Genomic DNA, 235,976 nt, shown 5'->3' with positions numbered 1-235,976 from the left:
TTCTTGGCACTGAGATGTGACAGTTAATAGAAACTGAGGCCCAGAGAAATTGAGGTCACACAGGTAATAAACAAACGAAAAGCAAACAACAGTACGTCCAGATAGCAATGAAGGCCATGAGAAAGCTTGAAACCAGGTCGTACAAGAGTCGCTGGAGAAGGGATCAGAGCAGTCTCAGGGACTCCGAGGCCTCGTCTTTTGAACTGAATATTGATGTGAAGAAGGAGCCAGCCCTGGGATTATCTGAGAGAACATTCCAGATAGTAGCAGCATCTCATATAATCTTCACTACAACCTTGATCCATTTTACAAATAAGGAAACTGAGGCACAGAATGATTAAGAGACTTTCCCAAGGCCACACACTATTAAGAAGCAGTGTTAGCACAATGTGCATGATACTATACACAACATGTATGATACTATACACAATGTCTATGATAACATACACAATGTGCATGATATTATACTCATTCAGCAGGTGAGTAGAAATTCAGTCATTGTCTTAGTCTGTTAAGGCTGCTCTAACAAAGTACCATAGATGGGGGACTTATAAACAACAGACATTTATTTCTCATGGTTCTGGAGGCTAGAAATTCGAGATCAGGGTGCCAGTATGGTCAGGTTTTGGTGATGCACTCTTTCAGGTTGCAAACTGATATCTTCTGACTGTTTCCTCATGTGGGGGAAAGGCATCGAGAGAGCTCTCTGGGGTCCCTTTTATAGGGCACTAATCCCATGCATGAGGGCCCTACTTTCATGATTTACTCACATAGGGGCTAGATTCAAACACATCAAGGGCACATATTCAGTCCATTGCAATCATGGTAGTTGAAGAAAAATCTCGTTTAAAAAGCTCCTGGCCCCTTGGGACACCTGGGTGGCTCAGTCAGTTAAGCATTTGACTCTTGATTTTGGCTCAGGTCACGATCAAGTCCCTGGTCTGGCTCCACGCTCAGCACAGAGTCTGCTTGTCCTTCTTTCCTCTGCTCCCTCCTTCTCTCTCTCTCTCTCTCCCAAATAAATAATCTTTTAAAAGAAAAGCACTCCTGCCCCTTCCTGAGGAAAACCAGAATGTAATCTCTGAAAACATTCATTCAACAAACATTTCTTGAGCTTGCCCTATGTTATAGGCTTTGTATTAGATGCTGAGCATGCAGTGGTGAACAAAACCAACAGTCTAAGCAGGAGGAGGCAAGTAAAGAAGCCTAGGGAACTGAGGCTATTCCACACCAGAAAAAGCCTGTGTAGAGAATATGTGCTGTGGCTATCAGGAGGACCGCGAGTGGTCTAAGTCCAATACGATGGGGGGTGGATGGCAGTCATTGGCAGCAAGGGATGAGACTAGAGAAACAGCAGTGCACAAGACCATGTGCAAGAGAACCAGCACTTAGCCTCCCTCATCCTCTCTTATGAGGCTTACAGATTATGAAACACATAGAATTTACCAAGCCATCGATGCTAAACACATTAGACTCAGGCTACCATGTGTGGGTTGTATGCTTAACAAATGCAAGAATTACTTTTCATCAATACCTCCCCGCCCCAGGGTTGTGTAATGTATCAGCCCTGGAGGAGACTCAAGACCTACTTGAGAATGCTACTCGTTACCATGTGCCACACACCTTATATGCGTAATCTTATTTTAATCCTCGCAACAGTTCTGCAAGAGGAAAATTATTTCCTCTGTTTTATAGATGAGGAAACGGGCTCAGACAAATCAAGGCCATGCAGTGAGCGAGTGACGCCATTCAGATTCAATCCCAGGTTTGTCTGGCTCCAAGGTCCACTCCCCGCCTCCCTTCTATTCAACACCTCCCTCCCAGAGAAGCTTCTGGTTGGGTTGGGAGATCCAAGAAGACTGCCTGGTAGAGGTGGGCAATGATCCCACTCTTAGAAAATGAGGATTTAGCCAAGCAGACAAGAGGAAGAAGAGCCTTCTTTGTGAGCATAAGCAGTGACACAGGGGGAAGAAGCATACTGTGCTGGATGGCAGACACTGGGGGGCTGTTGCTCTAACTGCTCAAGGTGAGAAGAAAGAAGTGGAGTAGATGGGGAAAGGAGTTGAGGAGTAGGAAGAGATGAAAGTGAGAACCATTTCAAGCAAAGAACAGCAAGAATTCGTTCCTTTTAGCCTATAAAACAGTTACATGTCTATAGAAGCCCCATTCAAGATTAAGAGGTAAAATAAATAGTGCCGGCAAATTTGGAGGCTGGAAGACTCCAGAGCAGAGAGAGCAAGCTTCATGGAGGGCATAAGACTTGAGCTAAATCCTGCTCTGACTGTGAAAAATGAAGAAAGTGTCGCCAGTTAGAGCCTAAGAAACTCAGAAGACATGTTAAGCTCTGGATTTAAGTAGGGAAATTGGAATGAGGGTAGAGGACAGAAGTGAAGATGAGTCCAGGTTGGACACGTTGAGTTTGGTAGATGATAATAACATCCCAGTGGATAAGACCAGGAATGAGCTCAAGAAATCAGAAAGGCTCAATACTGGGCGATCCAGGCTTGGAGAGGTCACATACATCCAGGCAGGTAGGACCACTGTCAGAATTCCCTAACACTCACTATTCAAGGCAGTTAGGAAAAGCAACAGATACATCAAGGGAGACAGAAGGGGTCAAGAGGTGGAAGAAGTGTGACTCAGAATTCCAGGGAAGGGAGCTGAGTGGGCTCTATTTTCCAATGCAACGGACAAGTGAAGGTGAAGGTAAGCCTAGTCATCATGGAGCTGGGAGCCTTTGAACTAGGCTTTAAATCAGAGGATTTCAGTAGGTGAAGTTGGAGAGGAAGAGCATCTTAGGCAAAGGAAACCACGAGAACACCCATGCAAAGCAACATCGTGGTTGAGAATCATATTTTGCCTGAGTAAACGTCTCGGAATAATTAGGCCTAACTCTTCAAATCCAGGCGTAACCTGCACGTGTTGACTTGGACTTGTCATTCCTTAGAAGACATGCGCCTCAAATATTTCGGCTGCGGGTTTGGTCTTCTCCGCTTGACCATATGCTTGCTTGAGCGTGGAGGACCCTCTCCTATTTGCTTGTTCCTTCCTTTTGCTTTTTTGCTTACTAGCACTTGGCAGGCACTCAATCCAGTTGACTATGTGACTGGTACTGAAGAAGGAGCTGGGGGTCCATAAGCATAGGAGCCATTCCAAAGATGGGAAGATAAAACTGCTATAAACACCACCACCACCAAAAAAAAAAAAAAATGCATTTTGAATTGGGCTAATTTACTTACCTTTTGAAATCCCAATGCTAAAAGAATATTTCCCTCCTTTACGGTGATAATGTTCACTCTGTTTTTAAGATGACAGGACTTCTAAAAAAACCATATAATGTTAATCATATCTGTAATAATAAGAAGAAATGTTTTATTGCCATCAAGAGGAATGCGCATTTTCATCTTTCTTTCGATCTCTGGGAAAGCCAAAAATGTCTGAAACCATTTGTTATGGTAATCGCTTGTCAAATATTTAAAAATTAGAGCCATGGGGCGCCGGGCTGGCTCAGAAGAGCATCTGACTCTTGATCTCGGGTCACAGGTTCAAGCCCCACGTTGGGTACAGAGATTACTTAAAAATAAATTAGAGCCATAATCTGTACACTTAAAAGAGGGTTGAAATGGCAAAAACTATATTTATTTTAATACAGTTTTTTTTTAATCACCAACAAAATTAGAGCCATAATGAGATTTTTCATCCATAAAAGGAGCCTCAAAGTAACATTAAAATTTTTACTCCTAAAACCTGAAAACGGCAAACCAGATTTTTTAAGCATGTAAATTACATGTAAATATCAAGGGCAAAAAGTCTTTTATCCCTAATTTTAAAACAATAGTGCATTTTGGAGATGCATGTAAGTACACCCATCCCTCCACCTCTCCACAATAATGAGAGCCTGGTTGGTCTAGCATGAAACTAAGCACAGCGCTATTCACGCACACACACAGGCACACATGCCATGTTTATAAGAAATACATTATCAAGGGGCAAGTGTTTATTATAAAGGGAAAGCTTTCACAAAAACCTACTTTAATTCTAATTATTATTAATCTCTATGACTGATCCCTATGATATCCCATTTAAATTGTCACGATAGGGGTGCCTAGCTGCCTCAGTCGGAAGAATGTCTGACTCTTGATCTCAGGGCCATAAGTTCGAGCCCCACTTTGGGTGTAGAGATTACTAAAAAATAAATAAATAAAACTTACACAAAAATAAACTGTAATGATAATCTTTTGTTTCCAAAAGAGAGAGAAAGAGAGGAGAGGGGGGAAAGAAAGGAGTTGGGCTTGAGAAAGAGAGAGACAACATTTTTGTGATTTTCTCCAACTTTTTCAGAAGAAAACAAATTATTGGGTCAGATTTTGTCTTATAAACTTAATGTTGTTTATACAATGACAAGACCTTCTGTATTAGTTATCTATCGCTGAACAACAAATCACCCCAACCCCCAGCCATTTGTGATCTCACAGCATCTGTGGGTCAGGAATCTGGCACTACAGAGCTGGGGCTTCTGGCTCAGGGCCTCAGGATGCTCGCGGTCAAGCTCTCAGTGCAGCTGCATTCGTGTCAGGGCTCAACCAGGGCTGGAGAATCCACTTCCAAGCTCAGCTCCCCTCTGTTGGCCTCTCCGTAGGCTGTCTGTCTGAACGTCCCCATGATATGGAAGATGCTCGTGATGGTGGTGATGATCATGATGATAGAACTAGATGGACAGGGAGGGAAGGGATAGGAAAGGAAGGAAAGGAAGCAGAGGAGAAGAGAAAGGAAGGGGAAGGACGTGGAGGGCAGGGAAGTGGAGAGAGAGAGAGAGCCCAAACCAGAAGCCACAGGCTTTTTGTAATCCAATCTCAGGGTGACACCTCATCACTTCTGCCATGTTCTATTTGCTAGAAGCACGTCTCCAGGTCCAACCCGGAGGAGACTACACACCGGTGGGACTACCAGGAGGTGGGAGTCACTGGGGACCATCCCACTGGCAAACCACAAACACAACATTCTTCAACTTATTTCTGTAAATGCCATGAATGGCAGGACACAGACTTGGTGGAAAAATACACGATATGTCACTGCTGTACCCTTGCCTCGGTCAGTTCTATTTTCCTTCTCCAGGGAAAACAAGTCCTACAAGCTGCAAGTGACAGGACTGGCTGATTGACTGGTGGAAAGCATTCCAGGGGAAGCTCCCATTTGTTGTTATAAGAGGACACTGGCGAAGACAGTTAAAGCCAAAGGAATAAAAAGTATTAAAGGTAAATCAAGTAATACAAACACTGACATTGGGTAGAAATGTTTCCAGTGTCACCCATGTTAGTGATAACAACCCTGTAGTGTAGCATAATTCGGATGAGGCCAAAAATCTTCTAATGTCATTCGGAGTGGGAGTTGGGGAGGTGGGGGAATGGGAGTAGTGTGTGTGTGTGTGTGTGTGTGTGATTATTCCAGCTTCAAATTATTGTCCAGCTTCAAAATCAAGAGGCAGAGGGCTTTGCTCATTGATGTACATACTACCAATAACACGATAACCAATAATTTCCCATCACTTACTATTTCCATTTTTTCCTTGCCTTTTATCCAATTCGCAACCACCTGACTTGGCCATTGGTGACATTCCTGTAACCTACCTGAAGGGTGATGCATGAAATCCAAGTAGGTCTAACGCTATTAAGCAGCACTAGCTGAGGGGCTCCCTGGGTAAGAGCAGGTGGGAGGTTTGGGGGCAGGTATTCATTAACGGGTCTCCAGAAGTGAAGTGACAGACTGGCCTTTCCCTAAGTGGCTTTGTCAGCATTCATTTGTAGACATTCTCCGACTGGTAAGGGGAACTTGCTCTGAGTCAGAGAAGCCAATACTAGGGCCAGTTTTCGAAAGCAAAGGAACATACACAAATCCCTGCCTAGAAACTGGTACCATTCGAAGGCACTTATAGTCTACAGTTACTAGGAGGAATATTTAAATTGCCCAAGCTATTTTCAGTGTTATTTTAACTTTGTCACACACACTCTATTATATAAACACCATGCTAATGTAAATTATTCACCTCTTAAAGTTACTTCAAAATTTTTGACCTTTAGCCAAATACCTATTTCTTTCTATCAAGAATTCTTTTTAAGTTGTAAGTCTACAACTTAAACACACACACATCTCTAAAAGAAAAGTTTATTTTCCAAGTAATGCCCATAGAATGTTTGGTCTGTTTTCTACACTGCGTTCACGTGACAAAATACTAAAAGAAAGCCAGTGTGGGGCGAGAAGGACCAAGTCCTATAGAGGGAGTGAGATCGGCTTCTCTGGGGCTCCAGGAGGCCCAGCCCTCCTCGCCACAAAGGGTGGGTCAGCTTAGGGACAAACGGACCCAAAGTTAGCCCTGATGACCTTCCCACACCAGCTCCCTGGAATAATTTACAGCCTACCATCGAAATCAAATAATCTCTGCAAAAGTCTGCCTTTTGAAATCACCCAAGCTACAAATTAATTCTTATTTTCATTTCATATTTCATCTGCTGAATTTTGCTCCATCAGCGTGGAAAAATCAAACCCTTCTGATTATATTCATATGCGCCGAAGTTCTCCGTATGTCGCGATACGTGGTTGACAGTAACTACGGGAACATTTAAGTTGCCCAAATTACTTTCCATGTTGTTTTAACTTCATGAGGCTATGCTATGACAATGTTTTAAAGGAGCCTGTGAAAAATAACATGCTCCAGTTAAAAGCTCTGCCACCACCTGAAAACGGCTGGCTCCAGGTGGAAAGGTGTGTGTATATTCAGCCCCCTGTTCCATCAAATCAGCAACACGTTAAATTTCAGGATTCTTTCAATGAACTATTTTTGCCTGATATTGACTGGTATTTTATTTATTTTTTTAAGATTTGTTTTATTCATTCATGAGAGAGAGAGAGAGAGGCAGAGACATAGGCAGAGGGAGAAGCAGGCTCCATGCAGGGAGCCTGATGTGGGACTCGATCCCAGGACTCCAGGATCACACCCCAGGCCAAAGACAGGCACTAAACCTCTGAGCCACCCAGGCATCCCTTGACTGGTATTTTAAAACATATTTTTATGAGTAATTTAACAAGAAATTAACTGTAAAGGCCAATCAAGTCCTAATTGGGGGGTGTTTGGGTGTGTGCATGTACAGTATGTGAGAGAAGGAGGAAGTGTGGAGGGGGAAGATGTGGGGGAGAGAAAGAGAAAGAGAGAGAGAGATTGAGAATAGCAGCTGAAAGAAAGCCTAGCCCAGGGGCACCTGGGTGGCGCAGTCGGTTTAACATCCGACTCTTGGTTTTCGGCTCAGGTCCTGATCTCAGGGTCCTGATCTCAGGTCATGATCTCAGGTCGTGAGATCCAGCTCCGCGTGGGGCTCTGCGCTCAGCTTGGAGTCTGCTTAAGTTTCTCTCTCCCTTGGGGGCACTTGAGTGATGCAGTCGCTTAAGCATAGGACTCTTGGTTTCAGCTCAGATCATGATCTCAGGTCATGACCTCAGGTCATGATTTCAGGTCATGATCTCAGGTCATGATCTCAGGGTCGTGGGATCAAACCCCGAATGGGGCTCAGCAGAGTATTTGCTTGTTCCTCTCCCTCTGCTCCTCCACCCCACCCCACCCCCAGCTCTATCTCTAAAATAAATAAATAAAATCTTTTTAAGAAAAAGTTTCTCCCTCTGCCCCTCATCAGGCTCTTTCTCTCTTTAATTAATTAATTAATTAATTTTTAAATAAAGCCTAGCCCATCTCCTTTTGCATAGTAAGCATACAAATGCAACAAGATGGTATTTTTCCATCCTTTCTCTCCCCTACTAAGAATCCCCGCTCCCGTGTGGTGTGGAAAATAGCACATTCCGATTATGCAGGTCACTGTAGGTTTGCCATAGTTCAGAGTTTAAGAGTTACCATGTAAACCAAGTCAATCTGTTGCAAACACTGTCTTCATTACATCACATCCCTCACTCAAGGTCCTTAAGCTTTCACATCATCTTGCAACTAAAGCCCAAACTCCTCTGCCTCCTTGCACGGCCCCCATAATCTATTTGTTCTAGATTGGATGCATACTATTTGTCCAGCTCAATCTCCAACTAATTCCCCAGAAGATATCCTCTGTCCAGCTCTTCTCTGACTTCTGGCCTCTGAACACACAGTGTCCCCTGTTCCAGCCAAACTCCACTTTCCTTCAAGGACCAGCTTGAAACTCAGCTTGCAAAGTATAAAACAATGATGACAGTATTTCCGGAGAGGGTTTGCAGAACTGAGTAGCTCATTTAAAAGTAAATTAATTCCATATTATTAAAGGGGATGTGTGTCGGATGTCAGTCCCAGGGCCACCGAAGGCCACCTAAGCCAGCTGTTGAGGATGTTGGCCTTAAGCTTTCCCACCAACAGAACACCTACTTGCTCCCTCCACTCACTCAGTTCCCTTCTCAGGGATGCATTTGTTTCACAGATACGTATCAGACACCAACTGATGGTGTGTAGTGATTGTGCAAATTGCTGAAAATATACCCATCGACAGACACGTCCCACCCTCCAGGAGCTGGCTGTCTGCTGGGAAGAGACTCAGAATAACTAACTTTATTAATGTGCCAGGACAGGACAGGGCAGGGGCAGTTAACTCCACTCCGAGGTCGGTGAGAAGGCTTCCAAGGGGAGGTGGCCTTTGAGCTGGGCCTTGAGCGGTGAAGAAATGGGGGGAGCAAACATCCCTGGCAGGGAAGCAGGAAGGTGTGGCCGGAGGAGGGTGAGGGCACAAAGCAGAGGGACAGATTCCAGCGAAACTCAGCTGGGAGATGAGTGGGAAGCCTGAAAAGGTGACCTTGGTGACCCAGTGGCGCAGATGGACGGTGTGAAATAAAAGACAGGAATGAAGGAGACGGATTTGGTTTTGTTTTCTTTTTGTCGTCTTCTTTCTGCCTCTCTTTTGCCCTCGCGCACTCTCTCCACCTCACTCCTGTCTCGACCCAAGCCTGCCCGTGGCCTAGAAATTCCCGGGGGACTCTGAGCTAAGAAAGCTGGGTGTATGGCAAATGCAAATAATGAAAACTAGAGCTACATCCTCAGCTCCATTCCCTGCCAGTGGATGGGGCTTGATCTGCTCAGTAGCTACTCCAGAATCCCACCTGATTATAAACCTGATACTCATTTTAGGAGATGGGAAGTAAAACAAATGACATTCTCCACCAGTCCTAGAAATTCTGCCTATTAAGTATTGTTTTTTCTTTTTAAATGCAGACGGGACAAGAAGGAGAGCTGCCAGTGAGTGCCGGGGAGTTAGTTCAGTGTTAACAGCTTTAATGTAAATGTTGCAGTTACACATATTGACTTTTCCTCCTTCGCTATTTCAACAAAGTATTTCATGGTTTGGAAAACACATCTCGGGTTTGAAACAAAGATAGCTCCCCTTAGCACCCTTCAATTCCCGTTCCCTCCTCTTCCCTCTCCCCAGCAAGATTATTATGTGCCCCCAGGAGCGGTTTCCCTGTAGCAAGATCCTACAAGTGAAGTCATTCAGACTTGGCACAGCTCTATGCGTTTTTACAGGACCTCCTTGGTGCTGGTCACTTTGGACTTTAAAAAACATTTTTTATATATATATAAATGGAGCAACCTACTGTCCAAATGCCCTTCAGCCTCCCTGAACACCATTACATTTGATATGTTGGCATTGATCTCAACTGAGTTCTTTTTTCTTCTCTCTTTTTCATAATCAGGGAAGGCACAAGGAAAGTGCCTGAGGCGTGAGGTTAAAAACTGATGATCATAACGCTTCTGGTGAAAGCAAGTGGCACGTGCACTCCTGGTCTTGCACACAGAAGGTGGGCTTTCGGCTCCTGACTCCTCTCACTTGGCTTGCCCTTCTCACTCCTTGCACTTGGCTCTGTCACTTCATACTCTGCACCAGGGAGAGGGGGTCGTGCTCACTTCCAGGACAGGGACACTGTAGGACCAGCACTGTAGGACCAGAACTGAGGCCGCCCTCTGCCCCTTCACCGTGGCCTTCCTGTGCGCCAAGGTCCCATCGGTTCTGGTATCTGAGACAGTCTTTGATTTAAATGGGCAAAACTCCAGGAATAATTAAGACAATAATAGTACACACCCAATAAGGAAAACATGCCGTGTTTAAAGAAGAAATCTCTGCAGCATTGAAGGCAGTGATTCTGCTGTCTTTGAGGATGGAAAAGAGACCTTGAAATAAAAAGTAACAGCCATCAAGGATTTACTAAACTCCTCTTTGGCAGAAAGGAAAAATGTACTAATTCATTCTACTTTTTCCTGGTGAGATCATGGGGGTGGGAGAAGCTAAGATCTGAACATTTTTCCTCAAGTTCTGAGTTTTACAAAGAAATATTTTTTATCATAACTAATTTCATAAAGTGCAATAAAAATATAAGGGGCATTATCTTTTTTGTTTAATCTGACAGTTAGGCAAGCATTATTCTACGATTGCTGCTAACTACTAGCCTTTGCTTGAACCCTGAAAAAAGCCTTTACAAATAACACAGTAGAAGCTTCATAACACGATTCCAGTTGTTTTCTTTCTGTTAAATCTGTAACTCTATCCTGATTTTATCTCTCTGAAGACTTCTGGATATTTACAACATAAGGAAAGTCTTGTTTCCCTAAGTCAAGGCCTCCATGAAAAACATAATCATAAAAGACAGTTCTATTTAAAATAAAAATGGTAAGATCTAGAAATGTTCTTTCCAATTTAGAAAAGACTCTTCCATTCAACGCCTTTCTCTAGTACCTATTTCCAAACACTCATTGGCAATTGCTTTTCAGAAAACACTTTCCAGAAATTATTCCAAATATCTTGCTGTGTGTAACTTCCTTGCTGAATATCTCCAGTCTAGAGCTAGTTTGGTTTTCTCAGCTGCACTTTCAGACCCTCGAAAACTATTGCTAAATTCCTCTCCCTCAGCTTACTGTAATTATTTCTTAGCAGGGTAATTTCTGAATGCTGCATGCAAGATTCGAGGAAGAAAAAAAATGTGCTATTTGCCTGAAAACGCTCGCTTGGAAATAGTATTTTCGAGATGACAAAAATCAGTGGCCGGAGTCCCTTTCATTTTGGGGTCCCCAGTTGCCCCAGAGAGAAGTTGTCTCACTACCAGTGGGGGGCCTCCCAGATGCCCCTCTGCTGAGCCAAGCAGGGTTCTAATCCCAGAATGAGTTTCTAAGCATTCTGTGGGGGAAATTTCTGTCCTGCCAGTTTTGTCAAGTTGAGAAAGGGCCTACTAAAATGAAAAGCCATTTGCAGAATTAGGGTTTGCTGCAGAGGTCCTAAGAAAACCTAAGAAAATCCTTGAGACATCATATTTGAAAAATATTTGAAGATTGTTCACTTGAGTAAATACTTAAGCCTGCCCTCCCTCACTTTCTGCGGCCTGGAGCCATGTTACTCACCCTCAAAGAATTCATCAATATTCAACTGGCTCTCTAATTTGCTGATGTAGCAAAAAGAGTTTAATGAAGAAAGCTGTTGCAATTTTTCTTTTAGAGGACGTCCACAAACTCGACTTTTGTCTGACGGCGCTGGAATCTTCTGCCCTTATACTAATCTAGGTGGGGAAATAAATGCTTACATGCAGTTAGATCAACCCAAGCAAATTTACCCACGAAGCCGAGCTTTAAAAGCCCAGAAAAGTCTTTCACCCCAAGGACACTGGAGCTTTATAAATGATCTGAGGATTTAGAAGCTTGTTCAGTCACGTCTGACAGCCCGGCAAACTTTCAGCCTGTCCACGAAGAGTTCGGAAGACTTGAATAGGGAAATTGTAGCTCAGTCATGAGTTTTTAGCGCCCACCGAAGTCGTACAAGTCACTGCAGTTTCAAAGCCCTTCCTAAAAATCCCATCTTCGTCGGAGAATCTTTCTGGTTAATTTTTAAAAACCGCTCTGCAGACCCTGTTAGAGTCTACCCCCCCACCCCCAACTTCTAAATTAAAAAAAAAAAAAAAAGGCGCAGGCGCCGGTGAAAGGCCGCTGCAGCACTTGCAACGCCTTGGGTCTGCGAAATCGCCCTGGCAAAGAAATTAAGATTTTTTACACCAGAGCCACAGAAGCATCACAGCAAAACGCAAGTTAAGTAGCTCCAGAAACTTGAACGCCGAGCCCGGGGGAACCCGTGGTTCTATTTGTGTGCACCGATTTCAGCCGTGCGCGTGTGTGCGTGCGTGCGCGTGTGTGCCACTGTTGCATTTTTCTTTCCGCACCTTATTTTTTTTCTCCCCCGGAGGCCGCGGCGCTCTCCTCCGCCACCCGGCGCGCGGGACGCCGCCGCGTGCAGGCCGAGACAGCCTGGGCCTCCCTCTGGGAGCGCCGGGTACACCGGCCGCGGCAGCGGCGTCAGCGCGCTGATCTGCTCCCCGCGGCTCTCCCCGCTTCCCTGCGGTGCGGGCGGCCAGGCCCGGCGGGGCCCACCCAGCCGATGGGGGTGGGACCCGGGGTCGCCCAGAGCTGCCGGGGTCGGCGATCGCACGGGGCAGCTGCCCCTCCGCCGCGCGCGGCGCCCAGTAGACCACCTGCCCCGAGGACCCCGGGGCCTCTCCGGGCCGGCGTGCGGTGTCGGGGCTGCGGCCACAGCCCGCCGCGCTACCCACTGCCCTTCCTGCCCGGGGCCGGCTCACTTGGAGTCCGGCCTGCTGACGGTTTGTCCCACCCGGGATGGGGAGACAGAAAGCAGCCGCGCTCGTTTTCTTAGACAGCGTTTCGGCGCTAATTCATAAGGAGTGTCTAGCAAAATTTGTATAATGACATTTTGCAAACAGGCAGGAAAGTTGAAAGAACGACAAGACGAACGTCTGTTTACCCACCATCCCCCCCCCCCGGGGGGCCCCAGCTTGGATATAACAACTGTTACCCTATTGCAACACTTGGTTCCTCTGTGTGCGCGCGCGTGTTAGCTGCATCATTTGAAAATTGCGGACATTGTGACATTTCACCTCTGCGCTTCCCAGGGCATCTTCTAAGTGTACGGACATCCTCCCACTTCTCTTCAACACCAGCCTCACACCTAAGGAAATGAACTCCCCGTCCTTCGCCGCCTCTAGCACCCACGATAAGGGCTCTGCCCCTCCTGTCGCCCCACTTCAGTCTTTAAATCAGTTCCCCTTCTTGGAATGGGGCTACAGTAGACAAGTGCGCCCTCCCTCCGTGCTCTGCCCCCCGCCCGGTGCGGAAGGCCAGCCAATTCGGGGCTCGCCTCGTGCCAGGGGTCTCTGTCCCTGAGAGCTCGGCCGGGGGGCGAAACCAGGGGAATCCCGACCAGTCCGGACGCACACGCATGGGAGAGCGCTGGCTCACGCGGTCCCCCCACCCCGTCTCCACCCCAAGTGTTTTACAGGCACCCCCAAGCGAGCACAGCGCGAAGGGCATAGCTCAGCCTCCTTGCTCCCTCGCGGCCGCTCAGAGGGTACCGCGACGGGACCCAGGGGCGCGGGGCGGCGACCGTCGTGTGGGTGTCTGGATGTGCGCTGCGCTACCGTGCGCCCCTGGCTCTGCCGTGTTCCATACTCTGTCTTTTCTCCCTGAAGCCCGCTACCCGGCTCGGCTTCGGCCACTAGGCGCGCCCGGTGCCCCCCAGGGCCCTCGGCGGCCGCGGGCCCAGTCGGTGGCATCGAGCGCCCGCACCCCCTCCCCCTTCCCTGCCTTTCCCTCTCACCCCCTCCCCCCTTCCGCCCCCGGGCCCCGGAGCAGCGCGCGGAACGCGGCGGCGAGGGAGGGGGCAGCGTGGGCTCCGCGTGGCCACGCCCCCGGAGCCGGCTTTTTCTAGGGCCGCTGCCGGAGGCTCTCCGCCGGCTCTCCGCTCGCCTCCCGGGCGCGCACAGCCCCGCCGCCGCGCCGCGCCGCTCCGCCTCCGCCACGCCGCTCTCCGAGCTTCGGCGCCGCCAGCGCGAGAGCGCGCCCTCCGCGCCGCCACCCCGGCGTCTGGCGCCCGGTCCCCGTCGCTCCGTGCCCGGCCCCCTGCGACCTCGCCGCCTCCCCTGTCCCGGCCCCGCTCTGTCGCTGTCTGTGTCCTCCCCCCCCGCCCCCCCACGCCTTCCCCCGCTCTCTTTTGCTTCGCTTGCTCGTTCGCTAGCTCTCAGACCAGGCGAGGCAGCTTCGCAGGAAAATCCCAGAAACCTTTGCAAAAAGCTGACAATGAAATTTAAGAAGTTCTTCGATTTCGGCGCCATTTTCGAGTGGAGCGAGAGGTGACATGCGATTTTTTTTTTTAAGGGACTTGTTTGCTGGCGTCTTCCCGGCTAGTAACGTTGGTTACGGCAGACTGAAAAAGATCTGGTGACAATGCTGAAAAAGTTCTGTGTGGCTTTGGGGTTGTAAAGCGCGTCGGGGGCCGGGGCGCGGCTGAAACAGACCTTGAAAGTGTTCAGCACACGAGTACGGGCCGGGAAAATTCTTAGGAAACGGGCTGGGGGTGGGGGTGCTAACATGAAGGGGCGGGGAGCGCAAACGGAGTAGAGGGGCTGGGACCGACTGTCAGCCTCGCCGGGGTCGGAGCCACCGGTTTGGACATACTGTCTAATGCACTTTTCGGAGCTCTTATTCGCAAGCAGGAAAATGTGTTGGGAAGAAATGTGATTAATTTTGCATTGTCTTTGCCCGATTAAAACTTTCAAGGATGTTTAGTTTTCCCTGGATGAACTTGACATTGGGAAAGTTTCGCACGACTGCGCCAAGGGAAGGGACATCGTATGTTTGGGGTGTGGGGATGAAGGCATCTGCAAAATTAAGACAAAACGTTGTAAAATATGAACGGAGGAAGAGGCGTATTCTTTGGCTCTTATATGGTTTGGCCAAATGCAGTTCAGTTCGGCGGGGGAGGGGGGGCAGGGGGTGGGGCTATGGGCCACTCGCTAGTATCGATTCTTTGTCTATTGTATCAACGACGGACCGGCTTCTGAAGTGACAAGACGCCTCTTTGTAATCTGTTTTCGTAAGTAAATTTCAGTCTAAGAGGTAACCCGTAAACTAGGGGAATGAGGTGGCTTTTTAGGAATGTAAGTCGTTGTACTGTCACCGGGAGAGAAGAAAGGGGTTAACGCGAAAGGTACAAAATGGATTCAGTTCCAGTGAGTTGGCAGAGCCATCTGGAGGGGACCTTCGCCTTTGACACCATGGCTATTTCGAATCACTGTTATGTTTCTCAGTAGTCAACTAAGGAAATGTTATAATTATGGATGCCTCTAACATCTGATGTGATGGCTCACATATTTGTGTGGAACGTAAATACTTAATTGGGAGAGGGTTGTGGAGTTTTAAAGTATAACTGTACATTTGCTAAACATGTTTTTTTTTTTCTTTTTAAGGGCAACCAAGGACGTTTTTCGCCATTAATCCCAAAAGTCACTGTAAAAGTTGTTTGTAAATAGCATAGCCAAAACAAGATGGAATTCAGAGACACTTAATTGTATGCCCCAATTAATGACTGTGTTTATTGTGACACAGTAGTGTATTTGGGAACACTGGCTGGAACTCCGTCTGATGTTAAGAATTTGTTCTTAGTCTGATTAAAGACTGTGCATTTCATTAACTAATAAATGGGACACAACATCCATTCTACTGGTTCTGAAAAACCAACGTGATTTTTAAATGAACCAGAACACTTAGCAGACTTGGATACTTTGTGTCCATTACCCTATTGAAATATATTTTAATTTTCAAAACCATTAGAGCTTTGTGCTGGTTTTGTTGTTTTAAGTTTGCCATTGAGGTTACAGAGTAGTTTCTTCTCTGCTTAATTGACTCACTTAGGGAGGGGGAGTGGGTGCCATGTAACTTATTGCTAATGTGTGTCCATTTTAAAAAGGAAAAAGTGGTATCTAATGAGTTAATCATTAAGGAGTATGCACTGTGCCGGCCATTTCAGGACATGAAAGAGTTTCTGTGGGACTGCTTGAGAGAGGAAGGAGTGAACTGACATCAAGTATTTAAACTTGTTTTGATTTATGGTTTGATAGGTAACATTGAAAAGTATAAAGTATTTATAAATAAGTTTGAGTAACCAGTTTCGTATGTAAACATCCAGGTATTTTATTTAAGGACAATTATCTCACATTCTTTGGTACCAGGGTGTGTGCTGCAAGAATGAGGCATTGGGGGTTAAAGAGGACATCGGATGCTTGTATGGACGGACCTATATTTCCCAGCTCCCTTATATATGATAGAATCAGCTGAAGCTGCCAGAGACATTTTGGTTCTCCTTTAAGTCAATAAATGAAGTTTTTTTTTTTAATGGGGACATTAAATGAGACTTGTGATTTGTAACATGTAGCAGAAAGAAGTTTCCCTAAGACTTTAAAGCTGCCAAGAGTGATCCAGATATTGCCAAAGTGTCACAATGTATTTTATCTTATTATTATTACCCTCAGAGGTAAGATTCTTTCTCACCCTCATTCCTGTCTCCCACCCCTCTGCTTTTCACCCTACACTTTTCCAAGATTCAGACGCTGGGGAGAAAAACTGAGAGTCACACCCTTCGCTCCACCTGCCAGTCTTGGAAGTCAAGCGGTGAAGTTCTAAAAAGTACGTGGATCTGGAATGACGCGTCTTAGTCCTATGTTTTGCTTTATTCCTTAGCTTTGGGTGGGACTTAACAGGGCTTCCTTCCAGTCATCATGTCTTTTTCCACCTGCAGGTACCCCAGAGCGATCCCCCCCTTCGTTGACTCCGAGGGGATGCAGCAGCAATTCATGTTTTGAAGTGCTTTAAATGGTTCAAAACGTGAGGCGCTGCTATACCCCTTCGCGGGGAAGTTGGAAGGTGGGGGTCTGCTGGACCCGCTGGCGCCCGCTCCCAAAGGCGGGTTCGGGACCAGGTAGGTGGGCGGGGGCTCTGGTCTCTCTTCCCTCTACGCCCTTCCCCGCCCACGAGGCCCAGCCTAGGAAGACTTGGGGCGGTGGGGGGCCATGCGCAGGCGGTGCACGCCGAGGAGGGACGCGGTGGCCCGCACTCAGCCGTGCCCTAGCAGCGGGAACAGTACTGCAGTGGGCGATCGGTGTTCTGGAGTATTGTTTCTGCTGCCCGGGCAAGGCTGGGACTCCCGCACGGGCCCACCCGCCAGGTAAGTCCTAGTGCAGCGCCTGCAGGTGTCCGCCCGGGAACGGCAGGCAGCGAGGCCCCAACTAGTGCGTTTCCTCTCCATCAAACGTTTGCCCAACTTTGAATATGTAAATGGCTGTCAAAGATGCTTCTTGTTAGCACCCTTTCCCCTGCCCAAGTGAAGTTTAAACGATTGCAGAAATCCCTTCCAGATCACTTAGGATACCACCCACACCACCCAGAGCAAGGAATGCCTTCAAGCCCCAACAACTAAAAGGGGGCCGGGTATTGGGAAAGGAAGCAAGAGCCAGCGGCAAGGAGTCCCCAGGCTGCTCTGTGGCTCCTGGTAACTGGGCTCACATCCTGCTCGTGGAGAGGACTTTGGGGTCCAGGAAAGATCCACGTTTCTGGGCCCTTCCTGACCCCCTCTTTCCCTTCCTCCCAGCTCTGTTGGGGGGAGCTCCCTCTGGCCCGGGGGGACGACGGATGACGGATCCGGCGAGGCTCCGGGGCCTGGCATGCAGGTGAATGCCAGCATGCGGAGGGAAGGCCCTGACCTGCCCCATCTGAGGCCTGCAGGAGAGCAAGGGCCCAAGGGGGTGGCTCGGGAATGAGACCCTGCGCTTTCTAGCTGCGTCTTGCTTTATCGCCCCAAATCTGGTCCCAGGATTCCACTCGGGAGGCGCTGCCCCGAGGCCACCCTTGTCGCTCCCCGGGCCTCACAAGAAAGAGATTACCCCAGTGGCAGGGTACTGGCCTGACACTCCCCCAGAAAATGGCAGCACCCGAGCTGGTGCTGGGGTCCTACCTGCCTGCAGAGCTCTGGCACTAGGGCCCATTCGAGGCGCACCCCCGTCGGCCTCTAGGGCCACCTCCACCCCTCACGGGGGTCCCAGGAGGCTGGGAGCGGGCTGGCCGGCCTAGGGAGGAGACGGCCGCTTCCCCGGGGAGGCCTCACTTGTCCCGTGAAGTCCCTTTAGGTGTACGCGGTTTTTGACCTGGCGCCTGGGCAGGCGGAGGACAAAGGGCGGTGTGGGATCTTCCCACGCCTCAGGCCGGCTCAGAGCACCGCACCCCTACAGCCCCTCCCGCCCTGCGGGGGCCGGGCCGCGGCGCACGCACGTCTGCGGACTCGCGGGGGGGGCGTGGGAGTCAGGCCCCAGCGCCCACGCGGCCGCGCTCCCAGACTCCCTTGCGGCCGCGGGGCGCCTTGAGGACACCCCCCCCCCCCGGCCGCCGCGGCCCCTCCTCGGGGGCGCCGTCCCCAGGCCCGAGCGGCGAACGGGTTCCCCCGCCCGCCTTCACCTACACGCTCCGGGGCGCGGGCCGGGGAGGCACCTCGCAGCCGCCCCCCCCCCCGCCCCTCACCGGCCTCCCTTCTCCCTCTCTCCTCGCTCGGCACGGGCGCCCCTCGAGCCAGAAGGAGGCCCAGTGGTGGCCGGCGCCCACCCCCGCCCCGGGGAGGACGGCGCCCGCGCCTTCCGGCTCCCTGCGGGGGGCGCCTGCAGGACCCAGGTGAGCCGGCGGCCGGCGGGGGGGCCGCGCGGGGCGGGGGCGGGGCCGTCGCCTTCCAGAAGCCCCGCGGCCCTTGGCCCGGGGGAGGGGGCTGGCCAGGGGGCCTCGAGATCCGGGGCACCCACAGCCGTCTGCGCGGTGCCCTTTTCTGACTTATAACATTCATCTTGCACCATTATTCACACGGTCCAAGTTGCAATGTGCCGAGATTTTCCCCCAAGGACAAAAATGTGAATAAAGCAATATTTTAGTCAAACATTTCTGTGTTAATTAAGAAGATGGCAATTCGTTCCAGACTATAAATTCTCTTTAACAACTCTCCAAGGTATTCTTTAAAATTGTTTTTTCAGCATTGCTAAATGTGCATCTTAAAGTGTGGGAGACTTGTGTAAAGTGAATCAATTTATAGTCGAAGGAACAATCGATCCAATGTTACACCTTCAAGGAGGCACCTTCCCATTGTTTTCTCATTTTCCCCCCAACACATGTTATTTGTTAGTGAGGAAGCTGCATGCACACAGCATTGTTTTAAGTTTATTAGGCAGACGTGGCTCTTAAACTAGGAAAAGCTTAGTCTAGCTCTGAATTTAAAATTTGACATTCCTTTAAGTTATGGGATAAGATACACAGGTAGCTCTTAGGATCCTCAATTAAATGTAATTAAAAAATTAATCACAGGAAAACAATTTTGAAGGCGTCCAGCATCTCCATTTAGCAGTACTGACACCGCCCCCCCCCCAACAAAGGCACACTACATCAACTCCCGGATCTGGACACAGAAGACTCCTGTTTCAAGAAAACACAATCATCTCTCAAAGTCTGTAATTTATATGCATTTTTAACTCACTAGGTATTGAAAACCACCCAAGTGTCCCACAACATGGGGTAAAATATAATAGATCCTGAGTGTAATATTATACATCCTTTAAAAATGTTTTTGGAAAATGTTTTATGATCTATAAGATGAAATACCCTCTCCCACCATTTCTTTCTCCCTGCCGCTCCCCTATACCCCCCCCACACACACACACATCTTTGTTCCAACTGGCACGTTCAGCTTGATTTTCCCGCCAAATGAGACAGTTACGATGGGAACGTCAATTGATTTGAACAGATGTGTGTCAGTGTTACTTGGGAAACTAGATGCCAATAACCAGGGCCACAAAAAAAGGCAGTGGTTGCAAGTCCATAAAAATGTATGCGGGCATTCAGACAGGGACTAAAGTGGAACCCCAAACAAGAAAACATTTCGATATACTCCAGTGCTGAGAGATTGAATGATTGCATGTGCTCTTGATTCCCATCACTACAGGCAACTGTCCAATTAAAAAAGACCCAAGAAGACCCTGCAGTGCAAAATATTTTGCTGTTTTCAAACACCATACCCATCAAGTCCTCAAGGCAGATGGGGCACTTAGAGCAAAAGTGCTCCCACACAGGTGGGAGTTCACTGCTAGGCAGCTTTGCTGAGAGACGGTGCAAGATGAAAGTAAAAATAGGTTCAGAAAGCATTTCTTTTTGGAAGATCAAGGAGTTTACTGATAGGACTGAAGGACTTAAATCAAGGGCTGTATATCCCAGTCAGCATAACTTTTTAGAGATCTATTTTCCCATCGACCTGCAGCATAACTTATCCTCATAACCCTAGAACTTTATATATGTATTTGTATTTCTAATGATCACATTACTCTTAAACAAAAAGCTACACACACAATTATAGCAAATGTGTATCTCCCTAGCCCCGTCCACCCCACCTGCAAGTTACTGCTCGGTAAAAGAACAAAGATCTGCTCGCTCTTCCATCCTATGTCACCAATCCACCACCTTTGCCTCCCTCCCCTCCTCCATAATTGATCTCTGGGGCAAGTTCAAAAAGGTTTAGACCCCAGTGTGGGATAGTAAATAGAGCCATTAGGGAGGAGCCCTGAAAGATCTCCATTTCCTGTGGTGGCCCAGGCTTTGGAGCCTTATCCTAGAGAGCTCTCTAATTTGAGCAGCCGGAGGGGGGCGGGTGGGGGGGCGGTGGGAGGTTAACGCTGTTAGTCTTCGAGCTGAGAATGGAGCTGATTGCTTTGAAGTGTGATTCTCTGCAGAGGCAGCTCCCTCACCTTGTCCCCCTTTCCCTACCCGCCACACGTTCTCCAGACCAGACCATTCTCCCAAGACCAGATCTTTTAATGGCCTGGCCACAGAAACGGCAATAAGCAGAATCCCAATAATCCCAGCATGTTACTGTTGTGGCATGCTTTTACGTGCTTCTCCAAATGTTTTCATATTTTCTACTGCAACAAGAGATAAATAGGATAAGGCAGTCAGAAAAAAAAATTTACAAACAAGAAAATGGGCTTCTGGAGGTTAAGGGTTTGTCTCAGGCTGGTCTGGGGCCTCTCCCTCCAGAGCTCTTGCTGTGCTGCTTATTACCATTACCTGTTCATCAGAACCGACAACGCGGTAGTGACTAGGGCAGGAAATGGAGTTGAATTCGTTTGGTTAGAAAAGTTCAAGGTGAAATTGATTAGTCTTCTGATGAGCCCACACCATGGACACTTCCTGGTGGAGGCCCAAGATTGGCCCCAGGATGATGAAATAGTGACTGTGCATTACCCAGCTGCATACAAGTAGACATGTGCAACCCCCACATCACTTAGGTTCATCTAAAACCTCTGGCCCATATTGAGACTTTCTGTAGATTCAACCAAATTAATGTTAAGGAAACAAATGGCACGTCCAACCATAAGGGTTAACCTCATTTAGTCACTCACTCAATGGATCCTCTTTCAGCCCTTCCAAATAATAATTATAAACACTATATAGAAACCTGGGAAATGCTTATGCTATCACATTTTACAAATCAGGGACATAAAATCACATGGACACCATGGTTGAAAAGTAAGTCTACACAGGGCAGAAACTGGAAAAAACATGGAAAACAAATATACTCGTGGCTGAAGGCAGTGGATTTGAGCTGCAGTTTTTTCTTTCTCTACTTTTTCCATGTGTTTTTGTTATGCCCTATTTTTTGTTATGTTGTCAAGCATAATTCTCTAAAAAGCCTTTAGGGTCATGGGCAACCCAGAAATTTGGGGTCACGGATGCGCAGACCTCAGACATCTCGGGGATCATCATGTCACGAGATACCACTGTGCACTTGTGACAGATTGATAACTGAAAGGTCTGGGAGCCACTCATCTTCATAGCAATACAGCTGGTAAGTATTACAAAACCCTTGGATGAAAAGATGGGTGGGGGAGCGGGCCCTAAGCAGGGAAGAAAGTGGTTGCCATGAAAGTAGCCAGAGGAGGGGCTGAGTTGTATTTTGATAGTTTAATGGGAGGTGGGGTCAGACTGTCTTTTTAACTACTTTAAGTTTCTTCTTAATGAATTGGAACTTAGATATTCATGCCAGAATGTTAAAACAAAGAATTTATGCTCAAACAACTGCAAATACATGAGCTATAAGCACTGCAGACTTAAGGTCACCTTTAATATACTGACTTCATAGAAGTGGTCAAGAAAACCCAAAAACTGCATGAACAAAGAGTTCCAGGAGGAGAACACATAAAAACACTGATTCCGGTATTTTTAAGGGCGGAAATTAGGAATGTCCTGACAAGCAACGACACAGGACTGGGTAAATAAAATACGGTGCATCTAATAAGTGACATGAGAATGTGCTCCTGGTGAAATAATTGGTGCAAAAAGAAACATGCCAAATAGTTGCAGTTTCCAACTGTGCAGTCTACGAATATAGGGACAGTCTACGAATATAGGGAGCGTTCTGTATGCAGTTTTGTTTCAATATGGAGACAAAAGGCTGTGAGAAAACATATCAATGCTTTAATAGTGGTTGTCTTGGAGTTGCTGTGGAAGTGACCAAAGAAAGATGCCTAACTATTTTTGCGATGTGTTCCTAATATGTACTATAAGTGTATTGGGAACATTTTGCATTCATAGTTTTGTGTCAATCATATGGAAAGAAGGCTGGGAGGAAGTATACCAAAAGCCCTGCAAAGAAAGATGCTGAACTGTTTTTGCGATGTGTTCCTAATATGCAGTATGAACATATTGGGAGCATTTTGCATGCATGGTTTTGTATCAATATACAGATGAAAGGCTGGAGGGAATACACCAAAAATCTTGTAACGGTTATCTGTGGCTTGCGATATGATAAAGTAATAAAGGTAAGGTACAAAATTATTTTTGCAATATGTTCCTGAATATGTAATATGAGTGTATTGGGAACATTTTGCATCCATAGTTTTGTATCAATATTTAGAGAAAAGGCTAGGAAGAAATATGTTAAAATTTAATAGTGGTTATTTCTGGGTTCTAGTATTATAGATGATATCTGTTTCTTCCCTTTATGCTTTTATGTATTTTCCAAGTAATACTTGTATAAACAACAAAATTCATTACTTTTATAGCGATAATAAAACTTATTTTTTTTAAAAAAAAAGAGTTTGTATTTATTTAAAAAAAAAAGACAAAAACCCAGCATAGTCCTCTGACCTGGGGATGGGAAAGGACTTCCTATTTGGGCAGTGAGGGGCCTAGAATATGTTTTCAGACCTGTCCAGGCAAACCCTCCACAGCTTCAGTTGGTTTTGCAGTACAAATGTGGGTTATCATTTGCTCTTGGCAAAGGGAAAAAAAGCATAATTTTAAAAATGTAACCATGACGGAGTTCTAATAGTAATATTGCTAGAGACTGCTATCTCCAGTCTAATCAAAGCAGTACTTTAAGAAGTATAGAAAGTTGAAACAGGAGCAATTCAGGATAGCGCAACTTGGAGGCTTGCCCAGGACCTCAAGACATACTGGCCAGTTTGGGACATGCCTGAGTCAGGAAAACACCCTACAGAAAGCCTAATTCCACGTAGCCAACTTTTTGCAGATGCAGAGAAATCCCCCTGCATTTCCCCCACCAGAACAACCCTGGTGTTGGGGAGCACAGGTGACACCCAAATTTAGGCTTTCCCTGTTCTGTTAAGAGAGACATAACCACTGAGAAACACACCAGGCTGGTGGCCTGAGAAGACACCGACCGAGGGCCTGAGCTGCACTTAACTTGCACAGAGACATCCCAGGAGAAGAGGATGTGCAGCTCCTCCCACCCTTTTAGAAGCTCTCTCAGGAAACGTTTCCCCCAAAGAATTATTCGCACCCTGGAGTGAAACCATATTACTGGGCATGACTTTCAAAACATGTCTATCATATTCCTTAAAGCAGAAGCTGCAGTTGTGAGGTGAAAATATACTTGAAGAACATTCTTCCCATTTCCTGGTGTCATGCCCTCGTTCTGCTTAAGAACAGAGTCATCAGACCATAGGTATCCTTTGGAGATGATGTGAGTGCTTCTCTGTACATGTGCCCTAAGCATTTAAGTCTGCCACATTCCGTCAATCTGAGTATATTATCTGGGGGGCCTGGCTCTGTGCTGCTGACTTGTGGGGAGAGGGGAGAAGCAGAGGGTAAGGGGATTCTGAGCCAGAGTGACCTGGAACACATAAATCCTTTCCTGCATCTGCCATTGGGTACACAACTGGGATCAGCTGGGGCTTTGACCTTCTTCCGAGCCAGGTCGGACCACACAGAGAATCTGCTTTGCTCAGCCAAATTATCCAGTGTCCTCCTTTCCCCTAGGCTCCATTCTAGTCCCTAATAGACAGAGATACAGGGGAAGAGGGTGGGAGGGCTCCCCTGCCAAGTGGAAGTTCTCATGCCCAGCTGAGAGGGAGAGCGAGAGAGCAAGAGAGAGTGATCCTTAATATAAGCACTGGCCTTAACTCTTTTCACTTACCAGTGAGAAAAGCTCTAGCCCCTGACTTTCTGAACCAATAAAATGTCCCAGTATTTGGCCAGTTCAGAGCACACTCCCAGCTGGGAGCATGCCAAGAAGGGCTGGGTCAGGGGCAGGGGCAGGCGCCGAAGTTTCTGGGAGCTGCCCTGTGCTAACAGGGTCAGTGCAATCCCTCATCTTACGGAAGAGGAAACCGAGTTGCTGAGACAGGAAATACCTTGTAGAGAGGTCGCATAACGTTTGGACTGGAACCTCGATCTTGGGGACCCAGGGAGCCACCCAGGAAGACACTCTGAGGGACAGGGGGCTCCCTGAGTACCCTAGACAGGCCGGCAGGGCCAGAAGAGGCAGAGAGGGCCGGGGAAGGCTGGGGAGGGCACACATAGGCAGAGGCAGGGATGGAGATGATGTGGCACCAGGGCAGTGAGGAAATAGATCTGCAGGACATTGTTAAGGTCAAGTCTGGCTGCTCCATGTGAGCTCTTCAGACCGTGCAGGGGAAAGACAGTGTTCCAAAGGGGTGCAGAGGGCCACAGAAGACATATGGCATAACTTCCTAGAGCCCACATTTGACTCAATAGTGAGTCATTGAAAGCCTCGTTTTCCTGTTAAAACCAGCACAGATCCAAAAAGATAAAACTGAGACCCCAAAGGCATTTCAAGTTCATTGCAGGCCCTCCTGGCTGTCCTACAACTTCCACCCCAGTACCATTCCAAGGGAGCATCTTTGCACTGGTCTCTAGACATTTCAGCTTTTTGTTTGTTTTCCCTGCCAGTACCAGGATCCTCCACTTCTCCTGACAACAGCTATCCTGCTCTTTCCTTGGGTGAACCGCTCCTCCCCAGCCCACTTGCAACAAACTGCTTAACCTCCTGCCAAGCACATGACCCAAGCCAGGCCAATTATAGTGTCTCCTATGCCTTTTCATGCTGACTATGGGAGAGAAAGGTCATGTGACCCTATCCTAACCAATGAGAATCCTGCCCTGGGATTTTTTTTTCCTTCTGAAATGGAGAGTCTCTTCTGCCATTTCTAAGCCTGGAGCTCTGTGTGGCTATGCCCCCACTCACCCCACTTGAGCATGTCCATCACTGGGAGGAAACCTGCCTACAGTAGAAGAGATGAGAAGGACATGCCTACAAAAACACAGGATGTAGAGAGGAGGAGAGGGAGAGAGAGAAGAAGAAAAAGAAAAAAGAAAGAAAGAAAGAAAGACACTGCTTGAGTCCCTGAACCCAGGTCCTCAGCACATATTGTCAACCCCCCACCCTTTTTTATTTTTTTTTTATTTTATTTATGATAGTCACACAGAGAGAGAGAGAGAGGCAGAGACATAGGCAGAGGGAGAAGCAGGCTCCCGATATGGGATTCGATCCTGGGTCTCCAGGATCGCGCCCTGGGCCAAAGGCAGGCGCTAAACCGCTGCGCCACCCAGGGATCCCCCACCCACCCTTTTTTAAAGCTGGTTTCATTTATTCATTCAACAGGTACTTACTGAGTGTCTTCTTGGTGCCAGGCACTATTTTAGGGTCTGGAAATAGAACAATAAACAAAAGAGACAAAGATCCTGCTCCCATGGAGTTTACATTCTAGGTTGAGTTGTGCTTCTGTCATTTGCAGCTGAAAACAATGCTGCCTGCCAGATCCCGGAAGAATTTACAAGCTAGGATAAGGATCAGAGAGAGAGAGAGAGAGTCTATACTATAAACAAGGGAAAGTCTGAAATTTCTTGAGCAGAGGAATCACATGATCTGACACAGCCCTCCAGCCTGGGGGGCAGACCAGGTTTTGCAAAGGCTCGAGTGGCCGGGGACGCTGATGTGCTGCATTTTTAAACTACCCTCATGAAAAGGATGTCTCACCTGAATCCAGGTTCCCGGACGAGACTCAACTGAGAAGGAAAATGAAGTGCTCCCGGGAAGCGCTCCAGGCCCCGCTCTTTCGGTGCTCCCACCCGCACCTTCAGCGGGTGGGGCGGGGTGGTTGGCTTCAGCCTTTTCCCGCCCTTTGCCCGCGCGCGGCGCCACGGCCAGTCCATGGGCAGGTGGAGTGCACACGCCCGCGGCCGGACCTGTTAGCTCAAGGGAAGGCCCGTGGGATCGCCCATCCAGGCTGTCCTGTCCCAGCCCTGACCCCACTGCGCCCAGAAGAGCCATTCCAGGTGCCTCCTTGTGCAGAGGACTTCCTTGATCGCCTCCCACTGCCCCCCACCCCGCGCCGCCCGCCGGGCACCGCCTTCGAGCCCCCGCCACACCCACGTCGGGCACTTGCTGGAGCGGAGGGGCACGTTTTCAGGTGCGAGGAAGCCGCCTGAGGACAAGGGCCGGGCTCCCCTTCACCGCCTCCCCGTGGAGCCTCCCCTGTGCCTGACTCAGGCTGGCGGAGGGGCTGATGGCGGAGACGGCTGAGGGATAAGGTGACCCGAAGTCCCTTGCCTGGGACAGTCCCAGTTTAGGCCTATCTTATCGTCCTAATTACTGGTAGCATCCTCTTTCACTCTCCGAAGCGTCTTAGGGTAAACCAGACTGTCACCCGCGTCTCTGGGGAGTGCCGGAGGGGCTGTCGTCCCAGCCCGGCGGAAGCGCTCCTGATAGAGGACGAGATACTGACAAAACCCCAACAGCACCCCATCCCCGCAGCGCCGGCGCTCGGAAGTGCGCATGCTCGCGGCGGGCTCCGGCCGGGCCCCGCTCCGCTGCGCCCGCGCGCCCGCGCACCGCCAGCACCCGCCCCGGGAAAGGCACCGTGCGGCCGCCGCGGGGTTGTGTCACGCCCCACAGAGACGGGAAGGGCACACGGGCCGTGTCCCGGAGCGGAAGGAATCCACCGGCGGCCCCCGGACGGGAGGACGGTGGACGGGGCCAGCCGCTGCCCGACGGGACTCCTCAGCCCTTCGCCGTGGGAGTCCCAGAGGAGGACGCCCTCCTCCCATCACCCTCCCGTCGTCCCCTCCGGTGTCCCCAGCCTGCCGCTGCCCTGGGAACCCCCGGGGGCCTTACCCACGGTCTCCAGAACAGAGCGCTCGTCTCCAGCCGGTCTCTCCTTGGCGGCGCTCAACCTTGGCCGCGGAGGCTTCGACGCTGCCCCCTCCGCTGCGACGCGGGGTCTCCATCCCCCCCAGTCTGGGCTGGGCCTCGGGGACCTGCTGCCTGCTGTGGCCGAGGTGCCCCCCCCCCCGCAACTTCCAGCTGGGTCTCTTGGGAGCCCTGAGCTCCCACATAGAAGTCCAGCCACCCTGAGCCCCTGTGCTGGGGCAGCCACGCGGAGAGATGGCGTGGGGAGGCCCTGAGACTCCACTCCGGAGGGACAGACAGGCCCAGGCAGCCCCTAGCTGTACCCCCCACCTCCCCGGTCCCTGCCCAGCCCTGGCACATCACAAGACAAACCGGCGGAATCCAGATTCCTGAGCAAAAGAAACGATTGCTGTGGTTTCCAGGCCCCAAGCCGTGGGGGTGTTATGCAGCGGCTGAGAAGCAGGACGCCCCCCTCTTGGAGCCCCCCTCTTGGAGCCGCATGGCTCCGCTGTGCTGGTTAAGCTCAATAACCCCGAGTGAGGCCGGGGCAGGACGGGAAGGCGGAGGGAAGACAGAACCGGCTTCTGCTGTGCCCTGAGTTCAGAGAGTAGGAGCACCTCTACTTACTGGTGGGGGGGGGGGGGGGTGGTAGGTAGTGAAGGCCGAAACTTTCAGACATCTTCAGTACTGCGAGTTTATTTTTACTTTCTATTCATGGCAAGTGAAAATGGTTTTTGTTTACCGTAGCGAAATGAAATTATACTTGAAAATAAATTTATGTCATGCTTATTAAGATGGCTACTATGAAAAAAAAAAAAACAGAAAAGAACAAGTGTTGGCCAGGAGATGGAGAAATTGGAACCCTTGTGCGTTTCTTAAATGGTACAGCTGCTTTGGAAAACAGCATGGCAGTTCCTCAAAAATTGAACACAGAGTTACCATATGACCTGGCAATCCCACTTCCAAGTACACACACAAAAGCTTTGAAAGCAGGGACTCAAATGGGTATTTGCACACCAGTGTTCCTAGCAGCATTATTCACAATAACCAAAAAGTAGGAACAAACCAAATATCCATTGACAAATGAATGTGTACAGAAAATGTGGCCTATCCATATAATGGAGTATTAGCCTTAAAAAGGAAGGGAATTCTGACACCTGCTAACAACATGGATGAACCTTGAAGACATTACACTCAGTGAACGGAGGCAGTCACAAAAACCCAAATATTGTATGATTTCCACTTCTGTGAGTTCTGTCGCCTGTACGGGCAGTCACTCCTACAGACATGCATTCTGGCAGCTAGCTGTCCTTCCACCACCCACAAGCAGAGCAGTCCATCGCTAAGTGTCCTCTGCGCTTTTTTGGCAGGTCCCAGCAGTGGGGAGCGCCCCCACCATCTAGCACAGCACATCCTCAAAGGTCACCTCTGGCCTGCCAATAAGAGACAAGAGACTAGATTCTGAGAACGGGAGATTTAAGGTTGGGGCCAATGGCACGGCCCCACAGTGGCGAGCTGGGACTCTCCACAGGCACCTGGGGGGTCCCTGCCTCCCCAGGGATGCAGAGCGCAGGTGCCCAGGGCCCGTGACCCTGGATGGCCCCCTCCCACGGACCGTCTGGCATATTACCCAGGCCTGGGGTGGGTGGAACCTGGAGGAGAAGGCCCAGGCCTCCCGACTGTCCTGGCTCATTCTGACCAGCCTCCACCCCACCCCACTGTCAACTCTGCCCATGACCACCTGCAAGACACAAAAGTCAATACCAGAGACCAGTGATGGTGTGTACATGTGGAGGGGCCGCCTGGCATGGCATGTCTTGGCCCAAGTGAATTCAGGAAGACATCCTATGGTGGGGGTGGGGGGGAATTATAGATCTGTTCTTGGTAGCCCTTAACACAGCTGAGGATGGGAATTATTCGCTAAACCAAAAGCAGAACAATTCATGGAAAGTCTAAATGATTTTCACACACACCACCCCCCCAGCCCTAGCCTCCTTTCCCCACAGCTCCCGGGATGCTGGCAATCTGGCATATGTCCACCAGCCTGGAGACTGGATTTTACTCTACATAGCAGACTCCTGTAGCTCATCTTGTCCCTTCCTGGGGGCCACCTCTGCTCTCAGCAACATACGTGCACTGTCCTGTACAAGATCAGACTGACCTCATGCTGGTAGTGTTCGATCTTCAAGGAGCATTAAGTTTCTTTCTGCTGGCAGTTTCCAGGCTTTCTCAGATGCCGTGTGCCATGGTCTGAATGAATATCTGTGCCCCCCTCCATGCATATTGAAACCTAACCCCGAAGGTGATGGTATCAGGAGGTAGCACTTTTGGGAGGTGATTAGGTGGTGAGGGTGGAGCCCTCATGAGTGGGAGCAGTGCTCTTATCAAAGAGGTTTCAGAAAGATTTCTTGCCTCTTTTACCATGTGACGATACATCAAAGAGATGGCTATGAACCAGGCAGCGAGTCCTCACCAGACACGGGATCCGCTGGTGCCCTGACCCTGGCTTTCCCGGCCTCTGGAACTGGGAGAAAGAAATGTCTGTTGTGGATAAGCCACTCTGCGTGTGTGATTTTGTTACAGCAGCCTGAAGCATGATCACTTATCACCCCAGTATTAACTCTCCACTGATGGGGAGCTGGGGGCTGGTATTTCCACGCTCCAGCTTCCTGTTCTCAGTGGTCAATTCTGGGAGGCCCTAGAGGGAATGAAACCCATGGTTCCCATGGGGGTGACCTCAGTCACACACATGTATTTTGGCTTTCTGTCTTTCTCGTGTCACTCTCAGCTCCTCCACTCCGAATTCCCAAGACCAACTCCCACTGCCTGGTCTCAAATCCTTTTCTCTGCCTCCACTTTTCAGAAAACCCATATTAAGATGCTCTCCATTTGGAGATGCCATAATGAAATGTCTGTATGTCGATCCAGGCATTCTAGGGTGAAGCCAGGGCACAGGCCTGACCCATGCCACAAAGCTTCCAGCAAGCATGTTCATATCTCATCCCTAAATATGGATCAGGCTCCAGAGCTGGGACTAAAGTAAGGCAAGGCACCCAGGGTGCACAATTTAAGGAGGCACTCACTCGCAAGAGCTGAGTCTGCATTTCCATGAGCCTGAGAAGGGAGTGCCTTCCTCCATTCTGCACCCTTGGTGTCCTGCTCATCTCACCTGGTCTTAGTTCTGGCCAAGACCCTACTAAAAAGCCTCTAAGATTAAAACAGACAAAGAGAAAAAAGGAAAATTCAAATAGTTTTTAAAATTTATTTTTTGGGGACACCTCTGTGGCTTAGTGGTTGAGCGTCTGACTTTGGCTCAGGTAATGATCCCCACGGGGAGCCTGCTTCTCCCTCTGCCCCTGTCTTTCTCTCTGTGTCTCTCAGAAATAACTAAATAAATAATCCTTTTTTAAAAATTAAAAAATAAAAATAATATTATTAAATTTTTTTAAAAAAAAATTCACAATACTGTCAGAGGTAGAATTCATCAAGAAGGAGCATTTCAAGAACAAGAAAGTTTAGGACAGCTCTCAGAGAGTAGAACAAAAAGGCAAAGACTGGGAAAATAGGACCGAAAAGAAAAAGGATATTTTTCAAGTTTGGAAGAATATGGTGTGCCCAGCATTGTAAATGAAAAAAGCCCAGATCAAAGCACCTCATGAAAATTTCAAACACAAGGATAAGGAGAAGACTTAAGAGCTCCCAGGAGAAAAAACAAAACAAAACAAAACATAAATTAGATGAAAAAGATCAGAAATCGGATTGGCTTTGGATTTTTCAAGAGAGATACTGGCAGCTAGAAGACAAGAAAACAATCCTTGCAATATTAAAATTAATATCAAACTAGAATTCCAAATCCCAAAACCAACAATGATGAGAATAGAATTTTCAAACATACAAGGGCTCAAAAAATTAATTCCGTTTTTTTTAAAAAGATTTTTTTACTCTAGAAAGAGGGAGGAGGGGGGAGGGGAGGAGCAGACTCCACACTGAGCATACAGCCTGACGCAGGGCTCCATCTCAAGACCCTGAGCTCACGACCTGAGCCGAAACCAAGAGTCAGACACTCAACCAACTGAGCCACCCAGGAGCCCTCAAGCTATACCCTATGAGTAAGGATGAACTGGATGCAAATCCTGTGTCACACGCATTGCAGCCTGCCTTCCATTCACCTGTGTAACCCAGCACATCTCACACCCTGAAATCAGGTTAAGTTTCTTTCAGGTAGCTAGGAACCCCAGGCCCCAAGGGAAGACAAATCCAAATCTTCTTTGGAGGGACAATAGTATCTTAGGCTTCAAATTATTTCTTTAGACTAAAATCTAATGTCCAACACACAGACAGGTAAAAATTTAAGGCACTAGAAGCAAGAACCAGTAGAGATAACAGCCAATAGAAATAAATGCAGAAGAACTTCAAATGCCAGTATTTGGGGGGGGGAGGGGAACAAATGCCAGTATTTGCAAGCGATGCTTATTTTGTTCAAGGAGAAAACACCAAGCTTTACAAAAGTGGCAGGAATCTGAAAATGATAAAATGAGGCATAGATTAAAAAAGAAAGAATCCAGGCAGCCCCGGGGGGTCTCAGCGGTTTAGCACCGCCTGCAGCCCAGGGCGTGATCCTGGAGTCCCGGGATGGAGTCCCGCGTCAGGTCTTGCTTCTCTGCCGGTGTCTCTGCCTCTCGCTCGCTCTCTGTGTCTCTCATGAATAAATAAATAAAATCTTTTTTAAAAAATGAAAGAAACGCAAACGTGCGAGTAAACCAATTAAGAGAGAGATCCATGGAACAAGGGACACCACACAGGAGAAGTACAAAGGGAATGAATGCCCTGAATGCCCAGGGTGATAGCAGAGGAGGAGGCCAGCATGAAATCCTGTGCACGAGATCCTGAGAGCTTAAAGTTCAGATTGGAGGGAGGGATGGAAGGCCTCCAGAAGGTTGTTTTCCAAAAGGATAAAAAAGTGAAACTGATAGGTTATCGACTGGGCTGGAAGCTCTTTTACAAAATTATTGGTCATTATGTGAATAATGGACTGGAAGAAACAAGAGAAAGAGAGGCAGAGGGGTGGGGGGTCATGGAAAATACTTAACATTGTAAGATCAGGAGAGAGCAGCAGAAGCACAGGATTTTATTTGCTTGCAAGTCTAATTTCTCCTGGAATTCCTTCTTTGGCCCATGGGTTATGTGGTAGTGTGTCAATTTGCTAACTGTGGGGGAATTTCCTGCCTTCTTTGGGGTTAATAAAATATTTCTTTGTGATACATGCTACTTCCTCTCATCTCCTTAGCTCTATCTCTTTTTGATACTGTCAGTGGTTGCTCTTGGGTTCACCCTTCACACCTGAGATATCAAACTTCCCACTTTCCCCTTCTTGCTTTACGTGTGACACTTCATAAATCTCCTAACCTTCCAACGCAATAGTTGCGTACACCTGCCCTCCTATTCTCGGTGCAACTTTGTCATATCTTTTACTGCCACAAGTGCTGTAAACCACAGTGTACAGTTTTTGTTCTTTCCTGTAGAGAGTTGTTTGGCTTTTAAGTCAGCTACAATAAGAAAGCAGATTTTTTTTTATGTTTACTCCTTACTTGCTATTTCTAGCCTTCATACCCCCTTGTACATCCGGGTTTCCTTCTGGCGCCATTTCCCTTTGGTCTGAAGGACACCGTTTAATGGTTTCTTGTAATGAAGGTCTGCTGGTGACACATTTTCTCACCTTTGGTTGATCTGAAACTCTGTTTCTCACTCATTTGTGAAGGATCATTTGGGATGGATGCAGAATTCCGAGTTGACGGGCTTTTTTTCTTTCAGCGGTTTAAAAAAAGGTATTTCATTGTCTTCTGACCTGTTGTTTCTGATGTCAGCAATAAATATTATCCTTGTTTCCCTGTATGTCATTTCAAGATGATTTCTTTATATTTAGTTTTTAGCATTCCCTTATGATGTGCCTAGGTGTGGTTCTCCTTATGTTTCTATTGCATGGGCTTCACTGAGCTTCTTGAAACTATAAATCAATGTGTATGTGTTTTTCTTTTTTTTTTTCTTTTAATCAATGTGCGACATTTTCAGCCATCACTTCTTCAAATGCTTTCTGTCTGAATCTTCTCCATTTTCCCTCTAGGACTCCAGTTATACCTATGTCATATCATTTGATTTTGTCTGACAGGTCCCAAGGACTATGTTCATTTTTTTCTTATTTTTTTTATATTTCAGATTGGATTTCTATTGGTTTGTCTTTAAGTTTACATACTATTTCTGGCCTGTGTTAAGGTCACCCAGTGAATCTTTCATGTGACTTGTACTCTTCAATTCTGGAATCTCCATTTGTCTTTTTTTTATGGGTTTCCTTTTTCTGCTTATCTGTTCACTCACTAAAGTCCTAGTTTCCTTAATGGTTTTTTTTTTTTACCATATTTGCAAGTGCTGTAGTGTCTTTCTGTTAATTACAGCATCCTGGCCCTCTCAGGTTCCATATTCAGTCACATTTTGATCTTGACTGTGGATTGTATTCTTTGTTGCTTTATGTACCTAGCATTTTTGACTGAATACAGGACATTGTTAATACTACATTGAAGATAATCTGAAGTCTATTATCTTCCTCGGCAGAGGAAATAGGCAGGTCACTCACCAGCACATGACCCTTATTCTTGTGTAGGCTTGGTTAGGGCTGGGGCTGAGCAAGAAGGTGAAGGAGCCAGTTTGTGTGCAGCTCTGCCCTACCCGTACCCTCTCTGATGAGAACATTGCCAAACAGACCTCACTGTCCTACCCCCTTCTTATAGAAGTAGAAATCCGAAACTAGAAAGGGACTTCTCCAAGGTCATAGGGAATGACTTGACAGGGAACAGACTAGGTGCTCTGACTCCTGGGCCAGTGTTCTTCCTCCTGCCTCATTGTGCTTATGGTGTCCTAACTTTTCTTTTAGAGTCTGCCCAGTTTCATGCCCTTAAAATAGATTAGACAGGGGCACTTCAATGGCTCAGTCAGTGAAGCATCTGCCTTTGGCTCAGGTCAGGATCCCAAGGTCCTGGGATAGAACCCTGCATGAAAAACGGATGCTTCCAGTATAGATAACACTTTTAAGAAATCTGACTAATGATTAAGAGGACAGAGCTAGGGGTGCCTGGATGGCTCAGTCAGTTGAGTGCCTGACTCTTGGTTTCAGCTCAGATCATGATCTCAGGGTGGTGAGATCAAGCCCTTTGTTGGGCTCTGTGCTCTGCAGGGAGTCTGCTTGAGAATTCCTCTCTCTCTCCCTCTGCCCCTCCTCCTCACTCCTCTCTCTCTACCTAAAACAAATAAATAAATCTTAAAAAAAAAAGAACTGCCATTTACTGACTACCTACCCAATGTTTTTGGAAGTGGACCCTCAGTGGAAAAGGAGTTTCAGAGAGGTTGAGATGAAGTGAGGGTGCACATAGGAATCCAAATCTGTCAGTAGACACATGTTGGTCTTTTCATGCAGTAGCTTGGAAATGTGTATGACACACAAAGCTAAGCTAAGCTAAACAAACAAACAAATAAAATAAATAAATAAATGTGGTCATATATAAAAAATGGTCATATATAAAATGTGATTACAGTTTGTATAAAGAACACTGTACTTCTGATTGCATTTGATAATTAACTTCCTAGTTTTCTGTATTTCCCATTAAAAACCATAAGCACAAATCGAGGCTTTCTTCTTGATATAATCAGAATGATGGAAAAATCAGAATGATTGAAAAGGGGGGAGAAATGAGAGAGCATAAGCTTCCTTTTTAAAATTATTCCCTTTTTCTGTTTCAGCTGCAATAAAAATAGTTTCTTTTTTCTGATGATATACATTTAGATATATACATAAAAGATCAAGAACCAAACAGCCTGATTTTAAAATGGGCAAAGGGCTTGAATAGACATGTCTCCAAAGAAGATACACATTTTAACAGCCTATAAGCACATGAAAAGATGCTCAACATCATTAATCATTAGAGAAATGCAAATCAAAACCACAATGAGAGACCACTTCATACTCATCAGGATGGTCATTAACAAGAAAACAGGGGGCAGATTGGTTGGCTCAGTGAGTAGAGCCCCGTGACTCTTGATCTCAGAGTTGTGAGTTTGGACCCCACACTGGGGATAGAGTTTATTTTTAAAAAATTTAAATATAAAAAACAAAACAGACAATTACAAGTGTTGCCGAGGATGTGGAGAGAATAGAACCCTTGTGCATGGCCGATGGGCATGTAAAATGGTGTAGTCACTGCGGAAAACAGCATGGCAGTTCTTAAAAAAATTAAACATAGAATTATCATATGATCCAGTACTTCCACTTCTGAATATATACCCAAGAGAACTGAAAGAAAACTCAAATAGATATTCATATACTCATGTTCACAGCAGCCTGATTCACACTAGCCAAAGTGTGGAAGTAACCCAAGTATATTAAATTGCTAGGGCTGCCATAAGAAGAGTATAGACTGGGTAGCTTAAACAAGAGAAATTTCTTTCCTTACAGTTCAGGAGGCTGCAAGTCCAAGACCAGGTGGCAGCAGGGTTGATTTCTCCGGAGACTTCTCTCGGTAGCTCACAGATGGCCACGTTTTTGCCGGTTCCTTACATGGCCTTCTCATACATCCTTGGTGTTGCTTCCTTTTCTTATAAGGACACCAGTCCTATTGGACTAGGGCCCCACCCTTATGACCTCACTTAACCTTAATTACCTCTCCAAAGGCCTATCTCAAATCCAGTCACATTGGGGGTTGAGCTTCAACAAGAATTTGGGGAGGGGGACACAATTCAGTCCATAACACCAAATGTTCACTGATGGATGAACAGATAAACAAAATGTCATAGACACGTGAAATTCTGACATGTGACAACATGGATGAGTCTTGTAGACATTATGTGAAGTGAAACATCAGTCATAAGAGGACCAATCAATATTGTATGATTCCACTTACATTTAAGTTCCTAGAGTAATCATAGTCACAGAGACCGAAAGTAGAATGGTGGCTACCAGGGGCTGGGGACGGGGAGGCGGACTGGGAAATTACTTTCTAATGGGTACGAAGTGTCAATTTTGGAAGACAGCAAAGTTCTGGAGATAGATAATGGTGGTGGTTGCACAGCAATGGAAATGTGCTTAAAGCCAGCAAACTGTACCCTTAAAAGTGTTTAAAATAGTAAATTTTATGTTATGTACATGGTAGCAGGATAGAAGCACAAGAACGCCCCTGAGATAATAATCATTAAAATTTGGGGAAATTCAACTTTTCATACCTCTTTTTCTTTTTTTTTTTTAACCTTTTTTTCTATACACATATCACACATTGGTTTTTCTTTTTTGTCCTTGTAGAAGTCCTACTAATTTCAGAATATTTTTATTATATTTCAAATGTCTAGAGAATCATATTTCAAATATAAAGCATAGAGAATATGCATAGATCATAATGCAGATGCCTGTGTACCTACCACTCAGCCTTCATACATTTTCCCATGCTTGCTTGTGATCTTTTATAAAAATCTTTTTTATTACGTGATATTTGGGACCTACCATGTTATACCGGAAATGTGCACGTAAAATAAAAATGCAATACTTGAGAACCTGTAACACCCAACCTCAGCATTAGGCCCTCAAGGGTACCTTTGAATCTAACCTGTGTTCTTCCCCATCTCATCCCTCACCTCTTCCTACCTGTGCTTCCCTCCCCCAAGAAACACTACCCTGACTTCTGGGTTTATTATTCGCCTGCTTAAGTAACTTGTCACTTAGATATATAGCTCTATTCTGGCCACCTTTTGCTGCCTAAGAAACTACCTCAAAACTTAATGACTTAAAGCATCAACCATTTAATTACATCTCATGATTTTATGGGTCAGGAATTCAGGTACGGTTCAGCTGGGTGATTCTTTCATTTCACGTGGTCTGGAAGGTTCTGTGTGGGCTCCACTCAGGTCTGGAGACTTGGTGGGGCTGGGTAGAAGATTGAGTTCAGCTGGGATTATTCCAGAATGACCAATCCTGGGTAGTCAAATTTCTCATATGTTAGCTCCAGAGCGTTCCAAGGGAATCGAACAGGCTAGAAGGCCTCTTATGTATGACTTATGTATGACTTAGCCTTGGAAGCCCTAAAATGTCACTTCTACTGCCCTCAATCGTCAAGCACCTCTCTAAGGCCAGCCTGGATTCCAGGGGAAGGGAGTTTGCTCCACTTTGTAATGGGAAGATTAGAAAAGAATTTTTGGCCATCTCTAATCTATCACAGTCCCTGAATAATATGTTTTTTAGTATTCTTAATGCCAGATGGTGGCAGGGGCCCTGTACATGCTGAGCATTCCACAGCAAATGTCACCTTCTCAATTAGGCTTATCCTGTTGTTTTTCTTCCCTTTTTGGGGGGAAAGATTTTATTTGTAAGTTAACTCTACACCCAACATGGGGCTCAAACTCACAACCCTAAGATTAAGAGTCACACGATCTACCAACTGAGCCAGCCAGGTGCCCCTTTTTCTTCCTTTCTTAAAAACAACTTATGGGAAATTTCAAACATACATAAAAAGGTAGAACAGTATCGTGAACTCTGCATACATCCATCACCCAGCTTCAGTGATTATCAGCTCCTGATCAATCTTGTAGCCATAACTTTACCTATTCCCCTGACTCCTGTATTATTTTGAAACAAATCCCAGACATCAAGCCATTTTCATCTGTAAATAATTTAGTCTATATTTCTAAAAGACAGGACTTTTTTTTAAAACATAACCACGCTATATTATTCCACATTTTAAAAACCACAATAATTCCTTGGTATCAATGTATATTCAAGTTAGCGGTCACATTTCCCATTGTCTCATGCCATAAATGTCTATTTTAAAGTTAACTTGAATTGGGATCTAAAAAAGGTCCATACATTGCTACTGGTTGATATTTCTTTAAGTCTCTCTCAATCTATAGGTTTCCTCCTTCATGTTTTTCCTTGCAATTTATTTGTTGAAGAAAGCAGGTTGTTTGTCCTATGGACAAACAGTTGATAGCATCTTAGATTTGATGAAAAACAGGAATATTTTTGGTTTATTAAACCTAAAATTTTTTCCCACATTCCCCATTTTTCACTGAGCCAGCACAATACTGCACTTTCTTGGCACTTGAATCCACAGAGGTTGCTGACTGCCCCCCTAGCACCAATTCCCTGCTACTTCCTCTGCACCAAGTCCTGATTTTATTCTATGTGTCCCAAGGGAAATGGAGTCTAATCTTAGCTCCGGAAGTGGGCCTGATGGGGCAAAGGGCAATCCCACCCCCAACTACCAGTGACTGGTTAAGAAATGGACATCTGAGCCCATTCTGGCTAGTGAGACACAAGGAGGGATTTTTTTCACTTCTACCAGCAAGTTGACACAGAAAGCCATTCTCGACGAAGCTTGCACTCAGGTGACTGCTGGCAGTCCTCGCCTGACCACAGGAGGGCCGGCCGTAGGATGGAGTTGGCAGGGCAGCCAGCAGAGTAGTGGGATGGAGACCACATGGGTGCCTGGCATCATAACGGAGCAGTGGATCAAAGTGATCAGGCTGGAGCTGCCCCTGGACTTCCCAGTTTGGTAGCCAGTACAACTTATTGTTTAAGCCAGTTTGAGCTGGGCAATCTGACTGGAAACCTAGATCATCCTAACAGATACAGAAGCCCTTAAAATGACCTCAATCTACTTTGCTAGGTTTCTCTCTTATCGCTTCCTTCTACATCCTCTCTGCCACAGCCAAAATAGACTCACCATTTCCCACACCACCCTGTGATTTTTTTTTTAACCCATGCCTCTGCCCAAGCAGATTCTTTGGCTGAAACCTTTTCCCCAGCCTTCTTTCTTCTCTAGCTGCCTATCCAAACCCTTCCCATTCTCCAAAGTTGCCTTTTAAATGCTGCTTCTCCCTGAAGCTTCTTTCAGAATGCCCCCTGCCTCTCCCTCCTCCTTATGAGTTTACTTTGAATTCCCATCACATTAGGTGTGCCTTCTTTCTCCCAGCTATGAATGGGGCCTTGCCTTGCATTAGAACACTTGTATACTTGACCCCTCTCCCCTCCTAGACCTTAAGCCCTGTGAGGACGGGGACCGTTTGCGTTCAGCTCTATCCCTACAATACCCAGCACACAGCCTGAGACACACACAGGACAGTCCCACAATCACCTACTGAATGGAACAGCAACAATGCCAAATGTGGTTGTCCCATGAACCTACATGCTCCTAGACAACGGTTTTCTATGGTGGCTCAGTGACCTTTGAAAGAAATTGCTATGTTTCCAAATGTACAAGTAAGACATGTAAACACGTTTTAAAAATGTTGGTGGTGGTGGGGTAATCGACTGAGGCCAACATCTTCCCCCAGGTTCCAAGCAAAGGCCAGGTGGCCCCTTGTGGACCTTGTCTAAGCACAGCTGAGTAGAACAAGGAAGGCCTCCAACAGTTAACAAAATGTTTTCAGAAAGGTGACTTCAGACGTGCGGAATTTCAGGGAGACCCAGGACGAGGAGGGACCAGACAATTTTAAGAAAAAGGTGGTACCAATGTTGGTCCTGGTGTCAGATCCCAGTTGGGGATGTTTCAGGATGTTACCTTGGACAAGGTCCTTATATCTGTGGGGCTCAATCCCCTCATCTAAGAAAATGGCGGTAAATTCTAGCACCTACCTCAAGGGGCTGTTGTGAACAGGAAAAAGGCAATGTGTGCAAAGTGCCCGTTGTATGCGCTCAGCACAGACACAAGTGCCACTAGAAATAAGTTGATGATGGTGGTGTGGGTGGGAGGAGTGGAAAGCAGGGGTAATGGGAACAGGACAGTGGGGATGGGAGGGAGCAAAACATCTGAGTAGACCTTTTGTATCGCTCTCTTACTGTGTTGCACCATCATAACCAATTACATCTAGGATAGGACAGCCTAAATAAAATACACTGACAAATGAATCAAACTGCATGACAGGTGAGTAACACTGCTGCACTAAAAGGGAGGGAGAAGAAAATAATTCTGGAAAACAGTATTTCAATTAGATCTTGTAAGGCTTATGACAAAAAGATCTGCCCCCACGCAGTGGGCTCCAGTTAGTTTGATCTGTTATGGATGCACGTAACTACCGTATGATACTAGAGTCGAACAAGGAAGTGAATTGAGCCAGACTCTCAAAGTCAAAGCAAAAAGTTCAAAAGTAAGGCAAGGAAGCTAAATTGAATCCTCTGATGTGGCTTAGAGCAGACACCAGTGTGAACTCTTCACTTCTGTACGTGTACAGATACAGAAATAGACATAGATGTGCGCGTGTGTGTGGCAGACGCGCGGCCTGTGCTTCTGTCCCCTGAGAGGACCTGTCCCCTGCAAGGACACCTGGATAGTAATGAGCACACCTAGCTGCCACATCGTGTTTTCTAATTCCGTTCTTCAAAACAAACCGGGGCTCATTGACCGGACGGCTGCTTCTGGAGCAGGGCAGGGATATGACAAGGTGGACCTGTAATGTCTTGTAGAGCCAGAAACTAGGGGAGAACTAGAGAAAGGGCGGGACCTGACAAGAGGACACGGGGGCCAATGGGAAGATGTGAGATGAGCCCTCCAGAGGAAGCCATGTGCAAGGAACAGAGCCTTTGGTTTATGTTCATAGCTTTCAAATATGCCATAATGAAGGAAAAAGAAAAAAAATCAGGAAAAGAAGTTCTACTGTAAAGCTACCAAGTTTGAAAGTCACTTCAGTCATGAATCATAATGAGGAGGCTCATTATGAAGTACACCCATATTGTGGAAAGAGAAAACTTGAAAGAATTTGGCAGTTTTTATCAGTAATGCTTGAAGTTACAAATAATAATGAAAAACCATTAAAAAATCATTACTCTTTCAAGTGGTTTGAAGTATCTATAAAATTCACATTTAAAAATGGCAAAGAGCACACACACAATCCTTCATGCCAGAAAGTTATTTTGTCTGAAGCTGCCCACGGGATCGTAAAATAAGCCAGCAGAAAAATTTGAAGATCACATTGGAGGAACTCTGTAATTGTCTTTGAAAATGGTTCCCAGTGCTGGAGGAAGTCAGTGTACATTCTTAAAGACCAGCTGTGACCTCAAAAAGCTGTTTAATGTACAAGTCACTTGGAATTATTACCTTCAATGAGCTTAATATTTTTTTCTATGCTGTCAGTGTATTAGTTTCCACACAAGAGCTGGGCACTGAAGGTTAAGTGGCAGTGGACTAAGAGGGCAGGTTCCAGAATAAGACTGCTTGCGTTCAAATTCCTCATCTGCCATGTCTAGCTGTGTGATCCTGGGCAAATCCTGCAACCTCTCTGGGCCTGCATTTTTTCATCTGTAAAATCAGGATGATTTTAAAAAACATCTACTTCATATATATATATATAAAGATTCAACAGTGCTTAGTATGGTTCCGTTGCATATGATAATAATTCAAGAAATGCTAGCTAGTATTAACAAGAAATAAAATTAGTTTTTTGTTTAGTTTTTGTTTGGGTTGGTTTTTTGTTTGTTTGTTTTATTGTTTGTTTTTTTTTTTTTTTTTTTACTCAACTTAAGAAAACCTTTTGCTTCTAATTCTAGGTAATTCGGATAGAACTTTTAAATATTTTATTTGCTTTTTGTCATTTATCCAATAGATACTTCTTGAGCACTGTCTTTTTCCAGGCCGTCTTGTAGGTGTTGGAGACATAGCAGGGAAGAGTGGCAAGAAACAGAGAAAGATCAATTTGGCAGGTGCTTAAAAGGGAACAGCTCTGCCACAGATGTCACCACATTGGCCATGCAAACAGAGTCAACTGCCGTTTGACCCAAGTCTCAAACACCCTGTGACCCTTCCCAGGAACAAGGTGAGGCAAGCAGCCTTGTGAGGAGCTGTCTCCAGGCTGTTTGTCATCCCCATCCTTATCTCGCAGGCTCTGGCATGAGGCAGGTTCTCACTTGCCTCCCTGGTTTGGGCTCAGGCATGGGACCTTCCACCTTGCCTCCTGAATTAGGCTAGAGCTGCAGGCCATAAAATCATTTAGCTGGAGTATGGAGGTGGCTCCTTCACAGCAGGGCAACTAGCGTTTGTGTCTTCTGTCCTCTCCACTTCGGCGCCATCCCCGTGGGACTGGGGATGCAGCGCAGCTGCACTGTATTGATCTTGCTCCTGCTAAGGAATAAACTATCCGCACCCACTGGGCAGTTACCTTCCCAGCCAAGTCTACAGCAAGCAGCAGCTGCAGCTGCCCTGTGGGGACCATGTGACCACCTGATGGTGCTGAGGATCACGAGGAAACAGATCATGTCACAGAGAGTGACTTTGAGGCTGTTAGAGCAGGAGATCAGGGATTTGAGGCTGTTAGAGCAGGAGATCGGGGAAGGGTATGAACGTGAACCAGCCCGGTTGATCTGAGGGAACTGAGTGACAGGCAGAAGGAACAGCAGTAACGGAGGCCCTGAGGCAAGGGGGAGGTAATGGCAGCTCTGAGGAACTACAGGAAGAGCAGTGGGGCTGAAGTGAAGTGAGCAAGGAGGGACAAATGATGTGAGTGGCTACGGGTCAGCCTGAGTTTTCAAGTGTTAACCAGGCAAGTGATATAACCTGTTTTTTAAAAAGTTTTTTAAAGATATTATTCATTTGTGAGAGAAAGATGGAGAGCACAAGCAGGGGGAGCAGCAGGCAGAGTGAGAGGGAGAAGCAGACTCTCCACTGAGCAGGGAACCCCACCCTGGACTCGATCTCAAGACCCCAAGATGACCACCAGAGCTGAAGGCAGATGCATAACCGACCGAGCCACCTAGGCATCTCTGATTTCTATTTCTAAAAGATTATCGTCCAAAAATCAAGTAGACCTCAAGTAAGAAAAGAGGGGCTGGCCTACAGCATAGGGGGGCAAGGTGGGGGTGGGGAGAGCAGCCATCCAAGTGCTAGAGTGAATGGAGTGGTGGCCACTCACATGAGCGATTCCAGGGTGAGCTGAGCATGCTTCCAGTGGTGGCATAGCCAGGGTGCCCGGGCAGCAAGGCGGGGAAGAGCACATCATCCACCCTTGGAAGGACCTTTCACTGGCCTTTCACTCCAAAACCGGGAGCCACAGGAAGCATCTGAGCCAGACCTAACCTCTTCCTTAGACTCCCTCTGACTGCTGCATTGAGACGATGTGGGGGTCTGTCCAGGGGCAAGGATGGGACCTGGAGACAGGACTGCAGTCATTCAGGGAAGAAACGGTGGCCAATTTGTCTCTGGCAGCCTCCCCCCAATTAACCTGATAACTGAACCTCTGATATGGTCTCTTCTGTGAAATGTGCTGTAAGTAAACGTAACGGATATGAAGCACTGAGCGCCACATGTAACACACCCATGAGAACAACCACGAGAGAGCTGTGACCCCTGATGGTGCTGGTTTTATTTCAGAAGCCCCGCACCTACTTTCAGAACTGCTCTGGGAGATTCTTATGCCTTTAAAACTGCAAATAAAATCTTAATCACCACCTTCTACTTAAAAACCCTTTGGTGCCAAGCACAGCAGAGTGCAGAAAATCCATGCTCCTTGCCACAGCCCAGCACACCACCCCAGGTCTGGCCCTGGCCCTCCTTCCTGGTGTCTGGTCCCACCACGCTACACACACACACACACCAGGAACCCTGCCTGTCCTCCCCAGTACCTAGCATCCAGAGGGCGCTCAGTGTGTTTCTAGAATCTTAAATGCAGGGAAGGACATTTACTAACTTCCCAAGCTAACGAATGAGCAGAAGGTCAGATGATCTACATATCTTCACACACTGAATTAAAATGGGGACCTACCCGTGTTTATAGGTATGACACATACGATCTTCACATATAAGCCCTTGTGTTCACAATATGGGAACACATGGAGGGTTTGGCACACCCGAATCTTCTAGGTCACCAAGGCTTAACTCTCCTTTAAGCACCTACATTACCTTATATATGGTAAGATTCCTAAAACAGACTCCATGTTTCCCTATCTCCTAATAGCAAGCAAATGAAGTTTCATTTTCCTTTCCTCATGAACATCCCTATGACACGAGACTAATGAAAGTGCAGCCCCGGGGATTACAGACATGTGACTTCTGTGACCTGTTGCGCCCAGGCTAAATGACTAAGTGGCCCCAGGAGGCTTTAGCTTTTCTGTTTAGTACTTTTCCTCTCTTGATCAACTGTCACTCCAGAAATTACTGCTGCTCCCGTCAGTGAGCTCCGTCAGTGAGCTCCTTCCGCCATCCTAGAAATGTACTATGTATAATCTGTTACAAGTTGGTTAAGGAAATTAGATTACTGGAAATGTGCACCCTAATGGCAGGTGAAGGAGGGTCTGAGGAAGTCTCCTTCCGAGATAAGTAGATGTGCTTCCCAGGCCTTTCCTTCCTGTTAGCTGGGATTCTTGAAGGGTGTGACAATCAGCTAAAACATGACCTAACCAGAAACTACAGTTCGAGTGGGTCCGGAGAAACAGCTGAGTCTCCTCATGCTAGAGTAGCAAGCATCAGACAGATCTGCTTAAGTCTCTGCCGCTCACTATCTATGCACCTTACTCCTCAAAACATTTTCTTTCAACATCAACTACAGTTTATGGAGCACGTGCTAGGTCCCCGGCCACCATCCTGTTGTACCTGCACTAGGACAGCTAATTGCCGCTCACAAAATGCCTGTGAAGAGACAGTGTTGTCCCCATTTATCAGCTGAGAAAACAGGTCCCAAAGCCAGCACCTCAATGTCACAGAGCTAAGAAGCAAAGGCCAGGGCAGTCTAACCCAGAGCTCTTAGCTACTCATTCATTCAACAATCATCATCTGAGCCCCCAGGATCATCAAGACTGAGTATACGTCAGTGGACAAGACAGAAAAAATTGTCTTCTTTATGGAGCTTACATTCTAGAAGATGTAGAGTGGGGAGACCAACAGTAAACCATACAAATGTAAATCACACGCATGTTTTTAGGCTACGCCACTTGAAACTGCCAACAGCCAACAGTTTTGTTGTTATTGTTGTTGTTTTTATCTACAAGAATGGTCATTTCACATGGTTCGACCTAACAGAAGGTGGAAAGCACACCTGGAAAGGGGAGGGAAGCGGGATGGGTGGTAGGAGGCAGTTAAAGGGGGTAGCCTACCAGGAGGGGAGAGGAGGGGAGGGGAGGGGAGGGGAGGGGAGGGGAGGGGAGGGGCTGAGGGGAGGAATCAGGAGTGAGGCCAAACGCCACCCCCTGGTGTGCCAACACCAACCGCAATGTCACAGGGTTATGAAGATGAAGTGAGATAACAAAAGTGAAAAGGTCTGATAAACCAGGGAGTTCCGAGCTGTAACAAATTATTACTATTACCTCAAGTTCCCTACTTTGCTACTGGGAATGACAGCAAACTTTCTAAGGCATCGATGGAGCTCCATGGCTCCCGAGGCTGCCGGTTCACGCCTCACCTGGAGCACAGAGGCCACCGGGAGGTTTGGTTTAAAACTGTTCATCCTCCAGCTCCCAGAAAACAAAAGGTTTTGTTAGTGCCGTTCTTTTATCAGTAAGGTATTACCTACACAAAGAAAGCAGCGGTACCTGTCTGCAAACTGTTGAGATGTGCGCGAGACCTCGACCTGAATGATTTAACAGAATTTCAAGAGAAAGCCATGTTATTTTAACACGGTGCCATGTAATGAAGTATACTGTGGGTCTGAAACTCAATGTCCCCGACGTCGGTAAGAATTTCACTAGCCAGGCAGCCCAGTGGCTCAGCGGTTTAGCGCCGCCTTCAGCCCAGGGTGTGATCCTGGGGTCTTGGGATTGAGTCCCACGTCAGGCTCCCTGCATGGAGCCTGCTTCTCTCTCTGCCTGTGTCTTTGCCTCCCTCCCTCCCTCTCTCTGTGTCTCTCATGGATAAATGAATAAATAATCTAAAAAAAAAAAAAAAGAACTTCACCAGCTCCACCAACCCATTCTACCAGATAATCACTATTTGCTGTGCTCATAAAGGTTACAATTAAAATAGCTGCTAAAACTTAACAGACAAGGAAAAGGTGACCGATGGAACACGACACTAGGTTAATTTGTAGAGAAATGATAGGTATGCATAGTTTCTTTTAAAGAGACAGCCTTTATTGTAAGGATTTTTACACTGAAGAATTCAAAATGTGGTAAAGTTTTTTGGAATTTATTGATTTGTATTTAAAAGGAACTGTTGACACAGATTCACCGGAAATCATCCAAACCAGTGAGAAAATACAGGTAATACTACTGAAACAGTAAAATAATTCCAGGTCATATGTTTTATTCAACAGAACAATACCTTAAATGCTGTCGTTGATATGAAAACTGACTGCTCCTTACTCTTCTAAACACACAGTGGTATAATTAACAATATTCAATCACTTCTGTTCTTTCCTGAATATATAAAAATTAAAATACCAATTAAAAAACTAATATATCTCCTCTTTAAATGTTTCTTACAGATACAATTTCAATATTTTCATTCGATAGTGGTGTGGTTTAAGAGATTTTTTCATTCACAAGTCAAACAACAATCCACCCAAAGGGAATGGATAGTCTATAAGCTCATATTGCAAATAAAGACTTCAGGAATGCAGCAACTGACATTTCTAAAATACAAAACGGATAAAATTCTTGAGAGAATACATGCAATAAAGCTCTAAGCAGCTGGCCACAGAACTAGAACATTCTACCGATGGTATGAATTCAATGGGACTCCAGATGCTTCCAAACTCAACTTGAACTCTCATCTTAGGCTTTGTATTTTGCTTTTCCAGTTTCACTAATGACACAAACATGCTATAAAATAAAAATCCAGAAATTTGCATTAGAAAAGCATATTCTGAAATGAAAGGCAAGAAGAGCAGTCTGCATGGCTTGTGTGAACTGTATGGTGCTGCAGGGTCTTTCCTGAACAGAGGTTGCTGTGGTCTTCCTAACCTTCCTTGCCTGGTGCCCAAAAGCACTCTCAGGCTTCGTGCCTACACAGCAGAGGCAGGTGTTTGAAGGAGAGTGAGTGAAAAGCCTCAAACCAGTTCATTTATTTCTTACTTATGACCACATCTATCATCGGAAATAATAATGGGACAGTTATTGTATATTAAAGCTGTTCAACTGTTGCAGCCAGCAAGAAGTGTCACTCCAGCCTGGCCAACTTCCAGCTCTAAGGACGTGTGTACTTGACTACAGCTTTATGTGTCTAATGGGAACCACCAGTCTGTTCAAATTATGAGGTGCTGGAAAGAGAAAACAATTCTTCTCTTTCGTAAATTTTTATATGGGTTCTGAAAAATGAGAGTGAGAAAAAGAAGCATTACTTACATTCAAATCCCTGAAGTATTCATTATAGTCAAGGGCATATCCTACAACAAACTTGTCTGGAATTTCAAATCCAACAACTAAAAAGAATAATAAGTCATCATTTAGATACAGAAAACATCATTTTCAAATCTAATGCTTACAAACGTGCCTTCTCTACAAATACTCTCTAAAGTAACTCTAAGCCATTTCATATGAAACTTGTTCGGGTTAAAGATGGTTAAATGATTGACAGAAAAGTAATTCACTTACAGTCGGGTTTATAGCCAACACTTCGAGGGGTCCTTTTCACCAGCAAGCTGTTAATTACAAAGTGTAACATGTGACATACGGAGCTATGACAGGGCATTATGAAAGAGAACATTAATGCTCTAGAACATGGTTTTACCTGCATGAATACTATGGTTGGTTTCCACACACCCAAAGAAAGACTATGACACGGGGAGCTAGACCACAGGGATCACTGGGCAGAGGCAGCAGTAGGTTCACACCACAGAGGAGGCCCTTGACTGATCCTCACCCAGAACACGATAGGCTGTTCTGAGAGCTACACCCTGACTACTCATGCACCCACTGAGGGGCAGTGAATTAAAGGATGAATGGATGGGGAGTACCAATGAGCAGTTTCAGAATCCCTGGAAATCCAATCCTAAAACTGCAAATGGGTGCAGGAGATGTGAGCATCACCTTTTCAGACTTTTAACATGTGGCTTATAGAGATCTTTAGGCTAAAAAATAAGTAGCATGCTGGAAGAGCTAGTATTTATTTTTGAGAGCAAAAAACTGCAGTAGGGATAAGCCACCTCTAACATAAGCTAGTTTTGTGACCCAAGTGTGTACTACCTGTTGAGATTTTTCAGCCATTAAGAAAAGCTATTGACACTGTTTTGATAGCCTTTACATATGTTAAGGGCAGTCCCACTAAAACTTAGGATTTAATACTTTCTTAGATAAATATATTTAAAGAGCTGGAAAGGACAGGGGTGTCTGGGTGGCTCAGTGGGTTAAGCGTCTGCCTTTGGCTCAGGTGTTGATCCCAGAGTCCTGGGATTGAGCCCCCTCGGAGCCCCCTCCTCTACCTTCATCTGGCTAACTGCTCAGTGGGGAGAACTTGCTTCTCCCTCTGCCTCTGCCCCTGGCCACCCCTTCCCCACTGCTCGTGCTCACTCTCTCGTTCTGCTCTCTCTAGTAAATAAAATCTTAAAAAAAAAAAGCTGGAAAGGACATAAAGTGATTTTCAACCTTAGCTACACATCAGAATCACCTGGCAACTTTAACAAAACAAAACTCAGATACCCAGGGCCACACTGCTGACCAATTACATGAGAATTGCTGGGAATGGGACACAGATATAGGTTTCCTTTTGTTGTTTTTTTTTTTTTTACAATTTGTTTAAGTAAATAAACTATACAGGAATACCTCAGAGATCTTGCCGGTTTGGTTTCAGACCACCACAATAAAGCAAGTATCACAATAAAGCAAGTCAAATGAATTTTTTGTTCTCCCAGTGCAAAAAAAGTTGTTTACACTATACTGCAGTCTACTAAGTGTGCAATAGCATTATGTCTAAAAAATGTACATATCTTAATTTAAAAACATTTTATTGCTAAAAAATGCTAATCATCACCTCTGAGCTTTCAGGAGTCATAATCACTGATTACAGATCACCACAGCAAATATAATAGTGAAAAAGTTTGAAATATTCCAAGAATTATCTAAATGTTATAGAGACATGAAGTGAGCAAATGCTGTTGGAAAAATGGCGCCTACAGACTCGCTCAATGCCGGGTTGCTACAATCTGTAAAAAACACAATATCTGCAAAGTGCAATTAAGCAAAGCACAATAAAACGAGCTGTGCCTTTATTAGAAGTTACTAAGCAGATATAAAGTCCAATGTTAATAGCTTGTTTGAATTTTTCACTTTGAAATGATTATAGATTCCCAGGACATCATGAAAAATGCATAGGGAGGTCCCATGTGCCCTTTGCCCAATTTCCTCCAATACTACCAGTTCACATACTGGTATATTTTTTTTAAAGATTTATTTATTTATTCATGATAGACACACACACACACACAGAGAGAGAGAGAGACAGAGAGAGAGAGAGAGAGAGAGAGAGAGGGAGGCAGAGACACAGACAGAGGGAGAAGCAGGCTCCATGCAGGGATCCCGACGCGGGACTCGATCCCGGGACTCCAGGACCAAGCCCTGGGCCGAAGGCAAGCGCCAAACCGCTGAGCCACCCAGGGATCCCCCATACTGGTAGATTACCACAACCAAGACAGGGACTTTGGGGAACTGACTTTATCAAGAGTCCACCAGTCTTACCCACATATATTTCTGTGTGTGTGTGTGTGTGTGTGTGTGTGCACGATAGTCAAACTGACAAACCGTTTGCCAAAGCAGCCATTCCATTTGACATTTCTATCAGTTAATAGTCTTTAAATTTTTAATTTAACTCTTTAATTTAAAATGCTTATCTAGGGGCACTTGGGTGGCTCAGTGGGTTAAGCATCTGCCTTCAGCTCAGGTCATAATCCTGTGGTCCTGTGGTTGAGCCCCACATTGGACTTCCTGCTCAGTAGGGAGTCTACTTCTCCTTTTCCCTCTGCCTGCTGCTCCCCCTGCTTGTGCACTTTCTAGCTGTCAAATAAATAAATAAAATATTAAAAAAATAAATAAAATTGGGATGCCTGGGTGGCTCAGCGGTTGAGTGTCTGCCTTCGGCTCAGGGCCTGATCCCAGATTCTTGGGATCGGGTCCCACATCAGGCTTCTTGCATGGAGCCTGCTTCTCCTCCCTCTCTCTGCCTGTGTGTCTCTGCCTCTCTTTCTGTGTCTCTCATGCATAAATAAATAAAATCTTTTAAAAAATAAATAAAATATTTTTAAAAATAAATAAAAATAAAAAATAAATAAAATGCTCATCTAGTCATTTTTTTATCTAGTCATTCTTAAACCTGCACTGAATAAAAAGACTAAGCTTACTCAGAATAAGCTGCCATGCTTACTCTCTTTATGTATCAAACACAGATACACACAAACCATAAACAGATATATATCTGTGATATTAAAATCTAATGGTGAGGGAGGGATTAAGGAAAAAAGGTTAAGAAACACCGACTTAGCCAACTCTATCACTAAGAAATGACTTAAGTACTCTCTGAGCACTCTACACCTTGCCACACAAAATCTTTCATGAGGCAGTCTATCTCAATTCCACACCATACCCTAGGAAAGAGGTTACAGACTACCCTTTGCCACAGTAGGGTGACACTGAAAATCCTAAAGGGCATGTACACTGATTGGTTCAGAGGAAGCTACTCAGTGGCCTAGAATGCATCACTGATAGATACTCTCCCGTCACACTTGTCCCAAACCCACTGAAAGGGACACACACAGGCATCAGCTATCAGGAAAGCCCCAAAGGACTAACTGCTGACATACGATTCATCAGAAGGCTCACTCTGATTCAGAGATGCTCAATATTTGATACTTTGACCCTTTAAAAGGGGTTTATCAAAACCAGATAACCATTTAGGAAAAAAATTCGATTACTATCTGACCCCATCCCAAAATTACAGAGTGGCCAAAGATTTAAAAAGAAAAGATAAAATTGCTGAAGTCTAAAAAACCACCCGAGGTGTTACCCTACCAAAATCTTAAGGTGTGAAAGCATGAACCGTAAGCCACGTTGCCCTGGTTCAAATCTCACCCCAACAGAGTGCTCGGCACTGTGTCTTTGGACAATTCCCTATGCCTTGCTATCCTAATGCGTAAAGTGGGAGTAACAGTTCTACCTCAGAGTTGTTAGGGATTAAAGCTACAATTATAATTATTATTATAATTATAATTAAATTAGAAACAAAGGTAGAACTAATAAAGCAAAAGCCAAACAGCACAGGTAGGGCCCGGAGGTGAGGATGACATATGTCGACACGACATCATTCAACTGCAGGAGCTCCGGATCCTCAGAACCCACCCCCTTCCTACTACCTACTAACCCCAATTTGGGATCCTAGGTCTTAATTCTTCAAGAAAAGTCCCAAATCTTCTGCTATGCTACTCAGGACAAGTTGACATCATTATTAGCATGCCGGAAACCAAATGTTAACAGTATTAAGCAAAGAGATGACTGCAATGAAGGGCTTCGTTAACACATGACAAGATCATTTACAAAGGACATTTACGGAGTCTTAAATTTGAGATCACGTTACTTTTTGAAGATGAAACAAGCTGAGAACATTTACACTTACAAAGAAACAATTACTTAATCCTGTTTCAAATGAAGAAAATATCCTGTTAAAATGTCATATACATACCTTGCAACCTTGACCATCTTTGGATTATGCTCCTTGACCAAGGAAAGCAAAGTCTGCATTGTTTTCCCAGTGTCAATTATATCCTTTTAAGAAAAAACAAGACATTTAAATAGCAAATAAAATGGAGTCATATAAACACAAAATACTAAAATCCCATGTGCAAATAGAATAATGCTATTTTTTTCAGTGTAGCCCCCTCCCGGATGCAGATGGTTAATAGACCACACTCTGAGAAACACTGCTTTATACCATCTTGAAAGCATCCAAATTAATAATGTGTTACTATATAAAATGACTGTATATGAAAATGAATCTTAGCTATTTAGTCAAAAGTAGGACATTATTCAAAACAAACCTAACTGGGAAAATACTTCTTAAACCATAACCCTAATGTTCTTCAATGAAAATATTCCACAGATGGTATAAAGCGGTGCTTCACAAAGAGGGGTCTGTGAGTCATCAAAAACATCAGGGCTGGAGACTTCTGAAAAAGGTAGATTCCTGGGCTGTGGTGGCTGGAATTCCAGTGGCCCTCAGACTCTCGTCCCCTAGTGTACACACCCATAATAACTCTCTACCCCCAGGGTGAGCACAACCTGAGAAAGTAATGGGACAGTCACTCCTGTGATTAGTTATATTATATGAGGTAACTCTAGCATACTGGACAGAGGATTTCCCACTGGTTTTGAAGTCAGCTACCACATGAGAAGGCCACGTGCAAGGACATGAGGTTGGCTTCAGGAGCTGGGAGTGACTCCTGGAGAGCAGCCAGCAAGAAAATGGGGCCCTTGGTCCTATAAGCACAATGACTAAGTTCTGCCAATGACCTAAATGAACTTGGAAGAGGATCATGAGCTCTGGGTAAGAAAGGAGCTCCAGCCTTACTTCAACCTGATGAGACTCTGAGCAGAAGACCCAGGTAACCTGTACTCAGGTTCCTGATATGTGAAAGCCTAGACACTAAACGTGTAGTATTTTCAGCTGCTAAGTTTGTGGTCATTTGTTTGGTGGCATTACCTTAAACAAAATTGATCTGAAGTGGAATTAATGAATCTACTTTTAAAAACAAGCAACCAGGGGTGCCTGGGTGGCTCAGTCCATTAAGCATCCAACTCTTTTTTTTAAGATTTTTTATTTATTTATTCAGAGAGAGAGACACAGGCAGAGACACAGGCAGAGGGAGAAGCAGGCTCCATGCAGGGAGCCTGACGTGGGACTTGATGCCGGGTCTCTAGGATCACACCCCGGGCTGCAGGCGGCGCTAAACCGCTGCGCCACCAGGGCTGCCGAGCATCCAACTCTTGATCTCAGCTCAGAGCTGAGAGTTCAAGCCCTGCAATGGGTTCACACTGGCTGTGGAGCCTACTTAAAACAACAACAACAACCAAGCAACCAGTTCTCAGGGATATTTATGTACATGAATCCTTGAAAACAGTATCACCTGTTTAGTTTTTGATCCATAAGCTTAAGTTTCTATTTATAACAACAAAAATGAATTAAGGGTTATTGGTGCTCTTAAGCCTTAAACATTTTACATAAAGAATGAGGACTCACTCCACTGGTAAGAGTATAAAGCATACAACCACTCTGCTGAGTAACTTGGCAAATAACAGCAAAATTGAAAATGTACCAACTCTACAATCCAGTCAAGCCTGTATATAGAAGGAACTCATACAAGTGCAGGCCGAGTACTGCAAAAGGATGCTCTCAGCAGACCTGTTATAGTACGAAAAATGGAAGACTTGCCCTATTCATAGGGCAATAAATTGGTGGACTTGTATACTGCAATGCTATTTTGCATTTTAAGCCAACTACATACGTCTCAACATGAATAACCTCAGAACTTCCTGTGAGTGAAAATAACAAGATGGAAGAGAGAATATGTATAGTGCAGCACTATGTAAATTATTAAGTCACAAAATATGTTTTGCATATGGATATATACATGCAATAGAAGTATTAAAAAACATGCATGGGAATGATATATATCAACTTTAAAGAAAGAAAAAACTTTCAAGCACAAAAGAGAGGAGTAAGAAATATACCAACAAATTACCAATAAATTATCCAATAAAGAGAAATTACCAAGTATTTCTTACAAAAAAAAATCTCACTCCCTTATAACACAAGCCCACCATTAAAATTGATGAAGAGGAATTTCTTTCCCTGGACTACCTTTAGGACTGTGCATACTAAGTTAGAAAATCATAAACAGCATATTAAAAGCATGTAGAACTTACCTCAACAATCAAGACATTCTAGAAGAAAAAGAAATGAAAATCAGTGCAATGAATCAGACAGTGCTTCCAATTATAACTCAAATCACATCCTAACAAACTCATTATGCAAATTCTTGTTTTTAAGATAGTTTCCTATATCAAACCCGGATTTAAACAACAGGCTATCTGCTAGAATTTGGAACTCTTTAATATGAAATCTTCACTGTAATATAATTTTTAAAAATAAAATTTGACCTATATGTTCATTTTTCAAATTCTCATTACTTTAAACAGAAGTCTAATCTTAGGCAAATCATGAAGTTTCTCTGGGCCTCAGTTTACCATGTGTAAAATAAGGGACTTGAACTAGTATGTATCTTTCAACTCTAACATTATAAGTATGATGATTTGTACTATAACTGAAAAATCATGCACTTAATTGACCATACGGACTCCAATTCAAAACCCATTTTCTCATTAGGCTGAAACTGATCTGTATTTTCTGGATGTGTTCATATTCTTGGACTCAACTAAAGAAAGGTACCAATGGTTCCTTCCACCATAAACCCTCATCCCAATTTCTACCTCTCAGAATTTTATAGCTGGAAGAGCCCTTACAGGAAAAACCATCTAACAATTACCTCCAAGGTAAATAAGAGTCCTTATCTGTTCTTATAGGAATGAGGTAACATTTCACATTTCTTATAGTCATAGGAACAAGGTAACATTTCACATTTCTTATAGGAACGAGGTAACATTTCACATACTGGTTATAATCACTGTAACCAGAAAGATTCATGCTATGTTGTGTATTTGTAGTTCTTATTTCTTGATCACATACGTATTGCATCAAAACTTTAACCATCTACATATTCTTCTAAGACAGTGGCTACCAAGGTAGGGTGCACAAGATCCACAGGTTTGCAAGAGAGAAATATTAGACTCTTAAACCTCACTCTGGCTGAGAAATGCTTTTGCTATTATTTTACAATATACATAATATTATTATAATGTGTATTATCACTTTTCCTCATATCACAACTACTTCGTGTCTTTTCAAGATACTGCAACCTCAATCTTTAGTAAAACTGAATGTAATCAATTAATGGACCAATAATTGTTTCACCACCTACTATGTGATTATTTCTCCTACATTTTCTCTACCCTAGCTAGCACATTTGAAGAATAACATTCTCTCATCCTAACTGTGGCTCACTGCTGCAGCAATGTGTACCATGGGATAGAGTTACAGTTTGAAAACAGCACTGAATTATGAAACAGAGAAACTGGATTCTAGTCTTAACTCTAATACTAAGTAGCTGCACGATCTTGATTATGTCATAATCATAGACTTCTAATAATATGAGAGAGTTTGCAAATCAAGCACAATACAGAGAGATTACATATTTGTCCGATACAAAATTGTAGCATCTGGAGTATGATCTCAATACTGTTTTAAAAATAACGAATGACATTTGGGGAATATAAAAAATAGTGAAAGGGAATAAAAGGGAAAGGAGAAAAAATGAGTGGGAAATATCAGGGAGGGAGACAGAACATGAGAGACTCCTAACTCTGGGAAACGAACTAGAGGTGGTGGAAGGGAAGGTGGGTGGGGGGTGGGGGTGACTGGGTGAGGGGCACTGAGGGGGGCACTTGATGGGATGAGCACTGGGTGTTATTCTATATGTTGGCAAATTGAACACCAATAAAAAATAAATTTATAAAAATAAAAAAATAACGAATGAGAATTCCTACCATTATTGAGAGCTTATTTTATGTCAAATAGCTACATCCTTACTTCATAAGTGAAAAGAATGAGGCTCAGAGGTCAAGTGATTTGCCTTAAGTCATAAAACTAGCCAAGTGGTAAAGAGGTGTTTTCAGGGTCCAAAGCCCGTATTCTCAACCACTAACTGGAAAAGGAGAAAATATTTATATACCTATGTATCTGCACACAGTGTCCCAAAAAGATAAACTGAAATAGAAAGTCTAAATAACCCCACAATCTCACCACCAAGAAATAACTTCACCTGAGATGTCTTGATTTTTTTCTACAATAAACGTGCTCTACTGTGATTATCATGAAAAGAAAATTATTTTAGAAAGAGACCTTTTAAGATCAAAAAGCCACGTAATAGGATAGAGCCACTGGGTGGGAAAGGCAAGGTCAAATGGAATCCCAGGAGGCTTTGAAGGCTAGGTCCCTTCCAACACTAAACACTGGTTATAAGAGTAAGGGCTTCAAATGACTTCTAAATATGGGCGAAGTGTGCTGAAAGGAAAGAATAGGTCTGGCAGTGGTCTATAGGATGGGCAGGAAGGGGAAAGAGTCGACAGATTATAATTTCTCTTTTGAAGTTTTCAAAAGATGTTGAGGAGGACAAGATTAGTTTGGCAAAACCCTGACATGGGATCAGAGGATTTGATACAAGTGTTGTAGGCTAAAGTTTCCTAACAGATACTCAGTCAAGTAAGCTGTAAATATTAAAATCTAAAAGCCAGAGGAAGAAAAGTGCCTTGAGGTCAGAAAGACCTGCATTTAAATTCAAGCTCACCACTTGCTGGCAGTGTGACTTTGGACAAACCCTTCAAATCTGCTGAGTCTCAGCTTCCTGATTTGTAAAATAGGGGTTAAAATAGGATTAACAGTATCTACCTCATGAGATTGTTATGAAACTTTTATGAGATTATGCCTTTATATTTGGCAGTGTTTATAAGTGAAAAACTAACTGGCAGCTGGAAAAAACATAGCACCCTATCATTTGTCATTGTACTTGAAAATCATTTCAATGCATCAGAAGAATCATACTCAAATATCTTAATACCTCTATTATTTCTGCCAATTGTCTATACTGGCAAAATCTTGATGTATTTAAAAAACTCTTTTTGAGATTTCTTAAAATAGTAGTATGTTTGAATTCACTAAGTATTCGGAACTACCAGAAGCTGCTGTTAGGACATCTATATGCATTATCTCACTGAATGCTCTTAACTGTGAGGTGGCTGCCATTATCGTCCCCATCTTACATATAAGAGACAAATAGGTTAAATAATAATCTGCCAAAGGTCACACAGAAAAGGTACTGAACCCGGCTTTGAATCAGAGCTACCCATCTTGGGGTACCTGGCTGGCTTAGTTGGTAGAGCATGCAACTCTTGATCTTGGGGTCGTGAGTTTGAGCCCCACATTGGGTGTAAAGTTTACTTAAGGAAAAAAAAGCTGCCTATCTCTAGAACCTACACTTTCACAGCTACTACATGATACTACATACACTGCATGTTTTGCTTTGTGAGTCTATTTTTAAAAAGAAGACAGTCTTTCCTCATATATATATATTTTTTTCATTTTTGCTTATTTATTTATTTATGATAGTCACACACACAGAGAGAGAGAGAGAGAGAGAGAGAGAGAAGCAGAGACATAGGCAGAGGGAGAAGCAGGCTCCATGCACCGGGAGCCCGACGTGGGATTCGATCCCGGGTCTCCAGGATCGCGCCCTGGGCCAAAGGCAGGCGCCAAACCGCTGCGCCACCCAGGGATCCCATATATATACTTTCAAAGAAGAATTCCCAGTTAGATCACCACAGAGGAAGACAGGAGTCCTTTGCAATCCAGACTTTAAGTTTAACACTGGATTCTACTGCCTCTTTGCTATATGACCTAGGGAAAGACAGCTAACTTAGATTGCTTCCAAGGGTTAAATAGCCTTGTTTAAGTGCATAACTAACTGTGTAAACTGCCTCTTAGTGATAAAGCACAGTGTTACTAATTGACTCCTGGCATGAAGTCAAGAGAACTCTTTTCTTCCCTCTCAAGACACATACCTTTCCAGTTAAAGTTGAGAGATCATCTCCACCAATTACTTTTATGTCCCCTGTTGACTGGTCATTCTAGTTAAAAAAAAAGATATAAATATATATGCATATCCTTTTGTGTATGTACACACATTTCAAATTATCAAAAGGGAACTAGAAGATTTAAGAAATTAGTTATCAAATGTCATAGCATTTAGGATATTCTAAGCGATACAAATTGTAAGAATTATGTTTCAAGAAATGAACGACTAAGGTAACTTTTAACTAGAGATTAGTAAAAATTTCAAAGTTCTAATTGGCCATTACTGATGCTCTTAAGAGTCCTCAAAATAGGGCACACACAATTTTGAATGGGCAGTATCACAGCAGCCACCCATCTTTGGTCATGGTGATTTCTGAACCATGAAGAAAGTTATTAGCACGACAGATGTCTGGTTCTGGCCCTAGACCAATCCCATGAATCAAGCAAGTTGTATGTTCTGGTCTGTATCTTACTCAACCCCAAAAATACTGTCCTTGAAAATCTAGCTCAGGCCCAAGTTGTCTTCAGAACAGTCTGGAAAACCAGGTCTGATTAGTCTTTTCAGGCATACCTCTTAGGTTCCCAGTTTTCTGTTATCATAGACTCCAGCAGAAACCCTTACAGGAGTTTCAAAGGGAAACCATCCACACCTACTGTAGTTGGTGGTGATAATGACCATAATTTGTACTGGAGCCAAAGAGCAGGTGAACAAAAGAGCTGAGACTTCCCCTACCAGAGAGCAAACCATACCAAAGTTACAGTAATTCTTTTTTTTTTTTAAGATTTTATTCATGAGAGATACAGAGAGAGAGAGAGGCAGAGACACAGGCAAAGGGAGAAGCAGGCTCCATGAAGGGAGCCCAATGTGGGACTCGATCCTGGGACTCCAGGATCATACCCCGGGCCGAAGGCGGCGCTAAACCACTGAGCCACCCAGGCTGCCCAAAGCTACAGTAATTCTAACAATGTTGTGCCAGCACAGGAATAGACAAAGAGACCAAGGAACAGAATACAGCCCAGAAACACTCGAAAATATGAGGATTTAGTATATGATAAAGATGGTATTTTAAGTCAGTAAGGAAAAGACAAATTATTCAATGAAGTAGTTAACCATTTTGGGGAAAAAAAATAAAGTATGATCCCTACACCTCACAGCATATACAAAAGTAAATTCCAGATGGATTAAAATCTAAATGTAAAAAATAAAGCCATAAGCAGGCTGGAAGAAAATGTAGAATAAGTATTTTCACATTCTTTGAAAGGGTAAAAACCTAGGCATATCATGAACCCAAACTGAAAGAAAAGATCTGTAACAAATATTCCTATTATGTTGGGTTCCAAGACTAAGAATCCAATAGGAAAATGAAGAACGAACACAAATAGGCAATTCACAGAAGAGAAGGCCTAACATATAAAATGCTATCAATCTGAGAAACACTAAAACAATGAGCTTCTACCATTTACCCATTCACACTGGCAAAAACTCAAGCCTGATGATAAATGTTGACAAAAGTGAGGGAAACAAGTACTCTTGGTAAAAGTATAAACTGGTATAACCATAACCTCTCCTGAAAATGATACGGCAATACCTATTAAAATTGTAAGCCCGTGTGCCATTTGCTCCAGCAATTCCACTTCCAGGAATTGGTGCTATAAAAACACTTACCAATATGCAAAGGTACATACAAGGAGGTTCAGCGTATCAACTATTTATAAAAAAGAAAAACTGGAGACAACCAAGTCTATTAACAGGGACCTATTTAAATTAAATTCATCTGCACAAGGTAATACCATGAGGTCATTAAAAAAAATCTGAAAATCTATACACACTGACATGAGCCATGGGAATTAAAAACACCAAGTAGTAGAACAATGTGTTGCCTATGAAACCATTTTTGTTCAGCATTCTAAACAAATGTATAACATCAAATACCTCTGAGTACTGAGAATGAGGATAACAAGGCTTTTTACTTTTATATACTTCCATTCTCATCATATGCTTCTATATACATGTCCATTTTTTATGGAGTATCATTTTTGAAAAACACAGTTGGGCCAAAACTACTTAGTGTTGCAAATTAAACAGATCTAAGTATGGCTTCTGATATGCAAAAATTCTAGCATATTACTTCTCATCTTAAGGAAATTACAGACACTCTTTAGTCTAACTTAAAACCCAGAGTTTCGGGCAGCCCTGGTAGCTCAGCGTTTAGCGCCATCTTCAGCCCAGGGTGTGATCCTGGAGACCTGGGATCGAATCCGTATCGGGCTCCCTGCATGGAGCCTGCTTCTCCCTCTGCCTGTGTCTCTGCCTCTGTCTCTCATGAATAAATAAATAAAATATTTAAAATAAATAAACAAAAATAAAACCCAGAGTTTCAAACACAGAGAAGTAATTAACATCAAGAAAACAAAACAAAACACCCAACCAAACAAAAAAAACCTGAAGCTTTCCAGGCTTGTGAATCACAGTAAAAGATTTGCACCATATACCAAAGTAGATAGTGACACCTGCTGTAGAAGTTTGGTATTACAGTCCAATTCCAAAAGACCCTCTTAAAAAAAAAAAAAAAAGGAAAGAAAGAAAGAAAAGAAAGAAAGAAAGAAAGAAAGAAAGAAAAGAGGAAAGGAATAAAAAGACCTGAGAACAGAAAAGTATGGAATCATGGGAAAAAAAAACCATGATCCAAAGACTATGGTGATAGAGAAAGAGAAAAGAAAACTCCAAACATGCAAGACACTGTTGCTCCACTGGTGTCCAAATCTTCATACTGTTTGCCCCCAAGGTTTTTAGCTTAAATCTCTTCTGAGGCTTTTTTCATGTAAACAGCCACCTTTCCAATGGAGGCTAATAAAGATTTATCTAGGAAAAATGCTACAGTCCACCGTGCTAGAATACAGGTGTAAGTGCGCAATTGCATAGAAATGGCATCCATGGATCAATTACCCCACCAGAGGACCTTCCCTCCCTCCTATCCTGGGTGGAAAAATTGTCCTTAACTCAGAGTGTCATTATCAACTACATAAAATTCCCAAAAAAGCTCTCTGGGTCTACAACTACCTACTCTTAGCATCTGTGTTGCCATTTTGTCTACCTTTTTTTTTTTTTTAAGTGTTAAGATGGCAATTATGATTTCTGGTGTTTTTTATTCAAGTATAATTAACATACAGCATTACATTAGTTTCATATGTACAATTACCTTTCTTTTTTGTTTTTTAAATATTTTATTTGTCTAGAAGAGAGAAGTAAACTCCCCGCCGAGTGGGGAGCCCAATGCAGGGCTCGATCCCAGGACCCCAAGATCATGATGCAAGCCAAAGTCAGATGCTCAACCGACTGAGCCACCCAGGGGCCCCCCAATTACCTTTTTTGAGTCTAGGTGTAAAGATGAGTAGAGAAATAGGAAGGAACTTTGTTTACTTATTTGTATATCCCTAGGGACTTTGTAACCCTCCAGGCAGCAGCAAGAACTGCAGCGTGGTATTGGGAAAAGAGAGAAAGCTGTGGGAAAACATATCACGAGCGGGCTGGGAAAGACCTGCCCGAGAGAGACAAACAGGAGGAAATCTTTTTTTTTTTTAGGGGATTTTGCAGGCTGACTTTATTGTTTTTATACGTATATTTTTTATTGGAGTTCGATTTGCCAACATATAGTATAACACCCAGTGTTCATCTCGTCAAGTGCCCCCCTCAGTGCCTGTCACCCAGCCACCCCATACCCCTGCCCACCTCCCCTTCCACTACCCCTTGATTTTAAGAGGATGCAGAGGCCAATCTCTAAAGCTGAGCTCCAAAGAGGGCAAGACTAGAAGTCGTACTGAGGTAAGAAGCTGAGTTTAGCACCTCACAGCTTGCTTGTTGCAGTGAACTTGGGACCGTTCTTTCAGAGCCCTAGAACAGAATTATTGGCAAAGTCCCTGCTTCTACCTCCAGTGAGGCTCCAGTCCGCCACACTCTAGCATGCTTTCTCTGCACATCCTGATCGTGATCATCCCGACCTTTTGCCATTTTCCTGTACCCTGATCAAATATCAACAGCAGTGAGATTACGATCATATGCTTTCAGAGGTAGACTGTATCTCATATGAAAAACAGCAGATATCCAATTTTCTAAAAACATGCAGAAAAAAATAAGTCTGGAAGGATACACACCCAGGGAGTATTTTACTGACCCGTATTTTAGGAATTTTTTGGAAAGAACATGTTGCTCCCCCCCCCAAAAAAAAAGCTATTATCATCCGTTAAAAAAAATCATGCTACTAGTGAGGGGCACCTGCCTGGCTCAGTGGGGGGGTGAGTATGTGACTCTTGATCTTGGGGTCATGAGTTCAAGCCCCACATTGGGCCTAGAGCTTACTTAAAAAATAAAAATAAAATTTAAAATGAGGCTAATAAAGGAGGGCCCTTAGATCATCTATTCCCACCCTATCCAATATAGTAGCGATTAAGCACATGTGGCAATTACAATTGATCCTTGAACATCACGGGTTTAAATGTGCAGGCCAACTTATACAAGGATTTTTCTGACACAGAACAGCACTGTAAATGTACTTTCTCTTCCTTGTAGTTTCCTTAATAATCTTTTCTTTTTTTCAAGCTTACTTTATTGTAAAAATATGATATACAATACATATAACATACAGAAAACATACAAAATACATGTTAATTGACTGTTTATGTTATTAGTAAGACTTCTGGTCAATAGTAGGCTATTAGTAGTTAAGTTTTGTGGAAGTCAAAAATTATACAAGAATTTCAACTGTGCAGGGGGTTGGCACCCCTAACACCTGTATTGTTCAAGGGTTGACTGTTCTTTAAACTAAATAAAATGAAAAATTCAGGCCCTCTGTTGCACAAGACATATTTCAAGTGCTTTGACAGCACAGACTTGAACTTTTTTTTAAGATTTATTTATTTATTCATGAGACACACTGAGAGGGAGGCAGAGACATAGGCAGCGGGAGAAGCAGGCTCCTTGTAGGGTGCTCGACGTGGGACTTGATCCTGGATCCCAGGATCACGTCCTGAGCCAAAGGCAGACGCTCAACCGCTGAGCCACCCAGGTGTCCCGACATAAAACATTTCTATCATCACAGAAAGTTCTATTGGTCAGTGCTGCTCTAATCAAATCAAAGACACAATTTAGCACAACATAATACTAGAAAAAATTGAAGTCAGTGCTGATATTTAATATCTAGTGTTTTTAAATACAGTTTTCAAAACCTTCAGAAGTTATTGCAACCACTCTTCATGCTTTTCATTCCAGGACTGGTTTGGGACTAGGATCGCATAAGATAAACGTATTCAACAGAACCACTTTGTATGGCCTTGTATACAACAGATGATCAATATGTATTTGCTGAGTGAATTAATCAATTTCCTTAAAATTTTTAATACTGAAATTTGTGGTTTCACAAGACCAAACTTGAACACTACCTCTATGTTCCAAGAAACAGAGTGTTTAATATCTCAGCCTATGTAAAGTGAAAATCCACAGGAAATGGATACAAAATATACTTCTGTTCATGTCTTTTGCCCATTTCATGATTGGATTGTTTGTTTCTTTGGTGTTGAGTTTAATAAGTTCTTTATAGATTTTGGAAACTAGCCCTTTATCTGATAGGTCATTTGAAAATATCTTCTCCCATTCTGTAGGTTGTCTTTTAGTTTTGTTGACTGTATCCTTTGCTGTGCAAAAGCTTCTTATCTTGATGAAGTCCCAATAGTTCATTTTTGCTTTTGTTTCTTTTGCCTTTGTGGATGTATCTTGCAAGAAGTTACTGTGGCCGAGTTCAAAGAGGGTGTTGCCTGTGTTCTCCTCTAGGATTTTGATGGACTCTTGTCTCACATTTGGATCTCTCATCCATTTTGAGTTTATCTTTGTGTATGGTGAAAGAGAGTGGTCTAGTTTCATTCTTCTGCATGTGGATGTCCAATTTTCCCAGCACCATTTATTGAAGAGACTGTCTTTCTTCCAATGGATAGTCTTTCCTCCTTTATCGAATATTAGATGACCATACATTTCAGGGTCCACTTCTGGGTTCTCTATTCTGTTCCATTGATCTATGTGTCTGTTTTTGTGCCAGTACCACACTGTCTTGATGACCACAGCTTTGTAGTACAACCTGAAATCTGGCATTGGGATGCCCCCAGCTATGGTTTTCTTTTTTAAAATTCCCCTGGCTATTCGGGGTCTTTTCTGATTCCACACAAATCTTAAAATAATTTGTTCTAACTCTCTGAAGAAAGTCCATGGTATTTTGATAGGGATTGCATTAAACGTGTAAATTGCCCTGGGTAACATTGACATTTTTACAATATTAATTCTGCCAATCCATGAGCATGGAATATTTTTCCATCTCTTTGTGTCTTCCTCAATTTCTTTCAGAAGTGTTCTATAGTTTTTAGGGTATAGATCTTTTACCTCTTTGGTTAGGTGTATTCCTAGGTATCTTATGCTTTTGGGTGCAATTGTAAATGGGATTGACTCCTTAATTTCTCTTTCTTCAGTCTCATTGTTAGTGTATAGAAATGCCATTGATTTCTGGGCATTGATTTTGTATCCTGCCACGCTACCAAATTGCTGTATGAGTTCTAGCAATCTTGGGGTGGAGGCTTTTGGGTTTTCTATGTAGAGTATCACGTCATCGGCAAAGAGGGAGAGTTTGACTTCTTCTTTGCCAATTTGAATGCCTTTAATGTCTTTTTGTTGTCTGATTGCTGAGGCGAGGACTTCCAGAACTATGTTGAACAGCAGTGGTGAGAGTGGACATCCCTGTCTTGTTCCTGATCTTAGGGGAAAGGCTCCCAGTGCTTCCCCATTGAGAATGATATTTGCTGTGGGCTTTTCGTAAATGGCTTTTAAGATGTCGAGGAAAGTTCCCTCTATCCCAACACTCTGAAGGGAAGAGAAATCTCACAGAGGAAGACATGGACATGGCCAACATGCACATGAGAAAATGCTCTGCATCACTTGCCATCAGGGAAATACAAATCAAAACCACAATGAGATACCACCTCACACCAGTGAGAATGGGGAAAATTAACAAGGCAGGAAACAACAAATGTTGGAGAGGATGCGGAGAAAAGGGAACCCTCTTACACTGTTGGTGGGAATGTGAACTGGTACAGCCACTCTGGAAAACTGTGTGGAGGTTCCTCAAAGAGTTAAAAATAGACCTGCCCTACGACCCAGCAATTGCACTGTTGGGGATTTACCCCAAAGATTCAGATGCAATGAAACGTCGGGACACCTGCACCCCGATGTTTCTATCAGCAATGGCCACAATAGCCAAACTGTGGAAGGAGCCTCGGTGTCCATCGAAAGATGAATGGATAAAGAAGATGTGGTTTATGTATACAATGGAATATTACTCAGCCATTAGAAATGACAAATACCCACCATTTGCTTCAACGTGGATGGAACTGGAGGGTATTATGCTGAGTGAAATAAGTCAATCGGAGAAGGACAAACAGTGTATGTTCTCATTCATTTGGGGAATATGAATAATAGTGAAAGGGAATATAAAGGAAGGGAAAAGAAATGTTGGGAAATATCAGGAAGGGAGACAGAACATAAAGACTCCTAACTCGGGGAACCAAACTAGGGGTGGTGGAAGGGGAGGAGGGCGGTGTTGGAGGGGAATGGGTGACGGGCACTGAGGTGGACACTTGACGGGATGAGCACTGGGTGTTTTTCTGTATGTTGGTAAATTGAACACCAATAAAAATTAATTAAAAAAAAAACAAAATATACTTCTGACACCAGTTCTGTTAAGGTTTTCTTATACCATAGATGGTACACAGCCCTGTTCCCACCAATTTAAACTGAACAAATTCTACCCCCCCCCCACTTGTCTATGGTCTTAATAACTCACTTTGCTTGCTTTAAACACACACACACACACACACACACACACACATAGATGTATATATAAAGAGAGAAATAGATATTAGCTTTACAGAAGATAAGCTTTAGACTATTCAGTGTCACCATCAAAGTGGCACATTTACATTTATTTAACAGTTCTGGAGGAAAAACATACCTCAAAACAATGACTAAATGAAGGAGAAGGTCATACTGAAAGCTACTGATCTCTTCTTGTAAGAGACACTTTAACTATTCGAATACTTTCTGCATTCTCTTTAACAAATTCACTCAAATAGCCACATTCTTACAAATTACTATAAGGTAAATTACATCTTTGATATATTAAATAGCTTAATCAAGCTACTAGTCAAGCAACTTCCAAGATTAATATTGAAAGTTACAGCTTTATGCACCCAGACTGCAACTGAGAAAAAAAAAGTCCCACAATTGGCAAGAAGAATCGTTTGCATACAGAACTTCTGACTAGGAGGGGCGCCTGGGAGGCTCAGTCGGTTGAGCGTCTGACTCTTGATTTCAACTCAGCTCATAATCTCTGGGTCTTGAGATACAGCCCCACATGGGGTTCTGTGCTGGGCATGGAGCCTGCTTGAGATTCTCCCTCCTCCTCTGCCCCTTCCACCCTCTTCCTCTTAACAAAACAAAACAATACAACAACAACAACAAAAAGCTTCTAATAGAAAATTAAGAAGTAAAAGGAAGGAAGGAATCCATATTGGAGAATTCAAGTCAGTTACAAGTTTTCCCAAATAAGACTTTGTGCTCTGAACAGTTAAAGGTATAGGTTCAAATCAAAGACCTGTATTAGCGTAAGCAAGTCACTTCACCCCTCTACACCTCCTGTTCTCAAATGTGTGTGGAGATAATTCAGAACTCAAAAAAAGGTTTTCGCAAGATTTCAAATCCTAAGAACAATTTCATTTTAACGTAAGCCACTTTGTCTGGACATCCAGTAAATCAGGCTCATTTTCCCTGTACTTAAGGCCTCCACAAAAATATTGCCATAAAACATTTACTTGTTTGACAACTTTCCTCCTGAGGCTTCATTTTTTTATGATGAAAAAGATTATTTTTTAAAAAATGTACTTCATGTGATGCCTGGGTGGCTCAGCAGTTGAGCGTCTGCCTTCAGCTCAGGGCGTGATCCTGGAGTCCTGGGAACGAGTCCCACATCAAGCTCCCTGAATGGAGCCTACTTCTCCCTCTGCCTGTGTCTCTGCCTCTCTCTCTCTGTCTCTCATGAATAAATAAATAAAGTATTTTTAAAAATGTACTTCAAAATTGAACTCACAAGAAAGAAAATACATTTGCATATTTATCATTTCATTTTTCTGAATATCGCAGAGCCTTAGAGACAGAAAGGGTCTTTGAATATAAAGTGCTACATTTCACTGTTCTAAAATGCACACTCACATTTTAATATCCCTGAAATCAACATACTACAATTGATGGCAACATACAATATAACATAAACTAAATGGTGTGTGTTGATATTGCTGTGGCTCTATATACATTCCAGAAACATTTAATAGTTCATGAAGTACTTATTTAGGATTAGTACAGATTAGTTAATGTTTAATTCACTATTTCAAACTAGGGAAAATCAGCATGTGAAACTATACTACCATCAATGTTACTGATGCTGTAACAATTTTAAATTTCTCTCTTATGATTTTATCAAATTAAGTTGCCTGGCTTTTTTATATGTACATGAGAATATTTTCCATGATGAGCTGATGAATGATTAAATGGGGCAGAAATGTTACTTCAAATCAACAGTAAGCATATGGATTTAGTTTCTACTGTTTAGTAGTAAATCCACACAGAATTCCACATAAAACAGAACAGATAGTATTTTTCTCTATGTAAAAACTAACCTAAAAACTTGCTTTGCCTATGTTTAAGATTTCATTCTTTTTATCAGTTGAGGAGTTCAGTGTAATAATCCTCTAAGATCCTGCCCTATGACCCAGCAATTGCACTGTTTCACATGCTGATATTTCCCACACATTTCTTCTCCCTTCCCTTATATTCCCTTTCATTATTATTTATATTCCCCAAATGAATGAGACCATATAATGTTTGTCCTTCTCCGACTGACTTCACTCAGCATAATACCCTCCAGTTCCATCCACGTTGATGCAAATGGTGGGTATTTGTTGTTTCTAATGGCTGAGTAATATTCCATTGTATACATAAACCACATCTTTATCCATTCATCTTTCACTGGACACCGAGGCTCCTTCCACAGTTTGGCTATTGTGGACATTGCTGCTATAAACATCGGGGTGCAGGTGTCCCGGCGTTTCATCGCATCTGAATCTTTGGGGTAAATCCCCAACAGTGCAATTGCTGGGTCATAGGGCAGGTCTATTTATAACTCTTTGAGGAACCTCCACACAAAACCACAATGAGATACCACCTCACACCAGTGAGAATGGGGAACATTAACAAGGCAGGAAACCACAAATGTTGGAGAGGTTGCAGAGAAAAGGGAACCCTCTTACACTGTTGGTGGGAATGTGAACTGGTGCAGCCACTCTGGAAAACTGTGTGGAGATTCCTAATAGGAAAAAACCTAAAAGTAGAAAATGGCATTAAAGGGTCCAAGTGTTTCTACGGCTTCAAGCTGTTCTTATAACCATAAAATACTTTTAAAAAGGACATATTAAACTCCCTTCATTTTCTTTACAAGTTTTCCTTTCAAAGAAAGAATATTCTATGCAAATCCCAAAGAAATGAAATAGAAGACCTAACGTAACAAGACTGATTTTTATGTGTTATGTGTATGCTGGGGGGCACTTAAGAAGATCAAAAAAAGAAATCATACCATGGACATTAAGTACCTGTTTTAACTCTAAGCCAACAATAAAGGCTGGTAGCTATACTGCTAGCAGCTAAACTGACCAGAATTAAATCTTTGTGTAAACCAGCTAACTAACTTCTGGCGAGTGAAAATCCAAACTGTGTATTTAAACAATTCTTTAAATTCATGCAGGACTTTGACAAGTTACAAGGAACTTATAAGTCTAAAGCAATGTTATGGTATCTGAGCACAAAAGGTTTTAAGGGGATAAGGAAAATATCTTAAATGGTTCTCGAGTTACCCATAGGACTGATGAAAATGTGGAAAAGGTCAAAAACTTGGGTCAAATGGATGATTAACTGAGAGAATAAGGTTGAAAGTTAAATGTAAGATATGTGGTCTTACTCTCAAGGAAAATATAAACATAAGGCTAGTTGCTACCGAGATGCCTGATATGGATTTATGAAACAGCAAAGAGCAGGCATTTTTTCTAACCCCCAAAGAAGCTAAGAGAAACCCCACTTTTGAGGGAAACAATCAACTCCCGGGAACTACAGTGGCAACATGCAACCAGAAACAAACCACAGCACGAACTCACAAAAATCAAACATTCACATGACCAAAGAAATGATGGAGGATGAAATCCATGTGTAAAGATCACACTGATTATGGCTCATCCCACAGTGTCAATATTGCTTACTGTGTCACTATTCTGAAGCATCTGAGATCAGGTGACACGCACAGAGTAACTGTATCAGAAGTAGTTTCTTCAGTGTGCCAGTGCTTTCACCCCACATGGGCTTTTTAGGAAACAATCCTGACCCACCTTCTTTATCAAACTCAGCTGCAAATGACTTACCACTCCCCCCCCCCCCAAATCAATCTAGCTCCAGAGGAGATATATATCTGGTAACAATAAGTATATTTCAAAAATAGCTCCCAAGTCCTAACAGTAACTCCTAAAAGGAGTTTTTAAAAATATCCAAGCAACAAAACCAAACTAAAAATCCTTTAAAACAAGTGTATAGCCTCCAAGGTGACTAGTTTGAAAAAGACAATATTCACTTGGCTATAAAGCAGTAGAAAATATATTAGAAAATCTCACTGTAACCAAGTGAAATTAACATGTAAGTATAGTTTGCAGAGCTTCAAAAACATACAGGAAAACCTACAGTTGCCATGGTTTTCTTAAATATATATACATATCTATAACATATATATGTGTGTATATATATATTTAAGTATATATGTATATATATAATGTATATATAATGTATATATAATATATAATTATAATTATAATATATATAATATATAATGTATATATATAAATATATATATATAATACATATAATCTTTATTTAAATTTTAGTTAACATATAGTGCGATATTGGTTTCAGGAGTAGATATACTTACACAGTAGCTCTTCAGTCTGATGAAATCTACAGTCATAGGAATGGATCCATCACTATTTCTGTTCAGTGCTTTGATATAATCCAGCAGGTCAGCAAAGAATTTATAGCCTCCCTTGAGCACACAGAGGGCTACAATGTGATGGCCTCCCATTTCCTTCATCACATCTCGAGCAAGCCGCTCAGTCCTACAGAAATAAAATCAGGAATTTAACAAAAATTAACTTATAATAGAAATATATTTAACTCTATAACAACCCCCTCAGGCATTACACTTCCACAAAACACATCCTTTGCCCCCCATGAATTATATCCTTGCTTCATAAAGTGAAAATAAAAACTTAAAAATCTTCAAAAACCAGGTACACTGTAACACCTATCATGAACTTTCAAAATGCAAATTAAAATACCATTTCCACATATCAAATTGACAAATTCTGACTAAATGAAATTTTCCTGATAATATACCTTATAAGTAATTGTAAAAAAAAAAAGAGCATTCTCATATATCACTAAGAGTATAAATTACAGTAACCTTTTGGGATAATCTGGCAGTATCAAAACATTCAATAAATATCTTCCCCTTAACCCAGAATTTCCCTGTGGATAAAGTTGAAGCAAGTGCCCAAACACGTGTAAGAAGACATTCTACTCTGTAAAAGCAAAATAATGAAGATATCCTGCATGTCCATCAATAAAGAACTGCTTAAATAAATTATGGTATGGTCAGAAAATGGAATGTTATGCAACCTTCGAAATACACAATACAGCTCTAAATATACTAATATGAAAAAATGTCCAATAAACTTCAGACCTCTATGATAAGTACATACCTGTGTGTTAAAATATGTACAAGCCCTCTTACATAGGGATTTTTTAAAATAAATACAGTACCATATGTAATGTATTTTCTCTTCCTTATGATTTTCTTAAAAACATACTCTTTTCTCTAGCTTACTTGGTTGTAAGAATACAGGATAGAATACATATAACATACAGAGTGTGTGCTAATCGACTATTTATGTTATTGGTGAGTCTTCTGGTCAACAGTAGGCTATCAGTAGTTAAGTTTTGGAGGGAGTCAAGAGTTATATACACACATTTTGACTGCATGGATGTCGGCGTGCCTAACCCCCATGTTGTTCAAGAGTTAACTATACGTATATCTGCACACAGTGTATGTGCATAACCATTGTGGAGGGAGGGATTGTATAAAGGAGGCTGAAGAGGAGAGAACCCTACTTTACTCATTTATAGCCTCAATCCTTAGAATATTTTACAACACACATGTACTGATACTATAATCTTAAAATCAAAAACTAAATAGCCAGACATACAAGGCAAGCATTCAAATACCAAGTTAGGGATTTCACTGCAATTCAGTTAAGGGGATATTTTCAAGCTAGATATGCATACTAATCAAAATATGACCTTCCCTTCATGTGATCTAGCCCCAGCCCATTACCCTGTTCAGGGTTGAGTAATCAAAGACTGTGACTAGAGTTCATTCCTCCAATCTCCCTTCAGTGTACTTTATTCTACTCCCTACAGATTCCCAGTATACCATGACTTACACTGGGTAATGAGTAAGCTCTCTCTATACCTTGTTTGTAAAGAGGGCTCTCAAATAGAAAACATCTATTATTTGACAAGTTGGCCTAGTTTATGTTCAAATATCAACTACTTGAAACACTTGCGGACACCTGAAATTAATAGAAGAGAAACCCAAAAACTTCAATTGAAGATCTTACTAACCTGTCCATAATTAGTCCATGAGGAATAAACACTTTTTCCAAATCCTCAGCGTAATGATGAGGTATACAAAATAAATCTAGGTCATAACCTGGTTCATCATCACTAATCTGAAAAAGAAATAGGACCATTTCAATGACAGCATCACAGGATTGACTTTATTTTATTTTATTTTATTTTTTTCCAGGATTGACTTTAGATGTTAAAAAACCTTAGCTTAGGGCAACCCGGGTGGCTCAGTGGTTTAGCGCCACCTTCAGCCCAGGGTGTGATCCTGGAGACCCTGGATGGAGTCCCACATCAGACTCCCTGCATGGGGCCTGCTTCTCCCTCTGCCTGTGTCTCTGCCTCCCTCTCTCTCTGTGTTTCTCATGAATGAATAAATAAAATCTTAAAAAAAAAAAACACCTTAGCTTATAAGAGCAATTTAGGTATGACACTTCGAGAACTTTCTGTAAACTTTGTAGATATGATCATGAATTACAGTTATATAAGAAATCAACATTATGTTTTAGAGACAGTTAAGACTATAGATGTAAAATGGCAGGATATGAAATTTCCTTTAGTTCAGCAAAGAGAAAACAAAAAACTTTAAAGAGTTAAGACAAATGCGGCAAAATCTCGATAACATTTTAAACATGAGTGATGAGGACATGGGGATTCATTTTACTATTCTCTTCACTTTTAAGTTTGAAATTTTAGTAAAAAAAAATTTATAGCCATCAGAAAAGATGAATACCTACCATTTACACTGACATGGGTGAAACTGGAGGGTATTATGTTGAGTGAAATAAGTCAATCGGAGAAAGACAATTATCATATGGTTTCACTCATATATGGAATATAAGAAATAATGAAAGAGATCATAAGGGAAGGGGGGAAACTGAGTGGTGAAAAATTAAAGAGGAAGATAAATCATGAGAGACTCCTAACTCTGGGAAACGAAGAGTTGTAGAAGGGGAGGGAGGGGAATGGGGTGACGGGCATTAAGGAGGTCACATGACGAGGTGAGCAATGGGTGTTATTATTATATTCTGGCAAACTGAATTTAAATAAAATCAAAACAAATTTTAATATGCTGTAGAAAACAATTTTAATACACTGTAGTCTAACAAGCTAAAATGTCACACTGAACAAAAGCTGCTGTTCCTCACTTCAAATCCAGCCTCTCTCACCTCATGGTGGGGGGTGGTCACCTAAAAAGCTAAGTGATTTCTTAAAAACCCAAGCTTGTTAGAAGTCTGAAATTTTTATAATCAATTCATGACGTGCCTTCATAGCAGATACTCCAAGATTGTTTAAGTAGAACCATATATTGGTTGTCTTTGTATGCCGAGTACCCAGCATACAAAGTATTTAATAATATCGATGTGGTACCTGTGGTGATAAAATGTACAATAATTATAATTTTATAAGTATTATATATGTACCTATGCATATAGAAAAAAATATAATAAAAACTATTATTTCAAGAAGAGTTACAGCAATTTTATTTCTTTAGAGTGTATATTCCACATTTTCTTCATTGAGTATATATATTGCTTTTTAAGAAATTAGTAGTCTTTCTTATAAACTATTTGTGGTATTATGTGTTTTTTTAAATACATATAAAAAGTATGGGGATATTTTTAAAGATGTATTACAACAAAATCTACAAACAAAAATTGTAATACAACAAAATAAAAGCAAGAAGTGAGGAGGGGAAGGGGGAAGGAAGGAAAGGAGGAAAAAAGGAAGGAGTAACAAGAAGGAAGGGTGGCTATGGAGGAGAATATACCAAACAGTGGCCAACTATAAGGGGATACTTGCTGCACCGCACACTTTAATACTGACATGGCCTTTGTTTTCATTGTCAATTTCACTTTTTAAAAATCATAGTTGAGGGCAGCCTCGGTGGCTTAGCGGTTTAGCGCCGCCTTCAGCCTAGGGCGTGGTCCTGGAGATCCAGGATCGAGTCCGTCAGGCTCCTTGCATGGAGCCAGCTTCTCCCTCTGCCTGTGTCTCTGCCTCTCTCTGTCTCTCATGAATAAATAAATAAAATCTAAAATAAATAAATAAAAATCATAGTTGATTTATAATTCTCACTTGCCATTATGTTTAAAATTCATTCAAAGAAATAAACCAGGGGGATCCCAAGGTGGCTCAGCATATTTAGTGCCTGCCTTCAGCCCAGGGTGTGATCCTGGAGACCCGGGATCGAATCCCACATCGGGCTCCCTACAGGGAGTCTGCTTCTCCCTCTGCCTGTGTCTCTGTCTCTCTCTGTGTGTCTCATGAATAAACAAATAAAATATTAAAAAAAGAAATAAACCAGATTTAAATACTCTACACCTCACATGATATTCAAGACTAAATATCTTCCAAATCACATTCAAGAAACTGATGCTAGGAGTTTGGGCAGTTTTCGAGAAATATTGGCCAAACCATAATCACATGTCAATGTATCGCTAATATCTACTGTGAGCACTTTTCAGTCAGCACTGTATTAGTTGCTTAAGGATAGGCATCTTGGCTTTCAGTAAAATTTTAAAATACATATTTAATATTTATATTATCTACAGAATTCATAATTATATTCTGAGAAGGCTGAGGTTTGTGTTGTCACTTTTTCAGTCCCAAAAGCTGTTTTGAATTCCTCAGAATTGAGTAGAATTTTAGGTACTATCTTGTCCACCTGTGCATATGGCCAGGAAGCTGGCAGTGATCCAAGTGGATGGACCCGGACACGCTCATGGGCATGGCCTGGTGGCAGGTGATGCAAAGGCACTCACTTGGCAGCTGGTCTGAGGGCGGCTGGAAGTCAACATTGATTTGCTTTTATTTTTTTTAAGATTTATTTATTTATTTATTTATTTATGATAGACAGAGAGAGAGAGAGAGAGAGAGGCAGAGACACAGGAGGAGGGAGAAGCAGGCTCCATGCCGGGAGTCTGACGTGGGACTCGATCCCGGGACTCCAGGATTGCGCCCTGGGCCAAAGGCAGGCACTAAACCACTGAGCCACCAGGGATCCCCTGATTTGCTTTTAAACAAACATGTATTACTTTCACACAAAGCAAGAAAAATTCTATTTGGGCGGGGGAAGATTATACCAGACCCTCTAAGATGAAGTGCTAACATAATCTGCTCAACATTCACATCATGCGTATTTCAGAACACATTTACTACAAAAAGAATGGAAATGGGACATTCGTGTCACCTAGAGGAGTTTTTTCCAAGAATATAACAATCAAGTATGACTTTTGTAAATTTTATAAACTGAAATTTAGTTCAAGCTTTGGGAAAAGACAGACCTTGCTAGATCCTGTAGGATAAGAGGATAAACATCCACATCTAGCTCATCAGGCTGTGTCTGCTATTACCTGACAAGAATGAAAAGGTACCATTTCCTAGTGCTTTAACACTAAAAAGATCCAGAGCATCAAAATGGCTTCCCTGGAGCTTACTCAGCACCTGCTCCTAGGTACTCACTGCTTCTGCACAAGCATAAATCAGGACCCACCCAGGACTCTTTGAAACATGCAACAATTGTAAAGACTTAAAGACTACAGCTTCTGTGGACGTAGCTCAGTGCACAGCTACAGGTTTTGCAGGCAGCCTAAGAACTTCGAGAGCCTGGTTTGTCTCAATCAAAGCCGATGTGACTTCTGCCCAGATTTCATCCCAGACACGCAGGCTGCTATAGACAGAAACATCTGGGATGCACACTAAAACAGGAATTCTATCTCTATCAAAACACCAAATTAACTTCTAATTCAGAAGTTCTTACTTTCAATCAATCCTATTAGATGTATAGATCACATTTAATGTCAACGGGCTGACTTATGTGGCACCTGGGTGGCTCAGAAAGTTAAGTGTCCGACTCTTAATCTCAGCTCAGGTCATGAGTTCAAGCCCTGCCCAGTGTGAAGCCTGCTTTAAAAACAAAAGGGAGGGGGTTGACTTGTGATTATGAGAGAATATTATGAAACACTATATGGCAACAAATAGGACAACAAATAGGCAACAAATAGAAGAAATGGATAAATTTCTAGATATAAGTAACCTCCCAAAACCAGATCAGGAAGTAATAGAAAATTTGAAGAGACCGATGACCAGCAATGAAATTGAATCACTAATCAAAAAACTCCCAATAAACAAAAAGTCCAGAACCAGATGCCTTCACAGATGAATTCTACCAAACATTTAAAGAAGAGTTAATACTTATTTTTCTCAAACTATTCCAAAATAAATAGAAGAGGAAGGAAAACCCAAATTCATTCTATGAGGCTGGTACCACCCTGATGCTAAAACCAGATAAAGATTCTATATAAAAAGAGAACTACAAGCCAATATCTGTAATGAAGATACATGCAAAATTCCTCAGCAAAATATTAGCAAACCAAATCCAACAATACATTAAAAAAATCATTCACCATGATCAAGTGAGATTTATTCCTGGGATGCCAAAGGTGGTCCAATATTTGCCAATCAATCAATATAAAAGATCACATCAGTAAGAGAAAGGATAAACACCATATGATCATTTCAATAGATTCAGAAAAAGCATCTGACAAAGTACAACAACCATTCATGATAAAATTCCTCAACAAAATATGCTTAGAGGAAACATACATAAACATAAGAAAGGCCATATATGAAAAACTCACAACAGTACACTCAATGGTGAAAAACTGAGAACTTCCCTCCTAAGATCATGAACAAGATGAGGATGTCCACTCTCACCAATGGAAGTCCTAGCCACAGCAATGCGAGAAGAAAAAGGAATTTAAAAAAAAGCTGGAGATATCACAATTCCAGATTTCAAGTTATACTAGGAAGCTGTAGTAATCAAATCAGTATCGTACTGGCACAAAAATAGACAAACAGATCAACAGAACAGGATAAAAGGCCCAGCAACAAACTCATGATTATATGGTCTTAATTTTCAACAAAGCAGGAAAGAATATTCAATGGGAAAAAGACAGTGTCTTCAACAAATGGCGCTGGGAAAACTGGACAACAACATGCAAAAGAATGAAACTGGACCATTTCCCTACACCATTCACAAAAATAAAGTCAAAATGGATTAAAGACCTAAATGTGCGACCCGAAACCATAAAAATCCTAGAAGAGAACATAGGCAGTAATTTCTCCAACATAGGCCATAGCAGTATTTTTCTAGATATGTCTCTTGAGGCAAGGGAAAGAAAAGCAAAAATAAACTATTGGAAGTACATCAAAATAAAAAGCTTCTACTCAGCAAAGGAAATAATCAACAAAACTAAAAGAAAACCTATTGAATGGGAGAAGATACTTGCAAATGACATATCCAATAAAGGGTAGTACTCAAATACATAAAAAAAAATTGACTCAACACCCAAAAAACAATCCAATTAAAAAATGGGCAGAAGACATAAACAGACACTTCTCCAAAGACATACAGATGACCAACAGACACATGAAAAGATGCTCAACATCACTCATCATCAGGTAAATGCAGTCAAAATTACAATGGGATATCACCTCATATCCGTCAGAATGGCTAAACTCAAAAACACAAGAAACAACAGGTGTTGGCGAGGATGTGGAGAAACCCTACCCTCTTGCACTGCGGGAGGGAATGGAAATTGGTGCAGTCACTGTGGAAGACAGTATGGAGGTTCCTCAAAAAGTTAAAAATAGAACTACCCTACGATTCAGCAATCACACCACTGGGTATTTACCCAAAGAATACAAAAACACTAATTCAAAGGGACATAGGTACCGCTATGCTTAGGGCAGCATTATTTATAATAGTCAAACTACGGAAGCAGCCCAAGTGTCCATCGGTTGATGAATAAAGAAAATGTAGTGTGTGTGTGTGTGTGTGTGTGTGTGTGTGTGTGTACACAAACAATGGAAAACTATTCAGCCATAAAAAGAATGAAATATTGCCATTTGCAACAACATGGACGGAGTTAGAGAGTATGCGCTAACTGAAAGTCAGAGAAAGATAAATATCATGTGATTTCACTCATGTGGAATTTAAGAAAACAGGAAAAAAAGAGAGACAAACCAAGAAAAAGACTATTTACTATAAAGAACAAACTGATGGTTACTAGAGGAGAGGTTGGTGGGAGGGAGGATGGGGGAAATAGGTGATGGGGATTAAGAGTACACTTAATGTGATGAGCACTGAGTAATGTACAGAATTCTTAAATCACAGGATGCCTGGGTGGCTCAGCGGTTGAGCGTCTGCTTTTGGCCCAGGGCATGATCCTGGAGACCTGGGATGGAGTCCCACACATCAGGCTCCCTATGTGGGGCCTGCTTCTCCCTCTGCCTGTGTCTCTGCCTCTCTCTGTCTCTGTGTTTCTCATGAATGAATGAATGAATAAATAAATAAATAAATACATACATACATAAATAAATAAATCTTTAAAAATTTTTTTAAAAAGAATTGTTAAATCACTATACTGTACACCTGAAACTAATGTAACACTTTATATTAACTATACTGGAATTTTAAAAAAAGCAATAAAACTTTTAAAAGAGTTGATTTGTTCTTTCAAGCATAGAAAAACATGTTAATATAACTATTCTCAAAAGGCAAAAAGAAAAATTCTTAAAACTTACATTGCTTGAGGTATTTTAGGCATGAATTCATAACTGTGCTAGAATTCACTATAAACAAATGAAGTATATTTATGGGGGTCCTAATTTAAGAAATATATGACTGGCCATAGGAAGTTGGTTGTCAGAACTGGGCAATGGGTATATGAGGGTTTGTTATATTATTATACCTACTTATAGATATTTCAAATATAAAGTCAAATACAGAGCAATTTATTTAAGTGATGACAAGGCGCCAACATTACTTTCCCCAATTTTACATTTAATGAAAAGTCCAAGTCTTTTAAATCCACATATAATGACTAAATATTAGAATACTAATTTTAAAATGGTGACAACCTCATCCAGAACCTGTATTCTTGTTACTAATACTCAAATATTTATTGAGAGTCTACTATGTTGTACATAATAGAGAGGATTAGACAAATCTGATATAGCTACCCTCAAAGAGTTTACAGTATAGAAGACATGACATGTACATGAATAACCATAAGACAGTGTTAAAGCGCTATGAAAAAGAAATCGGTGAAGCACTGTGGGAGTTTAAGAGAGCATCACTATTAAGAAATAAAATAAGATAAAATTCAATGAACAGGAACTTATTTTTATTCATCCCAAACACCAAAGCTTCATATTAAACAGGTCCAATAACCTCAATCTCCACAAGAGCTAGACAGAAATATATTTGGTGGCCTTTAATCTTATAAACTCCTACGTATCCCACCTGATATTGGTTACTATCTGCTATTAACCTCATTTGATATGATAGTTAACCATCCAGTGGCTGCTTTGCTAGGAAGGGATTGCAATATATTAAATTACATAAAAATGCATTCAGCATCCACTTTAAGGCACTGTGCAATAAATTTTGTAGGGGGATACAAAGATGATTTTCAATTTAGAGCCCTCAAAGAGCTTATAATCTAGTAGAAAAGACATACATACACACACACATCTACACAGCACAACAAAGCCTATCATTTGTACCTGAATCTAATTTGTTTTTGGTACCTGAATCTAATTTGACAAGCCCACAAATCTGTGATTATCAAGAGCAGTTATATACACACTAAATGCAAACCTGGAACCCAATACCAATGACTCCCCTTAAAGCAATATCAAGCTTAAAGTAGTCATTATATTCTGTTGCCCAGGTTGTAAACCGAGTAAAAGTGACTGGCAGGTCTCTGATACTGAATCAGTACAGCCTTCTAAATCAACTAGGCAATAGTTGATGATGAATGTATCACATTTCTGTATGAGTGTAAATCACGTTTTATTATTGGTGACTTGGTGTTGCATGTCTAAGCACATGGTTGTCACCAACACCTTCTCAAAAAAACTGTATTAGTGTGCTGGAGCTGCCCTAACAAAATACCACTGACTGGGTGGCTTAAACAGCAGTCATTTATTTTTTACAGTTCTGGAGGCTGGGAAGTCCAAGATCAAGATGCTGGCAAAGTAGTTTTCATTCTGAGGCCTCTCCTCTTGGCTTGTAGGCAGCTACTTTCTCCTAGCTATGTGCACAGTGGAGGGTGGGGGAGGGAATCTTTGGTGTCTTTTCTTAAATGACCAGGACCCCAACCTCATGACCTCATCTACTCCTAATTACCTCCCAAAGGCCCCACCAAATACCTACCACACACTGGCCATTAGGGTTTCAGCATATGAATTTGGGCAGGAATGGCTATTATTCAGTCCATAACAAGAACTTGACATAAAATGGCTAAAGTAGATCACAAAGAAGATTCTGGATGGCTTTGGAAAGAGCCCAACCCAAAAATATTTGGGGAGCCCTTTGGAGGTAAACAAATGAAAATGGTTTCTCTCCAGATCCAATGTTCCCACTATGGCCATTTCTGGCTGAACTGGAAATCAAAGAATAGGTTACTAATAGCTCTGAGTTACTTACCATTTTACTCAGGCAGTTCAGAAATCTGACCATATCTCCTCAAGCTTTAGAACACAGCTCTCAAATTCTAACCTATGTGTAATACACTTATTAAAGGTAAACTCTACAAGGTACTTTCATTAATAAGATTATTGAAAAATGTGGTATCAGCATCTACCATTTGTCTAGAATCATAGTCAATACTTCTGCTATAATAGATGACCAAAATAATTTTACTTCCCAGTAAAACTGGCATCACAGATTCTTAATAATTATGTGTGTCAATGTATAATAATGATTTTCACATTGAAAATTTTTGTGGTTTGCACATTAAAAATTTTTTTGCACATAAAATTTCTAATTAAAAAAATATATTATCTACAATTACAGCAGGCAAGGAAATTAACTCAACCTAAGATAACACTAGCAACATCAATTCATCATCTGTAACTAGGATTGCTTAAGTTTTTTGTGGTCAAAAAATACCAATGTTTGTGGTTCCAGACCAGATCAAATGGAAGTAAGTCTTAAAATGAGCTTAAAATGTGAATTAAAAGATGTATGATTAATAGATAAAATATATTTTATTTTATTCCTAGTAATCAACAATTCCAAGCTTCTAGAATGTACAGAAACTGCTGGGTAGTATATTTCTACCTTTTATATTCAGATACTTTAAAATTCTTAAAAAATTCAAAAATAAATTAAAATTCTTAAAGAACACCAAAGTAAAGTATATGCCATCCCCTTGGAATAATCTGTGATAACCCAGGGTATCATAAAACCAAAATTATGAATCATTGATATACATAATTCTTTTTTTAAAAGATTTATTTATTTATTTATTTATGATAGACATAGAGAGAGAGGCAGAGACACAGGCAGAGGGAGAAGCAGGCTCCATGCCGGGAGCCGATGCGGGACTTGATCTCGGGACTCTAGGATCGTGCCCTGGGCCAAAGGCAGGTGCTAAACCGCTGAGCCACCCAGGGATCCCCAATACACATAATTCTTAATGTGAAAATAATTTAAGCTAGCAGTATGTTCATCTTCCAATTTTATATCCGTCTTACAAATAAATTACATATATAAATTGCTTGCTCTCCCTTCTAGAGGTAAAGGAATTAAAAGATTTATAAGAATCTAAGGGTTATAAGAGTTAAAATCAGCATTTTTTAAAATTTTTATTTATTTATTTTAAATGGAGGTGCAGAGAGGGAGACAGAGAGAGAATCCCTAAGCAGACTCCCCACTGAGTGGGGAGCCTGATGCAGGACCCTGAGATCATGACTGGAGCCAAAATCAAGAGCTGGACATTCAACTGACGAGCCACCCAGACACCCCTAAAATCAACACTCTTAATTATTCAACCCAGGGGTAAATTATTAGCTGCTCCTAAGTAGGTCGGCCTATAACTACTATATGTGCAAATACATGAATTTATCCTACACTATGATCTTTCCTTTGATTAGTGTGCATAGTGGAATAATAACCATGTGCATTCTGAACAAAAAAATATATACCTATCAATTATCAGAAGCACACTGTTAAAGAGAGTAGTTCCATAGCAATTCCAAGTTTGTATGAATTCTTATTAGCAGCAACTTATTCTAAATGTTAGTAATTTGGTGGCAAAGTAACAATGGAGTCTCTCTATTAACAAAGGTGGTTGACACTTTTACAGCCTATGAGTCTTACTGAATCCACACAGGATAAAATTACAGAAAGAAGGCTAAGTGCATTTTTAGCATCTCTTCACATGAAATGGCCCAGTTACTACCTGATGAACTATAAGAAAGCTAAAAGAAAGTTCCCAAGACCCCTCTTCTCTGCTGATCTGGTTGGTCTTTTTGCCCTTTTCCCAATTCCTGTCTATGGACTTTCTGCAATATCCAGATACCAACAATGGACAGAAAACAATTAAGATGAATCTACAGTACACATGTCACATTACTCAATTTGCAGAATGAAGCCCCCAAACCAAACTGTTCCATTTCTTGGTGATCACAGAGAATAATTCTGGTCTACATTGACTGATGTCAGTCTAAACCCTGTTTGATAACAATTATAGGGCTGTGGACCCAAAAAATTGCACTAGTCTATCAATTCTGTGAAAATTGTTGACTGGGTAGTACATTACACATCTAGCACTACCATCCTGTAATTCAGAAGACAGAATATACACATAATGTTTATCTGATGTTTCACATTAATGTGCAAAAATCCAGAAGCTTGTTCTTAGTTCATGTGTGTGCAAGTTTCCCCTGGCAGTTTAATACAAGCAGCATAGGTTGTATCAGGCAGATCTGGGGGCCAATTTCACCTGTGATGTCAGGCAAGTCACTTCACCATCTGTGCTTCCAAGGTCATGCTAGTGTTTACCTACCTCATAGCAAACCTATTTTGTAACTCTGGGACGTTTACACTGGATAATATCTGCAAAATACTTACTTCAATGCCTAAGACATAGTAAATACTAAATAAATACCTACTATTGTTACTGCTAACTTAAAAATGGAGAGGTTAAGAGCAGACTCAGGCCAGATAACTTAGATTCAAATCCTAGCATTGGTGGGTGATCTTGGGTAAGTTACTTACTCTCTCTGAGCCACATAAATTTCTTTTTAAATTTAAAAATATCAAACCATGGGGTGCCTGCTCAGTTGGTTAAGCATCTGCCTTCAGCTCAGGTCATGAGCTGAAGCTCCCTGAACAGGTTGCCTGCTTCTTCCTCTCCCTCTACCTGCTGCTTCCCCTTCTTGTGCTCTCTCATTCTCTGTCAAATAAATAAAATATTAAAAAATAATAAAAATAAAAATATCAAACCGGGGCACCTAAGTGGCTCAGTGGGTTAAGCATTTGCCTTTGCCTCAGGTCATGATCCCAGGGTCTGGGGATAGAGCCCCATGTTGGGCTCCCTGCTCAGCAGGGAGCCTGCTCCTGCTTCTCCCTCTCCCTGCCACTCCCCCTGCTTGTGCTAGCTTGTTCTCGGTCAAATAAATGAAGTCTTTTTTTAAAAAAATTATTTAAAAATTATTTAAAAATAAAAAATAAATTAAAAATATCAAACCAGTTAATTATACGTAAAGGGCTTAGAAAAGAAACCAATACATAGTAAACACTATATGAGTGTTTGTTATTACTAACATGCAGACAATTTCTGGGAAGGAAATAAAAAAAGGAACAGGAATTTGCAAACCAAAAACACAATGAAGATCTTAATGTTGAAACAAAACTAGTAGTTCTAACAAAAATAATTCACTGTGTGCTGGGGCAGGCATCATACCCCAAAGTTAAAAATATCTAACTTCCTCAACAACTGAATAAAAACAACAGCGCCCACCATTTTTTGAGTACCCGCTATTAGTGTACCATTTTAATAAGCATGGGCTCTTGAGAGAGACCTAGGTTTGAGTCTGAGTTCCTCTTTATAATTGTGCCATGTGGGTATAGTGAGAGGTTAAATTACCCTCTCCGAGGCTTCAAAGATTCCTCGTCTGTAAAATGGTCATAATCATGCTAATTCATCTCAAGAGTCCTGGGATCCGGTGGCATTAGGCTCCCTGCTTATCAGGGAATCTGCTTGAGGCTCTCTCCCCCCCTCTCCCCTCTCTAATAAATAAATAAAACTGGAAAAAATAATCATGCTATTGTTACAGGGTTGTTTTGAGGACTAAATAGGACTATATCGGTAAACACAATGATAGCTACTATTACTATTCCCAGTCAAGGACCATGGAAAGGTTGTTCAGCCTGCAGACAGTCTTACAATCTTTTCAGTAACACCAAGTGGCAGCTAGCACCTCAGTAATACATTAAAGACACTTTAGCTCAGAAGGGTGACGTAAGTTACCCAAGGCCACACAGCTAGTAAATAGCCCAAACAAGCAGGATTCCAGGCCTGACTCCATTAAGAACATTGGTCTTTACCTTAAGTCACACTGCCTAATATCAACAGAATCCTTCCTTTTTAAGGGCTTAAAGGATTAATTATTTAATTTAATCATTTAACAAACCATTACTGAGAATTTCTTACATGCCAGGCACCATCCTATGTGCTGGGAATACAGTGGTGGTCCCTGACCTTATAAAGTTTATGATTAATGAGAGAGACGATCAACAGGTAATTGGTAACTGTGAAAATAATATGACGATGACGACGATGACGATGCAGACGAAGGCATCTAACTGTTTGGCAGGGGTGTTGGCCATTTTAGCAAGCATGATCGGAAAGGTGGGGGGGGGGCTCTGCAGCTTGGTTTGTTCGAGAAACAAAAAGAACCAATGAGGTTGGAGACAAGATACGAGAGGCTGATTGATGATGGTATGAATGTCCTTGAAGGTAAGGACCAGATTCGCATTTTTTGTCCCTATAGGATCAAAGAGCATAGGATCCAGATTGAGGCTTATCTGATTTCGAGGCCTGAATACCTCTGGGCCGTGGGAAAATTACCTAATATCGTCTCAGTATTTTCCTTGTGTGCAAAAAGGTAGGTATGGTTACCGCTACCAAGGTTGCTGTGGGGATTCGACCAGGCAATGCGCATTCGCACAGTCATTATGGTATTTGCGGAACTGGGTGCAAATGCCAGTCCCTGCGTGCCCTATGTGGTCATTCCATGCCTGGACCCTCTACACAGGACCTGGGCAGCATACCCCTAGTTTAGAGAAGGGCCTCTCCGAAAAAACGCATCCGCCCCCCTACCCCGACCCGCGGCGCGCCAGATCATCCCCAAACGGCCCGCGGGCCCCTCCCCGCAGCACGCTCCCCAGCGGCACAAGTCAACCAAAACGCCATTTCCACCCTCTCCTCCCACACGCAGCCCTCCAGGCCTGGGATGTCCCGGGGCACCCACCCCACACCTCGCCATCCGTCTCCCACGCCGCCCTGCGTGACGTAAAGCCCGAGCCGGGACGCAGCGGCCGCCTCCCGCCCCTCCGGGCTTCCCCGGGCCACCCCGGGCCCCGGCGGCCGCACTGCGGGCCGCGCGCCTCAGGGGCCGCCAGCCGCCGCCACGGCCCGGCGGGCCAAACTGCTCACCACGACGCTGGGGCTGCGGGTCGCCATTACGAAGCCGGCGGGCGCGGGGGCTGACGGCAGCCTGAACGGGAGGAAGCCGGCGTTGCAGCAGAGGAGGCGGAGGTTCTCCTGCAGAAGGCGGCGACCCGCGGGAAAGCGGAGAGATTTGCTTGCCGTTGCGCTCTAGGCCGCCGCCGCCGCCGCCGCCAAGCCGAGCCTAACAGGCCCCGCCCCGCCCCCGGCTCCGCCCCGCCCCCGGCTCCGCCCACAGGCCGCCCGGTTGTCTCCGCCGGCGCCTGCGGGTTTCCAAGCGCACGAGGTGGGAATTTTCCTCCGGAAGAAGCGGCGACTCCTAGCGCGCATCCTGTGTCCCGTTTCCCCAGGGTCTTCCAGCCGGACCTCCGGCTCCAGGATTCCCAGACCTGCCGCCGCCTTCTTCCCAGTGGCGCTAAACTGGGCTCCGGCTCTTCCGCTTGCAGTCACCACGTGCTCCTCTCGCCCGGCGTCTCCTTCCCAAGACCTTGGACCGCATTGCGGATTCCGTTTGCCCGACTGGTGGCCCAGTTCTACCAAAAAACTTTAACAGGGTGTGTGAGTTCAGACCTAGGAGCCCTAGGGTGAGCAGATCAGGGTACACATCCGGCGGGGGACACCCTACTGCTCTGTGACCTTGTGCGAATCAGACTTCCTGAGCCTCTTTTCTTCTCAGTAAAGTGAGGATATTAACAGGATTGTTGTGAGGATTAGACGCGGCATCTGTGTGCGCATACGCATGTAGACGGCACAGTACCTAGGACATTGCATAATCAGGAAGTGGGAACCGTTGCTATTACTGATCTTTATTTTTGCCTCCACAAATTCCTGTTTGGAACTGGGGCGGGTTGAGGGGGGATCCTCCCCTAGTCTCACGTAAGTCAGGTAAGCAAATAACAGTTGTTCCATTCCTGCCGTTCCTACAGCTCCGGCACCCATCAGAGTGCCCAGCGCATGCTAGGTGTCCTCTATTAGGGCCACTGAGGATATGTGATGGTAAAGAGATTTGTGAACCTGGGCGTCGTTGAACTCTGAGCCTTCATCAAAAAAATGAGAATAATTCTTCCCATGAAGGTTTATTGTGAGAATTGTAAAAAACACTTATGCAAAGCACCTAGCATACTACTTGCCTCGTAGTAGGTGCCCAAGAAAGAATAGCAGTTGTGATTTTATCGTGTATGAGTCTGGGAAAACCATAGTGTCTGAGTTTCTCTGCCTCCCCTATCTATCATGGAGTGATAACAGACTATAATGGAAAAGGTACATGTGGGGTTTGGACTGAGACAGATCGGAGTTTAAATCCCGAGTTGAGTTCACCACTAGCTAGTGTTATACCTTGAGCAGGATCCTTGGCCTCTGTGTGCCTCAGTTTCCTTATATGTCAAATGAAGATAATTTATATCTCAACCACAGGGCATGGTGAGGATTAAACAAAATTATGCAAGAATGCCTAGCATAGCTCTTGCTTCAAAAAATGTTAATACCAATGCTATGCGTTCCATATTATTACCTTAAACAATTCTTCACTCTATCCTTCTAGCATCTAAGACTTCTTATTTATTATCCTACTGATGGACATTTGGTCAGTTTCCAGGTTTGGTTTATTGCAAATAGTGCTGCTGTGAACATTTCATACCTATTTTGTACATAAACACATGAATGCATTTCTATTGGATATAGACTTTGAGGTTCATATCAGCACATTTTTATTACTTATCCTTTTAACAAACATTGTGTTCCACCAGGAGTTAGAGCACTTCCAGTTATATGTTGGGCCCCTGGCACATGTGGACTCAGCTACATTTGTTTCTCTCTTTTTTATGTTTTAAAGATTTAATTTATTTATTCACGAGAGACACAGTTAGAGAGAGGCAGAGACATAGGCAGAGAACCAGGCTCCATGCAGGGAGCCCGATAATGGGACTCAATCCTGGGCCTCCAGGATCATGCCCTGAGCCAAAGGCAGATGCCCAACCACCAAGCCACGCAGGTGTCCCTCTCTCTCTTTTTTTTAAAGTAAGTTCCATGCCCAGCCTGGAGCTGAAGGTGGGTCTTGAACTCAGGACCCTGAGATCAGGAGTTGGACACTTAAAACAAATGAGCCACTCAGGTACACATCCAGCCCCCACCCCCACCCCCACCCCCACCCCCACCCCCACCCCGCCTACCACATTTGTTTCTAAATTAGGTAATCCAACACTTCAGAGCCCTTCTGGCTTGTTTGTGGCTTGCAGTTTCTTCTTTCTCCAACCCCTGTGGTAGCACATACTCCTGAATTCTCAGGGGTTTGAAATAAACAGTGATAGCCTGCTAACTGTAAAGACAAATAGTACTATTATTTCCATTCTGTTACTCTATGACAGCTTGGAGCTTTTATTTGTGTTTAAGATTTAAAACGGCAAATAGTGCAACTTGCAAGATGTAATACTTCCGTTTGGTAAGTGAAAATCCGGTTCACAGATGAAATATATTGCTGAATTTGGACAATATATTTAAAATCAAAATGTTATTTTTTTAATTTAAAAAATTATTTATTCATGAGAGACACAGAGAGGCAGAGACATAGGCAGAGGGAGAAGCAGGTTCCTTGCATGGAGCCTGATACAGGACTCGATCCCAGGACCCTGGCATCATGACTTGAGCTGAAGGCAGATGCTCAACTGCTGAGCCGCCCAGGTGTCCCTGAAATATGTTATTTTAAAATTGTTGGGGCACCTGGCTGGCTCAGTCAGTAGAGCATGTGACTCTTGATCTCAGGGTTGAGAGTTAAGCCCCACATTGGGTATGGAGACTACTTTTTAAAAAATTGAAAAATTAAAATTATAATTGTCTTAAGTCCTAAAAAGAAATCAAGAAAATAGCTATTACTATTACAGGAAATAAAATTTTCATATAGACAAAATCATTTTGTCTTTTTTTTTGAGAGAGTGTGCAGGTGCACACCAGGAGAGGTGGGGGGAAGAGGGATAGGGAGAGAGAGCATCTCAAGAAGGCTCCACACCCAGCGCAGAGCCCAACTCCAGGCTTGAACTCACAACCCTGAAATCATGACATGAGCTGAAATCGAGATTCAGATGCTTAACTGCTTGAGCCACCCAAGTGCCCCAATTTTTTCATTTTTTTAATTAAAAATTATTCTGTGTGTCAAATATGCTAAGTATGCCACTGTTTTTACTAGAATATTTGCATGCAGGAAGAGATAAGGAAAGCATGGGTGTAACCCAGGATTCCCCTTTCTCACTCTTGCCTTTCCAGAAACAATTTTGTAGTCTACTTGTTTAGACTTAATGAGGAATTATTTACATACCACAACCAATTTTGAGTGTATTTCTGCTCCACATGTTTCTTTTTTTAAAAGATTTTATTTATTTATTCATGAGAGACAGAGAGAGAGAGAGGCAGAGACACAGGCAGAAGGAGGAGAAGCAGGCTCCATGCAGGGAGCCCAATGCAGGACTTGATCCCAGGAATCCGGGATCATGCCCTGAGCCAAAGGCAGATACTCAACTGCTGAGCTACCCAGGCGTTCCTAAATGTTGAATTTTTCAAAAAGACTTTTCTTTATTCATTTGTCAGAGAGAGAGCACAAACGGGGAATGGCAAACAGAGGGAGAAGCAGACTCCCTGCTGAGCAGAGAGCCGGATGCGGGACTCGATCTCAGGACTCTGGGATCATGATCAGAGCGGAAGGCAGATGCTTAACCAACTGAGCTACCCCAGGCATCCCTCTAAGTGTTAAATTTTTAAATTAAATTTAGAGTAGCCTTCCTAGTGATCTTGGATGTTCCACCTTCATCAGAATACATTTCTCTAAGCTTTGCTTTGACTTCATGAACTGCATGAAAACTGAACCAGTATTGGAATCAACGAAAGTGACAGTTAATTTTATGTGTCACCTTGGCTGGGCCACAATACCCAGATATCTGAACAAACATTATTCTGACTGTTTCTGTGAAGGTGTGTTTTTGGGTGAGATTAACATTTAAATCAGTGGACTTTGACTACAGCAGATTACCCTCCACAATGTGGATGGGCCTCCTCCAATCATTTGAAGGCCTGAATAGAGCAAAGGCTGACCTCCGCTTAGCAAGGAGGAATTTTGCCAGCAGACCGCCTTCAGACTGGAACTGCAACTCCTCCGGCAGTGTCCAGCCAGCCGGCCTCCCCCATCAGATTTTGGACTCATCAAGCCTCCACAAACGTGTAAGCCAATTCCTTAAAATAAATCTCTCTCGCTGTCTTTCGTTTTCTCCCCTCCTTCTCTATCTCCTCCCCTCCCCCTCCCCTCTGTCTCTGGCTCATACAGATATGGGGTTCTGTTTCTCCGGAGAGCGCTAATACAACTGATTTTCTATTTGAAACATCTAATGATATAGATGGCATCATATAACTGACATCATTTAACTGTGAAGCCCTGCAAATAGAGCTACTTATTTAAAGCTCTCACTTCACTTTTTGTCGTGTACAGGACACTTGATCGCTTCTCGGCCTTTTGGCTAAGATCAAGTGTGGTACAGGACACTTGAAATCAAAATGAGCAAATGAATGTTGAAGAAAAGTCAGTTGATCTAAACAAGCCATTCACAGAGCAATACGTATATACCCGCTCTGCAGCTGCACCCCATTAAATCATCATCTTTGGGCACAGCCTCCTTAAAATAACTACAAACCTGTGAGGTTGATGCTGAAACTGTCTCTGCAAATTTATGCCTCTGGTTTTCCTGTGGTCAGTGATAGCCATGTGCTCCGTGCGCATGGATGATAAAGCGTTGCCAACTGTTTTGTTCATGTTACACAGTCCTGATCAATGTTTTGAGTAACAAATATGGCATTTAATTTTGCATTAATCTTGCACTTTAGTTTTTGAACTCATGTGCCGAAAAGGGTGAATTGCAAATTTGTACGAAAAAAAGGTATTGTAGATTTGCACCATATAATGAATGACATACCACGGTACTGAGAGCATTCAGGTGACTTACTCTGTTCTATGGCAGGACACCTCAGTCTCTCTTTCCTTAATATACTTTATGTACATGTAAAGACGTAATTCGCTACGTCCACTGGCCTACCAACTCGTGGCCAGGCAGCTTCCTGTATCTCGTAGGCTTTGGCATGGGCACAAATGGCCGGCATACCCTTCTGGAACCCCCAAGTGTCCAGCAAAGGGGCACACAGTGGTGAATGTTCCCTCTCGTCCCTGCCTGGGACAAGCATGAGTCGGTTGTCTTTAACTTCTAAGGTCTGAGTGCACTCTGTTATCGATGAACACCCAGCATGCTGTCCTTGAGAGGGTTACATACTATTTGGAAAAGATTAGAGAAAGGGAGAAGGGTTATCACTGGTTGCCATTTAGGTCTAACTGTATTAAAGTGAGAATTTGCTTCTTTCCATATGTACTGCACAGGCTGGTAGGCAAAGAAGACCGAGGCAGAAGCTGGAATTAAAAGGTGGTGGTCCCACAGACCCATCCTGGCTTATGTCGATTCAGTTATGAATACTTACCCTGGGTGGGAAAACAAAACCTCTCAGACAAATGGTGAACTGGATAAGTTGCTGCAATAACAATCCCAGGCAAACTGGAATGTATAGCTCCCCCAGAGTGCTGTAGGGCTGGCGGCGGGGGGACTGTTGATGGCAGCTCTCCACTATGGTGTCCCAACTTCTCACCCTGATTTCCTTCCTCTCTGGGCATCCTGGACCACCTTGCCTATCATAACTGTGCTTCAGGCCCATGGGAGACTTCCCACTCCCTGATCAGCCGCTCTGCCTCCGGCTTCCCTCACTTCCCACTTCGCTCAGGATCCCACCTGAACCACTCTCACCAACTGCTGGAAGTCCTTTGTGCCCTTCCACCTCTGCTTTGCCCAGATGGCAGAGCCACGCCTGTTCTATCTCCCCCGCCTAGGCACTGGAGAAAGTCCCACAACCGTGGAGACTGGTCCCTCCATAGATTCATGGGCTCAGGTCTCGACTGGGCCCTAACACCCCCTTCACAATCCTTCACGAGTCCTTGTTCAGCATCCTGTCTTACTCCTCTCAGGAATGTTCTGAATGTCCCTGTTCAACTTCATCATCCTCACTCTAGAGGGGTTGACTCAACCCAATAGCTCATGAAGAGAGTGGAAGAAACAGGAAGCACATCAGTCCCTGCCATACACGTCTACACTGTGTCTCTTCTCTCCTCCAGGCCCAGAGCTGAGGATCCCCTCGTCTGACCAGCAGACCCGTCTGTGGCCTGCAATCCATCACCTGTGGTACTGGTCTCTGTCAAATATCTACTCTTATTCTCCCATAGCGTTTGTACCTCCTTCTTTCTAGTCTTTCCCTTCAGGCCCATAAAGACCCAAGTTTCTTTTATCCTAGAAATAAGTAAGCAAATGAATAATTGAGTGAATGAATGAACGCATTTAAAGTCCTCTCTTGATGTCATAGCTCATGTTCTCAGAAAAATTTCCAGGGGGTTCTGAGAAAAATTTGATTTTGTAAAATATTTTATGACAGGAATGTCAAAATGGCAAGTTAACTGCTGTTGTTAAGTCGTGCATGCTGGCTTTCGTTTGGAACAAAGAAATGAGTTTATAACAAGTAAGGCCAGGTGCTAGTATAGGACCATGTATTCTTTTCTTTTTTTAAAGATTCTATTTATTTATTCATTAGAGACACAGAGAGGCAGAGACATAGGCAGAGGGAGAAGAAGGCTCCCTGCAGGGAGCCTGATGCCGGACTTGATCCCAGGATCTGGGATCACAGCCCAAACCAAAGGCAGATGCTCAACCATTGAGCCACCCAGGTGCCCCTAGGACCATGTATTCTTATCGAATTCTTTTAAAATTCTGTATCTATTCATCTGAAAGTTGTCAGCCACCAATCGCCCAGAGTTTCCCTCATTCAATCTCTATGCTAACGTTCCATGTCTCTATCAGGGTCTTCTTAATGACCATTAAACTATGATTTGCAGAGCTTAATTTTCTAGCAACTACCTACTGTCCTTGTCTTACATCTTTTATAGCCTTCTGATATTATTGCAAATGGTCTTTTATATAGACCGATTTCTAAAACTCTCAAAATCTCACATGGCTAATGGAAGTTGCTTTCTGCTTCCTTAGGATTTAAAAAAATAAACTGTTTAATTAGAAAAATTCTTTCTTTGGGTGCCTGAGTGGCTCAGTCAGTTAAGCATCAGACTTTTAGTTTCTACTCAGGTCGTGGTTTCAGGGTCGTGGCATCAAGCCCCGCACTGGGCTCCATAGTCTGCTGAGATTCTCTCCCCCTCTGCTCCTCCCCTGCTCTCTCTCCCTCTTAAATAAATACAATCTTTAAAAAAAAATTTTCAGCCTACAGTGGTTTTATCAGGGCATAACACCATTTTAAGTGGAGCAAGATGTGTATACCCTTCCCCAGTGTTAACATTTAATATAACCACACCTAGTACAATGATCAAAATGAGGAAATTAACACTGATACAAAATTATTAACCAATCTATAATCTTTATCTAAATTTAATCAATTGTCCCATTACTGTTCTTTTTGTGGACCAAGATCTGATCTGGGAGTAAGTGTTGTATTTCCTTAAATCTCCTTTACCTCTTTATTCCTGGAACAATTCCTATCTTTGTTATGACCTTCACATTTTCAAAGGGCACTGGCTAGTTATTCTGTAGAATTTCCCTCCATTCGGGCTTGTCTAATGTTACCACACCATGGAGTTTCAAGTGTTCCATTTTGGGCCAGAAACACAGCAGTCATAATGGTGTGTTTTTATATTAGGAAGAGCATGTTTGTCAATTTGTCCCATTATTGATGCTACTTTGGATTGATTACTTAAGGCAGTATCTGCCACATTGCTTCACTACATACTCGTTTCCTCTTTGTAATTAATAAGGATTATTAGGCATGCTAGTTTGAGACCCTAAATATTCTGTTCCTCATCAGATTTTCACTGACTGATTCTAGCATCCATGCTGATTTCTGACTGTAACAATTATTACTGGGGTGTTTGTCGAATCTTGCTTTTTCCATTAACATCATTCCTTCTTCACTTGTTATTTGGAATGCTACTGTAATAAAGAGCTTTGCCTTCTCCTTACTCATTAGTTTTAAAATTATTTAAATCGCCATGGATTCAGGAACTTTATCCTGTAGGTAATGAACCATCAGTAACATTAATTACATTTTGCCCAAATTGCCCAAAATTTGGCTATTGGGAGTCCCTCCATGTTGGCTCCTGTGTCTTTGTAGCTATTTCCCATTTCCCTTTGTAGTTATTATCATTCTTTTTTTTTAAGATTTTTCATTTTTTATTCAGAGAGAGAGACGGAGGCAGAGACACAGGCAGAGGGAGAAGCAGGCTCCACGCAGGGAGCGCAATGTGGGACTTGATCCCGGGACTCCAGGATCACACCGTGGGCCAAAGGCAGGCACTAAACCGCTGAGCCACCCAGGGATCCCCAATTTCCCTATCATTCTTTTAGCACTTCCTTAATTTCTGGCACCACAAGATACTCCAGGCTTATCTTGTACTTTTCCGGTCCTAGCCTTACAATTGGCTGTTTTTTCCAAAAAGCACTGGTTCCTTTCATTGGAGAGTAGTATTAGAAGTAATAGAAATTATTAGTATTAGCAGTATTAGAAACCAAGCTCTGGGCATTACGTTATAACATTCAAATCATGATATGAAAATCCAACAGTGTCTTATAATAAGCTTAAGAGTAATTTTATTTTAAAAACTAAGGTTTAGGGCAGCCCGAGTGGCTCAGCGGTTTGGCGCCACCTTCAGCCCAGGGCGTGGTCCTGGAGACCAGGGATCAAGTCCCACATCGGGCTCCCTGCGTGGAGCCTGCTTCTCCCTCTGCCTGTGTCTCTGCCTCTCTCTCTCTCTCTCTCTCTCTGATGAATAAATAAATAAAATCTTAAAAAAAAACACTAAGGTTTAGGGGCACCTGGCTGGCTCAGTCGGCGGAGTATGCAACTCTTGATCTTTGTTTGGATTGTGAGTTTGAGCCCCACAAAGAGATTACTTGCAAAAAAGGGGAGGGATTTTTTAAAAAATTAAAAATAAGGCTTAAAGCTTAAATAATGTCACCTATCATATTTAGTACGTGTATGTATGTTTAAATTTATATATCTAAATATGTGTATATTGAGGTATATTTAATTTTTTCTTTTTTGTTTTTTTAAGATTATTTATTTATTCATTCATTCATTCATTCATTCATTCATCAGAGACACACACAGAGAGGCAGAGACAGAGGTAGAGAGAGAAGCAGGCTCCCTGCAGGGAGCCCAATTGAGATTCTATCCAGGGACCCCAGGATCATGCCCTGAGCCGAAGGCAGATGCTCAACCACTGAGCCACCCAGGAGTCCCTTGAATTCTTTTTTGGAAAGAGAACTTTATGCATAATAAAATTCAAGTTGACTTACTTTCTGCATAGAGAGTTGTTGCCTTACCCAGCTTAAATATAGACTCTTAAAAAGGTCGGCTAACTCTCATGTTCCTGTATTGCATTTGAGTGTTTCTGCTATAGACAAATGTAGAAAAATCAGCAAATAAAACAAGATTTTATAAGGGTTCTTTGCTTCTACAGAAAGTAGAAGTCCCTAAGGTTAGGTTATCACCTTTTGGGGTTTTTGGAAAGCACTGTTACTCTGGTTATAGAGACTGGCATACTGACCTCTTTTTCCCCGCCAAGTTTTTATTTAAAGTCCAGTTAGTTAACATACAGTGTAGTGTTAGTTTCAGGTATAGAATTTAGTGATTCATCACTTATGTACAACATCCGGTGTGCTCATCACAAGTGCCCTCCTTCATCCCCATCACCCATTTCACCCCCCTGGCCCCCACCCCCACCCGACATCTCTTTCTAATGTTGCTCTTTTCGGATCAGGTTGCAAATTCAGAATAATAAAACTGATGAGAGGAGCACGTGGGTGGCTCTGGTTGAGCACCCGCCTTCGGCTCAGGGTGTGATGCTGGGGTCCTGGGATTGAGTACCTCACTGGGCTCCCCACGGGGAGCCTGCTTCTCCCTCTGCCTATGTCTCTGCCTCTGTGTGTGTGTGTGTGTCTCCTGAGTAATAATAAAAACCCACGATGAGATATTTTACCCCCAAACCATCCTTAGCACTCTCCTGGATGGCCGTTCGCACCAAAGGTTTGCTCTCTCTTCCTGACTCACGTTGTGGGCTCACAAGCAAAGGTGGGGAGGGGTGTTAGAGAAATAATGAGGTATAATAGGTATGCTTCACATATTTTCAATGAGACTAAGAGCAAACTGTCTCATGGTTTAGGCTCACAATACAGGGAAAGTTGTCAAGTCAAAGACAAGCTCAAGTTACTTTATGTTACTTTTTATTACTATAGGAAATTCTCTTTGCAAGCATCATGGTGATAGAGATTCACATTTATGTGTGTAAGGGCTAATGACGTGACCATTATCAAACTGACTTCTAATGACTTTTCTTGCCCAGTTTAAAATAGTTCTGTTATTTGAGAGCGATTATAGCACACACTATACAGGACAGATTTTAACACCCTGAAGATTTACCCAAGGCCTTCTCTGTTCATAAAATGTGCTTGCCTCAGGATTATCATACACTGGTAATTACAAGCAGGTCGGTTCACTTGTATACTGTTCCCTAATAAGGTATTCCATTCCCCTCCATTCTGATACTTTTGCTCACTGTAAGAAAGAAATTGAACAATTTGGATAGTCTCTGCTCTCCATTCATGCTTGCCTAAAGGTCCCTGCTATGACTTAGATAGAGCTGTGCTATCCAGCAGTACCCGCTGTACCCACACGTGGCTATTTAAATCTAAGTTTAAATGAACTACAATTAAATAAAAAATTGGGCTCCTCAGTCCTACTAGCCACATTGTAAATGCTCAATAGCTACTTGTAGCTAGTGGCTACTGTATTAGACCAGATGGACATAGCACATTTCCACCACCGCAGAAAGTTCTGTAGAATAGCCCTGGGCTAGAGAGTGGGACTTGCGGAGAGAAGAACAAAACACAGTCCCAGAGCTTGGTAGGAAGGGCTCTACTGGAAGCTGGTTTCTCTGGAAGCTGATACTGCTACCAGGTGCATAAAACTGACAGACTGGGGGCGCCCGGGTGGCTCAGTCACTTAAGGGTCTGGCTTCGGCTCAGGTCATGATCTCAAGGTCCTGGGACGGAGCCCAGCTTCGGGCTCCATGCTCAGCGGGGAGGCAGCTTCTCCCTCTCCCTCTCCCTCTGCCTGCTGCTCCCTCTGCTCCTTCTGCTCCTGCACATGGTCTCTGTCAAATAAAATTGTAAAAAAAGAAAACCTGGCAAGGTCAGAATCAAAGCAGGATAGAGACAGGAGTGAGCTGAGCAAGGACGTAGCCTCAGGTAAAGTCTAGCCTTGGCCTGACTCAACAGGGGAAAAACTCGCAGTAGTCCTGTCTTGAGACAGAGGACAAGGACTTTGTATCTTAGAATCACTGGCTACCTGGGAAGAGGGACAATGGAGCCTCCCAGGCTCCCATAAGGCAATGGCAAGTAAAAAAAAAAAGAAAGAAAAGAAAAAGGCAATGGCAAGTAACTAGAGAAGGTCGCAGGTGGAAACTGCATACCAAACAAAGGTGCGATGAGGGCTCTAGCTGGTCATGGGAGCTGGATAGGATACCAGCAGCATCCACCACATCCAGGTCCGCAGCTACCAGTGAAAATGAGTTATCATAGGACTTTTAGAAACATTTTCCTAATATAGGAATCAAGTTGAAAGGAATATTATATTATTGTGAATATAAATAACTTTAATAATGATTTTGTGTGCTACATAATTAAAACTATGTCTAATTTCCACCATTTGTTAGAAATTTAAAAGGCAATTGCTCAGGCAACAAATTAATTGAATTTTTATTCATTTTCGCTGGTAGCTATCTAGTAATAATTTGACTCGAGGTAACATTCTGAAATTTACATGAATATATAGAAATGTTTCTACTCAGCCTTGGGTGTGGACTTTTAAAGGTATATTATCTGATGCATGGTTGTAAAAATTATTTAGCAATTGTATTTTATCTCTATTTTGCTATCTCTCAATATTCTTAAGTGTCTTTGGGGAGTTGAAATTAGCATAAAACTAGATTAATAAGCATCTAATTTTATATGATCTACTAGAATTGCCTGGAATATATGCCTGTAACACATATAATATAGAGATGGTAATTATATATAAAGTGAGTGTTGACCTCAAGATGATTTCAAAAACCTCAAGAACTTGTGTTTACATCTCCCTTCCCCCTGAGAAAATTGTGGAAATTTAGATAAGAATAGCAAACACTTAAGTTCCACTTCCACTGGAGAAATTTAAACATTGTATATTTGAAGATAATCAGGGATTATTGTTAAAAACTGAGTAGTTCAGGGGTGCCTGGGTGGCTCAGTCAAGTGAGCATCTGACTCTTGATTTTGGCTCAGGTCATGATCTCAGGGTCCTGAGATGGAGCCCCACATGGGCTCCACTCTCAGCAGGGAATCTGCTTGGGATTCTCTCCGTCTCCCTCTGTCCCTGCCCCCCCCCCATTCAATCTCTCTCTCTCAAGCCTTTAAAAAAAGAAATTTATCTTAAGGATATAATCAGACAAGGGCAGAAAGCTATATGTATAAGAATGTTCATCTCAGCATTATTTATTTTCAAACATTTGTTACCCATGCTTCCTATAGGAAAAAAAGGAAATGTTACTTCAGCAAAATGAAAAAAGAACCTAAGATGGATGGAGACCCTGAAATACAAACAAAACAGTGGCAGCTGAAGGGTGAAAACAGCCCAAAAGATCGATTTCCGATAATAGGGTGTGTTCAGGCAGAAAAGGTTGGGAGTCACCCTAGGTGTTGGGGAGGGAGACAGTTCTCTCTGGGCCACCTGATCAAAATATCGTTCACACTCTTTCCTCCAGATGTATTTGCTTAGTGGCCTTCCTCTCTAGGCTACTTGATCCAAATATAGCTCATGCTCCTTCCACCAGAGTGTGGTTCCTCTCCTGTCTCCATACCCTTGGGAAGGATTTCTCATGGCTTACTCCTGTTCCCTGAGTTTGGACTTTCTTCAGGCTCCCTTAATAATGGCTGCTACTTCTGCTGGTGTGCCTACCTTTAATTTTTTTTTTCAAAATTATAGAAAAGTTGCAAGAATAGTACAAAGAACTCCTGCATATCATCCACCAAGATTCATCAACATGTGATATCTTGCTCCATTTGCTTTATCTCTTTACACACACACACACACACACACACACACACACTTCTTTTTCTGAACCAGGTAAAAGGCAGACATAACACCTTTATTCCTAAACACTTCAGTATATATTTTCTAAGAATAAGAGTATTCTCTTATAACCACAATTACCAAATCAGGAAATTAACATTGACCTAATAATGTCTAATCTTCAGTCCCTATTTACATTTAGTCATTAGTCCCCAGAATGTCCTCCTGCACAGCAAGAATTCTGTTTTGCGGAACCAGTTCCCAATTCAGGGTTACACATTACTTTTAGTTGTCACGTATTTTTATCACCCTTAATGTGAAATAGTTCTTCGGCTTTTCTTGGATCTTCGAGACATTCAGGACAAGTACAGGCCAGTTGTTCTGTAGAATATCCTTTAATCTGAGGCTCTCTGCTGTTTCTTCATCATTATATCAGCACTGTTTCCAACAGCAAAATAATAGCAACAACAAAACCTGGAAACTTAAGTATCTAATGATAGGGAAATGGTCAAACTCTAGGATACATCCACAAAATGGACTAATGCAACCATTAAGAGTGACAGTTTATTTACTGAACTGTGAAGATATTTCTGATTTGTAGGTGAAAAAGGCAGAGTACAACTTACTAGGTATAATATGCACCCCTTTTATATAATTACATATATGCACAGAAATGTTTGAAGATTTTACAAAAAATATAATGGTGGCCTTATGGTTCATAAGATTATGGGAGATTTGAAATTTTTTTTACTTCTCTGTATTTTCTAACTTTGGTTCAATGAGCATCAATTCATATATGACTAGTGAAAATATAAAACGTTTTTCCAAGTTGACTTGATAGATTTACCTTTATAGCTGAAGGATCATGGAAGTCCTTCCATCAGCTAGTCCCCTTACCACACCTGATCCTTCAGGGATGTTACAGTCAAGAAGGCAAAGAAATAAGAAGTGAAGAGTACCCACAGGATTTGGCAAAGGCCACCCGTGGACTTTGCTGGAACAGTTTCCGTGTAGTTGAGAAAGTGGAGAGGTGTGAACAGAAGTGAGTGCAGTGAAGCTGAGGAATGGGTAATAAAAATACAGATGCAGAGACATCAAGTGGGGACTCAACTTTCAAGAAAATTATGTGAGAAGAGGAGAGAAACAGGGTACAACTAGAAGGAAACACAGGAGCAAGGGCCAGTGTGTCAGGGGATGGGAGAGTCTTGAGTCTGTTCTCTCCTTTGATCCTCACAAGTCTATGCAATGAGTACTATTTTTACAGGCATTTTCAAGATGAGATCATGGAGGTGGAGATTCAGTAACTTCAGGATTACATAGGATCCGAGCCAAGGCCACCAAAACCCAGAGTCCATATGCTTATGTTCGTAACAGTTTGTAAGGATAAAAGGAAAGACAAGTTAAAAGGATTGAAGACTGATATGGAGAACCTGGGAACAAACACCAATATTTGTGCGGCACCAGGCCACATGGGTTGCAATCTCCTCTGGCGGGTCACCTTCCCCAGATGGAACAGTAGAAGGAACTCTAGGCACAGGGGAAGGTAAAAGGGTGGATGAGAATTGAGAGAAGTGGCAAGTTGAGGCCAGTGATGTCTAGAGGTAGTGGAGGTGATTAACCATCTCATGCAGGTTGAATAGTAAAGGAAGTGAGGGCAAGAACTGCCCCATGAAGAAAACCAAGGAACGAAGAGTCTGAGGAACATGGGTCCAGAGTGGAAACAGAAGTCAGGATTCCGGGCAAAAGGTGAAAGAGAAAAACCAACAAACACCGAGGAAAATCACAAGTTTATCAGCAGTAAGAATGGAGAGGATGGACCCAAAAGACAGAATAACAGATTGTGAGGAACTTAGCAAGCTGACATGGAGATGTAAGCAGACCCATCGTTAGCCCCATCACCTGACAAAGAGAGAAAATCCAGGTCAGGACAGTTCAGTTTGGGATTCATGCTTGAGTAGCCAGCAGACTGGGTAAAAATGTCCAGGAGCGTAGCTGAAACTACCCAGTGGGTGGAGCCGAGTGTGGATAAGGATGGGGACTCATCAGCAGAACACACAGCTGACAGCTGTAGCAGCAGATTACGGCTGAGCGAGAACAATCCAAAATGGAAAGACCAGAAGGCTGCGGACCACTTACATCGGGGCTGGGGAGAAGAGTCAGGAAAGGAGTCGTCTTGAAGGGGTGGTAGAGACCATGGGAAGTCAGGTAAGTGAGTTCCCAGGAGGGCATCAAAGGAAGAAAAGAATAAAGCGCAAAGTGTTCCAAGTTTTGTGGCGATCTTTCTAGGATGTGCCCTAGAGTTGGCTGCACTTCCGAGTTTCATGGAATGAAGTGACCCCAGTTATGAAATGCCGTAAAGGCTGCCGAAAACTTCTCTCTCCTACCCTGCCTCTTCCCAAGTGAGAAAGGACATCTGCCAAGCCTTCCCCTTAAGCCACATATGTTTTCTTTAACCCCTCTCCCTGTGTCCCCACCCCCAGCCCCCGCGTACTGGATAGCTGCCCTAAGCGGTCTGGGCACACGGAATAGGTTGAAATGCTTAAGAACAACTCTTCTAAGGGAGGTCCGGAAAGAGTGCTGTATTTGAGGATAATGCCAAAATTCCAGCTCTCTGATCTGCAAACTTTCAGAAATTGCTTATCTTTTGTGCTTGCTCTCTAACCGAGAACATATGAAACCAGGGTCCCGATAATGATTGCTTCCTGGTAATACTAAATCAATACTAAATATAGAACATAAGCCTATTTGGGCTTAAGGATCAGGAACATTTGAAAATAAGCCTTTGTGTTAAATTGTCTGGCTAACCTCTGAAATGAACATAACAGCGGTCTCCATGACCACTGAAGTTCAAAGTTGCAAAAAAGAACTAATGGAGTCGTGGTGTTGTCTTACCCCTCTTTACAGACTTTGTTATTTCATAAACATATGAGAAATGAGTGTAGAGAAACATGATCAAAGGTTGGGTTATTGGTAAAACATTAAAGAATTCTTTTTGTAAGGTTATACATCTGACTTAAATCTTCTTAAATAAAATGGTTGTTTGGCTAATGTCATACATACCTAGTTAGCAAAAACTATGATTTTGAGAATTAGAAAAAACTAGTTTTCAGGTGGTATCAATCATCCTTGACTACATTCAATTTATTCTTTACGTAGAAACTGGCAGGTTGAATGACCAGCATAACTGAATATCTGTGTTATTTTTTATCAACAGTTTATTTTTAGATATGCAGGTAACTTGCTTGAAATTCTTAAAGAACAATAATTTTTTAGCAAATGAGCTAAAAGCATGATATATACATCAGTCAGTTTTTCTGGTTTGTCTTACATTTTATTCATACAAGGATAAAACAACTAGTTGAAAAGTGAAAAGTTCAAATGGTTTCATCTTGTTTTTACATAATGACGGGTGGTTAGACACATTCACGGTTTGGGGAGTAAGAACCATCACAATAGATAAAGGCCATAGGAATTCTTCAACAAAACAGTACACGACCCCTTCAAGTGCACTGAACTGAGCCACGTATGACCCTGGACACACAGAGAAGTAGATCCATCTGGCAACAAGGAGCAGCTATGAACAATCTGTCACTTTTCAGAAAGTAGGAGGAAGGGAAATGATTCACCAATTACTACTGTTGCTAACATGTATGAAACAAAAACTTTTGACTTCATTGTTTCACAAATGAGATATGGCGTCCAGTTTCCCCCAAATAATCCATATGCTTCCTTGAGATATAGTCTAGATGGGCTTTATGACAAAATGAAAACCCTATAATTTTCTATAGAGCATGTATCATGTTTTTTAAAGAAGATACCATAATTCTTTCCGTTAAAAGGCACTCCTTTGGAGCGGAAAAACAGGGAAGCTTAATCCCCATAGAGTGAACTTTTCAATTGGTGAATATTTTTTGGATGGCAATTTTTATTAAAACTTTAAATGTATATACCTTTTACTTAGTTCCACTTCTGGAAATTTAGCCTAAGAAATGACCTGCATAAGAACCTGTGAGACCAGACAGAACAATTCCAGTTCATCCATACACTGCCATGGAATGGAGCTGCTGAACAGAAGGCAGGGAATCTAGTTGTTCTGACACCTTACAGTGTTGTTCAAGTGAAAACGACAGGTACAGAACTGCATGCAGAACATGATCCTATTTATGCTAAAAAGTATGTAAGTTATATATGTACACAAGCAATTTAGAAGGATATATGTCAAATACAGGGGAGTAGGCTTGTGGAGAAAGGGGGAGTTTCACATTTTGCCCTATACATCTTTGTATGTTTTAATTTTGTACAATGACCATGAATTACTTTTTTAAAATTGAGGTGGAATTCATGTAATATAAAACTCACCCTTTCAACGTGTATAATTCATGGCTTTTAGTATATTTACAAAGTTGTGTAGCCATCACTGCTACCTAATTCCAGCCATTTGCATCACCCCAAAAAAGAAACCCTGTACCTGCTAACAGTCCCTCCCCTGGGCCCCCTGTCTGTAGCCCCTGGCAATCACTAACCTGCATTCTGGCTCTATTGATTTGCTACTTCTGGACATTTCATGTAAAGGGCATCAAACAGGGGCGCCTGGGTGGCTCCATCAGTTAGGTGTCTGCCTTTGGCTCAGGTCATGATCTCGGGGTCCTGGGATGGAGCCTCACACATGTTGGCGGGGGTAGTCCCTGCTCAGTGAGGAGTCTGCTTCTCCCTCTGCTCCTCCCCACTCTCGTACATGCTCTCTCTTTCTCTCTTTCATAAATAGATAAAATCTTAAAAGGGGGGGGCATCACACAAGATGTAATCCTTGGTGCCTGGTTTCTTAGCATTAAGTTTCCATGGTTCATCTAGGTTGTAGCAGGGATCAGTACTTCAGTTCTTTATATGGCTATGTATGACTTCAATAAATTCAAAAAATCTGTAAGTAGCTCTGATTTAAGAAAGACACTCAGAAAAAGAAAAACCTCATGCTTCTGTACCAATAACTTTGTAGAAACTCAGTAGCTCTAAATCCAATGTCCATATTAAAGCACGGTTTATTTCTATTGTTCTGCTCCTAACACTCCCTTGAATATGCACGCCCTCAGGTCCCATTCCAAAGATTTGCCCTTTCAAACAGTTTTTGTTTCCATGTAAGTCTGTTTATGAGATTAGCATTCACAGAGCAGAGCTAGTTACCTCTTTGCCCAGATGCATCTTCTTCCCTATCTCCCGGGCACTGCCCCCACCTCCAATACAAAAACGCATTTATAGCGACACAGAGATAGAGACAAAGGCATAATTTGGATGTTTATGGACCTCCTATCTTTTGACAAAGATCCAGGTCTCAATGAGTTCAGTACACTGACCATGGGCAGAACATGTCTGCTACAGTGTAACACTTTAAATGTTCTCAGTAACTTTCGTAACTGGCATTTTATAGTTTTCATCTTTTTTATTTATTAGAGAGAGTATGGGGGAGAAAAGCAGAAAGGGAAAGAGAGAGACAAGCAGACACCATGGTGAGATAGAGCCGGATGTGGGGCTGGATCTCATGACCTGAGCCGAAGCCAAGAGCTGGATGCTTAACCGACTGAGCCACCCGGGTACCCCTAGTTTTCACTTATAAAAATCAAGAATCCATTTTTGCCTTACGTCCTTAATTTCCAGATACCTCATTATCTAAACTAGGCAAAATTATGTAACATAAGTTGATGTATAAAGCAGCATTATCTCTATAGCCAAGGACTCTAATATATAAATAAAGAGGGTTTTCCCTTAAAAATATGGACTGGCCCTTGCTGGCCATAGAATTTTCCTAGGAAATTCTACCAGGTTTAAACTTTGGAATGACCTCAGCAACTGCTGATGACTAGAGCTGGAAAAAGAAAACAAAACTCTCCCCAAAGCCCCCAGCTGTCAGTAATTCCAATTAGGTAAAGTAAACAACATAACCCCCTTCTCCATATTTTTCTGGTAGTCATTAAAATGAAGCTAAATAATGGCTGGCTCAGTTGGTAGAGTGTGCGACTCCTGATCTTGGGGTTGTGAGTTCGAGCCCCACCTTTGGTGTAGAGATTACTTAAAAATAAAATCTTTTTTTTTAAATCAAAATGCAACTAAATAATGGACTTTAAACACACACACTCACACACAGGTGCATGTGTGCCCAGCACAACTAGGTAACATTTGCGGTGAGGCACACCATCCCATAGTTCCAACATTAATCAGAACCTATTACATAATTTTTTTCTTCTCGAGTAGAATGCAGGTGAGGACTTGTGTGTATGGAATGAGCACATTCCACTAATCAAATATTCTGATTTCTGCCCTGGATACGACTACCTCAATCTATAAGCAGTGTACTAGAAGTAAGCTGTCCATGACAAAGGGAGGACATTTAGATCTATAAGGTGGAATCCCTTCACAAGAATATTAATCCTCACCCTTATTACCAACCAGATAAACCATAGTAGGAGTTTTGGCTTATTTTCAAAATCACCTTCTGGCTAGGTTCCAGAGGACCCAACTTAAGCCAAAGGTAGCCGAATCATGTAATGATAAAAAAACCAAGGTGTAAAGCAGTTCTGCTGTACTTGAAAGATTGCTAGTTCTCTCCATGATGCAATCTTTATGTTGTGAGACCTTGAACTGGACTCAAACTCACTCTTTGTTCTCTCTCATACTTGTTTAATGACAAGTTACTAAACAAACTAGGCATTTCATTTGAAGTGAAGCAAGACTAAAGGGAACACAATCTTACTACCGCTACAGATAAGCTTCATTACACCCTTTCACAAAAAAGACATACATACAAACATGAAAGTCGTAACTCATTTATTGAATGAATAGTATATGCAAGAATACCAATAAAAGGAAACTAATACTACAAACTACAATTTTGAAAATAAAGCCAATATAACAGGAACAAAATATACATAACATGAGAGGAATGTTTGATTTTGACCCATAATGCATTCCTTATCTTTACAATTAACCTAAATGTCTGTTAGAACAAAACTGTATACCTTGGTCTAACCTTTAGTGCTTTTCAAAAAAGCAACAACATTCTAGAACACTTTTTGTTTTCTTTGAGATATTTAAGATTCACACATTTGTTCAAGTACATAGATTCTGATTCAACAGTAGATCTACATAGCTTGTTATTCTCTTAATATCTTGAGTAGCATGTACTCCTGAGCAAGTACTATCTGAAATTCTAAAATTGCTGATCTTTGAAATAAAATGTATTTCCATTGTGGGTTTTTAATAAATTGAGATGAAAGTAAAATTCACACCCCCACCGCCCTCCCCCAAGGAACAAATAGTTCTTATTAAAGTATAGAAACTCAAGTCTATCTTTCTACTCTAAAGAACATTTCTTACTAACAGTTCTGGTAAGGCAATAAATGCTCCAGAATAATCTTCAATATACGCTTGCAAAGATTACACTGTTGAATATCAGTAACGAAAACAAAACAAAAAAAAGGGGGGGGGAGGAAAGAAAGAAAAGACGCTTCAAAATTTCAAGCTAAAATATGCGTCAAAGACAGTCATGGCAGTATTTTTTGAAATGATGTACATGTTATATACTTAGCAAATAATGTCATGCTTATTAAAACTACAGTTAAGGACTTAAGAGATGAACAGTAAATACACTGCTGAGGTCCATTTTTCTAAATATTCATACCACAATGTCATTACTACCCAGAAGATGATGATGCTACTTGGGAACATAAGTACTGTACAATTTTTACATTGTAAGGCACTTTTTACTCAGCATGTGACGAAAACATGGATGGAGAATCAAAGTATGAGAGGTTTACAACCAAAGGTGATATTTTATGTGACTTCATTACATTTCAACTTTTGATGAAAGACTGTTTAGCCCATCACACCACAGTGAGAAAAAATAGGTAGCCAGCCACTTATTCTAGCCAACCAAAAGGTAAAGTGCTATTCTGGTTGCTAGTGGCAGAAAAAGGGTTGAAGACACCCATACAAAGTTATACACTTGATTACATGACAAATCCATCAACTGACAGGTATAGTATTTGAAGTCCATGATATGATCATTGGCTGGCCACTATTACCCTGGCACCTTCCATTTTTCCTAAAAACATCATTACAGTAGTTGTCCAAAAATGAAGGTGCTCTATTGTTCCATGGGTAAGTCTATGGCACACAATGTAAAAATGATCAAGACACAGTGATTCAAAGATTTTAAAATAACAGGTTTCAAGCTGTCGTAAGGAAATAAAGTACAGATCCTTTGGGAAAAGTCACATAGCTTGGTAAACAAACATCTAGATCTGTCGTTGCACTTCAAGTCATGGTGAATTTTGAAAATTCATCACATACACACACACACAAAAAAAACCAATGGCATATTTAGAGCAAAAAGAGAAAAACGTATAGGGCAACCCCACTAAAGCTAGTTTCCTTCTAAAAATAATAAAAGATGGTTAAAATAAAGCAATCATGAGTCCCTTGATTTAAATGAACGTGTGAATACACACTTGACAAATGTGACCTTAAGGGACTAGCAGTTAAAAAAAATCAGTCATTGAGCACAGTGTAATTTTCCACCTGTTACATTTTAAAAATGCTTCTCCATAAGCTGCAGAATATCTTGATGTACAGTCAAGTTAACATATTATTTCTTATTTGCTAATTTGCTTTAATGTGGTAGGTTAACGAAGAATTCAGAAATCAGAATCCCTACCCTTGGTATTGAGGTGCTATGGTAATATTAGGCAGACCACAACTAAAGTTTTTTGGTTTTGCCGTAAAGAAATATATAAATGTGCTTCAGCAGGTAAGTGGAAGAAAATATCCCTAGCAAAAATGCCAGTGTGAAAATCCTTTCTAAACAGCTGGGTTCTTAGGCTTCAAAAAACAACTCCAATGATCAAGAAAACACCACCAAGCCCTACAAGAAAAAAGTAGGGCACGAGAGCTTATTTAATAGATAAGCAAAGCAATGCATGAAAACATTAAAAATATTAAATAATTTTTTTAAAAAATAGTGGTCACAAAATGAAAAATAAATACTGTTTTCTGCAGACTGTTTTTTACTCCTACAGCGCATGAGACCTCCTTACATACTTTGGGCCAATATATGAAGTGTTCCACACAACACGGCACTTGAGAGGAACCAGTTTCAGACATGGTGGCTGAAGTCCTTAATGAGTAGTAACCCATTACATCTTAAAGAGGTTTAATTTGCTGTTGCCAAATGTTAGTTTAAACTTGCAAGGATCCAATCATTTTGCTGGAAGCTCTTTGTAGGGCATGATAAGAGAAGAGGTTTACTGTCAAGAGAATTTTGGCATAAGCACTGGAGCTTACAACTTAAAATCACCAGTCGCCCGAGTGCATGCTGGTCAGTGAGAGCAAGTTTAACAGGAACAAAATGAAAAGCTTTAGCACACTTCTTGGAAGAGATTTTTAGCATGTGCTGTCAAAGCCAAGAGAAAAAGAAGGTTCTCTTCATTTCTAGCCTCTGTTACTTGAGTGTGAAAAAAAAAAATCACAAATTCCCATGTGTTGCCACCAGAGGTGTGTTTGCACTGTAAAGTGAAATTCGCTTATGCCTTCCTTTGAGTATGAATCCACTAAACAAACTTAGACACTCTAAACAGTAGAACTTTGTTCAGTCCAGAAATATAGCTTACTTCATTTCAATGTCTGCTTTAACTGTTGACACTATACACAGGGTTAATAGTGTTTCAATTGCTTCCCAGAAACTGCAAACTACAGCTACGTAATATCAACATGTCAAATTCTGCCATCTAGTGAAGGCTCATAAAACAAACAAGACGTTTTTAGGCAGTTCAATGAAGGATCTAAGAGCTGGGCAGTAAAAAGTTACAAACCCTTTTTGATTTTAGAAAACAGTGAAAAAAGAATAGTAGTTATGGATGTCTTATTCATTCCCAGTTTTCTAACTCTGTCCCATGAACCTGTTTAAAAGATGATAAAAAATTGTAAAATATGATGCTTGAGGGGAACACAATAAATATAATGTTATTGAGGAGCGAGAACATCTTATTGGTTCGACATTACAACTACACTTATTGATAAAGTGGATAGCTTGTTTTTACTGTTACAAAATCAGCTAGTTAAAAAAACTATGCAAGCCTACACAATCCTTTAGCATTCTAGTAACATGCTTAACTAAACATAATAGCATTAAAAAATCATACTGCATATACCATTTCTCCAACATGTATTTATCAGCGAGTTTTGTATCCTGACAACAGATCCGATAGAAGTAACTTTCATACCTAGTTTCCATTAAGTTGCTGCTGAGTTAGTTGTTGCTGGTCAATTTCTACTTTTCCCCGGCTTTTACTCTCTCGTTCCTCGTCTTCTTCATCTCTCTCATCATTTCCACTATGATTTTTACAATATAGTCTACAATGACGAAAGATAAAAGTCTCAAAATGTTTTGTCACATGTTTGTCACAAGTTTCTAATATGTGAGTAGAATAAATACAGTATTTATGCCATTAGTAGATGAGCTTGGTGCCCATTTAAAATAAGAGTTTCCTCGTCTATGCTTTTTAAAAACACTACGTTTAGTTACAGGTCCATTTCCAAGTAAATGATAGGAAAGCACTCTATTAATGAGATCATAAAAGTTCATCTGAAAGAAAACCTATGGTTTAAGATAAAAGTTGTACATATGCCCAAAGATGAGGCAATGTCTCATTTTGCCCATTGAGATTAAAAATGAAGCTTCCAGCCACCTTGAAAATATGAACTTGCAGGTAGATAGACAAAATGATCAAATTCTAGGTTTCAGATACAGAATTCAAAAGCATTTTAGGAAATAATATAAATATATACTGCTGCTCTCTGCTCAAATTTCATGAGACATTTTTATTCAAACTCCTCAAAATGTCTTTTCCTCAATGGTGTCCTGGCCCTTCCTGGGCCCCCTCACAGTTTTCCCGGCCCTGCATTTGGCTAGGTCTCTCTTAAGCTAGCCTGGCTCCTCCGACTTCTTTTTCTCCCATGAGCTGACTTTTTGGGAAAAGTCAGACCAGCTATCTTTTCAACTATGCCATTCTGGATTTGACAAATTGTGGTACTATTTTATTTGGTTCTCTCTTATCCCATATTTCCTAGAAACTGGAAATAAGGTCTAAGGGCTTGATTAGCCCTAAGTTCAAATTTCCTAGTTAGTGCGGGATATTTGATAGGTGACCCTGCACATTCAGGAGGGATGTTGATTTCAGAATACCCCACTAATAGTGATGCTATCTGATCACTTGGTTAAGGTGGCAGTATTAGCCAGACTTCTCCATTGTAAAGGCAGGTTTTCCCTTTTAAAATTAGCAAATAGCCACTGGTCTCATACTTGGGCATCGGGCTGTTTTGAGAACCTTTTATGTGGGTATATATATCTTGACATCCATCCATTTTTAATAAAAATAGCAATATGAGTTATCTAAGACAAAGGTTTAGGTAGGCCAATGAACATATACATACCATTATGTGTTTTATAGTTAAGCACTCCACCCTAAAAAATGGGTGAGCTGATCTCAGCTCAGTTTTAGGTCAATTGTACACAAGATGACAAGATGGAATGCTTAAAAAATGTTCAATGGATGCCCTCTTGTGGTCATCAGTAAACACTCATATACGAATTCTGACACAAATGATCTACAACTAGGTTTAACAGGAAGGGTTTCTAACATGTGAGTAGAATAAAAGGCAGGGACAGGTGGGGTGGGGTGGGAGCCACAATAGCTACTGACTTCCAAACCTAACTTTGCTTATTTTTTTATTCTTAAAACACTTTCAATTATTTCCAAAGAACTATGGAGACATTGTTCTCTTCAAATGCAGCATATTGGGGATTACTTAAAAAAAAAAAAAAAAACCTGAGTTCAAATATTAAGAGTGAATTCCTACATAGTGCACCTGTAAAGTGTCTCCCTCCAAAATATAACCTGCATCTAATCAAGCCTTTGAGCCAACCTATAAATTATGGGGTAGAGAAGGTAAATGGCATCCTGGAAAAGCAAAAGGATAAATCTAGAACATGGGACTTTCACAGGACAACTTACCAGGTTCTGCAAGTAGAGGGGAAAGGTGGGGTGTAGTGGGGATTGCTTTAAATTGAGAGACTAGGAAACATATCCATTAAATGCAATGTAGGGACCTCGTATGTATTGAGATTTGAAACAAATCAGGTCTGAAAAAACATTTCCAACACAACTGAGGAATTGTGAACATGGACTTGGGAGATGACACTAAAAATTTACTGTTAATTTTACAAAGTGTGATAATGGCATAGTGATACTGAAGTATGTGGGGATACAATGGCAAGAGGTGTGGGGTTCTGCTTTAGCAGATATCTGAAAGAAAAACAGTAGATGAAACCAAGTGTGGCAATAACTTGGGAGCTGCTGAGATGGGGCACTGCTACGCCATCCTATTTTTGTATATTTTTGAGATTTTTCATAAGAGGTTTTTCTAAAAGGATGAGCCCTTTGTTGTTAAAATGGATGGGATTATTTCTCACTAGCATAGACCCATTATATGGGTTTTCACCAATCTAGACACCAAGACCACAAGTGTCAACCAAATAAGATCTCTATCACAGAATTTAATTTTTATGGTGGGTGATTGACTTTTTTTAGAAACATATTTTTAAAAGTTTAGTAATAGAGACAATAAAACAGGGTAAGCAGAATCACCATGAAATCTTCCCTTGCCTTTTTAATGAACAAATACATTTAATCTAATGAATAGATTAAAAAAATAATTTAATGAATATATCCAGGACCCAGAATTCTGGAGCCAGTAAAGAAGGAAAGCCACATGTAGGGGAGGGAAGCCACTTCATTCAGAAGTATTTCTCCTTGCATTTCCTCCTATTTGTGTATTCTTCTATCCCCAAACTACTTTCATATGGACTCTCATTTGAACTCAATAATCTCTAAGAAAAAATCTGGAATCTGCACCATAAGCAGATTTTATTTTTTTTAAGATTTTATTTATTCATTCATGAGAAACACACACACACAGAGGCATAGAGACACAGGCAGAGGGAGAAGCAGGCTCCACACAGAGACCTCCCAGACCTCTGGGTCCCCAGGATCAGGCCCTGGGCTGAAGATGGCACTAAACTGCCGAGCCACCCGGGCTGCCCGTAAGCAGATTTTAGAAACAAATTTTAATGTGAAAAAATAAAGAGTAATTCAAATCATTGTGGATCCCAGTGTAAATATTTTCTTTAGAGATGGTCACTGCAACATGGTTTTCTAAGAGCTCAAGAGTAAAAACCATCTGAATGTCTAAAAAAGGAAATGATTAGGGATGCCTGCGTGGCTCATTGGTTGAGCATCTATCTGCCTTCGGCTCAGAGTGTGATCCCAGGGTTCCGGGAGCCTGCTTCTCCTTCTGCCTGTCTCTGCCTCTCTCTGTCTGTATCTCTCATGAATAAATAAATCTTAAAAAAAATAAAATAAAAATTGGGACACCTGGGTGGCTTAGCAGTTGAGCATCTGCTTTTGGCTCAGGGCGTGATCCTGGAGTCCCAGGATGGAGTCCCACATCAGGCTCCCCACATGGAGCCTGCTTCTCTCTCTGCCTATGTCTCTGCCTCTGTGTGTCTCTTATGAATAAGTAAAATCTTTAAAAATAAATAAATAGGGATGCCTGGGTGGCTCAGCGGTTTAAGTGCCTGCCTTTGGTCCAAGGGCATGATCCTGGGGTTCCGGGATCGATTCTCACATCAGGCTCCCTACGTGGGGCCTGCTTCTCCCTCTGTTTGTGTCTCTGCCTCTCTCTCTCTCTCTGTGTCTCATGAATAAATAAAATCTTTTAAAAATAAAAATAAATAAAAATTAAAAAAGGAACTGTTGGGGATCCCTGGGTGGCTCAGCGGTTTAGCACCTGCCTTTGGCCCAGGGCGTGATCCTGGAGTCCCGGGATCGAGTCCCGCGTCGGGTTCCCGGCATGGAACCTGCTTCTCCCTCTGCCTGTGTTTTTGCCTCTCTCTCTCTATGTCGATCATGAATAAATCAATAAAAAAAATCTTAAAAAAAAGGAACTGTTTAAACTGATAGACCCATACAATGGAATACTATGCAACCATTCAAATGGTGATGTAAAACTGTTTAATGTCACAGAAAAATGTTTCAGATATAGCAAGTAGAAAACAGATTATAAAAGGTGTATATAAGAAAATCTTTTTATGAATATGTGCATACACAGAATCACTTAAATGTCTAGAAAATATTCTGAAAGATTTAAAATTCTGTTTGCTGGTAAAATTAAAGTTCACATCAAACCTTCCGCCCCTTATCTCTATTTTCCTTTTATCCCTAAGTGAAAATGGGTAACTATTACAATATCTAGACAGAGCTGAAATTTAGATATAGTAATTTTCCACAGATCTAATTTTAGATGTTTAACATGGGTCTGTTAAAGTATTAATGCTGCTTTAAATAATGTATTGCTTACACAAATATTCAACCACTGAGCTATGTAAATACAGAATCGCTTCTCTTTCATCCCCAGGCAATGACGTAACTGTTAAAAGTTGCTGAATATACCCCTCAAAAATTTATGTGTAGACACATATCTTGTACACGTATGTGCACGTGATATTTATAAGCCAAAATAGATCATACAACTTGTTTTCACCTTAATCATAGAAATACCTCTGTGACTCTCCACATATTATCTACTTCGATCTTTAATTGCTGCATAGTATTCCACTAAACACAGCTACTAAAATTTAAAAGTCTCTTGATAGACATTCTGTTTTGGGCTCAATTTATGCTATTGTGGGTAAAAGGCTAATAAAATTCTTTTCCCACTTCATCTTTAGTTAACTCTAGTTATTCTCCTGGCAACTGAGTAAAAAGTGGCACGGTGAATCTACCCCCTCAACCCCTGTTTGTAGACTGTAGCTAGATTGGGAGAATTCTATTCTGATGAGCCCTATCTCTGGTCCTGTGCAGTATAACCTGAAAATGACCTATGCCTATGTAACTATACTGTGATAGGTGCTGGCTCAGATGGGGTAGGAGGCATCTAAGGCAAGGATTCACCCACTGTGAATCCAAGCTTACTGGGCCTGAGCTGTACTGCTAATACTGACCACTGCAGGGACTCCCTTGGAGTATCAGATGTTGCCTTGCTGGCCAGCTGTGGTTCCTGTCTGTATTCCTGAGTAGACTGATGCCATCTGTGCTAATCTCATCAATCTGAAGTACAGGGGAGTAAAAAAAAAAAAATGCCCCAGAGGGTACCGCAGCTATCATTAACGGTACAGTGGAACTTCTTGCACATACATCTTTGTGCTGTTTTCTGTTCGCTTCCCTGGCAGAAATCCCTACAAAGCAGAGTACTAGCAAAATATACACATTATTTTGTTAAAGACTGTGGTCTCTTTTCTGCTTACTTCCCTGGCAGAAAGCCCTATAAAACAGACTAGTAGCAAAATATACACATTATTTTGTTAAAGATTGTGGTCTCCATTGCTAAATTGCTCTCCTAAATTGTACCAAGTTACAGTCTCAGTATCAAATGTGAATGCCCAGGTCTCCAGAACCTAGCTGATATGTGAATCCTACTAACCTTTGCCCATCAGATACGCATGATCTTGTTTTAATTTGCATTTCCTTCATTACTAATAAGGATGAATGGCTTTTCACATGCTTATAACACATGGCTAGTTCTCCTATAAATTGCTTTCATGTCTTTGGCCATTTTTTTTTCTAAACTGGGCTGTTTTTCTTAAAGATTTGGAGTTCTCTTTAGCCTAATTTTACTGTAGTCAAAAATTCTGAGTTTCCTATCATGCTTAGAAAGGTCATCTGTATTCAACAGATCCTAGAAAATTTCTCCTACATTTCGTTTTACTTAGGATTAGATTTTTTTAACCCATCGAGAATGTATTCTGGGGTCTGAGGTAAGGATTCAAATTGTTTTCTAAATGGATAGCCAACTGTATAAGGATCAGGTATTGAATAATCCCTCCTGTCTCCACAGATATAGTACCACCGAAATTACCCAACAAAGACATGAATATTTCCTGTGATCTGTTACTGTGCCAGTACCAGTTTGAATTACTAGGTGACTGGTTTCAATATCTATAGGGGATCTCTCCTCTTGATCTCATTAAAATTGTTCTTGGCTGCACCTGATAAAGACTAGTTGACTGCCCCAGTACCTATTTTTCCCTTCTTCCCTTCGGAGCACTGAACCAGATTTGGGTAGCAACGTGCCCACCAGGGGTGCATTTCCCAGCCCTGCTTGGATGGGTGACTAAATTCTTGCTAATGAGATGCTGAGAAGTATGTGTGGAACTTCCAGGAACGTGGGTTAAAAACCTATCAGCTGGAAGAATAGCTCCTTTGCCTTCCACTTCCCTTTGCTCCCACTTCCTCCTACTGCCTATGGAAGGATGCCCCAAGGATGAGAGAGCAGAGAGATGGTAATCGGGGTCCCTGATGACACAGAAAAGAGCCTAACACATCTGGGCTGCTGTCCTTGGAACATCTTTGACGGGAAAAACAAATTTCTATCTTGTTTAAGCTTGTAGTTATTCTCTGGTGCATAAGTTAACTTAACCATTACTGGTAGAAAATAATATCCCATTCACTCTTCTGGATAAAAACCATCAGAATTTTGTATTTCATTAAAACTATGTTCCATGTATAGATTAATTTGAGAAGAATAGGTATTTTTCAGTGTTGAGTCTTTTCATCAAGGAACATAATATATTTTACTATCCATTTGGGTCCTGTGTAAAACAGTTTTTTTTTTAAAAAAAAAGGTTCAACTAAAAATAAATAAAAAAATAAAAAAGTTCAACTTTGGTGTGTGTATGTGTGTAGGGAAGGGGTGGAGGGTGATGTTTTTCCTTTCCATTGTCTAACTAGTTATTACTGGAATTGTTTTTAAAACTTCATCTCAAAAAAAAAGTAAAACTTCATCTCATATTCAGCAACCTTACTGAGCTCCTATTAATTTTAGTAAATGGAGTTGGCTCCTTTGGATTTTCCTGGTAGACAATGACATCAATAACAAATATTGACAATTTTATTTTGCTCCTTCGTGGTATTTATTACACATTTTTCTTCCTTTTCTTGTTGCACCGGCTTAACCCTCCAGAAGAACGCGGAAACGTAACATTCAGAGTTGGCACCTTGTCTTGTTCCTGGATCTGAATGAAAGTGTATTGGTACAGTGGTTCTCAATTATGGATGAACATGAGAATAACTTGGGGGTCACATGGTCTGGCATCAACCCACTGAATTCAAAATCTGAGGGTGGGGCCCAGGCATGAGCATTTTTAAAGAGGGTGCAATCCACCCTCAGGTGGTTCTGAGGCTCAGCCCTGGTTAAGAACCACTGTCCCTTTTCTTTAACACTAAGTAAAGCTCTTTGGCTGTTGTCCTATCATAAATGCTCCATTAGGACTCCTGCTTCCCAAGGGCACTCTTGGTATCGCACTTTAAAAATTCGGAAATGGATGTTGAATGCTATCAAATGCCTTCACCATCCACCAGGAAGGTGATAGGATTTTCCTTTCTCTATTAATTACAATGGATCACATTAATATATTTCCTAATTTTGAATGGTCTTTAAATTGTTAGAAGACAGCACTGGATTTGATTTTCTAACATTTTATTTAGGACTTTGGTATATTATTTATAAAAGTTAAGACTGGTCTATAGTTGGGACGCCTGGGTGGCTCAGTGGTTGAGTGTCTGCCTTTGGCTCAGGAACACTGCAGTTCCAGGATAGAGTCCCACATGGGGCTCCCAGCAGGGAGCCTGCTTCTCCCTCTGCCTGTCACTGCTTCTTTCTGTGTCTCTAATGAACAGATAAATAAAATCTGTAAAAAAAAAAAAAAAAAAAAAAAAAAGACTGGTCTATAGTTTTCTTATTTTTGTTTTAAATGTGATCTTTGTCAGGTTTGGTGTCACAATTATATAAAGTTTTATAGAATGAACCAAGTTTTTCATCTTTTGCTATGTGCTGGACCTCTTTATTTTTTTTAAGATTTTATTTATTTATTCATGAGAGAGAGAGAGAGAGAGAGAGAGAGAGAGAGGGGCAGAGACACAGGCAGAGGGAGAATCAGGAGCCTGATGCAGGACTCGATCCCAGGACTCCAGGACCATGCCCTGGGCCGAAGGCAGGCACCAAACCACTGAGCCAACCCAGGGATCCCCTGGACCTCCTTAAATAGTATTAGAATTCTCTTTTCCTTAAAAGCTTGATAGAACTCACTTGAAAAACATCTCTGCCTTTATTATTAAACAAAGTTTGGCAAATTCTATAATACAGTGTTAGCACCTCATCCAGTCACCCAAATACATGGTGACCGATATATGAACTGCTTTGTACACAGAATGGAAGAGTGTTTACTCTTTGGTTTACTGCATCCTGGGAATGTAAGGAAGTGCTTTACAACTTGCAAAGGCAAGTTGAAAAATCCACGGATCCTCACCAACTTATTCTCCGTTCAATTAAACAAATAGAACCATTATAGATGCGCACTGATATAGAAGACCCGGAAAACAGATGGTAAAACGTAATCCCAAATCTTCAAACCTTATGCTTTCATCATTCTTCCAAGAATGTCTTTGGCCTTCTATCTTCACAAATATGTCCTGTTCTAAGCTACCACAAATCCTCACCTGGACCCTGAGTAGCAGCCTCCTAACTCACCTTCCTTTTGGCAGCCTTACTTCTGTCCTGCCTTTTGGTCTTGCCCATGCTGTTCCTTCTGCCTAGAACCCTGTCCCAACGCCCACCTGGATCTTTGCTCAGCTCAAGCTCTATTTCCTTGAGGCAATTCCTCAGCACTCTCCCATTACGGACTAAGTCAGATCTTCTGGGTTACAGGCTCTCATAGTGCTGTCAGGTATCCTTCCTAGCACTTAATTAGATTGTAAATGTAGACTTGTTCATGTGGCCATTGAATTCATCTGTCTATCCTACTCGACTATAGGCTTCATCAGGACATAGTCTGTGCCTGTACTGATGGCTCTTACATGCCCAGCTCTTGCTCTTAGCATAATACCTGGCACTCAGGAAGTGTGATACCTACTGTCTCAATGAGGGCAAATCCAAGGATGTGTGTAGCCAGAGGGAAATGTCAATCATAGCACTTGTTTCTTTATATACAGAGTCCTAAGTATTTTACACTTGGCTCAATACCACCTAGGAATAGTGATCAAGTAAACTCACGCCACCCATTTGAGGGTAGTTACTTACTGACAAGTTTAGGAAAATGGACAATGGTTGTTCTCTTACTTGTAAATTCCTCGTGACATATTTTCAATGTATTTAGCTTTGTCTTGTACTCCACAGTGGTAATGGTAAGTCTTAACACAGGCTTTTATTTCACATCCAATAGTAGCACCGGGCTGACTGCAAAGTGTACATTTCTGTTTGAGGGAAGAGAAAGAATAATCATAAGCACTATTTCAAAGTTTTGCAACCTTATTTATTCTATTTTAGCCAGACTTCAGCCAAACATTCTAGTTTACAAAGAAAATGGCCAGTTTTCCACAGCAAAAAAAAAGAGTATGCTAAACTTACTGTTTCGCATACCTGTTAAATTGTGCTGCAATTTAAACCATACTTTGACAGGCTTCCTGATATTAAGTCACTCCCTGAAATTTCCGTTATTTACCTATAGTACCCCTCAAAGATTTGACATCTAAACATTAAATAAGACACTCCTCAAAACTGCCAAACACAAAAAAATTCTATCTTTAAGTGGTTGGCTTCTTCTCCTCCCTGGGACCAGTTCCTTTCCTATTATAACTAGAATAAAGAACGAGAAGCTGGGAAAGCAATCCCCCATCAAGAGGGATTGCTACCAAGTAGGTAAAAGGGCAGAGGGAAGCTAAAGGGGCTGAAATCTTTTCAAGATATCACAACTTGGCCTAGATCAGGCTTGCCTTAAGAATGTTCTGATATTAAAAGGTGGTTGTTGACAAAAGGGTTTCATAGTCAAATAAGTTTAAGGAATGCTAGTCTTAGATTGCTTGATTGCAGAACTTCTCACAGCCTTTCTGCAAGAAGGAGGACATGGTAAATAGTTCCCAAATTATTGAACTCCCGGTGCCCTTATATTTTTGGGGGTGTGGGAGCACCTTGATGGACTAACTTCCTTTGGAGCAGACTTGGGAAAATGCTAGGTAGGTCTTTACATGAATATTTAATTGACCAGGAGAACTGAATTGTTATCCTAGTCACGTATGTGGACTTCAGCCGTACGACACAACAACACTGCTTGATATGGTATGTTGAAGAGATTTTTCTCTCACATATTTTTTAAGTAATATACATTCTGATTTAAAAGAGTTTCATTCTGAAGAGAGTAATTAAAGTATCAAAACTGAACTGGATTTAAATGGAACAGATAACATCAACAATCTTCACACCTTCAAAAATGCAGTTCCACAAAGAAAGGGTCATCTCTAATGGATTCAGATAAAGCTCACCAAAGTCTGAAACCACTAGATGAAAGACTGAAGGGGAACTTCACAACTGAGGGGCGGGGGGATTAGACTCACCACCTGAATCCAAGGATCAGACATTATGACAAGTCTGATGTGACAAAATATGGATGATATAGTCCCACCTGTGAAGTATTCTTACCCCCAAAAATCTTGAAACTGAATCTAATCAAGCCTTTACATCTAACTTCCACTTTAAAAGAAAATCTGGCGGATAGAGGGACAAGTTAAATGGCATCATGAATAAGCAAACGGACAGATAAAACATATGAGATATTCTACAGGACAATTAATTTTCTTCAACAAGTCAATGGCATACGACAAAACAAAAACAGAAACAACAAAGACAAGAAGGGGGGAGTGCCCTAGGTTACATCAAGGATATAGAACAACCAAATGCAATGTGTGATCCTCCTTTGGATTCTGATTCACACAAATCAACTTTAAAAAGATACCTTTGAAACAATTGGGGAAATACAAATACAAACTGGGTATTAAATGACACTGAGAACTCATTGTTAATTTATAAGATGTAATGACATAGTGGTTAGGTAAGAAAATGTCCAACTTTTAAGAGATACATACTGAAATATGTAGAGGTGAAATGATATGAAGTCTCAGCTCTGCTTTAAAACACTTCAAGCAACAAGAATAAAAGGCATAGATGAAGCGAGTGCCGCAAATTCTTGATAACTGATGGGTCAAGGTGATGGACAGACGTGTGTTACTAGTCTTTCTAATTTTGAGATGTTTGAAAATTTTCACAATAAAAAAATTTTAAATTCAAGTCATCTCTAGAGACAATTGCGGTCTTAAAGAAAAGATTTTGCATTCCATTGACATTTTATAATATTCATCAACTGTAAAGGAGTAAGTGATCAATAAAGATGCCAATATTTCTTAAAGCTATTTATTAGTAATTCAGTATGTTTAAAAACATGAGATTTAGGCACATTTTATAAAGAAAACTTAAAGCTATGATAAACATTTTAAGAGACATAACTGTGTATGTGAACTTTAACTAAACAGAAGGCTCTGAAAAAAAATCTTTTCCTTTTATTTGAAAAAAAAAAAAAAAGAATGAATAACAACATGGGGAAGTTCCCGATGCTCTAGTAGGGTTATGAAATTGTTCTTTAAGCAAGCTTAAATAATATTAACATTTTAAACTTAGTAATAAGGTGTGTCACATTCACATCTTCATTTATTTTATTAAAAGACCCTCAAATATCCTGAAATATAAATCTCAGTGTAATTCTCTTAAGTAATGAAGTTACATAGAAAGAGGAATAAGTTCCAGAAACATCAGCATCCTTTATTATATTACAAATAAGTCAAATATATACTTGCTTTAACATATGAACTACTTTATATATTAAATGTTTTGATGACTGGATAAATTTGAGATGTGTTCTAAATTTAAAGCAGAAAGTCAGAAGAGTTACGTTGCATAGCATAAATATAAAACCACAGACCATTCTTTTTCCTCGCTTAATCTCCTGAAGTACAGTTTTAATATCAAAATCTCCAAATTCTGCTCTTGATGTTGTTGTGAGCTGGACTGTGCCAGAAGAAAATAACTAAAAAAGAAAAACGTATGAACATTTAATGTTCAGAAACCTTGTGAGAAAAAGATTAAACAACAGGATAACAAATATGTTCTATTACTTCAATATCCTGAGAAAGAGAACTTTTCCTTAATAATCAAGTACCAACTCAAGTATTTTTAATACATTTATATATCTGATTAAGATATAACCCAAATTATGGACAAGAGAGGTGCAGGGTGGCTCAAGTCACTTGAGCGTCCAGCTCTTGGTTTCAGCTCAGGTCGTGAGATTGAGCCCCACGTCAGTCTCCATGCTCGGTAGAGTAGTCTGCATCTCTCCCTCCTCCTCTGCCTGTCCATGCACAGGGGTTCTCTCTTCCCCCCCCTCCTCAAATAAATAAATAAATAAATCTTTAATTTTTTAAAAAAGGACAATAAAACAAAACTAATGTTGCCAGCGTGGAGCTAAAATTATTTTTTTTTAAGATTTTATTTATTTATTCATGAGAGACAGAGACCGAGGCAGAGACATAGGCAGAGGGAGAAGGAGGCTCCTCAGAGGGAGCCCAATACGGGACTCGATCCTGGAACCCTGGGATCACGCCCTGAGCCAAAGACAGACACTCAACCATTGAGCCACCCAGGTGTCCCAAGATTAAATATTTCATTCAACAATGAAGATTTCAACAGTGTTACTTACCCTGTCATCTCCATTGTTTTACGTTTCCACAAAGTTTTAAAAAAAATAAGTTTAAACCGGCTAATTTCAACCATAGACGCAGATCAGAATTACCTACGGATTTTTTTTTAAGATTTTATTTATTTATTCATGAGACACAGAGAGAAAGAGACTGAGAGAGGCAGAGACACAGGCAGAGGGAGAAGCAGGCCCCACGGAGGGAGCCCAATGTGGGACTTGATCCCGGGATTCCAGGATCACACCCTGGGCCAAAGGCAGGCATTTAACTGCTGAGCCACCCAGGGATCCCCCGGATTTGTTTTTAAACTAGACATGTGGGATCTATTCCAAGGGTGTATATTTCAGAAAAAGCTCCCCGGGTAAATCTGATACCAATCTCTGGTCAAGAACCTTAAATAAAAAAAATCTATCATTTTAAAAACCTAATCATAAATGGAAAGAATTCAATACAATCCAATTAAAAAATGTTTATGTATCCTATATGTCAGATGTGGATCTAATGATGCAAAGATAAAGCCCAGTTCTTCTCTTCAAGGAATGAACAGTCTGTTAAGGGAGAGGCTCATAAATGAGTAACTGCCATACATTGTGTGAAGGACAATGATACAGACATCTACGAGGTTTTAGTGGAGGCTGAACACGTATCTTCCATGACTAGTTTATAAAGCTGAAATTTTTACAGTTATGAAATAGTTAACTATCACTTATCTGGAATATGGTAACTATAATTAGAATTATTTTAAATCCTACTAAATCAGGGCACCTGGGTGGCTCAATTGGTTAAGCATCTGCTCAGGTCATAATCTGGAGGTCATGGGATCAAGCCCAAGTATGTAAGCACTGCATATGTAGGACTCCCCGCTCAGTGGGGAGGCTGCTTCTCTCTCTCCCTCTCCCCCTCCTCCTGCTTGTGCTCACTCTCTCAAATAAATAAATAAAAATAACAAACTATAGAAATGATCCCTGAAAGTATAGTCCTAGGGATTAAAGGGGAAAGGAGAGAAAATGAGTGGGAAAAATCAGAGAGGGTGACAGAACATAAGAGACTCCTAATTCTGGGAAACGAACAAGGGGTGGTGGAAGGGGAGGTGGGTGGGGAAGGGGAGGGGGTGACGGGCACTGAGAGGGGTACTTGACAGGATGAGCACTGGGTGTTATACTATATGTTGGCAAATAAAACTCCAATAAAAAAATACAAAAAATTGTTTTTAATTTTTAATTCTAGTTAAAAATAAATAAATAATCTTTAAAAATCCTACTAAATCAAAAGCTGTATTTTTAAAACTCTAAAGTCTATAAAGATTTGGAACTATAGGATATGCTATTCATAATTCTACACCACTAATGTTGGGGAGAAAAGTACCCTATTTGGTACCAGCTAAGTGCCTTAAAAATAAAAACCTTGGGTTTAAAAGCACATAAAAAGGACCATGCTTACCATGCACTTATAATGTGCAGCTGCCTTCTTGGCATTAAATATATGCAGTTTTCCTCTTGCTTCATTTTCTTCCTCCCCTACATGACAAAATCCACATTTAGGCCTGGTGTCACTAGGGCTGCTTCTATGTGGAGACCTATCTCTCTGCAAATGTAAAAGAGAAAAAAAATAACTTAAAAATATGTTATCAGTTCCTTCAAGCTTAATTAACATTTCAAATGATGAGCTTTACCTATAAACACAGTTAAAGTGAAATATTTGTGGTGCTGCAAAAAGTAAGCATCCCACATTTTTCTACTTACATAGGAACTACTTTCCATTTCATCTGTTCCATGGGAGGATGTGGACCTGGTATCTTCCGACAGCCCTTTAAAATTAGTTTTTCGTGGCCTTCCTTTGCGACTTTTCTTTTTACTTTTAGGTGATGCAGGCTCCAGTTCATGTTCATTAAAACTTTCTTCTAGGTCAGCTGCTTAAAAATGAACAAAAGCTTTACATGGACCAATCTTAAAATGAACATTATTACTTCATGGGTTCTTAGAATACACATTTCTCCTTAGAATGAAATCCCCACCAGAAATGAGGGGAAATGGTCTGTAGTATGCTCAACACAGCAACCTTAACATCTCATATAAATGCAACAAAAATCAAATCCAAAAAAAAATAGTTTTATTATAATCATTCTAACAGTAATTATTTCTTCTGAATTTATAATTCTATGAAAACAAGTTTTGGGATCTTGACTGTGCACTAAGCCTGTAAACATTTTCAAACTCTAATAAGTCCATTTTTAGAATGAGCTCTTATATATTTTTTTACCATAGGTTTCAAAGAGTTTTCCCTCACATTGTTGGTGAAATCAGAACACTTAACTAGAAAATAAACTTACTATAACTTGGAAAGTTAAATGAAAATAAAATAAGTATATCTGGGCTGTCCATTATAGCAGCCATGAGCAAAAGGGTAGCTTTTTACGATTTTAGTCACTTATAATTAAATAAAACCAAACCTCAGTTTCTCACAGTAACCACATTTCAAGTGCTTATTAATCAGTCACATGTTGGAAGCTGCATCTGTACTGAATATCACAGATATAGAACGTTTCTCTCATCACAAAAAATTTCTATTGGACAGCACTGTTCTAGGATAGCTTCTTAAACTATCATGAAACTCAAATGATCATATCCAACAAGGAAGTCATCCGTAAGTGAACGAACCACTGATCAAGTAATTAAAACAAACATTAAATATAAAAGGAATCTCTAATATAGATGGTAAAAAAAAACTATGTTGCAAGTTAGTTGTAAACTTTAATGGATTAAACAAAATGTATGTAGAAATTTTAGAACTGCATTTCCCAGCAATTTGAAAAGAATTTCTACCATTAATGGAAGGGTGTTTCATTCAGCTATTCACTACAAACATTTTCTTTATTGAGGGCCCACTGTATATAAGACAATGTATTTAATGTAAAAGGGAATAAAAATCAAATGTTCACTTGTCTTTTAGGATCAAACTAGAGAAAGTTTTAGGCACAGCATTAATGCCTTCATTGTTTTTTATTTTAACATAAGTTTTCAATTCCAGGGACTAATTTCTCAATGAGAAAGTATTATCAACTTCTATTCATAGATGCCAATATGTTTCCTAATAAATACTTCAATGGTTTTTAATTCTTTATTATTTCAGAAATAAAAACATAATCATTATGGCAAGAAAAGGGTAATTCAATTAGTATATCTGAATACATAAACTCAAGGAACTGAAAGCATTAGATTGCAAAACAGTTAATAAAAATTTATATCACTGCAACTTCACATAACCACCATAGGATTTGAGGAAGGAAAAAAGGGGAAAAGGTAGAAGTGGATAGCGTTTTGTAGGCAATGAGGCAAATTCATGTAGCTAACTCCCTGTGAAGACAGAGAAGTCAAAGATATCTTCTGGTGGGGGGAATAAGGTAACCAGATGATGGGCATTAAGGGAAGGCATGTGATGGAATAAGCACTGGGTGTTACATGCAACTGATGAATCACTGAATGCTACCTATGAAACTAATAATATACTCTATGTTAATTAACTGAATTTAAATAAAATAAAATTTCAAAAAATAAAAAATAAATAAAAAAGATACCTCTTGATCTTAACATTATAACAAATTTCCTATCAGGACTACATCACCGACTTTAAACTTCAAACTGACAATTTTTAAGACACAGAATTTCATTAAAGCTGTTAGAATTACTTGCACTTGCCCCACATTAAATTCTTTAAAATTAAAAATCCTAAGCAAATGTTACATTCTAATACATGTTACACATGTGATATACACAATATTCTGTTAAAATGAAAATAATAACCACTAACACTGTAACACTACATTCTTAAACACTCTTAGAGAAATTACTTAACTGATTCCATTCCATTATCAGGCCAACATGACTAGTTTTCCACATGGTTTTTTTTTTTTTGGTCCTAAATATGGAACCATTTGGTGTAAAATTTTAGGGGACTTTAATAGCAATCATAAAAGACTGACAAATTTTACTATATTAAATTTTCAAACTTACATAGCAAAAAAAGGTGCTAAAGTTAAAAGGCAAACATAAACTAGAAAAACTGCTGCAATTGTGAAAAAGGATCAGTATACTTATGATGGAAGCTCATAAGAGATTAAAGTCCCAACTGAAAAAAGGACCAAGCATACGATCAAGAAATTCTCAGAATATAAGTAGTTAAACATACTTACAGAAAATTTGACTTGTCTAGAATCAAATTGTAAATTAAGGGATAAATCATTTTCACCTATCAAAATAGCAGACTTTACTTATAAAAAGCAACAATAACAGAATAAGAGAAGTGTTGAAATAAAAATCTAAAAGCCACCCCACAAAACTATTGAGCTACACCATGCTTCTGGATGAACAGGATTAACATCAAGATGTCAGCTCTCACTAATCTAATTAATGCAACTGTAATAAAATGGTTGATCCCACAGTTTTCTGGAAGAGTAAATATATAATACCCAAGAATATTTTTTAAAAGAATCAAAATGTACTATAAAGAAACAGCAGTTAAAATCCTGGCACAGGAAGAGACCTATATCAGCAGAAGAGAAAGCAAGGTTGAAAATAGACCCATAAGCATATGGGAATTCAGAGTATAATGGTAGCATTTCAAATGAGTGGGGAAAAGGCACGATGGCATAAATGGCTATCCATTTTTTAAACACTGAGATTCCTTTCCTCATACCACATGAAAAAAAATCTCATCATAAAATGACAAACTATAAATGTAACAGAGAAGAAAATGGAGGAAAGTATTCTTTATAATCTTGGGTCAAGACACCTAAGAAGTCATAAAGGAAAAAATTGAGATCTGACTAAACATTAGAAACCTTTGCATGGGGGTTCCTGGGTGGCTCAGGTGGTTGGGCAGCTGACTCTTATTTCAGGTCCAGTCCTGGAGTGGAGCACCAGGTGGGGCTTTGTGCTCAGCTTTGTGCTCAGCTTTGTGCTCAGCTTTGTGCTCAGCTTTGTGCTCAGCGGGAAGTCTGTTTGAGGATTCTCTCCCTTTCCCTCTCCCTCTGCCCCTCCCCAGGCTGGCCTATACACTCTCTCTCCCTCATAAATAAATAGATCTTAAAAAAAAAAAAAAGGAAAGAAACATCTGCATGGCACAAGGCACCATAAACAGAGTTAGAAGACAAATGATAAACTGGGAAATCATTTGCATTTAGTGACAGAAAATTAATACCTCCATTATAGATATCACTCACCACAAATCAATTCCAAAAGGACAAGCCTCAAAAGAAAAATTCACAAAGGATAGAAACTGGCAATTCACAGAAAAAATATAAATGACTGAAAAAAAGATAAACAGAAGCCTAATTGTACCAGTTGATAAGAGAAGTAAAAATTAAATGAGATAATCAGATTTGCAAAAATTAAAGACTGATAACGTCCAGTGCAGAGGCAGGAAATACACAGCACAGTTGGAGGGAGCATAACCTGTATGTGTGTGACAGTCCTTTCCCTAATGTTAAATCCAAACTCCTTTTTAAAACTTGACCCTATAGAGGGATGCCTGGGTGGCTCAGCGGTTGAGCATCTGCCTTTGGCTCCGGGTGTGATCCCGGAATCTGGGGATTGAGTCCCGCATCGGGGTCCCTGCACGGAGCCTGCTTTTCCCTCTGCCTATGTCTCTGCCTCTCTCATGAATAAATAAATAAAATCTTAAAAAATAAAATTTGACCCTATAGAATTACTTGTATAAGTATGTAAGCATATATGTACAAGGAAAATCAATGCAGTCTTATTCGTATTAGTATAACAAATAAATGTAAATGATTTTTATCTAATATTTTTTTTTAATTTTATTTATTTATGATAGTCACACACACACAGAGAGAGAGAGGCAGAGATACAGGCAGAGGGAGAAGCAGGCTCCATGCACCGGGAGCCTGACGTGGGATTCGATCCCGGGTCTCCAGGATCGCGCCCTGGGCCAAAGGCAGGCGCCAAACCGCTGCGCCACCCAGGGATCCCGATTTTTATCTAATAGAGAAATTCTTAAACTGTGGTTCTATTTATTCTATGGGATATAACATAACGATTTAAAAGAATGAAGTCGGGCAGCCCCGGTGGCTCAGTGGTTTAGCGCCTGCCTTCAGGCCAGGGCGTGATCCTGGGGTCCTTGGGATCGAGTCCCGTGTTGGGCTCCCTGCGTGGAGCCTGCTTCTCTCTCTGCCTCTTTCTCTGTGTGTCTCTCATGAATAAATAAATTAAAATCTTTAAAAAATAAATAAAATTTAAAAAAATAAAATAATGAAGTCAATCAATGGGAAAAAAAGACAAGATTACTTCAATGGAGGAAAATAAAAACAATGAGGTCAATCTGTAAACACCAATAGGAAAGGAGGTCTGTGATAAATCACAGAATAAACAAAAAGCAAGTAGCATAAGAGAGTACATACATATTCTACGATGCTACTGTAGTTGTGTGCATAGATGCTATCTACATAGGTTTGTATGGAAGTAAACAAGGCTCTGGGAAGATGTCCACCAAACTTATTACCAGTTACTCCTAGAGAATGTGACTTCAGTGTGAGGGAAGGGCTTTTAGAACTGCTTTAATTTAATATTACTGTACTATTTTAATTTTTGAAGCAATGCATAATGCACTACTTCTGCAATTAAAAGAACTCATAGGGAATCCCTGGGTGGCTCAGTGGTTTAGCGCCTGCCTTTGGCCCAGGGCGCGATCCTGGAGTCCCGGGATCGAGTCCCGCATCGGGCTCCTGGCATGGAGCCTGCTTCTCCCTCTGCCTGTGTCTCTGCCTTTCTCTCTCTCTCTATGTCTATCATGAATAAATAAAATCTTTTAAAAAAAATAAAAAATACAAAATACAAAAGAACTCATAACATCCAGTGTGGTGAAAGAAGTAAACTTATCCACCATGGATAGGACTACAATCTAGCACAATCTTTACAGAAAGTAACATTGGCAACGTGTCTATCAGGAACCTTAAAAAGACTGAACCCTTTGACCCAGTGATTGGACTTTGGGGAATTTATCCTAAAAAATAAATTGAAAATGCACATGAAAAAACAAGTATGAGACTAGTCACAGTACCTTTGTCTAAATTATTTATGGTTACAATAGGTCCCCCCCAATTCAGAAGTGTGAAAATGTTTTAATATTAATTTTTTTCTTCTTCAAGAATAATTATAAAAGAACTCTGCATAAAAAGTAAAAAATCTTTCTTTCCACCTTCTAGTTCCACCTGCTCCACGCTCCCAGCTGGTGTGCTAGCTTTCTATGCCTCCCTTCTTCCTCCCTCCCACCCTTAACTGCTTTTCTTTTCAATCTCAAAGGCTGAGAGCCTGGTTTTCAATCCTGGAACTGCCAAAGACTGTGTCCTCTTGCCTCAGAGCCACCTCACAGGGCCCATGAATGAACTGAGTGAGTTAGTTTCCATAAGAACTGAAGTTATAACAGTGCCTGGCACATGAAACACTCTCCATACCTGTCAGCTATTATATTCCCTGTGTGTGCAAATGTGTTTTTTAAAAGGATACACAAACAAATGGCATTCTAAGCATACTATTCTGCATCTTGCCCTTTTCTACTTAATTTATAAATTGGAAATATGCCAAATCTAAGAGCTAACATTTGAGCTTTTGGGATGCTGTCTGTGCCAGATATGCTATGCAGTTTATACACACAATCTCATCTGAGCCTCACGACCATCCCTGCAAGTTTGTATATGTCACCACTCTAGTCCCTCATTTTACAGATAAGGAAAAGTTCAGAAAGGTTCAAGAATTTTAGCCAAGGTCACAAAGCTAGGAAGGGGCAGAGCTGGGACAAATATATGCCAGTGAATTACAACTTGCTTTTAAAGTGGTAATACCCGGGGATGCCTGGGTGGCTCAGCGGTTTAGCACCTGCCTTCAGCCCAGGGTGTGATCCTAGAGACCCGGGATCGAGTTCCGTGTTAGGCTCCCTGCATGGACCCTGCTTCTCCCCCTGCCTGCATCTCTGCTTCTCTCTCTCTCTCTCTCTCTCTCTCTCCCTCTCTGTGTCTCTCAAAAAAATAAATAAATAAAGTGGTAATACCCAGGATGCCTGGGTGGCTCAAGTGGTTGAGTGTCTGCCTTTGGCTCAGGTCGTGACCCCAGGGTTCTGGGATGGAGCCCCGCATCCAGCTCCCTACAAGGAGCCTGCTTCTCCCTCTGCCTATGTCTCTGCCTCTCTGTGTCTCTCATGAAGAAATAAAATCTTAAAAAAAAAATAAAGTGGTAATACCCATTGTCATGGAAATACACAATTTCCAGTGCTCCTGGAATTTAGAAAAAGGATACTTTTACATAAGCTCATGTCTGCAGAGAAATGCTCTGGAAGTATACTTAGGAAACTGACAGTGGTGGTTGCTTTTAGCAAAGTGGTTTGGAAACAGATATAAGGGTAAGGGTGGGACGAAAGCTCACTAAAGATGTGTACTCTTTCGTATTGCTGATGTTTGTACAATGTTTATATACTTCTTCAAACAAATGAATGCAATCAAAAACCAAAGCCTTACCCTTATATTCACAGCTGCAATTCCTAAAACTGCAGGCTGGTGAGGCAGGTGACGAAACAAGGCTGTGCTCCTTCAGGTAAAACGGAGCATTCCTAACCTTTATGAGCACAGCTCCTAAGTGCCTAGGTCACCTGGGAAAGGCTGAGCCCCTTCCTATTACCTGAATGCCGCGATGAGGCACAGGAGTGACTGACTTACCGAGACCCCATCCTCCTCGTATGGCCAAGCCCAATATGTTCCTTTATCAATTCTCTTCTTCCTGATCAGTATCTTTCTCATCTTCTCCCTTCCTGGCTTAAGCTCCATTGCCTTTCCTCCCCCAAAGTCTCACATCGGTTAACCATATGAAGTAGAAAGGACTCCTGAACAGAAAGTCTTAAGACCTACGGGTCTTAAAACTTGGTAAAGTTAGTTAACGCTCAAAAAGCAAAGTCTCCTGATGTAACAAATGGAACTAATGATAACACCTTCCTGAAAAGGATGCCTCAAGAAACTGTGAAAAATGCCTTGTAAACTATAAAATTCTATTCAACTGTTAGTTATTACACTTGTCATACCTTGTGTAGACTGTGAACTCTTTGTCAAGAGGCTTATTTTCTAAATTACCCAATGCCCCCACACCCAGGAGGCACTCAATAAATGTGTATTGGAATTATTTTGAAAACAAAAGCAAAATGACAAGCATTATGATTAGGGTAAGCATCACCACCTCTCCTTTGAATCTTTAGGGCTGAAACAAAAGGAAGACTGGAGGTCGCTTGCCCTGCCTTCTCCAATGGAAATTCAATGTGCATGTGCTCTGCATAAACTGCTTTTTCAGGTAGGAGATAAATGATTTTGTGCATATTCATATACATATGCACATATAAACATGCAGCATACATCAAAAATATTAATACTTATTTTAAGTGTGCTAAAATGAAATGGATCTGGAATTTCATTCAAAATAATCCAAATGGACAAAGTAGGTAAGGGGTGTAGATGAAACGAGACTGGCCACAAGCTGATTGATGATGGCTAAAGCTAGGTGATCGGGCTTTTTTTCAAACATACTTTTGTGTATGTCTGATACTTCGATAATGAGTTTGTAAAGTATGCTAAATGAAAGATGAGGGTAAATAGTGCCTAGCACAGCACTTTGCACATAAGTAGTCAATAAATCTGGTGAATCAAATAAAAAAATGTGGAATCAGTTCTAGCAGAGGGCACAATGTGAATACGTTACTAAAATTTTCTAAGTTAAATCACAAATACAATTTAAATTCTATTATCTTCCAAGGAAGAGCACACGAATGTACTATTTACTGAGCACTTTACTATGTGCCAGAAACATTGCTAAGACCTTTAAGCACATTATTTCATTTAATTCTTACAATAATTCTACGAGATAGGTTTTTTTCCTAAATCCCCATTTTACAAATACTGGCTCCAGGAGATACTAAATAACTTGCCCAAGACCACATGGCTAGTAAGTGGCAGAAATGAGATTCAAATATAGATCTGATTTCAGAGCCCATATTCAACCAGTATACACAACTGCCTTTCTGGTACTTCATAAAGCTATTCAGTGCTACAAAACTTAAAAGGTTTTTAGAGTCACTGATATCATAGTAAAATCTCCCTAAACTTACATTTGATAAAAGTAATGAAGATTGGAAGGTGCAGTGCATTCTAGAAAAACCAAGGGGAAGAAAATACTAAGGGAATATGAAAGCAGGCAAAGGCTTTGAATCTACATAGATGATAACACACTTTCAACATACTTCTAATATAACTATGGTGACTCTAGTTCTTGAAACACAAATTGAGTCATATGATTTGACAAGCAATCTCTAAAATAAAGTTTCCAAACTGTTAAAGGCGAGCTCTTCCGAGGTTAAGCACAGGAGATTTCTTTATGCTGTCTTTTATGGTCCCTGCAAGTCATTGTGGCATTTATCACTAAGCTATTTCTAAGTAATCTTAGACTTATAAATTCCTATACACCCTCCACCCAAATGTTAGGACCTTACCACATCTGCTTTATCACTCACTCTTTCTTCATTCATTTGTATACTATTTTCTGAAGGGTTTAAGATGCAAACGTGATGCCCCTTTATCTCTAAGTAATTCCATGTGTCACCCCTGTATTTCAATCAGTTGGTCACATATCTGTCACTAAATGGTATCTTCACCCCCCCAAAAAAAACCAAGACCCTGTTTTATTAATTCACCTTGTTCTGCTAACACTGATACAAGAGGAGTCACAGGAGGCAGAAAGGTCACCCCAAAATAAGTGATGCATTAAATACCATATGCTTTGTTTCAAGTCAAAGAAAAGAGATTACAAACACTTCTTGAGCACCCATACCATGCCCATCATCCAGTATTGGGTAGTTTAACAAAAATAATAAGCCACAAGTTTGGCTACTTACAATGTCAAGAACCTAAACTGAGCTGAGCTTATGTTTGTGATCACGACTTAAGAATTTACACATTCTTGCTGCGGATAGCTAACACTCAGCATCTACTCTACTGCTTTCTATCTCATCACAGATGACTTTGCTCCATATAAATTATTAAACAGAAAAGCTTTAACCCCTTAATGAAAAGGATTTTAGAAGAACCACAAGAAAGACGTAATCACAGTTCCTTGTAGGTACTCAAACATATACTGATGACAAGCTGTCATGTTCAAGTACTCCTACAATACAGAAACTAGCAGCAGTTATAAGCTAGACCTATATGTTATTACTATTGTTTGACATTTTAAAAATATTTCTTTAAAAAAAAAAGGTAAAGAATATACCTATTATCTAAATACATAGGCCGAAGGGGAGAAAAACATAAAGATGCAGGATTTAATTCTGGCTTTTCCTGTCCATTTTTTTATGTATAAATTCCTATTAAGACTAGGACGGCACTACACCATTTTAGGTGCTCAACAACCACATGTGGCTACTGGCTACCATACTGGATGATTCAAATACAGAACACTTCCACTGTCACCATACTTTCTACTAGACTGCCTTATTGAACCATTAAGTCTGTATCCCCCTGTAAAAACCACTGCACCGGGATCCCTGGGTGGCGCAGCGGTTTGGCGCCTGCCTTTGACCCAGGGCGCGATCCTGGAGACCCAGGATCGAGTCCCACGTCGGGCTCCCGGTGCATGGGGCCTGCTTCTCCCTCTGCCTATGTCTCTGCCTCTCTCTCTCTCTCACTGTGTGCCTATCATAAAAAAAAAAAAAAAACCACTGCACCTAAAGTTCACGTCACTCAGCTAAATGACTGCTTCTCAAACTTTAATGTGCAAAAAAACCACCTGGGATCTTGCTAAAGTGGCGATTCCTATTTAGTAGGTCGGGGAGGGGCTTGAGATTAGGCGTATCTAACCAACTCCCACATGATACCAATTTTGCTGGTACACCAACTATGCTACATTCCCCCCTTCCGTGTTGCTAACAATTACCAACTCCCAATCATTCTATCCCATGCATCAGATTTTCTTTAGCATACAGCTTACAGCTCTTTTTTCCTTCCTCGCCCCTGCCGCATCCTGGGTGATTTCAAGAGCACACAGGACAACCCAAGCAAGTTCCTTGACCTTCAGTGGTATCTTCCACCAACTACCCAATCCCTATAATCACACCTAGACACCTTTACAATCACCTAAAAATGGTTCTGATCACTGAAATCACTATAAATCACGCACACTTTGGTACCACAAAATGATTGCTTCCCCAAGTACTTTCATTCACATTGCTCTTCAACCTTATCAGGACCCCCTGTTTATTAATTCCTTCCTGATTCTTTTTTTCCTGTCTTCACTTCCTTATCTTAGATTTTTTGCCTTGCAAATATCCTGAACTCCCTTTTACTTCTTTTTGGAACACACTTGGCAAAAATCCCACTTCTGAACTAACCAACTAACCCTTTTCTCTGTGCTATACACAGGATCCTGAATTGCTAGAGGAAGTCACACAACCTGAGGGTATCACTATATACATTAATGGTTAGCAACCTTAACTGAGCCCTCTATCCAGTCTGGAAACCTTACGTTTCTCTAGGCAAACTTCCTCTCCCAGTCTTCACAACTATTCTTTCAAAGTTTCTCCTCTCTCCTTCAATTTCCAACCCTCCTGTCTCCCCCTACATTCTCCTTCAAACAGACCAGTTAGGAACTACCTCTCCCTTTTCCTTCTCTCCTATTACAATGGAAATTGTAATAGGGCAATTCTTCTGTTTGCACACTGAATCTCCCTCCTTCCTGGACCTTTGATCTCTTCTTGCCTGTCAGATACTTTCTCATAAGCATTTATATATCAACCATTCTGCTGCCCTCCCAAAAAAAGGCCAACTAAGTGAAAGAAGCCAATCTGAAAAGGCTACATATGGTATGATTCCAACTATATGACCTTCTGGAAAAGGCAAAACTATGGAAACAGCAAAGATTCTCAAATTTAATATTTCAAAATTACTACATCAAACTCACATGAACAGACTGAATTATGCAGTATTTACCATTTTAAGTTTTAGCAAACTAGGTTATTGAGCCACTGATGGCAAATGATCAAGACATTGCCATCCACAGGTATCAATGCCTTTTTGCTGCACAGACCACTGCCGTAAAATTCTCAAAGGTAGTCCCTGAAATACAACCCTATAAACCCCAACCATAATTACAATTGTTAAGTAGAACATAGGTTTCCCATTAGAACAATGACACAGGGACGCCTGGTGACTCAGTGGTTGAACGTCTGCCTTTGGCTCAGGGTGTGATCCCAGAGTCCCAGGATCGAGTCCCACATCAGGCTTCCTGCATGGATCCTGCTTCTCCTTCTGCCTATGTCTTTGCCTCTCGCTCTCTCTCATGAATAAATAAACAAAATCTTTAAAAAAAACAAATAATTGAAGTTGTTTCTGACAAAGCAATCAATATCAAATAAATTTAAGCTAGATAAGTGATAAAAGCCAAAATTCAATAAATACAACTCTGAAGTGCCTTTAAATTGTAAAATTATGCTTCCAGTTCTACAATACGAGTATAAACACATTGAGTAATATCAATGAGACAGGGGTCCTAAGGTGCTCCAGAAGTATACACTGAACCCCAAATTCAAAATAACTGTATCACAAATTTGACCTGCAGCAATCCTGCCAGTTACATTTAAAAAGTCATCTGAGGGGCACCTGAGTGGCTCAGTCAGTTAAGCATCTGCCTTCAGCTCAGGTCATAATCTCAGGGTCCTGGGATCAAGTCCCAAGTCCCAAGTCAGGCTCCCTGCTCAGGAGCCTGCTTCTCCCTTTCCCCCCAGCTTCTCTCTCTCTCTCTCTCTCTCTCTCTCTCTCTCTCTCTCACACACACACAAATAAACAAAATCTTTAAAAAATAAATAAAAAGTAAAGAAGTCATCTGAAAAGTATTATTTTCAATCTTTCTCAAAGCAAAAAGGTGGTCAAAATTATTCTGCTTTATGCAGTCCGCTGTGACTTTTCTCTACCACTAGATGGTACTATCAGCTTCAGAAATGTAAGGAATAAAAGGGGAGCCTTCTACATTAATCCTTGCCATCCTCAACTATCCTCCTGCAGTGTATCTTATACTTGTATTCATCAGATCCTAGCTTCTAACCCTTGGTTTTACCATACACGTATGTTCACTACAGTCTTCAAGAAAATCAAACACGTTTTGAAAATCTGAAGTAATGAAAGGTGGGCAAGCTTCCTCTTAAACTTTGAACAAAAGGTTTTTCAATTGAATTCCTGAACTAAATAAATGAGGAAAAAAATAAACAAGGAAAACATTGTAAAGGTTTCTGAGTTGCACTTTATCAGCTCTAAAACATTGTTCTTATTATTTATACAATCTGTTTAAGGACAAGTTTTGCTGAAGATCATGTATTTAAGCAGCATGACACATACATTTAATTAATTAATTAATTAATTTAATCTAGAGTCTCAAAATGAAGGATATAGCCATGATCTAAGATATCAAAAAGGGTCACAAACTTTAGTATGCTAACACGATAATTAGGTAAGTCTTTACACAGGAAACTACTTCCTAAATCAATAGGCTCAAATCATTCTAACTTCTTTTTTTTTTTAATTTTTTATTTATTTATTTATTATAGTCACACAGAGAGAGAGAGAGAGAGAGAGAGAGAGAGAGAGAGAGGCAGAGACACAGGCAGAGGGAGAAGCAGGCTCCATGCACCGGGAGCCCGATGTGGGACTCGATCCCGGGTCTCCAGGATCGTGCCCTGGGCCAAAGGCAGGCGCCAAACCGCTGCGCCACCCAGGGATCCCTCATTCTAACTTCTAAGCGACATGTTCTCAGACGCTAACAAAAACTAAAGATCTCTAATTTAAATGGAAGGATAGAATGATCTCAGACTAAATCTAAGCCTTTTAGTGCTAGTGAAGTATCAAAACCATCCGTTTGCAGGAGTATAAAAAAAGTCAGAATTCAACTTAAGAACTTTCCCATCCCTTTTAAAGACCAAGTACAACTTGGCTAATTATAAACACCCTTAGCCTTGTTTTATATACATTCGAGAAATAAACTATAAAAAATTTTTAAAGTTAATATATTTTAAATTTGATGACTTCTTATGAACATGTCTGTATTTTCAAAAAAAAGTACAATGTGAAAACTTAACAGAAAGCCTGGTGATCACAAATGTACCAGTATCTCTAGTTCTCATTTTCTTTTTTTTTTTATGATAGTCACACAGAGAGAGAGAGAGAGGCAGAGACACAGGCAGAGGGAGAAGCAGGCTCCATGCACCAGGAGCCCGACGTGGGACTCGATCCCGGGTCTCCAGGATCGCGCCCTGGGCCAAAGGCAGGCGCTAAACCGCTGCGCCTCCCAGGGATCCCTAGTTCCCATTTTCTATATCTGACAGTAGTAAGGATCCCAATTACTATCTTTACAGTCTGCTAACACTTACATGAACACAGAAACCCAAAATCCCTAGCATCATTTTTTCCTAAAGATAAAATATGTTCTCAATGTACTCCTTACAAGAACTTCAGGGGCAAAAATTTTCTCAAAAATCCAGATCTTTTTCACTATGTACATCAGTTTACATCAGTACATCAGTTTTCTAACACTTTTCTGGATTCTTTGCAGTGTATTCAATATTGAGATACATCTATGGCAAAAATTCGTATAGTAAAATTCACTCAAATTTCTTCTTGATATTGAAAAGTCGCTGCAGGACATACCTTCAGAGTTATGTGCAGTTTTCTTGTGTTTTCGGCAATACACCCTATAAAAAAAATGAAGAAATCAAAAATTATCAAGTTAATAAACTAAACTCGTTTTTCAAATTAAGAAAATGAGCAGTACACTTCACCCCATTCACAAGCCGGATTCCAGAAATCTTATTAAACATCCTATGCCCTTCTCTAACCATTAAATTCCTTACCAAAACACCCTTTACAATGATGATGAAATGCTTCAACAAAATGGGAACTTTTACAAAAGCCTAAAGTATGACTGCTTAAAAAAAAACACTTAAAGAGAAGTTAAATAATTACATGTAAATTCCTTGTGAAGGTTTTTCTCGTATTTGAGCTTTATCATGCAATGCACAGTGGTAGTGGTATGTCCTGTGACATGTTTTCACATCACAACCAATTGTTGCTCCAGGACAATGGCACAAAGAACACATCTACAGGAAAACAATAAAATAATTATCATTAGTGGGAGATTGTACTAAGGCCGTGATGTCAGGTTAGAGGCATATCAATCTCTGTCAAGGAAAATAAATTGGGTTATTGAAAAGTTTTGTAACCGATAAATGCTAAGTTATCTTGTTTTCTCACCTAGAAATACTTTGAATCAAATTCAACCAGGGGTATTTTACCCCCAGATTAAACAGTGACAAAACTAATGGAATATTATTAATGTCTATTGTTTCACTGTGGTCAAGAGAAAATTTGAAATGTTGCAAATCAGGAATGTAAGCTGGGTATAACTTAGACCTTTCAACAATCCAGATTTTCCTGGAAATGAGTAACTGTGAGAAATGTCTCATACCAGAAAAAATGTTTCCTTCACATTTCCACTTAATGAGAATCTTTGGGAAAAAAAACCTCATGTACTATTGGGGGACTTGGTAAAATCATTTTCAAGTGAGGAAAGAAGGATAAAAAGTTAAGGAGACTTTTAAATCTCTCAAGCTCTAAAAATATTTTGTGATGTCAAGTTGATTATGAAAATAGGCTCATCTAGGGGATCCCTGGGTGGCGCAGCAGTTTGGTGCCTGCCTTTGGCCCAGGGCGCGATCCTGGAGACCCGGGATCGAATCCCACATCGGGCTCCCGGTGCATGGAGCCTGCTTCTCCCTCTGCCTGTGTCTCTGCCTCTCTCTCTCTCTCTCTGACTATCATAAATAAATAAAAACTTAAAAAAATTATTTAAAAGAAAAAAAAAAAAGAAAATAGGCTCATCTATTTTAAATTTAATCTGTTACTTACCTCTTATGCATTATGAATTCAGGCACAGAGATAAAAGAACGGACTCTTTAAACATATTTTAATGTATTTACCTTCTGACTTTATTAGATAATTCCTATTGTTTAACTAGCTCATGCTCTCAATTTAGGAAACAGTTCTTTAAAAAAAAAGTACATAACAATGACTGTTAGTGGTTTTGATTAACATATCATAGTATATGGTACTAGAATGGACTTTCAGGTACTGAGTGGACTTTTAACAGGGCTATCTCCTAAGCTATAAATGCCATGCCAAAATAAATTCTCTATAAGGTAAATCTTAACTTTGTTTCTTGGTTGCTAGATACCTTGTTCGGAACTGTTCTCATTCCTCTATTAATTTAACATAAAGAATACTTACCATCATAACTTCTGGATTACTTGGCTCCTAAAAAATTCTGGTATACTGAGAACCTGATATAAATTCCAATAAATTCCTTACACTTCTCTAAGCAATTCAAACACTCAACCTCTCGTTCAAACTATCATGTAAGAAATACCCCTAAGTCAGAAACATTCTCAATACAGATACCTCCCAGAAAACATGAGGGCCAGTGGACATGATTAGTACTAGAGAAATACTCCATTTCCTTAAATACAGAAACTTCAAAGTATAACTGTAAAAAGAATTACTGTAACAAATTACCAAGCAGGAAAAGCTGTTAAATACTTTTGGGTGGGCTTATAAATTCTTGAGAAGGTGTAGCATTTCTAAGGTTACTTAATTATGAAGCTTTATTATTTTAGCAAATTATATCTTATTATATCTATTATAGAAATGTTGGCAAAAAGAAAATTAAAAAAAAAAAAACTCTCATGCTTAGCAAGCAGAGATGCCCTTACAGTATGTTACAATGTTTATGTGAAAGTGTTTTTCTACATAATTCTGTACAAACTATTTTACAACCTGTTTTTTTATTTAACAAGTTGAACATCACTTCATCAAGAACTCTACTGCAAGTAGTTCATCTTGAAATTTCATCAAAAATGGGTTTGCACGGGTACATTTTGAAAAAAAATTGAATTCAATTAGCAAGCAAAAATGAGAGAGGAGGTAGTTAAAAATACTATACTTGGCTCAACACTGGCAAAAATACAGTGAAATGGGCACTCTCATATCCTGCTGGAAATCACTATACTCTGAATAGCAGCTTGCCTTATTTATCAAAGAACTTTTAAAAAGTTATTTCCTGAGCCACTAACTTTACTTCTGTTAATCTAGTCTAAAAAAGAGATTCAAATGATTTATATACATATCTTCATTACAAAATTATTTACAATAATCTAAAATGCAAAATCACTCATGGAAAACAACTGAATAATCTTTGGATTCTAGCACACCCATATGTAGGAATATTCTACAGCCACTCTCCAAAGAAAACTTAACGGTATGGGAAAATGTTTATGTAAAATACTAAATAAATAATAAAGCAGGATACAAAACTATTATCTTAATTATGATCACAATTATGATTATAACATAAATTCTTTGAAAACTGGGGGGGAGGGACACGTGGGTGGCTCAGCAGTTGAGCGTCTGCCTTCAGCTCAGGGTGTGATCCTGGGGTCTGGGGATAGAGTCCTGCATCGGGCTCCCTGGGAGGAGCCTGCTTCTCCCTCTGCCTATGTCTCTGTCTCTATCTCTCACGAATAAATAAATAAATAATTTAAAATAAATTAATAAATAAGAAAAGGGGGGAGAGTAGATATAGCAAAATGCTGAGGGGTTATTTCCTTTACAATTTCCTGTGTTTTCTGATTTTTCTACAATGGGCAAAAGTACTTTCACATACAAAAAATTATTTGGGGGGAACACGCTAGCAAATGCTTTTAATACTTACCATCTTATCAGTTGAGAATAAGAAGGAAATCAAATGTCCAAAACATATCAAAATTTGTTTTTGCTGGTTCTCAGTTTAAATCTGCCCAAAATATTATGAGTTAACTACAGCACTTTAGGACAGGTAAAATTTTTAAGTGAGAAAAAGCTCATTCTCACTTTTGTCAGTTCCTCTCAAGGATGAAAGGAAGAAGATAGACCAATAAAAATTATTTCAAAGAGTAGAAAATTCTTTTCAAGGTTAGCAGTAGGAATTTTTCTCAATTAGAATTTACTGGATCTATTTTAAGCAGCATTCATATAAAAGCCGAAATACCCACTTGTATATGAAATTCTGACAAGATGCTAACAAAATAGCAAAGATTATAATAAAACTAAATATAAAATTTACACATGCTTATGTACCTATGAACACAAAATGGAAACAGAACTGTTATCTTGAAGTCTACTACACTATATGCCCCCAACCCCTAAATGACTATTTTTTCCCTGAACTCCTATGGTACTTAAGACACAGTATTCATTTTGGCTCTTACCATTTTACTTCCTTGTACAGCTAATTATATTTATAAATGTATAGATTTTATCCATCAATTGTTTCTAGACTGACTTTTTTGGAAGACTGACACTGTGCTTTACAAAGTAGTGTTCGATAAATGTGTTGACTTTAAGCTTACTGTTATTGAAGATTTCAATATCTTCCAGTATATTTTTTCTGATTTGTGTTTCTATTATCTGCAGACTTAACATAATAATCTTCAAGCGTATCTACAAATTCAAACAGTCTGATCTAGAATTTGGAAAGGTAAAAGTGAGAACACAATCCAGTGGAAGGGGCACAGAATGAACAGAGGCAAGAATATTTGGGAGGAAAAGATTTAGCCCTGTGAGATACCAAGTTGAGAATCAATAGAGAAAAAGAACAATTAAAGAAGTTGGGAAACCAGATAGGTGGCTGATTAACGTTAAAATTTTTTTTTAGGAGGATCCCTGGGTAGCTCAGCGGTTTAGCACCTGCCTTTAGCCCAGGGCACAATCCTGGAGTCCCGGGATCGAGTCCCACGTCAGGCTCCCTGCATGGAGCCTGCTTCTCCCTCTGCCTGTGTCTCTGCCTCTCTCTCTCTCTCTCTCTCTCTCTCTCTCTCTCTCTCTCTATGTCTATCATGAATGAATAAATATTTTTAAATTTTTTTTTAATTATGGAAAATAAAACAAAGATTACCTTTCTTTAAAAAAAAAAAGTGGAGTGATAGGAAAATGGGATCCCCAACACAGCAAGGCAGCAATTGGTTGGTCCCAGGTAATGTTATCCCGTATTTCTCTTTACATAAAACATTTGACCTCAAATTTGTTATGGGCCTTACTGGGCTCTTAACAAGACTGTCAGCTGCCATTTAACATCAAGTTTGCACTACCCATGACTCTTGAACGTGGGGAAAATGAAAGTTAACCTGACAGGAACATGGTGAACTAACTGTGGACCTTTTCCCCCTGCAAAACGGTCTGTCCCACACATCAAATATTCTACTGAGGGCTAATTTCCTGCCCCTGATAGAAGTATAAATGTCAATTGTCAGCTAATCCTGTTCATACTCTGACTTCAAGATCTTTAAGTAGAGGTGAAAATTTGTTGATAATGATTTTTCTTTTACTTTTTCTCCCCTCTTCAGGTTGCTACCCAGTAGACCTAGTAAGCCTCAAAACTCAATCACCTTTTCTGAAATGGGGAGACTGGAAAAAAGACCCACCCTATTACAGATGTTTGCACCTCATCTTTATAGTATGGCTAGAAGTGATAGTATCCTTAATTTTTTTTTTACTAAAAGTTATATATATTTAGGATGTATGGCAAGGTATTTTAATAATAGCAAAATGATTACTACAGTTGAGCTACTGAGCACAGCCAACTCTTCATTCAGTTATCAGTTTTGTGTGTGTGGTAAAAGCCCCAGAAATCTATTCTCAACAAATTTCCAGTATACAAGATAGTGTTATTAACTATAGTCATCGGGCCAAACATCAGGCCTCAAAACTTCACTACACAATTACAACTTTGTACCCTTTAAGCAACATCTCCCTACCTTCCCTGCTTGTGGTAACCACCATTCTAAAATCTGTGAAGCTATCCCATATTAACGTTAAGCTGTACCCAAAGAACCAAGTCTCAAGGAGCTGACCCACTAACTAAAGAGGAACCAAGTCACACATGAGAGCTAACAAAGGGAACCGAAAGGACTATGACTTAGCTAAAGTCCCGCGGGAGCCAGAGGCAGGGATGTACCCGCTCCTCAGGCAACTGAGCCAGGCCGGGGCTGAAATTCAGTTTGTAAAAGGAAGAAGTCCTAAGGAATAAAAGGAGAAATACTGATTTCTCAGTAGTTGTGGGCAAAGCTCAGGGACAGTTTAACCAAGACCATGAGACACAAAGTAAAACTAAAATGAGATCGCCAACTTCTAAAATGGGCAGAAAGGGATGGCTTTGGGGGGAAGGGAAAGCTGGAATCCAATGGCTAGATAGAGCCACAGGGATCCATGGGGCAAAGGGCTTGCTAAGACAGCCTTACCCAGCCAACTGCTGCATATTGAGTGTGCCTCAGTGACTGACTGACCACCACTGTATAGATATAAATCCTCACAGCCAAGTAGTTACTACTCTCAAGACATCTGCTCCAAGAAAAGGGCTATAAATGCATGAGAATGCAAAAGAGGTTCCAAAATGAGACCATATTCTTGGTCTGTAGGTGAAGGAAACAGGCCCAAAGCACCTGAGTTGGAAACAGGGTACCTAGGCTATCTGCACTGGAGACAGGATAAAGTAAGGGCAGTTCACCTTACACTGGTGTCTATTGTTTTTAATACCAGATAACATCACCTCCAGGAAAAACCAGAACTCGGGATGAGGCAGTTGGGGTAAGTTTTCAGAGCTGCCCAAAAATGCTCCTCAACAACTGCTTTATTTATAGGAATACTTCACATATCCAAAATCGTTAGAAAGCAAAGAGTGACCTCTGAATTATCTGCTTAAGTGACAGCTGTCTGATTTACCTATTAAAAATGCCTAAAAGAAAGGCACCTAGGTGGCTCAGTTGGTTGAGCGACCAACTCTTGATTTCGGCTCAGGTCATGATCTCAGGGGCCTGGGATCAAGCCTGGCATCAGGCTCCCAGCTCAACACAAAATCTGCTTGAGGCTGGTCTCTCTCCCTCTGCCCCTCCCCCCGCTCTTGCTCACTCTCTCTCTCTCTCTCTCTAAAAATAAATAAATAAACCTTTTTTAAAAAAAGTCCTAACAAGAATACCACTGCATGGCAGAGTGGAACATGAACTCATGACTGTTTCTGGTTTATGCTATAGCTACAATTTAAAATAAAAAAAAGTTCAGGGCAGCCCAGGTGGCTCAGCGGTTTAGTACTGCCTTCAGTCCAGGGTGGATCCTGGAGACCCGGGATCAAGTCCCACATCAGGCTCCCTGCATGGAGCCTGCTCCTCCCTCTGCCTGTGTCTCTGCCTCTCTCTCTCTCTCTCTCTGTGTGTGTGTGTATCCCTGATGAATAAATAAATAAATAATCTTAAAAAAATAAAATAAAAAAGTTCAGCATTTTGAAGAGGGTCTCATTAAAATAAATAACTTAATATATTATTCTGATGACCAAAGTCATCAGAAAAGGACACACTTGATAGGTTAGGAACTTAAATTCCAAGTGCTTCTAAAAAACAGGGCCACTGAAAAGTACTTTTTTCCTAGAGTAACAGACTAAATGTAAGCAGTTACTGAACAAATCAGTCCAGAAATCTTTTTAAAACGGAAGGCCATGAACTAAGCAAGCATATTAAGTTCTTACTTAACCTAGTCCCCTGGCCTTGCTCTGAATATCACATTCTCCATACTCATACTTATGAGTCATCACTGATAGTTTAAATTCTCTATATTATTGTAGCTTTTGAAGGTTTTTTTGTTTGTTTTAACCTGAAACATTCAGACAGAGTTTTTCTGAGCTCAGATCTATAGGTTCAGGCTGTTCTCAAGTGTAGGTCTTTCAGACAGAGGGTACTTTAAACTGCCGTGCTGCGTGTTATATACTTAATCAGTGAAGAACTTCATATACACAACAAAACATCCCCCTAAACCAAACACAGATTATTTTACATTACTGGTTTGGGTTCTCCTCCACTGGCACAAATAAATGGGAATTAGTTACATAATGACATAAATTTACAGTATTTCCAATTACAAAGAAGTATTAAATGAAGGCAAAGGAAAAAATTTTATTCAGTAATAGTCAAAGACCTGATTTTCTCCATCATTGGACTTGAAGTTTCTCTTTCACCTTACATTCATTCTCTTTAATTACCTCCAAAGTAAAGCAAAATTCATTTTAATATAAATGACAGGTAAAATATCTGCACATATTAAAATTAATCTGCATGCCATAATCTGAGCTTTATTAAAAAAATACATGTTTAGATTAATACATTCGTGATGGATGTACACTTAGTTACACAGATGACAATGAACAGGCCTGTTTGAATTTACCTGTTTTTCCACAAAAATACCCTAAGGCAGGGCTCCTGCAAGCCCAATCCAGCCCACCAGCCATTTCTGTAAATTAAGTTTTATTGGAACACAGACATGCTTATTTCTTTGTGTATTGTCTGTGATTGCCACTGAAACAATACGGCTCGCAAATCCTTAAATATTTATTATCTGGTCCTGTATGCAAAGTTTGCTGACCCCTCTTCCTAAGGTGATGGTCCATAACAAAAAGCATCTACCAAAAACCATTTGGGGGGCCACCTGGGTGGCTCAGTCGGCTAAGCATCTGTCTTTGGCTCAGGTCATGATCAGGCCATGATCCTGGGGTCCTGGGAGAGAGCCCCATGTCAGGCTCCCTGCTCAGCAGGGAGACTGCTTCTCCGCCCCCCTCCCCTTCCTTGGCTCATGCTCTCTCACTATTGCACTCTCTGAAATAAATAAATAAAATCTTTAAAAAAAATCACTTGAGAACCCTTTTCAAAAGATACATGCCTGGAATCCCCCGCCCACCCCCACTTCTTATTTCAGCTGGCTAAGGACCACTGCTCTAAGGATTTAGTAGCACCATGGACCACCTGGCATCTTCTGCTTCTCTGTATGCAGTAAGCAGTTGTAGCATCTTATGCACTGTGGGCACTCCATTTTGCCCTTACTGAACGCTAAATGAGCCATTCGCTCTACTTTAAATAGCACTGGCATTTAATACTTACCTAATACTTTTGCCCACTTCCTCCTCTTGAAACTCTTCCCCCTTTGACTTCTACAGCATCACTTTCCGACTGGAACATATTTCAAACGTCACTTGCTATGAAGCCTTCTGACTTCTAAAACAGAATTAATGATGGTCCTCTATCCCAGCTCTCCTGTGGCATTCTCTACACACTCCCAAGGCTAAACTGTATGTATTCCTGGAAGCACCCATCAAAGTGTCTCACATTGTACTTGGTTCAAAGTAGGCACTAAATTAAGTAACTGATAAATGGACAGAGAGATGAATTCTAGATTCTAGGAGAGGGCCTTAACAAATCCCATGCCTAAAGAAACAACCAAAGTAACACCATACTGAGCCAGGGAATGTTGAAGAAACATGCAAACCTTCATGGGTAAGGCATACATAGCTCTCCCCATCCTGAACAAATAACCAACCAAATTTTTTCCACTAGATTTCTCTCCTTCCTTTTCAAACCACTGGAGCTGCAAACCCCACTAAAGCACTGATTAACCAAAAAAAGAGGAATTCTTTGCTATACCATTACTTCTCTGGCCAATTTACACCTCTCCCGGTATTAAGGTTTCACACTATTATCCAACTGAAGCTCTTCTCTCCTTCAAATCCAATAATTAATGAGCACCCACCTATTTATTAGAACACTACTGAGCACAAATGAGACATCAAGTACTGTGCTAAGTGTCTTCCATGCATTATCCCCATTTAATCCTATGCTAGACCAAGAGAAGAGTGTCTACCCGTCCAGATACCAGAAGATAGTGGGGAAGGAAGGCTTGCTTATATCTACCAAATACAATGCATATCATGTGAAAATCTATGAAAGAGGTGAAGTTTGAGCAGAATTCAAAAACAGAACTGATAGGCAGCTAGGATGCATCTAGGATGAGTAATGTCAGTACGTGCACAGCAGTGGGGACAAACAGAGGATGTTTGGGAAACCAAGAGGAGAGAGGATGAGACCGAGAATGGAAGAGGTGGGTTATGACTTCTGAATGGCAGGCTGAGGCCTCTGGGTATGATTTTGTATACACTAAGGCATCAGTGAAGGTTTGGAGTCAGGGAAGAAGAGATCAAGTAATTACCAGCAGTATATTGGAAGGATGGGGAGAGGAACACTGGGTATAGGGTAGTATTACAAAAGAAAAGACAGCAGAGACACCCCAGAATTAGAACCAATGTGACATGTGGAAGAAGGAAGAGTTGAAGGTAAAGGATTCAGAAAGAGAATCAGGGTTCAGGACAGGGAAGATGATGAATAATGGTTTAGACAGGTTGAGTTTTAAGATGCCCTTGCAGGACATCTATGTACAGCAGACAAATATACTGCCATGATTATATTTCATTCTCCAGTGATTACTGCATATCCCTTTTCTCCTGAAAACTCCTGCTTCAACTATCCTCATCTCCTCCTATCCTAGGTGAAATTCCTGTGTAAGGTTTAAAGACCCTGCCATTATCCCACCCTACTCAACTCGAATCCATTACTACCAGTCTCATTGACCCATTCTGGTACTTAATCTATTTCCTGGACTCATTCTTTACTCCCTTACCATCTCTAGGAAGCAGTCTTACTTACCGAAACAGGCAAGGCTTCTCCCACACAGAATAAAAAGGTGTTATCTATAAATCATCATATGTGCAGATTCATGGCATGTCGAATATCTAGAATGTCAACTCTCAAAATCAGATACCCCATTTCTCTAGGGTGCCAAGCACTCCACTGGTACTATGTAAAATTGGTCTTTCCATTTTTAGAGGCCACAAAAAGTACCTGAGAATAATAGAGAATCAGAATATTCCTACCTAGGACATATATCTTGGTCCTAAAAACTAACAATGCTATTAATATATATTAAAAGGAGTCTATGTCCTAAATCCAGTAGTATTTTCATATTTGTTTTAAAAACTACTAAGCTCAGGGGCAGCCCTGGTGGCTCAGCGGTTTTAGCGCCGCCTTCAGTCCAGGGCGAGATCCTGGAGAGACCGGGGATTAAGTCCCATGTCGGGCTCCCTGCATGGAGCCTGCTTTTCCTTCTGCCTGTGTCTCTGCCTCTCTCTCTCTCTCTCTCTGTATCTCTCATGAATAAATAAAATCTTAAAAAAAAACTACTAAGCTCAAATAATTATGTTTTATAAAACCTGATTTTGGATTGGGTGGCTTAAAAGGCACTGTATTAAAACCTGGGGTAATTACGAGTTCTAGCTGTGGAGTTCACTGCCCTCAAGTCAAATGGCAGCTCTGCCACTTACTAGTAATAGGACCTTAGGTTACTTCTCTGGGCCTCAGCTTCCTCATCCATAAAGGGAGAATTAATACCTCCCATCTTACATTATGATTGTCAGGATTAAAAGGAATCATGTATTGAAAGTAATTTGTCCACATATTAAGTGTTCAATAAACGTTAGCTATTTCTACTGTTGGGGAAAAAAAACAGGAAAAAATGTTCAGAGGATTTCTTCAGCCATGTGAGCAAAATTTAGTTCAAAAAGGGGAAAGTTGGGATCCCTGGGTGGCGCAGCGGTTTGGCGCCTGCTTTTGGCCCAGGGTGCGATCCTGGAGACCCGGGATCGAATCCCACATCAGGCTCCCAGTGCATGGAGCCTGCTTCTCCCTCTGCCTGTGTCTCTGCCTCTCTCTCTCTCTCTCTCTCTCTCTCTCTGTGACTATCATAAATAAATAAAAATTTAAAAAAAAAAAAAAAGGGGAAAGTTTAGGAGTGACCTGAGGATAGTCATCAAGTATATGAAAGATTTTCCATTTTTAGTAAATAAAAAACCCAAATACTTCCTTTAATGGAAGGAGATAGACCTAGAATAAATGGCTTAAATTAAGTGAGATAATTAAATTATAAAGAAGGGGGATCCCTGGGTGGCGCAGCGGTTTGGCGCCTGCCTTTGGCCCAGGGCGCGATCCTGGAGACCCGGGATCGAATCCCACATCAGGCTCCCGGTGCATGGAGCCTGCTTCTCCCTCTGCCTGTGTCTCTGCCTCTCTCTCTCTGTGACTATCATAAATAAATAAAAATTTTAAAAAAATTTATAAATTATAAAGAAGGATGAATTTTTCAATTCTGAATAATGTCAGAATTATGGTCATGATTCAAGTTGCTTTGATAGAATCACAGCCTCTTGATATATTTAAGAATAGTGGAGATGAAAATCTTATGTTGGGTGGCTTGGAAGCAATCTTGCATATATAGGGGTTGAGGACTAAATGGCCTTCTGAACTCCTGTTCTCAGACTGATACATCTGATACAGTTACCAATTTCAACAGTAACTATCAGATGTAGGTACTCTTAATGATTTCACCACCTAGTTTCATCCAGAAAGAGTATGTTCTTCAAATGTACTCCTCTCAAGTATCTCCTTAAAGAAAATGAAAACGGTGTCGATGATTCATAATTTTACTTGGAAACTTGCATTTCTTGGCTAGATGGCTGAAGAATTAAGAGTAGATGGTACAGATGTGATGTCTCCTTATGGCTGCAATAGAAACTGGAAACCATTCTGGAAAAACATGTATCGGTCTTAACTGCAAAAATAGAGACTCAAATGATAAAATCCCCAGTACTCTGGCAAATTCTTCCTGGTCCATCCTGGTGCCCAAAGGTAACGCAAAAGAGATGGATCTTTCTGTACAGGCTGGATTTCCTCCCCTGATCTTTGTGACTGACATAAAAAAAAAACCACTCAGAAAACTCCCTGTGGCAGCAAGAACACAGAAACCACATACCTGTACCTCCTGTTGTGACTGCCCCCTCTCTCAAGACTCTGACCCATCTGGTCACCTAAACACTTTCACCGCAAGCCCCAGCCTCTTCTCTCTTTACTTTTTCTTGGGGCAAGAGAGCACCTATCTTAAGCCAACACCAGGTATAGGCTGAAACTGGACTTGAAAGCACCCGGGGACCAGCACTCCTGTTTACTTTCAATGGGTATTCATGACTTACTTTTCACCCAGAAATCAAAGTTAAACATACGAATGTTACTCTAGTCCTATCCCCTATGCAACTTATTTAAATTCTGACATTTGGGAGAAGGAAAAGGAACAAAACTATGTACCTAGGCTTAAAAGTTCTTTCCTTTTGCCCTATTCCTTATACTAGATGCCCACAGCTTTAAAACATCTTTGTAAACACCTTTCCTAAGGTAACTCTTTCTATCTTTGATTTTAGTCATGGAACATCGCTGTTCAGTAAGCAGTGATACAGCATTATCTGTTTACCACTGGGGAAAAGATAAATAAGTTAACGACCTGTCTAAAGTTACATAATGTGTCAGTGGCAGAGTTATTAAAAATACAAGCCTCATGACTTTCCCAGTGCAGCATGCTTTTCATTAGTCTACAATGACATTAGCAGGATATTATTATTTATAAACAATAACTACACGGGTGGCTACCACTTATCAAGTCCTAACCACGTGCCAGGTACCATGCTAAGTCTAAGTCTTTTAAATCTCACAATATCCCTATGAGACAAGAACTGTCAGTATCTCCTTTTGGCAGGTGAGGAAAATGTGGTACAGAGACGTAGATAACTTGTCCAGGGTCACTCAGCTAGTCAGTGACGAGCTAGGACTCAAATCCAAGTCTGTTACTATAGCTTGTGGTCTTACCCTCCAATGTCCTTCCACTCCCCAGATCAAAGGATAAATTCAATTCTTTAACTCACTACACTTCGGAAAAAATCAACTCACTATACTATACCATTAAAAATTAATCAAAACCATTTATATTAGTGAAACTTGTACAAAGTTCTGATGCTCTCTCCACAAACAAGTCCAAGTAAATGAAATCACCACTGGATTTAGCAATGCTGCCAGATGTGTACTGCTGCTGCATGTAAAACTAGGCACTGCATTTGTTAATAATAAGTAATATTAGGGATCAAAACTGCTCCTGTTGTGACTAGAGCAGCCATTCCAAGTGACAAAAATGCTAACAAGTCAAGATGCAGAAGCTTTTCCCAGGCCTATTCATGATGCCAAGGAATAAATAATGGGGCAATAAGGTTTATAGTACAACCACTTTCAGGTAAATAGTATTCTTTCTTTACATCTGAATTTGTTTTTAAGGATTAGGAAATAAAAACGTACTGCTCTGGTTCTCGAAAATCAGCAAACCATAAAAACATGAAGAAATCTGAAACCATCAAATAAAAATCACATTTAAAAAAGCTGAAGCACAGTGCCTGGGTGGCTCAGTGGTTGAGCATTTTCCTTTGGCTCAGGTCGTGATCCTGGAGTCCTGGGATCGAGTCCCACGTTGGGCTCCCCACAGGGAGCCTGCTTCTCTCCCTCTGCCTATATCTCTGCCTCTCTGTGTCTCTCATGAATAAATAAATAAAATCTTAAAAAAAAACCTGAAGCATTCTATTACTAAGAATTACCACTTATTATTACCACTTATTATACTAATTATTACCACTTTGGGGAGCGGGAGAAAAGAGACTTTCAGTTAGGGTCTTGCCACCACAAAAACCGACTGGCCTCTGGGTTCCCATTCGTGTCAATACTGATGTAAGGGTTTTACACTATTTATCCTAAAGCAAGTCTCAAATCCTTGAACTTCTTCATGTTGCTTTTTTTTCTAATACTACAAGACTGACAACTTTTTTTTTAAGATTTTATTTATTCACTCATGAGAGACACAGAGAGAGAGAGAGGCAGAGATAGAGCAGAGGGAGAAGCAGGCTCCATGCAGGGAGCCCAACATGGGACTTGATTCTGGGTCTCCAGGATCACGACCTGGGCTGAAGGTGGTGCTAAACCGCTAAGCCACTGGGGCTGCCCAAGACTGACAACTTTTAAAAAATAGATTATTTCTGATCATCAAAATGACAGTTCCTACCTCTGCTCATCAGATTCTTCATGAGATATGAGATTATTCAGTGCCCAAGAACATAGATGCACATTCTGCCAAACCCATCTTTAAAATAATGGAGCACCTGATAGTGAAGCTACTGAAGGCACATTTGCAGATGTAATTTTAATAAAGGGCTCAAAGGAGAAAAATAATAACCAAATAAAGAGAAGTTGTTTCATTGTAAACCATAATGGATCATAAATACCAACTGAAACAACGTTACTTTTCCAACAGAGCAATATAGTATCCTGCCAATCTGGCTACTGGTAGAAGACAACTATAGAAACATTCAGTGTAGCATAGCTTTAGAAATCTGTCAAAAGTTACAAAGTTATAAACGCTGTGTTATATGGCTGAACCATAGTAAAATACAGCAAGTGCTAACATTCTCCTGATGAAAGGGTATTGTCATCTTCATTTATGATGACCACAATTCCTTTATAATAGAAGATGAGAAGACATCCAAATTATGAAAATTCAGTTGAATGAAGACTTCAACACATGATATATTCAAATTAAGCAAACTGCTTGTTTTCTGAGTTAACAGAGCCTCCAAGAAGATTTTTATTCTTTTTGAAAAGAAAAAAATGGAATAATATAAATATTGATTCACTCCTTTTTTGTTGAGTGGTAAATAAGTTAAGCCCAACCTTGGAATTTCTGGATGGGGGCGGGGAAGATTGCAATTTAAAATCATAATGTTAATAATGCAATACACTGCAAACTAAGCAATTTCCTCCTTAGTGAGCTTAAAATAAGTTTTATTCTCAAGAGGCAGAAATACCAACTTACCAGCTTCGTGCCTCTTTTAATTTCCTTTTGGACATCTTCAATAGAAAATCCACCAAGACTTTCGTTATCAGAGTGTGATGATACCAAAGCAGATGAAAAGAGCTATAAATTACATTTAGAAAAAATTAAGGTTCACATTTAAAGAAATTGCAGTGCAACAGTGAAAAAGATGTTAACTTTACAAGGAAATTTTCTAGTAAAAATGGCATAGCATTAGTAAGAAACTATTTCTTTAAAAATTTAACTGAGTTTTTCGTATTCAGGAATATTCATTGTTGGGGTTCTCATGGTTTCAGGTGTCTCAATTGCCGGTTGCCGGCCTTACTTACCATGCACTTATGGTGTGCTGCCACCTTCTGGTTTTCAGATATTAGTAATTGTCCACATTCCTTGTCTCTATTTGACTTACAAAAGCCACATTTGCGCTGTCTTGTAGGCCCTTTTTTCTGTTCAACTGAGCTTGACATGATTTTTAAATTGCTTTTAGAATGCCACTTTTAGCCTCAAGAAATGCTACAGAGAATAAGAAGGGCAACAAAATGGTTAATTTCACTTTAATACTCGTTTGCACAGTCATGTAAGTTGTTTAATATTTAACCTAAGTTTTAACATATGCATTTTAAATGGCTATTTAGTATAGACAAATTAATATCAAAACCTACAATGCCTCTGTAATGAAAAAAATGAACATATGTATAAAGACAAGTTAATGAAATAATTCAGGAAAACCAAGCTGCTTCCAAATTAGGAGATATGTGAAATAATTAAAACGATTTCTGTGTGGATAAATAAAAATGTACAATGTGTGATATTAAAACAATCATCTGCTGACATTAATTAATATAAAATATTTTTCATGTATAGTTAGATGCCACTTCAAGGAGACAAAGAATTATGTATCTAAGAGCAGAGCAGAAACTTTTAAGGACACAGTATTCCGAGTGAACAGAATTCTAAATTGCACAATTCCTTAAGTTCACATACTGATAAGTCAACAAAAGACAAATGGATGCACTTAACCGTGACTTAGGAACACTTATCTTTAAAATCTGAATTATTTTCAAGTTTAAAAAAATCATGTATACATCTTTAACAAATTTTTGCTATTGTATTCCTTTTTAAAGAAAAAAATTAAGCTTATAACAGTCTATTCAAAAAAGCATACTTTAGTAACTACTATTTATTTTTAAATCCTGTATTATCTGATTTTGAGGCTTACTCCAGAAGCCTGCTTATTAAATTAAAGTCACAAACTGACAGTGGTATTCTAAATGTAGTAACTTCCACATTAAATCTGCAATATTGTATAAAAGGAAAGAAAATTTTTCTGAATGACTCTTCAGTCTAGTCAAATTATAGTTATAGGTAGTAGAGTTGAACAAAAAAAGGGAAGAAAAGTTCTAACAGAGAAGGTTTCAGATTTAGATCATCAATCTCAACATGGATTCTTCAGAATAATCTAAACAAGTGTAAAATCAGTTATGTGATTTGTGTAGTTTTCCCAAATCAACCAAACTAAGTGGTGCACGATTCAAGTTGCTACAACACACATCACAATCAATAACATCTCCAATTTTGGTCTCAAAATGTACTAAAATTCTTTTCCCTTTCTCTATACACTTGAATACTTGCATGATACTATGTTAAAACTGGACTCACTCACACTACATTGTAGCTTTCTGAGAAGCACTTATTCTCCAACAAGAACAGTAGCAGCTGGATGCCAGCAAGGTGGTAGCTGTAAACCATTCAGGGCTATATAATATAAAAATGCAGACACTTGTTCAAAATTTAATGTGAAGCCACATATAAACAGGTCTTTTTATCAATGTATACCTAGAGTTGTTGTTGTTGTTTGTTGTTGTTTTTAAACAAAACTTCAAAGGCCTTGGCAGTTTCTGCGTTGATGTATTTAACAAACTCTTAATGCTATCTACCATTTTAAATACCTCAGTCTTCCAAACAGCATCGGATACTTTACAACAGTACTGTATTCATAGCACTGGCTATAAACCATGAAACTGATTGAAAACAGGCAGCAAATACTTTTAGGATTAAAGAAAAAAAGGACATAACAGAGAAACAAAAGAAACAAAAGGGGAAGTGTGTTTGCACAGGCAAATATGTGTTCAGTTGCTTTATCAAGAATATAGCTGCCAAAATCTTTAGAATTAACCATGCAAAACACCAAAATTCACAAATAGCACCAAAATTTGCTATGTGAGTTTTAAATTAGCTTTCTTTACTACTATGCAATGAATAGCAGGGACTCTGAAACCAGTGTAATGTATTCAGCATTTCTCTCGGTCATCCTTCACCAGTTCAAAGGATGGCACATTATGAATCTAATCTGTATAGACATCTTTAATGTGTAATTTCTGTATAATCCTAGCATAGGCTATAAACCTGGTTTAAGATTTTTAAAAAGTCCTAGAGTAGTAAAACACTTTTTATTCTTGAAATTAATTCTGAAAATGGTGTCCCTCAAATTATATCCATATTGCATTCTGACTCTTTGAATTCATAAGCAGGTAAATTTCTCATCCGAATTTTGAGAATTTCCTTTTCAAGATATCAAAGACCCAAAAATCTAAGAGAGAAAATAGGTATGTTTTATTTTGCATTCAAAAATATTCTAGTGTTCTAATCAGTTTAAATTGGCAAAGTGAACAGAAATACAAAAAAGTGCACCAAATCAATTAAAAACTTTCCCCAATGTGCAATGACTAAATGGATTTTTCCATTAAAATTCAAATAATGCATCTGTGCATATCTTGCTAATTTTTTACAGCCTCCTTGTAAAACATGAAGTGGGGAACATCATGGAAACAATGACTCCTAACAAAAATGTCTTTATCATAAAAATACAGATTTTTATCTAATGCTGTCTCATTTGTGGTCTCCAGTTAAGGAGAATAAGGGCATTCCAAGGACCAATATTAAAGGGTTCATAATGATCCACACAGCTATATGGCCTTTTAATTTCGGTCTAAAGGGCTTTTCAGCGCATGCAGAGATCAAACTTTGATGCTTTCGTCCAACAATGAAACCCTTTCCTTAAAAGAAACAGAACAGTATGGGTAATGTTATAAAGCAGAAATTAAAAAAAAAAAAAACAAAGATAACAGCGTGAAAAACATAATTCAAATGTCTGGCAAAACCTAAAAGCTCGATTAGTTAGGCTGAAACAATCAAGGCGTTCCTGATTTTACAAGATGCTGTAAAGCACCAAGGTAGAAATAACCTGAAACATCAAGGAGAGCATTCAAGAACCAAGTCGAGAGCTCATTCAACGTCTGGTATCTGAAAGACCATTTTCACAGAAAAACAAAACAAAACAAAACAAAAACTGCAGTTCCGGAAGATCAAACCATTCCGTACGCAATCAAGCTGAAATTCACAGTTCAAAATATATAAACGCGATCCCCAAAGAAGCAGTATTTCTGTCAGGAAAGTTACAGTGAAGAGAAATAAACGACTAAGAGATGAACCGGAAGGGCACCTGAATTTGGTTGCACGATATTATTACATGCTTCGCACTGCTTTTTGCGGTTATTCAAAAGGAAACTGAAGGAATTTTCCAGTTGTTTCAAACCCAAGGGTAAGAAAGAATTTGAACTGTATGAATAAGACCTGCTATTACGTAGTAAGCCGGTGGGGGGGGGGGGAAAGGTCCTTCAAAAATAAAGGATTTTTCAACTTCCACGCAGGATATCGAAACGAACAAATTTCAAAAGAATGCCGTGCGGTTCGTCCACATAATAAAGGATGGTACACATAACGTACCGGATCCTTTCCCCGTTATTTATTCCTCAATACACGCTAGACTCCAAGACCTCCCTCTAATCAAGCGCTAGATAAACTCGCAAAACTATCTTCCTCTAAAACACTTCAGCAGGTCCTTTCGGTCGGTCGTCAAGTCAGGGTCCCCTAATCGTCCTTTTCCAATCCTCCCGAATCCAGGAAGATATCCCACCACTTTCTTTAATCGTCCTTCCCCAGGAGTTCGCCCTCAAAGTCTTCGTTTCGGATCTCAGTTTCGCCCCTGATTTCCCCCACCCCAGAGTTTTTCCTCATTCCGTAAAGCTAACCCTCCTGCCATCCTAACCATTCTTCCTCTTACGCTTCCCAAACTGGAAGTCTCCCTCCTTCCCAAATATGTCCTAAGCGATGGCAAAGACTAAAAAATTCCCAGTATTTTTTCCTCCCTAAATGCTGCGCCCCCTCCCCCGAAGTCCAGGCTTAAGCCTAATCTCTCCCCCAGCTCCCCCAAAGCACTTTTCTCAGCAGCCTCTTTGCCAGGCGCCTTCAACGAGCGGCGCTTCTGGGGTCCTTGACAATAAAGCGAGACCACCAAGAGTCCCCCTTAACAACGGGCAGGGGCGGCGGCCTGGCCACCGCCATCCTCCTTGTCTTCTCCCGCCGGGCAGAGAATGGGGGGCCCCAAGCTACCGTGGGGACTCACCGGCGGGGCCCAGAGGCGAATGGCAGCGGTGAAGCGCCAATGAGGGGAAAGAGAAAGAAGTCGGTGTCGGTTCTCCGGCAGCGCCTGGGAGCGGGGCTCTGTCGCCGGAGGTTGTTTCCTTTCATTCGAGGAGAGACGGGCTCGCGGAGCGCCCTTACGTCGCCCCCCTCGCACGCAACGACTCCACACAGCGTTAATACGTCCCGAGCGCGCCGCGCGCCCCCATTGGCGGCCCGACCGGGGCAACTGAAGCCGCAGAGCCACGGCGCATGTGCGGAGGCCACCCCCTGAACGGATCGGGGCGGCAAGCTCCGCCTCCTGCTCGCGCGCGTACCTTCTATTCTCCGGTCCGCGGCTCAGCCAAGTGTTTGGGGGCAGGATCCGAAGAGATAGAGAAAGAGATTGCAAGATACCGCTGTGGGGCGGGCGGAGAAGGGGCAGGACTGGGACTAGAGACCACTGGCCACGGACCCTGGGCAGCCAGTTTTCAACAGTGATTCCAGGGGCTAGGCCTGATCCCTTGCACTTGTTCACCGAGGCCTTTTCACATCCATTATTTCATTGTACTCTCGTGGCATCCCTTTGAGGTCCTCCGTTCTCTCGTTTTACTGCCAGGAAAGACTGAGAAGCTCCTAGTGGAGTCAGTCTGCCTGGATCTCAATCTTCGGGCAAATCACTTTCATCTCTGTACCTGAAACAACAACAACAAAAAAAAAATTTCTTTTTTTTTTTTTTTTTTGTCTTTAAGATGAGGATTAAAAATAGGATCTCACGGGTTTATTCTGAAGAAGAAATGAGATAATGCAAGTTAAGCGTGTGTGAGCGTTCCTGGCATATAACAGGCCCTCTGTAAATGTGGACATTATCATAATCAGAAGAGATAAGTGATTTTCTTTGTAACTCACACAGGTAAACGCGACAGCTAACCGAGCGCTTTCCTCTTTGATGTATGTAAGGAGCCAGAGTGTTTGGGTTTGAAACCCAGCTCCCTCACTTCTAGCTCTGTGACCTTGAGCACGTTGCATTACCTCTCGGTCCCTCAGTTTCAGCACGTCCAAAATGGAGATCACAATGGTATCCATCTCATAGAGCTGGTGGGAGAAATGAGTTAATACATGTAAATCACGTAAAATAACACTTGGGCACATAGTATGCCCTATGTAAGGGTCAGCTTTTGTTATTTTCTCCTACGCTCAAAGACTAAAAGCCAGTGGTTAAAAAAAAAAAAAAGCCCTAACAAACGAATGCAAATTTAAAAATGCCCTTTATGTAGCTATTTTTCCTGTAAAAGGGAGGTGTATGGTGGATTTCCATTGTTGCGATCCAAAGCTGTTACTACATTGTTTCATCATTCTTTTTATTTTTCCCTGCAATGTCAACCTTACATTGTAATCCTAAATAAAACAGTGACCATGTTAATGTAACACTGTATCCCATACAAACAGGTACGTATCTAATAAGCTTGTATGAAACAGTCCTTTAGCCGCACAGGACACTTAGACCTTTTACCCAGGCCCTCTACACTGAAAGGGGAGAGGCCAGAAATTTACAGAAGATCCAAAATGTGTGTTCCAAACATTAACTGTGTTTTAAAACAGGTCCCCCAGCATTATTTTCACCAGCTTTAGACACGTGCTGGTGTCAAAATGAGACTGATGATTGTGAAAGTGACAAAATTTAGTGCCTATGCAGTATGTTGTCTTTTTAAATCCCCCCCGCCCCCGAGTCCCCGCAAATACCTGCATTTCACTACCTTTTATTCATTCTCTCATCTATGCACTCATTTCAACATATTAATTCAAAAGACATCTGCAAAGCTGCTAAGTTCCAAACACAAGAGAGGCACAGATCGACTCAATCCCTAATCTCAAACTCATGACCTAAAAGGGGAGACAAAGAAGCAAATACCCTATGATGTGATAAATGCTATAGAAACGTGTGTGCCTGATACAGACACCTTCTGCCTACTGCCTACAAGCGCTAGGCGAAGGTACAACAAACAGTAAGACACAGTCTTTGCCCTCAACTATTTACAGTGTAACAAGGAAAAGATGAATAGCCACAATAGAAGATGGACCACAGCACATGCCTTAAGACGTGGAAAGGAAGTGCAGGGAATGTTCCAGAGGAAAAGCTCAGCAACCATAGTGAGTTTCAGGCCCCAGATTGGCTAGCCAGTTCCCCATTAGCATGAGTGATAGAGGAAGCCTGTTATTTCAAGGGCTACAGAAGAGAGTCAGATTGTGGTAACACATAATATAAACAATGCCTGAGAATACAGCACAGGATCTCTTAATCTCTTATTGATCCATCAGGCTCCCACCGACACTCTTCCGGTTCTTCAGGTTCTAGATTCAGCTTTCCTGTATCTCATTCTCAGCAAAGGCCTTAACTTCCCGACTTGTTTAGAGTTGGGCCATCTGAGCTAAGTGGCTTTATCTTGTACACCCATCCTTTCTTGCTTCATTCTGTCTGAACAGAATTGTCCTTCCAGCTTTTCCAAGCTAAGGCTATGGTTTTAATCACATCTCTTCCACGCTCTAGACAAACTGCTTCTCTACTTATTCCCGGCTCTCATTTACCTTCAAACACTTGAGATTTTTCTACCTTTATTCCCAGACTGTGCTCTCAGCCTCCAATTCCTTCCCAATCATGCATTCGGCAGGCATTTGCACATATTCTCTGTATGCCAGGTATTATGGCAGACATTGGAGATTTGAAAAGAAATAAGAAGGCTCCTGCCTTCAAGGAATTCTCAGTCTAATGAGGACGAAAACCCAGTATTTCTAAAACCCAAGAAGAAAAACAGAATTTCAGTACAATAGATAAAATGCTATAATGGAATTACATACCACCAAGATTGATGGGCTCTGTCCAGTGGAGCAAGAAATACATCCTTGGGGAGAAATGTTTTGAGTTGGATCTTGAAGGACAGGGCCAGGCCCAGAAAAATCTGGATTCCATCTTCATGACTTTTCTCCATCTTCATTCTTGACATCTCTGTGACATTTGACACTTTGGGCAGTTTAAACTTAAACTTAAGTTCTTAAACTTTCACCTTCTTTGGCTCTTAATGGGAACTCTTGACTCTGGCCCTCTGGCTGCTCTTCAGTTTGTTTGTGGAAGGTTTCCCTTCTTCTTACCTTGTAACACAGACCTCTCCCAAGTCAAAGTCTTAGACCTGCTGCAGTTCTATTGTGATTCCAGCCCCGCGATTCTCAAAATTTGGAAGGGAGAATTACCTGGGGAGCTTGTTAAAAATGCAAATTTTTGGCACACCCCCACCCCCACCCCGGGATTGCTGGAGTGGGTTCAGCCTTCTTCAACTGCCCAGAGATTCTGATGCAGATCTGTTGAGGACCACACATTAAGAAACTGCCTTCCATTCTTTTTTGTGGCATTGAAACAGTCTCTTGACTTTACCCTGTAAACAAGTTTAGCAACTGCATCTGCTCTGCCTAGATTGGTCCTGTTCTTGAGCTCAATCACTAAGTCCAGTACAAGCAAACTCATCCTTTCCAGCGACGAAAAAGTAATTCCTTTTCCCATCTTCAGTGTTTCTGTGTTAGATACCTCTAGCATTTCTGCTCCTGCCTAAACCAAAGGCTGAATTCAGCTACATGCCTGTGACCTCCCTTCTAGCTATAATCAACACCAGTGGATTGTTCATTCATTCGTCAACTTCATATTGATTACCTACGACATGTCAGATGAAAATGGACAGTCCATTTTGGTATAGTGGCAGACTATATTCAATCAAGTAATGTAAACAAATGTAAAATTACAACCATGTATTGTGCAAAAAGAAGTAAATGTTACCTACATGTAACTGAAGTCTATTTGCATTGTGTATATTGGATACATTTTACATTTCTTATTTTTTGTTTTTAAAGTAGATGGATTCTGCATATTAAATATTTCTGTGAAGAGGTGCCTGACCGGCTCAGTTGGTGGAGCGTGCAACTCTTGATCTCAGGGATCTAAGTTTGAGCCCACGTAGGGGGGCTCGTTGGGTGTAGAGAATACTTAAAATCTTAAAAAATATATAAATGTTTCTGTGGGGTAAAAAAAAAAGTGCTATTTATTTGTGTGAGATGCTGCATAAAAGTCAAAAGACTTCTGTTTGAGTTGCTGGCCTGCCACTGACTAGTAGAGTGACCCTGGACTATTCATTTGACTTCTCTGAGCCTTAGTTTACACATCAGTCAAATGAGGTTGATATTACTTGCAAAGTTGTTATGGAGCACAAGGACAGATAATGATGTATGTGAATATTCTTGCCCCCAAAAATATGAAGGACAGTTTTTTTTTAATATATCCCTTAACTACCATATCATCTGATTGATCAACCTCCTAATGTTGACTGCCAGAATTTGGCCCCTATGCTATTCTTTTTTTTTTTAAGATTTTATTTATTTATTTATTCATGAGAGAGAGAGAGAGAGAGAGAGAGAGAGAGAGAGAGGCAGAAACACAGGCAGAGGAAGAAGCTGGCTCCATGCAGGGAGCCCGATGTAGGACTCGATCCCGGACTCTGGGATCACACCCTGAGCCAAAGGCAGACGTTCAACCGCTGAGTCACCCAGATGTCCTGGCCCCTATGCTATTCTACTTAGTTTTTGTTGTTGTTCATTTAACTTCCACTCAGCGTATTTCACTTAGGACCCTTCACCTTGTCCAGGCTATGCTCCAGGTACCCAACTGAGGAGCTTTGGCAGACTTTGATGTCTCCCCTAGTTAAGTGGTTTGATGCTGGGTGCGGTACAGAATCTGCCCAGGAAACTAGCAACTGTGGCAGAGAGAAATGCTTTAGAGGCACGTGGACATCTCTAAAACATTGTTTATTGGATGTTAAATAAACACCAAAGGGGAACGTAATATATCGATGTCAACATTGGAGAAGTGATTAAACTTTATAGCACTGATGCTTGCAAAATAATAAAGGGTAATTGACTTCCGACAGTGTACTAGGCACTCTGCTAAGCACTTTTTAAAAAGATTTTATTTATTTATTTATTTATTTATTTATTTATTTATTTATTTATTTATTTTTAATTTGTCAGAGAAAGAGCACAAGCAGGGCGAGCAGCAGGCGGAGGGAGAAGCAGACTCCCTGCTGAGCAGGGAGCTTCATTCCAGGACCCTAGATCACGACCTGAGCACAATGCAGATGCTTAACCCACTGAGCTACCCAGGCGCCCCTGCTGTGTAATTGATGTACATTATCTTATTCAATTCTTACAACAGCCCTGAGGGGCAGGGGGTATTGTTAGTCCCATTTTACAGAGGAAGAGACTGTTGAGCAATTAAGTAACTTGCCCAAGGTCACACGGCTAGGCAGAAGAGCCAGGTGTCAAGCCTGCATTGTTTTGACTCCAGAAGCCACTCTTAATCACTATGTAGCCCTGCCTGTTATTTATTGGTTGATGTGTTTGTTATCTGTCTCCATCAGGGCAGGGGCTTTGTTTGGTCACGTTCACTGCCCCATCCCCAGCCCGAGAAACTCTGTGCCTGGCCTACAGTAGATATTCAATAAATATTTAATGAGGGAAAGACCATGGAGAATGGGGAATGGAAAAGAGGAAAACCAAAGAACGGGGAAGAAAGCATAATGAAGAATGGGGACACATAAATTTGGAATGGAATGAAAACATCTTAGGAATTTGTTAGTAATGCGGCAGCGCCAGCCCTACCACAGTGATTCTGGCATAGATGTGAAATGGGGCCGAGCAACTATATTTTTAACAAGCTCCCCAGGTAAGACTGCAGTACACTCAAAAGTCTGAGAACCACTAACCCACAGCCTTCAAGCGGAAAACAAAAACAAATGCTTACCCCCTGGGCATTTTATCAGTTACATCCGAGTGCCTGAGAGACTTCCTCCTGATTGATATCATTCCTAGACGCGTATCTTAGAGAAGACAGTTGCTTCTAACTAGCTTTGCCATTGGGTCCTGGGTGATCTCAAGCATCTTTGTTCCTTTTGGTCCTTCTTTGGCTATTGGCTAATTAACAAACCCAGAAAGGTCTACCCTAATCTCCAATAGTATAATAATGAGTCTAAAAACTCAAAAGAATTATATATGAATAAGATTTGAGGGAACTGATATTCACAATGAGACGAAACTATACTGGAAGGCAAAACCCCGAATGGCCTGGGCACAAATCCTGATTTCAGATTAACTTCTTAATGCCTTGATTTCCTCATCTGTAAACCAAGATTGAAAGGAAGTACCTTTCTTTCTCAAGGATTTTTTTTTTTTTTTTTTTGAGGATTGCATGAGACACTCCACATACCACACTTAGCACAGTTCCTGGCCCACAGAGTTCAATACATATTAACTATAAGAGCTAGCTTTATGGGTGGTAATATGGAGTACTTTTTATCTTGTACCACTTAAGAGTAGCTAATGTGATCTCCAGTTTTTCTGAGAGGTGGAATAGAGAGACAAAAGGCCTGTGTTTCTTTTTTATTATTTCAATAAGCTTGTCTCTCTTTCTTTCTTTTCACTGAAGTCTAGTTGACACACAATGTTGTATTAGATTCAGGTGTACGACATGGTGATTGGACAAGTCTATACATTATGCTGTGCTCAGCACTAGCTTAGCGACCATCTGTCCCCCTGGAGCCCTATTACAGTGCCACGGACTACATTCCCTATGTTGTACCTTCCATCCCTGTGACTTACTCATTCCCTAACAGGAAGACTGTATGTCCCACTCCCCTTCCCATGTTGCCCAATCTCCACCTCCCTTCCCCCTGGCAATCATCACTTTGTTCTCTGTATTTATGGGTCTGTTTTTGCTTTATTTGGTCTGTTTTTTAAATTCCACATATAAGTGAAATCATATGATACTTGTCTTTCTCTGACTTATTTCATTCAGCATAACACCATCTAGGTCCACCTTCTGTTGCTTTATCCGTGCTGTTCTTGGGTCCCAAAGCTCCTTTATGACTTCTTTTGGACTAGCTAGGACACAGCAGCCTTCAGGATGCCATTCAGGTATCGGCCCTTAGCTTTCTAGAAGCTTTTCTCACCCTTTGACTGGGTAAAGCTCACCTCCAGCACTGCCACAGCAACCTGGCCAGACCTCTGGCTCATCCCTTGCCATATCATGTTGAAATTATATGTACTTCTGTCTCTCCTACGAGAGAGTGAGCTCTTTGGGAGAAGAGACCATGTTTTATTCTTTTTTATACCCCAGGCACCTAGCACATTGCCTGTCCAATAAACATCTGCTGAACTTTCTCAAGGAGCCTTGTCAGGGAGTCAGTGGTTACTACTGCTGGAAGACTTTTTCCTGTCTGAGACTGTTGTCTTGTACTCTGGGCCTTTGCACCTATAACTTTGTTGCACCGAGAGTCATGCAATACAATTCAGCAATTGATTATATTATGTATCGTATATTTTTCTCTCCTTGCTTCATATGTTAATGCACCACTTCTTTCCCCTTCCCTCAAGCATTGAGGAGGAAAGATTATTTTTTTTTAAAGATTTTATTTGTTTATTTACGAGAGACACACACAGAGAGGCAAAGATACAGGCAGAGGGAAAAACAGGCTACCTGCAGGGAGCCTGATGTGGGACTCAATCCTAGGACCCCAGGATCACAACCTGAGCCAAAGGCAGACGCTCAACCACTGAGTCACCCAGGTACCTGAGAAGGAAAGATTACGAATTAAAAGTGGATGATACATCTGTAAGCCACGCCAATTATCAGTCAACTCTGCTTATTGAACACCCAGGGCACTGGGAATCCTACTATTAATCACCAGGGGCAAGTGCAGATGAAAAGGGAGCATGATTTATCATAAGGGCCTAGAACAGTACCTTCACATAGTAGGCACTCAGCTAATATTCATTGCCTCAATGAACACTTTATTTTTTTTAAAGATTTCATTTATTTATTCATAGACACAGAGAGAGGGAGAGGCAGAGACACAGGCAGAGGGAGAAGCAGGCTCCATGCAGGGAGCCCGATGTGGGACTCGATCCTGGGTCTCCAGGATCACGCCCTGGGCTGCAGGGGGTGCCAAACCGCTGCGCCACCGGTGCTGCCCTCAATGAACACTTTAGTGAAAAAGAGCAGTGTACTTTATTAGGTGAAAAATCAGGAGGCCTGGCTTGTAATCAGACATCTATCACTTCATTTTGAACTTGAAAAATCACTTCATCTTTCTGGAACACTCTTTTATATTCTGAAAAGCATGACAGAATCAGACTAGATGACCTTTAAGATCTCTTCCAATTTTAATATGCAATTCTTCCCGCCAATAGTTTGAAAATTCCTTAAGAATAAGCACAGTTGGTGAACCAAGATGGCGGCTCCCGTGGATGTGGAGCTGAAGAAGGCCTTCACAGAACTTCAAGCCAGTTATTGACACTCAACAGAAGGTGAAGCTTGCAGACATACAGGTTGAACAGCTAAACAGAACGAAAAAGCACGCACATCTTACAGATACAGAGATTATGACTTTGGTAGATGAGACTAACATGTATGAAGGTGTAGGAAGAATGTTTATTCTTCAGTCCAAGGAGGTAATTCACAGTCAGCTGTTAGAGAAACAGAAAATAGCAGAAGAAAAAATTAAAGAACTAGAACAGAAAAAATCCTACCTGGAGCGGAGTGTGAAGGAAGCTGAGGACAACATCCGGGAGATGCTGATGGCACGAAGGGCACAATAGGAAATCTCCAGCCGAAGCTTCCTGCCCCCTCCCATTCCTGGCAAGGGCAGGTGGGGGGCCCACGTGGAGAAACTTCTCTTCTGCCCGGGTGGACTTTTTATTTGGATGATCTCATAACCTTGTGTTTTCTACTTCACCATGATACCCTTTCAGACCCCAGTTCTGTATTTTTTATCCTGGATCTGTCTGCCACCCCTGTCCAGAACACTTTTCTCCCTGGGGGTGAGTCACAAACTCCCAGGAGAGGGAGATGGGAGCCATACAGATAGGGGAGCTCTGCCCAAGCCTATGAACTAGTTATGCTCCTTAGACCAATAAAAGGCATGTGTTCCCCCAGCCACTCTACGAAGTCTGCCTTTCTTGAGCTGAAGGATGAGAACCAAGGGCCAGCGAGGTAGAGGCTTTCAACCTCAACTCCTCCCTGACCTCTTTATTTAAGACTTTGCTGCTGATTTTGTCCCTTTCTGTTCCTTTGAGTAAAATCCCTCACCTCTGAGCCTCCGTGCAAATAAGAAGGAAGACCAGGGGGGATAGCTGAATTTAAGTAACCTTGGTGGCTTGTTGCAAATGTTCAAGAAAATGCAGTAATAAAGCAGCAGCACATCCAAAAAAAAAAAAAAAAGAATAAGCACAGTTGACGTTTCTTCTCCATAGCACCTAGCACAGTGCTAAGGTCATAGGGCTTGATAAAGACTTCCAAGGTTAGAACCGTCATCCTCCATAGTCACCCTTACCAGAATTAAAAACAAAAACAAAAATATAACCAACGGACACCAAACACTGCCACGAAACATATATCATCTCTAAAAGTAGGACCTAAGAGAAAAGTAGCAGAAAACCTGGAAATCTCTTCAAATTTTTGCATTTCAAAATCTTTAAAACGTTTATAATTTGAAATCCTAACTCAGGTGCCGGTTGCCAATCAAGTAATTTCATTAATCCCAATGAAAACTTGAGTGCAATGGAGTATAACTGCAACTTGATCTTAGCCCTATCCTCATGCTCCCTTGCAATCAGCTACACCCATCACTTTATGATCACCCATCACCCACTGTCGTAGTACACACTCATCTATCTCTCTAGCCAGCATTTCTCCTCTGAATTCTAGGACCATATAGCCAATTGCCTATTTGAAATTGCTTAGTCATCTCAAAGGCATCTCAAACTCACTATGTCTGAAAGAGAACTCATGATCTTCTCCCTATAGACCTGGTACTGGTCCACTGTTGGCTAACTCACTGAACGGCACCTCTATTCACCCAGTTCAAGGAATCATCCTTGGTACCACCTTCCATTCTGCTCCCTGCCCCCACTCCCGCTAATCTCCACTTTATCATTAAGGATTGCAATTTTGTCTCCTAATCATCTCTGAAACCAGTCCACTGTTTCCTTATCTCCACCATCTCTACCAGCTCTAATCTGGACCACTCTGCTAGCTTACTGACTCGCCTATCTGATTCAATTTTCCCTCCTCCAATCTAGTCTCCACACTCCTGCAAGTGTCATGAATTCATTTCTTCATCAAGATGTTTGCTGTAGAAATGTTTACCCACAATGTGCCAAGCACAGGGGATATGGCAGTAAAGAAAACAGACAAAAATCCCTAATGCCACAGAGTTTACATTTTAGTGAGAAAAGGACACACTAAAAATAATAGATGAAATACACAGGGTGGGCCATTTACTTCCTGCATGATAAATGAAAGAGGGTAACAAATCTTCTCCCTAAAACCACTAGAAAGCTGAACAAAACTATCAAAAACAACCCTTTCAGAACTCTGGAAAGTTACCAAAGGTATAACATAGTGACCAATCATCCCAATTTCCTTGGTACTGTCCCTATTTCAGCACTGAGATTCCTGCATCCCAGGAAACTCTACCCAGGATGTGAAAATTCCATTTTCAGCAATGGTTGCTCATGTTTGGGGAAAAGGCACCAAACCCAAGCCATGGCTCCAGAAATGGGAGTTGAAAGCAACACTCTTTTTCACTGTGAAATAGATATGGCATAGACTTGCCTATCCACAGCCTCCGTCACCATTTTCAACCCTGACCACTGATGTTGGCAACCATGATTTGCAGTTCCCAGTAACGGAGCATCCATTGTTGCTCCCTTGGAGGGATGCCTGTGGATTAACTCTTGTGATTTGTATGGAGATAATGCTACTTAATTTTTTTTTAGATTTAAAAAAATTATTTTAAGATTTTATTTATTTATCCATGAGAGACACAGAGAGATGCAGAGAGAGGCAGAGACACAAGCAGAGGGAGAAGCAGGCTCCATGCAGGGAGCCTGGACATGGGACTCGATCCCGGGTCTCTAGGATCACAGGCGGGGCTGAAGCCGGCGCTAAACCGCTGAGCTACCCGGGCTGCCCTTAAAGTTTTAATATTATAAATACTGTATGCATATTCTAAGTGTTCAGATATAAAGACTGAAAACCATCACAATACCAACCAGCCTGACCCAGAAATCATCAAAAAAGAAAGCTAAATGACTGTTATTTTGATGACAGATGGAAGAACACATGCGACTGGATTAGAGAGGTAAACAATCAAAACACAGCTTTCTGAAAAATAAGCTGAAAAGAATTCGGGACTGGGCATGGTAGAGAAGGGAATGTGAAAGCTCATTCAGAGACTGAATCTTAGAAGTGCTGGATGAGACAGAAAGGCCTTACAAATCAACCAAAAGTTTTCAGTTTTCCAAAAAGACACTAAAGTTCAGTCAAAATTGGTGGCCACTGATTTCGCTTGGCATACTACAGCAACAAACACCCATTATTGCGTCACTCTCTTGATTGCTCTTTGAATGAAGTTACATTTCCTGATTCGGAGGTCACAGCTAAAATGTCCTGTAGATGAACCAAAGAGGGAATTTTGCTACAAGATGGGTTGGCCGTTAGCAGTGTGGAGCTGATTGTGTCGGATCTGACCAAGGATTACGCTTTCTACAGTGTATCAACGGATGGGTAAAATCACAGCAACTAAAAATGTCCCTCCTGGCTCTTAGATACTTTGATTTGAAAAACAATTTTAAATCATTTTCTTGATTTCTATGAAGATTGTAATGAAACTGCAGAAAACATAAAACAAAAGGTCGTTGATATCTTGTATAATTTTGCTCATTTATCTACATATTCAGCATACGGTGCCAATGTAAACTGTAGAAATCAGAAGACTTTAGAAATCAAAATAAAATGTCACCAGAAAAGGGCAGTCACGTCAGGCTCCCTGTATGGAGCCTGCTTCTCCCTCTGCCTGTGTCTCTGCCTCTCTCTGTGTGTATCTCTCATGAATGAATAAATAAAATCTTAAAAAAAAAAAAAGAAAGAAAGAAAAGGGCAGTCAAATTAAACAGGACTTTCTCAATTTCTTACGAAAACTTTAACTTATTTGGAATCCAATTTTGATTTCGCAATTTCAAGTTACGCTGTGCTTTAAAACCATTCTCCCAGAGAAAAAGAGGGTTAACTTATGATGACATCCAATATGCTTTATGGTGTCCAAAACTTATGGATATTTTTGGGGTACCTGGCTGGCTCAGGCAGGTAGAGTATTTGACTCTCAATCTCAGGGTCATGAGTTCAAGCCCCGTGGTGGGTGTGGAGCCTACTTAAAAAAAATTATGGACATTTTAGACATGAATAGCCTCTACAATGAGTTCATAGATGCAAAGGACCTGTTTGGCAAAGAGCTGGTCTACCAAAAGCAGCTTGAAGATACAAAGTGAATGTATATTTTTGGGGAACTGGAAACTAATTCCTACAAACCTAAAAACCTGATGTTTTTACTTAGTAAAACCTGTGTTTTCCATGCTCAACACTTTTGTTAAGTTCAGAGGATATTTTAGCTCTTACATTTAAGTCTTTAATCAATTTTTAAAAGATTTTATTTATTTATCTGAGAGAGAGAGAGCACAAGCCAGGAGAGGGGCAGAGGGAGAGGGTAAAGCAGACTCCCCACTGAGGAGGGAGCCCTACAAGGGGCTGGATCCCAGGACTTGGATCATGACCTGAGCCCAAGGCAGAGGCCTAACTTAACTGAGCCACTCAGGTGCCCAAGTCTCTAATCAATTTTGAATCAAATTTTGCATGTGGTGGAAGGTAGGGGTCCAGATGTACCATATTGCATGTAGGTTTTCAGTTGTCCCAGCACCATTTTTTTGAAAACAGCATTCTTTCCCCCACTGAATTGTCTTGGCACTCTTGTTGCAAATCAATTCACCACAAATATGAGTTTATTTCAGATGCTCCTCTATTGCTCTGTGTGTTTATCCTTATGCCGGTACCACATTCTCTTGATTATTACAACTTTGTAGTAAGTCTTGAAATTAGGAAACGTGAATCCTCCAACTCTGATTCCCCTTTTTCAAGGTTTTTTGGGTTATTCTAGGTCCTCTGAATTTACAGATGGACTTTAGGATCAGCTTATAAAATCCTTCAACAAAGCCAGCTGAAGTTTTGATAGAGGATTGTTGAATCCTTACTGAATTTGTACATTGATTTCGGGAGTATTGCCGTCTTAAAAATACTGAGTCTTCTGATCTATGAATATGGGATGATTTCTAATGTTTTAGATTTTTATTTATTTATTTTATTTTTTTATTTATTTATGATAGTCACAGAGAGAGAGAGAGAGAGGCAGAGACATAGGCAGAGGGAGAAGCAGGCTCCATGCACTGGGAGCCCGATGTGGGATTCGATCCCAGGTCTCCAGGACCGCGCCCTGGGCCAAAGGCAGGCACCAAACTGCTGCGCCACCCAGGGATCCCTGTTTTAGATTTTTAATTTCTTTCCACAATATTTGCTGGGTTTTTGGTGTACAGGTCGGCACTTCTATTAAGTTTATTCCAAAGTATTTTATTTCTGGATGCTATTGTAAATGGAGTTGTTTAATTTCATTTTGATGTGTTCATTGTTAGTATATAGAAATATAGATGATTTTTGTACTTTGATCCTGTACCCACAACCTTGTTGAACTCATTTATTAGTGCTAGTAGATTTCTAGGGTATTCCTTAAGATTTGATATATACAAGATCATGTTATCTGCAAATAGAGTTAAGTTTTATTTACTTCTTCATTTCCAGTCTACATGCCTTTTATTTTTTTCTTGCCAAGACCTTTGTTAGAGAAGTCCATAGGATGTTTAATAAAAGAGGTATGGTCTGAGGGTGAAACTTTTTTTTTTTAAGATTTTATTTATTTATTCATGAGAGACACAGAAAGAAAGGCACAGACACAAGGAGAAGCAGACTCCATGCAGGGAAACCGATGTGAGACTTGATCCCAGGTCTCCAGGATCATGCCCTGGGCTGAAGGCAGCGCTAAACCACTGAGCCACCAGGGCTGCCCTGAGGGCGAAAACTTGCAACTAGTAGCTAAATAACTCCTAGAGGGACACCTGGGGGGCTCAGCGGTTGAGGGTCTGCCTTCAGCTCAGGGCATGATTCTGGAGTCCTGGGATGGAGTCCCACATCGGGCTCCCTGCATGGAGCCTGCTTATCTCTCTGCCTATGTCTCTGCCTCTCTCTCTCTCTCTCTCTCTCTGTCTCTCATGAATAAATTAATAAAATATTTAATAAATAAATAAATAATAAATAAATAAATCAGTCCTAGAGATCTAATGCAGAGTATAGTTAATACAGACAGCAATATTGTATTATAATTGTCAGGTTTTTTTTTAAATAATTGTCAGATCTACTAAGCAGACCAGATCTTAACTATTCCCACCACAAAAAGGAAATGATAATTATGTGAGGAGACAGAAATGCCAACTATGGCTATAATGGCAATCATATTACAGTATATGAACATATCACATCAACATGTTATACATCTTAAATTTATACAATGTTGCATGCCAAATATGTTTCAATTTTTAAAAATGTTGAACATCTGGGGCAGCCCCAGTGGCTCAGCGGTTTAGTGCCACCTTCAGCCCAACCTTGTAACCCTGGGATGAATCCAACTTGATCATGGTGTATAATCCTTTTTATATGTTGCTGTATTTGGTTTGTCGGTATTTTGTTAAGGATTTTTGTTTCTAGTGTTTTTTTTTCAAGATTTTATTTATTTATTCATGAGACACACACACACACACACACACACACACACACACACACACAGAGGGGCAGAGACACAGGCAGAGGGAAAAGCAGGCTCCATGCAGGGAGCCTGATGTGGAACTCGATTCCGGGACTCCAGGATCACACCCTGGGCCAAAGGCAGGTGCTAAACTGCTAAGCCACCCAGGGATCACTCTAGTGTTTTGTTTGTTTTTTTTAAGATTTTTTCATCCATGTGAGAAAGAGAGAAAGAGAGAGTGCAGGGGAAGGGGCAGAGAGCCAGGGAGAGAAACCCTTAAGCTGACTCCCCACTGAATGCAGAGCCCCATGCAGGGCCTGATCCCAGAACCCTGAGTTGAAATCAAGAGTCAGAGAGTCAACTGACTGAGCCACCCGGGCACCTCTTGTTTCTAGTTTCATAAGAGTTATTGATCTTTAGTTTTATTTACTTGCTATGTTTTTGTCTGAATTTGGTGTCAGAGGACTACTGTCCTCATAATAGGAGTTAGGAAGTGTTCCCTCTTCTAATTTTTGGAAAAGTTTGTGAAAATTGCTATTATTTCTTTCAAAAATGTTTTTGTGGAACTCACCAGTGAAGCTTTTTGATCCTGAGCCTTTCTCTGTGAGTAGTTTTCTTTTTTTTTAAGATTTTTTTTAAGATTCTATTTATTTATTCACAAGAGACAGAGAGAGAGAGAGAGAGAGAGAGAGAGAGAGAGAGGCAGAAACACAGGCAGAGAGAGAAGCAGGCTCCATGCAGGGAGCCCGATATGGGACTCGATCCCAGGACTCCAGGATCACGGCCTGGGCCGAAGGCAGGCTTTAAACCACTGAGTCACCCAGGGATCCCTACATCTAGAAGATAAGCTAATGAAAGAAGACGCCAAGTATATATTTGGAGTTTATTGTATTTGCTTTTTTATTTGCCATTTATAGTTGTCTTCATTTTTTCCTGTGGATTTGAGTAACCATTTGGTACCATTTCTTTAAACCAATACAACTTGCTTTCCCCGCCCCCCACCTCTTTTGTGCTCTTGTTGGCAAATATGTTACATTTTTAGAGGTTATAGGCACAATGATACAATTATACACACATTGCTTCAAATATTTACTTTTTATTTTTTTATTTTTTTATTTTTTTCAAATATTTACTTTTTAAATTAGGAGGAGAAAGGAGATAAAATATAGATTTGTACAGGCTTTTATAGTTACATAATTACCTTTACTGGTGCTCTTTGCTTGTTCATGTAGATTCCAGTTACCATCTGGGGTCACTTGCTTTCACCCCAAAGAATTCTCTTTAACATTTCCAGTAAAGTGGGCAGCCCCAGTGGCTCAGCGGTTTAGTGCCGCCTTCAGCCCAGGGCGTGATCCTGGAGACCCAGGATCGAGTCCCACATCGGGCTCCCTGCATGGAGCCTGCTTCTCCCTCTGCCTGTGTCTCTGCCTCTCTCTCTCTCTCTCTCTCTCTCTCTCTCTCTCTCTCTGTCTCTCATGAATAAATAAATAAAATCTTTTAAAAAAATATTTCTGGGAAAGTGAATAAATAAATATATATTTTTTCTTTCTTTTTTTTTTTTCTGGTAAAGTGAGCCTATTAGGGGCACCTGGCTGGCTTGATCAGTAGAGCATATGATTCCTGATTTCGGGGTCATGAATTTCAGCCCCAGGTAGGGTGTAGAGATTACTAAAAAAAAAAAAAAAAAAAAAAAAGAAAGAAAGAAAAGAAACTTAAAAAAATCATTAAGATAAAAAGGATCGCTTGGCTGGCTCACTTGGTGGAGTATGTGACTCCTGATCTCGGTGTTGTGAGTTTAAGCCCCATATTGTGTGTAGAGATTACTTAAAAATAAAATCTTAAAAAAATAAAAAAAAATCTTTAAAAATTTTTATGAATTTATAAATAAAGTGGGCCTGCTAGACTAAATCTTGGGTCATGTTAAAACAGATGAAAATTTTTCTGACCAAATGGAATTAAGCTAGAAATCAATTCCAGATAGATAATGGCAACAGTGCAAACTTCCAAGGTCTTAGAAATTCAGCAACAGATTTCTGTTTAATCCATGGGTCAAGCAGAAACCCAATGGTAAATTAGGAAATATTTGGGACAGAACAGGTTCATCAGTGGGCAGCCAGCATGGCCAATAAGTCCAAATTTATTGACTATATTGATGAAGCTTTGGAAAAATCAAAAGAAACTGCACTTTCTCGCTTGTTTTTCACTTATCATGGGATTCCATACCCAATCACCATGTGTACCTCAGAAACTTTCAATGCCTTGGACACCTTTGAAGCCAGAAGTGATGACATAGTACTTGCATCTTATCCAAAGTGTGGTTCAAATTGGATTCTCCACATCATTAGTGAATTAATATTTGCTGAATCTAAAAAAAAAGTATGAATATCCAGAATTCCCAATTCTTGAATGTGAGGACCCAGAAAAATACCAGAGAATGAAACAGTTCCCATCGCCAAGGATTTTGACAACTCACCTCCATTATGACAAATTACCTGGGTCCATATTCAAGAATAAAGCTAAGATATTGGTGATATTTCAAACCCTAAAGATGCAGCAGTATCTTTTTTTCATTTCCACAATGATATCCCTGATATTCCAAGCTGTGGCTCTTGGGGTGAATTCTTCAGACAGTTCATGAAAGGACAAGTTTCTTGGGGAAGCTACATTGATTTCACCATTAATTGGAAGATCTTGATGATGAAAATATTAAGTTCCTATTATATGAAGACCTGAAAAAAAAACCTGGCTGCTGGAATACAACAAATTGCTGAGTTCCTTGGATTCTCTTTAACTGGGGAGCAGATTCAAACCATCACAGCCCAGACTACCTTCCAAGCAATGCGAGCAAAGTCCCAGGGAACGCAAGGTTTACTATTGGTGCCGTTGGCCCCTTTTTATTCCAACATGGTGCTGTTGGCCCTTTTGTATTCTGCAAAGGTGAAGTTGGCGATTGGAAAATTTTGTTCAGTGAAACTCAGAACCAGGAAATGGATGCAAAATTCAAAGCGTGCTTAACAGGCATTTCCCTAGGAGCAAAGCTGAAGTACGAATCCTATTGCCAAGCTTGATTCTGGCCATTCAGTAGGCGTGCGTATTTCATTTTTCTGAATAATTATTAAGTATAAATAACAAAATATGTTGATAAAATAATAATGATAATTCAGTAACATTTATATATAAATAATGTGATTTTAATAATAATGACATTAGAAAAAGAAAATATTTGGAATGAGTTGAAACGATAATACAATATATCAAAATCTGTGGAATGTAGCTAACATGGTGCTAAAAGAAAAATGCCTGTTCAAGTGTTTTACCCACTTTTCTGGAATTTTCTGCCTTTTACTTAATTGTAGGAATTTCTTATATATATATATATATATATATATATATATATATAAGTTTTTAATTATTTATTCATGACAGACACACACACACACACACACACACACACACACAGAGGCAGAGACACAGGCAGAGGGAGAAGCAGGCTCCATGCAGGGAGCCTGACGTGGGACTCGATCCTGGGTCTTCAGGATCACAGGCTGAAGGCGGCGCCAAACCACAGGGCCATCAGGGCTGCCCCAAATTTCTTATATATTTTGGATAAAAGTAATCCCTTTGTCAGTTATAGAATATATAACTATTGTTTCCTTCTCTGTGCCTTGCTTTTTACTGTTTTAATACTGTCTCTCCACAGAATTTCTTAAATGTAATGTAGTCCAGTTAATCAACTTTTTCTTTTATGGTTTGTGCTTTTTGGTCTTTTTAAAGAAATCATTGCTTTTGTAAAAGTCATAAACATATTCTCCTTTGCTTTCTTGCGGGTCTTTTGTTGATCTATCATTCTCATTTAGATCCACAATACATCTTGGCTATTTTTTTTAAAGATTTTTATTTATTTGACAGAGAGAGAGTACAAGCAGGGAGAACAAGAGAGGGAGAAGCAGGCTCCCCACTGAGCAGGGAGCCTGATGTGGGGCTTGATCCCAGCCAGAGCCCTAAGATCAGGACCTGAGCCAAAGGCAGATGCTTAACTGAATGAGCCACCCAGGTGCCCCTATTTTGGCTATTTTTGACCATTTGCATCTCTATATAAATATTATAATCAGTGTGTCAATTTCCTAATGGAAAAATACAACCTATTGGGATCTTGATTGCTATTGCATTGAGTTTACAGATCAATTTGGAGAGCATTGATATCTTTATCATATTGAGTCTAGTAATCCATAATGATGGTATATTTTTCTATTTTTATGTCTTTTTTTGTAGTTTTATGTAGTTTCCAGTATAAAGCTCTTGGGCATCTTTATTTGGATTTATTCCTAATCAATTGATATTATTTGAAACTATTATAATTGTCACCTTAAAAAATTGATTTCCCATTTATTTGATGCTGGTTTATAGAAGTACACTTGATTTTTTTTCACATATGCCTATCCAGCAGCTTGCTAAATTTGCTTGTTAATTATAACAGATGTTCTGTAGGTTCTTTTGGAATTTTTTTTTTTTTTGCAAAACCATGTTGTAAATAATGATGGTTTTATTCCTTCCTTTCCTGCCATATTGCTTTTTCCTGTGTTATTGCACTGGATTCCAAGTTTGATATTGAATAGAAATGATGATAACAGAATTTTTTTTCTCTCATTCCTGATCTCAGGGGGAAATTTTTCTTTCCTTTGTTTTTTTAAAGATTTTATTTATTTATTCATGAGAAACACAGAGAGAGAGGCAGAGAAATAGGCAGAGAGAGAAGCAGACTCCTCACAGGGAGCCTGATGTGGGACTCGATCCCAGGACCCCAGGATCATGACCTGAACCAAAGGCAGATGCTCAATCACTGAGCCACCCAGTTTCCCTAATATTTATTTTTTTATAGATGTCCTTCATAAGATTAAGAAAGTTCCGGGATCCCTGGGTGGCGCAGCGGTTTGGCGCCTGCCTTTGGCCCAGGGCGCGATCCTGGAGACCCGGGATCGAATCCCACATCGGGCTCCCGGTGCATGGAGCCTGCTTCTCCCTCTGCCTGTGTCTCTGCCTCTCTCTCTCTCTGTATGACTATCATAAATAAATAATAAAAAAAAAAATTAAAAAAAAAAAGATTAAGAAAGTTCCTTCATATTATTAATTTGCTACAAATATTTTTCCTAATTATGAATGAATATTATATATATGCCTTTTTTTTCAGACAAATGGGCAGAACATTTATTTCCAACCCACTCCCTGGACCTCTGTCAGAGGCACTGTAGGTAGAAGGCGGAGCAAGCCCTTCTCAAGCATTCCAGAACCCAGCGGAGACCTCACACCTGTCACTCTTCATGGCACACCAGAGAGAATGGGTAGCAGGACAAGCAGACCCATTTCTGTGGATTCAAGTCATGGGGGAACAGTTGAACAGTTACAGAGCTTGTCGGAGAAGACACAGACACCCTAGACTATCATATTTGGAGAATGGCTTGCTTGGGAGGTCTTCAAGCCTTTCTTTAGGGTCAGGGACCACAGCTGGAGCTAGGGGTAGGGCCCAGACCAGTGAGTGCCCCTGGGGGTGGTAGCCTGACTCGCTGGGGCCCAGGGGTCCCGGCTGAGCAGTACCTACACTGCAGGCACATGGGGGTGCACCATCAAGGGATCTAGGCCAGTGTCCACTGAGACTGGCACCTAGCTGTCCTCAGTCTGCAGGAAGCATAGCTTGGTAAGCTGGTGCAGGTCTGCACCTGCCACTTGACAATCTCAGCACAGCTGACAGCCTTCCCCCAGCCCAGGCAGAATCTGAGAACAGCAGGTGCCATGTGCAGCCCCACCGCACGCCAGAACCCGAGAATACCACGGCCCCGGCAGGCCGCGAATTTGGCTGCCATCTTGCACCTGCATCTCCAGGACATCAGGAGCTACCTGGGGCATTGGAGAAGGTGCTGGGAATTCCACAGAGCCAGCTCTCCGACACTGCTCCATTCTGCTCGCTGCCGTGTTTGAATCCCTCTGCCCACGGCAGAGATGTGTCAGATGAATGCTGGGCAGTGTGCCCCAGGCCATCCCTCAACCCTGGCTCTTCACAACCTTGCCCTGCTCCTCATCCCAGACTTCCCAGGAACAGGACCATTTCCCCTCGCTTCCAGCTTCTCAGGACAGGTGCCATGGTTGCCTCACTGTGGGAAGGGGTGGTGAGGCATAAACCCCCATTTTTTCTGGACAGAGCCATAACCCTCCCCAACCCTGTAGTCCCTGAGACAGGACCAAATCCCTCAAACACAGGGCTCTTTGGGATAGAGCCAAGCAACCTCATCCCAGGATCCATAGGACTGGGACCAAGTTTCCCTCCTCTTGGGCACCCTGGGACAATACCTGTACCCTTGGCCCAGACTTCAAAGATTGAGACTAAGTGCTCCTCATCCCAAACTCTCCAAGGCAGGGACCAGGCCTCCTCTCCTCAGAGCCTCCTAAGCTCCAAGCTCCTTGAGACAGAGCCAAGAGTTCTCATCCAAATGCTCCTCAAAGACAGAACTGACCCTTTCCTGCACTCCAGGATCCAGAAGCCCTCACCCTGAGATTCCCTGTGTCCATCGCCCCCACCCATGTCACTCAGAAACTCAAGAGTAGAGACTTGTCACAGACGGCTGCTTGGGCTCTTGGTGTTGAGTACACTGCCCAGTTAGCCTTGGTGGTTCTCCATCACCAGTCAGCTTCCGAAGTCCAGCTGGTCATAGGCATCTCCTGCCCCCTGCTGGTTCAGGCTCTCATCACCGCAGCCATGGACACCTCAAGCTTGATCTGGAGCCAGGATGGTGCCTCTGAATGTTATACAAGTGTTAGATTTTTATTTATTTTAAAAAATATTTTATCTATCTATCTATCTATCTATCTATCTATCTATCTATCTATGAGAGATAGAGAGAGAACAAGCAGGGGGAGCAGCAGGCAGAGGGAGAGGGAGAAGCAGGCTCCCCTATGAGCAGGGCATCCCATACGAGGCTCAAGCCCAGGACGTTAGGACCATGCTGAAGGCAGATGCTTAACCAGCTGAGCCACACAGGCGCCCTTGAATGTTACATTTTTAAAGATTTCTTCTGCATCTATCAAGATGATGATGATAAGACTTTTTTCTCTATTTTTTTAAAGATTTTATTTATTTATTCATGAGAGACACACACAGAGAGAGGCAGAGACACAGGCATAGAGAGAAGCAGGCTCCATGCAGGGAGCCTGATGTGGGACTCGATCCCGGGACTCCAGGATCATGCCTTGGACCAAAGGCATACGCTCAACCACTGAGCCACCCAGGCGTCCCTTTTTTCTCTATTTATATGGGAACTATATTTATTGATTTTAGAATATTAGCCTTTACATTCCTAGAAAAAAGTCATTTGTTTCTGACATATTATTCTTTGTATATAGTTCTTGATTCATTTGCTAATACTATATTTAGGAATTTCACATTTATGCTCACAAGAAAGGGTTTCCGGCAATTTTCCTTTCTTATAATCCTTATTAGGTTTCGGTAACAAGATTCTTTTGGCCTCAAAAAAAGAATTTAGAGATGTTTCGCCATTTTCCTATTCTCTGAATGTGTTTGTGAAGATGAGTTCTTTTCTTTTTTTTTTTTTCCTTAGATTCAGCCATCCGGGTCTTGGAGTTGTCTTTGGGAAGATCCTTCATAAGGTGCTTCAATTACTATAATAGATCACAGATTCTTTGAACTATGTTCTGTTTATTCTTTTTTTAAATTTTTTTTTGTTTATTCAGCGAGAGGCAGAGACACAGGCAGAGGGAGAAGCAGGCTCCCAGCTAGGAGCCTGATGTGGGACTTGATCCCGGAACCTCAGGATCACGACCCGAGCCAAAGGCAGATGCTCAACCACTGAGCCACGCAGGCGTCTCTGTTCTGTTTATTCTTGTGTCACATTGGTAAGTTGTGTTTCTTTAGCAATTTATCGTTTCGCACAGGTTGTGAGGTTTCTGGGCTTAAAGTGTTATTCCTTGTTTTCTGATATTATTTTTTGTTATCGTTGCTTACCTTCTTAGGCAGTTGAGAATTTCAGGGTCATCGCTGTGTTATGGATGTCCAGCTTACTTTCACTGTAGTGAGAGAACACTTGGAATGCTTTGAATAATTTGAAATTTGTTGAGGCTTCCTTTATTACTCAGTATATGGCCAATTTTGGTGTTACATTTGCATTTGAAAAGAATACGTATTCTGTTATTATTGGGCAGAGAGTTTTATGTAATGTAATATAGACACATATGTATATATACAAAATATATATATCAACATAATCTAGCTATCGGATACCTAGATACATAGAATTTACTCATTGTGTAATTTAGATCTTCTCTTACTGATCTTTTGTCTCCTTATTCTATCAGCTCTTGAAAGATGTGTGTTCGAGGAAGACATAGACATGGCCAACATGCACATGAGAAAATGCTCCGCATCACTTGCCATCAGGGAAATACAAATCAAAACCACAATGAGATACCACCTCACACCAGTGAGAATGGGGAAAATTAACAAGGCAGGAAACCACAAATGTTGGAGAGGATGTGGAGAAAAGGGAACCCTCTTACACTGTTGGTGGGACTGTGAACTGGTGCAGCCACTCTGGAAAACTGTGTGGAGGTTCCTCAAAGAGGTAAAAATAGACCTGCCCTATGACCCAGCAATTGCACTGTTGGGGATTTACCCCAAAGATACAGATGCAATGAAACTCTGGGACACCTGCACCCCAATGTTTCTAGCGGCAATGGCCACGAGAGCCAAACTGTGGAAGGAGCCTCGGTGTCCATCGAAAGATGAATGGATAAAGAAGATGTGGTTTATGTATACAATGGAATATTACTCAGCCATTAGAAACGACAAATACCCACCATTTGCTTCAACGTGGATGGAACTGGAGGGTATTATGCTGAGTGAAATGAGTCAATCGGAGAAGGACAAACATATGTTCTCATTCATTTGGGGAATATAAATAATAGTGAAAGGGAATAGAAGGGAAGGGAGAAGAAATGTGTGGGAAATATCAGAAAAGGAGACAGAACATAAAGACTCCTAACTCTGGGAAATGAACTAGGGGTGATGGAAGGGGAGGAGGGCGGGGTGTGGGGGTGAATGGGTGATGGGCACTGAGGGGGCCACTTGACGGGATGAGCACTGGGTGTTATTCTGTATGTTGGTGAATTGAACACCAATAAAAAATAAATTTATTATATATATAAAAAAAGAAAAATGTGTGTTCAAACTTCTTACCATGGTTGTGGATTTGTCCCTTTTAGTTTTTTTTTTATGATAGTCAGAGAGAGAGAGAGAGAGAGGCGCAGAGACACAGGCAAAGGGAGAAGCAGGCTCCATGCACCGGGAGCCCGATGTGGGATTCGATCCTGGGTCTCCAGGATCGCGCCCTGGGCCAAAGGCAGGCGCTAAACCACTGCGCCACCCAGGGATCCCTGTCCCTTTTAGTTTTATCAATTTTTGCTTTATATTGGTTGTGGATGCATATAGCTATACAATTTGTTATATTTTTCCTAGCCAATTGATTCCTTTATTATTATGAAATATTCTTCTCTACCTCTAGTCAAGCTTTGTTTGCTATTAGTACAGCTATGTCAGCTTTCTTGTGCTTAGTGTTTGCAAGATACATTTTTTAACCATTCTTTTACTTTTTTTGGTAAAATTTTAAGTATTCACCACACCCAATGTTGGGCTTGAACCCAAGATCAAGAGTTGTTCCACCAACTGAGACAGCCAAGCACCCTCACCATTCTTTTGCTTTCAACTAATTTTTTAAAAAGTTTTATTTACTTATTTGAGGAAAGAGAGAAAGAGTAAAGGGAGAGGGAAAGAATCCTCAAGCAGACTCCATGCTGAGTGCTGGGGCTCGATCCCAGGACACAGAGATCATGACCTGAGCCAAAACCAAGTCAGCCACTTAACCAATTGGGCCATCCAGGTGCCCCTACTTTCAACTTATATTTAAGGTATGTCCTTGTTGGGATGCCTGGATGGCTCAGTGGTTGAGCGTCTGCCTTCAGTTCAGGTCATGATCCCAGGGTGCTGGGATCAAGTCCCACATCAGGCTCCCCACAGGGAACCTGCTTCTCCCTCTGCCTATGTCTCTGCCTCTTTCTCTGTGTCTCTCATGAATAAATAAATAATATGTTTTTAAAAAGATATGTCCTTGATAAGCTGTATGTAGTTGGGTTTTGTTTTTATCCAGTAGGACAACTGTGATCTTCTGATTGGTATATTTAGTCCATTCACTTTTTAAAAACAGCTTTATTTTTTAAGAGATTTTATTTATTTATTCATGAGAGACACAGAAAGAGAGGCAGAGACACAGGCAGAGGGAGAAGCAGGCTCCATGCAGGGAGCCCGATGTGGGACTCGATCCCGGGTCTCCAGGACCACATCCTGGGCTGAAGGTGGCACCAAACTGCTGAGCCACCCGGGCTGCCCTAAAAACAGCTTTATTAAGTTGTAATTCACAGACCACATGAGTCACCCATTTAAAGTATAACAATTCCGTGGCTTTTATTTCCATAGTCACAGAATTGTGCAGTCATCACCACAATTAATTTTAGAACATTTTCATCACCAGCCCATTCACTTTTAACGAAATTAGAAATATATTTGGGGTTTTAATGGCCACCTTTTTTTCCCCATTTGATTTACTTCTTTTATGTTCCTTTCTAGAAGTTTGGTTTTTTAAAAATAATATATATGTATATATATATAAATGCACACACACACAAAGTATATATATATATATATATATATATATATATATATTCTTTTTTAAAAATATTTTATTTTGGGGATCCCTGGGTGGCTCAGTGGTTTAGTGCCTGCCTTCGGCCCAGGATGTGGTCCTGGAGTCCCGGGATCGAGTCCTACATCAGGCTGCCTGCATGCAGCCTGCTTCTCCCTCTGCCTGTGTCTCTGCCTCTCTCTCTCTCATTCTCTCTGTGTGTCTCTCATGAATAAATAAAATCTTTTTAAAAAAATAAAAGATTTTATTTTTAAGTAATCTCTACACCCTGTGTGGGGCCTGAATTTACATCCCTGAGATCGAGAGTCATATGCTTTACCTACTGAGCCAGCCAGGTGCCCCTAATTCTTTCTCTATGTATTTTAAATACTACTAAGTATTATTACTATTGTTTTCTACAATCAAATCAATCTGTTTTTACCTATATATTTAGTTGTTCTTTGCTCTTCACTCCTTCCTGCCTTTTTAAAGTATCTATCTGGGATTATTTCCCTTTTGCCTAAAGAATTCCCTTTAGTGCAGGCTCGCTGACTATAAATTCGCTCAGATTTGGTTTGCCTGATATATCTATGGCACCTTCCTTTCTTAAGGATATTTTCACTGGTTATGAAGTTCTACTTTTACAGTCGTTTTCTTTCACACTATAATAATGCCATTCCATTGTGTACTAACTTCTATTGTTTCCACTGAAAAGTCAGGATTTTTTTTAATGCAATGCTTTATTTGCAAAATGTATAATTAAAATGACATGGTGTTTACACTTTTTCGTGCACCACTACTTTGGAACTGACACTTTTCCTTCAAAATGTGTAATTACATAGAAATGCATTCAACATTTAAAATCTCTATTTTTTAAAAGTAAAATGCAGCACATTGCTTTGGCATATTGTAGCAATCTTTCACTTATAAAAATTTGAATTTACAAACTCATTTTTTCAAATTCTTCAAAATGAAACTCTTTAAGTATATATCTCTAAATGCACTACTTTGTGTGTGTGCTATTCATTTTTCACTTAGGTGTCTTCTTTTTTTAAGATTTTATTTATTTATTCATGAGACACACACACACACAGAGAGAGAGAGAGAGAGAGAGAGAGAGAGAAAGGCAGAGACACAAGCAGAGGGAGAAGCAGGCTCCATGCAGGGAGACTGATGTGGGACTTGATCCTTGGTCTCCAGGATCAGGCCCTGGGCTGAAGATGGCGCTAAACCGCTGAGCCACCAGGGCTGCCCCTAGGTGTCTGCTTCTGATCTCAGACTTCATTCTCAACTTTCCACATTACAACTCATCCAGTCACTCAGGACTCAACTTTGAAATCCTCTGGATTCTTTCCCTTTCTCCATCTATTTTGCTTTGAAATCCTCTGGATTCTTTCCCTTCATCTATTTTTATTTTTTAGTTAATTAGTTTATTTGAGAGAGAGAGAGAGAGAGACAGCAAGTGTGGGGAGGGTTGGAAGGAGAGGGAGAAAGAAAGTTTAGCAGACTCCTCACTGAGCTGGGAGCCCAATGTGGGGCTCGATCTCACAATCCTGAGATAATGACTTGAGAAAAAAACCAAGAGTTGGATGCTTAACTGACTATACCACCCAGGGGTGCCTTTATTTTTATTTATTTATTATTTATTTTTAAAAAAGATTTTATTTATTTGAGAGATAATGAGTGAGAGAGAGAGAGAGAGAGAGACCACAAGTGGAAGGAGGGAGAGGGAGAAGCCAACTCCCGATTGAGCCGAGAGCCCTACACCGGACTCCATCCCAGAACCCTGGGATCATGATATGAGCTGAAGCAGACACTTAAATGACTGAGCCACCCAGGTACCCTTATTTTTATTTTATTTATTTTTTTAAAGATTTTACTTATTTATTCATGAGAGACATAGGCAGACGGAGAAGCAAGCTCCTTGCGGGGAGCCTGATATGGGACTCGATCCCAGGACTCCGGGATCATGACCTGAGCCAAAGACAGATGCGCAACCACTGAGCCACCCAGGTGCCCCTATTTTTATTTTTTTTAAGATTTATTTAAGCAATATCTACACCCAGAATGGAGCTTGAACTGATAATGCTGAGATCAAGAGTCCCATGCTCCTCCAACTGAGCCAGCCAGGTGACCCCATCTATTTTTTTATATTATATCAAAGAATAAAGGAAGCAGGCAACAGAATTGGATCAGAAGAGATGCTTATATTTCAAATATTTGTCTTGGAATATATAGACTAGGACTACATAATAAGGCAAACTTGAGGTAAGATGTGAATGTAAGTTCATATTTCTAATAATCTTCTTGATAATTAGAAAGACCTTTGCCTGACTTTTTGTTATATCTGATTAGAGTGTCTCATTCTTCACCATGAAATAGAGATGAAGAGGTGCTTATCCTGGGAGAATGAGAAACATCTGCTCTGCCATTTTCTTTCTTTGTGCTGGTATTATTAGCATTCACTTCAACTCATGGATTCTTTACAAAGATCTTCTAAAGCCATTATCCATTATATTGGAGTTGGTTTAGCTAAAATTAGATACTATTTTGAATTGTACATTTATATACATTTACAAACTTAAAAGCCAAGGAATATGGGAGAACACCCCTGGCAAGCCTTATGCTTTGTGGAATGCCCTTTCTTATCCAGAAATCCTCCAGGCCTTGTATGTGACCATCTGATATATGTATCCAGGGAAGGTGCTGATTTCAATTTGCATATTAAACATTAGTGAAGTTGATTTTTAAAAATTTCTTTGTGGGGCACCTGGGTGGCTCAGTTGGTTAAGCATCTGCCTTCAGCTCAGGTCATGATCCCAGGGTCCTGGAATTGAGCCCTGCATCTGGCTCCCTGCTCAAGGGGGGAGTCTGCTTCTCCCTCTGCCCCTCCCCCTGGTCATGCTCTCTCTCTCTCTCTCTCTCTCAAATAAACTAAATCTTTAAAAAATAAAATAAAAATTTCCTTGGTTTAAAAAAACTGTAGATAGAAGTTCTAATCTTTTCATACGGCACCCAATGGAGCCTCTGGCATATCTCCCCTGGGGTATATATGCCCCATTTGGGGGATCAGTACCATCCACTGTGCTGGATGGATGACCCATAAATAGGGTAGAAGAAACTCACCACAGTAGCCTCCTTCCTATCATAACTCTAAAGTTCTCAGTGCAGAGAAGAGGGCAGAGAGATCAAGAGATAAGGCTACCTCCTACTCTGTGCTCTAGACCCAAGTTGGGCACTCTTCTCTGCCCTGGGATAAGAGACCTTTTAATGAAATCAGAGCCTGAAGCTTAGAAATCAGCCGTATGGTTGGGTCTTAATTACTAATATGAAACTGTGTTAGTTGTTGCAGGGAACTGGAAACTTGGGGATTGGACTGAGCACCTATGTCACTGAGACAGGTGAAAAGTGGCAAAGTGAAGTTGATTGGAATAGAATGGTAACCACATTTAAAATCAAATCGGGCAGCCCGGGGGGCTCAGCGGTTTAGCGCCGCCTTTGGCCCAGGTCGTGGTCCTGGAGACCCAGGATCAAGTACCACGTCGGGCTCCCTGCATGGAGCCTGCTTCTCCCTCTCTCTCTCTCTCTCTCTCTCTCTCTCTCTGTATGTGTGTGTGTGTGTGTGTGTGTCTCATGAATAAATAAATGGAATTTTTTAAAATGCTTTAAAAAATCAAATCATAGGGAAACGTCATATTTCAAGACTTCAGAGGCATCCAGTTGTGCGTAAGGACACACAGCAGAGTGAAGAAACCGCAGAGAAAACTGGCCTGGCGATGGGGGTGGGGGGATGAGAGGGGTGGGAGGCAAGGGAGCAGTATCACCGTGCCGCGTAAAAGAACTTCATTGAACAGGCTTGCTAAGAGCCACGGTGACCTTGTAGAGGTCAGTGCTGAGGGTCATCTACACCCAGCACACAACTTCAAAGTCAGAGGCATATTGGTTTGGATCTGGGCTCTGCCATTTCCACATTAAGTACATTCCTTAAGGGCCCTTGGGTGGCTCAGTTGGTTAAGCATCTTACTGATGATTTCAGCTGGGGTCATGATCTCAGGATTGTGGGAACCAAGCCCCACCTCCAGCTCCCCACTCAACAGGGTGTCTGCTTCTCTCTCTCCCTTTCCTGCTGTCCCAACCCCCTGTGTTCTCTCTCTGTCTCAAATAAATACATCTTTTAAAAAAGTATGTTGCTTATCTTCCTTAAACCTAATTTCCCCAACTGTAAAATGGGCACCACGGTAGTACAGGTTTTATAGGGTTGCTATTAAGGGTTAATGAAGGTAAACTGGCACATAGTAAATGCCCCAATAAGTGGTAGGTAAAGTCCTCATCACTATTACATCATCCAATTTATCATCAGATGGTTGCAGTTGCTTCTCCTTCTGCTAAAAGTGAAACATTTGGTAAACTCTTTATTTGTTGAAACTATTCTATCTGAAAAGAAGATAGGAGGCCGCTTTTCACAGAACTTCTTTATCATAATGGTTACTGGGCTAAAAGCGTTGTTCATGGAATTGCCCACCAGCCCCACAAAATGGATACTGTCTGCATTTTGCAGATGAGAAACATCACTGAGGTTTAAAGACGTTAACAAACTAGGCCAAGGTCACACAGCTTTTTAGAGGCAGGACGCTGCTATTTCCACTAGACCACACTGTCTCCCACCGGGTATGGATCTCATTCTGGAGAACCTGCTGATAATACTGAAGTGCCAATATCACTGAAAAAAAGGCTATTGGGGTGACAGTAACTTGGAGTTATAACAAAAAGAACCAAAGGCATACTCATAAGTGTATCCTTGATTTTAGGGAAGTAGATTTCAAAATGTTTGGGGAAGTCATTTCTAAGGCTTATCTTGCTTTTTTTGAAGGTGATTTGTCTTTTTCCCTCTGGTTGCTTTTAACACTTTGCCTTTAATCTTCGGGCAATTTTACTATGACATGCCTATATGTGGGTTTTTTTTTGTGTGTGTATGAGTAGCCTCTAGATAGAATTTCTTCGATCTCTGTGTTAACATCTTCACTCGGTTTTGGAAAAAGCTCATCTCATCCATAGTCTCTTCAAATATTACTTCTGCCCCATTTGTTCTCTCTCCTCTCCTTCTGGGACTTAAATTACATATATATTAGACATTTTCAATGTGTCCCACATGTCTGTGTTCTTTTCTCTATTTTGTATTCTTTTTTTTCCCTCTCTGTACTACAGTTTAGGTGCTATGTATTTATCACTTCATGGATTTTGTCTTCTTTCGGGTCTATTTGGTTGTTAAATGCTTGTATTTAGTTCTTTACTTCAGATATTAGTTTTCAGTTCTAGAATTTCCATCTGATTCTTTTTTCTTTTTTTTTAATATTTTATTTATTTATTCCTAGAGATGCAGAGAGAGAGAGAGAGGCAGAGAGAGAAGCAGGCTCCACGCAGAGAACCCGACGTGGGACTCCATCCAGGGTCTCCAGATCACGCCCTGGGCTGCAGGCGGCGCTAAACCGCTGCACCACTGGGGCTGCCCTGATTCTTTTTTCTGACTTTATTGATATAATTGACATATTGTGGAGGTTTAAGTATGCCATGTAATTAATTTGATACAGGTATATATTACAACATGTTTACCATAACAAGGTTACTTAACACATCTACTACATCACATAATTACCATTTTGTTATTGTTGTAGTTATGGTGAGAACATTCAAGATTTACTCTCATACCAACTCTCAAGGCTCAATACAATATGGTTAACTATCATCATCATGCTGTACATTACATCCCCGGAAGTTATTTATCTTATAACTGAAAGTTTGTACTTTTTCACCAATGTATCCCCATTTCCCCATACCACCCCCTCAGCCCCTGGTAACTGTCAGTCTACTCTCTGTTTAAATGGCTTTGATGTTTTTAGAGTCCACATAGAAGTGAGATGTATTAGTATTTGTCTTTCTCTGTATGACTTCTTTTACTTAGCATAATACCCTTAAAATCCAGCCCTGTTGTTGGAAATGGCAGGATTTACTTATTTTTCTCCCCGACCCTATTTCCTTATTTTAAAAAGAGATTTATTTATTTATTTGAGAGACAGAGAGAGGGGGAGAACGTGTGAGTGAGGGGAGGGGCAGGGGAGAAGGAGAAGCAGACTCCCTGCGGAGTGCAGAACCAGAGGTGGGCTGGATCCCAGGACCTTGAGATCATGACCTGAGCCAAAACCAATAGTCAGATGTTCATTCAACTGAGCCACCCAGGCACCGCGATTTCCTTCCTTTTTTTTTTTTTTTTTTAAATTTTTTTTATTTATTTTATTTATTTTTTTTTTTATGATAGTCACACACACACAGAGAGAGAGAGAGGCAGAGACACAGGCAGAGGGAGAAGCAGGCTCCATGCACCGGGGCCCGACGTGGGATTCGATCCTGGGTCTCCAGGATCGCGCCCTGGGGCAAAGGCAGGCGCTAAACCGCTGCGCCACCCAGGGATCCCTCCTTCCTTTTTTTTAATGGCTGAATAATACTCCATTGTGTGTGTGAATGTGTGTATGCATATACTTCTTCATTCATTCAACCAGCAGTGAACACCTAGGTTGTTTCCATGTCTTGGCCATTGTAAATAATGCTGCAGTGAACAGGGGAGTGCAGATGACAGCTCTTTGAGATAGTGATGTTGTGTCCTTCAGATACCTACACCAAAGCAGAACTGTTGGCTCATATGATAGTTTTGCTTTTAATTTTTTGAGAAACTGCCGTAGTATTTTCCATAATGGCACGTACATGGTCATAGAAGTCTGTGTTGGCAGAAGGGCTGGGGGTAGGTAGGTACACACTGCAGGGGTCAGGCCTGTGTGCGAGCACTGCACTGGGGACCAGTTGCAGGGGACTAAGTAGCAGCCCTACACTCACACAGCTGCAGCTCCAGAGGACCCACTTATCCAGAGTTCTGATGGTGTTGTGGGGGTGGTGGTGGTGGTGGATGGAGCAGGGATGACTGAGGAGCTGGCAGTCTGCAATCACAAAAACCCGTGGGCAAAAAAGTGAGGGGCCTCTGGGTGGCTCAGGCTGTTAAGCCTCTAACTTTTGATTTCAGCTCTCGTCATGATCTCAGGGTCCTGGGATTGAGCCCTGAGTCAGGCTTGCTGCTCAGCAGGGAGTCTGCTTCTCACCCTCTGCCTGGGCCCCCCCTCACTCATGCTCTCTCTCTCTCTCAAATTAATTAATTTACTAAAAAGACTCAGATGTATGTGCCACACTTTGCTTATCCATTCATCTGTTGATGGACATTAGTGTTGTTTCCAACTTTTGGCTATTGTGAATAATCTGCTATGGAATGAGCTGGTTGTTTAAACAGTTTGATGAATTGGCAGCTGATTGAATTTATTGTGCTCAAAGGGTGCTGAGAAATGAAATGATGGCACTTGTAAAGGAAGTTTCTAGTGGTTTGCCATAGGGCTCTTTCTGCATCATTCCCCCGTTCATCAGACTTCTCAAGAAAATAGAGCATGATCAATTCATTTGTGTTTCATTAGATGTGAATGTGGAGGACTGGTAAGTCTGTTAGACAGCAAGACCAGAACTCAAAGACATCTGGATAAGTTTGACTGAATCAAGAAAGATGAAACTTCACAGGTATAAAATATAAGGTTATATGGGGCACCTGGATGGCTCAGTGGTCGAGTGTCTGCCTTTGGCTCAGGTCATGATCCCAGGTCCTGGGGTCAAGTCCCACATTGGGCTTCCCCACAGAGAGCCTGCTTCTCCCTCTGCGTATGTCTCTGCCTCTCTCTGTTTGTCTCTCATAAATAAATAAATAAAATCTTTAAGAAAATATATATAAGGTCATATACTTGAGTTTGGACAACCAACTACATGAATACAGGTTGAGAATGCTATCACTTTTTTTTTAGATTGTACTTATTTATTTATTTTAGAGGAAGAGAGAGAGTGAGAGCAAGTGTGGGTAGGAGCAGAGGGAGAGGAACAAGCAGACTCTGCACTGTGCATGGAGCCAGAAGTGTGGCTCGATCCAATGACTGTGAGATCATGACCTGAAATCAAGAGTAGGACACTCAACCAACTGAGCCACCGAGGCGCCTCATGGTATCACTTTATTTTTCTTTTAAGTAATCTGTACAGCCAACTTGGGGCTTAATCTCAACAACTCCAAGATCAAGCAGACGTTCCATCAACTGAATCAGCCAGGCACCCCAAAATGCTGTAACTTTAAAAGAGTGAGCTTGGGGCACCTGGATGGCTCAGTTGGTTAAGTGTCTGCCTTTGGCTCAGGACATGATCCTGGGGTCCTGGGATGGAGCCCCACATGGGGCTGTCTGCTCAGTGGGGAGTCTGCCTCTCCCTATCCCTCTGTGTCTGCTCTCTTTTTTTCTCTCTCTTGCTCTCAAATAAAAATAAATAAATAAATAAGTTTAATGTAAAGCCAATAATATTAATTTCCCCCCTTCCACCCAACATTCAGTTGATGCAGGACCACAGTAATGGAAATATAATGTCTAAGAAGTAGATGATAGTCATACTTTACTCTCTGCTGTACGTAAGGCATTAGTGTTCATTTGTAAGCAACACTTAAAAATTTTTTCATTTGAGTACAGTTGACACACTCTGAGTAACACTTTTAAGAATGCATATGAGTGTAATATGAGCTTGAGTGTCACACTGCCCTACTTCACATTCCAGTTTTGTTCCTTTTGACTGTTACTTAAACACTCAATGTCTCAGTTTTCTCAATTGTAAAATAGAAATAATAATGTTATTGTGAAGATTAAATGAAGTATCACATAGTAAGCACTCCAGAAATATTAATTTTTAAAATGATGTAGTAAAAAACAGTATATTCAAAGACGAGCAACCACTTGTTCATTAATCCCATGAATGTTTGTTTATTAAGTGCCTCCACTATCATAGGAGGAACACAACACTTGAAAAAACTAGAGAAGTTCAGCCTTGAGAAGACATAACATCGGTGGCATGAAAGCTGTATTTTTTGTTTGTTTGTTTGTTTGCTTGTTTTTAGTTTTCATGTGTGTCCATTTATTGATTGCTGGGAATACAGCCTATTGAGAACACATGACATGCATTTGGGGAGAAAAATGTACCAAATCTGAAATGAAGCTATTCCTACTAGGAGTTAATACAGTAGCACAGATTAGATCTAGAGTCACAGTGTGGGGAGACTCAAATGGCCACATACAGTTGTCATTAAGATTCCAGCTGCAAATTCTTTTGGAACTTATTTATTCTTAATTACTTAGAGACTATCAGGAAAGCGAGAAGATCACTCTGCCTCTTTAACTTAAACTAAAGCAAGGAACAACAAAGAATTTGCTGTTATTTCAAATTGTTTAACGCAAAATTCTCATTTTTTACAGCTTCTTCCACATCAATTTGTATGGTTTAGAACTATAAGCAGCTCTACAGATTAGAAAAGATTAATAACCAATGCAAAACTGTCTTTGATTCCAGTATCAATGAATTATAGTGTTCTAATATCAGCAGATTTTTACACATTATCAATTTTTCCTCAAGATCTTTGTTCTAACTCACTCATACAACAAAATCATATAAAGAATTCCAGTTACACTTAACAGGACGGAAAGATTAAGTTACTGGAATGTCTTAAACCATAATTAAAATCTGTTTAATTATATATGAGGCAAAAATTAAATCCCATAATTGGATGAGAGCATGATATGGACTTACAACTGTAGTGTAACATGGCATGTAGATATTTCCCCCAAGCTTTGTGATGGATAGTGTTTCTTAAAATGACAACACCGATGTCATTTGATAGTCACATGATTTTGACTGCTTTTTGTGGGGAAAAAAAGAGATGGATATATACATACAGCAGTGGAATAAAAAAGGGAATATTTTGGCTTTCGTTTTTTTGTTTTTTAAGAGGCAGTCTGTTCCTTTCATAAACTATCTTCTTTCCTTAATGCTTCTGGAGGAATCAGTTATGGCTTGCAACGCTGGATAAATCTAGGGTATAAGCATACGTCTCGGATGTGATACCTATTCAGAATCCAGGTCAAGAATCATTCCAAGCCCAAGCCATATCCTCCATGAGGACATGTGCCATATTTTCTCTGATCTGTGTACCAGTAATAGGGAGTGGGGTCAATTCCTTCCCTTTTATAACCTGCCAGTATTTCCTCACTATCCCAGATACGCATTGAGCCTCCCACAATCTCACCAACATTGGGCATCAACACGTCAACAGATTCCGTAAGGCGGGAATCCTCGGACATCGCTGCATATAGAAGGACTTGATCTCTACAGGAAATCGACAGAGCAAGATGGGCTCATTAATGGAGTCCGTCATCAGTCTCTCAGGAGCTTCTGGGATGTCCTCTCCAAATTCATAGAAGGTTCCATCTTCTTTCTTTATATTGTGTTCTTTCAGCCACACAATAGCATCTGAATAGTTCATCCGCTTAAAAGGTCGTTTGGGAGGCTCGAAGTTCGGGCTAAGGTCATGCACTATGCTTCCTGCAGGTGATTTCAAGACTCTATCAACCACGTCACAAACCAAGTCCTCCAATCGGTTCAGAAGCTCCTCAAAGGTCAGGAAAGGATACTCTGCTTCCACATGAGTGTATTCAGCCAGGTGCCTTCGTGTTCTAGATTGTTCTGCCCTGTATGACTGTGCGATACAAAACACATCTCCCAGAGCTGGAATGCAGGTCTCCAGATACAGCTGTGAGGACTGAGTCAAAAATGCCTCTTCCCCACAATAGTCAAGCTTGAAGAGTGTAGCCCCTCCTTCTACTTGTGTTTGCACTAACATTGGAGGAGTAACTTCATAGTACTCCCTATCAAAGAAGTGATCTCTAAAGCACCGGGTGACCACAGCACGTGCTTTCAGGTTCTTGGACATGTTTTCTCCCCGGATCATGTGTCGGTTGTTGAGCTGGACATCCACGTCGGACTCCTCGTTAATCGAGTTATCAGCTCCTCCAGCAGGGGCGAGCCCAATCAGTTCCCAGAAGTCACAGCTCAGCTCATGGCCCCCAGGGGCCTGCTTGCCCTTTGGGGTCAGATTTAGAGTCCCATACACTGCAACACTGCTCTCAGGGGCCAAGACGACTCCATTGTAACACTGACACAAATCATCTGACAAGACACACTGAAGATAGCCTGTACCATCCCGCAACACCAGAAACATTAAATTCTTTCCTTGCCTACGCAGCCTGTGGACCCAGCCAAACACCTTTACTCTTTGGCCTCTGTATTCTTCTAGTGCATGAATCTTCACACATTTTGGCTCTGGGAGACTCGGATCATTTTTAATGATAATCTTCTTTGCTTCTTCCAGGTTCTTTTCTCTTCGCAAATTATCTTCTGCCTCTTTCTTTTCCCGGGATTCACTCTTCATTTGTTCTCTGTGCCACATTTTTTTTCTGTTCTTCATCTGTGATTTAGAAATAACATCCCACCTCTCATTTTCTTTCTGGGAATCTATGTAAATGGTGGGAAACGGTTCTTTTCCCACTGTCATCAAAGCCTTTAGGCCTGTTTTAAAAGGCTTCTCCTTGGTTCCATCACCTGTAGCATCATTTCCTTCTCGATCCGAGACATACAGCTCTGCGAGTACCATCCCCGCGGTAGGCCCGGTTGCCTCCAAGGACATCGTCCACAACACTCTGCCGCCTTGTCACCGCAACCGAAAGCTGTTTTTTTTTTTTTTAAGATTTCATTTTTAAAAGTAATCTCTACACCCAATGTGGGGCTTGAACTTACAACCCTAGATCAAGAGTCACATGTTCTACTGACTGAGCCAGCCAGGCACACTTTGAAAGATATTTTCAAATATGTGTAAGACTGCTATGTGGATGAGGATTCAGACTTGCTGAATGGCCTCATGGAGCAGAACGGGACCAAATGAGTGGAAGCTACAGATTTTGGATTAATGTGAATAGAATGGAGTTGGCCACCTTCTAAGACAGGGGGTTGTCATTCCAAGTATCCAAGCATTTGTCAAGTATTGGAAAGGAGATCCTACCACCACATGGGTGATTTGAGTAGATGACCTTTTATGCTCCTTAATCTAGACCTGAAAAGTCTATGATGATAGGAAAATGCTTTTCTCTTTCTTACCTGTGGATTGTAGAGACCTGTGTATATCCCTGCTTCCAATTTCTTCATCAAACCTCATGGGACCTAAACAGAAGTCTATATCCAGACTTCCTTGGATATAGAGGCTAAGGAAAGTCTAATGAACTTTTTTTAAAAAGATATTTTATTTATTTGAGAGAGAGAGAGTAAGTAGGGGTGGGGGGTGGGGTGGGAGGAGGAACAGAGGAGAAGGGAGAGAAGCAGACTCCCAGCTGAGCGGGGAGCAGGATCTGCCGATACCACGATTCTGAGATCATGACCTGAGCCAAAATCAAGAGCCAGACGCTTAACCAACTGAGCCACCCAGGCGCCCCAAGTGTGGTGAACTTTTAAAGAATTTTTTGAAATGTTCCTAAGTGCTTCTTAAAAGGAGTGAGTTTTTTGGGGGGAATAAAGATGTCAACTTAAAATTTCAGCCACAGATTCAGGAGTGGCATCTGAGGACCACTAAGGTTTGGTAGAGTTTTCTGAACAGTTGAGAGTGAAAACCAAAGCTTCCCATTTTTATAGACTAGTGCTTAGGAATTGGTAAGACTGGAACTGCTGTCAGGAGAAAACTTGAGTCAGGGAAGTTTGACTTAGTGTTTCAAGCATGCTCTTTGTTTATCATCTGAATGAAAATGTAAAGCAGAATGAGCCTAAACAGAAAGTTTCACAGAAAAATGTGTCATACTTTGTTTTTCATTCCTTCCTAAAATAATAAGAATGCTCTTGGAGAACAAAGAGAATATTAAGTGAATTAATAAATTGTAAACTAGACTATGTCATTCAGAGGGGACAGTGAGACTTTATCCATCAAATTACATAAGTAACCAGGCAATTTCCATGAATCTATGACATGGATTAGTCTCACATACAGAAAGACTGAGGCTAATAAGTACATTTGAAAATTTTACAGCTGATTGTCTTGGCCCTTTGAGGTAGTGTCTTACAAAACACAGAAAACTTGGGAATGTAAGCCCACAGTATGGGCTTTCAGCCTACTTCTGGATTAGATGCTAGTGGATGGTATCAATATTTCTTGGAAGCAGAAAGTGTATACTAATTTGGCTAAACTCATTTTTATGGGTAAGTAAATTTATTTCTGATTAACAAAAAACAGGAACAGATTTTGTTTGCAGGATTTTATTCCCTCACACTAATCATTTTCTTACCACAAGATAATTCCTTTTCAACAGGGTGGCCAGGGAAAGGTTAAGTAAAGGACACATACCATAGCAGGTAGCAAAAACACTACAGTTTGTGAACTAAATTGATATCTCTCATAAATCTATCTTTGGATAGCTACAGAGAATACTATTGGCATTTAGTGAAGTAACAGAATCACAGCTTACAAAACCAAGTCAAAATACACTAGAACCATTTTCCCCTTCTGTCTTTGAGGTTTGTGCCACAAAATATATTATACCATCTGATATACTTGTATAGCGCTTCACTGTTTACAAAAGTGTGTTCACACTCTTTCTCACTTGATCCTCATAACAAGCTTATGAATAGACAATATTATCCAGATCTCACAGATGAAGAAACTAATATTTAAAGAATTTAAATGATTTGCCCAAGGTGTTACAGTGAGAAAAGGCCGTTCTAGGACTCAAACACAGGATGGCTGACTCCAAGTTACTTCCTTTATCTCCTGAAGGAGACATTGGGCCTGGTAGTGACAACTTTTTGCTCCATTAGTAACCAAACCTTTCTTTTTTTTAAGCTTTTATTTATTTATTTATTCGTGAAAGACACACAGAGAGGCAGAGACACAGGCAGAGGGAAAAGCAGGCTCCCTGCCAGGAGCCCAATGTGGGACTCAATCCCAGGATCATGCCCTGGGCCAAAGGCAGACGAGACGCTCAACCGCTGAGCCACCCAGGTGTCCCAGTAACCAAACCATTTTGATTAAAAGTCTCAAATACAGAAAATTTCTTATGATGAATTCCTCTCCAATTGAAAGAATTACAGCAAGTGTTACAATTTTTAAATATTTTGACATTTTTATCATAACTTCCCAGAATGTATCCATCTGTCACAGGCGAACAGATAAATTATGATTGTCCAATATCTGAATTAGGCATTACAGCCTATTTTTTAAAAAGATTTTTATTTATTTATTCATGAGAGACACACAGAGAGAGAGAGAGAGAGGCAGGCTCCATGCAGGGAGCCCATCGTGGGACTCGATCCTTGGGTCTCCAGGATCAGGCTCTGGGCTGAAGACAGTGCTAAACTGCTGAGCCACCCGGGCTCCCCTAAAAATATTTTATTTATTTGCGAGGGAGCAAGAGAGAGAGTGAGCAGGAGCAGGGTGAAAGGGAGAGGGAGAAGCAGGCTCCCTGCTGAGCAGGGAGCCCAATGCTTGGCTCCATCGCAGGACCCTGAGATCATGATCTGAGCCGAAGGCAGATGCTTAACCACCTGAGACACTCTGGTGCCCAAAGCTTATTTATTTTCTTACTTGTGGAGGAAGCAACATATCATAAATTCATGACTTATGTCACTCCATAATAATAATCGCATGCAATAGTTCTGGTATCAATTAGATACCGAGTATATAAAGTATGCTGGGCCCTCTATATACATTTCCTCATAGAATCCTCTGTGAGGTATGTGTGTACATGTCCCTCTGAGTGACATAACTATTACTCTCATTTGACAAATCAGGTACCCAAGGTTTTGAGAGAGGAACTAGATTGAGATGACACAGCTAATAAGTGGAAAAGCTGGGATTGAAACACAAACTATCTGACTTCCAAACTCATTCTATTAACCACTGCTTCTAAAATAAAAGGAGTATAAAACCACATTAGTGGTTTCAAAAATGAAAGGAGATTAAAAAAAAAGTAAATACAAAACAAACAAAAAAACCCCCCAAAAACCAAAGAATAAAAGCAAGAACACTTAGTCAAATTGCTGGCTAGTTTGAAAACTTTAGGGATCACTTTCTAATCAGTTTTACAGAACACTCTCTTTGTTTCTATCTTTCTTTCTCTCTCTCTCTCTCTCTCCATATAAATACTACTTTAGAATGTATCTGTGCATGTTTATAATTTCTATAGATATACATCTATATTTACTACTTTGTCGGGATGCCTGGGTGGCTCTGCGGTTGAGCATCTGCCTTCGGCCCGGGGCGTGATCCTGGAGTCCTAGGATCGAGTCCTGCATCGGGCTCCCTGCATGGAGCCTGTTTCTCCCTCTCCCTATGTCTTTGCCTCTCTCTCTGTGTCTCTCATGAATAAATAAAATCTTTTAAAAAAATAATACTTTGTAGTGCACATTCTCGTTTTTTTTTTTCTTCATGTTGGAGAAATTGTGAATACATGCTGCTAATTCCAATTCCAATCCAACTCAACAAGATACTTCATGCTTTTACCCGTTTTGTAACTTTATCTCCTTCCTTCCAGTGAGAGGCCTGGTTTCCAACAACATAACTCATTGACTCCAAAACACATAAAATAGTTTCAGAGTTCCTTCATTCATACTACTACATAAAACAAACTTACTTAAAAGGGTTGAAGATTTGCATGCAGTTTTGTTTATGCCTTGTCCAAGGCTATATAGACCAAGCACCATGTTCCAAAGTTACTGGGCTTAGTTGTTTTTGATGTGGTTATGTTATTAATTTGAAATGTACACATTTGGGGACGCCTGGGTGGCTCGGGGGTTGAGCGTCTGCCTTTGGCTCAGGGGATAATTCCAGGATCCGGGATCGAGTCCCACATTGGGCTCCCTGTGAGGAGCCTGCTTCTCCCTCTGTCTATGTCTCTGCCTCTCTTTCTGTGTGTCTCTCATGAATAAATAAATATTTTTAAAAAAAGAAATGTATGCATTTGTTTCTTATTTTATTGTTTGGGGTTCCTCCTCCCATCCTGTTGATTAAATTTTATCTTTGAAAATGTGCATGATTTCAGAAGTTTCAAACTGCAAAGATGTATACTCTGAGAAGTGTGACTTCCTGCCCTATCAATTTCAACCTGTTCTCTCCTTCCTGAAAAAGAATCATAGGCATTACCATGGTTGTGGCCTTCCAGAACTTTTTCCATAAAAAGTCTTCTTAGGGAGTCCAATAATGAAAAAAAAAGTGTTCAGAAACACTGCACGCATCTGTTTGCCATCTCTATACTTTCATCATTTGGGGAATGTTAAATAAATTGAATCTTACAGTAGGTAACCTTTTGAGATTGAATTCCTTTCACTCCATAATGTCCTTGAGATCCATCCAAGTCGTGCATACGAAAAGTTCTTTCCTTTATATTGCTGAGTAGTATTCCACGCCATGGATAAACCATAGTTTGAATGCACCACTCACCCACTGAAGGTTTACTGGGTTGTTTCCAGCTTTTAGATATTATGAATGAAAAAAAGAGATATAGTGAATAAAGCCTTTATACACATTCTCATACAGGTTTTTTGTGTGAACATAGATTTTCATTTCTCTGAGATAAATGCTAGGAGTACAATTGCTGGTACACAAGTGTATATTTGATTTTATAAAGGACTGACATGCTATTTTCCAGAATGTCTGTACAATTTTAAATTCTCACCAGCAATGTTTGAGAGATCTAGTTTTTGCACATCCTAACCAGCATTTGCTATCATCAGTATTTTTCATTTTAGCCATTCTGAGAGGTACATAATATCTCATTATGGTTTCAATTTGCATTTCTCTAATGGCCAATGATGTTGAATACCTTTTCATGTGCTTATTTGCTTATTTGGAGTTTTCAGCACATAGATCTTATACAAGTTTTGTTATAATTATACTTAATGAGTTCATTGTATTTGATGATTGTAAATAGTATTGTGCTTTTAATTCTGGCTCCCATTAGTTCATTGCTAGTATATAAAAACACAATTGATATTTGTATGTTTCTTATGTTGTCCAGTGACCTTTGACCTAGCTGAATTCACTTTTTCTCAGTGCTTTCTGGTAAACTCCTGGGATTGTATACTTAGACAATATAACACCTGCAGATAGGAATAGTTTTATTTCCTTGTATCTAATCTGTATGTCTTGTATTTATTTTTCTTGTCTTTCCAGTACTATGATGAATAAGGGTGGGGAGAGAACAAGGGGAACAAGGGGAAAACCATTCAGTATTTTACCATTAAGCATGTTAGCTGTAGGGTTTTTTTTTTAATAACAGTAGTTTATCTGACTTTTTTTTTTTTATTAAGTTGGCTTCAAGCCCAGCATGGAGCCCAATGCAGGGCTTGAACTCACGACCCTGACATCAAGACCTGAGATCAAGGGTTGAATGCTTAACTGACTGAGCCACGCAGGTGCCCTGAGCTGTAGGTTTTTTGTTGATGATTTTTATCAAGTTGAGGAGAGTTCACCTCCACTCTTAGTTGGGTGAGAGCTTTCATCTTGAATATCATGGACTAAATGCTTGTGTCCCTCCACAATTCATATGCTGAGGTCCTAATCCCCAATGTGATGGTGTTTGGAAGTGGGATCTTTGGCTGGTCATTAGAGTTAGATCAAATGATGAGAGTGGGGCCCTCATGATGGGATTGACACCTTTATAAAAGAGGAAGGACTTGAAATCTTTCTCTCCACCATGTGAGGATACAGTGATAGTACTTCTTGAAAGCCAGGAAGAAGTTCCTCACTAGGAACCTAATCTTCTGGCACCCGGATCTTGGAATTTCCAGCCTTGTGAATTGTGAGAAATAAATTTCTGTTGTTTAAGGTACCCAACTTATGGTATTTTGTTATAGCAGCCTAAGCCAAGACATGAATGAGTTTAGAATTTTGTCAAATGCCTTTTTTGAATCAGTTGATATAATGATGTTTTTTTTCTCTTTTGCTGTTGCTGAAATAACTTTCTAGGCCCAAGATGGAGCCACTTCTGTCAGCGATGCCACAGCAGCAAACTGAAACTCAGATAACTTTGGCATCCTTATAAATACTCCGCTTGATCAGAATTGCAACCTGGTCAGGGGATCCTCAAATGCCAAGCCAGCTCTGGGTCTTTCTCACCCCCAACAAGGTTGACTATGTGACCCCAGCCAATCAGATATTTTCCATTTTGTCTCTTCCTTATTCTTTATCCTGTATGAGCCTCTTGCCTTCCACCTCATTTTGTAGTTCTCTGAAAGGAGGCAGACCACTTCATAAAGGATGAAAAAACTTGGTTTGTATCACCTAAATTGTCTTCTATAACTTTTTTTTAAAAAAGATTTTATTTATTTATTCATGAGAGACACAGAAAGAGAGGCAGAGACATAGGTAGAGGGAGAAGCAGGCTCCTTGAGAGAAGCCTGATGGGAAACTCAATCTCAGGACCCCAGGATCATGCCCTGAGCTGAAGGCAGATGCTCCACCACTGAGCCATCCAGGTGTTCGAATGTTTTTTTTTACACTGTTAACATGGCACATTATATTTTACATGATGAACCAGTCTTGAATTCCTGGAATGAAATCCACTTGGTTGTGGCATCTAATGCTATTCACATATTGCTAGATTCAATTTGTTAATATTCAGTTGAGAATTTAATGTCTAAGTTTATGCAAACTACAGACTCATCTGTAGTTTTCTTTGTAGGTCTTTGCCTAATCTTGGTATCAGGGCTCTACCAGCCTCATAAAATGAGTCAGGAAATGCTCCCTCTTCTTCTATTTTCTAGGAAGAAATTGTATAAAATGGATGTTACTTCTTTAAATGCTTTGTAGAATTCTCTGGGGCTGGAGATTTCATTTATGAGAGTTCTAAACTAGCAAATCCATGTTATTTAATAATTTCAGAACTATTAAAATTATCTTCCTTCTTAGGCGAGTTTTGGCATTTTTTAGGTTTCGATGAATTGATACATTTCATTTACATTGTCAGATTTCTGTGCAGCGAGTTATTCATAGTAATCCCTTGTTACCCTATTAATGGTCTGCAGAGAATATAGTGATAGGCTATCTTTTTCTTTCTTTCTTTTTTTTTTTTTTTGTGAGAGAGAGAGGGAACGAGAGAGACAGTGCATCCATGAGCCGGGGGAGAGGCAGAGGGAGAGGGAAAGAGACAATCTCCAGAAGACTTCCCGCTGAGTGAGCCCATAGGGGTTGTATCTCACGACCCTGAGATCATGACCTGAGCTGAAATCGAGAGTCGAACCTTTGACTGAGCCACCCAGGCGCCCCAATATCCTATCTTTCATTTCTGGTATCTCCAACTTGTGTTATCTCTCTTTATTCTTTATCAGCCTATCAAGAGGTTTATCAATTTTATTGCTCTTTTCAGAGAACTAGCTTCTTGATTGGTTTATTTTTCTCTGTTCAATTTCATTGATTTCTGCTCTTTATCGTTTCCTTCTTTACGCTTTCTTTGGGCTTATTCTGCTCTTCTTTTTTCAAGGTTCTTGAGTGAGAGGTTGATTATTGTTTTTGAGAAATTTCTTCTTTTCTGAACCTTTAGTGCTATAAATTTCCCTCTTGGCACTGCCTTAGTTTCACCCTACAAGTTTTAATATGTTGTATTTCATCTTCATTCTGTTTCATGTAGTTTTGACGTCCTTTGAGATTTCCTCCTTGAGTCATTAGATTACTTATTTATTTATTTTAAGATTTTATTTATTTGAAAGAGAGAGAGAAAGAGCACAAGCAGGGGGAGCGGCAGGCAGAGGAGGAAGCAGACTCCCCACTGAGCAGAGAGCCCAATGTGGGGCTCGATCCCAGGACCCAGTGATCATGATGACCTGAGCCAAAGGCAAACGCTTAACAGACTGAGCCACCCAGGCACCCCAAGCCATTAGATTATTGAGATGTATGCTGTCTAACTGCCGAGTGTTTGGAGATTTTACTGTAAGTTCTCTTATTGACTTCTGGTATGGTTCCATTATGGTCAGAGAACAATTTCTGTATGATTTAAATTCATTTAATTTTTTTAGGTTTATGACCCAGGATATGGTCTATTTTGGTTAAAGTGGCATGTGCTCTTAAAGAATTATTTTCTGCTGTAGTTGGGTGTCAGAACCAGTTGGTTAATGGTTGTTAATGGTTAACCAGTTTTCTGTGGCTGCTGTAACAAATTACCACAGACTTAGTGGCTTAAAACATCATAAATTTATTATGATTCTATAGTCCAGAAGTTTGAAATGGGTCTCACTGGGCTAAAATACAATGTGTCACCAGGACTACCATTTTTACTGGAGACTCTAGGGGAGAATCCATTACCTTGTCCATTACTTCTAGAAGCTGCTCACTTTCCTTAGCTCATGGCCCTCTTCTTTCATATTTGAAACCAGAAGTGGATTGGAACCATTTCACTTCCCATCACTCTTCTGCCTCTCTCTTTCACAGTTAAGGACCATTGTAACTACATTTATCCTGTTTAGATGATCTAGAATTATGTATCTATTTTAAGGTCAACTGATAAAAAAATTTAATTCCATTGGTTACTTTAATTCCCATGGAATGTAACATATTCCCAAGGTTCTGAGGAGTAAAATATAAACAACTTGGTTAGGGGTGTATTATTCTGCCTACCACTTTGTCATGTAATATAACATATTCAGAGGTTCTGGGGATCAAAACATGAATATTTTAAGGGGTAGTTTTAAAAAATATTTTATTTATTTATTTGATAGAGCACGAGCAGGGGGAGCAGCAGGCAGAGGAAGAAGCAGGCTCCCCAATGATCAGGGAGCCCAACCTGAGGCTCGATCCCAGGACCCTGGGATCATGACCTGAGCAGAAGGCAGATGCTTAACTGGCTGAGCCATCCAGGTGCCCTAGGGTGGGGGTGTATTTTTTAAGATTTATTTATTTATTTGAGAGAGAGTGCACGAGCATGAGCAGGGTAGGGGCAGAGGGAGAGAGAGAATATCAAGCCGACTCTGCACTGAGTGTGGAGCCCAATAAGGGGCTCAATCCCATAACCTCGAGATCACAACCTGAGCCAAAACCAAGAGTCAGGTGCTCAACTGACTGTTTCATCCAAGTGCCCCTTAAGGGGTTATTATTTCTGTCAGTTCTCTCAATTGCTGAAACAGGATTGTTAAAGCCCTTAATGATACTGTGGACTTGTTTGTTTCTCTTTTTAGTTCTATCAGTTATTGTTTCATGTCGTTGGAAGCTCTGTACTTTGGTGTACACATTTAGGATCACTGTGTCTTCTCAGTAGATTGAACCTTTTCTCGTTATGTAATGTTCTTCTTTGTCTCTGGTAATATTTTCTCTGAAATCTACTTTATCTGGTGTTAATAAAGCCAATACTGCTTTCTTTTTCCTTTTTTTAGAGAGAGTTCGTGCATACATGAGTGGGTGAGGGGACAGAGAGAGAGATGAGAGAGAATTCCAAGCAGGCTCCACACCGGGTGTGGAGCCTGACTCAGGGCTCGATCTCATGATCCTGAGATCATGACCCGAGCCCAAATCAAGAGTCAGATATTGAACCAATTCAGCCAATCAGGTGCCCCCTTGCTTTCTTTTGATTAAAGTTTGCATGCTATATCTTTTTCATTCCTTTACTTTTAATCTCTCTATTTAATTATATTGGTTTTTTTGAACTTAATTATATTTGAAGTCAGTTTTTGTAGACAGCATAGAGTTGAGCCACGTTCATTTAACCACTCTGCCAATCTCTATTTTTCAACACATCTACTTATATTTGCATTTAACAAAATATTGATATATTAGGGCTTAAGTTTTCCATTTTCTTTTTTATTTTCTTTTTTCTTTTTTATTCATTCTTTCTTTTTTGCTGAGGTAAAACTCATATAACTTAAAATTAACAGCTTTAAATTGTGCAATTCAGTGCTATTTAGTACATTCACAATGTTGTGCAATTATCACCTATAATTCAAAAATATTTCCTCATCACAAAGAGAAATCCATACCCAGTAAGCACTCATTCCCCTTTCCCTCCTCCCCACTAGACTCTGGCAACCACTAACTTACTTCCTGTTTCTTTGGATTTGCCTATTCTGGGTGTTTCATATGAATGGAATCATACAACATATGACCTTTTTTTAATGTTTGGCTTCTTTTACTCGGTATGTTTCTGAGGTTCATCCACATGGCAGCATGTATCAGCACTTCATTCCTTATTCCTTTTCATGACTTAATAATATTCTGTTATATGGATATATGGATGTGTTGCATGGCACTTAGTCATTCATGATTCCACGGGTTTACTTCAAGCTTCTGACACTTGTGATCAGTGCTGCTATGAACATTCGTGTATAAGTATTTGAATACCTGTGGTATTGTGAATATAAGAAATAAGTGTATTTGATTCTTCAGATGACCAAAATATATTTCTCATGTTTGTTTGATCATTGTCCACCCTTCCTGGCTCACAACTTCCAAAACCTTTGGCATTCTCTTTTTTTTTTCCTTTGGCATTCTTGAAGCAACAGGAGCATCTTTTGTTATAATATGTGGTCTCTTGCTCTTAGTTCCTGTAATTGGTTGAGAGCCATAAAGGTGAAATGGATGTATTGTTACTCATCATAAGCCCCTTTCCATCACAACTGGGGTTATGTTAATGAGGTGACTTTTCTTATTCTTTCTTTCTTTCTTTCTTTCTTTCTTTCTTTCTTTCTTTTTCTTTTTCTTTCTTTCTTCTTTCTTCTTTCTTTTTCATTCTTTCAGATTTTATGTATTTATTCATGAAAGACACAGAGAGAGAGGCAGAGACATAGGCAGAGGGAGAAGCAGGCTCCCTGTAGGGAGCCCGATGTGGGACTCCATCCCAGGACCTGGGGGTCATGCCCTGAGCCAAAGGCAGATGCTCAACCACTGAGCCACCCAGGAGCCCCATGTGGTGACTTTTAGAAAGCACCTAAGGATGGAGGCCGGTTGCCAAGGGAACCGACCTTGAGTAGAGGCTTGAAACTTTCAATCTCTCTCCCTGATTTCCAGGAGGAGGTTGAGTCAATTACCAATGCCCAGTGATTTGATCCCTCACACTTATGTAATGAAGCTTCTATAAAAACCCAAAAGATTGGGGTTCAGAGAGCTTCCAGGTTGGGGAACCAGAATGCTTCCATGTGCTACCATGCCTGGCACTAAACACCACGAGGACAGAAACTCCTTTGTTTGGGACGTTGCCTAAATATTATATCACTTCATCTGGCTGTTGATGTGTATCCTTTGTAATGAACCAGTAACCTGGTGAGTAAATGGGTTTCCTGAGTTCTGTGGAGCCACTCTGGAAAATTACTGAGTCCAAGGTAGGAGTTGTGGGAACCTCTGATTTATAGGTGGTTGGTCAGAAGCACAGATGACAACCTGGACTTGTGACTAGAATCTGACGTGGGTGACTGATTCCCAATTCCTAGGTCTGAGCCCTTAACCTACAGAACCTGATGCTGTCTCCAGATAGTGTCAGAATTGAACTGCATGGTAGGACAGCCAAGTGGTGTCTGAGAATTGCTTTGTGATGTGTGGAGTAAAAGGTATAAGTCTAAAGTCAAAGGTGTAAAGTCAGGTTATCGATTGGGGATCTTTCTTTTCTTTAAACGTAAGCATTGAACACTATAAATGTACATCTGAGCACAGCTTTCACAGCATCCCATAGGTTTCATCATGTTGTGCTTTCATTTTCATTTTTTCAACTTATTCTTCATTGAGATATAATTGATATATAACATGCCATTACTTTCATGTATACAACATAATGATTTGATATTTGTATATATTTCAAAATGATCACCACAATAAGTCTAGTTAATATCCACTATCATGCACAGGTACAATTTGTTTCCTTGTGATGAGAACTTTCAAGATTACTCTCTTAGCAGCTTTCAAATATAAAATATAGTATTGTAACCTATAGTCACTATGCTGTCCGTTACATCCCCATGACTATTCCTTTTATAGCTGGAAGTTTGTGCCTTTTGATCCCCTTCACCCATTTCACCTATCTCCCCCACCTCTAACAATTGCCAATTTGTTCTCTGTATCAATGGGTTTGGGTGTTTGTTTGTTTGTTTGTTTTTTGATTCCACGTATAAGTAAGATCATAAGATGTTTGTCTTTCTCTGATTTTTTTAAAGATTTTATTTATTTATTCATGAGAGACACAGAGATAGAGAGAGAGGCAGAGACACAGGCAGAGGGAGAAGCAGGCTCCATGCAGGGAGCCCGACGTGGGACTCGATCCCGGGACTCCCCTGGGCTGAAGGCAGGTGCTAAACTGCTGAGCCACCCAGGGATCCCCCGTCTTTCTCTGATTTATTTTACTTAGGATAATGCCCTCAAGGTCCATACATGTTGCAAATGGCAAGATTTCATTCTTTTTTATTATTGAGTATTATTCTAGTGTGTGTATGTGCATATGTGTGTGTGTATACCACATTTTCTTTATCCATTCATTCAAAATGGACACTTGGGTTGCTTCCTTTTCTTGGCTATTATAAATAATGCTGCACTAAACATGGGGGTACATATATCTTTTTCACTTACTGTTTTTGTTTCCTTCAGATAACTACCCAGAAGTGGAATTATTGGATCATATGGTAGTTATTTTAGTAATTAAAAAAAGATTTATTTATTTGTTTTAGCAGGAGTGGGGAGAGTGGGGAGGTAGGCTTCCTGAGAGGCAGACTTCTGGGATGTTGGTCACATTCTTTTTTTTTAAGATTTTATTTATTTATTTGAAAGACAGAGTGAGCGAGACAGGGAGGAGGGGCAGGAGGAGAGAGAGAGGGAGAAACAGACTCCCACTGAGGAGGGAGCCGGACACGGGGCTCAATCTGGGGACTCCAGGATCATGACCTGAACCGAAGGCAGATGCTCAACCAAGGGAGCCACCCAGGTGCCCTGGTCACGTTATTTTGATTTGGGCGGTGACTACATGGGTATTTTTACCTTGTGAAAACTCACTGAAAGATGCACATAAGATTTGTGCTACATATAGCATGTAGGTAAGAAAACTTACTGAAAATTTCCTTTGAAAATACAAATATAGATAGGTGGGATTAAAGATAGAATAGGGGGAGAAAGAAAACTGTGTTCTGTTATCTTCTGTGATTTGGATTAATTTTTAAAAGGTAGATTTTACCATAAATATTATACAGATACACTTTTTTCAAAGATTTTATTTATCTATTTGACAGAGAGAGAGAGAGCACGCAAGCACAAGCAGGGGGAACAGCAGGGAGAGGGAGAGGGAGAAGCAGCTCCTAATGAGCAGGGAGCCTGATGCAGGGCTCAATTCCAGGACCCCAAGATCATGACCTGAGCTGAATGCAGATGCTTAACCAACTGGGCCACCCAAGTGCCCCAAATTTTAAGCTGGACATACTTCCTGTCTTTATTGTTGGAGCTGAGATTTGATTATAGTCACAGGAAGGATACTAATAATAAATAAAATGTTTATTCTGAGGGTCAAATTACATCTCTTTCCCCCTACCATTTCAGCCTCCATGTAGGGTGATATATATATATATATATATATTTTTTATATATATATATTTTTTATATATATATTTTTATATATATATATTATATATATATATATATATATCTCCTCTTTCTGACTATAGCACCAAAACCACCAAAAGCCCATGATTTTCTAACACAAATGGGACAATGTGCTATGGAGGAACATGGGCTCTGGAGGCAGACCTGGTTTCGAATCCCTACTCTGCCACAAGTGTTATATCTTGTCTAAGCTTCAAGTCCTTCCACATTAAAGTAGGATTAATAATACCTAGCTCAGAGAGCTGTATGACACGTGGCTAGAATCTAGTGCCCATTCAATAAATGGTAGCTATTATTATTATTTTATTTATTTATTTATTTATTTATTTTTTTTTATTTATGATAGTCACACAGGGAGAGAGAGAGAGAGGCAGAGACACAGGCAGAGGGAGAAGCAGGCTCCATGCACCGGAAGCCCGACGTGGGATTCGATCCCGGGTCTCCAGGATCGCGCCCTGGGCCAAAGGCAGGCGCCAAACCGCTGCGCCACCCAGGGATCCCTATTTATTTATTTTTATTATTATTATTTTAAATCTTATTTATTTATTTTAGAGAGAGAGAGAGAGAAAGAGCACGGGGAGAGGGAGAGGGAGAGAGACTCTCAAGCAGACTCCCCATTGAACACGAAGCCTGAAGTGGGGCTGGATATCACAACCCCAAGATCATGACATGAGCTGAAATCAAGAGTCAGACACTTAACCAATTGAACCACCCAGGTGCCCTGTAACCATTATTATTTTCATTACCACTATTAGTTATAGAGGATTCACCAATTGGTCTGGGGATAGCTCTCCTGCAGACAGGTGGAAGAAGGGGGTGGTGGGTATGTCTACCATCATTTAATCCTCTCCTTTCTTGAATAATTCCTGTGTTGATAGTTGTATGCCAGCCAGCATGGACATTCTCTGACCCCAATTCTTAGAACCCACTTCTGGCCGAAACAAGACACACCCAAAAAGCCTCCATAGGAAGTGGGCCTAGAATTGGACTGGGAGTTAAGTTACATTCAAGCCTGGTAGTGGTGGGACCTGGGACCCAACTGTAATGGGGAGTGGATGATAAAAAGCCCCTCACAGTTCCAGACTCAGGTGAGAAATGTAGATAGAGAAATGTAGGAAGAGTCCGCACCAAGAAAGGAATTAGAATCTGTCACTCAGACCTTTTGGTTATTCCAGGAATTCCCTGGATAATTGCCAGGAGTGGGCACTGTTGTTCATGGGTCGGTGGTGTTCAGGTTGGAGTTTAAAGACCTCTCAACACTCTCCCAAAGAACGGAAGAGAAATAGGACTGACAAATGGTCTAGCAAACAGTACAGAACAAAATAATCAGGACAAGGACCCCAGTGGGCCAGCACTGGCATCCACAAGCAAACAATCAAAGCCATTTCCAAGCTTAACCCACATGCTGCCCTTATATATCGAGTCTTATAGCTGCTGACTCTTCAAATTCAGATTATTTCCTGCCCCACGTTGAGACTATTACAGTATCATTCCATCAGGGAGAGACACATGTATTCCCTCTGTGCATCCACAAGGGGCAACAAAGAGCAGTAGGTGTTAGCCTCAACAAACCCAATCTTCCCTCTGTGCATCCACAAGGGGCAACAAAGAGCAGTAGGTGTTAGCCTCAACAAACCCAATCTTCCAGGGTCCTCTAAGGAACTATATACACTCCATGCCAGTATAAAGACTATATTCAGTAATGGGGTTAAGGGGAGATCAGTAGCTTGGAGGAGGAAGTAAAGAGACTGGGCACAGGAAGCCCCACCTTCTCTTACAGCCTAACTCTCACTCTTGCCTGCTTTTTTTTTTTTTTTTTTTTTTTCTGGGCTCCTAGGTACCATGCTCTTGGTTGGGAACAAAGATGATCCATGTTCATAAATACTCCCATCATGCCCCTGTCAAACTACTTCCTGCCATCTGACTTCTCATTTGAATGATGGCGGACTTAATTTCTTAGTGGCCAAATCACAATATAAAGCATTTATTTATGATTCTGTAACACCCTCCCCCCAAGAAAAATAAACAAGAAAAACACATCATTCATTCATTCAGTCCACATTTGTTCAGAATCTACAACTGCAGAATTCTTTCAGATGACAAGATGACAGTGTGGGGTAATTGTGACTGAACTGGCAGGAAGCCCAGCAGCATTAACAACAAAGTGAAGGGAAAACTTTTCACTGGCAAACTAGCTGGCAAAATCATTAGACACAAACCTAAGTATTTATATTCTCCCATTTCAGTGTAAAAACAAATGCCATAATCACAAATCTACGGGATTTAAATTACAAACCAGAGCATGTCACTTAATTGACACAGCATTAATCCTCTTTCATAGGCCAGCAACATGTATAACTGAGATTCAGTTTCTCATCAAAGACAAGATTGGCTCATTGGAATGTCTATAGCCCAGCTGGAGAGGAAAACTTTCTAGAACAACCTGCGCACCTAACTTTTGGATGAAACAGGAAACATAAAACATCATTGTGCTTTTAACAGAAATTGTTGGGAAAAGCAAAATGTACTACACACATTTCTGGAGAAATTACTAGAGTAACTATTAGAGGAGTGTTATTAAAACTTGTCCCGCAGGGTCCTGGAGCACAGCCATTCCCAATTAGATGTTGGCTTTATCAGGAGCCTACCCCTTCCCTTCACAGAGAAAATAATTGGCACCTCAGGAGGATCTGTGACAACATCAGCAATTTCATTTACTGGGTAGTGGTACTGTTTTTTTTTCTCCTCTTATTCTTCCTTTTATCCCCCCAAGATGTAATTCACATGCCTTTTTAAAGTGTACAATTCAGTGCTTCTTTTTTTAGTATATTCACAAAATTGTGAATCTCCTTGATCACAAACCATGATCTCCTTTTTGTCTCTATAAATTTGCCCATCCTGCACATCTCAAATAAATGGAATGATCAATATGTGGCCTTTTGTGTCTGGCTTCTTTTTTTCATTGATGTATAATTAACATGCAATGTTATATTAGTTTCAGGTATACGACATATAAATTCGACAATTCTATACATTACTCAGTGGTCACCACGGTGAGTGTAGTCACCATCTGTCGCCACTGGGTCTGGCTTCTTTGACTTAAACATGTTTTCCGCAGTCATTTATGTTGTGGCATGCATCAGTACTTCATTCCCCTTATGGTGAATTAATCCTCTATTGTATGGCTGGACCATGTTTTGTTTATCAGTTTATTGATGGACACTTGGATTGTTGGCACATTTTGGCTGTTATACATAATGTTGCTATGAACATTCATATACAAGTTTTAGTAGGAATGCATATTTTCATTTATTTACCTAGAAGTAGAATCACTGGCTCATGTGGTAACTCTATGTTTAATTTTCTGAGGAACTGTCAAACTGTTTTCCAAACCAGCTGTACCATTTTGCAGAGCCACCAGCAACATATGAGGGTTTCAATCTCTCCACAGCTTCACCAACATTTGTTCTTGTCCATCTTTTTATGATAGCCATCTTGGTGGATGTGAAGTAGTATCTCGTGGTTTGATTTGCATTTCCCTAAGTCTAATGACACTGAGTATATTTTCATGAACTTTTGGGTCATTCATATATTTTTGGAGAAATGTCTATCTGAGTCCTTTGCCTGTTTTTAATTAGGTTGCCTGGAGGGTATTATGCTGAGTGAAATAAGTCAATCGGAGAAGGACAAACATTATATGGTCTCATTCATTTGGGGAATATAAAAAATAGTGAAAGGGAATAAAGGAGAAAGGAGAAAAAATAAGTGGGAAATATCAGAAAGGGAGACTGAACATGAGAGACTCCTAACTCTGGGAAACGAACTAGGGGTGGTGGAAGGGGAGGTGGGCAGGGGGTGGGGGTGACTGGGTGGCAGGCACTGAGGTGGGCACTTGACGGGATGAGCACTGGGTGTTATTCTGTATGTTGACAAATTGAACACCAATAAAAAATAAATTTATTTAAAAAAATAATTAGGTTGCCTTTTTGTTGCTAAGTTGGAAGAATTCTTTATGTACTCTGGATACTACAACCTTAACAGCAATACAATTTGCAAAATTTTGCTCCCATTATGTGACTTGTCTTTTCAATTCCTCTTTTTTCCTAAGATTTTATTTGTAAGTAATCTCTACACCCAATGGTGGGGCTTGAACTTAAAACCGCAGGATCAAGAGTCACAGGCTCCTCTGACTGAGCCAACCAGGCACCCCTTCAATTTCCTGATAGGGTTCTTTGATCATGAAAGTTTTCTTTTTTAAAAAATTTTATTTATTTATTAATGAGAGAGAGAGAAAGAAAGAGAGAGAGAGAGAGAGAGAGAGAGAGAGAGGCGCAGAGACACAGGCAGAAGCAGGCTCCATGCAGGGAGCGGGATGTGGGACTTGATTCCGGGTCTCCAGGATCAGGCCCTGGGCTGAAGGCAGCGCTAAACTGCTGAGCCACCCAGGCATACCTATTCCTAAGTATTTTCATAGTATGTTCATCTTTTTGATCCTCTCATAAATAAAATTGTTTTCTTAATTTCACTTTTGTATTCTTCATTGCTGGTTTAAAGAAACATCATTGAGTTTTGTGTGTTGATCTTGTTTCCTCCAACCTTGCTACACTGGTTTATTGCTTCTAATAGGTTGATTTGTGAATTCCTTAAAATTTGCTATATACAATCACGTGAAACTAGAGATAGTTTTACTTCTTCCTTTCCAATCTGGATGCTTTTCTTTCTTTTTCTTGCTTAACTCTCCAAGATCAAAACTCCAATACAATGTTAACTAGAAGCAGCAATAGAAGACATCTGTGTTTTGTTTCTGATCTTAGGAGGAAAGATTTCAGTCTTTTACTATTAATTATGATGCTAGCAGTGGATTTTTCAAAGATGTCCTTTATCAGGTTGGAGACATTCTGTTTTATGACTAGAGCTGAGTTTTTTGTTTTTTGTTTTTTTAATCCTAAAAAGGTGTTGGGTTTTTTTGTCGTGTTTTTCTGCATCTGTGAAATGATTATATTGTTTTGTCTTTTATTCTATTAATATGCTATATTACATTCATTGATTTTTGTGTGTTGAATAAACCTTGTATTTCTGAGATAAATCCTACTTGGTCATGGGGTAAAACTTTTTATGTGTTGTGGGATTTGTTTTGCTAGTATTTTGCTGAGGATTTTTGTGTCTATATTTATAAAAGACATTGGTGTGTAGTCTTATTTTCTTGTGACATCTTTGGTTTTAGGCTCGGTGTAATACTTGCCTCTTAGAATGTGTTGAGAAGTGTTCTGTCCTTTCTTATTTTTTGGAAGAGTTTGTGAATGATTGTCATTAATTCTTTAAACTTTGCTAATTTGCTAGTTAAGCCACCTGGTCCTGGATATTTCTCTGTTGGATTGTTTTTTTTTTTTTTTTGATGAATGGCTCAATCTCTACTTGTAGGTCTATTTCCATTTCTATTTGTTCTTGAGTCATTTTCAGTAGTTTGTCTTTCTAGAAATTTGTCCATTTCATCAATGTGAGCTAATTTGTTAGCATACAATTGTTCATAGCATTCTCTTATAATCTTATTTATTTCTATAAAGTCAATGGTAATGTCCCGTCTCACTCTTTTTTTTTTTTTAAGATTTCACTTTTAAGTAATTTCTATATCCAACGTGGGGCTCAAACTCATGACCTCGAGATCAAGAGTCACACATTCTTCTGAGCCAGCCTAGCACTCTTACCCTCATTCTTGATGTTAGTAATCTGAGTCCTCTTTCTTTATTTCTTAGTCTAGCTAAAGTTTCTCAATTTTGTTGATCCTTTCCAAGAGCGAAGTTTTAGCTTTATTGGTTTTGTTTATAATTTTTCTATTACCTATTTCATTAGTTTCCTCTAGTCCTTATTTTCTACTCCTTCTTGGAAGGGTTTAGCTTGTTTGGATTTAGTTTGCTACCCCTTTTTCTAGTTTCGTAAAATGGAAGATTGTGTTCTTGATTTAGAGATATTTCTTCTCTTTTAATATTGGTATTTATAGGTATAAAATCCTGCTAAGCATTGCTAGACATGCATCCCACAAATTTTGTATGTTGTATTTTAGTTGTTATTCGTCTCAAAGTATTTTTTAATTTCCATTGTGATTTCTTATTTGAACCATTGATAATCTACTAGTGTGTTGTTTAGTATCTGTATATTTATGAATTTTCCCAATTTCCTTCTGTTATTGATTTTTGTTTCCATTCCATTGTGAAGAGAAAACATATTTTGTGTGATATAAATTCTTTCTTTTTTCTTTTTTTTAAGGTTTTATTTATTTTAGAGAGAAAGAGTGCAAGTGTGAGTAGGGGGAGGGGCAGAGGGAAAGAATCTCAAGCTGACTCCCCACTGAGCACGGAGCCCAATGCAGGGCTCAATCTCACAGCACTGAGGTAATGACCTGAGCTGAAATCAAGAGCTAGATGCTCAACCAACTGAGCCACCTACCCAGGCACCTCTGATATAAATTCTTTCAAACTTACGAGACTTATTTTATCATTTAACATATAGTCCATTCTGAACAATGTTCCATGTGCACTTGAGAAGAATGTATATCCTGTGGTTGTTGAGCGGGGTGTTCCAAAGGTTTCTGTTATTTCTACTTGGTTTATAGTGTTGTTCAAGGCCTCTTTCCTTGTTGAAATTCTGTTTATTTGTTCTATCCATTATTAAAGTAGGATATTGAAATCTCCAACTATTATTGTTGAATCATCCATTTCTTCCTTTAATTCTGTCAGTTTTGCTTAATGTATTTTGAGGCTCTGCTATTAGGTGACTATATGTTAAAACTGTTATATCTTCTTCCAGATAGACTCTCTTATCATTATAAAATATCCTTTTTCTATAGTGATAATTTTTTACTTAAAGACTATTTTTGTCTGATATTAATGTAGCCATTCCAGCTTTCTATTGGTTACTGATTGCAAGTATATCATTTCTCACCTATTCACTTTCAACCTATTTGTGTTTTTGAATCTAAGAGTGGCTCTTGCAGACAGCATCAAGTTGGATCATTTTTTCTTACCTATTCTGTGAATCTCTGCCTTTGACATGTTTAATACATTTAAATTCAGTGTAGTTACTGATAAAGTAGGATTTACATCTGCAAATTTTCCTCATATGTTTGTTTTTCATCTTTTATGCCTTATTCCTCTATCCTTCCATTACTACCTTCTTTTAAGTAGATATTTTCTAGTGTACTGTTAATTCTCTTCTCATTTCTTTTTATTTAAGGTTTTTTATATTTAAGTAATCTCCACACCCAATATGGGGCTCGAACTTACAACCCTGAGATCAAGAGTTCCATGCTCCATCTACTGGGCCAGCCAGGCACCTCTTTTCATTTCTTTCTTTTTTTAAAAGATTTTATGTATTTATTCATGAGAGACACAGGCAGAGGGAGAAGCAGGCTCCGTGCAAGAAGCCCACGAGGGACCGGATCCGGGTCTCCAGGATCAGGCCCTGGACTGAAGGCGGCGCTAAACCGTGGAGCCACTTGGGCTGCCCGTGTCATTTCTTTTTTTTTTTTTTTTTAAAGACTTTATTTATTCACACACACACACACACACACACACACACACACACACACACAGAGGCAGAGACACAGGCAGAGGGAGCTGCTTAGGCACCATGCAAAAGCCCAACATGGGACTCAATCCAGGGTCTCCAGGATCACGCCCTGGGCTGCAGGCGGCGCTAAACCGCTGCGCCACGGGGGCTGTCCTGCCCGTGTCATTTCTTATATTAACGATATTTCTGAATAATTTTCTTAGTGGTTGTTCCGGGTATTACAATTGGCATCTTAATTTATAACTATCTAGTTTGGATTAACAATTGCTTAATTTCAGAACTATAGAAAAGTTATTCTTATGTAACTTGTCTCCTACCCCCAACTTTGTGCTGTTATTGCCATGCAAATTACATCATTATACATTAGAAGCTCATTAGCAGGATTTCATAATTACTGCTTGATGCAGTTGCTTTTAATAAGCATCCTAAGCTAGGATGCTTTCTTATCCTAGATGCTTTCTTATCCTATCCTAAGAGAGGATAAGAAAAAAGCTACAAATAAAAATATGTTTTACTCTTTTTTGAAATTTCTCTGTGTAGTCACCTTTACTGTGTTCTTTATTTCTATTTCTTTATCCAGGGTTTAAAAGAAATGAACTATTGAGCTGTGAAAAAGACATGGAGGAACTTTAATGCATATATCTAAGTGAAAGAAGGAAGCCAGTCTGCAAAGGCTATATACTGTATGATTAGAACTATATGACATTCTGGAAAAAGCTAAATTATGGTGTTGGGAAAATGATCAGTGGTTACTAGAGGTGGGAGCAATGAGGGGCAAGGGGAAGACAAATAAGTAAGTGGAGCACAGTTGATTTTTAGGACAGTGAAAATAATCTGTATGATACCATAAAGGTGGATGCATATCATTATGTATTTGTCCAAACCCATAGAATGTACCACACCAACAGTGAACCTTAATGTAAACTTTGGACTTCGAATGGTTATGATGTGTCACTGTAGTTTTGTCATTTGTAACAAATTTACCACTCTGGTGGGGGAGGTTAATAATGATTGAGGATACACATTTGTGGGGGTATGTAGGGGGTATACGTGGGAAATCTCTGTACCTACTGTTCAATATTGCTGTAAATGAAAACTGCTCTAAAATGTAAATTCTATCTTTCAAAATATTTATTTATTTTAGGGGTACCTGGGTGACTCAGTGGTTGAGCATCTGCCTTTGGTTCAGGGCATGATCCTGGGGTCCTGGGATCAAGTCCCATATGGGGCTCCTGGCAGGGAGCCTGCTTCTCTCTCTGCCTATGTCTCTGCCTCTCTCTCTCTCTCTTTCATAAATAAATAAAATATTTTTTAAAAAGATTTATTTATTTTAGAGAGAGCAAGTGAGGAGGGCATGGGGGGCAGATGGAGAGAGAGAATCCTGAAGCAGACTCCTTGCTGAGCATGGAGCCTGATGCAGGGCTCCATCCTAGGACCCTGAGATCAGCACCTGAGCTGAAATCAAGAGTCAGTGACTTAACCAACTGAGCCACCCAGGCGCCCCTAAATTATATTTAAAAAAGAAGAAATCAGGATAAAACAAGGAACATTTAGGGAATATGCTGAAAAACATATTTATGCCTTACATTAAAATACAATTAATTCCATTTTTAATGTATTAACTTTTGTCTTTTTTATAATTTTATTTTTCAGCAATGTCTCTACCCAATGTGGGAGTCGAACCCACAACCTCACAACCCACAAAGAACAAGAGTCACACACTTCACAAACTGAGCCAGACAGGAACCCCTTAACTTTTGTGTCCTTTCTCAGTTCCTAAACTATAAAGACCTTGCAACTATAAAAATCTTGATAAACTATGTTTTATTTTTTATGTTACATGTAAGCTCTAGTATAACAAATGAAATAAACTTCTAGTATATACTTTTACCAAGAAAAAGAAGTGAATGGATGATGTCTCAAATGGACAAATCAAGAAATAATAATATGCATATAATATTATTTGGAAATATCACAGTAAATACAGTCAAGATTAGCTTAAACATTTTGAAAATGGTTCTCATTTTCAGCCCTCATAAACACATATTTACTTTACAAACTCAACAAACAAGAGAAGCCTTTTCTTAAATGAAGTTTATAAACCTTTATATATATATTTACCATCACACTCCACTTTCTTTTTTTTTTAATTTTAATTTATTTATGATAGTCACACAGAGAGAGAGAGGCAGAGACACAGGCAGAGGGAGAAGCAGGCTCCATGCACCAGGAGCCCGATGTGGGATTCGATCCCAGGTCTCCAGGATCGCACCCTGGGCCAAAGGCAGGCGCCAAACTGCTGCGCCACCCAGGGATCCCACACTCCACTTTTTTATTCTGACTCTTATTTTCAAAAAAGTACTTTTTTTAATGTGTGCAGAAATGTTTCTTTTTAACTTTTTAATTTTTATATAATCTTTACCTCAATGTGGGGCTCAAACTTACAACCCTGAGATCACCAACTGAGTCAGTGAGGCACTCCTTAAAATATATATTTTTTTTAATATTTTATTTTTAAATAATCTCTACCCCAATGTGGGGCTTGAACTCAAAACCACGAGATCAAAAGTTGCGTGCTCTACCGACTGAGCCGCCCGAAGTCCTCCTCAAAAATATTTTTGTCTTTTGTTAAAAGCATATTTACTGGGGATCCCTGGGTGGCTCAGCGGCTGAGCATCTGCCTTTGGCTCAGGTCATGATCCTGGAGTCCCGGGATCGAGTCCCACATCAGGCTCCCTGCATGGAGCCTGCTTCTCCCTCTGCCTGTGTCTCTGCCTCTCTCTCTGTCTGTGCCTCTCATGAATGAATAAATAAATAAAATCTTTAAAAAATAAAAAATAAAAGCATATTTACCTGGTTTTACCTCTTGTTTGCAAAAGGTATGTAGCTTTTCAAATATATATTATAAGCCTTTTGAAAGGTGTTTATTTGCAGGTGCAAGGGCCTGCCTTTCCTATGGATCCTAAAACTATCCCTGAAAAGGTTTATGGGAGAGTACTTAGATTGTGCTCAGGTATAAAATATTCCGGGTTAACTTCTGGGTGGGAGTTCCTTCGTCTCCTTATCGATTCCTGAAAGAAGTTGTTTTTAGTAAAAGGCCAAATTTATATTCCCCCAAATTTCCAGGTCTATGGTCTTATTTTTAAAGAATTGTATATCAATTAAAAGACTGAAAATAATCCCAGTGTCCAACAGTAAGAGCCTAGTTAAACTTTGGTGGGGCTACCTGACAGGAATATTATGCAGCTGTCAAAAATAATGAAGCTCTTCATGTACCAATATGAAAAGATATTTTGTTAAATGTTAAGAAGCCATGTGCAGAACAGTATTTAGAGTATGAAACTTGCCTGTTACAAAGGAGGGAAAAATATATCTTTGCACAGACACTGGGAGAACATATAAGAAATAGATACAAATGGGGTGGACAGGAAGAGGGAGTGAGACAATATATACTTGTTTTGTACTTGCAATTTTTGAACCAAATGAATGTATTACCTTATCAAATAAAATAGGAAAATGGACAATAAATTGATTACTTTTGCAGGAATGGTAATAAAGGAGGGCACCTGGGCTCAGTCAGTAGAGCATGTGACTCTCGATCTTGGGGTTGTGAGTTCGAGCCCCACCTTCGGTATAGAAATTACTTAAAAATAAAATCTTAAAAAAAAGAAATAGAGGAGATGTGTCAGGAGACTGATGCTTTATAAGCATTTTTGGTATGGTTTGAGTTTTTTTTAATTTTTTTTTATTTATTTATATTTATGATAGTCACAGACAGAGAGAGAGAGGCAGAGACACAGGCAGAGGGAGAAGCAGGCTCCATGCACCAGGAGCCCGATGTGGGATTCGATCCCGGGTCTCCAGGATCGCGCCCTGGGCCAAAGGCAGGCGCCAAACCGTTGCGCCACCCAGGGATCCCTGGTTTGAGTTTTTAAAGTGATGTATGTGCTATTTAGCATTAAAGCGGGTAACCAACCGAAGAGTTAAAAAGAGCAATGGTTAAAAATGGTTTTTCTAGGTAGCATATTTGTAAATGCAGAAGGGTGGGGCAGGGGACAAATGCATTTCATTAAAAGTCTGTAATATTTCATATTTTTTAAAGATTGATTGATTTTAGAGAGAGAGAAAGTGGGGAGGAGGGACAAAGGGAGAGAGAGTCCTTAAGCAGACTCTATGCTGAGTGCAGAGCCTGATGCAGGGCTTGACACAGGGCTTGATCCCACAACCCTGAGATTATGACCCTAGCTGAAACAGTCAGATGCTGAACCAACTGAGCCACCCAGGTGCCCCTGTACTATATCATATTTTTAACATTGTGTTTATGCTACTTTGATAAAAATTAACACAGGACACCCCCTGCCAACTCTGACACAAAGAAAGCAGAAAATGGAGGCTATGTTGATAAAGAGAATGTTTCTACCAGACACAAAGAGGGATTGCGTTTACTTTATAAGTTATCCTACTCAAAGCTGTTTCTTTTGCTGTGAATTAAGACTATGTATTTTCCTAGAACTATCAAGACTCAACTTCTACAAAAGGAAAAGCAACACTGGTTGTGATACAGATATAATTAATCTTAAAGAAATATATGTATCAGAAATCATTCCATGGCACTTCATGTAGATTAACATTATTCTGGGGGCACCTGGGTGGCTTAGTGGTTGAGTGTCTGCCTTTAGCTCAGGTCATGATCCCGGGGTCCTAGGATCAAGTCTCACATCAGACTCCTCACAGGGAGCCTGCTACTCCCTCTGCCTATGTCTCTGCCTCTCTCTGTGTGTCTCTCATGGAAAAATAAATAAAATCTTTTTTTAAAATTCATTTTTGTAGTATGTAGATACAGTAATTGGATAGCATGGAGATACTATAATTAGGCTATTTCCCTTTTGATGGACATTTTTGTTGTTTCCAATATTTTGTTGTTACAAACAACACTACTGTAAACATCCATACACATCATAAATCATTGAGCTCATGTGCAAGAATAGATTCCTAGAAATGGAATGGGTGGGTCAAAAGGCACATTCTATTTTCTACATTTTCCACAATGAATATGAATTATTTTTAAAATCAGAAAAAGATAAACTTAAAAAAAATAACTGGAGGGTAAAGGTCTTGTTTTTCTAGTATCTTGTGTTATGTATGATAGAAAATTTAGTATTATGGTGCCTGGGTGGAACAGTCTGTTGAGTGTCGGACTCTTGGTTTTGGCTTGGGTCATGATCTCAGGGCGTGGGATCAAGCCCTGCATTGGGCTCAGCACTCAGCGGGGTGTGTGCTTGAGATTCTCTCTCTCCATATCCCTTTGCCCCTCCTCTCTCTCTCAAATAAGTAAATAAATCTCAAAAAAAGAGAAATTTTTAATCTTTCAGATTCCATGACAGTCAAAGGAAGAAGGCCTTGCTTAAAATAGATCGTGGTGACTTTTCATGACTGGTTCATTGTAAACTATAGTCACTGCTGTGTCACACACACAGATATATGTCTGGGAGGATGCTGCCTTAGTAGGAAGTCTTTCACTTCATTTTTAAAAATATTTTATTGGGGCAGCCCGGGTGGCTCAGCGGTTTAGTGCAGCCTTCAGCCCGGGGCCTGATCCTGGAGACCCAGGATCGAGTCCCACATCGGGCTCCCTGTGTGGAGCCTGCTTCTCCCTCTGCCTGTGTCTCTGACTCTCTCTGCGTCTCTCATGAATAAATAAATACATCTTTAAAAAATATTTTATTTATTTGAGAGAGAGAGAGAGAGAGAGAATGCCTGAGCAGGGGGAAGAGGCAGAGGGAGAGAGGGAAGCAGACTCCCAGCTGAGCAGGGAGCCTGATGTGGGGCTCGATCTCAGGATCCTGGGATCATGACCTGAGCTGAAGGCAGACACTTCACTGAATGAAACCCCCAGCACCCCTTCACTTCATTTTAATAGGATTTTAAAGCATTTTCCAAACCAATTGCTCTAAAATGAAGTACAATAAAACATGAAGCAATTATCTCCTATATTTATGAAAATATGCTTTTATTTTTAACATTGAGTGAGATTGGGTAAAAGTCTATTTCATTAGCTGGGTTCTAATTACTAAAAGATCCAGAAGCCCCAATGTGAATCCTAAGGACCATGGAATGATTGCAATCATCTGAATTTAGGTAGTATATAGAATTTTAAAACTTTAACACAGGAATTGTATTTTTACCCAAAGCCAAGTATTTTGCCTCAATTACCAAGATAATCAGCATAGCTGTCAAATGAAGTTTGCCTTTTGCCTATGTAGACAGAGTTTAAGAAACCTTCTAAAATAAAACTTTAGTGAGATTTTAGATCCCCAAAGATAAATTCCTCACTCCAACACAGAACAGGTACTACCTACATAGCGTTATCAAGAGATGGGAGCTGAGTAGTGGGGAGCTGAAGCAGGGAGCTACTCAAGATTTTTCTATCATGCTAACCTAGCTGAGAATCACTCTTTTATGCATTTCCTTCCATGTTCCTGTGCCTTTTTCTCGAGTGGTATCAGTGTGGGAGAATAAAGGAGTATAGAATTGGGGTGAGTAGGAATGTTAGTGCTCAAGGTGGGGTAAAGGTAGGAAGAGAATGGAAGGGGCCAGTGTTAACTAATCCAGCGAGTTCCTTTTATTTATTTTTTTAAATTGGCTCCACGCCCAGTGTAGAGCCCAATGTGGGGCTTGAACTCATGACCCTGAGATCAAGACCTGAGCTGAGATCAAGAGTTGGATGCTTAACTGACTGAGCCACTCAGATGCCCCCAAAGATGTTATTTTTAAGTAATCTCACACCCAATGCGGGGCTTGAATTCACAACTCCCAAGATCAAGAGTCGCATGCTCTACCAACTGAGCCAGCCAGGCAACTCCTCAGCCATTTCCTTTTTTTTAAAAAAGATTTTATTTATTTATTCATGAGAGACACAGAGAGAGAGCAAGAGGCAGAGACACAGGCAGAGGAAGAAGCAGGCCCCATGCAGGGAGCCCAATGTGGAACTCGATTCTGGGACTCCAGGATCACTCCCTGGGAAGAAGGCGGCACTAAACCGCTGAGCCACCCAGGCTACCCCTCTCCCTCTCCTTTTGCCTCTCTCCCCTGCCCCTGCTCTCTCTCACTGGCATCCTCTTTTTCAAATAAATAAAAATATTTAAAAAGTGGGTGGGGAAGCTGGGTGGCTCAGTCAGTTAAGCATCTGCCTTTCACTTGGGTCATGATCCCCAAGTCCTGGGATTGAGTCCTGTGTTGGGCTCCTCAGTGGGGAGTCTGCTTCTCCCTCTCCCCTCCCCCTCCCCCTGCTCCTTCTCTCTCCCTCATATAAAATCTTAAAAAAAAATACCATCTTGGGGAGTCTGGGTCGTTCAGTCGGTTGAGCATCTGACTCTTGGTTTTGGCTCAGGTCATGATCTTGGGGTCATGAGATGAAGCCACACATTGGGCTCCCTGCTCAGTGGGTAGCCTGCTTCTTCCTCTTCTCTGACTCCTGCTCTCTCTCTTGGTAATTCTCTCTCTCTCAAATAAACAAATAAAACCTTTAAAAAATAAAAATAAGGGATGCTTGAGTAGTTCAGCGGTTGAGTGTCTGTTGGCTTGGGGCATGATCCTGGGGTCCGGGATTGAGTCCCACATCAGGCTCCTGGCAGGGAGTCTGCTTCTCCCTCTGCCTATGTCTCTGCCTCTCTCTGTGTCTATCATGAATAAAAAATAAATAAATCTTTAAAAAAATAAATAAAACACCAACTCGAGCAAGGAACTCAAGCACATCTTTGTGAGGCCAACTCAAGAAAATGAGTCACTCAGACAGCAGCACAGGAAGTTAAAGAGGCTAGTGGTCTGTGCTATAGCAAAAAGGAAGTCTAAAAAATTATTGAAGTCCAACTAGTTCCTTTGACCATCTTTCTAAAATGACCACAGAAATAAAACTAATAAGGCATAAGTAGTGTACTTGATTTTTCAAATTGATTAGGGTAAGAATGTTTGACCTAATTAAATAAAAAGGACAGTGTATAAATTAAATAATAATGGACAGTTACTCATTATGCAAAATTTACATGTATTCTTTTTCTTGTTATTTTCAGTTGCCTAATTTCATTTGTGATTAGGTTAATCATTAAATTTGCTTTTATTTCCTAAGTAGACACCAAATTATCATGAGATATGTGAATAGCAGGGATGCAAGTGTGAGATTAACCTGGAGAGTGAATAATCCATAAAGTTAAAAATTTACGTGCTGATAATTAAGAATTGATTTTCTATTAAATGTATCCAGAGTTCCCTGACAGGTTAAATACAGAGGTACCTTACAACCCAGCCATTCCACTCCCAGAGAAGTGAGAGCGTTCGTTCTCACAGGAATTTGTACATGAGTATTCATAGCAACATTATTCATTGTAGCAAAAAAAAATGGTGGAAATTACCCAAATGTCCATTGACAGATGACTGAATAAACAAAAAGTGGTATGTCTATACAATGGACATATTTAGCCATAAACAAGAGTGCAGTACTGATACATGCTGTAGTGTGGATGAACCTCAAAAACACTCGGTGAAAGAAAGGATTTGTAAAAGATCACACACTGTATGTTTCTACTTATTTTCATTTTTTAATGATTTTATTTATTTTTTCATGAGAGACACACAGAGAGAGGCAGAGACATAGGAAGAGGGAGAAGCAGGCTCCCTGCAGAGAGCGCAATGTGGGACTCTATCCCAGGACCCTGGGATCACAACCTGAACCAAAGGCAGATGCTCAACCACTGAGTCACCCAGGTGCCCCTAAGTTTCTATTTATATAAAATATCTAGACAGGCAAGTCCACAGAGACAGAAAGCTGATTGGTGTTTGACAGGGGCTGGGAGGAAGGGAAATGGGAAGCCACTGCTTGATGGGCACAAGCTTTCTTTTTGGGGTGATGAAAATGTTCTAAAATTAGATAGTGGTGTGGGTTGCACAAGCTTGCGAATAGGCTAAAAATCATTGAATTGCACACATTAAATGGGTGGTTTGGGTATGAATTATATTTCAATAAAACTATTACAAAAAAAAACAATTAGGACAGATCAGGGAAGATTACTGGGTCATAGATCCTATTTGCGGGAGACCCGACAGCTAGGACTCTCCTGGAGACATGCAGGTCTAATGGCGAGCCTGTGAACACAGCTAGATTTGAAGCCCTTCGGGCCTCTATTCTAAGGTCCTCGAGTTGTCCCAAATCCACAGCCATGATATGATTTGCCAAGCGCTTCGATGGCTCTAGAGTTTCACCTGAAACATCTTGAGGTGGGAGAAGCTGGGTATTCCATCTGCAAGGCACTCAGCTGGCTCTCCAGCCACCAGACCATGGGTGAATAGAGCCAGTTACCCATCAGGGGACACTAACCAGTGAAAGCTGGGAAAACGGGATGGTAGTATCTGGAAGGAGAGCAAAACGAAAGGCAGATAGGAAGCCAGCCCTTCCCTGGGATGCCTACAGGCTAAACAAGGAGATTGTCAATAGTTCTGATACAGGAGCTCCATCAATACCAAACTACAGGAGAGACAGGGCTGGCTCAGTAGGTAGAGCACGTGACTCTTGATCTCAGAGTCATGAGCTCAAGCCCCACACCGGGCCTAGAACTTACTAAAACAAAACAACACAACAAAAAACCAAAAAACCAGTCAGCTGCACCTGGGTGGCTCAGTTGGTTAAGCATCTGCCTTTGGCTCAGGTCATGATCTCAGAGTCCTGGGAATGAGTCCCACATCAGGCTTCCTGCTCAGTGGGGGGGCCTGCTTCCCCCTTTCCCTCCACCTGCCGCTCCCCCTGCTTGAGCTCTCTCTCTCTGTCAAATAAATATATAAAATCTTAAACAAAATTAAAAAAAGCAATATACGCCAACTACAAAATTATGGAGGAAAAAAGATACATGAACATTTTATTCTACATTAAGACTTGTGTATTTGCTCACCAATCTATTGACTTAAGGCCAAGCCTTTTTTTTTATCCAAGTGTGAATATGCTGATGGGTTTTTCTCCTTGTTCTTCTTGTTTAAACAACACATTTATGCTTCGTCTATTTCCAGTTTCTGTTTATTTAAAATGAATAAAGGACTTAAAGACATGGGCAAAGAAACTTGAGAAGAGAATATTTCTAGATACTCATATTTTTCCCAATCTTTACAGATGTCTCAACCACAACTAAATTAGCAATGATGTTTAAGCAACTTGAATCTTTTTAAATAATTTCTATAAGCATTAAACTTAGCTTGTATAAAACACATTTTCCCAGAGCCGTATCTATTCGATTTATGTAATATTTAGTTATACAATATAATTACCATAACTAGTGTCACCAGGTCTGGCTACTGCTATGGTCAGAATGTGTCCCCACAACATCTCATATGTTGATCTTTTAACCTCCAAGGTGATTGTATTTGGAGGTGGGTCTTTGAAAGTTGATTAGGACATAAAGACAGAGCCCTCATGAATGGGACTAATGCCGTATAAAAGGGGCTCCAGAAGGGTGTCTGGGTGGCTCAGTGGGTTAAGTGGCTGATTTCAGCCTCAGGTCATGATCTCAGGGTGCTGGGATCAAGTCCCACATCAGGCTCCCTGCTCAGTGGGGGGAATCTGCTGGTCCCTCTACCCCTCCTCCTGCTCATGCATGCAGAGTTCTCTCTCTCTCTCTCTCTCTCTCTCTCTCTCTCTCTCTCTCAAATAAATATATAACATTTTTGAAAAAAATTTTTGAAAAAAAAATAAGTAAAAGGGTCTCTGGAGAGCTCCCTCACCCTTTGTACCATGTGAGGACATAGTGAGAAGTTGGCAGTCTGCGATCTAGAAGGTGGCCTTCCCCAGAATGCAGCCACACTGGCATGTCATGTTGGACTTCTGGCCTCCAGAAGTGTGAGAAATAAACTTACCGGTTGAGTCACCCAGTCTGTGGTGTTTTGTTAATAGCAGGGACAAGACTCAACTGACAAGACTCAACTTTGGGAGACATAAGACAGGGACAAACTCAGGTGAATTGTGGGAGGCATACCACCCAAATGGAGAGACAGAACTGTCCAGGGCTGGCTTCAGAGAAGCTTTCCCCTTCCCCTGTAGGGCCGTCTTGGGCATTAGTGAGCACATCCACAGAGAGACTGGGAAGCATCCATTAGTTCAGACGATCAGATCAGTGGAGTGTGACCAAGAGACCTGTTGTACCAACTTCATCTTTGGCCACATCCAATCTTAGTAGAGCCCTGCTCCTGAGTGATTGGATGTGACAGTGAGGGCTGTTTTGAACCTTGATCTTATCAACCATCCTCAAGCATTTCAGGTGTGATATGTTGGCTTTGAGATGCTCCAAATGATCCCATCTCTTGGCATCCACACCTTGTGTCATCGTCTCTCCTCCAGTGTGGTAGAGACTTGTGACTTGCTTCTAATGGGCAGAATGTGGCAGGGGTTGTGGGATGTCACATACATGATGATATTACACGAGATTCTAACTTCCATCCTGTTCCATCCTGTTGAAAGACGATTGCCTTTCAAGCTTGCATGCTCTGACGAAGCAAGCAGGCATGTTAGGAAGGCCTTTGAGGCAAGATGAGGTGAGCTTCTGGCCAACTGCCAGCAAGGGACCAAGATCCTTAGTGCAAGTCAGGCTTCAAGGCACTCAATCCTGGGACACCTGAGTGGCTCAGTGCTTGAGTGTCTGACTTGGACTCAGGGTGTGATCCTGGAGCCCCGGGATCGAGTCCCACATGGAGCCTGCTTCTCTTCCCTCTGCCTGTGTCTCTGCCTGTCTCTCTCTCTCTGAAAATATTTATTTATTCACAAGAGACAGAGAGATAGAGATAGAGAGAGAGAGAGAGAGAGAGAGAGGCAGAGACACAGGCAGAGGGAGGAAAAGCAGGCTCCATGCAGGAAGCCCCATGTGGGACTCGATTCCGGGACTCTGGAATCATGCCCTGAGTTGAAGGCAGATGCTCAACCACTGAGCCACTCAGGCATCCCTAAATAAATTCTTTTTTTTTTTTCCTAAATAAATTCTTAAAAAAAAAAAAAAGGAAAGGAACTGAATCCTAACAGCAACCGTGAGATCCTGGAATTGGATCCTTCCCCAGCTGAGTCTTCCCCAGTGAGACCCCAGCACCAGCCAACACTGTGATTGCAGCCTTGTGAGAGACCCTGAAGCAAAGGACCCAGCTAAGCCAGGCCAGCAGTCCTGAAACTGTGAGATAAGAAATATGTGTGTTGTTCTTAAGCAGCTTTTAAAAGATGTAGAGCTGGCTTGGTCAGTAGAGTGTGCAACTCTTGATCTTGGGGTTGTGAGTATGAGCCCCACATGGCATGTAGAGAGGACTTAAAAAGTAAAAGCTTTTTAAAAATGTAGGACTAAATATCAATGCTGCCTTGCTGAGACTCTATGATTTTATATTTTCCTCAAGGGGACTAACATTGCTATATACGCCAGTAAATAAGACATGGCAAATGCTTCTTTCAAAACAGCTTCTATAAACTGAAGTGCTCACAGGTGAAATGATAGGTTGCTTTGAAATTGTCCAGTAGGAGTTGGGTAAGGAAGAAGGGAGGGAGTATTTATGAAATGAGTTGGGCCATGTGTTGGTAATTACCGAAGCTGAGCGATTTGTACATGGGGGTTCATTTTATTATTCTACTTTGGTGTATGTTTGACAGTTTCCATAATAAAAGCAAAACGATCTCTATAATGTCATACTGTTCTGCAAAGGTAACAGTAATTAAAGTAAACAGCAAGTGTTTTGGAAGCCATTACATTCTATGTATAAACATTGTACAAAGTAATGGTAGTATTGCAATTCAAAGGAGGTGGTGGTGTGGATTTTTTGTGCTTGATTTGAGATAAGATTTTTTTTCAAATACTGTTTATACATGAAAATTATGGGGCAGCCCGGATGGCTCAGTGGTTTAGTGCTGCTTTCAGCCCGGGGTGTGATCCTGGAGACCTGGGATCGAGTCCCACGTCGGGCTCCCTGAATGGAGCCTGCTTCTCCCTCTGCCTGTGTCTCTGCCTCTCTCTCTCTCTCTCTCTCTCTCTCTCTCTCTCTCTCTGTGTGTGTGTGTGTGTGTGTCATGAATAAATAAATAAAAACCTTTTTTAAAAAAGAAAATTATGATATTGTTAGTTATTATGTTTGGGGGAAGGAGGGGCCCAAGAATGCAGCACTTTTTTTGTTGTTGTTAAAGATTTTATTTTTAAGGACTCTCTGAACATCCAAAATGGGGCTTGAACTCACAACCCCAAGGCCAAGAGTCGCATACTCCACCAACTGAGCCAGCCAGGCACTCCAAGACTGCAACTTTTCAAATGTATTTTGGTTATTTAAGCTCTAGCCATCAATGACCATATTTATTGGCAATGACTTTGTACAGAAAATTTAAGTAGAAGAAGTCATATATATATATATATATATACATATATATATATATGATGTCTCTATATCTAGAGAGAAAGAGAAAGAGAGAAAAGCTTAAATAAAACTGAAAATCATACTATAAAAAAGAAAAACAGCTTCTCTATCAAGTTCCATCAAATTTGGGGAAAGCCTAGGGTAGAAAGAAAGTGGTTCAGTTTTCTCAGAGCTGGCACATTTAACAGAGTGGGGCCAAATGAGGCCTTCCACTCAGCAAAATAACCAAACCAAAACAAAAAAATCCACTTCTTTTTATTGCCTTTTAGAAATATATCATTTAGGGGGCACCTGGGTGGCTCAGTGGTTGAGCATCTGCCTTCCTCTAAGGGCATGATCCTGGAGTCCTGGGATCAAGTCCCACGTCGGGCTCCCTGAATGGAGCCTGCTTCTCACTCTGCCTATGTCTCTGCTTCTCTCCATGTCTCTCATGATAAAATAAATAAAATCTTTTAAAAAAAAAGAAATATTTCATTCAGTCAAGTGGTCAACAAATATTTTTCAAGATCAGTACTGTGACAATCAACGAGCTTATTGTTTGGTAGGAAAGAAAGGGGGAAATAAAGTCCAGCCTTCAGAGAGAAAGGGACACTTTTGAGCAAGGCCTTAAGGACAGGACTTCCTTACAGTGGCTTGAGATGACATTTAAAGCAGGGAATGGTGGGGCAGAGAATAATATTAATGAAAATGAAGCTTCTTACAAAGCTTCTTATGTACACGGTTGCATTTGATCCTCACAGGATAGTGAGATGCATTGTCTATCTAAACAAGAGCTTACTTGAATGGAGCATATAGTCAAACAACCAGGTAAAATCCTGCTAACAATCTGTGCCGGTTACAAGGAAGCAAATGGCTGTTGTCTCTGATGATGCGAGACTCATCTGATGGGAAATTTTCAGCCCGGTGGTCATGTCAGAGTCAAACTAGAGGATTTCCTAACCTGTTGGTCTACCCATAATGTTCCTATATGGTAAAAATAAAATATTCTGGATTTATTATTATTATTATTATTATTTTAAAGATTTATTTATTTGAGAAAGAGAGTGTGCACCCATGAGGGGAGTGAGGCAGAAGGAGAGGGAGAGAATCTCCAGCAGATGCCCTACTGAGCACAGAGCCTGATGCAGGGTTTGATCTCACGACCCTGAGATCATGACCTGAGCAGAAATCAAGAGTCGGCCACTTAACTCACTGAGCCACCCAGGCACCCCCTAGATTTATTATTTTTATTATAATTTTCTGAAAACATTATTTTCTCCTCTAAAGTGGGCATAATCCTCCCCATTCATTCATTGAGCAACTATTTACTTATCGAGTGCCAAGCTCTTTATTAGGCATTATTGGATATCCAAATTTAAGTCCAACTTGGATATTTATATGAATGGATATTAAATACCCCCAAAACAGAAAAAAAATGCAGAGACATTATTCAATGTATCATTTGTTTGAATTTCGGTGGCTGAAAAAAGCAGAAGTAGGCCAGAGAAAAGAAAAATCTCTGAATCCCTGTTACTGTGAACTTTTCCTACAATAAAAGCTCACATTTACACTTTAGAGTTTATAAAAAATGCTACCATGCTCTGTGCATTGCTTCAGTGAATCCCCTGATAACTGCCCCACGAGGGAAGTATTTTCATAGAGATTCGGCAATGCAGAGGACTTTGTGTAGCATCACATAGCAAGTCAGTGAGTCAGGACTCAGACCCTCATCTCCTAACCATGGTTGACCCTGAGATATTCCACCTTAATCCCTCCTCAAGGAACGACATGCTGCCCAGCTGAGGAGAGTTCAGACAGCAAACAGCCTCCAGCTGTCAGCTCTTTGCATGGCTGCAGAGTCACCTCACCGCCAGGTTGTACCTTTCCTGGGACAGGAATCTGATAACTGCATCTATCTGATAACTGAAAGGGAGGGGGCTTTTCAGGGAAGAGCCGTTTTGGCTTGATACAGGGTGTTTTGATAAGCACCATTTGCTCCCGAGTTCCTTGCTGGGCTAGTGAAGGCTTTGTTGAACCTGCTTAGCAGTTCGATTTCTCCCTCTGCTCTCTATTGTCCCTCTCCCCCTTCCTTGCACAAGCTGTACCCCTCATAAATACCTTGCATCCCAAACTCCAACTACGTGTATGCTTTAGTGAACACAATCTGTGACAATAGGGACTGGGACCAGTCTGAAAAAGAGCCAGTCAAAGGAGCTTTGGGGGCTGGATCACTCACCTCTCAGTGGCAATGAGAACTCCCTCACTAGTGGGAGGGAGAGCACAGCCATCTCTGGCACCAGGCGGCAGCCCAGTTATTAAAACTTTCACCTGAGGTGTATTGGAAATGCACTAGTGGGCGTGATATATAATACATTTGAAATACAGAGAGGAGAAAATGATAGAACTCTATCCCTGATGAGCATAAATGCACAAATCCTCAACAAAATACCAGCCAACTGAATTCGACAGAACATTAAGAGGATCATTCACCATGATCAAGTGGGAGTGATCCCTGAGATGCAAGGATTGTTCAACATACATAAATCAATCAATGTGATACACTACATTCATAGAATAAGGAATAAAATTGACCACCTCAATTGATGCTGAAAAAGAATCTGAGAAAATGGAACATCTTTTTATGATAAAAACTCAACAAATTGGGACTCTTGGGTGACTCGGTTAAGCATCTGCCTTTGGCTTGGGTCATGAATCTGGGGTCCTGGGATCAAGCCCCGCATCAGGCTCCCTGTGGGGAGTCTGCTTCTCCCTCTGCCATTATCCCTGCTCTGTCTCTCTCTCTCTCTCCTCTCTCTCCAACAAGTTAATTTTTAAAAATTCTACAAATTGGATATAAAAGGAAGGTCACAACATAAGAAAGGCCATGTATGATGAACCTACAGTAACTTCATACTCAATGGTAAAGAGCAAGACAAGGGTGCCCACTGTTACCACTTCTATTTAACATCGTACTGGACATCCTAGCAGAGCAATGAGGCAAGAAATAGAAACAGGCATTCAGATCAGAAGGGAAGAAGTTAAATGGTCTCTTCTTGTAGACAACATGATCTTATATATGATATATGACAACATGATCTTATATATGATATATGACAACACGATCTTATATATGGAAAACCCTAAAGACTCCATCAAAAAGCTGTCAGAATTAAGAAATTAATTCAGTTAAGTTGCAGGATACAAAATTAACAATCAGTTTCATTTCTATACATAATAATGAACTATCTAAAAAAGAAATTAAGAAAACAATCCTATTTAGGCATCAATTTAACCAAGCACCTCAAAGATCTATACACTGAAAACCATGACAGCAATGAAAGAAATTGGAAAACTCACAAATAAATGGGAAGATATTTTGTGTTGGTATTCATTAGAATTAATATTGTTAAAATGTTCATATCACCTAACACAATCTACAGATTCAATATAATCCCCTCTCACAATCCCAATGACATCTTTTGAAAAGTAGGAGACACTATACTCAAATTCATATGGAACCACAAGACCCCAAATAGCCAAATGGTCTTTAGAAAGAAGAACAAGACCAGAAGCATCATACTTCCTGATTTCAAACTATGTTACAAAGCCATAGCAATCAAAACAGTATGATACTGGCATAAAAGCAGACACAGAGATCAATAAAACAGAATAGAGAACCCAGAAATAAACCTATGTATATATAATCAACTATTCTCTGGCAAAGGTACAAAAATACATGTTGGGGAAGGGAAGGCGTCTTTAATAAATGGTGTTGGAAAAACTGGAAAACCACAGGCAAAAGAATGAAATTGAACCCTTATCTTACACCATGCATGAAAGTTTACTTGAAATGGATTAAAGACTTAAGTGTAAGACCTCAAACCGTTAAATTCCTAGAATAAAACATAGGGGAAAAGTCCCTTGATGTTGATCTTGGCAATAATTTTTTGTATATGATCGTAAAAGCACAAGAACAAAAGCAAAAGTAATCAAGTGGGACTACCTCAAACTCAAAAGCTTCTGCACAACAAAGGAAACAACAACAACAACAAAAACAAAAACAAACAACCTAGAGAATGGGAGAAAATATTTGCAAGCCATGTGTCTGATAAGGAGTTTATATCTGAAATATATAAGGAACTTATACAATTCAACAGCAAACAAACAAAACCACCCCCCAAGTAATCCAATCAAAACATGGGCAAAGGACCTGAATAGACACTTTTCCTTTTTTTTTTTTTTTAAAGATTTTACTTATTTGAGAGAGAGAGCACACAGAGGGATAGGGTGAAGCATACTCCCTACTGAGCAGAGAGCCTAACGTGGGGCTTGATCCCAGAACCCTGAGATCATGACCTGAGCCGAAGGCAGACACTTAACCAACTGAGCCATCCAGGTGCCCCTAAATAGACACTTTTCCTAAGCAGATATAAAATGGCCAACAGGTACATGAAAAGGCAATCAACACCACTTAAGAGGGAAATGCAAATGAGAACTGCAATGAGATATCACCTCACACCTGTTTGGATGACTCTTATTAAAAAGAGAGATGATATATGTGTGTCAACTTTACTCAAATAAAAAAATTAAAGCAAAAATCAGGGATCCCTGGGTGGCGCAGCAGTTTAGCGCCTGCCTTTGGCCCAGGGCGTGATCCTGGAGACCTGGGATCGAATCCCACGTCCGGCTCCCTGCATGGAGCCTGCTTCTCCCTCTGCCTATGTCTCTGCCTCTCACTCTCTGTGTGACTATCATAAATAAATAAAATTTAAAAAAGACTTATTAAAAAATAAGTCTTTAAAAAATCAAAGCAAAAATCAATGAATAAAATCAGTAATTCGTTGACTAAATCAGCCAAAAGGGAAATTATCCTGGGTGGGGCTGAGCTAATCAGGTGAAGAAGAACTGACACAGTGAGTGACATATATGTTCACTACTTGATTGTTTGTGGATTGTGGTGACGGTGTAATAGGCATACACGTCTGTTAAAATATATCAAATTATACACTTCAAATATGTGCAATTTTTTGTATTCTATTATTTATGCCTTGATAAAGCTGTTTTAAGATACACTGAAGTGATATCCCATCACACTCAGAATAAAATCCAATCTCCTTTACTTGTCCCATAAAGCACTACACAATAAAAAGAGAGAGAGAGAAAGATCACAAATGTTGGTGAATATGTGGAGAAAATGGAAATCTTGTACACTGTAGGAATATAAATTGGTAGAGCCACTGTGGAAAACAGTATGGAGGTTCTTCAGAAAATTAAAAGTAGAACTACTATATGATCCAGTAATCTCACTTCTGAATACAAATCCAATGGAAATGAAACCAGTATCTTGAGGAGATATCCATACACCTGTATTCAATGCAGCATTATTCACAGTAGCCAAGATATGGAAACAACCTAAATGTCCATTGACAGATGAATGGATAAAGGAAATGTGGTGTGTGTGTGTGTGTGTGTGTGTGTGTGTGTGTGGTATATTCACTAAATAATAATGAATATTATTTAGCTATATGTATATAGTGGTTATTATTTAGTTATAAAAGAGAAAGCAGTCCTGTCATTTGTAACAACATGGATGAACCCAGAGGACATAATGCTATGTGAAATAAGGCAAGCACAGAAAGACAAATATTGTATGGTCTGGTTTATTTATGAAATATGAAAAAGTGAAACTCATAGAAACAGAGAGTAGAACCACGGTTACCAGGGACTGGGGGAGGTGGGGAAATGTTGGTCAAATATCTCAAACTTTCAGCTAAAAGATGAACAAATTCTGGGGACATATTTTATAGCATGGTGATGACAATAGTTAATATACTGTGTTGTATACTTGAAATGCACTGAGAGAGTAGATCTTAATAATTCTTACCACACACAGAAGCTAACTGTGTATGGTGATGGATGTGTTAATTAAACTTGATTGTGGTAATTATTTCACAATGGTACATGTATTAAACCATCCTGTCATATATCCTACGAAATAATGCCTATACTTTATTCAAATATAAGAATGTGAGTGTGTGTGTGTGTGTAATATTAACTGCATGGCTAACAAGGTCAGATGACCACAGATTTAATGAACTGCTGAGGGTAATAGATAACTGAAAGCCAGGTAGGAAAGCCAAGAAGTCCTCTTTGGCTACATACAGAAGAGCTCTCATCTCATGTATGAGGAAGGCAGAGAATGAAACCCAGGACTTCATTGTCAGATTGGCTAAACTATAACTAAGGTAAAATAGCCAATCAAGACAAAGCCCTTGGTTGCAGACATCTGGCATACCGATACGTGGATGGGGTCTCCTAAGTGAGTACTTACAAAGATTTTTGACCCCCCCAACTTCCTTGAACCTTATGAGCCAATAGGTGCTACCCTACCCCTATCAAGAGCTACCCACCCCCTCTCGCCCTCATGCTGGCGGAACACGCAGAGGCCTTTCCCCAGAAGGCAACATGTGCTACCTCTCAGCACCCAACACCACCCCCACCTCCCTTTCTGCACTAGCCTCATAGGAAGGGAAAGTCTAAGTGTCACCATTTGGGGATGTGCTGACAAGGGAGGAAAGGGATTATACTCCAAAGAAACTGCAAGAAGTATCTGGCTCGTAACCACAGAAGAATGGGGTATACGTGAGACTGGAGAGGGTGTCTGACGACGGTTGGGACAGAGACATTTTCTAAGAGGTTATTGAATTTCTGGAGTGCTTTCCTGACATACCGGATGTAACACTCTGTTAGGGGTTGCAGGAATTGGTGCAGATTTTCTACTAGGATGGCTTCTAGAAGGAAAATGTGAAAGCCTATGCTGAGTAGAGGTGAAAGGTCAGAATTGCTGTGGCAAGTTGAGATCAGAAGACTCAAGGAGGTGGGCATGCTGGCATGGATACTACTATGAACAGCCACGAGACCCACCAGAAGATTGGATTCCACAGGGAGAACACACTATTTAACAAGGCCATCAGGAATGTGCTGGTAAGAGAGCTATCAATATGACTGCCAAGTTCAGTGTTGGCCCCCTCTCCCATTCAGGACTGACAGTAGAAAACGCTGTTATAACCTCAGCTCACTGATACAACATCGTATATGATAAGACCCAAAACCACAGAGCCCAGGTGGTGGGGTTTAATCTCCAGAAGCCTGGAGGTTGCAATTATAAGAAGACAAAGTCTATGTGGGCCTGCCCCAGAGTTCTGGAGATGATTGATAGAACATGGCATCCCTAGGGGTGGAATTTTTGGTACCTGAAAAGGGTACTACTCAACTCGTAATAGTAGAAAAAATCTGGGAGGCTGAGGACAGTCATTTCAATAAATGTTCATGAT

General features: G+C 41.0%; 3 protein-coding genes and 3 pseudogenes across 7 annotated transcripts; 2 read left to right on the top strand and 4 right to left on the bottom strand.

The window, feature by feature from the left end:
- Positions 1-46,427: 46,427 nt before the first annotated feature.
- On the bottom strand, positions 46,428-85,651 carry HPRT1 (hypoxanthine phosphoribosyltransferase 1). Of its 2 annotated transcripts, XM_041742137.1 has the most exons (9): positions 85,427-85,647; positions 71,904-72,010; positions 70,153-70,336; positions 58,030-58,095; positions 54,223-54,240; positions 51,983-52,065; positions 47,911-47,957; positions 47,662-47,738; positions 46,428-47,139 (listed from the first exon to the last, which is right to left on the bottom strand). In XM_041742137.1, exons 1-9 carry the CDS (start codon positions 85,451-85,453, stop codon positions 47,092-47,094), a joined length of 657 nt encoding a protein of 218 aa, XP_041598071.1. In that variant the 5' UTR covers positions 85,454-85,647; the 3' UTR covers positions 46,428-47,091. The 2 variants fall into 2 exon arrangements, with proteins under 2 accessions (XP_041598071.1, XP_041598072.1); XM_041742138.1 differs by lacking the exon at positions 58,030-58,095 and having other exon boundaries at positions 85,427-85,651.
- Positions 85,652-105,472: 19,821 nt separating this feature from the next.
- Positions 105,473-156,836, bottom strand: PHF6 (PHD finger protein 6). 4 transcript variants are annotated; one of them, XM_041741666.1, is made up of 11 exons: positions 156,645-156,836; positions 152,509-152,692; positions 152,180-152,281; positions 137,459-137,592; positions 137,144-137,187; positions 123,153-123,322; positions 122,851-122,994; positions 120,639-120,743; positions 117,950-118,083; positions 108,940-109,069; positions 105,473-107,582 (listed from the first exon to the last, which is right to left on the bottom strand). In XM_041741666.1, the coding sequence occupies exons 2-10, from the start codon at positions 152,644-152,646 to the stop codon at positions 108,940-108,942; spliced, it is 1,101 nt and encodes a 366-aa protein (XP_041597600.1). In that variant the 5' UTR covers positions 152,647-152,692; positions 156,645-156,836; the 3' UTR covers positions 105,473-107,582. The 4 variants fall into 4 exon arrangements, with proteins under 4 accessions (XP_041597600.1, XP_041597599.1, XP_041597601.1 ...); XM_041741665.1 differs by having other exon boundaries at positions 105,473-108,615; positions 156,645-156,835; XM_041741667.1 differs by having other exon boundaries at positions 105,473-109,069; positions 123,153-123,319; positions 156,645-156,835.
- Positions 122,249-122,391, bottom strand: LOC121483734 (annotated as a pseudogene).
- Positions 156,837-164,964: 8,128 nt separating the features above from the next.
- LOC121483269 lies at positions 164,965-165,667 on the top strand (annotated as a pseudogene).
- A 7,868-nt stretch (positions 165,668-173,535) lies between these two features.
- LOC121483267 lies at positions 173,536-174,485 on the top strand (annotated as a pseudogene).
- A 17,511-nt stretch (positions 174,486-191,996) lies between these two features.
- LOC121483091 (asparagine--tRNA ligase, cytoplasmic-like) lies at positions 191,997-193,813 on the bottom strand. Its single transcript, XM_041741322.1, is given in 2 exon segments — positions 191,997-192,396; positions 192,399-193,813. Coding segments are annotated over 2 exon segments (1,674 nt in total). The 5' UTR covers positions 193,786-193,813; the 3' UTR covers positions 191,997-192,109.
- Between the last annotated feature and the right edge of the window lie 42,163 nt (positions 193,814-235,976).

Source organism: Vulpes lagopus, chromosome X, assembly GCF_018345385.1.
Source record: "Vulpes lagopus strain Blue_001 chromosome X, ASM1834538v1, whole genome shotgun sequence".
Lineage (NCBI taxonomy): Eukaryota > Metazoa > Chordata > Mammalia > Carnivora > Canidae > Vulpes > Vulpes lagopus.
The sequence above is the reverse complement of the archived record's forward strand: the minus strand, read 5'-3'. Positions and strand labels throughout refer to the sequence as shown.

Bases quoted from the DNA above. Each gene is read 5' to 3' on its own strand.
- HPRT1 (XM_041742137.1), bottom strand. From the start codon at position 85,453: ATGGCGACCCGCAGCCCCAGCGTCGTG. The intron at 72,011-85,426 runs GTGAGCAGTTTG...TTTCTTTTTCAG, and splicing joins CCCGCAGCCCCAGCGTCGTG to ATTAGTGATGATGAACCAGG. The intron at 47,739-47,910 runs GTAAGTGAATTA...TATTCTTTTTAG, and splicing joins TGTTGGCTATAAACCCGACT to TTGTTGGATTTGAAATTCCA.
- PHF6 (XM_041741666.1), bottom strand. From the start codon at position 152,646: ATGTCAAGCTCAGTTGAACAGAAAAAAGGGCCTACAAGACAGCGCAAA. The intron at 123,323-137,143 runs GTATGTCCTGCA...TTCATTTTTAAG, and splicing joins AACTGCACATAACTCTGAAG to CAGCTGACCTAGAAGAAAGT. The intron at 109,070-117,949 runs GTAAGAGAACAA...TCGTCATTGTAG, and splicing joins ATGTCACGAGGAATTTACAA to ACTATATTGTAAAAATCATA.